Consider the following 288,358-nt stretch of genomic DNA (forward strand, 5'->3'; position numbering starts at 1 on the left):
CACAAGTTTCACAATTTGAGTTGAATTACTGAAATAAATGAACTTTTCCCATGACATTCTAATTTATTGAGATGCACCTGTGTGCTGCTGAGCGCAGGGTATTCAATACTTTGTCAAATCTAGTCTTATAAAGCATATTGCTCAGTGACCTGAGACTCTCCATAAACCATTCAGACATGTTTCAAGGTTTTTTATTTTATTTTTTTATTTTTTTCAGAGGTTAACATGACACTTTGTATAATGAGAAGCAAGTTTGTGGTGTAATGTGAAATACTGAAGGTCTCAAATTAGAGGTACATTTTTGTGCTCTCTTGTTTGATTAGGAAATACAACTCAAGCTATTATGCGAGTGTAATGGAGTGCTAAATGCAGACAGATGTTTTGATAAAGTTGTCACCACGAATGTAAAAACTGTTAACCAGATGCCGCCAATGGGACCCCAACTCAAATGCCAAAAAATAAACTCACTCTCTTTGGGCTCCCCTAGGCTTTAGATCTGCATCCTTCAGGTCTTCAAACATGTCAGGCTTTTGCAGTATTCCGTATGTGTTGGTGTTAATACCATAGGCTTATGTTTGGTGGTTTATAAGAAACAAAATGGTTCCCAGTGGGGTCAGATCTATTTCTGCAGATTAATTAAAAGGTGTTGAGTGGCCGTGCGGCACGGGTGGCTCACATGGGGCAGGGCGTTTGACACTGAGGGCCCTGTTCTTACTTAGCTGTTAACTCTATGTCCCAACATTAATGGAGGCCCTAATGATGTGTTATGAATCTTGGGAACTAAGTATGCTGTGAAAACTCACCAGACACCCACTGCTGAGCGTAAACCCTCTCAATTAACAGCCTGCCCTTCTGAGACCACCGATGATAGCATACTACCTACAGTGCCAGCATGCCCCACGCAGGATTTGATGTCACAGGGACAGGTGGGAGGCTCTGAATCAGATGTGATCCTCACACGTTCAGATGATGCGGTGGTTTTTGCTCTGTATCTGCAGTGTTGGGAGACATTATTTTTACAGTAAGGTGTTAAAGCATTGCGCGATTCCTTATAAAAATAACTAGTTATGTCACATCTTGACATTTTATATTGAACACGCATCTATTTACTTTTTTGTTTCTTTTTGCAGCACTAGATGAGAAAGCACTTGTATGTTTCAAGATTCAGTTCTGTCAAAATAAGAGCCATTTAACTTAGTTAAATGGATTTTTTTTTTATGGAAATGGAAAATGGGGAAAATAAAATGCATTAATAATAACTACCATAATAACAATACCATTCAACAGTTTGGAGTCCATGAGATGTCATCCACAACTGTTAGCCAATCATAGCAGTGGGCTTTTACACTTGGTTTGGTATTCTAACTCGCTGACAATTATTCATTTTATAATGTGCTTCCTACATATTTTATGTAGGCGTGACAACTTAAAAATTGTGTACCCCATGTGTAACTCTTCCCCAAGTTTCTTTTAAAAGAGGTAAAGTTTCAATTTGTGGAGTGGCAGATTTAAATAAGTTTCAGGCAGCGCTCACTTATTCTCGAAGGTTCCCACAGAGTCATTTCCTCAGCGCATGCCTTCAGTAACAATAATAACCATCAGCCCACAGAACATGAACAAACATGCAGCACAAAGACACTCCCTGGAGCAGGTCCATTACCCGCCATCATCAGTAGTGGGGTGTGGGGGTTTCTAGAGAGACCACAGAGAGGCATGCAGATCTAGACGAAGAAATCACATCCTTCTCCCTGCTCAAGCGGAGGTCTTTTTATATTACTCAAATGGGCAATCAGCCCCCTCTCTCAGAAAAGTCAAATGCTTCTTTCATGGGTCTGATGAAGTATAATGACCAGAGGACAATTTCCACTCTTGGGGCCTAAAATGGGATTTGTAAGGCCTGTAAATTACCTCAGTGTGCATTCGGGCACCGGTTTTAACCGGCTTTAATGCAAAAAGACATAGGCTGAAACACACCTCCAGCCTGGATACGAGCACTGGATGTTAAATTAGCATCTCTACAAAGACCCTTCTTTAAGACCCTCCGCAACTCTCCTGCGGTCTTAAGAATCAATGAAATTAGTTCTGAACTTTTTCATAATTTGGCTCCTTAAAAATAATGGGAATTGAGATGAAGGATGTTGGTAAGGTTACAGAAAGTAATTTCTGAGATGTAATGGATGGATGAATAGATAGATATATAGATAGAGAGATCCATTACTTTAGATGAGTTGACAGGTCTTTAAATAACACCATCCACAACTGTGAACTCAGATCTGCACAGATGGCTTCTTACACACACAGACACACACACACAATTAATCACTGTGATAGAGTATCACTTTTTCCTCTTTCCAATGATCTGCCACTCACCTTCTCTACCAGTTTTAACTGTATTTATTTGCATTTATATTTACATTTATTCACTTGGCAGATCCACCAAAGTAGCTTAAAAATGTACATACTGTACATTGATGTAAAGCTAAAATAGCCAACATCTAAAAACTTATGGTTATGATAATCTGTTAACTTACTGTATATACATTAGAGATAAAAAGTAGAGTATTTTATGAATTATGTACATACTGTATGTATAAAGAATTTTAGCATTTTCAGTACTGATCTCAGAGTTGCTGAGTTGTACAGCTTGTGGTACTGTTTCCTAGCACAGCCTGAAAAAACATGCAAATTATAATATTGTTGACTGTTGACTGTTTGTAATATTTCTGTAAAATTTCTGTTAATTAAATAACCCTGAAAATTAGTGTTAATAATGTGTAGAATTATTATTACATTTTTACTTTTTCTGGTCCACACAATTTAGTATATGCAGTTGTCTTTCCATACAGCTAGTAAAAGCATGACCTATAAATGGTATATGTTCAGGTGGTGAAATTTTTTTGCTGGTAAACAGTAGTTTATAATATAAAAAAGTGATGATTTAGACAACTTAGATACACTGTATTTGATAGCTGTAGGAAGCAGTTTGGCAACCTCAGCAAATGCATGACATGTAGGTTCTACTATTTGAGGACCACTGTCATGAAAAGATTGAGCACAGGAAATAGAAAGCCAAAGGTTAAGAAAATATGGAGCATGGTGGCTCTTACAACAGCCACTGGCAGCACAGGTGAAGTGTGTGCAACGAAGAAAGAGACATGATCTCCAATCAGAGGAGCTTATGAGAGACATAAATTCCAGATTCTCAGAGGGAAGGAAAAGTGTGTAATTGAGTACATAACCTACAAGGAGTTGCCTCATGTTGTAAAAAGCACTGCATCCACCAGCCAGTGTGTAATTCTGAGCATCTGAAGTGTTCAAGAAGATAGAATGAAATGCACACACACACACGAATGTAGTATTTTGAAGAACTTTAAAAGAACATATTGAAGTTTTGAGACATCTTGATAATATTACAAGGTCTTGGGTTTGGGATGGTGGGTTTGTTTTTGCTGCCTCTCTATGTGAAAGACCACCTCCTCTGGGAGTTGTGATTTCGACAGGCTTTGAGTGTGTTTTTGGGATCGGTCCCCACTCCGGGAATGATTCCCAGTTTGAGAAAAAGATGCCCATTCTTTTGGTATACTATGGTATTTTTCCATCTGGCAGTACTAGAAATTTGTAAACATAAGAAGGGAGCAAGATGGTCTATTTCTTCACAGTCTGCAGATCTGAAACATTAGGCTTGTATGTGTTTCCATGGCTTCACTGCCTCTAAACTAACCCGAAATGCTTTGAAATTTCTTGTGGTATCAGTGCTACATTGATTATTTGATATCAAATGGATTGCATGCATATATTTTAAATGTAACTTAAGTGTCCTTTTTGAGCCATTGTACATTAGGGAATATGAACAAAATATTTGTCATGTCTCAGTCTAATCTGCATAATCACAACTGTTACACAAACACGTACAAACCTTGGACTAAATTTTTGTTTGTTTGTGGTTTTCTGTTTTATACAAACCTGTTTTATAATTTTTTGGGGCTTTTATGAAAAGCAATATCAAACACTGCACAGTGGGAAAACCTGTTTATGAGGTGTTGGAAGAAATGTTAGCAGTGCAGTACATGAAGCTGATTTCATTTAGAGGTGATAAATGTATCAGGTTAGAAGTTTGTTGAGTATTAAATGTGGTGTTTTGTGTTGTTGTTGCCCTCGCAGAGTACATGGATCTCTCCCCATTCCTGAGCTACTTCATGTCAGGTACAGTACGGTCTGGTTAGACTGATAGCAGTACTAGCTGTGTTTCTAGCATTACTTGTAGCATAGAACAATCTAGAGTTATTTTGTAGCTGTGTAGTTATATTAGCATTTGTAAATGTGGCCAGTTCTCACAGCATAAAACTTAAAGGGTTAGTTCACCCAAAAATGAAAATTGTCATTAATGACTCACCCTCATGTCATCCCAAACCCGTAAGACCTCCATTCATCTTCGGAACACAGTTTAAGATATTTTAGATTTAGTCTGAGAGCTTTATGAGTGTGTTCACGATGCTGCTGACGTGTTTTCTGGTGTGCCCAATAACAAAGATAACACGTCAGCAGTGTCGTACGTCAGCAGCTTCACTGCAGTGTTGTGAACGTGCTCACAACAGACCCGGAAGAGAAGACAATTCTGAATAACATCATCATTTTTGTTATTTTTGGACAAAAATTATTTTCGATGCTTCAACAAATTCTAACAGACCCTCTGATGTCACATGGACTACTTTGATGATGTATTTCTTACCTTTCTGGACATGGACACTTTACCGTACACACAGTTTCAATGGAGGGAATGAGAGCTCTCGGACTAAATATAAAATATCTTAAACTGTGTTCCGAAGATAAAAGGAGGTCTTACAGGTTTGGGACGACACGAGAGTGAGTCATTAATGACATAATTTTAAATTTTTGGGTGAACTATACCTTTAAGTAATTTTAAAAAGAAGAATTATCTTCGATCTACCATATTCAGAAGTGGTTTGTGTTTTATGTCCACTCACCACATAATCAGGAATAAAGCGACTATGAAGGTCTCTTGATTTTAACAATATCGATCTTAAAGAGTGTTAATGAATGAAATCGCTTCTTCGTTTACAGCTGATTGGAGGGCATGCATTGACTATTTTAATTACTGGAGAGAAGAAATTGGTTGGGCATGCCCTTTCCTCTAATTGTTTTCCCACAGCCTGTCCTTAATTGGGACTCTGTTGTGTTTATCGATTCAGTTTGATGTGCTTTAATTTTGGATGATGTGCGCTATATATATTGGTTAGTAGAGGGCTTCTGTCCAGCTCCCTGTGAATGCGGTAGTCGAGGTTTTGTGTGTGCATGAGCGCAGTCACATTCATCAAAGTAGGAGGTGTGATGCTGTGAGGGAAATTTCACAGCAGGTAAAGAGCTGCAGGATAAAATAGGCCCCTTAGCCCTGCACCGCACATAACCTGACGTCTGAGCTGACGTCTACTGATTTGAGCTGTTAAACCTCAGGCTCCTGCTGCCCCCCTTTGCTTTGTGAGTCTCTGCCTTAATATAGTTTGAATGTTCAATTCAGTTCTATTCAATTTATTTGTATAGTGTTTTCCACAGTACATGCTGTATTGTTCCAAAGCAGCTTTACAAAGAATAGTTGCCTTAAAACCTCCAGAGAAAACATAGTGACAAGGAAAACTAACATTTATCTGAAGTGTGTGTGTACTAAGAGAGAGAGAGAGAAAGAGAGAGATGCAAAGGTTGTGAAAATAACATTTGTTTTGTACATGCCATCGGACTTTGTGTTAAAGACTTTGAAGCTGACAGTGCACTGTGAAACTAGTCCATTAGTTTAGTTGGTTAACTTCCTTGTTTAGTATAGCTGCAGTGTGTGTAAATTACTTTGTTTCTTCAAGGATGAATCAAAGCAGCATCAATGACTTCTCTCAGGCCATTTCCTCCGTACGCATCAACGACTGAGTGATTGTGTTTTTTTTGTTTTGTTTTGTTTTTTTACCACTTTAGGGAACTTTACTTTAGCTGAGCTGGGCATTTGTGAACCAGCACCGCATCAGAACGCATACTGCCCGGACATCGGCCTCTTACAGCGCGGCTACTCTCTGAGCGCCGGCTCAGATGCAGACTCCGACCCAGAGGGCCCAATCTCTCCAGAGCGAGCTATCCAGCTGTGGGCCGGCCAAGACATCAAGTCCCGCCGCAGTTCTGGCCTCTCCAGTCGGGAGAACTCAGCTCTCACCCTCACCGACTCCGAGAACGAGAACAAGTCTGATGACGAATCAGGTGAGAGATAGTGTCAGAGAGCGAGAGCACGTGAGAATTAGCAGAGCAGAGAGCGAGTGTCGTGTTTACGAGAAACCAAGGGTGCGAGAAAAATCTTTAAGGTGTTTAGAGTGTAAGGTGTGTGAGAACAGATGCCAAAAATGTGCAACATGTGATAAAACATTCACTTTTATTTGTTTGACTCGTTTAGAGCTGAATGAAATTTCATTTTGTGTTGCTCTTACCTGGGTGTCACTGTGCATCAGTAATCATTTCCCAAACCACATCTGCTTTTGTCAGTCGAACTGCAGTGCTTTAAAGAAGATGTGTATAAATAGACCGGATACATACTTCGTCGATTCCACACTTCTAGTTGATTTAGTGGCATGTTAAATCTTAGCATAGTTTGTAGAAAGTGTCAGAGTAGGCTAATGAAAAGACAAAAACTCCTCCTAATTAATTGAGATCTCAACGTATCAGACCTCAAACAGATCCGTCAGCTGTGAATTGTAGCATCGCACTAACTCGCTCTGACAATTTATCAAACTATTCTAAAGCTATTAAACACATAAAGAAACACCTTGGAAAGCAGTCGTTTTCATCTCGTCGGCTGATAATTGCTTCGCAGATAATTGGCACGCTAATCTCCAGGCCGATGTTTCTTAGCGCCGTCTTCTGTTTTTGTGGCACAGAATTGCATGTGCACAGCATGTGCCAGTCACCATATCACATGGCTGTCTGCTCCGACAGCAGTGGACGGAAGCTGGACACCGTCTCTCAGTGCGGCACCTTAGCTCATTCCCATTGAAATCCCAATTAAATGACACCCAGGCTGTGCCTGATAATCTGTGCAGGATGGGTGAATCACAGAGGAACCATCTTTGGTAAATTAAACACTGTTTTTTAAAGCTTAAAGGGGTCATATGATGCTGCTAAAAAGAACGTTATTTGGTGTATTTGCTGCAATGAATTGTGTTTATGCAGTTTAAGGTAAAAAAAAAAAAAAAAACATTATTTTCCACATACTGCACATTATTGTTTCTCCTCTATGCCCCACCTTTTGAAACGCGTTGATTTTTACAAGGCTCATCGGTCTGAAAAGCGATGTATGCTCTGATTGTCCAGCTATCCAGTGTGTTGTGATTGGCCGAATACCTCAAGCATGTGACAGAAATGTTACGCCCCTTAACATATTGTGATGCCCTGTCCAGCCGGAGCGACAAGACATAAACATAAAACCCATTATAAACATGATATAAAAATGATTTCTAGTCGTGTCCTCTTTTGGAAGGCCAAACAAAGTAGTTTTGCTTTCTCAATGAAACAGCATCACACGCCTTGAGTGAGTGGAGGCCGGAGGCCTAGAGTGAGCCGTGGCCTAGAGTGAGTGGAGGCCGGCTTGAGTGAGCAGAGGTGGGTGGGCTTGAGAACAGGGCTGCAGGTGGATTCTACGAAAGAGCGTCCGTTGGGCTTGCAGCAACCACATGTGACAACCCTGGGCTGGACTCCGCTTCATCCACAGTGAAAGCCGCTCTGGTGTTCCAAAGTACCAACTTGATGTATTTCATCAGTGACCAGCACGGATCAGCTCAAGGCATGAACGGATATCATCCTCTTTTGGAAGGCCAAACAAAGTAGTTTCACTTTCACAGTGAAACACACAACATCTATACAACCTATAAAAGGTATGCCTTCTTTCTTTGCGTGGATGTATGAGCAGTGTTATGCAAATCTTTCCAAATAGTGATGTAGAGATGTGGGGGCATGTTAGAACGAGAGGTTTTAGTGGGGTGTGGATGAGTCTTAACTTTTATAAAGTATATCTTTTTGGATTTGAGACTATAGTCTTTGCAACTACAGAACTCCTTCATGCACCGAGAGCTTGTGACACTCCAAAGTGAAAGGAAAAATTTAAATTACATCATATGACCCCTTTAATAAAGTGTTGACTTGCACCAACAGCTATAATACTGAGATTCAATACATATAGTCAAACTATACATAAGAGTTACTTTGCTTGTTTAGGCAACTAAGCACATTAAATAAAAAATAAAAAATAAATTCCAGAATTGGTAATAACATACTTAAATTCTATATACTATATATATATATATATATATATATATATATATATATATATATATATATATATATATATATATATATATATATAATAGCATACCGGTATACCACCCTCACTGTTTGTACAAGATAACTATTTGAAGATGTGAATTCAGTAGGCAGCTGACATATTAGCATACTATTACTCTTTCTGCCATAAAAAAAAAGATTAAGATCTGACTTCAATACAATATTACAAATAATATGCTTACTTTTATGAAGATGAATTCATTATCCTATTCAAATTTTTGTTTTTTTGTATAATATTTTTTCATATAAAGAAAAGATTCAGTATACTGTTCTAAATAGCATGAACATGAATTTAGTGCAATACTCTCTCTGTTTCTGCCTTGTAAAGAAAACAATTCAGTATGTTTTGTTCTACTAACATACCTTCCTGTTTCTACCATATCAGACTACTCTGAATAGCATACTACTAGAAGAGTTAATATGATTTATATATTTTCAGAAATGAATCCAGTATGAAATTGGCATACTAGCGTATTACAATTTCTGCCATATTTTTAATATGAAGTTAAGTATGTTATTCTTAATAGAATACTATCATAATTCTTATAACACCTTTTCTGCCATATGAAAGTTAGAAAATATGAACTCTGGATACTATTATGAAAAGCATCTAGCATGCTACCAAAATAGTTTAAATGTTTTGGAAATATCTATATATTTTTTTATTTAAATACTATGTAAGTGTATAAACATTTGAAGAAATTAATTCAGTGGGTGATACCTATAGCAGCATACTTGCTTCTTACTTTTTACTGTTTCTGCCATATAAATAAAAAGTAAGAGTATTATACTATTATGAATTCAGCCCATCTTAACCATTTCATTGAGCGGATGGTTCATGCATCTTATTCATGGCAGGAGCTAACATATGCCTAAAATAAGGCTGCTATAAGCCAATCAAAATTCAGATGTTTTTATTATTTTAAATTGTGATTGGGCAATCATCATAAACATCAGAATATAAGTACAGTGTTTCTACAAGGATGATTTTACCCAGTTTTCTGAAAATTGGCCTCATGCATCCATTACATCTATTATGCTCTCCACACGTTCTCGGATTGTTGCTTGTGGCTATTTATATTTACCTTTTTTTATGATACATGAAAAACTAGATAGGGCATGATTGATACTTCTGTGAGGCTTTGCCTGAGAAAATCAAGCTTTCTTGCAGCTGAACCGAATTAGAAGCGGGATATTGCTTTCAGTGGATGTGTTCTCACAAGGAAGAAAGTGTTTGTTCAAAATAGAAGCAAGTAAATCTGTCATTTCTGTCTTTCCACTTCTAACACACTTTGAAGTCTCACCCCTATCTTTTTTCTTTCACATTTTTTGTGTATGCCAATGCACTTCAATATACTTCTCTATCTGATTTTCCTTTTTCGTCTCGTTATATGGATGTGTCAGAAGCACCAATCACTTGACAGGTGTCACTCACAAAGGGAGAGCGAATGGGGTCAGAAGAAAATTTTCATCCATTATCACTCTCTGTCTGGCTCTTTCCAAATACTCTCCTAGACATAAAGGCAGCTTTCAAAGTCTACCACCCACTTTGACTAAAAACATCCATCTGTACTTTTGAGATGTTAGGTCTAGACATGAGCATACTAGTAAATATCTGATTGGGCACGGAGTCAGAAGAAGTTAAGATAAAAATAGCAGTCACTTTTCAAGGTTCTTCAGACAAGCAGCTTTTAGTGAAGACTGAGCAGCTATGAGCTTTATTTGTTTAGTGTTATTTAATGTATGTTAAAATGAATACAAGTTATTACAATATGACACATACGGTTTATAGTGTAGAAATACAAAAAGCCTCTTTTTTCAATTTAAATTAAAACCATTTGTAAACTATTCAGTTTATGATTTTGCAAGACATGTAGGAGGTTTTAAAATGCATGACATCAAATATATAATGCAGAATTCTATTCACTCTTCATCAGCTTTGAGAATTGTGCCTCATAGAAATAAAAAATACCATTGATCATCCTTGCTGATTAAAATAATTTTTTATATCACATATGTATATGAAATATAAATGGTCCATACTGACACACTAAGGTGATGTCGGCGTAAATGAGTTGACATGTTTCAAGTATTCCCGCTGGTGTAATTTTTTTTATTTATTTTTTTTATACCTGCTGGTGTACCCTATTGTCATGTAGCAGATGCGACCGTTGTTTTTTTTATCCACCAGTCTCTTGCCATCACCATGGCTTACAGGGAATCCAAAGTGCACCCAAACACCAGACCTGTTGGTTATTGGAGGATCTTCTATTTCTGGTCTGTTAAACGCATTGGCTATTTTGCAACGAGCCTTCAGCGCGTACTGAGTGAGCGAGCGCCTGACTGAGTAGCCTACCATAAACATATAAGTTGGTGTTTTTTTCTTCTTCGGAGTTGTCAGGGGCGTTGCCTGTTGCGTCGTTTGGGTTATTGGGCTACCTTGTTGAACGCATATTATATTTCACTTTTTTTTTTATATATATAACTAATTAGTCCAACGAAGCGTTCGGTACATAATGCGTACCGAACCGAAAGCCTCGTTCCGAACGGTTCAATACGAATACGCGTATCATTACACACCTAATATATATATATATATATATATATATATATATATATATATATATATATATATATATATATATATATATGTATATATATATATATGTATATATATATATATGTATGTATATGTATATATATATATGTATATATATATATGTATGTATATGTATGTATATATATGTATGTATATATATGTATGTATGTATGTCTTTGATCCTTTAAGCTGTTTAATGGCACTCGGTGGGTGTTGCAGTGCATCAGTTCAAAAGAAGTTAAATAAAAAGTGCCAATCCTTTAAAAAAACATTCTTACAGGGCTCTGGGGGTGAACTAAGGCCTCCTGTAGCGAATTGGTGGGTTTTGGTTAGAAAAATATCCATATTCAAAATGTAATAATCACTTTAATCTCATATTCATTCCCCCGGAACTGCTTCAGTGTACAACAGTGAGTGCAAGCTACATTAAAGTGATTTAAGCTACATTAAAGTGAGAGTTATTTGCTACAGGAGTACATCGTTCAACAAACACACAAAGCACCTTTAGGTCATTTTTAGCTCAATTCTGAAGTAGTACAAAATGAATCTAAAATATCTCTATTCTAAGGTTCTAGAAGAACCTGGAAGTGTCTTCACCAAGCATTTGTTTGTAAACAGTAATTGAATATATCACATTGTTCACCATCATAAAATAGCTTCTTTCACTCTGTAACTTCATTCATAATTTGCACACTATAAGATAGTTTGGACTCAGCTCATTTAAAAGAGTCAATAGTAAATTAAAGCGTTTGATACCCAAACAAAACAAACTCTTATTATATTCTTGCTGCTGATCGATGGTGTCTCTTCCATGTGATCCTCCTAGAATATTCTCATCACTACTTTTTGATGTTGGGTGAAGTGCACAGGGAGCTTGATAATGATGCCAGGTGATTGTCTTAAGCAGGCTGGATCACTGGAAGCCTCTTCAATTTGAGTGACTGATTAATGCCCACATGCTACGTCTCCCGGAGCAAAGAGTCAGTGATCTTTACGTGTCTGGGGCTCCATTACGCTGCATGGTTGCCGTCATTTCCTGCTGCTGTCTCTGTAGTATTAAACTCCAGTATTTGAATTGAACATAGCTGTTTATGGAGGTTCAGATGAGGTTGGCTGTTATTTCTGCACTCTGCAGCATGTTTGTTTGCATAAGTATTTGTACTCAAGCCACATAAGAAATTATCCCATCATTCGGTTGCAGTCCCATGTGAGTTGCGTTTGGAAGCGGTTCGGCGATCAGCGTTTCGCATCAGGTTAGGTAAACAAATCCAGCATGGTGCTGCGAGAAGAGCGAGAAACGCGAGGGGCTTTTGTTTGCTGGATTATTTGTATTCTCTCACACTGATCTGCATCACTAAGCATTTAAGAAGCTTTGTTGGGGATTCAGAAAAATTGTGTTTTCTTCTTGATTCTTCATTTCTCTTACAAGTGGGGAAAACGTTTAAGATAATTAAGTTTGAAGCTTAAATGTTTCCCTGCTGTGTGTCTGTCTGTGTAGGAGGCCCATGACCATAGACATGCAGCACATAACAGAGAAGATTGTGGGACTGGCCATTACGTTTCATTATTACAATAACCGCAGTTGTTTTCCTTTTTTTATCAGTTCTACTTAATCTGAATGAATAAGCATGAATCATTCTTTGGTTAATGTGAATTCTGCAAGGGCAGAGGGGCGGACTCGCATTAAACCAACAAGATTGAACCCGAACAGATTGTGTCCCTTTTTGCAGATGCGTAGCATGAGTGAGATTTATGCCGAAAATTATGGTATGAATGAAGCTCACTGCAAATAACTGCAATCAGTCCCGTAATGGGAACATCAGGAGAGGTCTCGTTAATAAGGAAGAAAAGAGCATCAGTAGAAGAAGCGAGAAATCAGAGTTGCATGCTGGGATATTCATATCTTAGAGAGGAGACTGGAATTATTTGATACTCACTAAAATGAGCTGACTGCATGTGGGCTAAAGAAACACCGTACAGATGCATGAAGTGATTTGTGTGTTTGCAGGATGTGTTTAATGAATATTTCGCTATTCTGAATGTGCTGCTTAAAAAGGGTGCTGATTGGTAGGAGAGCTGCCAGAATATAATTCTTGAAATAATGTTTTAACTTTCCTCGAGGTGAACTCAAATTGAGAGTTTTATTGCACACCTAATGACCCTCAGTGAAATGTATCAGCTTTCACAATTATTTCTTACACACGTTTACACACTCTAAGTGAGGACCAGCTACTCAAGAACTATTGTCCTTTGCCATTTACTAAGGTTTAGACACTTATCTAGCACTATCCAGAAAGTAGTAGTCAATAAACAGCATTCAGATTTTCATGTGGCTGGTGGTTGACAGTGAAGTGGATAGAATCATTTGTGAAGAAGCCTCTCTTTCCTGTCAGAACTGTTGAGAACTGAGGTTGAGTAAAAGCTTTTTGTGAATTTCCACAAAGGTTGTATTTCCCTCTTCCACTAAAGTTGTAAAGGAGGGGAATATTTTCACGCTAAATATTTCAGTGTTCTAGGCAGTAATAAAGGCTGTGTCAGTTAGCATTGGATTATAGATATACTTTATAATGGAAATTATAAAAATAATAACTCAGATAAACCATATATTGCCATAGATGTGTGTTTATCATGTTGAATCAATGAAAGCCGTGAAATCTTCTGTTTATTCAGCAACCGCTATAGGCATTTCCTGGGTTTCTTCTGCAAGGCATATTTGGAGGTTCACTGTGAGAGTGCCCTCTGGACTTCGGATGGAGATTTACTGCTGATAACAGAACCGTTCGTCACTGAAAGATACGCATTACAATCGCGGCTTCTGTCTAATCGCGGTTTCATTTTGATTTATCGTGCAGCCCTGGTTTGAAGTGTGCAACTGTTTTTGTTGACCTCATCAACAACCGCTGAATAAACAAACAAACAAACTGGCTAGCTGCTTTGCTTTTTATTTCCCCAAACATTGAAGAAAATTTACAGTCAGCCAGCAGACATGCTCGTAAAACTCTCTATATTGTTGCCATTTGTAGGTGAAAGGAGAACACTTGTAAATTCCTTTGGTAAAGTCCACGCCTCATATCCAAATTCCATTGATCTCTGTGAAGAATGATTAAAACAGGGATTGATTAGATGATATAAGTGTCGTTGTGGACATCGATTCAAGCATAAAATATTCCTGCGTTTTATAACTCTCCCTTGAGAGGTCTCTTTCAGTCATCTTCCTGCTTCCCATAGAATATTGGAGTCAAGATTGCCATTGCTGGGTTCATTACATTGCAGCTTTAGTTAATGAAACAGACCCAGGCTGACGCAGGGGCCCTTTATGTGCGCCGATCAATCGGGCCCCCAGTAAATCTTAGCTTAACTGTCCTCTCTCGTCCCAGTGCTCTGTAGATTTTTCTGTTGCCCATTGGCCAACCATCAGACACAGCAATATATCATAAAGAGAAGTGTCTGTCACCCTAAAGTATTTGTGTTTGCTGTACTGATTGTTATTTACTTTCGACAAAGCTGGTTCTATTGTCAACTCAGGGTGCTCTGCTAGTTGAGCCTGTGATACACACACACACACACACACACACACACACACTGGCTAATAGTAACTTGAAAGCACAAAGACACATCAAATTTAGGGATCTTGCAATTTGAAAAGACCTTCCCACCTCCCTGTACTTTATATTGAATATTCATGCCAAATCGACATTTTTTTTTTCTTTATAGACTTTAAACGCTGGTTCCCATCTTCATGCCTCTCACTATTTATTTTAAAAATAGAAAATGCACACATACACACACACATGCATGCACGCTTTTACCGCTCCTGCAGAGTTATTGTGTTGAAGGGAGCAAAACAATAGCAATTTTTAGCCACTTTTATCTGCACCAGGACCAATTTACCCTAAAACCGACAATTTCCATCGCTAACTGAACAGTATGTGGCCTCTGCCGCAGCAACATCAATGCAGCCTTGAATGATTGTGAATGCCACATTGTATAAAGACTTTTTTTGTTACAAATAATGCTGGGATTAAAAAAATAAGAAAAAGAACAAACAACTGTGCATGTTTTCTTCTAACGCTTATCTTTCTTTTTTTTTCTTTTTCTTTTTTTTTAGAAATACACAAAGTCTGTGTTAATTTGTCAGACATGATCACCCACTGAAGAAACAGAAGTTTGATTGTGGGAGTGCAGTTTTCAGCTGCTGGGCTGATTACTTTGTGCAACATTTGATGTCTACAATGTGCTCTAATATGCTGTTGTAATGGAAATCATCAGTGCTAATCCTCAGCTTTGATTTTTTGACAAAAGATGGTGATTTAGCATTGCCCAGGGTTTCTCAGACACCTGATGTTCTCAGACTCGAAAGCGATTTTATTGTTATTAATTTTGAGAACACATTTATTATAGTATAATTTGTTACTGAATGAATCCACATTTTTGAACAAATCGACTGAGCTAATGATTCAGTGAGCCATTCATAAAGACAGTCACTTGCTTCTTTCTGAATCAATCAGTCATTTGATCAAATCAGTTGAATGAATGGCTGAACGACTCTGAATATCTTTTTTCATATGTGATGTTTCAGTACTTAATTAAAACCCAATAATAACTATTTAAATCCTGTTCATCTTAGCATTATTTATGCATGTCTAATTGTATTGTAAATGCACCTCTTGTTCATTTGCGTATGGTTTTGAACCGTCTTTGAGTATGTAGCACAAAGAATGCCAGATATGCTTATGGTGCCATGACTGTGGCTCACTAGACTTTCGAACAGATCTTTGGTTAATACCAAATACCACATACCAAACCACTGGTTAGAAATTATTCATTTATTTTTAAGAAAAGCGTGCATTGATGAATAATGAAGCACATTATATTCACCGTATTACCCATTCTTCCCACAATTTTAGCCAGTGTTTTCAATCCAGAGTCAGTTAGTGTAACAGAGTGGCATACAGAAGTGAAGGCAGGCCTCCAGGGGCCGGAGCCGATGCGATTCATGTTTGGGTCTAAATAAGTTGATTGAGTTTGCTGGTGACAATGTATAGTGCGAAGGACTTGGTAATGTTGTTAGAGCATTAGTGCCCCATGATGAATTGTGCGACAGAGCGGCTCTGACAGCCCCATGGTGGTTTACTCTTAGCTGTGCAGTTTATACTCATTTAAACGCCGAGGACTTTTCACTTTTGTTTAAGGCATTTATTCCACCCCCCGCGTGACAGCCCAGCTGTTGAATGGTAAAAACCCCATTTGTGTTTTGACGAAACTTCACCGTTGCTCAAGCTAATCAGGTTGCAGAATTCTCCGCCTGCATGCTGGGTTTCTTAGCGTTGCATTTTTGGGATATTGAAGGGTCCTGTATTTCCACAGGGTTGCAGAGGCAGCTGGATTGGAGGAGAGCCAAATTCTCCTTGTCAGAGTCAGTGAGCGGCACTCCACTGAGCGCTCCCTATAACAGAGCAATAACAGCAGACAGGACAAATCCAGCAATGAATACAACTGTGTTTCTGACTCAATAAAGACACAGAAGAGACAGCGCTGGATTTGAGCCTGTAGGGCTGAAGATATTAAACACGCAGAGCACTTTTTAATGTGTTGGCTTGAGCTGCCATCATTCAGTGAAGGGGATTATTGATCCTGGATGCCATTTCTTTCCTCAGTCACTTCATAAAGAATGGGATGACTGGGGAGGGACTGCTGGGTGTGGCATCCTCCTTCTCTTTTCTCCATTACTTTACCTCCTGATGCCATCGATCTCCAGGCTGGACTCCTCTCCAGAGATCTGCCGGAGCATCTTACTGGGCTAGGCTAGCTATTATTACAATCCTCTTCCTTTATAAATGTGAACTCTGAATATCTCTGAACTTTTTTTCACATTTGTTTCTGATTTAATAAAGACACAGAAGAGACAGCGCTGGGTTTGAATCTGTAGGGCTGAAGATATTAAACACGCAGAGCACTTATTAATGTGGTGGCTTGAGCTGCCATCATTCAGCATAAATGTGCAGTGACTAATTTGTACCAAGATCTAACCAAAGGAACACAAAAGAAGAAAAGAGATTATTGGTTATTTGATTGTTAGCTGAACAAACATAGTGATATTGATAATTGGTAGGAAGAACCTTCTTTGAAAGACAAAACATTTTCAGGTTCAGGTTTTTATTTTAATTTTTTTCTCATGTGCACACAATGTTCCATATATGTTTTTCTTTTCTCTTATAGTGGAATGACAAACAGAACATGTCGTGCCTTTAAAACTAAGATGATGTTGTTTAATAGTTTAGAAGCAAAGTATTTATCTCGTCAACTAGGCTACAACTTTCATTTAAATGCAAAAATGTATTTCACTCTTTTTATTTATTTTATTTTTTTTATTTTTTTTTTTGAAAATGCATTTCTTGAGGGATATTGACTTATGCAGTGGTTATTACTGAGGTGAGGAAAGTGTTCTCTGCTATGAAATCTGCTCTCAGTTATGGTGTAGTGCACAGTGAGAGCAAGACTCTCATTCGTCCATGTCCTTTACCGGAGCAATGGGCCGCACCCACACCTTCATCCTTTCACCATCCTGTTTCTAATAAATGTGCAAATCGTGCTGGTTTGTGAACCCAGGAGCTTGTGCTCATCAAGGTCACTCCATAGCCATGTTGATTGCAGCTTGTGGGTGGAGTAAGACAATAAAAAATACAACTTTTCTTCAGAGACAAAAGAAATGCATAGGTAACCTTAAAAATGATTTAAATTTATTATTATTATTATTATTATTATTATTATTATTACCAATAACTCTCGGATCAGCTGTCTCTAACCTTGGTTAAGTTATCAGTGGCAATTTTGGGAAACTATTTTGATGTATTTATTTTGATAAATGTATTATTACTCATAATACAGTATAGTTTGTCAGAACAAATGAAAAGTGACTGGCTGCACTACTAGCTAACAAAAAAAGCGATTTAAATGATGTACTATATGTTTAAATATATGGTATATCAAATTGATTTTTCATTCACTCATTCATTAATTCATTCATTCACATTTATCAGGAGCAAAAACAATGAGGAGCTTAATCTGGATTTTATCTATTCTTTATCTCAGTATTACATTGGATTAATGTAAACACTGATACATTTAAGCAAAAAAAAAAAAAAAAAACCTAGAGAAACACTCAACAAAATTCTTGGAGAACTGCAGCATTTAACTGCGAATATACTCAGGGCCTCTGAATTTTAAAATGTTTTATACATGTCTGAAAGAACTAATTCATTATAATGAATCCAAACCCTGCGCTTCTTAGAAATAGAGTGTTTGATTATTGTATCAACAAAGCCACAAAGCTGTTATCTAAAAAAAAAAACCTTCTCCATAGCAATAGTTTCCTAAACTGGGGTTTGTGAACTGAAAGTGCTTTTGTGAGTTAATGGACAACTAAAATATCCTCAAAATCTAAATAAAACACTTAAATAGCATAATATTGCAATTAATGTGACCATTAACTTATACCAGAGAACTGTAAACATGTAACAGTGTTAAATGATCAAAATGTTTACTTAATATCTCAGGAAGCACTTAAAGTACTTATTTTAGGTTAAGTGGGTTTGGCTTAAAAAATAATAATAAAAAAATAAATGTAAAAAAATGAAAAAGTAGCTTGTTGCTGTAAACTTTACGGTCTCAATTCTTTAAAAAATGTAGTTAATTCACTAGTATTGCTGCTGTTAGTTACTTCCAACTGCTGATCAGTGGCATGCAATATTAGTTCCTCTCTGTCGATGTTTCCCACGTTGACAACAACACTGGGTGAATGGGACTCTATCCTCTAGGTAGCCACTGCACTCTTCATCTCCGCATATTCAACACCCATTACAGATTCCAATTATTACTCTCTAAGCCATACGGATCTTGAAAGCTTCTGCATCCTGTACCGTGATTTGCTCTGTGGCCTCTTATGGATGTCTTCATGGGAGCCATAAAAGTAGTATAATATTACCCAACATTTTTTTATCAAAACATGCTGACTAAAACAACATGCAGGTAATTGAGAACTTACTCGCCAATAATGACTTATCATACTCTGCTCAGCACAGTGCTGATGCAGGCAGGCTCATTTAGCAAGCCAGAGTTTACTATTTAATGAAGTCTGTAAATGTCAGATAGAGAGAGAGAGATAGGACAACGGGTTGCATATGGATTTCGCCACTGAAATCCTCTCACTGCAGTGCCCCTAGAGTCTTTATTGTTACAACCTTCATTTAGACATTTGGTTAATGGGCAGTTCAGCAAAATTATATAGTAGTGCTGTTTATTTGTTTTTGCCAGGTCAATAGGTTAATGTGTATCATAGCCATTCCCTGGTGATGAAAGAGGGAATGTAATGTATCACTCTCCTGCTATTTTCCTGCTAAAGCAGGAGTAGCAGGCCTGTTGTTGCTTTGCTCCGTCCTCCACTGTAACCTGTCAGTCAGCCTTACTGGATGATTTAATTTCATTTTCTTTCATAGGTCACTTTCGCCTAGACTGTTGTCTTTCTGTCCTCAAAATATATACTGTCTATCTTCAGTAGGTGGTGTTGAGGTTGACGTATTTATGTAATATTCTGTAACTGTTCTTCATGTATCTCTCTCACTGCATAAAACGATTTACACTTGGCCACATAAAGGCCAGATCAAAGATCTCAATATTACCTATGGTGTCCCACAGGGGTCAGTTCTTGGCAACTTTCTGTTCCTCAACTACATGCTCTCACTAATTGAGATCATAAACAAAAGAAGCATAATGTTCTCAGCTATGCTGATGATAAACAGCTTTATTTTAAAAGTATCCCCTGCTCCCACAGCACTATAAGAACATTGCCTTTATAGAATCAGCCTGTTTGCAGTCGAAATCATAATGCTTTAACCTATTTTAAGTACTCTTATCTACTTCTCTTTTCTGAGATAATTCAATGAAAATAGCTATACTAATTGAAATGATTATTAGTGATGAGGTAATAGTGAAGATATGATTGCTATATGCATTGAGTTGGGCCTGTATATGCTAGATATGTAATAAGCTCTATGCATGTTTTCAGTCTTTTCTTTGCCTACTGTACAGTGATGGTAGCTATTGTTCCATTGGGATGACATAGATGAATGGAGGTAGGGGTGCTCTAATTGTTTCTTGTGAGGAGGCCTGTCTGGATGGGCTGTCTAGTCCCACTTAGTGGGAACATCCACTTTTCTTTTCTCTGTGCACAACTAACCAATAGCTGTTTGCTCACTCACACAGCCAGCCCGTCTTCCCTTTTCATCTAATGCATTAAAACGGGCATCCTCACTTTCATTTCTACCCATCCAGACATCTCTTCCATATTCAACTTATAAACTTATTTACATATTTGTCGGCTGAACTGGTTGTATTATTTGTGATTGGTATATCTTATTGCAGCACTCTGTGTGTGATTTCATTAATTCATTCATGCATTCATTCATTCATGCATTCATTCATTCATTTTTTTGTGTTTATTTCTTCTGAAATTGGTAACAATTTCAAAGTAGATTCTCTGTCACTGCTGGGTTGCACCATGAGCCGAGTGATGACATTGGCTGCAACAGATAGAGAGGTTGATCCAAGAATGGTTTTGGTTTAGTTATTAGCTTTGTTCAGTCTGGGGTTTGCCACAGTCAGAGTCCAGGTCACGTCAAACGCTCAACTCCATTAACAATACAGCTTCAGCAGGGTCTTAGCCCCCATTGCCTGCATAACAAGATGTGCCTTGAGTAATGTTCTCATCTGCTCTAAATAACACAACTCATTGTGAGATGCAACAAGGCCCTGCCACTCCTATTATCAATATGTGGCAGGAAACGAGAGAGGCTCCACGACAGATGCAAATTATAAAGGGAGAGAAACTTGTCAGACTCTGTAACTTGTCAATGCTGCTGAAATCATTCTAATATTTTTAAAGAGTTGAGACCACAGGAGAGCTCAACAACATGCAGGCCTGTGGCATATACTGTAGTCACATCCTGTATGTTTGTGGGAAATTAACCTGTTTAAAACGTGATGCAGCTATAGAAAACCACTTACCTGGGTAGTGCTCTACGCCTCGGTGCTTTATTGTATTGTCTGTCTGTGCATTCTTTTTTCTATGTACAATTTTTGTTTTCTTTTACATTTATCTTGTTGTTTTCTCCATTGTTTTCCCTTTTTCCCTTGATGCCTCTGAAGCATACCTTGATGATGATTTTGATGAATTTGATGACCCCTTTGGAGATATCCCATTCAGTAAGTTGCCACTGAACCTCAACCCCTGTGAATATGTCCAAATTGTATTAAATTTCCTGGTCCTCAAGCAATATATTTTGTCATGTTTTATGTATTTGTGTGTTTCAGTCCGTGTGCTTGTAAAATAGACGGTCATTTCCTGTGTAGCCTGTATTAACCTGATCCACCTGCTCCTGTTTATTGTGCACGAGTTAACTGCCCACCTATCAGAGGCTTCCGGCCATCATATGAGACAATGTCCTCTGTTATTTGTTCATCATTGGCCTTGCCACTAGCAATATTGAATTTTCTAACCATTTTATTTAATATTTCTCATCTTGCTTTCCACGGATGCAACAAAAAAGGGATCAGGGCACTCTTTCCTGGACTTCAGAAAGGTACATGCTAGTGTTGTTTTTGGTGGCCTTTTCTAATTGTAGTTTTAGTGTAGTCATTTTAGTTTTTTTTGTTTTATTCACTTTCATACTCTTTTTAGTCTAGTCAAGTTATAGTCGTCTAAAAGGCTTAGCCTTGTAGTCTTATTTTAGTCTGAATTATCCATGACTATTTTTTGTCTAGTTTTAGTTGACAAAAACTGATGACATTTCGGCTAGATGTATTTTTGTCTCTTTTTAGTAATGCGATTTTATTTAACCAATTCAATATAGTATAAGTACCTAGTAGAATAGACAAAACCAAACCTTTCTTTTAGCCAAACCCATTTCAAACAAGGTTATCTTAAGTTATTGTTACCTTATAAACTCAAGAATAGAGTTGGGTCCGAGTCCACCTTTGTCGAGTACGAGTCAAGACCAAGTCCACAAACATCGAGTCCAAGTCCGAGTCCGAGTCCAAAAGGGGCCGAGTTGGACTCAAGTCCGAGTTCTTAAAGGCCGAGTCCGAGTCGAGTCCGCCCGAGTCCAGAAAGTAATTAAATTAAAAAAGATTATAAATTGGTATTGTACATTTTACATTCTATTAATATTTTAACCTTTCAACCCATTAAACCAATGGCAATATAAAAATGTAATAAAAAAAATACCACTGTTACATCTAGTCATTGCCATTGAACATTTTTATTTTATGTCAACAGAACTAGTTTCCTATCAAAAAAGTTTTCAAAGGTTTTATTGTATTACAAGTGCATGAAAATACAAATGAACCTATTTTATTATTGTATCACACTATATTGTCCTCCAGTTAAAGATGACATTTCAGTTATTTAATGCCTCTCCCCCACATTTGACAGAGGTAAAGTGCAGCCAATGAGGAGATCCTTAATGATGACATTATGAATTTCTTGTTGTCTTGGAGAACTTTCATCATAAAGTTGCATTGCTTGTTTGGTCAGTTCTGGTCTTGCAAACCCTGCAATGCTGAGCTGTGCAGCATCTGTTGGTTGCTGCTGCTGTCTCTGGTAGTCGGTTGCATTGGTTTTCGGATCACCAGTACACTGAACCGAAAACCGTTTCTTTCGGAGGCGTCCGATTTGAGAACAGATGAACTGATGATACTGCGCATGCGTGTAATTTTTCAAGTATTTTGTTAAACATCGGAAAGTGTGATAAAACTATAAGAAAATATGTATATATATATATATATATATATATATATATATATATATATATATATATATATATATATATAGGGTTTTTTTTTTAAGATAGGGGCTACATGTTTCTAATCTGTATATTGTAGATTATGTATGGGCCAAATGGGTTTTCAGAGAAGTTGGACAATAATTAAGACTCTAAAGACTGCATGTTTAATATGAATAAGGGATGATTTATGAAATATCTGTACTGTATTTATAGTTAATGATGACAGATTCACAAACTGAGTTTGTAGTAAACAGAACATGAACACGAGTAGAACAGCTGATGATACTGAACTGCAGCATGTGCCGGTGTCCTGACATTTTATCCTACCCTGTCAGATTTTCCTACCCGGGTTTTGAGCGATTCTCGTTCTCGAGTCAAGAACCGGTTGTATCAGTTTTCAGATCATCAGTAAACTGAACCAAAAACCGTTTCTTTCGGACGCGTCCGATTCGAGAACCGAGGAGCTGATGATACTGCGCATTCGTCATTCAGCATAAAGCCGAATGACTCACAGCGCGTCTGAACCGAACTGATTCTTTTGGTGATTGATTCTGAACTGATTTTGTGCTAATGTAATGAGTGCGGGTAAACCGAGGGTTTGAATGTAGGGCAATCTGACGAAACGTAAATTCATTTAATAACAAATACATCTCAATGGATTATGTATCCGGTGAACTGTTTTTTTTTTTTTCAACCGGTTTATTGAATCAAACCGTCCGAAAGAACCGGTTCGCGGAAAAGAATCGAACTTCCCATCACTAATCCACATTGATATCCAGTGAGTGGTGCGTGTGTTTCGTCTGCAAGCATGAGACTTCTGCCTGCCGGTGTGGTGCAGTAAAATGACAGAAGGGGAGACATTCATTAATTTATCATTTCAATTTTATGCTGGTTTTATTGTTACACATGACGTGGACTCGACTGTACTCGGAATATTTTCCGAGTCCAAAATGTTCAAGTCCATGTCAAGTCCGAGTACAAATTCACCCGAGTGCGTGACAAGTCCAAGTTCATTCAAAATTGGACTCGAGTCCGGACTGTTTGAAAACTGATACAACCGGTTCTTGACTCGAGAACGAGAATCGCTCAAAACCCGGGTAGGAAAATCTGACAGGGTAGGATAAAATGTCAGGACACCGGCACATGCTGCAGTTCAGTATCATCAGCTGTTCTACTCGTGTTCATGTTCTGTTTACTACAAACTCAGTTTGTGAATCTGTCATTTGACTGTAAGTGCCCTTCGAAGTGGGCATCACAGGATATTCCGCCATGATTCCAGTTCGAAGCAAGCATATATGTTCTATTTTACAGTCATTATTGTGTTGCAAAATTGCAATTTTGAAATAAGAGATTATCTCCATTCCAAATAAAGTGCATTACAGTAGTACAAATGGGAGATCTCAAGATCAGCATCAGACAAAAAGGAACTGAGAGAAGCAACTTTTTACACATTTAATCTGATGATCAAACGTTAGAGCAGAGTCAAAAATTACACCCATATTTCTTATTTGGGACTGCACATGTACCTAACACATTGTTTATGTCACAGTCAACCTTATTTCGCCCAAAAATGATTACTTCAGATTTACTCTCATTTAGCTGTAGGCGATTTTGCTCTAACCAGCACTCCTCAAGACATAATAACAAAGATGAATGAGAAGTTGATCCTCCAGATCTAATAAATCAGAATATCATCAGCATAAAGAAAAGAAATACTGTTTTTTTTTCTTTCTGTTTTTTAATAAGGCCTAAAGGCAACAGAAATAGTGAAAACATAATAAGTTCCAAAATGGATCCCTGAGGTACTCCAAAGTCAATAGAGACTGAAGAGGAAGAAAATTCCCCAACCCTCACTCTCAGACCCGCATAATGCTCTAAACGTTTAATAAGGTTCGTCAGCCTCTGTTCAACCTGTGGCATTATGCCATAGCCGTTGTCCCAAGACAAGCTGAATATAGCCTTTCCCATGATCTAGTCACCTCAGTGTGAAGATCAGGGAAGAAGGGAAGGCTCCGGCATGGAGGAGGTGACTTGGAGTCAGGAAACGCTCAGACTGAGGTTACGAGACCTAAGTTTAACTTTGTTCCTTGCTTGCCACATCATCATCCTCCTCAGAGTAAATCAGAGGAGAGTCAAAGCATAGTGCCTTCCTACCAGCTATCCTATCAGAGGCATACAGTGCAGGCTTTCGAACCCAGAGAGGGAGCAGTGGATCTAACTGGTGAAGGCAGAGAAAAGGCATGCCCATCTCCAACCCCTCTGCCAGATCCATTTGCGATTCTTAGGTGACTTAGCAAAAGCGGGACTTTGACGTGGTTTTCACTGGATGTGCCTTTATACTTCCTGGTCTCTATGTCACCTGCCTGTGACATTTTCCATTCTGTTGGATTGATTTCTCACTTGCTTCTGTATGTGGTCACACAGAGGTGTTCCCATAGCATTTCCAATGCAACTCGATTTCCTGAAGGGGAGCTGACATTCTCCTATGGATACTGGATCAACCCCTTCTTCAAACTTGACCTCTAAATTCAAATGCAGACATTGTATGATAATGAAAATAAAAGAGCCATCAGACAGTGCCATGCGGATTCATATAATAAATAGGTGAGATTCCATCAGTCACAAACAGTCATTGTGCCTCCAAAAAGGGAAGTTCAGTGGTGACCTTGTAAATACAAAACTCATTGGATGCCATGTGGAGTTGCAAACCAGAGGATTTGAAATAGCATCAGTGGCAAACATTATTATTTCTAATATGCATTTCCTCTCTATCTGTTGGTGGTAAAAAAAAAAAAAAAAAAAAAGAGAGAGAAATTGACATTTACCACACACACACACACACACACTGAGATCCACTCGTAATGCCCCTGATGGTCGATCAGGACTTAGAAGAACAGAAGACAAGACCCCATGCAATCAGTGCTACTCACTGGGTCTGATTGATTTGCTTGTTTCGATGTTGTCAATCTTTTTGCAAGTGGAGACTGATGGAACAATGAAATAGTGATCTATGGTTGACATGTAGTTAAAAGTCTTGGTGGTGATGGGACACTGGGCTTGCAAATTATAGTAAACAACACAAATATTCTTTAAAATCTTATAAAGATTTGATGCCATGAACCTTAACCAAATAAATGTAATATATTATCTGGACATTAATGAGGTGATTATTCTAAGTATTTTAATATTTCCTTTTTGAATCTACTGCAGAATATTTGTATTTGGAATATTTATGATTGAAAGTTTTTAGGTAAGTTGAGATTTAAGCACCTTACAATTCATGAATGTTTGTAAATGTTGTAACCAGTGCTCTTATCAAATTATATATTTTTTAAATTACTAATTATTTATTTTACACAAACCATTTCACCCTCTCCAACACAACTTGGTGGACAGATAAAATCTGCATACCCCAACTCCCAACAGTTGAGTATCAGCCAGTAAGATCTGAATAGGTGATTTAAGTCAGCTCTCGCCATTTTGACCATGAATGGTCCGTGGGTAGTGTTTTCTGAGGCCAAGTCTGGTTTCTGATGTCCTTCTACACCCTGAAGGATTGCTCAGCAGTCACAGTGCTAATTAATTACAGCGGCAAAGCCATCTGGCTATCAGTAATCCCAGGTAACAGCTTCAGACAGCTTTCAGCTGTCATTACATCGTTAGGGGTTATGCTGTATCATGCCTAACATTGAGACATAATGTTTTAATGCTGTACCATATAGCTGATTTGACTTGTGATAGTATGATTTTATTCTTGGCTTTGGTATTTCATGTTGCCATTTCTTTCACACCTATTCTCAGCATTCTCCCCTTAACTTGAATATCCCTCCATCACATGCATTTTCAGATTCTTGCAGTGAAGCCGATGGCCATATTGTGTTTGTTTTGCCAAAATCCTTGGGTTAGTTAATTAACTAGAGTGTCAGGGTGTAATGGTCATAGTGCTCCGGTCTGGTCATTTTGACAACACTGCAGGAGATAAGAGTGATAGAAAGAAAGAATAAGAGATGTGGACTTGGAGAGAGCAAGACAGCATAAAAGGTTAAGAAAATAGGCCTTGTGCAAATTTCACAAAGTATATCTCTAGTTGTGTTGATAGATGGTATAAATTAACATTGCTTTATTTTTTTTCTCAGCTGAGTTGTTTTTTCTTGCATGTGGTCTTATAGGTTGGTACTGATTCCGGAATTGTTTCCAGCATGTCTATGTAATGCATCACATCATATTTATCTAAACCTGCAGGAATAATCTGATCAGTTTGCCAGATCAGGCCCTGAAACTTTTGTTTCCAGAAGCTCTCAGCAGTTAAATGGCTCAATTATTATTCAGTCCTCATCTGCTTAAAGATCTTCCTCCCAGCCCAGAGGTATGATGGGACGCCCACCCTGGTGTGCTGCAGGCTAGCCTCCGTCAGCTCAGTGTGGCCCCCTGCAGGGCTTGGCAGGTGGGCATAACTGCATCAGTGTGATGTTCAGACTTACTGGCAGGCTAGCAGATGTGCCTATTAGTAGGGTGAGCAGGAGTCTCGATCCAGCAGAGCATCTCTTAACATTCATCATCTTTAGTGGTTTATCAGAGCCCCAGCAGTGTGTCTGAAATCTCCCAGATAGCTGCCAGCCTCCCCCTTCTTCCTCTCAAGGTGACCAAACTTATGAACAGCCTGTCGTTTTCCAGGAAAGTGTTGGGGTTGGATGTCTGAGATCTTTAGCCTCTTAAAGTCCTGCTTAAAACTCTCTTCATCCATTCCTCATACTTTACAATCGTACGTGTAATAATTACGTGTTGTAATTTAAATGGTAAATGGATGTGTGAATAAATATCACAGTATATCATTTATTTAGCTCGAAGCTCTAAAACAAGAATGAAACAACATTTATATATGAAAGGTTTTTGAAAATAAAATAATAGGGTTGGGCGATGTCTACAAATTTGCCATCGGACGATGTCTACAGTGAAGCATCACAATGGAGAATGCCATTGGTGGGGGGTTAGGGGGTATCCTTATAAGGGAAAACAACTAGTGACTCCTAACACCTTGGCTACACCAGATGCGAGCGGCGTGGTGCGCAGAAAAACTATAGAACCACTACAGTAGAGATGCATTATATAGATAAGTCAATAGAATCAAAATCATTATAATCAGTGATTCTGTCTACACTGGATGTAGCGTGGTGCAGCGTGCCATAAATCCCTGAAAGTCAACAGCTGCCACTTTCTGGTTATGATATGCTGACAGAAATTTCAAATGATTTTCAACATTCGCTTTGTCGGGTGATGTGTAGAAGTCTTCAGCTAATATGGCGCGGCGCCACACAACAACTGTCACGCCCGGTGAAGACACTGTGTAATGAGGGATGATTGATAGGACAATGGTGAATGATTTGCAGATCCTCAGTACCACTGACAAACATATAATCTTATATAATGTGTGGCGGGGGAGATCACGATTGCGGCGCAACAATGTGGTGTCTGTCAACCAACTGGCGATGGACAATGGCATCGTCTATCTGCCCAACCCCATCACATTAATTAAAGTATGATAAATGATTCAATCAATGTGATACCAGGGCAATCTGACACATAGCAGAAAACTGAGGCATATTCTCTAACTTATCATTTTAGACAATATGCCACAGTATAATTTCCATATGATTTTCCTTTTTACTTCGCATCCCTACATTTCAGAAAATAAAAATCCTTTCAGTTTTTGAGTATTTATGATTATGTAATACACAAGACATTTTAAATTATTATTATTATTATTATTATTATTATTATTATTATTATTATTATTATTATTATTATTATTATTATTATTATCATATTAATATAGTGTTATTCATGCCGTTATTATGATTACTCTGATTTTGGACATGTGGCCCACCTGTTTGTCTTACAGATTGATTTGCTAGTTGTAAGCTTAAGATTTCATCTTTTTTAAAACCCTATACCATGTCTGCTTTGCTTCCAAATCCTATCAATATTCATCCAAGCTCCCATGGTTCCATCTTACACCCAGCATTCTCCCTGAGGGCACTCCTCTGTGAGCCCCTGCTGGCCGTATACTCTCACTGCAGGATGGGGAGGGGGCTTCCTGGCGCCTCCCTCCAGTGTTCTAATCCAGATTGATCTGCACGGCATGCAACCTCATCGATCGTACTTCTCCAGAGTCCCTGCAGTTTGAGTCTGTGTTGCTTCCTGTTGGCAAGCCTATGCGTGTGTGCCTGTTTGCATGTCATTATATGTGTCAAAGCATCCTCAAATTTGTCATCTTCCATTCATTAGCGATCTCTGCAGTAAGACATGGCATAGATTCACCTGTGATTCACAACAGGTGGGAGAGCTGTTTTTGCTTGTGGCGTCCCATCTCTCCCATGGTCTAGCTTTGGTTCATCTAAACCCACCATGACAAGTCAATAAGCTAATCGTTACCTAATTGGATTTAGCGATCTTTGTGACTTAGCGAGTGTATGAAAAGGATTGTTTCTCTTTGATTAAGGGTGCTAATGTGTGTTTGGCAGCACTGATAATTTTATACCACTAACAAGATTGGCAGGATTTGCAAATGCATGCACCAATCACAGGTAACCTTTTCTCAAATGCTTCTGCAGTTCCCATGGCAATAGGGTGCCTGTTGCAATCCCTCTGGGAAAAGAGCGTAGTCTTCACATGACACGTTCCCTTGGTGATACCTGTACAGTATCTTTGGGTTTAAAAAAACCCCGGTGATGCATCAATGCATTAGTAATTGTCATCTGTTGAGTCGAGAGCAAAAGGCCTAAAGTTAAAAAGAAGAAAAAAAAAACGAGGAAAGAAAAAGCTGTTAATCAACTGAGCACCCTCAGAGCTGATCTCACACCAACATCTGACATTCAAAATATTGAGTGGACAAATGAAGCATGGTTTTGCTAGCTCTACTGCAGGTTGCAGTCCAGGCATCAACCTGATTTAATTCTCCTGCTGTCTGGTTTTCCAAAAAAGCTGTTTTCTGTCACTTACTTACAGTGTCAACTGACATGAAACTGTGGGTCCATGAATCCATTTTAATTCTCACCTTTCGGAGTGGATCTAGTCTTATCCCTTGAGAAGATGTGGATTTACAGCAGGAACAACAGGCGATCCAATATGCTTCATTTGCACACTGAGACAGATGCAAGTCAATTTATTGACATCAAATGAGAACGCGCCATTAATCGAAAGCACATTGTTCGGCAGAATAGGTTCGTTGAGAATGTCAATATTCTCATTTAAATAGGTCTTATCTCAATCGTTAGACCCTCAAATACGCATGCTTTGTGTTACAATAAGTCACATAATGACAGAATATAAATATAAAAACCTGCATTAACACCTTTGTTGTTCAATTTACAAGAAGCCGAGTTTCGGTGAGGGTGCTAAACACTACAGAAATACAACAGATGATGGGTCTTAATAAGTGGGCATGAAAACTGTGCAGCGAACAGAAAGATACAGAGAAACAGATGTCTGCGACAAGTGTGTTCGATTAACGCTCAAGAACCGTTTTTCAAATAGGGCACACATCTCAATTTAACCTCAACCTGCCAGAATGTTCTCTCATAGGATCTGCTTGGTTTAGCAGATCAGGTAAGGTCAGTCAGACAGTTATAGACGATACAGAAAAACAGATGCCTCAGTGCACAACAAATGTTCTCCAAATAGGCCCGTTTCATGTCCACAACCAGGTTTATGATATGCAGACACACTATTCTTGAATATGCAGTTGTCTCAATTGCCTTTCTACTTTTTTGTTTCCTTCTGTCATATACGTCTGCTCTGCTGGGAGCCAGAGCTCTAATATTTTTTTTTATGTTTTTAAACCAACTTTTTTATGGGTCTAATGCCAAATGCAACATACAAGCTTAGAGACTGCCATTTCCAAACAGTTTTTGATGTTCTGACTGGATGTGTAAAGATTGATTTCCTCCCCTACTGTAGCTTCAATCCTCAAAAATTTGTTCACACACTAACTTAGGATGAACAAAGCAAAGCAATGCAAAAAAATAAATAAATAATTATCCTAGACAGCTTGTTAAAAAAAACAACAGAAGAATGAGCTTGTGATTTGTTTTTTCACTGATTTGCACAAAAATGTGGGGGAAAAAACGATAAGGAGCTGAAAAAATATGGATGAGACATGGGGAGTAGGCTAACACTTCCAAATCCGTCACCCTCCTCTGGTGTTTTTTGCTTGTTTGGCATGTGCACACACCTGAAGAATAATCAGCCAGATCTCAAACTAGTTTCACAAGTGTTGCATGCTAGAATAGCATTGGTAACTTTGGCATGAATTGGCTAAAATCTGAAATTGCAAAAGTAAAATATTGTGACGTGGCAAGATTGTGTCTTCTGTAGTGCACATGTCTTAAACACCACACATCTGATCCTTTGTGTTAACCTTCTTTCCTCCAATTTTAAGGCATGAAGTGTGGCATGAAAGAGCTACAAAATTAAGTGAGTTTCGGTTTTCTAGTTTTCTGTGGCTTGGCCAGAAGAGATGGCAACTCTATAATTGAGCGAAGTCTTCTTGCACTTTGTGTTTTGGACTCAGAAGGTTTTTTTTTTTCTCTCTGTCTTCCTCTTCTACTGCTCTCGTTTTCTATCTGTCAATAAGTGTCACTTAAACTATTGTTCTAGCAACCACAATTCAATCAATTCCAATTCAGGATCAATTGCACACTCCACAGCTCCATCCTGGCAATCCATGAGGCTCGCCATCCCGTTGGCTCCTTCCTCTCTGTTCACGATCAATAGGTCACTCCTCTCAGCCCTATCACAATTTAACGGTATAGGCTGTTCACCTATGCGCTGCTTCAGCTTCGCTGAGCTCACACTTTTCAAAAAGCATGCAACTTGTTGCTTTTTTTTAAATATGTTTGACTTTCAATCTGAGCTACTGAGATATTTGTCTCTATTCAGTTTGTTCAGTTCAATTCCACTATTAATTAAGATCGTGAAGTGGTTCTTTGGTTTAAAAAAAAAAAAAAAAAAAAAAAATCTCACAGACTCTAGGAACACAGTGCAGTGTATTTTCTGAATGGTAGCTTTACTGCTACTTATTTACAAGCCAGCGGCCTTGGCTTTGATACCGTAACTCATGGTCACTATTCACAGAGTTGAATGACATCTGTCTTCTCTTATAACAGTATTTGCAAGACAGCTGTGTTGATATTTCCAGTCCATTCTGATCTGAAGATCTGTTTTAAACATGTAACACCAAATTATTAAACTTGTATTATCAATTTAGCCTGAACTACTTAAAGACTCCAATCAGTTTTATTTCTCCAATAGTCTTTGTTTTATTTATAACAATTATAAATAGCTATAGAATTTCTAATGTTATATTTAATATTTTAACATTTCATTTATTCATGTGATGGCAAAGCTGAATTTTCAGCATCATTACTCCACTCTTCAGTATCACATGTTCCTTCAGAAATTATTCTGAAATGCTAATTTGCTGCTCAAGAACCATTTCTTTTTAATATCAATGGTGAAACAGTTTTTGCTAATTTATAAGAAATAGATGCTTTAGACTGATGTTCTGACATTTTTTATCAATTTAATGTGACCTTGATAAATAAATGTATTGATTTCTATATATCCAGAACTATTGAACTGATTTATTTATTATTTTATTTATTTATTTATTTATTTATTTATTTATTTATTTATTTATTTATTTATTTATTTATTTTTATGTGCAATTGACTGTAAGAATGTTCAGCATTCAAAATAATTGTAATATTGCATGCTGAATTCCTATTTGTTATATTTCTTAAATCTGTTTGCGAATTAGACCTTGTGAATGTGTTTTGGCAAATATTGAAATATTCATAGCCAGCTTTACATTGCACAGTGACTGTAAATTGAGTCTACAACCTAAACGTACTTCAGCACAGTTTATTTGCAGCCTTTCAAGCACTGGTATTTCCTTCAGGATTTGGAGATCTAAGTTTCTTTTGGATTTCTGCAGTTTGTTTATCTGCAAAACTGTACATACGTCTTTATTCACAGTCAATGAGGTGTTTCAGGGACCCTTATCCTAGATGATTTGGTCATTATAACCCACCGACCAATAATGAATGGTTAACTCTAAAGCCCTAGGCTCTGGTTGACCACCTTCACCTCAGTCCCAATCAATGAATTAGTCCGTTTACCATCCCTCTAAATCAATGAGTTATTTACTTCACCATTAAAGATGAATAGCCACTGCTGCAACATCCTTTGAACACTCTAGACCTAGATGCACAGTTAATGAAACATTCTGGTGAACCTACAGTAGCTCTTCCTATATTCGCTTCCACTGATACAGCTTCCTACACATAAGGGCGACAGGCCTTTTCTCTGACGCAAGCCATGGTCTTGAAGCTTCCATATGTTGAAAAGTAAAAAAAAAAAAAAAAAAAAAAAGTGGAAATTTCATTGTGAACACTGTCAAAGCCGATCAAATTAGATCTGTGTAGAATATGTGAGAAATGTATGTGTTTCTAAGGTGACAATAGAGGCTTGGTTGTTTTTTCATATAGCTAGGATGATGTGTCTCGGAATTTGTTGGCGGGAATCTTGTGTACCACTGTCTCTCGCAATCTCACACTTATGGGTGCGTACATATAGAAATGTATGCGAGTATGGATTATTGTCCTGCGAGAGCCCAGGGTACAAGACTCTTTTGTCAGCCCACATACAGTTTTTGCCAGAGAGGACATTATCTAGTATCTTGTAACTAACTTTTTTACAGTTGCAACTAGTTGCTATTTTACATTCTGTTTTACTGACTTAAAACAGATTTTTATATAACAGATTATATTTATTTGTTTTTATTCTATGTATTTATTTCTTTATTTCTAATAAATTCTCTAGATAGATAGATAGATAGATAGATAGATAGATAGATAGATAGATAGATAGATAGATTGTAATAGAGAAATTGTCACAGTTACTAGAATGAACACACCCTGTATTTAACACAAAGGTGACAACAATGTGTATTCATGTATTTCACATTGTGCCAGCAGTCATTGGCATTCATTCAAATGCTAATTGCCTGTATCAATTTTACACTAGCAGTGACTGATTTCTGGGTGCCAGGCCACCGTGGGGCTTTCAGCTCGAGGCCCCTGGCAGTCAGAGGTCCCAGGACACTGGTCCCATTAGCCCGAGCTATAATCCATTATTCCACTTGAGCATGGAAATTTATGCTAGTCTAATTAGCAAGAAAATATATGCAAGTATCAGTATTGTTATTGGTAATGAAACTATTAAAAATAATATTATGTAATCGAAATCAAAATAAAAAAATAAAAAAATAGATGAAAAACCTAAATGGAAAATATAAATTATAGACCCTTTTTTTTTTTTTTTTTTTTCACAAGATTGGCTATAAACTAAGAGCAAAAATGTTGTACACCAGCCTGTATACCGCAAGTTAAAAAGATGGACACGTGCACATATACCCATACATGCAAAAACACACAAAACCATCTTCCTAACTAAAATCTCCTATAATAATTGTGATTATTTGAGTATTTTGAATACTATCACCCACTCTTCTCTCTTATAGACCCTTTTAGACTTTCATCAAGCCAGAACCAACACTGACGTTCTTTAGATGACGGCATAAAGGAGTTAGTCATCATGTGCACAAAGTGTGCATGCGTGTGCATATGCATGTGTGCTGAAGGCACCCTGCGAGCTGTGTGAGAGGCAGCACAGTGTTTAGAGGAGAGCTGCACAATATGGACTCTGCCCTGATGGAGAGGGGAGAGGAGGGGACTGATGTGATGAGTGTAGGATCAGAAGGGTTGTACAAGCTTTAGGGTCCATTTGCGGTAGGGATGTTGAACAGCTGTTCCCATACACAAGCCAGCTGAAAACAGGATGAAATATTCTTCACCTCTGGGTAACTGTGGAGTCTGTGAGAGGAGGGACATACAGCTGCTGGTCATATAATTAGAATATCATCACAAAATTGATTTCAAAAATCATTCAAAAAGTGAAACTTGTATATTATATTCATTTATTACACACAGACCGATACATTTCAAATGTTTATTTCTTTTAATTTTGATGTTTGTAACTGAAAATTAAGGAAAATCCCAAATTCAGTATGTCCAAAAATTTGAATATTGTGAAAAGGTTCAATATTGAAGACACCTGGTGCCACACTCTGATCAGCTAATTAACTCAAAACACCTGCAAAGCCTTTAAATGGTCTCTCAGTCTATTTCTTTAGGCTACACAGTCATGAGGAAGTCTGCTGACTTGACAGTTGTCCAAAAGACTACCATTGACACCTTTCACAAGGAGAGCAAGACACAAAAGGTCATTGCAAAAGAGGATGGCTGTTCACAGAGCTCTGTGTACAAGCACATTATTAGAGAGGCGAAGGGAAGGAAAAGATGTGGTAGAAAAAAGTGTGCAATCAATAGGGATAACCGCACCCTGTAGAGGATTGTGAATCAAAACCCATTCAAAATTGTGGGGTAGATTCACAAAGAGTGGACTGCAGCTGGAGTCAGTGCTTCAAGAATCACTGTGCACAGACGTATGCAAGACATGGGTTTCAGCTGTCGCATTCCTTGTCAAGCCAATCTTGAACAACAGGCAGCGTCAGAAGCGTCTAAAGACAAAAAGGACTGGACTGCTGTTGAGTGGTCCAAAGTTATGTTCTCTGATGAAAGTCATTTTTGCATTTCCTTTGGAAATCAGGATCCCAGAGTCTGGATGAAGAGAGGAGAGGCACACAATCCACGTTGCTTGAGGTCCAGTGTAAATTTTCCACAGTCAGTGATGGTTTGTGTTGACATGTCATCTGCTGGTTTTGGTCCACTGTGTTTTCTGAGGTCCAAGGTCAACGCAGCCATATACCAGGACGTTTTATAGCACTTCATGCCTCCTGCTGCTGACCAACTTTATGGAGATGCAGATTTAATTTTCCAACAGGACTTGGCACCTGCACACAGTGCCAAAGCTTCCAGTACCTGGTTTAAGGACCATGGTTCCCTGTTCTTAATTTGCCTGCAAACTCGCCTGACCTTAAGCCCATAGAAAATCTATGGTGTATTGTGAAGAGGAAGATGTGATATGCCAGACCCAAGAATGCAGAAGAGCTGAAGGCCACTATCAGAGCAACCTGGGCTCTCATAACACCTGAGCAGTGCCACAGACTGATCGACTCCATGCCACGCTGCATTGCTGCAGTAATTCAGGCAAAAGGAGCCCCAACTAAGTATTGAGTGCTGTACATGCTCATACTTTTCATGTTCATACTTTTAAGTTGGGCAAGATTTCTAAAAACACTTTCTTTGTATTGGTCTTAAGTAATATTCTAATTTTCTGAGATACTGAATTTGGGATTTTCCTTAGTTGTCAGTTAAGATCATAAAAAAAAAAAAAAATATATAAACATTTGAAATATATCAGTCTGTGTGTAATGAATGAATATAATATACAAGTTTCACTTTTTTAATGTAATTAGTGAAAAAAAATCAACTTTTTGATGCTATTCTAATTATATGACCAGCACCTGTAATTCCATTTGATATGAGCTAAAAATGCATTTATATATATATATATATATATATATATATATATATATATATATATATATATATATATATATATATATATATATATATATTTTTTTTTTAATTTTTTTTTATTATTATTTGTCCTTTTCCTTGAGTAATAAGAGTACTAAAACATCTCCATGGAAGAAAAAAAAATCTATTTTGAATGACATTAGGGTGAGTTAATGTATATGTATTTTAATTTGTAAATGTATAATTCATACAAAATGTAAAAACTGCAGTTTAATGATCTTGTTCAGACAGAGAGCAGTGAGTAAGCAGGCGTGTTTGTGTGAGAAACACAGTCGAATTTTCATTTTATGCGAGTTTAGATGTCAGAAGATATACAGGGAGTTTTGGACCAAAGCAATCAACCACCTCTATCAGAGGGACACTTCTGGCAGTCATAAAGCTTTTGGGGAGGACTACTCCACCCTCACACTTATATTGCAATGTTTTGTTTTTGTTGTTGTTATATATAGTTTTTCATACTTCAACGTTGAGTTCAGCCCACCCACCTTCACTGAAACAGCACCGTCAAAGCTTGCTCTTTTATGAGAGCACAGAAAGAGCCTGGTTTGTCACTTATTCTCTTTGTCCTTTTGTTCCCTTTGCTGGGAAGAGATGAGAGGGAGCAGAAATGATAGAGGAGCTTGATTTGGTTCTCTCTAAGTGTGTGTGTGTGTGTGTGTTAGAGAAGAATGGATTTGGCATGGACACCCCACACAAAGACCCTTAACACTCGCCGACTTTTAACACACACTGACTCTTATCTCACACTGACCCCTTCCATAGAGAGAGTCTTATCAAGCAAAGACCCCTGCTTCTCCCTGTCACAGGGCTCAACCTCAGAACACAGTTGAGGAATCGAAATGCCTGAAATATCAGAACTATGATGTGTAGTTCAGGTGAGCGCATACAGATGTGTACTTGTATTAAATCATATACAAGCTTGCGTATAACCATACTAGCTTTGTTAATGTCCCTGGTCTTATTATGGATGATTTGTAAGTGCACTTTTTCCAAAGAAAATAAATGCCGTCATCTTCTATCAAAATGGACTAACGTTTTTCATCACTGAAATGTTTTTTCTTTTCTGCTGGCATAATCACGGGTCAGGAAAAATAAATATTTAATTAATCCCATGAAGTTCAGGTTCAAGTTCAAGTTGAGCTTTATTGTCGTTCCGCTACATGTGTGGACATACAGTGGAATGAAATGTCAGACCTTACAAGACCACAGTGCAACATAAATACAGACATACAACAATTTAGTAAAACAGTATCAACTTAACACAACTAACCTACTGACAGATTTTGACTATAAATATACTATATATAAATGTTTACCTATACATAAGCTAAAAAATACAGACTATATGAATGCTTCACATAATACTATACCTATTCACAATTAAACTACTGACAGATCTTGAATATGATATACTCTATTTAAATGTTTATCTATACGTAGACTGAAAAAGAAAAATATATAGACTATACGAATGCTTCACATAGTACTGTATATGTGCAAAGAGAAACATTGTAAGTCAAGCAGTGGAACAGTGGAAGCTGATTTGTAGTGCATGAGCATGTAAACACATATTACTGAGTTTCATATAGCAGTGTGTGTGAAAAGTGTCTAGCGCGAAAAAAAAAATGTGGGAAGGTTGGGGGGTGTTTAGAGGGTAGAGGAGGTGAGATAGTTCTTGTTTCAGGAGGTAGGGGGTTTGTGTGAGGTTCCAGAGGAGGGCGGGGTGATTTAAGTTCAGGGCTCTCACAGCCTGGGGGATAAAGCTGTTGAGCAGCTGTTGAGCAGTGCATTGTCTGTAGAGCGGTTTGGACGGTATGCAAACTGGAGAAGATCAAGTGTGTTGGGGAGGCTGGTTTTGATGTTATGCATGAGTGACCTTTCAAAGCACTTCATCATGATTGTAGTCAGTGCTATGGGAGGGTAGTCATTTAGAAAGGACACAGGTGATTTTATTTTTTTGGTACCGGTAAGATGATTGTGGATTTGAGACATGTGGGGATGATGGCCTGGTTCAGCAAGGTGTTGAAGATATCTGTTAGGACATCTGTCAGCTGTTCATCACAGTCTCTCAAATTTGAAAATCAAATTTAGGGATGAAGCCATATAGTAGAATACTCCTAAAAGCTGACCTTTAGCAGATATACACATTATCGTAAATCTGTTTTACAATAAACAGTATTTTGCTCTGAGTAAATATATTAATGATTCATCTTGCTGTCTGGGGTCTCTAGAATAACCCACCTCTGATTGCATTATCAAATATTATATTTTGCTTTATGGCTGTGATGGAAACCTGGTATGAAATACAATTAATAAATATAAATTGTACAATTTAAATTTTGAAAACATTTTCAAAAATCATTTATTCCTGTAATATCAAAGAGGAATTTTCAACATGATCCTTCAAAAATTATTTTAATATGTTGATTTGATGCTCAAGAACATGTCTTGCTATTATCAGTGATGAAAACAATTGTGCTGCCTTTTTTCAGGACAGTCTTTGATAAAAAAAGCATTTATTTGCAATATTAGTATTTTGAAACATTATATATGTCCTTGCTGTTTTATTTGAATGCACTCTTGCTTTAATGCATCATTTCAATGAATGGTATACATTATCTACATATTTTCATGTAGGTTCTTTTTTCCCCATCTATGGATAATTTCTCTGTGCAAATCATGTCCATTAAATGTGTTGTAAATTCAATTCCCTGTTATTTACTTGTTTAGAGTTGTTTTCTTCATCTTCTCTGCTACTCCATAAAAAAATATTTCTTCTTTACACCTGCTCATAGAGAGTAATACCTATATTCCATTGGCAACTTACAGCACTACACCAACACATCTGCCTTATTAGAAAGGTTAAGAATGGACATAAACACATGCAAGCCATTTGATAGTTACAGACCACAAGAGTTTCATCCTCTTGTTGTGAATTAATGTCTTGCTAGCTTGTGTATAATGACAGCAGGGTGGCAATCATTTACCTCTGATGAGCTTAACCCAAAACACTGACCATTTCAAGATAATGATGCCGTTGACGTATTTGGATCTGTTCAATCGGAACATATGCCCCTGCTACATAGAAAAGTAAAAACATGTACTTATAGTGTACTTACATAGTATTTAAAAAAAAAAAAAAAGTTCTGATAACACAAGGTTACTACATGGGGTAGGGTTAGGTTTAGGGGTAGGTTCAGGGTTAGTACCTAGTTATTACATAGTTATTGTAATTACTAGAAGTACATAGTATGTACATTAGGAACAGGACTGTAAAATAAAGTGCTACCATAATAGCAGCACGTACATTCTTAGAGTTAAACACATGACCTTAGCATTGTTGCCTTGGCATTGAGTTGTGCTGGACCCCAAACCAGAGGATGGGCCTCTTGCTCAATAAGATCTACAGTAGTCAATATTACCTGGGTTCCCATCCAAAGTTGCAAATCTATCTTATGCCCAAAATTGGAATATCACATAAAACATTTGCAAATAAGCACGGTTTCCATCCAATGAGTCAAAGAGCAAAAAATCCTAATTTCTTGATAAACTGGAACTAAATATCACTCAGAAAAGTAGAAGCTGTATAATCATTTTTATATATAATACATGACTTGTGCCTCAGAGCGAGCAGACAGAACTAATAAATGCGGTCATTGCTTTTGGATGTGGATGCCTGCTGTTTGGGAACACAGTGGTGTAAGTCAGTTCTGGGTGGCAATTATACAGAAATACTTTGAGCACAGACTTTGCTGAGGCATTTAAAAATGACCATAACAACATTTCCATGCTGTGAAACGAGATCGGTCCGCTGGTTAGTCTTGAACTTGTTGATGCACATGGAGGAATTTATTCACAAAATGCACTTCCATCTCCCATTATTCGCGTTAACCCGATTTTGAACAAGATCCTTTTCATGGCACCGTGAATGTTAAGCGCTGCTCTTTGTTTGCATTTCATTAATACACGTTTTCTTTGTATAATTAATGAAATTGGTTTGTGCAGATGACATGCCATTCTGTAAGAGAAAAAGAGGAATGAAAAACTCTAGATATCCACACACGCACAAAGAGAAGTAATTGCTAATAAGCGTGCTTGACTCTTTGAGTTAAGCACTTGTGGAGTGGCTGTCTGTGTGTAGGCTACGACTGCATCGCGCCGTTCGAGAGCGAGCGTACTTATGCGCAACATCCCACTCCGGCCTCTGCCGTGCACACGGATTGCGAGTGTAATAAGAGAGAGAAGCCCCTATCAATCATGCCATATTAGTCTATGGAAAAGATCTGCGTGCTGATTGGTCAGGAAGCTCTGCTAATTGGCCTCTGCATTGCATTAGTGCTGCTGCAGGGGGGCCGTGTTTTGCTTCGATGATGACTGATAGCACAGGCGCGTGTGTGTGTGCGTGTGTGAGAGGAGAAGGCAGGCCGTAAGAAGGGTGTAATGGTGGGTTGAAGGTACAGATTAGGAAATGGGGGGTTTAATGATCCCGTCTGCAGTGCCGTCTCTGAGCCAGCTGCATGTCTGCGAGATCTAAAAGAGACGTTTCCCTGAGGGAGTCTCCTTAGATGAGCACTCGAGCACACCGCCGATGCCGCTGTCGTGCCAGTTTCGGCTCAGGATAGGTTGGCACGTGACTTGACTGTTTTAAAGGAATGCTGCGTTGATGTGTGCGTGCGACTTTGCAGTTTCCATAACATCCTCACTGACAGATACATGGAGATGGAGCATAACTCTTTTCAGGGTTGGAATTGGGTTGGATTTCATTCCAGAACGCTTCTCGGCAGGACTATGCAAACCTGTTAGGCTAAAGGCCTGCCGTCAGATCAGTGCAGCAGAGACTGACTGCTCTGATCGAGGTGCTTAACCTGATATTTAAAGCTACTACTTCATCAGAACAACTGTGATCAGGAGTTGAGTTGCAAACAGGGTAAGGAGTGCGTGTGTGTGGTATCGAGGAGGCCGTGGCAGTTAACTGAACCTGAAACTCTGCTGTGTTTTCTCCACAGCTAAACCTGCAAAGCTACTCTACTTTTAAGCCTCTAAAGTAATCTTTATATTGCAAAGTTGGCACCGAAGGATATAAATCCACAAAAAAAAGAGCATTTACAGAGTTTTTAATGTGGCACACAGGCAGTATATATTTACATGAATTGACACAGGAATCACAATCTAAAAAAAAAGTGTTTTTTTTTTTTGTTTTTTTTTTTTTTTTACAAAATGTTACCTTCTGAGTGGATTTGTATGCATAGCTGACAGAAAACAAGGCAGCAGCAAAGTTTAAGGTAACTTTAATGCAGTGTTTCATTTACACAGACGTTAACGACATCAGGCTTCCTCTGACACGTGGAGGTGAGGCAGGCCAGAGCTGACAATTTTTGTCCGTTGTCACTGAGTGTTCAGCATCGCCTTCGATGCAAATTTAGACTAATGTCTTCCACCAATTACTGTAGGCCCAGATGGTTATTCTCATTTTCTGTGGCATCTTGCCTTTTTTCTTTGTCTTCTGTAAATCATGGTAAAAATGCATGATAGTCTCTGAATACACACAAAGAAAGACAATGTCTGGCATATTTACAACCAGATTCATTAGATTACATTAAAAGACTCTATTTAAGAATCACTTTTGATTTTATATATTCTAATAAGTACAGGGCAGAATATATTGATGTTATACATATATCAGTTACTTTGAAAGATGGTGAACATTATTTAACCCTTATTTTGACATTTTATTTCCGCAAAAGTTATTTGAAATTTTAATGTAGACACAATGTAATATTCTTTAAATGTATATGCAATCACTTTTGTTTTGTATATGTATTGTAATTTAATTATCCCTATTTAAAATAATAACACGGTTACAAATTATAGTCATGCTAATAAAATCAATTACAAATTAAAAAAAAAAACTAGTCTTATAAAAATAGTAATAAGAAATAGTTAGAATTAGATTAAATAAATACCATAAGTACATTAATATATGGCTAAAAAAATAAAATAAAAATCAAATGAAATGGAATAAAATGTTTTACAAGAAATTAATGAATATTAGTACTGTAACAGATGTGAACAGGCACTTCTTGTATCGTTCCACTCACGTACACATATGTAGATAAATATAAGGTGTGTAAGTGTTGTGCCGTCAGAGCTTTACAGTCAATCAGGTCACACACACAAACAGATGAATTAACTCACCAATACTGCATTTCTTTCCAAGCCTTTTCGGCCGATTGGCAGTGTGCTGGGCTGTTGATAGAGCGCTGGCAGCCGTTCAGCAGACTGCTCAACCTCGCATCAAACACACACACACACCCGCCCAACTCGCTTTCATGCCTCTCCGTGAAAACTCTGTTTGATCTGCCTGACACAACACACACGCTCACACACGTGTAGTGATAAAAGCAATTTACAGAGAGAAGTCTGTGTTTGCGCTGACGTTCTCTGTACCAACATCATGAACATGTGTTAGGGCTGCATGAACAGTGCCTCATTTTTGTTTTTTATAATCGCGCTAAGCTATATTGTGATAATTTTATTTCAAAATGTTTTACAGTATGTGGTGTGGAGCAGGTTCAGAGGTCAGTGTCACTACCAATGCATGCCAAGCGTTCATTTCTCTACGGCCTATCTGCCAGGAATGATACACTCTTCCTTATAAATGAATCAGATGGAATTATTTATTCATTTGAGTGGTTGGTTGATTAAAAAAATCTGCAGAAACGGCGGTTTAGGGAGGTGGTTTGGGACTGAATGGCATTCGTTCATTCTTCTCTCTGTAGCTGCTGCTGTTGGTGGTCACTTTGCTCACTGAGTGTGGGCTGAGAGACCATCTGTTAGTCTGGTCTACCGCTGTGACCCTCAAAAGAGCATTTCAGCGGACAGGCAGAACCCTCAGAGCATTAGTGATGGTCACAAATTGTATTATGGACTATTGTCCAGCAGCACAACTGCTGTTTCCATAAATCTATGTGAATGTCTAATGTGTGTGTGTGCATGTGCTTGTGTGTTGGACATGATTGGCTCAGTGTACAGGTAGGCTCTTTGGGGGTCACTGGTGTAACAGACTGTCTCCTAAACCCCCTGGCTCTCCAATCCACCTGTCTCTGTGAAGTGATGAGGGTGAGATCCCGCTCGCTGCACCTGAGACCCTCCTGCACACATGCACAAAAAGATGCACACATAGGCTTTGCTCCAAAACCCAGTGAGATGTCTGCTGTCCTCAAAGCCAGATACCTTTTAAGGCAGCACCTTACTGAAATGGGAGCTCAAAAAAAGCAAGGTCGCAAATTATTATAATTTTTTTTTTCCCCCAGACTGGAAATTTCATTATTTTTTTGTTCGTACATTGAATTGTCCAAAATGTTTTGTTTTTTTCTACACAAACATGATAATATTATTTTGTTCATACTATATATATATTATTGTTTTTTTTTTTGTGGCTTAATATGATGAATATTTATATAAAAATTTGTTTAAAGGTCCAACAACTATAAGGTTTAGATAGAATTTAAAAGTATTCATTTGAACCTATTTTTACTACTCACAATTATAGTAGTGTTAAATCTAGAAGACACCTGAAGCTAAAATATCTGTTAATAGAATTAAACAATTGTGATACCCAAACAGGCTTTTGAAAGGATAATGAAGCAATAATAATGCCAAATGCAATGTAAATTTTTATTATTTTATTGTAGTATTTTATTTCATTTATTTATTTTTTTCAAAAAAATTTTTATCTGATAAATAAAAGTGAAGTGGTGTGTTTTAATTAAATTGAGCTATTTTCAATATAAACTTTTCACCATTTAATAAAATATGAATTATCATTTGCTCTTGACTTATTGCAGCGCTTTCTGGTATTGCCATGTTCATGAAGGATATGCACAGGCTGTATAATTTTTGCTTCGAGAATATACTTCACCTTTGGGCACACCTGTGATGCATAAAAAGGCTTCAGAACAGAGCTACACATATATGTACTGAAGAATATACTGTACTATAGCAAATGGCTGATAACTTGGCCTTCTTCACTGAGCAGATAGAGGATGTGCTCCATGTTCTCGTTGAATTGTTGTCATTGTATCTTGTAGTGGGAGAGAGATAAAAAGAACTCGTGTCCTGTTTTGCCCTCATTTCCACGGTCCTTCATTGTAAATGGCTGTGGAGTGCCCTGGATTCTCATACTCCTTTATGAGTATTGATAGCGCTCTTTCCTTCTGTATCTCTATGCATCTGTAGTGAGGTTATATATGAAACATTCCTATATCAATTTTGTGACATTATTGAATTAATTTAGGTCCTCATTTTGATGTTTGATGCAACCATCGTGATGTGTTTTATATCTTAAAGCTATGCAGTTTCTGTGTGAAGGGAAAAGATTCACAAAACGTCATCATCACAAAATATAACCGTATTTATGCCCAGTGCCCGATTGCATGAACGTCCTTAAGCCAAGAAATCTCTTAGTTATAATGTTAAGTATACCCTTAGTGAAACTTGGGTTGAAAGAAAAAGCTAAAGGTCAAAAAACCTAAAGGAACCTTAGGACTGTTTTTAAGTATTCCCCCTTAATTATTCTCCCCTGGAAACAATTAATGATACGTAATTATTTAGTAGTAGAAGTAGTAGTAGTAGTAGCCCTTTATTGTCACAAGTACCAGCGAAATTGATAAAGAGTATTGGTTTGACAGTTTATTATTATTTTTATTTTTTTCTGTGATCTTGGTGTTCTCCATAGTGCAAATATATTAATATAACTGTGGTGTAGCAAAGGTTAGGTTTGTGGTTTGTTGTGTTCTGTATACTGTGAGATGCTTCCATTGCCCGTATGTTGCCAGAAACTACCCCGACACAAAGGTGACGGTTAAGAAGTTTGTTGCAACGCTCTTAAAGAAATCTCTTGCCTCAGTAAATATGTCCAATATTATGTGCACACACAAAGCATATTGCGTAGAGTGATTGAATACTATATAGCAAGTCTCAACTGCTTGATTGCTTTTATCACCGTCAAATGGAAACCATATTTTTTGCCCAACTTTAATCTTCTGAATGTGACTAAAAAGTATGAAGATATTACAAACAATTAACATTATTGATTTTCCATGAAGCTGCTTTAAAACAACGTGTATTATGAAAAGTATTATACATTTGACCTGATACACTGTATGTTTCACATGTATTCATTTAGCACAATATTCTTCCTAGTTTTGGATTTATTTAAATTAAAAACTTAACTGTTAAAACACTGAAAAAATAAAGATGTACGACATTGTACTGACATCATATATTTAAGATTGCTTTTATAGGAACGGATACCAGAGGTACATGTCAGCTTAAATCTGAAGGCCTTTGAATACTGTCATGGACAAAGAGAGACATTGGAGTCAAGAACTACTGATTAAGCAGATGCTTTTATTAGCAAGTCCACATTGGTTCAGGTAGTACTTAAGTTTAAAATCCAGCCATTACAGCTGAGATGATAGTTGAGTTGATAAACCGTGATGATAAAATAGTAGGGACTTGTTTAACTCTACTCCAAACTGAACTGAATAGCTATTCACCATAACCTGCCCTGACCACTATAGCCTGACCTTGTCTTTTTGGGAAAAGCATAGAACCAAAGCCACATCCGAGCATGTACAGAGTATGAGCTGGTCAGAGCCAGCAATTTTAGTGTAGATTTTATTAATCACTCATCTTTATACAATATTTGGAAGTGTACAGAACACTCTTAATTCTGCACATTAAAGATTCTTATTTTCACCCATTCATGCCTTGTCATTCTCCATCCCTCCCGCTCTCTCTGTCCTGTGTCGTTCTGTTCTATTCTGTTCTGTTTTCACCTTGTCAGAGGACTGGGCTGAGATCTGATCTGTGCATATGCATTATTGATTCACAACTCTTCTCTCACACTGACCAGAGCTCACAGTGTCCTTTATCGCCCTCTCTCTCTCTCTCTCTCTCTCTCTCTCTCTCTCTGCATATTTACTCACTCACTAACTAATTTTTTATTTCTGATCCAGACGTTCAGTCATCGCTGCAAACAAGCTTCTGAGTGGAGACTTTGTTATCTTAAATGAAATGTCAGCGATCTTGAAATGAAACCAATGCATTAAGAATGAATTAGATCAATATAGAGACTCAAAACAGATACTGACAATATCAAAGCTCATCTAATCACTATATAAGGTGAGCTTCAATACTTTTTGTTCTCATATAAATAATATGCCTATAATTTGTATTTATTTTTTTAATAATAATAAAAAAAATTGTTTGTTTATGGTAGACCGAAAATGTATATCCAGTCTACCAGAAAAATTGATATAATAAATAATAATAATTATTTCTTTCTTGACAGAGGCACTTCTGATTAATTAGTGTTCCTGTAGCTCAATTGGTAGAGCACTGCAATATCAAGCGCAAGGTTGGGGGTTCGATTCCACGGAAACACATGATATGTAAAAATTGATAGCCTGAATGCACTGTAAGTCGCTTTGGATAAAAGCATCTGCTAAATGCATAAATTTTAATTTAATTTAATTTTAAATAAAGAAAGGCTTAAATCTCCAAAGCTGTTTTTCAATGGTATGCCAGTTTTGATCAGAAATAACATCTAAGAATAACGGCAACATAAAATTACCTTCTTCAGCTCAAATCCGATTTTTCAGCCTGGTCAAGCAAATTTACATTTGCTTGGTTAATAAAAAAAAAAGATTGTCTCTTTTAGGTGAAAGGTGGGACTTTCATTGCTACAGCCAGCATATTGAGTTTTTTTATATACATATTTCTACAAATCTTCCATCTTATAAGGTCCCTGATGTAATGCCACACTGGTGTATTATTGACTATTTTATACCTGTCCATCAAAAAGTCATCAGTCGCCACCCGATCAGATGAAGCACATGACACAAAGTTCAGTGAAATCCATATTCCTTCCATCTCATAAAGGAGCTCATATACCCATTGCCCCAGGCACCACTCTCAGCCCTTCTTCTTGCTGTCGCAACGTTCAATTCCTCTTCTATCTTCTATCACACTCTTTACCAGTTCCCAGTTCTGTCCTCCCACAAGCCCTGCTGTCCTTCTGTCTTAGACACCTGCGCAGGGGTGAAAGCTCTCCCACACATACACCCCCCGCCCCATACATCCCGGCCTGTCCTCGCCGACCCAGAACTTGCTTTTCCTCTTCCCAGTTCACACACTCGCTCTGGAGGTATGAGTGTGGTGTTTGCACGCCAAGTGATGCTCGTGTAACCAAAAGAGAATGAAAGATTAGGAAAGATAAAGAGGAGGAGGGCAGAGGTGAGACAGAGGAGAGGATAAAAGAGGGATGGGGATGAGAGAGGGAGATGAGAGGGTTCGAGAGCGGAGTGGGGAAGAAGAGGAAGAGTGGGCTGCTATTTTTACAGCTCTCTACAGAGAGCCCCTGTGGCGTACCGCTATCCATCTTAACACACTGAGACACAGAGAGCGCAGATACTCTATTTGTGTTTGCTTGTTCTCTCTCTCTTCTCACCCTCTTTACTGTGTCCTGATCCCTGCACACCACGCATGCCACAGGGTTAAAACTGTTACACTCTGCTGCGCTCTTATCTCTTTGCCGATCTGTTTTTATTTTCTCTTTTTTGACTGTATTCACAGCTTTTTTTGCTGTTGCATGTGTGCATTTTTTTTCGTCCCAATTGTTTAGTTATAAATAAATACCTTCATCTTTATGTGATTAAAGGAACAATCTGACGATCAAATTCATGGTTATGACCAACCATGAGCCAAGACAGAGCTTTGAATTGAGAATTAACAAAGGCACCCTCCGTACCCGCTGTATGTGTTGTGCCGTCTGCACAAACATCGGTGCTTGCTTTTTCCTGTCACAAGCAATTAATCTGACCATTGCTTACATTTATTGATCTGGCTGAGATAAGCAATGTAATCTATTCAGTTTTCCAAAGAGGCAGATTTATTGAATGATTTCAACTCATGTTTGCAGGCATGTAGGAGGCATGGGGAAATCAATCCCCATGTTAATGTGCTGCCCTGTTCCGGGAAGAATCCCGGGGCTGGTGCCAGCCTGCACTTGGACAAATGGTGAGCATTCCGTCAGTGCTGGAATGAGGATCAGCGTTCTTATTGGGACATGCAGAGGATGTTAGGAACACTAAAGGCCAGCCCAAACTGCTGGATCGATCATTTTTAGAAGCAATATTGGATTTCTACAAGATTCAGGATATAAGAAAAATTAAATGATTGAATAAAAGCATTATATTTTGTAAAATCATTGTTGAAATAATTTGTTAAAACATTCTGAAAAAAGTTTAATTGATTATTGTAAAATATTGAATTTATAAAAAGCCATTTAAAGCTATGATTAATATTTTATTAAAGCAATGCTAGATTTCTACCAGATTGTTTTCAAATTATTAAACTTACTATAAGCTTTGTTATATATATATGTGTGTGTGTGTGTGTGTGTGTGTGTGTGTGTGTGTGTGTGTGTGTGTGTGTGTGTGTGTGTGTGTATATATATATATATATATATATATATATATATATATATATATATATATATATATATATATATATATATATATATATATATATTAGGGCCGGGACTTAATTAGAGGCTTTGTAATTAATTAATAGAAATTAATCGCATTTTAATAGCATATAAATATTTGACCTGAGAACAGTGAGAAGTATTTTTTTTTCACATGGATTTATAGTATAGCATTGAATAATGACTGAATACATAAGCTTAAGCAACAAAATATTGTTTATTTTTGTTCAACCAAGTCTAGCAGACTAGTGCAATTTTTGCCATTAAGTGTATCAATGGCATATTTAGAAACAATTTAGAAATAGTACATTTCAGAAATTCAGGAAGCTTATAGGTGCTGGAACCTTCTGTAAAGTGTTTTTTTAAGTAAAACACAATACTGTCAATTACATTCAGAACATTGGAAACACTGACTATTAGAAAACATCTCTCTGTTGCTTCAGAGGCCATAACATACTAAGTCCAACTCTCAATAACCTTGGCCAAAACAATAAAGAGTTCAACATAAAATGCCAGTTGCACCAACAAAATAATATATAGTTCAACATAAAGTGTAAAGTCCACGCTAGCTGCTATATGTTTTGCGTTGAGGTGATACTTGAGGCTCGATGTGCTGCTGCGGTGATATGCGAACGCTAGTTGGTGCTCCAGTATAATCGGTCCGCCGAAACTCATCCAGTGAGAAACGTTCTGCGGTGCATAAATAAGTTATTAAAAATGTGGGAATTTTTTTTCTGTAACTAATTAATCCTAATTAACGTGTTATTTTTTGTGTAATTAATCTCAATTAACGCGTTAAAGTCCCGGCCCTAATATATATAATATATATACAATGCAGATAATACAGTGAATGCAAACATAATTTTTTTGATTACTTTTTAAAGGAGACAATATGTGGAGTACCTACTTTTGTTGCGTGTGTTTGTGTTATGATAAAGAGCCGCTGATAGCTGAAATTTCTGATTAGTGGATTTGCTCATACTTCAGATGTCATTATCACCCCACCACTGACTGATCAACACAGCACTCATCACTCAGTGTTTTTCACATGCTGCTGTGCTGGCACATAGGTGTAAATATTCTGGCAATAATAGACCTGTCTTCATAGAGATATGATACACTCCAGCAACCATGATGACACACGCAAACCCACAGAAGGCAGTTGTCACTGTAGACTGGCTTTATATAATTCACTTCATCTTTGTGTGTGTGTGTGCATGCTTGTGCTTCTGTGCGTACCTGCCATTTCCTTAAGTAGATCTGATGTGACTTTCAGCAGAGGTGTGTGTGACTAATAGTACAATTTTCACCTTACCCTTAATTATGTTATTTTAGTCACTCAGATGAATGCACATGTTAAAGGACATTATCTTAAAGATGACACTTATAATCTTGCATTTTCTGTGAAGAATTACTCAATTGTGTCTTTAATTTTAGCAAATCTAAAATTGATTGGATTAGTCACATTTGAAGCGGATTGACACACACACACACACACACAGACACACACCTGTGGCCAGCATCAGTTTAAAGTTGCATGTATGTCTTTATAACTTCATTATCACCTGCATTTATGCCAAAGCAATAGTTGGCATAGCGGAAAAATGTTTAATGTGATTATTATAGTGAAAAGATTTATTTAAAAAGTGTCTTTTATCATATTATTGCTGCCATTTCATACATGAAACAAACCACTTAAGTTCTTCCAGTTTAAGAGGATTTCTGCTTCACCTTCACATCTCCTCTTATGGTTTATTGCTTTGTTATACTGATGTGGTCTTACACGTCATATTCCTGTTGCAGTATTTGTATGCTATCTTTGTTTTTCTAGTTTTTTTCTCAGTTTTCTGAACATATTCAGGTCAAATTAATAAGGAGCATAAGAATTTGCTTTTCTTTTCAAAGCTTCGCTGTGACTTCTTTCAGGAAGCAGAATAAATGGAACACTTGGCACCCAAACCTTTTCTGTGGAATTAACATGTGAGGCCCCAAAGAGCTGGAATCTTTGCGTTGAAAGTAAAACTTCACAGCACTCTTCATAGCTCACAAGCTCTCAGATTTGAGATGAAAAGATAATTGTTGTCAGGGATACATGCACGTATGAATTGGGCTATGAAATTTGTAGTCTAAAAGAGTACATTTGTTTTTGCACTCCTGCAGATGATGAGTGTGACGTGTGCATGTATGGAGGAAGTGTAAGCAAAATTTTTATGCCTGAAAATGTTTCTAATTTTTTTTCAAACTGTATTATAAAATACTGTTGTTGCTATTTTTTGAAATTCTTGAATCAGCTTATGGCTTGAATTTTTTTTCATTATTTCAATAAAAATAACCATAAAAAAACCATAAAATATGAATGATTAATAAATAATTTAATTAGTAAATAAATAAATAATAAATATTTTTTTTGTAAAATATTTGATTAAATATAAGTAAATAAACAGGATTAAATAAAAAATAAATATTTTAATTAAAAAATATAAACAAATAAAAGTATAACAATAATGTAGAAGGCTAAAAACAAATGCCATTTTAAGTAAACTAAATAAACTTATATTGCTTTTAATTAGTTGTCTTTAATTATTATTACTTTAATAATTATTATTATTATTATTAATATTTAAATAAAAAGGTTTGATGCTTTGCTGTATTGCATTGGGGAACAATGAAAAAACATATTAAAGGACTTCTATAGCATTGTTAACTGAGCTTACACATGTTGTACGACTGAACTGAGAGATCAGTGCACATTGAATTTCCCGGGTTATTTTATTCCTGGCAACCTGATCTCCCGTGGGCCCCTGCACTCCAACACTTTATCTATTCTAATCTGATCTGTCTTTACAAACACCTACATTCCAACAGCTCTGTAATATTCTGACTATATAGGGACAAAACACGCATATACACAGATCTGTAGCGATGTGCGTCTCACCACATACGTGGAGGTGTGTGGTCTGAAGAAGAGCAGGGGTTGACAGGTCCCAGGTGCCCAGGGTTGGGTCTACAGGCCCTAGAGAATTGGAGAGTGGCACCTTTCCACTAGGTTCAGCTGTTCTTTCGCCATGCCACAGGCCCAGTGAAGATCTCTTTGATGGGCAGAGACAGACACCTGCGGGCCCTGCACCCACAGGACCTCTGGATGTCTGACTCATACACAGTGCCACAATCACTCACCTGACACACCTCAGGCTGCCTGTGTTTGACAGTGATGTGCACACAAATAAATAAGAATATAAACACACAAGTTTATATACGTAGATGGTGCTGTGTCTTTGCAATGCACATGTAATGAACATGTTCATGCATTTCCCCCCTTTCAGCCTAAAGACTTGTAGTTGTAATTATTGCTGGATTCTTGTATTAATGTGTTTTCTTGAGATTGAAACATTAGATTATTAATTATTGTATTGGTTTTCTTGTGATTCTCTCCCTTTTTTTAAGAAAGTGAAGAAAGTGTCACACTTTATATTAGATTTAACACAAATTACTCAACATCGGTCAGTAAGTTAGGCTTTACATATAAATTGTGTTTGCTGTCCAGAATGTTACACTTTATATTTTGGACAGTTCCTGAGGAGTTACCATGTAAGTACAGTGGTGCACCAACTCCTCCAAGTATACATATCCCTAAACCTCTCCATTTCCACACACTGGATCCCATTTCCATCCCTAAATCTACACATCTCCACCCTCTGGAACAAACTGTTCCAATTACTCTTATACATATTGTTGTTACAAAATGTAGTTATATAATTCCTGTCACACGAGTACTTGGTGAAGTGGAAAACAAGTGTTGTTACCAATGTCCTGTTACATATTTGTACTTACACAAACCATTCTGATGGTTGTTAAAATGTGTGCAGTTAAGATACTATGTATCAATGTGTACTTACACTGTTGTTACATACTATAAACGCATCTAGTTTCCATGCAAGTACTGTCCACAGGTATTAGGGACACAATATAAAGTGGGACCAAGTTTTCTTTTTCAGTATAATTTAATTTAATAAAATAGGATTTCTTATTTATTATGAATATTTTCTTATATTTAAAATGTTATGTCTTCATTTTATTAGTCTTATGAATATATTTTGTATTTTAATAAAATATTAAATTGTATTGACATTTGTATTTATTATGAATAATATTTTATTTAAAATCTTATTCTTTTTTTTCTTTGTTTTTTTTTTTGTCTAATGAATTATTTCTTAATTTGTTTAAATATCACCTAATTTTCTTATTCATTTCTTAATTATTTTTTATGCAAAACTTGAGAAACTTTAGATGTGCTCGACACTTAGATAAGATGGATTGATGAAGTGCTTTATTAAAGTTTCATGTGTCCCATCATTCCACACAATCAGCGGCCTCACTTTCACACCCACTTGATAAAAACACCCACATTCAGAGGTCTATCTCTCCTTCTAATGGCAATAAGCATTATATAAAGGTCTGTGCTGGATACGCACCCCTCTATATGAACGACGGACAAAAAGCTGAGCACTGAAAGGCCCCGTGGTTGAAAGCGGCTGCTTTGTCGCTGCACACACTCGGTGGCTTCAGCAGCTTTTGTGCAGTGTGTGTGGGAGAGATAGAAGGCAGGAGATTGATTCAGACCTGTAGCCTTGCACCTATGCGAGTGCCATTGTGGGCACGAGAATAAGACGCCTCCCCTGCTTAAACGCTTTGATTGAAAGCGAAGGAGCTCCTGTCAGGTAGATTGATTGGTTTCGGGGCGTGGCCAACTTTTGACTGACAGGTTCTTTTCTATAATGGCCTGATCTTCATTTGATGTCTCAGGGACCTGGCAGAGTGAGATATTAACGTATGGCTGACATTCCCTGCTGAACGATCTATGGGCGGCATCTTTTATGAAATCCCGTTCTAAGTGTGGCTTAGATGTGGGCCTCCTGTCTGGCTAATGTGTTATTGTGTTATGCATCAGTTTTGGCACTTACTGTAACTTAAAGGATACTCAGACACACACACACCTCTCTTTTTCCTAATCACAGGTGAACAGCCTCAGCCACCCGTGTCATCGTGGCAGTCCTGTTCTCCTCATCTCCTCTTACGCCAGACAGTAATTAGTAAATAGCTCATTAGCATTAGGTGATTAATCACTAACTGGAAGGGCCTTTGGGTGACAGGCAGCTGAAATGCTGTTTGCTTGTGTGTGTGTGTGTGTGTGTGTGTGTGTGTGTGTGTTTGACTTTCATATCTCTTAAGAGCAGATATGGGTTCATGAAAGAGCCAAGGGTGTTCTCATCTTAAGACAAGTTGTTCTTCTTTTAATCTTGCATTTTCTCTCATTATTATTACCACGTTATCTCCTGAGACTTTTTTGGACACCAACCATCTTATTAAAGGTGATATTTGGACATGTACTACGGTGGTACCATAAAGTACTGTGCAATTGCCATAATACAAATGGTAAACATTTGATCCCTGAAATATGTCAATAAATCAATGTTTGGCGGGTTAGCATGGTCCAGCGAGTCTCTGCTAGTAGATAACATTCATTTAACTTGCATCAAACACTCGATTGCTATTCACACTACTCTCATGCTATATTTTTATTTATATATTTTTGTCATCAATGAAAATACATAGTACCTATGTACTTTTTTTTTTTTGCAATCCAAACTAATCATACTATTTTATATTATATTACATTAAATTATATTATATTATGGCAGTGCCCTATTTTACATTATTATTGTTATTGTTGTTGTTGTTAATAATATTCGTATTAGTCACTTTTATGGGTAATTGTTAAGCAAAAATAAAAATAGTTATATATTATATTATATTATATTATATTATATTATATTATATTATATTATATTATATTATATTATTATATTATTTCTTAGTTTCCTTTTTTCTTAGTAAATTCTCACATGTATGGCTCATTTGATTTGATTTTCTCAAAAAAAAAAAAAAAGAAAAAAATTATCTGGAAGTTGAATGACCATGAACAAAGAATGGATTATTCAAATGTTGTTCCCCTTACTGGGGGTCTTGCACAAGCTGAGAAACTGACATTATGACTGGGAATGATATCAGATAGCTTTCTCCAGGTATTATAGACTTCCTTGGTTTTGGTATTATAATTCCATAGTGTTACCATCCCATACCTCACTGTATCATGGTATCGCCCCAAAACTTTATTTTTAGAAGTAGAAGTATATGACCTGATTCAAACAGGCCTGACTTTCTTTCGAACCCCAGAGCTCTTGTGAAACCAGAGCGAGTGCCCAATGAGACACCATTTTGAGTGACCCCATGTTCTCCACCTCCAGCTAGGTCATATATTTTCCTCCACACATATTCTCTCTCTCACTTTCTGTCCTTTTTGTTGCTTCGCTTTTTCTTTTTCATACTCTACCTGTGAAACTGTGTCTTGCTTTCTTGTGTAAACCCCACCTGTACTTCATCTCCCTAAAGATTGGTAAGTGTAAAAAGAAAAAGAGTGCTATAACCTGTGTCCACGAGACAAAGATAAAGGAAGTGAAGGATAGAGATGGGGAAGAGGCTGAAAGCTGAAGCCAAAGATACATGTACATACATGCTGCTCACATATTATTATAGCCCAGATTGTTCTGATTACAGTGAGATTAGACTTTAGCCATTTAGATGTTTTTAAGAAACTGAAAAAGGACAAATGTCAGGGCATGACAAAACTTCTCCAGGCCCCCCAAAATACCCTTAGACTCCAGAGAGTTAAAACACCCAGTCAACAATGCTATTTGTCATTCAAGTGTTGATTAAGTTGTATATCATGTAGCTTGGGGTGGTTTAGAGAATCACTGATATTGCATAGTCTGCTTTGACATTTAACCTACAGTCTCAGTGGGGTCACAATATACAACCTGACAAATACCAATCATAAAGGACACCAGAAATTGCATAGTGTGTCTGACTTTGTTGGACCAGAATGGCAAGTGAAGAAATTCTGTCTGTCACTCCTCTGAAGTCATTTTATCTAGATGTTACGGGTCAGTTGAGTTATTTGTGTGCCAGTAGTTTGACAGGCAGCAAGAAATGTTTGTTTATGTGGAAACAAACAGAGCTGTAGGACGTCTTTATATGAAATTTGAAAACTGTGACTATGAAAGATTGCGTATCCATCTTAATTCCTCTCGCCAGCTGTTTGTTTGTATTGATATTTCTCACCAAATTGATGCTTCACAACAGAAGATGGTCTGCCTCCAGTCAAATGTACGTATTGTTCATAATCGTTCAAGACTAGTTTCCTGCTGCTGCGTGCACATGATTGGCCGACTCGCATGGTTGCCATGGCGATGCCGCCTTGCATGACAGGCTTGGTGGCAGGTTTGGCAAAGGACAAAATAGCTAGCCACTATCACTAACTGGTTTTTCAATGACTTGCATATTAGTATAAAAATGCCTGACTAGACTGTCAAGACAACATGACCCGTAATTCATCTGAAATTAGTGTTGGAGTGTTTGTTTGCTATGGTTGTTAAAGGCATATCTTAAAGAAATCATGTAACAAAAAGGGGGGGGGGGGGGGGAGCTAAACTTGAACCAGCCTAAGTTTGGTATGGTTAGGTTGGTGCTTACCTTGACAGCCAGCTGAAAAGTGCCCAAAACTCCTCTATAACCAGCCAATGGACCAGCCATTTGGAGACCAAATATGATCAGCAAAGTAACTTAGTCTGGTTTAAGATACTTCTAGTAGGTTTTTGACATGCAGTTCATGCATTTTTTTTTTTTTTTTTTGTGCAGTGCAAATGTGATGGCATTTCCATTCACAAATACCATAAATATACATAAATTATTTGTGTGACACCAAGTGACACCAATAGAGTTGCAATTATAGTCTGCGAGCAGATCTCTGTAATTTCTACATAACTAGTACATGAAGGGCAACAGCTACAATCCTTCTTTCTCTCCTTGCTCATGAGTAGAGGCGACCCAGATGTCAAAAGTGCCTAGCGCAGCGTTTTGCAAGGTACATGGGTATCATAGCATCGGCCATCTATTTTACCCAAGAACATTTTTCTTGGTTGATACTTTTTCTAGTTTTTTTTTTTTTTTTTTCATTGCTGGTAGCTCCCCAGGGGCTTCCCAGGAAAGGTTAACTAGTCTTTTCTTAAGCTTTCACTGGATGACAAATGGCTGTGTTCAACCCACGGGTCCCTTCACTCCCCGTCCCATACCTCCTTTAGCTCATTCACATTCACTTCCTCTCACCCTGGGCCAGAGGAAAGAGAGCAAGAAATGAATAAAGAGAGATGAAAGAACAGTGGGATGGGTGAGATGTAAACATAGTGTGATGGAAGTCTCAGAAATGTGAGAGCCGTTCCACTCTTCATTGCCTGACCTTGTCCTGCTCTTTCTCAGCAGCCATAGATACTAGTCACTTCCAGTTCTGCTTTAAACTAAATCTATTGCATGCATGGAATCTCTCTGTGCTTTTATCACCACATGACCAGGGCTGGAGCAATTTGCTTGCATGACTTTCACACCGTTTTGCCGTGGAACGATGCCACAAATTTATTACACGCTGCTATGACCCTTCCTAGGAGGAGGCCGATATATAGCCTACACTGGAATACAGTAAAAAATCATTTTCACTTTTTAGTTTACAACACTGTGGAAGCTCAACTTTGGGGGAGAGCATATGCCAAAACAACAGACCAAAATTATTTTTCACAACAAAACAATGAATCGCTCAGTTAAATAATGTCATGACAACACTGATTGGCCGATGGTGCCACAATAACTCACAGTCGTTTCTAGCAATTATCCTGAGGTATGACGTTAGTGGCAGCAAACAGGTCAATTGTAAGTACATTTCATGCTTTTAAGAGTCTTTGAAACAGGAATTGGATACTGGTAAATCTACTGTAAATCTGCAAATGTATTAACATATTTGACTTATTGATTAATCTTGTCAGAATGCAGAGATATATTTAAATAGTCATCACTGGCCAGAAAGGCGTGAGATGCACAATTATTGAACATTTTGTCACAATATAATTTCATTGCATTAAAGTCAGTCAATCATTTGAAAATGCAGAGATAGGAAAGAGAAAAGGAGCAAAATGAAACGATTACTAGACACTGCTGAATGTTGATGATAAGTTATGTAATGCATGTTATCACAGGTCTGCAAAACTTGTCAAAGTTCTTTCCCAAAAAAATTATGTGCGAGAGTGAGTGTGTGCATCCACGTCTGTTGGAAATTATGGATGGGGCAGTCGATGGAGCTGTCAGACTGAAGGTTGTATGCTTGTGTTTGAGTGCAGCATGTGTTCTGTATATTTAAACTGAGAGTTGTAAATGTTCTCTTTTTCGGCTCCCTGAATTAGAAGCCTTTAGGCTGAATATGTTCCTTTAATACTGCAGGAAGACTCTGTCTGCAGTGATTAGAGCTTCAGACTAGACGCCAACATCGTTCATATCTGCTGTGGCGCAAACCAATCGGTGCGCCCCATCACAGCTTTGGGAAGACAGGTGCTATTCTACTGAGGTCAGGAGAAGTCATTATATGCAGCAAAGCTTCCTCTTTAGTGCATTTTCTTCTACCTCAATCCCGTTATTCTGGAAATTCAGTTTGACATTAAATCAGTTTACTCTGTGGATCATTTAAAGAAATATGCTGCATTCAATACAAATTTGGTTCAGTCAACAACATTTGTGGCATATGTTGATTAACACAATATATATATATATTTTTTTTTTTGGACTCTTTGCAAAAGGAAAGTAACAAGGAAAGTAAATTGGGCCATTTAAAAAAAAAAAAAAAAAAAAAACAGAAATGTGAAACTTTAGAACATTACATTTATTTTCATTTTATGACTGTACTCCTGCACCAGGAGCCACTTGGTGTCCCCAGAAAACTTGTAAGGAGATTTAAAAATGATTTAAATTGAGCTATTTTTAAATGAACCAACTTTATTTAAATGTTTTTAAAAAATAGTATTATAAAAAAAGGTCAAATCAAGGATTTATTTATTTATTTATTTATTTATTTATTAATGCAACAACCATTGTTCTTGTAACAGCCATGCAGTTCTTGGAATTTATGGAAGTAATTGTTTAATTAATTCAATGTATTTATATTCAGGTTGTGTTAGTCTGAAAGCAAGCATCTTGTTTGTTTTGTCGTAATCTACATTATGCCACAAGTGTTGGCAAATAAGCTTAACTTGTATTGAACCCTTTAAATGCATTTCCACTGTTAATTAGTCACAGGCTTTATTTTTCACTTAACAGTGATTGCAATAGCACTAATGAAGAGTGGACACTGATAAAATACTGTTTGATAAGTCCTCACTAATTACGAACACAATGTGAGGTAAGTCTGATATGGATTGAGCAGAAATGAATCCATCCAGCTGTCTCCACTTACATCGGTGTGGCCTTCCAAAACTGCTCTCTTCATTAGAGCTCTTGCTATGTTTGCATGTTTGTGTGCGGCCAGATTGCTTATTATATGTACAGGATCCAGTCCCTCCCTATGGTACAGTGAGCCCAGAGAAGGCAGGAGAGAGAGAGTCATTGGAGTAGATTGGTGCTTTTTCCAATCGAGAAGGGTCAAATGGCTCTAAATATAGAGGCGTTGCAAATAAAGCCACTTCTGCGGGAGAATGTGTGTGTGGGTTGGTAACTCGGGGACAGGATGCAGGCGAGATTGGAATCAGGATGCGTTCTAGCTGGGATGGATGACATCAGGAGGATGCTGATCTATAGCCCTGCCCTCTGTTGGACAGAGCAGGAAGTACTGTACCATGATCAGCTCTTTTCTGAATGCACAGTATTGGAGGTTGTGTATGGTGACCATGAGAGCTCAACACGCTGCAACTTAAGAAAACACATGCAAATTGAAAAAACATCAGCAAATGAAGAGTGTTGCAAATCATCACAAAACATGCATATAACGAAACACGCTGCAAATACTTCAATACATGCAAATAAATAAACTTTTAATGAAGCATTGCAAATTTATTTTCATTAACCTTGAAAATATATTTAGGATATATTTATATATATAAAGTATAATTATATTTATGATATTAAAGTTAGCCATCTTAAGTAACGTTTTACATTTAATCATGTATTTATTCAGCTTATTCAGGCTAATAATATCCAAAAGATAAAGGAATCATGGTAAAAAAAAATAAAATAAAACACCATGAAAAAAAACCTCACCGACACTTTTTAGGATCTCCTTGAAACATTTCCATTGTGGTCCATACTATTTGCAGTGCTTTTTGTTAGTTGCATGTGTTGTGATGATTTGCAGAGCGATTCCTTATATGCATGTGTTGTGAGGATTTGCAGCACTTGTGTTGTCAAACTGATGATGTTGTTGTTGTTTTTTGTTTTTTTTTGCTGGTGTTTTTTCAATTGGCATTTGTTTTCTTAAATTGCATCGCGTTGAGCTCTCTCAGCCACCGTAGTTGTGCCCATACTCCCAAGTGTAATTGTGGTCTAAACTTTGTGCTGGGCAATTTTAAAGTCAATATAAAATCAAAATTGAGCCTATTTTCTTTATTGATGCTAGTTTGGGAACTTATTGTTATCATTTGTTTTCATAACCTTTCATCACAATCTAATGACTTCATAAACCTCTGAAACTCATACACCTCTTTTGTTTTCAACTGACATCACCTATTGTATGACACCAAAGACATTTGGAAAATAACAATGTTTTTTTTTTTTTTTTTTTTACCTTTTTTTTATCTTAGTAGCCAAAAAGCGTTTTTTTAGCCATTGTTTTAGGCTCCTCTAAACGCTCATCTTTTATGTACCACAGAAGACAGAAACATGTGGGAAATTACATGAGGGTGATTGAATGTCTTAACTTTCATTTTAGGGTGACCATTATAAAGGTATTAAAGGTTATTGGATAAATGTAATAAAGTTGCTATATGGCAAATAACAATTTGAAAGTGACATTTTACCGTCGATCCTTGACCTTCAACCTCTAATTCTAGGTTAAAAGTCTCCTCAAAAATGGCATGGTAAGGTGGTTAAGCATGAGTGTGATCGCAAACTCTCATGGTAGTATGTAATGCCCACTTTCACCTTTTGATGAATTCCTGATAGACATAGACAAGTTTTCTTGTCTTCTCAATGAATATCATGTTAAATATTTAACCACTCCGTAAAATGTGAAGGCTATTTTATGTTGCTTTAACGTTCTATTGTCGAGTCTTTTTGAACTAAAGAACATTGTATTCCCACACAGCACTTTTGATTATTTAAACATTATGCAATGTTGTTGGTGCTGACAACCAAATAAAGCATATCAAGGAAGCAGCGGTTGTGTTTTACTGGGTGGAAATTTCAAGTGCGTGTCCTGTCAGAGGTGTATGCGAGGTAAAAGAAAGCTTGTGTATTACAGCACTCCGGCTCAGTGCATTTCAGTATCAGATCGTGTTCCGCCGCTCAAGACCCAGAGCGGCTGCCGGATCCCCAATCTAATATTCACATATCCAGTGTTGTTTGCGTGAAAGCATGGCGGTACAAGGTTATGTATTTTTAGCCGCACGGTGCTTTTTAGTTCAGTGTGTTGTCAGCTTGTCAGCGCCTTTGAGGCTGAAAGCCCTCCTCTCCAAAGGGACCCACTTGTATGTGTAAAGAAGTGAAAATCTGTCTGTCTGCATGCGTTAAAGGACGAATACTGACCGTACTCTTGGTAACACAGCTTGACACGTTCTCGTCTCGGCTAGACGGGGGAAACATGCACGAGCCGTCTCGTTTTCTCTCCTCCTCTCTCTTAGATGAACATGCTTTGTCACATTCCCCCATCCTCACCCCTCCTTTCTTTCTCTCGCTCTCTCTATGTGCTCCCCCGCACTCTTGTTCTCTCCCACACCTCTCTCTCTCTTCATCGCTCTCTCTCTTTCTCGTGCTCCGCAGCAATGCTGTATAATTCTCAGAGCTCAGAGTCTGTGCGGAGCTCCAGATGTAGGATGGAACAGCCCTTTGCGTTCTTCTTTCTGCGCTCGCAGAGAGGTTGAAGACAACTCTGTATATTTTCTCTGGCATTCGTTCACCTTAACCATCTTGCTCTTCTGTTCCTTAAGACCTTTCCCATCGGCTTGTGGACTAGAGTGCCTTGCAACTGGGAAGGTGAAAGTGGCTGCGTGCCGTATGTGCGCACATGTGAAGTTGTGTGAGAGAGGGCGTACGGAGATAGAGAGGGCACAACTGCTCCTCATACGTGACTTCTGAAGCCCCTCATCCTTTCCTCCAGGAGAGAGAGACCACCAGGGGACCTTGTCCGACGGTTTGGAGAAAAGGAGAGGAGGAGATACGAGGGGAAGACTCACGTTAGGAGCGATGCATCACTCGGGCAACACCAGCAGCAGAGCTAAAGCCCTCTCTCAAGAGACCGGTAAGAGCTCTGCAGAACCGTGTGTGTGTGAGTCTGTTTTGTGTGTGAGAGAGAGTGCTACTGAACTGTGAAAGAAACTAATTCAGACCCTGCTGAAAAAACCCCCAGCACATTATGTATTGGATGCTGGTGGCTTCTTAGCTAGCTAAAAACTTCCTTGGTCAACCAGCTTCTTCAGAAAGACCATGAAGGACTAAGTTTTGCTGCTGAAGATCATGGATGTGCTGCTCCACCAGTTGGATCAGCAACCAAACCAGGCAATGTGAAAATCGAAGCTGGTCGGTCCAGCAGTGATGCTCAACTTAGACTAAAAGAGTGTCGGAGAACGTCAATCATTCTCCCTTGCGTGCATCTAGCAGTCGGAAAATCACAGATAACGTGGCATGCATCATCGGAGAGATTACATTTTTTGTTTATGCCTTCAGCTGCTAACCTATTGTCTAAATGTTGGTCTCGGTAGACACTCTTGGCACATTAGATTGATGTAGGTTGATGGTAGTTCGGATGAGTGACGTCTGGCTGAGGGTGGCGAATGGATGTGCCTCCAGCTGGTACATCTCCTCCCTCTCATTTAATTATTCATGCATGTGCGAGTTCCAATATTTACAAGCCTGCAGTTTAGCCTAATTTACCTCCCAGAGTAAACTGACTAAATTGCCAAATTTGATCAAATTTGCATATGGGCAGGAAAAAAACTGAGCGCTTTGTTTAGGGAACATTGTTGCTGAGTAGCTAAGGAATGTTTGGGTGGGGGGTGAAGTTGGGGTGATGCTATGTCTCCAGGGAATTGCGAAGTAAATTAGGAATTCTGTCTGTTTTGACTGCATTTGAATGATTTTTAGGTTAAAGGCCGACTACGTTCATGGTGGGAATGCCTGAGGCAGGTTGTTTACAGCTGTCTAACTGAAACTGGCATCTCTGTTGTTGCTGCTAGTAGCCATAAGTGAGATGTTTGATGAGCTTATGAAATATTGTGCTATTTAGTATCCCGGTGATCTCAAGTTCCCATGGTGACTGTTAAGATGTGGAATGTCATTAGTCTTTAACAGTGTGTGAAAACCATAATGTTTATCCTTATACCTGACCAGACTATATAGTTATCCATTTGATTATAACTTTTTAATTTGAGTGTGTAAAACAAAAATGAACTAAATCTCATATTTTTTATTTATTTATTTTTTCTCACATGCACAAACATTCATGCGTGTGAAAGCTCACTTGGCTTTGCTATCCTTTCAATTCTACACCAAACTCGCCTTAGAGGTTTGTGTAAACAGACCTGACTAGAGCGGAGAAGCATAGTGCGAGAAAGCGAATGAAAGGGTGAAAAGATTATAATAGCAGACATGGTGATAGATACAATTTAGTTTAACCCAGTACATGTGCTTGAGTGTTTTGTTAAATACACAATCAGTGATGGCAACGTGTAGCTACAAAGCACTGAGCGGCTTCTAATCAAGACCCCTAAATCACTTCTAGGCCTGCCTGAACTGATAACACTGCATTTTGAGGATTTTCAAGTCCAGCGGCACACACATTCACAGCTGACCTCAGCAAAACACACACACACACAACATCACACACTGCAAGCTGATGTAGAATTAAAGACAGAATCTCAGCTTTGGAGGAAGCAAGGGTGCATAAAGCGTTCCCTTGCTTTCCGTCTCTTTTCTCCTGCAGTGAGCTAGTTTAATGGACCCTGGGTCTGTTTGAGAGCCATATGCCTGATGACAGCTCATTTGATCACACAAAACGAACTGTGAGATGGATAGAGTGATCAAGAGATGGCTCATCTTAATTGGCTCTGTTTACCTCGCTGAGTAGGGGTCTGTTTGTGGCGACAGGGACAACGTCCATTAGGAAGAGAGAAAGAGAAAGATTTTAATTGAAACTATGGATACTATTAACCCTGCCACCCAGGGCTCTCATTATCATCTCATTAGTGTAGTGGAAAGGTATAAGGAACAAATTCTAATATTGTTGCAATAGTTTTCAAAGTGTAAACACAGATGTTTACTGTTGCTGTTATAATGCCTCATATCGAAACAAACTCTAAGTGGAGAATCAAGCCACAACATGTTAGAGAATACAGTAAACATGCAATATCTGTAATCATGTGCTGTTAAATATCACATCTAACTTTTGTAAATATGTACACCTACAACCGATATGTAGAGGAGGTGTGTATTTGTATGCATGGTCATTTCTGTGTGAGGCCACACACACATGCTGGGAGGCTTGTGGAGAGGAGAAAAGAGGAAGAGGGGACAGCGTACAAGACTCCTGCAGTCAGCTGCGTACCTGCCGGTCCACAGACCTCCCTGCTCGCCTGAGCCTCCAGAAAGCTCACCCCCCACCAATAGCCATCAGAAAGAATTCTAGAGCAAAATCATATCAAGCGATTTTCCTTTCTCTAGTTTGACATCTTCTCCTGATCCCCATCTCTCTGCTTTCCGTTGCTCAGACACCACCACCCCCTGCTGGAGACTTGAGTTACTGCATGCAACTCAGAAAGGCACCAGCAGCGCAGGTGGGTGAGATGAGACACATTGCGTTTAACCCCAGAGCACAGCATCAGCGCTTCCTGGGCTTTTGTGTTGACACAGATGTGTGAAAATCGAGATGCTGTTTAGTGTTTGTTCCGCTTTGCTCTTTCTATCGTGCTAGTCATGTGTCACACTAGCAGTAATTCATCAGCCAACACGTGGTGCATGAATCATGATCTAATCTACATATGCTGGTTGTAAACATTCTTTCATTGTATTTGTGTGATGCAGAATGTGTCAAATAGATTCAGAGGGTGTGTGTAGGGGCCTTGGGATGAGTCAGGATGGTTTATTGGTGAGGTTGACTCATTTGTAACATATTTTTTTCTCTCAAATTGTAGATTTCGAGTTTTCTAATGGGTTAAATTAGGATAAATATCTTTAAGGGATTTTAGTGAGATGACAGTGTGCTGTGCAGTCAAAGTAAAGTAATTCATCTTAAATTCATCCAATTTAAAGAAACACCTCTTTTAGCTATCAAACTACTGCTTATGTCATAAAAAACCATTGCTTTTGTCCTCAAACCAGACCACTGTTGATGATGTTCCTGTTGTTATGCATTATTCAAGTGAAGTGACATGATGTGTAGTCATGATATAATCATTATTATTATATGATAGATATGCTATTATATATTTTTTGAAATATGAATAAAATATGAATCGTTCAAAAACTAGATATAGTTATATATAAATTTTATGTATATTAATTATTCTTATTGTTGTTGTGTGTTTTTTTACAAGAAATATTATAAAATATTTTGTCCCTGTGACAATTTGATTATAGTACCATTGATGTTTGGGGTCTGTAAGTTGTATATATTTATTTACTTTATTAACGCTTTTATTCCGCAAGGATGCATTAAATTAATGTGTACTGTTTCAGCAAAACATCTGCTTCAAATAAATGCAGTTCTTTGAAATATAATTAATATGCATTTTTCACAAAAATATTAAGCAGCACAGCTCCTTCAGCATTGATAATATTAATAAATGTTTCTTGTCTACCTGATCAACCTATTAGAATAATTTAAGAAGGGTCATGTGACTCTGAAGTTTATGCAGAAAATACAGTTTTGACATCACAGGTATACGTTATATTTTAAAGTATATTAAATGGAAAACAGTTATTTTAAATTGGAGTAATATTTCACAATATTACTGTTTGTACTGTATTTTTGATTCAAATAAATGCAGCCTTAGAGACTAATTTCAAGAATATTAAACTGACCCCTATTGTCATCGATTTTGCTGTTAGTAGCTTTTTTATTTATTTATTTTGCCAGTGCTAACAAATAACAGTTGCATTTTAAACTTTAATGCTAAGAATCGTAAAAAAAAAAAAAAAACTTAAAAAAACTTAAAAAAACAGCGTCCATTCGATTGTAGTCTGTCCAGCTGTTTTTTGAACACTAGAATCTGTCTTTAAAATCAGGGAAATTATACAGTGCTTCTTTAAGGTCATTACATCATTAAGATAACTTGCCCACTAGTGGTTTATGAAAATAAGACGTTTTGCACATCCCTAATGGGGGCAGCATGATAAAGTCCCCGTGGGCTTGCATGCGGAGCTCTTGAAAAGGATGTGTGTGTGCGTGTGCGTCATGGGTGCGCTATTAAGCATGTGTGTGAGCAGATGGTTGTTAAGCTCTGTGTGATGTGGGTGCTGCTTGATTTCCATCTCAGCAACACGAAGCCCACACGTCTTCTCTCGTTTTCTCATTCATTCCCTCTGTTTCTCACTTGCTCCGTCTCTTTCTCATCTTGGCCTCTTTCTCGATCAGATGATGGTCGTAAACTCAGTGATTGACCTTTCCGCTGACAGTATTTACAACTTAATCACATCCTCTGTAGCTAGTTCTCCCTCGCCTCCTCCATGGCATATGCTGTTTTTGCAGCCTCGCTCCTTCACTCTGTCACCTCTTCACACATTTACTCATTTTTCAACACTTTCTATTAGCTTCTGCTGATCTTCCAGTTGGTTTGAGCCAGAGCTAAGTTTTAGCAAATGGATGACTGATCTACTTGGGTTCCTAACGCTTTTGGGCCGATCTGTGAGGACGACATGTCCTCAATCACACTTGAAAGCATTTGTTTTTTTAGATTATGCATTTTCCCTCTTTTCACCTTTCTAGTGCTGTGTCCTTCACAGTGAAGGTCATTTGGAGATTCAGCCCAGCCTGCTGTGTCTCTGTGGAGCCGTCTCGGTGGATGGAGGACAAGCGGTGTTGTAAATCAGACGTCACAACCTCCCTGCATCAGCAGCAGAAATGGAGAATGCAGATATGTGGCGAAGCTGCTAATGCTTTTGCAATACCAATGCACAATTACTTATCATGGAAATAAACTGAAACTGAGAAGGAGATGAAGAGGGGTAGAATGGGATTTGTGTGTGCATTTCTCCTCATCTCTTCTCATCTTGTACTTTCTCTTCCTGCCTCTTCTTTTGTCCCATTTCTTGTCTCGTCTAATTTTCTCATTCTTGTTGATGCAGCTTTTTCAGTTTGCCTCTTCTTGTCTCAGTTTGTCCTTTTTGCTACATTTTGTATCATGTTGATGCCGGAATGTCTTTTTTCTTGTGTCATTTTGTCTCATCTTGGTTTGTCTCATTTCTTCTCCATCTTGTCTTTTACTTGTCTTATTCTGACTCAACTGGCCTCTATTTATTTTTCATTTTGCCTTGTCTAACCTTTTCCTTCCTTGACTCATTTCAGTTTGTCTTTCTCTAGACTTGTCTTTTCTCTTCTCCTGTCACATTTTATTGTCTTCTTTTCTGTCTTCTCTCAGTTTCATCTTGATCATCTTGTTGTTTACTCTTCACCTCAAAACGTGCTGAAGTGTTTCTTCACTTTTTGGTTTGTCTGGGTTTGTCTCTTCTCTTGTCACATTTTACTTAGTATTTTTATTCTCATTAAGACTGCACTGGTCTCCTCTTTTCTCATTTGTTCTCGACACCTTATATTTTTTGACCCATTTCAGTTTGTCCTGGCTCTTTTTTCTTATCTTCTCGCTCTCTTCCTTTTCTTCTCTTCAGTTTGTTACCATTAACTAGATGAAGAGAAATCAAGAGCTTGTGATACTGTATAAAGAATGAGTGTTCAGTATGGCAAATGTTTTTAGAGCCTGTCAACACAGACATTATGTACTTCAATAGTCACAATAACAATATGTGTGATTAGTCTCTAACACTCGAATATTAAATGGCTGAAAATGCCGTATGAAACGCTCCCTCTGCCCACATAATGGCACATTATAAATGTGCAGTTGATTCATATGTTGAATTCACAGTCAAGTGAGGTGACTCGACAGGTGAATAATTAACTCAGTTAAACTCAAGCGCCTAATATTCCTTGGTGACACACACAGCAGACACGGCCAACTGCTGTAAACAGCATTTGTTCTTCTGTAATCAGGTGCAGTTACAGCCAGAAGAATGAGGGGAAAATTAGCATGGAGAGGCCTCGGAGAGACAATCTTGAGCTCTGAGTGTTTAAACCCATCATTGGTTCACCTGTCATCTCCTCCATGTGTGCAGCACTTTCACAGATGTGCAGAAAGGAAGGGAAAGTGTTTGTGTGAGAGTATGTGTGTGTGTTAAGACTGGGTGATTGAGCAAAAAAAAAAAAAACATATATGTGTGTATATAATTTTATACATGTATGTTTGCATTTTTTCTAGGTGTATATATATATATATATATATATATATATATATATATATATATATATATATATATATATATATATATATATATAATGTGCCACATTCAGTGGTGCTGTAAAAATGTCTGGCTCTGTATATTCACAGTGTTTCTTAATCATCCTAAGTATCTCAGGTAAGTAGCACAAAGCAGCCCATCCCATTAACATCCACACAAATATATCTAGTGTGATATTAACAGCATAGCAAGACCTTTACCTGATGACACATTCGTAGTGTCACATGGTATAAACGGTCATACCACCCAGCTCTAGTTGGTGTTTATTTGATTAGGCATGTCGATATAAGTGTGTTATGAGTGTGTGTGTGTGTGTGTGTGTGTGTTTAAGGTTGTGTGTTTAGTGGGCCTGGCCTGTTGCTATGGTTGGATGGAGGTATTCATTTTCTCTGCAGTAATTTGGCCGCTGATTGTGTCTGTATGTATGTGTGTGTGTGTGTGTTTGACTGTCTGGCAAGCTGGCTAGTTTCACGCATCATTTCCCTGGCTGCTCGCTCGAGCACTGCTGCTGCATGTGAACCAGCTACGCATCTCACAAACCAGCATTTCTACACCTCCCCGTGTCCCGTGGATCCTCTGTCTCCTTCACCTAATCGCTCTCCTCCTGTCCCCTGTGCTGTTGCGAGTGATGCAATCTGGGCGGTGCGATTGCTCATTGTCATATATTAAACTCTCATTGTGTTCCAGATATATCGAGTCTCTCTGGGCCTCGAGACTCAATAGCACAGCGGTCCCCTGATGCCAAGAGGAACGAAGCCCCTTGGCCAACACTCATTAAGCTTTTTGTGTGGCTATTCAGGTAGCTATCTCTGTCACGTCTGGGTAAAGGAAAGCCTCTTGGCGCCCGTGACACCATGTGACAGCTTGGCTGTCAGTGCACATTGACCTAAAGATCGCTCTCTACATTGAGAACGAGAACTTCGGTTAGAGCCAGCTGTCAGCAGCATATCTCCTCGGCCAGACACAAGCGAACGCCAAGCTCACCTGAACCTAAACTCGAGAATACACACCTGGATGCAAGCGCAGGTGAAAATGACACTCTGCCGAAGCCGTTCCCACCCTGTCTTTGGATGGTGCAGGAGGGGGTTAGTCCCTAACGCTTGTTTGCCCTCCACTTCCCGAGATCGACATCTTTTGATGCACGCAAGATTAGGGTTTGACTGTCAGAAAGATTGAGCAACTTGCGAGAAAGGTCATGCGGGCGAGAAATGGTGTGTGAATGAGCACAGAACTCGGGAAATAGATTTTAGCCCATTTGTCATAAGAGTCTTTTGCCCCTGTGTGTTCATGTGTTTTAGGCAAGCGGACATCTGTGTGTGTTTTCAGGAGACAGATGCCTGAGAAAGGAGATCTGTGTAAAATGGTCTATTGAGCTATTATCTGAGCAGACGCTAATGATGGGGAGAGGGGCGACGGCAATGTGACCTTGCCTTGGGGACAATAACAGCATGAAATCCAGCTTCTTGCATCTGTGTGTGTGTGTTTGGCTCGGAGGAAAGACAGTCGGTTAAATGGGCAAAGAGGCTTGGAGACGAGAGGGCAATGTGGCATTTTCATCCATCATTCTTGATCACCCAGTGACGTCACCTCTCAACACTGAGCACAGCTGTCATTTCACTCGCACACACCTACAGTACACTCACTCTGGAACTAACTGAAAGTAAATGTTAAAAAATAAAATTTATTTATATACATCTCTCTCTCTCCCTTTATATATATATATATATATATATATATATATATATATATACACACACACAAATATAGAAGCCTGTTACTAAGAAAATAGTATACTATTTTTGAGCAAGTGTGCACTAAATTGATCAAGAATAACAAAGACATTTATGATTTTTTTTTACATTTATGTAACCTTACAGTACATGCATATGTACATCAGGGTTATTATAATTAATGAAAACTAACATTAAAGCCACTAAAAAAAGACAAATATTTTTATTTGATTTCAAATAAAACAAATGTTAACAGAAATAAAATAAAACTGTTTGATTCAGCTAGTTGTCAAGGCAACATGACGTATTTTAATTTAGTTTATCTTAATGTGCTAAAATAACTCAAACTTAAATATAATATAGATGTATATTTAAAAAAAAGAAAAACTATGAATGAAAACTAATTTAAAATATTAATAAATAGTATTTTGTAAAATACTATAATAGTATTTTGATGATGCTAAAATATCACACACAGACACACACATATGTAAAGTTCATGTTTGTGTATAATTTGCAAGTGTGTGTTCATGCGTTTACATGCGTTCGTACTCATACAGCATGAGGATTGCACTAAGGTGACGCAGGGCCACTCTTGGCCTTGTGCCGTCTGAAGCAGCGTGCTGTTAGCATTCCTTACACTGACTCCAGATTGGTATTGATCTGCCATCCGCTCCATTCATTGCCAAATCTCTCAGCGGCACACGCCAATACACCTGCCCCTGCAAACATTCACACGCACTGGCACACTGTATTAACAGGTGTGTCCATAGATTCATTCACACACTAAGCCTCCAGTCGCATGCCTCTGTTGCATTCAATAAACACCATCCCACTATAGGAACTCGCTGGATACGAGAGCTTTGTTTTCAGACTGATGTTTCCTGTGGATCTTAGATACGCTCTCTTGCCACCTTACTCTCTTAAACCTGGCAGGTGTGGGCACAGATGGCGCACGGGCTTATCGAATATCAACACAAAAAAAAGGAAGAAAATCTTTTAAGTGCTGCGGTGGGGGAAGGGGACAGTTTCTTTTCTATGCCTCATCCTCCTGGGAGATGGTGTGTGGGGCTTGTGTCCCGATCATGAGTTTTGAATTTGTCAATGGAAGTGCTTTGAATTTCAAACAGATCAATGGGTAGAAGTAGAGGCCTGAGCCTAGTGAGTTTCTATGGAAGAAAGTCAACATCCCCTCCTCTCTACCTTTGTTATTGTGACGGCTCAACACCCCGCTGTCCACATTACGCCCGTGCACACACCATCTACTCAAGTTCTGCCACATCCACGCAGTCACTGTGTGTTACAGTGGCCTCGCTGTGAGCCACCCTGCTGGTAAGTGCTGTCAAAGCTAGAGGAAGTGCAGTCCAGCTCGCCGAGACATGGGTTTGGGCAGAGCTGCTTCCCACTGGGTCCATGCAGGAGTGCAGCTCTCAGGCTTTGATTTGGAGCGGCTGCGATGGCTGATCTCAGACCTGTCTGTGCACAGTTGCCTCACACAATGCACAAGCATCTTCTTTTGGACCAGAGGTGAGGAATAGCAAACTCTTAAGCCAGCAAGAAATAAATAGTCAACATAAGAAAAGAGGATTTATTTATTGTTTGTTAATCAGGGAATGCTCATTGATGTTTCACAGTTAAATGGTTATATATGCAATTCAATATTCATAATGCTCATTTTTTTAGCTTTGGATTTTCTGACAGTTTAACAGGAATGAAGCCGTTCTGGTTATGTGCATTAGCAAAATTATGTTTAGGCTGACACTGATGAGAGAAACGTTCTTTTTATGATCCAATTAATTTCAGATGGATACAGTCCCATCATACATTTTTCCACCACATTACCATGCATTGCATTACAGAAGTAAAATGGGTTGAAAATGCTCTTTCATGTTGACTTTAGACAGAAATCTTGAGAGCGTGTTTTTCATTCAGAGAGATCAGAGAGTTATTGTTATGGAATGCTAATGAGCAAGGCTGTCAGCAGTCGTGCTCTGTATTACACAGGAAATCAAACTGTCAGTGTCTGAAATAGTACAGATCATACATGTCCCTGTAATACCATGAAGTCAGTTCATGACCTGCATTTCTATTGTTGCATCATGGGCAGAACTGTTTGTGTGGTAGTGTATTATGTGTATGTGTGTAGTCTCACCGACCGTCTGCTTCACACACGGTAGATGTGTTTTATCTGCCTTGGTGCAAGCATATCACTATCATTTGCATATCCTTCTCTCCTCTCTTTCTCTCTCTCACATGCACACACACACACACTTGGTGAGGAAGTGGGCAGGAGGATTAAGAGTGTAATGCTGTCTAATCCTGCAGGTAGACTCCACGACTTCCCTCGATCACCTTTCCTCCAACAGGGTGCACAAGAACGAGGGGTCGGAGTGAAATGGCCCACTTTTGCTTTAATGACAACAGAGATGCTTGTAAAACCCGATGCTCGTGTTTGCCAGCAGGATTTGAGACGGATCCAAAGAGCATCTTGAGCTTCAGTGGAAGCAATAAGATTCACATGATCAATGTCAAAAACTTGCTTATTTGATTAGTAACCTAGAAATAGCACAGACTGTTAAATAACACTGCTTTTGTACTTCAATGGCAATACTGTAAACTTTTTGAGGCTTGACAGTAAGTCATTTATTTAAAAGGGGGGTGAAATGCTCGTTTTCACTCAATATCCTGTTAATCCTGAGTACCTATAGAGTAGTACTGCATCCTTCATAACTCCAAAAAGTCTTTAGTTTTATTATATTCATAAGAGAAAGATAGTCTGTACCGATTTTTCACGGAAAAACACGAGTAGCTGGAGGCGTGACGTGTGGGCGGAGCTAAAGAATCCCGAGCGCCAGTAGGCTTTGCATTGAGCGCGTCTGGAAGCTGTGACACCGTGAGGACAAAACCAACCAAAACAAACCACGGCTAACAGTCAGATTCAGCGTATATTTATGATCCAGAATAATATCCAGAGGCTGAAATTGAACAAGAGCAGCATCAGCAATCAGTCTCTATGTGGTATGTAACGTATTGAAACTGTATATATTTGCTAAGCGGTTTTGGAAAATGACTAAGTTCCACTTTCTTTGTCGTCTTTTTTTTTTTTGTGGAAAGTGCAGTTTGATGACAACATCGCATGTTGTTTACTTGACGTGCTTACGCGCCGATAGCTAAGTTAACAACACAGAGATATTTGAAGCAGTTTTACTCACCGCATGCGGTTCCAACACACGATCGTGACCCTTTTTCGTTGGGACTGCATTATCCTTAAGAAATAAACGATGTGCAAATCCGAATATTCGAAACGCAGGGGAACAAACACAAACACTTGCACAACTCCGTTGATGCTCTGTAAAAATAAACTCCATCCACTGGTCCCTTAATGCTGTTTCTCTTTTGGTAATCTGTGCAGGGTTGTCTTGCCCTGGCAACCAAAAACACACTCCTTTTGTGACATTTCGCGACGCTCTCGCTCTGATCAGTGATTGTCTTTGCACAGCCTCTCTCTGCTCTGCTATACAGGAGCGCGCGCTCTTCCGGGAGAAGTGCCCTTAGGACCCATATAAGGAAATTCCGCTCCATCAAACGTCACACAGAGCCATACTCAAAAAAAACTTTCCAAAACTTGTGACAAACCGGAAGTAGTATTTTTGGAACAGAAATACTCCTTCAAACGTACAACTTAATTTTTGAAACTTTGTCCATGTTTAGCATGGGAATCCAACTCTTTAACAGTGTAAAAAACTCAGTATGCATGAAATAGCATTTCACCCCCCCCTTTAACCTATTAAAAAAATGGACTTTTGGTATATATTCATTATAGGCACACAAATCTGTGAAAATAAACTGTTTAATGCTAAGCATTTATACAGAATTTACAAGCACAGAAATTTTGCATAAGAAATATGAGTTTAAAAAAAATAAAGGATGAAAGAAATTCACCATATGAACATAAATATAATTTATATTTAAAAATTTTTTTTTAAATATTAGCAGTTTTATTTAGAATTGGTTTCATGACAATGGCCAAAGATCGAGGTTGTAATGATTCTGAATTAAATTTCAATATGCCTTCTATTTTTTTCTCCATATTTCCATATTTAATTTTACTGTACGCCCCATATAATCCCGAACACACACAAATACATGGAAACACACCCCCAGATGCATTCATAGCATAAAGTAAATGAATGAAGAAGAAGATGGTAAATGTGTGGGTGAGTGCAGTGCGGTGTGGAGGCTCGGGGCATTAGCGCTCTGGGCTGACTGTGGCCATCGATCGCAGGCTGGTCTGCTGATGGGGATGAATCATTCTCCCTCTGTCTCATTAAACACAGCCTGGCCTGCCCTCCTCATCATTACTCTTCTCCCATCCTCTCTTCTCATTCTCTCCTTCGCATTTTCTGTCTCTTGCGCTCTCTCTCTCTCTCTCCTCGCACACACTTCAAGATAAGGATTTTCTGTGAGTGCACTGTTCACACGCGGATGGACCTTTAGACTCAGGGTGATGTTGCTGTTTTTAGCACCTCTAACAGCTCAGGCTCAGTCTGACGTGGCCTGATAAAGCTATGAATCCGTATTTTCTTTTAGTGCCTTCAAGTCAGAAGTTTAGTGATGCGCTAGAGTGGTCAGTAAAACTCAATAAAGTGTACAGCGATTGTTGTCTTTCTCCCCCACAAAGACACGCCGATATAAACACGGACACCATTTTTATATTTCCCTCAAGCGGCCGTAAAGCAGTTTGTTCAATCGTTAGAAACGGGCTGAGAGATGTCCTGCTCTGTAATTTCGCTTCCCCTCAGATTTGAGAGGTGATTTGTAAACCCTTGAAGATTCAACACTGCACTCGTGTAATCAAAGAGTCATTAGCAGGGAAATTGACCCTCGCTTTATATTCATTCCCACCGTTTTACACTTGGTGGTCTCCTTTTATCCCTCCCTGTCTGTCCTGTCATCTGTCACTTGTTTTCTATTCAAGCTGTTAAAGGGGTAGTGAATGGATGAAATAATTAATTTGTTTATTTGCTTCCAAAGACTTGTAATATGGCATGTCTAATTTGGACTTTTATTTATTTATTTGGAGCCCCAGGATCCATTTACATTTATTTTATGCTAAAAAGCAGTCTGATGAACCTCTGGCTTGACACAATGCTGAACTTTTCCTTGTGATCAAAGTCCTCTTACGTGATCATCCAGATTTGACTTTCACCTAAATACCTTCAGAAAACCTAAAGAGAATATTATGTAAGTGTGACCTCGATACCACAGCGGACTGAGAATGAGGTGCTGAAACTAGGCAAAGTGACACATCTAAATTGTCAGAGCGTAAGCAGTGAAAATAGAGTTCCTACAGTACAAAGCATGAACCATTAGCCATATCTCTGAACTAAAACTGAATTCACTAGTCTTCCTTCCTTTGAACTCATTCAACTTCTCTATGTAGAAGTCTATTAAAACATTCAACCTGCACAATGAAAGTTTGACAAACCAATAACCTGTATCAGCCTGGCCATCAGAATCCATGTTCTCTCCACTGGCATGCTTAATTCTCTGAGGAACGGCATGTTAGGGAGAAAGTGTGGTTGAAATTACAGACCTCCTGGTGTTTTCTGAGAAATAGGGGTCTTATGGACTCTTACTGTATGTTTCCATGCCAACTAACCATGACTCTGACTCTTGTGATTGATACCAGGCCCTAATAGTTGATGTACTAGGTTATTAGTCTGTGTATGTGCAAAGAGTACGAACGAACTGTGGTGAGTTGAGAAAAGATGAAGCATCATGAAGGTGTGTATCCATTTTTAGAGTCGCATCTCCTTTCTCCTGTCCTTAGGGGGTCACTGATAGAATCAATGCTATTGCTGATTATATCAGAGTAAAGAAACAGTTTATCTGACACAAACATTACTTGTTCAGGGCCGATATCCAGGTTTAGCCCTGTCATATCAGCGGGAAGCGCCATGATTCAAAGGAACCAAATTCATGTCTGTTTTTACGGTTTGCAGATAGATGTTTGGCCATGATGAAGAGCTCTTAATGGCCACCCGATATATATTGATGAGCTGTGCAGCGAGTAAACTAGTGTAATTGGCAGGCTATCGCTTCATAATAGCGCCGTTTCTCTTCTCTTCCTAACAGAGAGAACGCTAATGCCCTCAGCGTCTCTACCGCTCACACCTGCTCACTCTCCTGTCCTATTTCTCAGCTTGTGATACGGCAGCTGAATATGTGATTGTATGTTTCAGACCGCAGGTTTAGCACTCACAAACATTTTGCCTGGAGCATAGTTTTCAGGGCTCGTAGATATACGCCACAAGACCCTTAAACAAGAGTAACCGTCTGCGTGTAAGCTCCATTTTACCTCCCCATTGACTTACGCCGTGCAAGGCTGTGATAATGCATTAGAGCCAAGTCATGTTGCTACTGATCAGCAGTATAACAGACGTCTCTCGCTGTACTAAACTCTCTACAGTCATTAGGAAGTCCGTTTGAAGATGATGCTCAATGGCCCCATGGGAGTAGACTGCTCTCTCTGATATTACACCTATAGAAAGTGTTTTTGATCTTCAAAAGGTGCACTGGGTTTAATCAGATGCCGTTGAAGATTTTCTTTCTTTCAAATGCGGCAGAAATCCTGCTAATCAGTGTTCTAAAATCTTTGTGCAAATGTTGTAATTAGTCATAATGTTTTTCGTTCACCTGAGCCCTGTGAGAGAAAGAGATTTTCTCTTTGGCTGATGAGAAGAGGATGGGCTGTGTTATTAAACCTCAGGGAGAGAAGTTCAGCCTCTTCAACATTCAGACTACTTTGTGTGAATGTCTGGACGGAGATTCCTTCAGAGAGAGGATGATGTCCTACTCCCAAAGGGCATGTCGAGGGGATCTTTTTCATAGGAATGGTGTTAGGAGGGAGACATTACGTCTTTGTCTTTTCCCCAGAAAATGAGAATGGTAGTAAGTATTATATCTGAAGAAAATGCTAGGTGCTTACCCAACCAAAAGTTATCGCTTTGCTTGAATGTGACGGGTAGATCCCAGGGTGTTGCTGAGCAGATGAATGCTAAGGCATTATTATTGTAATTTTTTTATGTCACTATGCAATTACTTGGATGTTTAGTTTCATGCCCAAGTCTCTGATAGGATCGGATTTCACGTTTTTAACTAATATTTCCTTTCTTTTAACAATACAATAAAAAAATTACAAATTCTTTACATTACAAAATCACAGTTGTCTAAGTGTACATTATCAAAACTTTGGATCAAAAAAATTATATATATACAGTATATATATATTAATAAATTAGTGTTTTTATTCAGAATATATATACGTATATAAATACTGTCACTTTTAATCAACTTTATTGATTTGTGCGTGAGTAGTCAATCATACCCAAATAAGATTAGTTTATTGTGCCGCACAGCTTTATTTATTTACCACACACAAGGAGAAATCTTGTTACCTCGGTTTGGCTGCTAATCAGAGGTGTAAAGTTTGATGAGTTATTTATTTCTGTCCCCTTGGCTCTCAAGGTGTTCTCTTTGCTCTTGAAACAATTACACAGCAGTGAAGGCGAGAGCAACGTGAAAGCAGGTGTAATTTGAATTCTCTGTGCAGACGGAGATACAGGAAATGAATGTGACGGGATCAGAAGACATCGCTGCTTTGTTACGGATCTCAATTAGAGCCGATTGCAATGGGAGAACTCCAAATATTGATCTCAAATGCACAAAAAAAGCTCTCTAATAGAGTCGAGGCAGCAAAGTAATTTGAATGTGCTGCAATCTAAATTCTATTTCCTCTGGTTCTCACACAATGAAACAATCAAGGTACGGGTAGCATTTCGAAAAAATGCAAATCTTGAAATTGTTGTGTTCTTTTAGCTCTTCTAAAACGAAAATGGCAGATAAATGTTCACTTTAATAAGTATATAAATATGTATAGTCAAAGGCGTCTGTATCAAAGGCTGTCTTGTTGTTATTGTTGCTTGTGGTTTTTCAGCACTTGATGAGAGCCTCATTTGAACGTGTTTGCCTTCTCTCCATCTGGGTCAGCTGAAAACAGGAGTAAGCCAGACAAACAGGACAGCACAGGCAGATTATTGATCTGAGGCTAGGACTAAACTGTTCTGACAGCAACTCTTCTGTTTGTTTTACCACATCCACTTCTGCTTGTCTACTTGCTCCACAGGAAGCTCAGTCCATTCCTAACATATGCACTCCATCAAGGTTCAGGGAGGTGGTCGGTTAACAGCCCAGCTAAATGTGACTTGTTAGTGGTGATGGTAAAAAGTCAGTTTGATGTCAGACTCAGACGTCATGCCCACGGACCATTGGATAAACGTCTGATGCATATCAGAGTGTCACAGTCGTCACTGGATTGGTTGAATTCTACAGGATTTCCGGGAGACACGTGTGTCACGTTCTTCAATGTTACACCTAGAAACAAAGATACCGTGGCACCAAACACCCTCACGAAAGAAAAAAGCTGCTGTGTTTACAACTGTGACGACGAGTGCTTATCAGAATCAGCTAAATGCTGGAGTTTCAAGTATGGAAAAAAGTTTTTGGCATAGAATCTTTAAAATACGTCTGAGAGTTTTACACACCAGTCTGTTACTGTGGTGACATTTCCACGCCCTGAAACATGAGGCTGAAACAAAATGAACTGTGATTGGTTGTTTGTCAGTCAAACGGCCTCATGGGCGGGCCTTGGCCGATGAAAGCTGCATGAGACTAGTTTGATGTAAACAACTCATAAGAGCTGGAACCACAGTTTGGTCAGAGCTTAGGTTTTATGAAAAATTATATTCGCCCATTGGCTGTCAAAAAACCAATATCGATCGACAAGTACTCTGAATCAAAATTGCAGGTACAATTCTGTACAAAATTGAACTGAAAGGTAGGTTTCTACCAAATAAAACTTTTCTACTCTTACTGAAATCGACAACAGGTATGTTTTAAAGCTGAGTAGATGTTTTGGAAAGTTTCATCATTATTCTTTGCAGAGGGAGGACTGCGAGCCAAAGAATGAGAATGCTTGTCCACCAATGTGGAATTAGAGCGACCGACTGGAGGAGAGAAATCTGTAGCCTCGTGGATAATCAGTAGGACTGGTGTGGGGATGGAAACATCCAGCTGCAGGCCTTCACCAACTCTTGCACTAATGAGAACGCCAAGGAGACCGGTAGATCAAGGCTGATTTTCTTCCCGTCATCATTAGACTGGTTAGTGGTGGAGAAGGAACTTCTGGAGATGGAATTCTCACGCTGTTTTAGTGCTGGCACGCTCACTGAATACATGTCGGAAACAAGAGATAGGAGAAGAAACCATCACGTAGAAACGGAAAGCTGTGCCTTGACAGCATAATGGTGTTGAAGGGATGTTTAGTTCTAGCACATTCAGGTAGTGTGAGATCTGTGCGTGTGTCAAGGAGTGGAATTGGCAGCGGACACTTCGACACGCTTTTTACGCTCTGCCGTCTGATGCCGAATTGAGCAGCTGAAAACCTCCCAGCGAATGCTCATTCCTGAATTTGTATTGCACATGAAATTTTTATGATATTTATTTACCGCATAGCTTGTTCTTGGCTGATGTTGTATTAAAAATTTAATCAGGGGCTTTTAAAATCCATGTGTTTTATGATTTGCCTGTCGTGCAGTCTGAACGCATGAGGAGGAATACTACATTTTATTTCCTCATGACCCAGCTTTAAAGAGGGGTTATCAGGACTTAAAGCACAGTTTTCACTTGTAAATTTTAATAACAATATTTATCACTCTCAGGACAGCGTACTACCACTTTTTTAATTAATGCTGGAAGAAAGAATAATCAAATACTACAGTGGCCGTACTGGTGTTAATCAGTGGATTAATTACACACAACTTATCTCAACAGTCAAACAGCTTGGAAGCTGAAATTGTATTGGCCGAGAGCAGCCTGGCTTCCCTTATGATGACGGTGTTGTGCCTTGCTAGCTGGCAGCTCTTTTTAAACACCCAGCGCTTAAACTTTTTAAACACCTACCCCCAGTTTCACAGACAAGGCTTAAGCTAGTCCCAGACTAAAATGCATGTTTGAGCCATCTCAACTGAAAATATATTGCTCTGACATATCTTAAAATATGTCAGTGTCATTATTCTGTGTTAGGATGCACACCTGTAATGTTTTCTTCAAAGGCATTTTTGTAAAAGTTGCTTTTATATCTTAATTTAAGCTAAGCCTCATTTGTGAAACCGGGCCCTTGTGTGTGTGTGTGTGTGTGTGTGTGTTTATTTATTTATTTATTTATTTTAAGCAAGGACACATTAAAAGTGACTTTACAGACTTTCATCTGTATATATAACTTCAGATAAATGCTGTTCTTTTGAACTTTCTCAACAAAGAATCCTTAAATAACAATTAAGATTAGTAATTAAAATTAAAATATTCAGCAGCATTTTAAAATGTTCTAAAACATAAAGTCATAATCTTATAATTACCAATATTCATAGTAATCGTTTAAAAATAACAACACAAATGACAGAACCTTAATATGTCACACAAAAAGAGAACAGATTTTGAACTGATGTTAGACTTGATTTGATGTGTCTAAACTAACAGCACGATACTCCAGTAAGAACACAAATATTGTCTAAAATAATCAATTTAATAGTATTTTAATGAATATTATCAGTCCCGAATGGCATTTCATTTAAAATGTTTAATTTACCATGTTACCTTTTTTTTTTTTTTTTTTTTTTTTTACTGAGCTCCTAACATTGAAAATCATGAGTTAGGGAAAACATCTCATGAAACAGCTTAAAATATTTTTGGAGCAGTCTTTGTATGATTCCTAGAAATTCTCCCTCTGTAGGCAGCTTACTTGTTTTTTGGAACTGAGCTGTGTTGTTGCAGGAAGATTTTTTTTTTCTTCTCATCTTCCACTTTTCTCCCCATCCTTTTGTAAAACCTGACGTTATTGCATCCTTCACTTTTTCCTCGCTTTCCATTTGCTCTTCTCTCCTGGTGTGCTTTTTTCCGTGCGCTTTTATGGTACTCCTGAGAGCTCACCAGCTCTGGTTCTGCTTTTGAGCTTGGTTCATTCTATACACACACAACTAAAATCTCCATGCACCTCTGTCTCCACCTGCTCCTCCAGAGGTCACACACAGTAGACTCTCTCAAAGTCATGCAGGAGATCTGCAGCGGTTCAAGTCTCATACTGTATCTGACTGCTGTTTCCGTCATTTGAAAACATAAGGGCTTGAGCCACGGGCACTGATTTCTGCTTTTATTCAAAGTGCAGAGGATGTTTACACCAGGAGAAAGCTTTGATATCCTGGCTCTGAATGTTCTGCCCGAGTCGTGAATAATTGATGAATGAGTTCCTGCACCGCGTACTCTAAGAGTCTTTCAGAATCTGACGCTATTTCATCCTCCTACTTTGCTGAATGTGATCAGAGTTCTGTATACAGCTTCACAGATAGAGATGGGGGGATGGATGGAGAGGGATGAAATGATAGAAGGCCTGGGACACTTGAGTACTCATAGCACATATTTGTCTCATCCTGGGAATGAATACTTGAGATTGCGGTCCAAAATTAATTCTCATCAAATGCCAAATGAATCTAAAAAGTGGCTTTGGCATATAAATTAAACACCACTTGGCTGGTGACTTTATTAAGAACCGTCACACAATGTTTGATGTATAAGTCACAAACTGTAGAGCAATGTTGCTGTACTGTAGTGTTTCGCATATCAGTATATCATATGCGGTTCGAAACTATGAGACAGGTTTATGTGTGTGTGTGTGTGTGTGTGTGTGTGTGTGTGTGTATATATGTATATATATATATATATATATATATATATATATATATATATATATATATATATATATATATATATATATATATATATATGTATATATATATATATATATATATGTATATATATATATATATATATATGTATATATATATATATATATATATGTATATATGTATATATATATATAAACCTGTCCCAAACTTTTTGATTACAGATATGCGAAACACCAGAGTGTGTGTGTGTATATATATATAGCAGTAATATTTTAAATATATTTTACAATTAAACTTATTCCAGTTATGACAAAGCTTCAGTGTCACATAATCCCACAGTTTTGCTGCTCAATATTTTATGTATTTACTTATTTAATAATTTTGAAACCATTATACTTTTTTCAGGATTCTACAATGAAAAGTTCAAAAGAACAGCAAAATGTTTAGTAAAATATAATGCAGATTACAGTTTCATAGCAAGTGGATAGTTTGTTCACTCACTACTGTAAAAAAAAAAAAAAAAAAAAAACTCATTTTAGATGTTGCTTGAGAGCTGTATGCTAACTCATCATGTTTAAAAAAACACTATGAGCCAGCATTCGTTCATTCCATAATGTGATGCATGATGTATTTCTGAGTGGAAGAGAACATTTCAGTGAGAGATAATTCAGGATACAATCGTATCCATTGGAGTTTGATTGAATTGTGATTGATGAACCATGATGCTGTTGGTTAATATTATTTTACTGTACCCACGCAGCTTTGGTTACATCAGCAGAAAAGTAATTTCAGAGGTGGAGGGAGTTATTACATTTTGATGAAAGATTATGAAAACAAATGTTTATTTGTCTTACTGTAGAATAACATGCACTGATGATGAGTGCACAATGAGGTTAGGGTCCATTATGATTCCACATCATGCTTAATCATTGACTTTATCCTATTTGAATTAGCGGCTGAGAGGCTCATTGAACTGTGGGAAAAAGAGAAGACCTGGTTCTTCCTTTGACTCAACACACCTGCCTGGCCCAGTTCTGCACTTCTCTGCTGAGATGCTTCCTTATTTGTATGTATCAGTACAATGCTAACCAAATTTGAGAAACTCCTCTGTAACATCACCGGGGCTAAATGTGTTATTATGTCAGATTTACAAATTCCTTTCTCTGGGGTATAAAATGACCTACATAATTACAAACCATAGAAATAACAGAAATGGCCCAGTTCTTTCAACTACATCCCATATTTTTCCTCATCCCTTTGTGTGTTTTTCCACTCCCTCAACAACGGTCCAGTGAATAATGAGTCTGTCGTCCCTGAGAGTGCTATGGCTCTGGAGGGGCACTGCTAGATTGATCTAACACATCAAATAATAGAATAAACATAGCATTTGAAATGATAGGTATTGGTCACATATTCACTGTAAAGTTGTAGGATAACAACTGTGTCTGAATACATCAGTTATTATTGTTTCACGTGTAACAGAATTCACATCCAAAATTTGAATAATTTATTTACTATTCTGACCCAAGTGAAATTTTAGTGACCAAAGATGAGTTATGTTCGGCTGTGGTCTTCTTGCACCATCCATATAGAAGAGAGAAACATCCTTTTTGCATATTTAAATATGTCCTTAAAAACTAGTTTAGTGCAAGCTAGAGTTTTGTAAATGTAGTCACAGTTTTTCTGTAAAATGCAGTTGTCACTCATGAACTGTGTGTACTGTGTACAGAACAGGATTAAGCAGTAAAATGTGAACTGACAACCAAATTTAGCCTTAGTGTGTATATTGATGTTTTCACATAGATTTAAACATTATCAGACATTCTGCTTCAGATTTCAGATTTTCAGATTTGATGTATAAGTCACAAACCCGACTGCACTGATGCAGTGCTCTACTTTTTCATATATCTAGACACACGTTTGAGATGGCAAGATATGTACTGTATGTGACCGTAGACCTCAAAACCAGTGTTAAGTCATCGGGGTACATTTTTAGCAATAGCCAAAAAAACATTGTAGGGGTCAAAATTATTATATATACATATATATAAATATATTTCAGCTCTGAATGTCCTTCTGTCCTTTACTGTTCCAACATAGACTCTCAAAACTGTTCTTGAGAAAAGCTTGGTGAATATCATGGGAATATCTCATGTTGGGGAACGAGATATAGTAATAGGACTGCTACATGCCCCCACCCTCGGTTTAAAGCGCAAGCTGCATGGGCCAATGAGTCAAATCGATCACTCAAGGTTTTTGGCCGGACCAGTGGCTTAGCAAGAAATTGACCTTTATTTTTCAGCCAGACAGGAAGCCTCGTAACAGGCTGAGACCAGCAACTCTGCGACTGTAAAAAGTAGATATGGGCAGGAGTAGACATCTGAAACATGCTCTCCTCCCAGGGCAAGCTCACATTCCTTCTTAACTACGCAGATGGCAAAGGAAAAAAACGAACTTTTCTACAAACCTGCAGTTATGTGCTTGAGTCTGAAGTTTAAACCTCAAATATCTGTCCACTGAATGTCACTAGTCTCTCTCTCTCTCTCTCTCTCTCTCTCTCTCTCTCTCTCTCTCTCTCTCTCTCTCTCTCTCTCTTTCTGTTTTTCCTCTCTGTTCAAGATTCATTCTTCTCTATTATCACAGCAAATAATAGTACATTTTCATGACCACATCAGTAGCACACTATTATTATAATAAAGAGCAGTTCAAGAAGAATTATTAGTGAATGAATTCAAACTAAAGTGATACAAAATGTGCACAATAGAAAGAGAGTTACTGAACCTGCTGAAAAAAAATAAAAAAATAAAAACCCTGGTAAGCAAGTGCTCTGTTTTGCTGGCTTTTGAAGGATTGTGGAGCTAAGACAAGCAAACCACCTTAGGCTGATTTAAGACCCCCCCCCCCCCCTTAACTTTTTTCTTTCATTTTTCTTTCTATTTTTCTTGCACTTGTGTTCCTCTAATGTAATAAAAGTTGAATAATTGTCCATCCTTTGGGGATCAGACAGATCTGAGATTTTGCATACTGTCAGTTTGAAGGTGTATCTGTGAAATTTTATTGATTAGCATTTATGAATTTCTTCATATTTTATGCATTCAGTCAGGAAGTGCGGTTTGGTCTCATTTTTATTTGGACAAATGTGTTTTTCTTGTGGCCGCCATTACTTTCTGTGCTCATTTTTGAGTAATTTGTATCTGTGGATTTCGGCTTTTTATCAGTTAGAGTGGATTTGTATCCTGCTACAGTATGCCTGGTTTTCAAGACGAGATAGCAACACATTTGACCTTATATGGTTCTGTTTTGACAGCCCAAGACATGATGAAATCATTGGCATGTGTTGTGATCTGATTTTATTTACCTCTAGAAATATATATAGATTTTATTTTGTTTAGCATAGCTGGTGTAACTTAGTGTGCCCTTTTGCTTCGTCAGTATTTTAAAAGATAATATAGAGTGAATTAATGTTCCAGTGTTCCTTTTTTTTTTTAACAAGGTCAAGTAATTTTATTAGTATCATAATTTGAATCAATTAATGTTAAATGACAGGACTCATGTAGGTTCTCCATGGTGGGTTGGTATCTCTCTTTCTCTGGTTCTTTTTTTTCTTTCTCTCTCTCTCTGTTTCTTTCTTGAGAGAAATGGAAGATTGATGGCAGTCAATGGACATGGCACATATTGATTCATCTGGTCCATCCCATTGAAAAGAGAGATTTTCTCTGTCTACACACACACACACACACAGACACACACAGACACACACAGACACACACACACACACAAACACACACACACCAAAATAAATTAAGATCAACACTGTCTTTGATGGTTCGTTTTTTGCTCCTCCCTAGGATGAGTGCAGGTGAGCATTCATTGAAAACCAGCAGACCGAAGCAAATAAAGCACAGAACATATTTCAATGGCCGAGACAGTTTTACCTCTAAAACGTTTGTACTTCTGTGTTTGTTTGAGTCCCAGAGCACTGTGAGGAAAAAGCACATCTGTGTTGATTCATGTTGAACTTTGAACACATTACATTATTTAGCAGCAATTGAATACAGTGACCTTGAGATGGAGCCCATCCGAGGAGAATTATGGTGAATGATCACAGTGCTGCATCTCCACTGAAAGACACAAGCCACATCAAACATTCCCCTCAGGCCAGAGTCTGCATCTCTCTGTCAGTTAAAGCCTTCATTTACATGACCTTGCTTAGAGTGGAGGTCACAGATACGTCCGCATCTCCTGCGCTCGTTCTCCCATTTCTTCCTGTCTCATACAGTATGTGCAGTGAATGCAAATGTTTTACATGTGGCTCAGTAATCTTTATTAATCACAGTTAGGCTCTCTCTCTTTCTGTTGTGAATGGGTTTTTGCACTGTTTGGCTTGATTAGATATTCTTCAAAAGTACTCATTGTATCAAGCCAGTACCTTGTTAACACAATTTTGTCTCCAGAAAAAAAAGAAAGAAATGTGTGCAGTATTCATTAGGTAGTGTGCTGTCTGAGGCTGAGACTAAATCAGCAATAGATAAATAAATAAATACGATTTATATAGAATCTAAAAATTGATGAAAATTTAAATGTTAAAGTTGGAATTTTGAATGTTTTTTGTTTAATCTTTTGTATACTCACCAAGGCTGCTTTTTGATCAGAAATATAGTAAAAAAAAAAAAAAAGTAATATTGTAATATTACTGATTTATTTATATATATATATATATATAAACAATTTCGTTCATGTTTTTTTTTTTTTCAAAGCTAAATTTTATGCATCATTAATCCAGTGTCATATAATCCTTCAGAAATCATTCTAATTTGTTTCTCAATAAATTTCCTATTATTGTCGATATTGATATTTGCAACATTGCTGCTTAATATTTTGGTGGAAACTGATCCATTTTTTTTATTATTATTTGAGTAGAACGTTCAAAGGAACATTTATTTGAAATGTATTTAGAGCAAATATATATACAGTGTGTGTGAAAGTGAAATGAAAGTGACATTCAGCCAAGTATGTTGACCCATACTCAGAATTCGTGCTCTGCATGTATCCCCTCTAAAGTGCACACACATTGTGAACACACACACACCCAAAGCAGTGGGCAGCCATTTATGCTGCGGCGCCCAGGGAGCAGTTGGGGGTTCAGTGCCTTGCTCAAGGGCACCTAAGTCGTGATATTGCCGGCCCAAGATTCAAACCCACAACCTTTGGGTTAGGAGTCAAACTCTCTAACCACTATGCCACGACTTCCCCAAGTCTGTCTGTCTGTTTGTCTGTTTGTCTATATTCCGTACACCCTATACAATTTTGAATGTTATAAAACTGATTTGTTTTTAATTGCTTACTAATTGTGTCCACACCATTGTCTGTGCATTTTAAATATGTGTGGCTATTTTTCCTCTATTGTGTTTACTCTTTTTCCCTCTACACTGGGAGTGTTGATAATTATTATCTTTGCACTCTTCATGTATAATTTACTGGCACTTAAAAATTGAGGTGCATGCATTTAAATCTACAGGGAGTGATGGTCCTGCTGTGTCAGTCTCTCTATCGCTATAGTGCATTTCTGTGTATCTCTCCCTCTCCTAAAAACACAGAATAATTGCATCCACTAATAGCTTAGGTAATGTTGACAGTACATAAATCCTATCACCAAAATAGCGTGTCATTTATCATCTGATTTGGCATGTTATTTTTGGCTGCACATCTACTAATTCATCCCTCTGTCTTTGCATCCCTTGACTATTTTATTTTTCCGTTGTGTCTCGACCCGTGTTGCAGAGATTTCCCAACAGCCTCCTGTCTATGGAGGCCCCAAGGCAAGGTGATTTCTCCCTACATCAGTTTTATTTATATATTTATTTATTCATTCATTCGGCAAAAAGGGCACATAAATCAGATTTATTATTTTTTTTTTTATTCTTTCAAAGTGATTCAGCTCACTTTCATTTTGAACCACCCTAAGAGTAGCGTGTCCTTCCTACTGTGACGTTTAAGGGCACAGAAATGCCATTTAGAAAGCAATGACACAAAGCGATGACCAGGATTTCGAGTCAGACACTTCCAGCAGCATGCTTCCACTCTCTCACATACATGACAGCGATCTCATCTAAATGACTTCATCTGAGCGTCTGCTGCAGAAACTCATCCTTGCCCTTGTCTCACCTGCGAGAGAGACAGCGATTTCCCCTCTCAGGCCTGCTTGTTATCCCACTGTGGACTTTTCCGAACCGAAGCACACCATTAGCTGCAGCACATGTGGTGTGGTATGACAGGTGTCAGAGAAGCAGGCTGACATCAGTTCGGCTCGTCCATCCATCCATCACATGGAGGAAAGGAGGAGAGAGTGATGCGATTTTCAAGTCCAGACAGGAGCGAAGCGGTTGGTGGTGGCTGTTTTCTTGCCCGTCGGCCGTCAGAACCTATTAATGCCGCATTGGGCACTAACAGATTACAGCATCAATGCAATCACTCTCATTTGAATATTAAATGTGGGAGGGGGCGTCAGCGAGCTGTATGTTATTAAGCAAGTAAGCGAAAGACAAATAGAGAGAGTGAGTTGACACAGATTCCCTTACCAGCTTCTTTTGGTGAATACCAAGCACTCTCTCAATAATTCATTAGACAGCCATGGAGCCATAAACGAAGCAGTTATCGCTGGCATTGGGACAAGTGGCGTCCCTTTCTCGAAGACTGCATGTTATCTATCATTCAGCATTACATTAAAGTACACGTTCCCATCTGTGCGCATTTGCCTTAAACACACAGTCCGACTGTCATTCATTCATCGATTTTCCCGTCCCTCCGCCTCTTCCACCGGGTTCTTATGGGCTAATTGCCCCACATCTGTTAGAGGTGTGCTCTCGATCATAGCCCATCAAGGGAAGCCGACATCAATCTCTTTAGACATGAAACTAGGTTTGGACATCCCAGCCTTAATCATTCAGAGAGCTGGCCAACATAGACTGACTGTCTACGGGAATCTTACACACACACACACACACACACACACACATGCAGTTTCTCCCTTGCTCAGCAGTCTTGTAAAGCTCCTGGGTATTTTACAGAGATTAAACCGTAAGTAGCCGCAGGTGCACGTTGGCTCTAAAGGGCTGTTGAGTGGCTCTCACCGTAGCAAGGGGCCACGGGGTCAGTCCTGCCCGGAGCCCGGCACCTTGCGGTGGAGCACGGCACACCAGGTCTGTTCTCGTAGGGTGTTTGCAGTGCCGAGTGTGTGCAATCATCTTGAAGTGTTTGTTTCCCCTCAGACTGTATAGCCATGAGCCATGTTTGCTATGAAAAATGCTGTTTACTCTAAATGAGAAGCGTTTAATGAGGTGCAAGTTGAAAATCTGCATTTTGGAGGGGCGGTGGGTGTGTGTGCACACCATATGTGGTCTAGGAATCATCTTCCTCAAAGAAAGCCATTAACCTGTGTGGCCCACTGGGAAATACTGTAGGCTCTTTATACGTGCTCTGTTTTTTGCCCAGATATGTGTTACACAGAGTCAGATGTGGGACATTCTTACTTTTATATCTGTTGTCGGAGAATCAGATGATGCTGTTTAAAGAAATACAATGGCAGTGCCATTGGGCCTTAACAGTGTCTTATTATAATACATTAGCATGGGCCAGTTAAAACCATCATAAAAGTAACTTATACTAGTTACTAGCAGCACATTTAACAGGATTAGGTCACCAATTGAATCAGGTAGGTCTTTACTGCTATTTCATCAGCGTAGTGTTGCTATTTCTCATGCTGAATGACTTTATTGCACAAGGGCAGACATGAGATATACAGCTTAGCTTACAGATAAAGCTTAGATGAAGCCTTTCCATCTTCACCTTGCAATTCTAAACTATCGTCTACTTTTCAGTTGGCTCAAGGCTTTTCTTGTCAAAGAAAAGCACCTCTAACAAAAGACTTCTTTTCCTGGCTCTCTGCATTAGTGGAAATTGGCTGCTCTGTTCGGTTGTCTTTGTTAGCGGAGCGCTGTCAGGAAATGGATGTGTTTGTGACAGTTTGGTGTGCGGTGTCGGTGCGTGCTTTGTAAGTTATTGTGATCCCGCTCCATGTCTGTGGTGGCAGGAAGCCCATCAGGCTTCGCTGTTTTCCCTCTCTGCAGGCGATCGATAGGTCACACGTCTTATTAGATCCCGTCACTCGTTGGCCGTGCTTGGCTTCCACTCTCTGTTTTTCTTTGCTCCCTCCAATCTCTCCATAATTTAGATGAACTCTGGCCTTTCCTCTTCCCTCCTCCACCCATCACTCTGGACTTTCCTCTTCCCTCCACCACCCATCACTCTATCATGCATGATACGGCCTCCCACCAACACCTCACCAAGCTAAAGCATTGATCCCATTTCTTTCTTTCTCTTTCATTCTTTGCCCAGTTCACATCATTATCATATTATCTCTACATTCTCTACTGCTCTACAAGCAGTCTTAAAGAACCCGTCATGCTGTGTTTGAGGAGGGGGGGGGGGGTTGGGAGTCTGTTCTGGTTAACCAAGTTTTCCCAGTCTCTGTCATCTAGGAAATTAAAGTGTATTTGCTCTCTAGTATGGTTTCCTAAACCATAAACAAAAATGGATTTGAATTCAGAGATAAAAGGGAAAACATGGGTTAGGTGTCTTTGGTGCCGTCAGACTAAATAATCGATGCAGAGGTTCAGGAAGACAGGGAGATGATCTAACAGGTGCTGCTGGAAGATCAAACCAAATGCTTGAGATTATAGGTTACATGACTGTTTATGATCAGCTTCTATTTATTGAATTAGTTATTGCATTAGGTATTGTAAAATGACAATAAAAGTTACATTTTGCAGCAATTATTGTAATTCATTAGCATATTGCTTAGTGAAATGCATTAACAATCATAGAAAATTAATTATTCTAAGTGAATGTAAATTTCTACAAATACCTTTTTAACATTTTAAGTATTATGAATAAACATTAATGTATAATTATTTTAATAGTATATTCTTAATAAATGTTGTAAAATGTAAATATTTGTTTACTATATTAACTAATGCTAACAAACTAATTGTAGCATGTTTATTAATCTTGCATAATGCTATTAATAATAAGATTTTTATAATCATGTTTATTGTTAATCATGTCTTAACATGTTTAAACAGGAAATCTCTGTCGTAGGTACTTTGTTGTTATAGTTAACTAAAACTATAAAAAATGTTTTTAATTGAAATAAAGCTGGTACAAAGTTAAATATAAATATTAGATGGAACCCTTAAAAATCTGCCTTGACAGCTAAATAAAGAATTTAATTTTTTTGGTATTTTTATGTGTATATTTTGTTAATCATATTTGCTCATAATGTTTTAACATATGGACTTTTTAATTAATTAATTAATTATTATTATTATTATTATTATTTTATTTTATTTTATTTATTTTTTTACAATTTTATAACAATTACCAAGAATAAATAAATGTTTGAAAAGTATTGTTCATTGTTAGTGCATGTAAAACATTGGGTTTACACATTTAACCGTGTTTTACAGTGGTCCCATTTAAGCTTAAGCATGTTAAGTCTTGTCTTGCACTTTTTTTCATCCCAGTCATTTTGTGCAGTTGAATATGCATTCAAAATAATATACATTTAAATATTTAAATATTGTCTACACACATAAAATCTTGTGATTCTCAGTAAATATAAGCAGTTGTAATATTTCATACTGAGAAGGATTCACTCGGGGGATATCAAGACGAAAATGCATTAACTATGTGTCATTTTATCGAGGTTCATAAACAAATAGGGAGCTTTCCTTATTTCTGTAATTTGAAGGGAGTTTTTACTCATCCAGATTTTTACTGAGTGGAAGTTATTCTAGTTATCTACAACGCTCCCTCTACTCCTGTCAGCTTCCTTTTTTCCTCCAGAATGTGGGTTTTTAGGATGTGGCGGGACTTAGCAAGGGGACTGCGAGAAATTGACGGACATTGTTGCAGTGATTGAATTTGAATTTCTCCCCCCTGCTCCTGCGGGACACGTGTGCTGGTTTCCATGCAAGGACGTTACCAATGGTATCGCCAAACAGGATGTAATGACACGGTTGCAGTTAAACATTTTGACCCCCTAAAAAAATATATATGCAAGACTTAAACCTCCATTTCCCACATGAGCACCACAGCTGGAACACACTGGCCAACCACTAGGTCACAGCTCCAACCTCTTATTTTAATAATGATACATAACCATAGACAACCTCAAGCAGGTGTTGTCAAACATCGGCATCCTTCCCAGCCTAAAAAGCCATGCAACATTCAGTTCATTACCTGGATCAACACTGCCATCTCTATGAGAACAGAAAGTGAAAGTCATGCTCAAACTCATGTGGACTGTGAACACAATGACCTCGTCCTTGTCTGCCTGATTATAGGGAGGGAATACAGTGCCTCTCACCATTTCTTGTGAGCATTATTGTTGTCTCTATCTCTTCTCTCTGTAACGATGTGGGGTAGCTGTGGCTGGGGGTTTTAATTAAAGTGCCACCGCTGGTGAGGGCATATCACGTCTCATCTCATCAGCACTGCAGTCTTGCACCTCTCAATGTCACCCAGCTCTCTCACACACGCTCTCACACTGCCAGTGTGTTTGTATGTGTGCGCGAGTGCTTAAGAGTGTTCGTTAACGAAAACATTTCTGTCCAATTATATCTTACCAATTTGATCTGGACTTATATTGTGCACGGCTGCACCTGCTGGTGCTCTGAATGGAAAGTAGAGCCCAGTAATTGCAGGAAGTTTGAGTTTAATTCTAGCATCTTGCAGTTACATTATGGTCTTGGAACACTTTAAAAGCGCTTTAATTAGTAATTATTATTTATTTTGATTTTGTACTGTATATTAAAATATGAATAAGGATGTCGATCACAAATTAAAGAAATATAAATATTTAAATGTAAATTTACTGATCATTAATTAATGGTTCTCAACAGTGTTATACTTAAAAAAAATATATATTGTTCTATTTTTAATTTTACCAAACAGTCATAATTTAGTTTTCCCATTGTTTTTTTTTTCAACATTACTTATTTATTTGTTTACTTACTTATGTACTATTTTTGTGCTGTATTATTTTGAAATAGCTTTTAGTTTTTGATGTTTTATATATATATATATATATATATATATATATATATATATTATTTTTTAATTACATTTATTTATTTTTTGCTATTTTGTGATTTTTGAGTTACTTAGTGTTGCTTCTTTAAAGTTAAAACTTAAAAAGCTAAACATGTCATCCATAATCACAATAATAACTAATAACCAAGCAGAGGTGCGAAAATAATACTGTTTTAAATAGGTTTTTAAAATACTGTTTCCATTTATCATTCATTGATCAAATGTGTAGCCCCGCCCCCAATTCACACCATTGGTTGAGAGGGTATGTCAGATTGGTGATGCTGAAATAGAATTTGGTTTTCTATAGGGCCAGTCATATCTGAGTGTTAACACCTTTCAGTGAAATTAGCTTTTGAACAGCTTACTGATAGAAGTATCTGCGTATCAAAACATAGCTTGTTCTATATGCATGCATGCAGTTGTTTGTTTGCATGCATTTGTGTTTGTTTTGAAGAAAGTATTTAAAAAGTATGCACTTCAACTTGAAGTTCAATTTGTGTGTTAACAGCTTGGTGTGCTTTAAAATCCTGATCCATCTCCTCATTTTCTTGGCATACATAATCACTCATGTATGACACATAGATTTTATAAAGGTAGACTCATTCTCGCTTATGTCGCAGTGAGAAGGCTGTGCAAACCCAAACAAAGCTGGAAGCGGTGGGCCTCGCTGAAGATCTAAACAGATGATGGATGGGACAAGCTGTGAAAGCAATGGGCTCTCGTGTGTCTCTGGCGGTTTGTAATTGCAGGAGAAAAAGGATGCTCAGCAGCCCATAGTATCGCCCTAATAGGATTATTCCCCAGCCATCCTCGTCAAGAGTGAGTGAGAGAGAGATAGAAAGAGTGAGAGAGGCAGTAATCCAATTCTTTTACTGTATGTTACTAAGAATCACACACTGGATTGCTGCATACACATTCGTACATTGCATACGCTTGGGAGAGTGTGTCATTTGCTGGAGTCATCGCTTGTTATATATGTATGCATGCATGCATGCAGTTGTTTGTTTGCACGCATTTGTGTTTGGTGTCATGCAGTGTTGTATAATATTGCTCCCAACATTACCATTGCGGTGTCATAAAAATAACTGACCGTGTTGCTTACTATGGAAATTACTTCTTTCATTACTTACGTTATGCATTTTTTTTTATCTCCCTCATCCAGTTAAAGGAATGCCCTGTACTTGACTTGAAAACCCCAAAATAAAAAATAGCTGAAAATTAATTCACCCTCAGTTCATAAAATATGTACATGAGTTTGTTTCTTCATTGGAACATATTTGGAGAAATTTAGCATTACATAATTTGCTCACCAGTGGATTCTCTGCAATGAATGGTTGCCATCATATATATATACATCATAAGGCTATGAGGGATAGAAATACCGTGCATTCATTTGAGTGCACTAAAGTTATGAGTTTTGACAATTTACATGATATATGAGCTTTATTGTAAAGACATATACGTTTATCCATATGAAAAAAATATGAAAATATAAAAATAGTTTGTACATTTTTCTTTGTGCCTGTATGGGTGAGATTATTTGTATTTCAGAACAATAGTTCTGTTGTGCGTGTTGTACTTCATACATGATCAGTCATAATACAATAACTACACTCAGTGGTTTGTTCTTTACTAAGAGCCCCTCTCTAAGGAGCATAAAGCAGCGTTATGAATTTTCATTTGAATTCATATCAGCTTCATTCTAGCCATCATGCAGCAAGTATATTCAATATTTTTGAATGCACATGCCATGGATAAGAGATTTGCTCGAGCGTATTTGTGTGTGTTTAGTGTCTTAGAGCAGTCATTGGTTGAGATGGGAATGCCGCATCATTCCAGATTCCAAATCCCTTTAAGTGTGTCTGACAAAGAGCAAAATCTCTCTCTGCCTGTCTGTCCACTCTTTTTTCAGGCCTTTCTTTCTATGAATATCCATCTCTCTCACTCTCTCTCTGTTAACAATGACTTTAAGCTATAAATCTCCTTTGCACTAATAGAAAATAGTCCATGTGAATGATAAGACTCTTAAAATTCATTTAGGGTGATGCTGACACTCATATATATTATAGGACCAAAGATAAAGGTATTCATTGTGGGTTGCATGACTGTAATCTTCAATTATTATTAATATTTATAAAAATATATATATATATATCTGTTGTAGGACAAAGAGAGAGAAAGACAGAGACCCTGTGTGACTAAAGAATCCCTTATTCCTTTCGGAGACTGCAGATGGGTATAGCAATGAGCAAGAGAGAGACAAGACATGATAGAGACAGGGACAGAGAAGGTCTTCTACAGCCAAACGAACACTAATGAAGAGTGACAGCTTCTTTATAGACTCACAACACAGACACAATGAGCATGAGAACATTTAGAGCAGCTTCCCTTCTCTCTGGTCTCTATTAACCAGCAGTACTGGACCACAGGCCAGACAGAATAGAGTCAGACTATCTTTTCATAGTCAACAATTTGTCTAATTTGACTGGCACGGTGTGTTGTGAGGTTTGTTTGTTTGTTTATACTTTCTATTCATAAAAAAAAAAAAGCTGTTGTTAAAAAACCTTAAACAAACCTTTAAAAAACGAAAACGACTGAAACTGATATAAAGCATTAATTATTGTAATAATAAATAAAAAAACTAATAAATTACTAAACCTTAAAAAAACTAATTTTATATATATATATATATATATATATATATATATATATATATATATATATATATATATATATATATATATATATATAAACTGACAAATGAGACACAAGCATGGAATATATATGTAAACTGACAAATGAGACACAAGCATGGAATATATATGTAAACTGACAAATGAGACACAAGCATGGAATATTAAATATATACATTTATTTTATATTTTATACATGAAACAGTTTCTACGCAAACACAGTTTGGCATCAGTCAGGGCATCTTCTCCATTGACTTCCACTCAAAAAGGACTTCTTCTCTACTTAATCTTATTCATATCTATGGTTTCTATGGTATTAAGCAAATTTATTAAGTAGAATCCTTGAAGATATAGTGATTAATCTAAGGTCAGCAGTCGGTGTGCTTCTGTTTAGCTTAGTAACAATTATTATACTGTGTGTTTTAGCATGACTGGAACGCCATATTGACCAGTCAGCATCCAGGACCGAAAAAAATAAATAAAATGTTTTAGAAAGTAGAACACGCTTCTTTCCAGATGATTTACCCTTTCATTGCAGTACCTGGTGACGTGCGTGCACTTCCTTGGAGGCATATGAAAACCTTGAGTTGAACACAAAACCAGCTAATTTCCATTGCTGCTGAGATGCACACTAATCCAAAGAGCTTTGTGTTTTCTGAGGCGCAGGGGGTTATAGTTCATTAAGCAGTATGGGTCCTGAGAGAGACTCTGGCCCTCTCTCTGTAAAAGACGCCCAGGCTATTAACGCAGGAGAGGACAGGATGAGTTCTCCTCCATTAGCTTAGCATGGCTAATGACTCCCATTCATCTACTGTTTATGTAAAATGGAGCTCTTTTAGAGGCGGTGATCGCCATCAAAACAGCTGGCGAGATATTAAGCGTGGAGCTGTGGAGTCAGGGCATGGATGGATGCGAGTCTGGGCGAGTCACGGTTGGGAAATTGTTCACAATGAGAAGGGCTGCGATTCACGGCGGGAGATCGCTGCACAGAAACGCTGCCTTAGACCTCAGCAGAAAGGCAGTGAGTCAGTAAGCACAAAATATCCCTCAACCTGCGTAAAGAAGAAACAAGAAGCTCAGCAAGAAGAGCCAAGAGAGGGAGAGAGAGCAGAAAATGTTGAAGAAAGGGAAACCGAGAGAGATTAGCTCAGCTGTACTGCGTTTGTAAAATCACTCTCTGTGCTGACGGAGACAAAACATGAGGATCTGTGTCTTCAAAGCACACAAACTCATGAATCCAGAGATACGTTCCAACCCTAAGAGTAGAGTCTGTCTTTGTGTGTGCCTGTGTTTTAAAAGAGTGTTTCACCATTAGCTTGTGCGCTAATTATGTGACCTTTCCTGCAGAATGTGTCTTTTTTGTAAGGTGAGGAAAAGAGAGGGTGGGAGTGCTGAAATAAGGCACTGAGCCGGTGTGTGCGTTTTTCACAGTGTGTGCCTCGATGTGAGAGGGAGCTGATATAGTGCTGATCAGGTTCCTACGATGGCGCCTACACCTCACACTGATAGGAAATGGTACAGAGGACAAAAGCAGACGGAGAGGAAACGAGAAGGGAAAGCAGATGTAGGGGAGAGGACAGATGGGATGAAAGAGAATGGGAAATGAAGGCTGAGAGAACCTGAGGAGGTGAAGGTGGTGAAGTGGAGCTCCAGCAAGCAAAAAAATGAAAAGAAAAAGTGTGTTTTAATGTTGTTGTTGTTGTTTTTTTTTTGAGGTAAGGAAAAAAGAAACTGGATAAGGGTATGATGTAAGCTAGATTCAAACCAGCATCGCCATTTGAGCACCACAGAGCACTTTTTTTGCAAGAAATTATGAAAGAAGAGTATATGGAAAGTGTATAACGTGAGTCAGATTCAAACCTGAATCTTCCACATAAGCCCAGTATATTCAGTTCAGATGTGTTTGTAAAACAAGAGTTTAATCAATCAGTTAATCTGGAATGATAAACCCAATGTCTGGTCAAACTGGATTGGATTGGAAGACTAGCTGGTTGACTGATTGGAAAAACAAGCTTGACCACACTTAAAAGAACAGCTAGACCAGTTAGATCCAGCTAAGACCAGAAAATCCCAATTTTTTTCAGGGAGACCATACTTCGTACGTCTGTGGTGACCTGTGAGGTCAGCTCGAAGTGAAAGTTCACTGTTTATTTTGTAAATGCATATTATAGATCTCAAATGTCACTACCAAATTCCTCAACATTTTTTCTTTTTCTATAATCTGTTTCACTCCGTCCACATGTATTTTACAGCATGTAAGAAAAGATCTGGCGCGTTTCATTGTCGCTTTGAAATGGTCTATGTTAGGTTACTTGAGTAAGTACACAGATCCACTAGTGGACTCAGTGAAATCTCCCTGTTTGTATCTGGATTGTTTACTTTATTAATTAGTATTTGAATTGTTGCGAGGCCCTGCGAGGTTAATTAACGTCAGTGTCGGCATGGTTCCTCTCATCGCGTCCGCCAAGAGACCGAAGCTCGATGCAGAACCTCTTCCCGCAGTCAGCCAGAGACGAGAGCGACTGACGATATTGCTGACATATATAAGGCGGCCGTTCATGTGTGTCTGTCTGTGCTTGTGTAGATAACACGTCTCTGTTCTGCTCTGATTGTCTCCCACTCCCATACAAAAGTCCCATAAAGTGACCAAACTTTAAAAAAAAAAGAAGAGACATTGGGTTGTTTGTGTTTGCCGGAGCCCCGCTTGCAGCCATACGTTAGGGCCCCACAGATGAGGTTGAGACGTCTGGCGGAGTTGCTGTGAATGCTCTGCTTCCAAACATTCTGATTAAAGCCACAGACGGGAGGATGGTGTAATAGAGCGAGCATAAAGAGAGAGCCAGATGCGTGTTTTATGAACATTGTATAATCAAATGCAAAACTTAGGCTATGTTTTTCTTGCATTAAAACTGTAAATGTAAAAAAGTAAAATTAGGTACAAAACAATTTTCTGCCTCGCTCCCTTCTGTGAGTGTGCAGAGCTGGGTGCTAACCAGTCATGACTGCATTCTCTACAGAGAGAGAGAGAGAGAGAGAGAGAGAGAGAGAGAGAGAGAGAGAGAGAGAGAGAGACGCATGGGAATACATCCACCTCTCCCATCCGCATGTCCATTCCCCTTATAATGCTATAAGTATTGACATTGTCATTAGGAGCAGTATTAGAGTATTAAGATGACTAATGTTGATGGAAGAGAGAAAGAGATGATAGAGAATGTGAACCAGAACCTACATAAGCATGAAGGAGGAAAGGGAAGATTCAGACCGACTGATGGAGAGTATTGAATGGAAAATGAGCATAAAGTTATATAATTCTCCACAGGTGCGTTGCACCTTTTCCTAACACAAGTTTCAAGCTCTTATTGTGCTCACACTTTGTTCACTACTTTTTCTGGCAGGTAGTGGTGTGGCATGACCAAACACTGAGAGAATAGTTTTAACACACTTACCTGAATGCTCCTCATATACCATTGGGCAGTTTTCTAGTCAATTCGTTTTTGGATGCACATAGAAGCAGATTTATTTCTATTTTTTTTTTGTGTAAGTTTATCTGTTCAAGTTTGTACTCATTCAAAAGCACTGAATGTTTTTATTTTAGTAAAAATACAGATCTCTCTAAATGATAGCTTGACTCTAGCTTGGTGTCTGCACAGACTTTGTTTACCTCAAAATTCTGTTTGTCTTCCTCAGTGTTTCACTGTGTGTAGTTTTTGACATCACAATCACATGTGTAGGGTTGCAGCTCAATTTCAACTTCATTTGTATTTGCCATTGTGTCAGGCAGTAATTAGCATGTGCATATCCCAAAATCCAATCCTCTCTCCCACTGACTCACACAGCGTGATTGTCTACCAACGCTAAATGTTCTTTTTCTAGGTGCTTGTCCCAAAACCCCTCAGATGGCTTTCATCTTCATTTCTTTTTTTATTCTCATATTTCTTCCTAGTCTTATCAATCATTTTCAGTGGTGGCATTGTGGAAGTGGCTTGGTCTGAACTGACTTTGCCATATTGAGATGCAGCTCATAGTTTCATTATAAGCTGCTTTAAGGCAATCTGTATATTACTGTGGTGAATCCAGCTGAGCCTGAGTGGAGGGCTATTCAAAGAAGAATCCATTTGTCAATGAATTAGCGCTAATTAGCAGAGTTTGGGCATGCTGTATCATAATTGGAAACATTTTTCTATGTTTCCTCCAGCTGGGTGCTGGAATTTTGGCACGGGGAGCAGAAAGTGCTAGCAAAGGGGGCTAAGGTGGGAAGAGGAGGTTGGTGAAGTGTACAGAAGATGTCCCTTTGTTGATTTAGCTGGAAGCAACTTTTGGTTGACTGCACCAGCTGGAAGTATTCTTGTTGTCTTATATAGAGCTATACTTATGCTTTGAGGTGCACATGGAAAAATTAAAGACTGAGAATGAGGACAAAAGGAGAAACAGTGAAAAGAACAGAAGAGATGGGGCGTAAAACGCCTGTTCTGCAACTTGCAGCTGGATCATCAGTGCACCCTAATGAAGGTAGAGGCATCCCACTGATTTTATACCGCCAGCCTTGCACAAGGGAATGCCAATTAAGTGCCCCCTCCCTCCTCGGTTCACACACATGCATGCCCAAACACACATTTACGCACAATGAAGGATGCAGAGATACGGGCACACGGGGGGAGATATTTGGCAAGCCCTGGAAAGATGTCAAGATCCTGTCATTCTGCTACCGTTGTGCAGCGATCGGCAGAGAAAGCACTCATTCTTTTCAAACCTTCCCTAGCTGAATATCATCATGTGGGTTGATTTGAAAAACAACTTCAGTGTGAGGCTGAATGTGGTGTAGAAAGAGCATGACTGAACAGCATGAGGTCTGGTCCACACAAAGTTTATTCTGACCAAGAAGTGCCCACTTAGATAGGAAGAGAGCGTCTGACTGACAAAAGCAAACAACCACAGTTTGTTTTGGTTTTATTTGCTGTTTAGAGATGGGAATAATCAGAATATCTTGATATAATAATATAGTATACCACTGTGGAAAATATATAAAATTGATATAATAGTGTTTGGCAAATATAGAGATAAATCACATGATATGCAAATGTCATATTAAACGCTGTCTGTGTCAGTTGATACACGTGATACAAGTATTTAAATTAGATTATAATAAATAATAATAATCAAATTACAATAGACCAATTTGTAATAATATTAATAATAATAAAATAATAATAATAATTTATTATTGTTGTTATTATATTGATCAATAATAATAAAAACAAGTTTAAGCTAAAAATCATGTATAAAATAATAATATATTTATTATTATTATTACTACTACTACTACTATAGTAAGCCAATCCAATAATAAATATATATATATATATATATATATATATATATATATATATATATATATATATATATATATATATAATTTTTTTTATATATATATATATTTTTTTTTTCAGAATTGAAATAATGGTATGGCTGTCTCCACACCAAATTTGCAGTCTTTTCAACACTAATAAACTCAGATGTTTGCAGGCCTGATGGTTAGAGACTTCGGTCCAACTTTATATTAAGGTGGCCTTAACTGCTATATACATACAACCAAATTAATCATTTGGTACAAAACACTTATTGTGTACATGTTTTTAACCTGTTAAATGTCACCCCGTCCCGTATACGGGTACATTAAAATCATGTTACAAAATGTTTTCAGTCATGAATTATAAAAATTTAGGTTTGTATCATGCACATTCATGTCTATCTTCAAAAACGTGAGTGACGGTTAACAGGTTAAATTGTTCTTATATTTTAAAAATACCTGCATGGAATTACAGCTATAATTAATTTCAGTAATTATATTTAGAATTATACTTTTGACCCATCCCTTACACCTTCGGGAAGTCGTGGCATAATGGTTAGAGAGTCGGACTCGCAATCGAAGCTGAATGTCACGTCACTTTCACTTTTGTCACTTTCACTTAACCCACCCTAAATCCTACCCATAACACCAAATCTGTCCCTAACCAATCCCACCTCATTAGCAGCAGTGTTTTGCAATACAGTATGAACACTAAGTACATTGTACTTCTTTTTTGATGTAAGTACATAGTAGTTAAGGCCACTTAATATAAAGTGGGACCAAGAGTTGTAAGAGTGTTTTCACTTCTCACAGTGGGTGCATTTGGATGGGTTAAATGCTAAGCACAAATCAAATGTCCAAGTATGAGACACCATTCTTAGCTTTATGTCACTTTTTCACACATATGATTTAATATATATTATTGGTTGTCACTAATTTGGTCAAACTTGGCAAATCCAGGAGTATTTTAAAAGCACTAATTTTACCAACCTGGTTCCTAGTAAATATGACACTTGTTTCCAGGCAGATTAAATTACAATCTGCAGAAACCAGAAAGTGCCTTCAAATGTGTGTTTAGTATGCATCAGATGGTCAGTGGACGGGCTGTGGGCGGTCAGTGGGTGTGCCGTCTGAGGATGCAACCAGGCGGAATGAACCTGAAGAGCTTTTGTGGTGAACTTCCAGGATATTATTGTCCGTCTCGTCTTCACTCAGGCCTCACACTCATTTAAAGCACTCTGTTTAATGTATGGTGTCTATACCTCATAAGCTCTCAAACAACGGCTCTCTTAAGTGCTTTCATAGCCTTTCCTGCTACATCAGGTCACAGCCGGGTGTGAATGTGATGCTTGTCCTCACAACTTCCCTCCTCAGAGAGATGGATGCAGGCACATGGGAAGAAGAAGCCTAATGTGAAAATAAGATGTTGAGCCTGCAAAAAAAAACCAAAATAAGAAAGGCATTTTGAAAACCCCTCATAAGTCCTCACAAACACGATGTGACTGGCATCTTCCAAAAGCAGATAAAAAGAGTCCGCCTGCCTCTACAGAGACCCTTTACTAATGGCACTACATGCAGGAACTGGACCCAAGAGAGGAGGAGGGAGGAGAGAAAGAGAGAGGGAGTTCCTAGCTCCTCACTCTTAGCCGAAGTCTCTGTGGAAGTGGGACACTGACAGAAGCACAGTGAGACTGTAAGTGTGTCTCCTAGAGTAAATGAATCAATGAGACAGACATTCTGACAGACGTGTTGTCCTCCTGTCATGGACGGGTGAAATAAAGCTGACTGCTGCAGTATGGAGACCGGAGAAGGTAAGGCACTCTTTACTTCAGATATGGTCTCGGACTGTAGGATTATTTCTATATGGTCACAGAATTGATTTTGGTGAAACACTCTGTAGATGTATTGATTGTTAGGTCAGTCGGAGAGTGAGTTTCTGAGGATGAATTGTGGGAGGCTTATTGAGTTCTACCCTGTTTGGCTTTCGCAAGGTTAAATGCGGTCTCTTGTGCGTTTATTCTGAAACGAAAGCTGTTCAGAATGACTCCATATATTGTAGAGAGATCAGGTGTGCAGGTGCATTTATTAAGCAGCCTATCTACTAATGTACACAGCCATCTGCTCACGATGTGTGTGTGTGAGAGAGAGAGTTAAAAAGAGAGAGAGCATGAATATGTGGGTACATAGGCATTCCCATGAACCTGTGTGTGTTTAGAATGGCATTTACAGAACAATTGTCTGTTTGTTTGTGTGTGTAACACCAACTTCTTTGTATTATTAGACAATATATTATCTAAATTAGACCGTATTTCCTATATTAGACCTTATTTCATAAGGATGCATGTAGGTAAAAATGCGTGTTTGAAAATACTTTTTATTAAGCCTTTAAATATGATGTATAATTATAAACTTATTTTTAATGCCTTACAATGCTAAAAAGAATAATAAATTTAAAACTTTCTTAACACAAAATTATATTATATTATGCTATAATGGACATTTGACACCTTTAAAGGTTTATTATATACTACTTAGGTCAGCAATATTGTTTTTGTTTTCAATTAACTAATGATCCATTAACTTGATGCTAAATGAACTAAATGATGTTTTTATTCATCATCTATTTACAGCACGGATAATTAGAAATGTTACTTGAACACCAAATATTTATTATATGATAGTGATTTCTACAGAAGAAATCATGTTTGAAGACTGGAGTAATGATACTGAGAATTCAGCTTTGTAATCACAGTAATAAATGATGTGTAAAAATATATTTAAATAGAAACACGTTTATATATATATATATATATATATATATATATATATATATATATATATATATATATATATATATATATATATATATATATATATATATATAATTTTTTTTTTTTTTTTTTTTTTTTTTAAGTATAGCAGCCTTGATGCGCATGAAGACACTTAGTTTCTTAAATAGTTACTTTAATATTTCGATTTAAAAAAAATCATGTTTAGTATGTTTAGAGACTAATTTACTTCATGAATTATTCATGAAACATTTAAAAATATAAAAGCAAAAATCACACTTGTGCAACAACTTATTTGCAGTGTTGTGTGATAAAACATAATTGTTGTTTAAAAACTGCATATGTTTTTCTTCAAGTAATGACTCTTGAAGAAAATCTTCTCTCTTCATAAAGACCTTGTGTATTTGCTCTTCTGGCCACAAGATAACAGTGTGTTCACATTCAGAGGTCTCTAATTAGCGGATGTGTGCTATCATCACAGGTGGTTGTGATGAGAGCTGGAGCTTCGCCTGTGCTCACTCAGGTCCAATCACATGTAGTTAATGAGCTGACGGGGTTAGTTACCACTGGGTTAATGACGCACATTAATATGTTGCTAATATACCTCAGGTCATGCAGTAATTAAAAATCTCATTTTCAGCTCATAGAAAGCACAGACTCTCCTTCATCTTAAATGATTTAGTAAAGAACTAGAAAGAAAGAGCGATGTGTGTCGATTATGATTTCATTTATAATTCCCGGTATCATTTGTTTGATGTCGTGGTTTATGGCTGTACAGTAAGTGTGTGTGATGTAATGTCAGGTATTACACATGAGCGTTGCATCAGGTGTTTAGGGTTCATCCAAACACTCGAGCGCAGGGACACACTCTCTCCTCAGGGTCAGCTGATGCAAAGGGCTGATGAATTTACCTCATAGTAGCACTTCAGATCACAGCCCCTGATTGGGTGTGTGTGTGTGTGAAAGAGAGAGGTAGAAAAACACCCCATTCTGACTCTCACACACGGCCTTGTCACGTCTATAAATACTTCTCATTTGCATCTGTTGTTCGCACTTAAGAGAAAAGAGATGTGTGCATGACCCTAACAAAAAAATAACCATAGTTTCCACCAAATTACAAGCACATTACCAGCATAATAAAGTAATATTGAAACACATTCAAACTATGTAAGATGCAGTCAGAATCTTTCTTCTATTGTCTTTGCCTTTGTTCTTTTGTTAATGACAGTGGAGACTATTGTAGTTTGTTGGTTTTTCCCAACGCACATTTTATGAGGGTTTATAATGGAATGTATATATATAAAGAAATAACAATAACAAATAAAAGATAATTATAAAACAAATGTACTGTATACATATAAATTGATATGTAGATGTTTTTAGAAACATTATTATTTTCATTTTTATAACACTTAAAGCTGTTCTGGTGAACACAAGAAAGAAGATACTCAAGAATGTTGGTAACCAAACAGTTGCCGGTAGCCATTGACTGCTTGTTTACCAACATTCTTCAAAGTATCTTCTGATGACAGAATTTTAATTGTTGCGTGAATTATTGGTATATACCACACATAAACTTTGTTTTCTCAAAAAAAAACAAAAAAAAAAACTTCAAAATCTGAAGTGTAACATGAGTGAGTGACGTTAAATAAAAAATACAAACAAACAAGGCAAGAGTTATAGTTGTGATTTAGTGGTTTTGTGGCTGTTATATTATGTAGAGAGAAATTTACTTATTTATTTATTCTGAACACTTTGATCTTCAGTGCAGGTGAGAGATTTCCAAAGACCACACTATGAAAGAGGAGAGGATGGGAGGGCAGATTTTTTTTTCTTCTTCTGCGCTTTATTGCTAAAAATAGATTTGCTTTTTATCAGAGTCACAGAGTCATAATATAATTAGCAATTTATATACTTTCAGACCGAACAGTTGAGTGAACAGAACCTGCTGTTCATGACTCCATTCATACTCTGTTTTGTGGAGGATTTTAGTTTGATGTGTGCTAACTTTGTGAGAAATGTATGATCCTCAGTCATTTAATTTGTATTGCCCAGTTTTTCCTCTCTAACAATTTACAAAGTCAGAAAGTGTATGATGCCTAGTGTTTTAAAATCTGTTCGGATTTTAAAAGGCATGTTGTGTATTCAAGCCTTTTAGATTGGTCTTCTTGTAATTGCTTTGTTTATATCATTGTGCTTAGCTTTGGATTTGTTGACATCCAATATGTAGATGAGTTTGTTTCTTCTTCAAAACAGATTTTGAGAAATTTAGCATAACATCACTTGCTTACCAATGAATCCTCTGCAGTGAATGGGTGCCGTCAGAATGAGAATCCAAACACCTAATAAAAACATCACAATAATCCACAAGTAATCCACACAACTCCAGTCCATCAATTAACAGCTTATGATGTGAAAATATGTGTGTGTGTGATAAACAAATTAATTGTTAAGATGTTTTAACAAACTATTGCAAATCCTCTATCCATAAGATGACATTCTTCTGTTGTCTAGTCTAGCCAATCAACTATTTGGACTCTCATTCTGATGGCACCCATTCACAGAAGATCCATTGGTGAGCAGGGGACCTAATGCTAGATTTCTCCTAAATCTGTTCTGTTATTTATCCTATTATTTTACTGGCCTGAAAACACTGATCCTTCCTTTAGGAAGTGCATATCTACATAGTTTTGAATGCTGACTCTTTGGATGATGTGTTAAGAGCCCTGCAATCTCCAGCAACAGGTATAAAGTTGATCCTAGGCAAAAGAACAGACGGTGACGAAGACACTAAGAGGCAGTGACATCACTTCTGCATTTACCCTAGCCAAAGTAGCCTCATATCTGCGACTCTACTCTTCAGTTTGGCCCTGAAGCTTCTGCGTGTGTGTGTCAGCTCATCGTCTCATGAACTTCTTCCTTAAAGCAAAATGTTAGTGTGTGTGTCAGCAGAAAAGTTTATTTTCCATGGGACGAATGGGGTTGGCGGCATGTCCTCATGATGTCGGAGTACATATTACTTTTTAATGTAGTGTTTTAGAGTGTTTTTTTTTTTTCTTCTAGCCTTGTAAATAAATAAGTGTAGCATTGCTTACGGATGTGTGTGGTTGCCAAAAAGCTTTTTATGAATATTGTAGGACTTGTTCTGGGAGTAAAACGACAAGCATTGGTGTGTTTCTTCTTGCTTTATAGCAATATCTCTCCCATTTAAAATGCAGCTCAACTTACTCTGCTTCTTGGCTGCATTAAACCTGAAATCTCTTGATGAATGCAATTCTATTTCCTGTTTTTTATGCATTTCCTCTTAAAACAGGAAGTGTAAGATGGATATACCAAAGTTCTAAATAACCAAAATGCATGATGTTGATTGGTTACATGGTGATTTTAAGGGGGTGTGAAATTGTTATAAAAGCATTTGATTGGGCAGAAAATATGTGCAGTGCAGGATGAGTCATTCATATTTTTGATTGGATTTTCCAAAAGAGAGAAAATTTAAATGCATATATTATATTAAATTGCATTATTATTACTTTTATTATTATACAATTAACAATGATATTAGTGGTACTAAATAATAATATATTTTCAGTGATTTTACAGTATAGTTATGTAGTCATTTTTAAAGTCAACAAACTCAACACTTATAGTGTGTGAAGTACACTTTTTTTCTTTCTTTTTTTAATTGCTGCTTAAAAAAAACAAAAAACTGTGAGGGGTGAATGTCTGGGTTATAGGACCTTGATTGTGCTGAACAAGGACACAGATGGTTGTCCTGTTTGTCTTATATTTTGCTAATATTTTTCATGATGCAATGTTTTGCAAGGCCAGATATCATTGTTCCAGGTTAAAATATTAAGCAGATTTTTAGGAGACTGTACAAGTGCATGTATCAGTGTATCTATGGGCTCACAGGTGGGGCTGTTGAGTGATGGAGCTTATTTATTCCTTCTCTCTTCTGTAAGTTAAAACGTGTGGAATCCATAACAGTGTCATCAATCCAGAAAGACAACGTGGATGTAATTTATATGGAAATGGCGTGCAGAGAGCAGACAGAGGCCTGAGCCTAATTGACAGTGTGTGTGTGTGTGTATTTATGACTGCACTGCATTCACTGTCCTCAATGCACATGCTCATAGCATCATGATCTGACTGAAACCTGCGATGGGTTGAGGACATGTTTTAGTCAATGATCATGAATCAAAGTGCAGTGTCCTGCATAAAGCACTGCAGTACACGACCCAAACAGTAAATAAGCATAGTGTTGTAGATGAGCAATAGATGATGAATTGCTATCATTATAGAGCATTTAGGATACTGACAAAAAAAAGAAACAAACAGAAGTGTATTTAAAGGAATGGTTTACCCAGAAATGCTTACTTCAGCTTAAAAATATTGTACTATTGTTATTTTGTGTTATTTATCTACTATTATAATGCATTTATATTTAAAATTAGATTTTATTTTTACATGTTTAGTTGTATTTATTTATGTATTTTTCAATTTAAGAACTATGTTGCTATGTGCTTTTATATTTTATGTTTTTAGTAACTTTAAGTTATATTTTAGTTTTTAGTTTCGTTTTTGTCATTTTTGTCAAGGCAGCATTTGTCTTTTTTATTTAAGTTTGAGTTTTCACATCTAATATTTATATGTATATTTCGGCCTTTAATTTTCAGAAAAAAATATAGTTTTAGTTTGAGTTCACAGTAACAAAACTGACACACATAACATGGCATATCTTGAATGTATTATTTTATGGTTGATTGCAGCAAGTGCATAAGTGCAAGATGAAACTGAAAGTTTCTCATGGCATTTGTTCAGGCTCATGGGCACTTGGGGGTTTCTAAGAGCAGCTTCACTGTGATGGACACAAAGTAAAGTATGTTGCAAAGAATAATAACAAAAGAGATGCTGCAGTGGCCCTCACACACCTGGATTTGCCAGATCCATTAAAGTTCAGTCTTTTGGCTGATCCACCATTAAAGTGAGGAGGTTTGTCTCAGTACTGCATTCTGTCCCCTCACGCTCAAAGATTTGACTTGCATTTCCTGAAGTCATTCTCAGACAGACAAAACTGAGCAGGATTATGAAGGAGCTCTGAGCTAGAGGAGAATTCGGGCTTGAAGTTCAACATCAAAGGGTTTTTGTAGGGGTGAAACATAAACGTTAAGTCACTTTTAAGATGAGAAAAGCTAACTTTCTTAATTGTGGAAAGCTTACAGTAAGTTCTATGCTTTGATATTTTCAGCTGAATAAACCAGGATGATGGGATTTAGATCATGCCAGTATGTGTATGTGTGTGCTCTGCCATTAGCATTGGCTAGTGGTGTGAAATGGGCATTAGTGATTTAACAGGCCTGACTAAGCTTAGTTGACAAGACAATATCAGAATGAGAAAATGGAGCCAATCACAGAGCATCCAGACATTCTGCCCTCAAAATTCTCTGGCACAGACAGACACGGGACAAGCAGTGGCCATCTTAGCGGCAGTGGGCATAAGATGGCCTCCTGCCCTGGATCACATGAGAGATTCACGTCGCTGTCTCTCAGGTTCCTGACACCTTTCCCATATTTAGCTCTATTCCAAACATAGTGAGCTGCATTACATAGGTGGATGCACTCTATGGAAACTGAAATGGACTGATTTCAGTGTGTGTCATATGATGGAACTCTGCACTTTTAAAGAGACAGTCCACCTTTTATACACACACACACACACACACACACAAACACATATATAAAACTTGTTTCTATTTAAATATATTTTAAAGAATCATTTATTTCTGTGATTACAAAGCACAATTCATTTAAAGGTTTAAAATGACACGAGAGTTATTAAATAATGACAGAATTGTAATTTTTGGATGAACTGTCTCTGCATTTTTTATAAGAATACTAGGCTTATACTAGGCTTTGATGACACTTTCAGTATATAATGAATTATATTTATAATCACTTTATCTTGAAATTTATTAAATTTAAAATTAAATTATTTTATTTCAATTTATTATTCTTTTTTTTTTTTCATAGAGAGAGAGAGCGAGGTGACATTATCATGCAGTTTACTAACTTACTAACTGGCTTATTTCGCATTTGTTTTCCATCCTAATTCCATCCTAAATTTCTCTGTTCTCATTTCCTCTCACACACTTGTTAGATAAACTATGTGTTGCATTTCTTATTTTCTGAGGTCTAATGCGCCTCCTTTTCCTCCCCATCTACAGCATGTTTGAGTGCAGGTGTTGGATGACGGCTGAGCTAAACGTGTAGGTGCGTTGTTGATGAAAATAGAGGGAGGGAGAGAGTTTGGGAGAAATGATGAATGGCTCTCATTAGGGTGGTAATTTGTCACTTTCCATCTGACTGGGCTCCAGCTGTCTATTCCTGAGCTTTTTGTCCTCTTTGGCTCACCGTCTCTTCACCAGCCAGATGGGTGGAGAGATATTGTGCCGCACCCCATGTGCTAGCTAGACCCGGGTCACAGTATTAGGGTACGTCTGTGAGTGTATTCGTGAGAGTTTGCCGACAGGACTGCTTCACTCAGCGGCATGTCTACTTCTGTCTCATAATCTGTGAATCTACAGAAATTATTTTCTCATAATGGTATTACATTAATGTAATTTTTTCAGTGCACTTACCCAGAGGCTCCAACAAGTGATGGAAAATTTTGACTCAGCAGCAATAAAAATAAACAAGGCACTGGATAGGCTTAAATTTATGAATTATGAGCTGTGTGAAACCAAGCATCACAATGCACTTTCATGTAGTCCGTCCACGAACTTTTGCAAATCGAGTTTTGTTAAAATGGAGTGAAGCCAAAAGCAACAGCGGTGGAGAAATGCTGGATAACAAGAGACTGAACCCAAAGTATGGATGATAAGTCTTTTAGCTCTAGGAGACCGGCCAGCGGCCAATGTGGCTTCTAGTCAGAGATCCGAAAGCTTTTGAATGTTTTCGAAAGAAGCATCTTATGCTAACCCAAGGCTGCATTTGTTTAATATAGCAATAATTCTAATATTAAGAATTGTTATTGTATATTAAACTGTTGTTTATTTCAAAATGTAAGTTATTCCTGGACATTTAGCCAGTATCCATTCCTCAAAAAAAAAAAAAAATAATAATAATAATATATATATATATATATATATATATATATATATATATATATATATATATATATATATATATATATATATATATATATATATATATATATATATAAAATATTTTTTATATATATTTTTATTTTTATTTTTTTTATTTTTTTTGAGTAATGGATACTGGCTGAATGTCCAGGAATAACTTACATTTTGAAATAAACAACAGTTTAATATACAATAACAATTCTTAATATTAGAATTATTGCTCATTATTTATATATATATATATATATATATATATATATATATATATATATATATATATATATATATATATATATGTATATATATATATATATGCATACACGCACATTGTTTTATATAAAAACTTTTTTTTTTAAAGTTTTTTTTTTTATTACTGGTAATTTATTTTTAAACTTCATTTGCATTTTGCTGTATATCGCGCGGCTACCAGTGCAATGTTTTCAAAAGTACCACAAAGTGTATACTCTTCAGGAAATCAAATAGAATAAAGTATTTAAAAAAAAATGATTCTACCTAAGGGCTAAACCTTTCAGGGACATTCAAGGTTAAATCAGCGTTCCAGTCCGGCAGATCCACAGTAGCACATGCTCTCCCAGAGAGATAAAGGGAATTATTTAGGAAGGACGGAAAATGAGAAGAATCATCTAGAGGAACAGCACCCCCCCAACCAGCCCCCTTCTAACGAGCCTTTGTTCTAATAACACAATTTATACTGACCTTTATAGAAATGTAGCAAAAATAAATTACAATAGTTAAAAAATGCCCCTGAGCCTAATTGCAAAAAAGATTAAGTCTCTTATAATTGCTTTTGGCCACCTAATACAAGTAACTTTTTTTGTAATTAAAGTGATTTAAAAATGTAATAACCCCCAACACACACACACACACAGGCTTCTCTTGTCCAGTGCCATAAATACTCTCATTACTGAAGAGATGGTCCATTGAAAATGCTTTCATGGTTTTGTGTGATGAATATTATGTGCTTGTTAAAACGAGTTCAATGGCAATAAACAGTTTGCCTCTGAACTGTTTTAAATATTAATTGAAACATAACAAATATTATTCTCAGTTTTTGTTGAGAGAAAATGACTCATTGTCCATCCACACTGCTTCTATCTACTGTTTGAGAAGAACAGCCTCCCAGAATTCCAGCTGCTCTTCTGTCCTCAGATACCCATATGCAGTATTTTTATAGCCGGATTCTCCATCCGTCTCTTTAGAAGTCAAGCTAATCAGCCAGCAGCACACTTAACCTCTCGCTCTTTCATCTGCATATTCGCTGAGCTTTTCAGTGTTGATTCATCTCCTCTGTGCATTAGTGAAGAACCCTGTATCTCTCTCTCTCTCTCTCTCTCTCTCGTTGTTTCTTCCTATTCACTCGTTCTCAGATGTGTGTAGCATAGATGCTTTCGTGAAATGCTGACTGTAAACATATCCTTCCTCATCTCTCTCTTTATTATTTAACACCCCCGACCATGTCCCTGGGGTCTGCTTAACAAGCAATCCAATCAGCTCTCTGTATTTGTTTATATATAATATTCTTCCCTCTTCCACAGATCATGAGGTCAGACGTAAGAAAAGAGAAGAAAAAGACTTTAAGCAATCATGTGGACAGTTTTTAATAATATTTAGACTTTACAGTTTCAGTCAGTTCAGTTCAAGTCAGTTTTGTTAGAAACAAATGAAAAAAAAAACTTTCATTCAGCAACGACATATGATATACATATATATACATATATCAGAGTTTCCGCTAGAAAAAAATGGTGCCGGTCAAAGTGACCGGCAGAGGTTTCCTTTTCCAGACATTTTGATGATATGCCGGTCAAGTATCGCCTCTTAATTAGTCAAGGTGAGGAAGACTGGAGGCAGGCTATGTAACGTAAAAAATGACATAATCAGGCCACCGAATGCAACATGTTTATTAGCCTAACTTTCAAATAGACGGAAAAGAAAAACATTTTCTACTATGGTTCATTTCTTCATTCGGATCTATTTGCGATCCATTCCATTCTAAACAAACAAAGCATACGTTTCGTCCTTGTTTCATTATAGATTAAGAGAATAATTCATAAATGCACGCATAATTATCAGTGAACTTGATAAAAGTTGCAGATATGTTTTACATGCATGCACAAACAAATGCCTTTCAACTTATGTGTGCAAAATTCAGAATGAAATGAATGTGCAGCAATTTGTACAAATAGAGATTCTAGGTCTACTATACATGTTGTAGCCATTAAGCTTATTTAGTTTAATATTTGTTAAAATATTATAATGTTATTTTTTAATTTATGTTGATTATGAAAAGTGAACCGCACGAGTAAGATAAGATGCGCAATAGCGGGTCAGACATGATTTTGACCACTTAATTAAGTTTTGTTTAGTAGAAATACTTTTTTGAAGTGAATTTCGTTTTGTATAAATTGTATCTTAATTTTAATTTTTTTTTTTTTTTATCAACCAATTGCCTGGATTTAATACATAAGAAGCAAATATAGCAGACGACAGGCCTAATCATGCAGGCGCCCTCGCGGCCACTTGCATTGCTAGTGAACTGGAGTGCATCTCATCCTAATTTAACGAAACTCAGCGTAGGCCTCACAGACATGAAATATATCTTGAAATGTCTTTTTAACAATTTAAAACGAATTTTTTTTTACCTATGCTAATTACACATTAAATTCAGGTAGGCTGAATCGCTGTCCTCAGTGCCCAGAAAAGCGCTGAAACGGAGATGAAAGGGGAACCCGTTTTTATTTATTTATTTATTTATTTTTGGCTTATTTTAACTGGCCCATCCAGTTTTCTGGAGGCCCACATACAATCAAAATCCTGGCGCCGCTAGTGCTTCGCAGCGGTCTGATATCAAGAAATAACAGACCGCATTCCACATTGGAATTCAACCAAGCCATGTAATAATGTTTAATAACTTTCAAACAAGCCTGTTCCTTCATAACATAGCCAAAGTTCGGTGTATTTTTGCTTTATACATTTTAGGCTTATTCTCAAATTCAGATTGTGTTGGGGGGGGGGGGGGTTTGGGGGCGGGATTATTAGGCAATTTTATTCGGACAATTTGACCGGATAGATTTAATTTTGTCGGACATTTCATTTTTTTTCCGGTCAATGTCCGGCAATTACCGGACAACGGAAACCCTGATATATATATATATATATATATATATATATATATATATATATATATATATATATATATATATATATATATATATACGGAAACCCTGATATATATATATATATATATATATATATATATATATATATATATATATATATATATATATATATATATATATATATATACATATATACATATATATATATATATATATATATATACATCAAATAAGTTTAGTGCAGTGATCCCTGTGTTATGTGTGTGAATAGGTGTGTTTCTGGCACAGGGCAGCACTGAACCAAATCAATAACACAAGGCACAGCCAGCAACCTCGACTCAATATCCCTGAATGACCGCATACTGTACTCACAAAGGAGTCATGGGGAGAAGGAGGACGAGCGTTGAAGAGGGAAGTTGAGTCAGCTGTGCTCATACACTTTCTGCATTCAAGGTCTTCTACAAAAGCACCTCTTCATCCTTTCCCATTCCTGCTAACAGGCATTCAGGGGTTGATGCGATGAAAGGAAGATGAAAGTGGAGCTATGTGTATGTGCGTGATAATCTGTTTGTGTACCATTCAGCTTTTTTGAAGTTAAAGCTACTCTTGAAAGACAGAAAGTGCACAATCCTCATTTGATCCTAATTAAAACGGTGGTCAATACATTGTCCTTTTAGTTTTACTGATATGCATCTTAAAAGAGTGCCTCTCAGACATCTCACAGTGTGGCATGAATGATTGTAGTGAGCACTGTCTTTTCCCTCAATGCTGTCTTTTTCTAGAAGAAATAAAGGCAGGTAATAGCCTCCTAATTCCTCCGCCTTTCTGAGGACTGACTTCACACGCTTCTTTAAAAAAAAAAAAAAAAAACTTTAGCAATTTTATCTCCGATGTCATGGCAATTACTCAGGTGCTCAGATGCATTTCAAACCAATGACTCTCCGCAGCTCCCTCTCATGCATTTGCTCTCAATGAAAAAAGTTCCATGCACTTCATAACTGCAGGCTCTTTATTGTCATATATAGCACGTATATGGTTCTATTACAAGATCCTGATGGGAAATCACATCTGAAATATCTGTATTACAGTGATGAAGTAGACTGTGTCTGAGTGTGAATGTGCTCATGCAGTGCTCCCAGCGTGTTTTAGAGTTTTACTGGACAAAATAAATAAAAAAATAAATTGCTGCGAGCAGCACTTCCTGTCTGCTGTTCTGCAGTCCAAGCACTCCATAACTCACAAACGCACACACGTGTACATGAACACTCCAACTATTTACTTTGTTTGTATGTTGTCAATGCATGCAGCGAGTGATGTCATTTTGAGCATGGCCACATTATCTATGCACAGGCGTGAGCGCATACATTTTGCATGCATTTATGAGTACATATAACTTGTGCCGTAAATTTTGTTTGTGACCCCGTAGCTTGCTTTTATGAGAAACACTGAGCTCATTTTATGGGAATTGTTTTATGAGCACATTGTGCGGCATGAAAATCACAGGGGACTGTTATGTTTAAGGTCAACGTGAAATCAAAATTACCCCTATTTACTTTCTTAATACATGAACACATTTTATCAGTACATGTTGTTCTGAAGAGAAAAAAAGTTTTCATAATCCTTCATCAAAATGACATAAAAATTGACCATTTACTTCCTAAATACATATATTTTTGAGCACTTTTTATCAATACATGTTGTTCTAAAGAATAAAAGTTTTCAGAATCATTCATCCAAATGACTGAACTTGCACTGCCTTAGAAACAACTTAATATGGAAAATAAATATTAACCAATAGCCAGAGAGCTACTTGTTTTAGGCTACTGTTCTAAGCAATGGAGCCTTTGTAAAAGCTTCCCTGTTAATATAATAAAGTTCATGGCAATAACCATAAATTATGATGCATTTGTAGTATTACTATTGGGATGCATAATAATGTTCTCAAGGGTGAACTTAATCTTCAGCCTCCACAAATTGGGTAAAAAGCCTCTTCAGAAATGGGTTCAGGAGGGGTTTAGTAGGTGTTTCAGGAGGGGTGTAGTAGTCCTCCATAATCCACTTCAAACTCATATTTTGAACGCATTCTAGTATGAAGCAGACCCTTTTCATCATCCAGTCAGATTAATTCAAATCTCTGCATTTTTTTTTTTTTTTTCGTATTAAATTTCACGTTTCACTTGGAAACGCATACTATTACATAAGTAAAATAGGTTGTAAAAGCCATTTCATGTTGACTTCGAAGATTGTCATTTAAGTCATTTGAAGACAGTTGATCACGTTACTGGGTGTGTTATCACATAATTGATTTCATTAATGTCTCTTGATTCCGTGTGATCTGCTTGTTGTGTTGTATTTCTATCATGTTCGTATGTTGATATCTGCCTTGCGTCATGTCACATGATCATAACAAGTTTGTCTCCTCCTTTTATCTGTCCATTCCTCAGGTCGTCCCCTCCCTCCCTCCACTGCCTCCTCCAGCCTCCTGCCCCCTGCTCCTTCTCCCCCACCCGTCCCCCTCCATCCAGCCCCGTCTACCATAAGGGAGTGTCAAGTGCCCCTGCTGGACAGCAGCTCCTCCCACACCATGCTGGAGCCCCATCCAGAGGACCACATCTCCCCCAACTCATACCTGCTCCGGGCCCAACCCCCCACTGGTAAGCCCCTCCCACTCACATCTCATTTGCTGAGGCTACCGTCATCATTTTACTCATTTTTTGTGTCCTGTGTTGTTGTTTGCTGTTGTGTCTGTGGGAAATAATGCTGTCTGAACAAGGTCTGCCCACAACATGGAAGTGATTGGATATATCGTTTGTCATTTTGTCATATTGTGCCTGATGATGTCCCTAAAAATGTCATTTTGTGATAGGAATAGATTATATTTATGACTAGTGAAGCTCAAGGTAACAACAAGTGGATATGAAATCAAACAGCATCGGTTTCCCATAAGGGCGTAACATGTGAAGCACTTATCTTATGGTGACTTGTTACACTTTCACAGGTTGTGTAGAACACTATAACATGTCAGACTGAACAGTGTGTGTGTGTGTGAGTAGTTTTAGTACAGCTGTGCTCACTCAGAGTAATTAATGCTCTGTACACTGCACAGTCCTCTAAACTTTGCCTCATGTCCAAATCTGCAATCCAGGGATTATGTTTAGCGTAGAGGAGGAATAAAAGTTGTTAATGTAATTTCTGCTGGAATATAATCTATTGTTAATGGCATTAGCCTCTCTTTTGATCTGCTATAAATCTTTATTACGTCTGATCAGGGGCCCGAGTTCAGGAGCAACACGATTATAAACCTTTTAAAATGACATTACATCATGCCTCTAATTGGTTTACTGTTTGCTGCAGCAACATCAATCATTTGCTGACTAACCACGCTGTAAATAAATTCACTCCAACACTGCCAGCTCCGCGGCTCTAGAACGATGCGGCAATATGGGAATATGGATGAGAGAAGATCAAAAATACAAGAGGGGAAATCACAGCGTCTCTCAGTGCAGACAAGGTGACCACTAACAGCTTTATTGGGCCTGTTAGTATTCTCACTTTTTTCTTCTGAGCTGCCATAAAATTTGCATTTGCTGAAAAGAAATGGCAAAAAACGATTTTCTCAAAAGATTCTAGGAATATAATCTCTTATTAGGATGGAAATGTGTTACCCTCTACAAAACAGAACAGTGAAAGTAGTGATGATGGTAGTGGTAATGGTACAATTATTAGTTGTTTTGTTCTTTCATCACTTTTAATTAATTTGAATTTGGGAGAAAAAAATAAATATCTTTATATTTCTATATTCTAATCAGCGGTAACCATTCATTGTTTTGGTAATGCAGTGATCTTTATCACATTTGGAAAAATAATTACTTTGAATATCAGATGCCTGCAACTAATTATTCTTATTTCATATTATTTGCAAGTATGTCATATAGTTTGCATTTCCTTGATCTGATGACACCTCCAGCTCCGAAGAGTTTCAAATCTCGCAATTAGCCTGAAAATAAAGCAGTAAATAATTGGCTTATTATCATGCTGCCTTGAGCTTGGATTTTGTGTACAAGTCTCAGAATGTTTAGTTTCAGAGCATGTGTGTGTTTTACATCTTGGTGTGTCCATGGTTTTGGTGTGTCCAATTAAATGTCCCGGGAGCTCGTAGAGGGTGATAGCTGTGCAGGTATTCAAAAGTCTGGCTGATAACCCAACGTACTGAGACTGAGAGGCATTATAAATAGGAAGAGTGCTCTGAGTAGATGTTTTTGGTTGTCTGGTGAGTGTGTTTATTACTGATTGGTTTTGAATTGAAATACATAAAAGCTTCAGAATTAGTGATAGAGGGGTGTATAGTGTTTATTGAGGGTCTGTGCTCCAGTGGGTTATATTACACAGCTGGACTGTGTTTCTGCCCAGTGGGCAGCACTGACACTGGTGGCATGCACTCGGTGCCACAGTCATTACTTGAGCTACTGCAGCTGTCAGCGAGGCTCTGTGACTGGCAGCCTGGCTCTGTTAAAGAGAGTGGGTGACTAAATGCCTCCTTTTCAATATAAATGCTTGTAAAAATAAAGACATAGAAAGTCTGGAAACATTTTCTTAAACAAGTATACTACTAATGTATTTTCAGCATCATTACTCCAGTCTTCAGTGTCACATGATCCCACAGAAATCATTCTAATATGCTGATTTGCTGCTCAAGAAACATTTTTGCTTATTACCAATAATTAAATCAGTTATGCTGCCTTTTTTAAAGAAGTCTGCAGATTCCATTAATTTGCTTTGTTGAAATTGTGATTCATGGCATTTGTTTTGTGGCTTTTGGTGTATTTCTAAAGAGAACTCCTGGAAAGAGTCACACTGTGTGTGTGTGTGTGTGTGAGAGAGAGAGAGAGAGAGAGAGAGAGGGAGATGGAGTATGAAGCACTAGTTTTTGTGTCTCTTTATTATAAATGGAGAGTGTCAGCTGGCTATTTTTAGCAGCTTCCAAAGTCACATACTCCTGCATCAGCCGTAGATCCTAATCCAATGAATTTTTAATCAACGTGTGCTTTGAAGAAATTCTATTGAAACTATTTTGTTTGGACTGGATGCCCTCTTAAAGCTAATGTTATGCTGTTTTGCGGTAGTAATTAAAGAAGTTTTTTTTTTTTAATTTATTATTATTAGAGTATTTCAGCCTTTGTGTTCAGAACAGAGGGCCGTGTGTGTTTGTGTGTGGGTGGGTTTTAGAGTGGGGTTTCAAGAGCCTGTTCATTTCCAGACTGATTTGATGACTCTTCTCTCAGACTGTTATTATTGCTCATTACAGGAGAGGATTGGGCCAAAGAGGCTGAATGTGAGGGAAATGTTTCGTTCGGAGCCCAGCGTACAGCTTGCATTAACTTGTGTTACCACCAACCGAGCTGTGTTTTAATTAAACCTCAGAATAAACATCCACGAGTTCAACAGCATGACCTCCAGACCAACTGCTGGTCCTTCACTCTGAGCGAGCAGGTATATCTGAGTGTCTTTGTGAGGAACGACAGACTGTACTGAAAAACACTGAGATTCATTTTAACAAAAGAGAATAATGGCAAAAAAAAAAAAGAAAGCAAAACTTCTAGATCTTAATCGTGTAAAAAAAAATATATATTTTTTTTTGAGGATTCAAATTATGGTTGAAATATGTTTCACTCTTATGATCAAGGGATTTACAAATGCTTTGCATTTTCAGTTTTTCAGTCTGAACCAGTTAAAAGAAATTGTTAATTCACAAACGGCACTGCTAAAGATGGCCAGAAACTTTACAAAGCCATTTGAATTTGCTGCTTTTTTTAGGCCAGTGGTTGCTCTTGAGTGAGTCTCTGAAAGTAAGCAGAAGTCCTGATGCCTACTGCTTCTCTTGGCTGCGACTGCTTGTGCGGGCATCCTTCCTCAGCATCCCACACTTGCATTGAACCCCGGAAAATATCAATAAACATTTTTACTGAGGCTGGGCCTGGAAAACAAACATGGTGGCTTTCTGTTCCTGCTGCCAGTGGGCCTCCGGAGCTCTACTGTGAAACTAATGCAGTGTACTGAAAGACAATTGCATTCCGCTCCGCTCCGCTCTGCCCAGCACAGGCACAGTCCCAGAAAGAGCAGGGGGTGGGTTTAAGTGCTAACCTCAGGCACACTGGACTGTGTGTGGGGATCTGCTTTTAGCAAGAGTGAGCTGAACCATGTAGGTTTGGATCTGTGTCAAGCTAGATGACCTCCATGCTGCGCTATTGAGACTGGCACGAAACTCCACTATGCTTTCAGTGTTTTAAGACACACATACACACATGCACTGTCCTCAGTGATTCGGTTCTTAAGTTGTAGTTGGTGTACATGTTTCCAGGGTGCATGTAGCAGTGAATTAATGCATAACTCTCTTAGCACAAGCAAATGTGAGTATGTTGCCATGCCTCCCTGATCACATTATTGTGTGTGAGTAAAAGTTGAATTAATGTTTAGTGCATTTGGAAGCAAAATTTCTACTATCTGTCTTCCTTCATAAATTATGTATCTATTGATTGGCTAACTCATGCCTGAAAGTTTTATTATTCTATTTACTAGGAGCTGCTATTAATGATATTGTCATATCAGATATTTGCTGAAATGTTGAGTGCAGAATAACACATTTTAGTTGCAAATTAATACGGTTGCAGTGTTCAAAACAGCAATATTCATACGGCAGTGTTGTAAATAAAGAGGTCTAATACCTGGAAAAAGCTGTGTGTTTATTTCGATGACAGTTGCTTGGCTTTTTCAGGATATGAGAATTATGTGATTTGAAATGTGATCTTTGCTAATATGCCTTCAGTTGTACTGCCAGGAAGTTTTGAGCCATAAATTCCATGTGACTAATCGTTATAGAGATGGATTCTTTGCGATTGACAGATACTTTAGAATGGTCAAAGATGCTTTTTGTAGCCAGATGATGTAGTTGCAGTATCTACAAACAGGTGCTAATTTGACCATGCTAACCAGCCAAACCTTGATATTTTGATTGTAAAATGTGTTAATTCGTCAAATTCGTCTTAAGTGATGTCAATAAACAAGTTGGATTTGAAGCATACTTAGTATAAAATAAATGTATTTTAAGTAAATTATGGCATTTTAATTATTTATTTATTTCTATTTCCCTGTGTTTTCAGTGAAAATGGGTGGTTGGTTAAATCAGGGTATAAGAGGAGGTCGTCTCACTGGCTCTTTCCTAATTACACTTTTATTTATTCACAAGCAGGCACAAGCGTTTTCCACTAAAATCACACTCTCTTTTACCTCCTGGCGTCCAGGGCCTTTCTCCGATCTCCTTTATCATCCCAAATTGACATTTATGTTCTCACTCCTATTGTTTCCCGAGGTTTCTGCAGCTTATGTCCAGTAGTTTATTTCCATTGGTATTAGTGTCTGTGTGCTGCTGTTGGTTTAACTGTAGCCAATCAGAGGAATTTGATTTTAGCTTTGTCCTTGAATTTGTGACCGATGGTTTGTGCAGATGTTGTGATTGTATTGTTAAACATCTGAGCAAAAGTATTGTCTCATTTTTAATAGTTTATAATTCATGTGCGTCAGTCAGTCTGTTTATAACAGGCATCAATTAGATTCATAAAACATTCATGGACAAAGAAAAACTCGATGGTAAACCTTCATTTAGTCATTTCTAAATAAGTGTTTTAGGCTGTATGAATCTGTCAGTGTCCTAAAGTAAAGGATACATCGAGAGTGAAAAGGACGGCGATTACTGTGCGCTGCGGGTGTGAATTTTTACCTTCACACACACACACACTGGGCCTTGACACAGCCATTTCATAGTCGACGCAGGATAAAAGGAGATGATGCGTGCAGAGGTTTACGAATGAAGAATGCTTCTTCATGAATATGAAAACAACCTTTTCATCAGTCCAGGAAGGGCTGACGGGGGAGCCTGCTGTTTTTCACCTCGACCACAAGTGACTTTTCCAGTTGTTGTTTTCTCAAGCTTTAGACAAACAGCCTTTTCTCTTTTTAAGCCAGTTGCGCAGGTAATAAGGTATTTCTAAAAAACCTGTGAAATATATGCAGTTATTTGGCTTGTGCATGTTATTTTGTCTCAGATTCATAAAAATGTCCTGTTGTCAACTGGGAGTGGTTTGAAGCATAATTTGTCTTGTTCGTTATTGCTGTGTTTAATAAACAAGCAATATAGCAAACTCAATAAATTGACCGAGAGTAAGTGTAATCATCTCACCTGTCATAACTCCTTAGAGAGGCTGGATAAGGCAGTGAAAAGCTCTGTTGTGTACCATACTTTGCAAATGTTTGGGGTCAGTAAGATATCATATATATCAGATATAACAAAGTTAATTAAAATATATATTTTTAAATAAGATAGAAAGAAAGTCACACTTCTATTCAGCACAGAAATACATCCAATTTGTTACTTGTTTTTTTGGTTTTATTTGAACTTTGGCCATGTTTAGCATTATAATCCAACGTAAGCGGTGTAAATAACTCAGAATGCATGAAACAGGCCTTTAAATTATGGCAGTAAAAATCAGAAGTGAAAGTAAAGACATTTATACTGTTATACAAGCTTTCAAATAAATACTGTCCTTTAGAGTTTCTATCCATCAAAGAATCCTGAAAGATATATCACAGTTCCCATAGAAACTTTTCAACAATGATAATAAGAAATGTTGATTGAGAGCAAATCAACATATTAGAATGATTTCTGAATTATTATATGACGCTGAATATTTGGAGTAATGATGCTGAAAATTACGTTTTGCAGCACAGGAATACAATTTTAATTAAATTGTAATAATATTTGAGATACTGTGTGCACTGTATATATGATCAAATAAATGTCTCCGCATATGATATTTCTTTCAAAACATTAAATAATATTGCCGACCCCAAACTTTTGAATGGCGGTGTATGTGTTTGTAGGTTTATAATATGAAAGGGTGATCACATAGAAGCTCCTGGTTGGGAAAAGTAACTATGAAAAGCACCTTACCTACCTAAACTTACCAATAGACATTTTAAGTTTTGAGATTTATTTTGTTGTCCTAAAATATTTCAGTGCATGTATATTTGTGTGTGTGTGACCATTGGTTTGTGTACACCTCCTCGGGAGGGTTTTTGAGTGTGCATTGGCAGATGCTAAATGTCTCTCTGGGGTTAAGAGGTCACCCCATTCCCTCCACACTGAACATCTGTACACTAGCCTCCCTCACCCTGCACCTGGGCCCAAATTCAGGCCACGTCTCCCAGATTCACTGTTATAGCAGCATGCTGACGAGGACTTTTACTCCAGCCACAGGGATCATGCCTCTAGAGAAGAAGAGGCATTCATCTTGTGGCCTCAGACAGCCATACATAGTGTTACAAACAAAAGTACCCCTAAACAGAAGTTAACAATGTCCAGACCTATTTCCAGCACACCTATAGAGATAATGAGAGAGAGAGAGAGAGAGAGAGAGAGAGAGAGAAACTAAACTTTACTTCAACTTAGCACTGCAGAATCACTTTCATATTCATATTTTGCAAACTTGGAAGAAACAGAATGTAGGAGAAAGTAGGGTAAGATATGTCAGGGGGTAAATTGTCATCCCCTAAATCTAGAAAGTGCCATATATACTGTATATATATAATTTCTATGAAAGCCCTTAAGAAAAATGCTTTGGTCAATTATAGCTAAAATATCAGATAAAAAGTCATGATATACTATGTCATAATTGTGAGTTAAAAATTTGATTATCTACCAAAGCATGATCATTTATTTATTGTGTGTGTGTGTGTGTGTGTGTGTGGTGGAAATGTGCTTCCATATATTATTTTTATAACTGTAGATGATAAATACTTTATTATTTCCATTCATCTGAAGCTGTATTATTATTGTTACACTCATGTCTTAATATTTTCTCTTACCTACTATTTTATCCTTGTCTACAGAGGTTATTAAAGGGATAGTCCAACCAAAAATAACATTTCTGTCATCATTTACTTGTCTTTGTGTTGTTACAAGACATTTTTTCACTATAGATTTCATCACTCAGTGCTCACTGATCACAGATGGATCATCAGAGCGTGACACCCACAGATAAAGCCATGGGGCCAGTGAGCTCAGATCAGTCCTCAGTGATCTTTAGAAAGGGGATCAGACCCCATCACCCACCCCACTGTGCCTGAGCACCAGGATCTCTCCCAATTCCCAGCATTCAGGGTCCGGCTTTACTCTTATTCCGTGTTTGATCCAGCACTGTTGCCATTGTAATAAAATGATTAACAGCAGATTACATGGCCAGGCCAGCACTGATCCACTCTACTTACACACACACACACACACACACACACACTTGATCTGTTCTTCTTTGGTTGGATTTATATTGTAAGAACAAACTCTTGACGTTCTGTTTTGTGAGTACACTTCGTTCATGAATTTAATCCCCCGCACATATGTGTCCTTCTCTCATAGTCCTTGGCACATGCACATTCTTGTGTTTAAAAAGAAAAGAAGAGGAGAGAGAGCACAAGAGGCTTTTTACTGTCACAGATTTAGCATCTCACAGAGCAAACACTTGCTCAACAGGGGCCAAGCACACAGAAAACAGTTGATAAATAAGAGCATGCTAGAAAATGTATTTTCTGTGCACAAAGTAAGAAATGAATCTCATTGCACAGCCAAAGGGCAGTCTATTTAGATTTGTGAGTGAGCAGTCATATTTATTAATGACTTTGTTTGAAATGCTGTTCTGATGTGTATTTATTTATTAATTAATTTATTTTAAAACTAGCTGTTAACATTTTGCAAAATGACACTATTAAAACAAGTTTACAATAGTGCTCTCTTTTTTATCTGTGGTATACATGTGGTACTTTAATTGCCATATTAATAAACCATGGTTTTAACACTCAATATTTTGACATTAACTTTGACATTAGATATGAAATCTTGTTTTCTTAAAAACAAATAATAAAAATAATAATAATAAAATAATAATATAATAATAATAATAATAATGATAATAATAATAATAATAATAATAATAATAATAATAATAAAGAAACTCATACAGGTTTGGAACAACTTGACTAAGTAAATGGTGACAGAATTGTCATTTAGTGAACTAATGCTTATTAAATATGTGTACTGGAAAATGAGACAAAAACACAGATTAAGTGCTTTACATAAAAGAAAGTAAAATAATCATGAAGAAATGAAACAAGGAATTTTAAAACTTTTAAAATGATTAAAACATTTACTTAAAATGAATTTAAAAACAGTTAGAAAATTATTTTACATTAAAAAAATATATAATGCATACAGTTCGGACATAGCACAGTGCTCATTCAATAAATGCACAGCTAAACAGATGGGTTTTTAGTCTAGATTTAAATGTGACTAATGTTTTAGCACATCTGAAACTCATTTTATGCAGTGTAGTAAGCTGTGAGTCTCTTCATGGGCCTGATTCATGTATTGTTGTATTGATTCTCTTCATGATTCTCTTTTAGTTCATCTGCTCGTACTGATCAGACTCCTGACAGCAATAGACAGGGGATCAGGCCGTGGAGCTCGCTCTCAGGCATCTGTCATGGATCAACAAGCATGAGATGGGCAGGCTGAGAAAATGGAAATGATTTTGAGTGCTGGTGGGAAGAAAATTTGGATTGGGAGGTTCATCTTTATTGCATTACTCCGTGTTTCATGGGAAAATATATTAGGAGCATGTTTGATGCTTTTTGTTTGGCCTCCTCCCCGCTCTCTCTTTCAGTTTTCCTCTGATAGACAAGAATAATAAATGTAACATGATAGAGAGATTTGTTTTCTTTCTGCTTTAAAACTACATGCCAGATGTTTCCGAGCACCACAGGTTACCTCATACAAAGCAGCCCCGAAGTGAAGAGCCTCGCACCACAGCCGTGTCCGTGTACAAAGTGTTTCGCGGTAAAAGAGTCGAACAGAGCTGGTGCTTCCTGCAGATTCATACACTGAATCCAAGCTGCATTAAAGATTACACTGAGCCAAACAACGTCAATTAATGCTACTTCATGAGGTACGAAAACACAGCATCCAGCAACGCCAGCGCAGCTTAAAAAGAGAAGACAGGAGTTTCCTGTCTGACAAGCTTCTTAACAAGCTGGGTGGTTGAGTGTTTTAGGGGCTTCCTGCCGCCTCGGAACGTCTGCGTGTGAATTGGGAAAGAAAGAATAACAACACAAACAGCTTTGGCAGGCTGTCATCACTGAGAGCGTCCTTTCGTCCCTGATTTGATGTTTATTCTGATTGCACTTCACCCTCACAGTGCCGTTATTTTGTTCGGATTTCCTGCATCACTTAACGCACTTTTTGACATTGCCAACTGATAATTGATTGACAGTCTGATAAAAGGATTTTTCAATCATTTTTCCCCAGGAGCTCCAAACCATCACAGCCAGTCCACCCTGCGGCCGCCCATCCCTCCACCGCACAACCACCAGACGCTGTCGCACCACCAGTCCTCTGCCAACTCTCTCAACCGCAACACGCTGAGCAGCCGACGCAATCCCATCCACGCCCCTCCCTCCGCCCCGGGCGAAGGACCCACCACACCTGAGTCAGTGCAGCTGCAGGACAGCTGGGTGCTCAACAGCAATGTCCCGTTGGAGACCAGGTCAGTGATCACTTTTTGCACACAGCACATCTGGGTTGCGTTATCCAAAAGTGAACTGTGACCATATTTGACTTATGATGCTTTTGGGAAACGCACCCCTGTATAATTAAGCAAAATTAACAATAACTTAAATTTTAGACACACTATGAGTAATAATAGAAACATTAAGTACTTTTTAATTGTATTTATTTATTTCATCTCCGCTCTCTTGTAACACTGTTTCCAGTCAGATTCCGGAACAGAATATAACTGTTGTATAAATGGAAATAAACTGTAGTTTTCTCACAGAAAGGATCATGCAAAAAGCAGGTTATATTTTAAATCTGACAAAACAATCTCTTTGTGCCCCCAAGGGAGCAAGATTATTGAGTGCGATGTGACAGAAATTGTGTCTCAATCCAAAGAGTTGTTTTTATTAAAATTCTAGGACTGTTATTAGTTGGGTGGAAGCAATTTAGGTATCTTGACAGGTCTAGTCATTTGAAAACTTTTTTTAACCTAATTCTGGTAAAAAAATACAGAACTGAATAAATGAGTAGAAATGTATTATTTACAAACATAGAAACTAATTTGAAAACAATGCCTAGTTCTGCATTTATTTCTGTTAGTATAGACTAGAATATTATGATATATATATATATATATATATATATATATATATATATATATATGAAATTTATTTATTAATTTATACATTTATTATTTATAATGGAATTATAATGAAATGTATTTTTTTATAATGAAAATGCATAAAAAAATAAAATAAAAATTATATTATCGTAATTCGCTACCCAAGAAACCTTTCTTACAATTATCAGCTTAGAATAGAGTTGTTCTTTTAATAATGGTTTCTTTTATTATTTTTTTATTTATTTGACATTTTAACACTATAATGTACTTATTTACAAACGTGTCCATGTTGAATTCATTTCTTGAACTTTTGAATGGTAGTGTTCATAGTCATTTCAAACTTTTTCTCTCTATTTCTGTTTACAAAATATTTAGTATTATGGTATGTGACTTTCATGCTCAGTAAACAGTAGTGTATGCTTACAGACCACACATGCACACTGCATTATGTATGTGCAGATTTTAGAGTATTAGCATTCATAGTTCCCTCAAATGCAAATTGTCTGTCATCCGTATACATTCACTCAGCCCTGTGCCTCAGCTTTCTCATTCACACTTTCTCTCTCTCTTTCTTTCCCTGTATGTTTCTCCTTGCTGGGCTGAGGGTCACCTCCTCTGTTCCCAGATCAGAGAAGCAGCATACCCACATGCACTATTCATGAGGCCAGGCTGCATGTTTAATTCACCAGGACAGGTCTCAAGCCTGTTGGAAGTGTAGGTTCCTGACTGGCTGTAATTAAAGCAGGGACTGATAGGTGGTCCTGTATGTCAGCATGGGCCATTCAGCACTCAGGCATGAATGCTTTGGGAATGCTGTGTACAGGACTGGATAGTGACAAGGTTTTGTTCAGTTCAGGGTCACCCTGTGATACACACACAAACAATGACAGTATGCTTGTGACCTCCGGTGATGACTGTCTGCTGTGTTTGATTGCCATATTTCTGCTGCTTATAATGTGGACACGCCCATTGGCACCTTCCTGATCACAATTTACCCAGATGATGTGGTTCGCGTCAGGGCTGTTCAATCTTTACAGATCTAGAGGCCTTCCCCAAGCCAGACTTAAACCCAGAATAAATATGCTCTGTAACACTTTATAATAACATTCATTGAGAACATTAAACTTATTATAAAATGCAAATAGATCTTTATTTAGAAATTGGTTAATAGAAATGCCATCAAAATATCATGGGCCCCTTGGAGTACCCTCAGGACCCCCTGAAGGGAAAACCCTTTGTCTACACGAACAGCAAAGTGTTTCCTGAGGAGAAAAAAATGAAGGGAAGATCAACATGTAATATCACAGCAGTAACCCTGACATGTGACAAATGATGATATTTCTAAAACTTTTCTCATCTGTGGGTTCCAGCGTTGCATTCTGTCCTTCGGTTCTCTGTCATCATAAATCACTGGAAGTTGCAAATGTGTGTAATATTTATCAGCTTTATCGCTGAGTATTATTTAGACAGCTAACTGGCTCTGTATAATTGTCACACAATACTTCCTCATTTGCTCATAAAATTACGAAGGGGTCCTATAATGTAGGCCCGACGCTCAGCATTGACTCAGGTGTGTTAGAATGGGCTCCTATACTGAAGCCATCAGGACTACCCAGCAGCCTGCCATCTGCTGAGACAGAACCACACTCCCCACACCAATCCAAACCTCACCAAGCCAGGAAGCCGGCCCAAACTCTGGCCCCCCTCCCCGTTCCCCTGCTAGCAGGTGCCGCCCCTCTCACTGCAGCTTTTTAATTGGGGTTCTGTCAATGCAGATGGGCCACCTGTCACGCACACGCACGTGTAATTCACAAACTCTTTTCCAATATATTCACATTCATTAACTGCATTACTCATCGCATTTGCAGAGGCTCTGAAGTCTGGTGAGTATGGGGGATATAGAGAAGTTGCGAATACAGATTGGACCACCAGCAAACCACCCAGGATCTGTGCTGGCATTGACCAGCATCACACACACCATTCCTGGGCAACAGGCGGGTTTGTGCGCCTTCTCAGAGGAATCTTGCAAGTGCCTGTACACTTCACTATGGTTACAAGTGCTAACCTCAGAGACACTGATCCTTTTGCATGCGTCTTTAAATTGTGCTAAAAGAAATTCAAAATGAAACCCACCTTTATGCTGTTATTAAAATATAATTCATACTGTTTATTAAGGTTATCATTCTCTGAAGGTTTGCGGTCCAGTTTTGCACAAAGTTGCTGGGTAAATTTCAGTTACTTTCATTGAAAGTAAATTACTATCAGTCAAATTATTATTATTATTTATATTTTTTTATTTTTTTTGCAAACAACTGTCAGGGTAAAGGTCCCTTGATGGGTGGAAAATGATCATGTTAAGCTAAATTAAGAAAAGTTTTCAGTGCAAGAAACCTTGACTTCAGAAGGGTAAATAATGATTTCTATAAGAATATAAAAAGCAATTTGAAATGAAATCAAATATGTAATAAAAAATAAGCTGCCATATAATGCTTAAAATGGCATCCAGCCCATTAAGTAGCCGAATAGATCAGAGATGTGTTCAGCTGTGTAAATAGCACAGAATGTCACATGGACAGACAGGCGCTCAGTTTCTCAGTGTGGAGAGAGTCTGTGTCTGCAGAGGCTCATCTCCTCTCGCCTCTGGGTCACACAGCACTAAGCCGACACACTAAAGTTAATAGGCCTATTTTTATTTTTGTATCAACAGCACAGAGAGAGCATTTTCACACACTGTCTGCCTCTCCCTGACCCAAAGCACAGACTAAATCCACCTCTGCAGATTTATAAACCAAAGAGAGAAAGTTTGGAGGAAAGTCCCCAGCCTTGTGATGCAACAGCAGCCTCCTGTGATGCCATGCTCGTGAGAGTTTCTTGGGAAGCTTTTGGTCTGCACTTTCCATGGACAAATAAGTTAACTTGTGAGTGGTGTGCTGTGCATTGCATAGTCAGTTGAGGAGCGGGTATGAGTTCCCATAGGATGAACATAATTTACCCTCCACTGCATGTTTCTCTTTGTCTCCCAGTCACTTTTTTTATAATTAATGGGTATTTTCAAAGCGCATTTTCATTCAAATAGATGCAGACAGTCTGTGCAGTTTTGTTTAAAAGCTACCAATGCTTCGTAGCCATAGATTAATTAATTTAGTTCTTTATTGAAGTTAGAATTTCTCATTTATTTACTTATCAATAACTTATTTGTAACTTTTTGTAACTGTTGGCACTTATTTAATTCAATTTTTCCTTGTAGGCTTTTCTTTTCTTTTTTTTTTTTTTGAACATTGCATACAAAAGCAACATTGTTGCTCCATCTGAATCCATCCTGTTTTTATTTCAAACCAAGTAGGCTTTGATATAAAATGTGTAAATTGTGTTTGTAGTGTCTTTGACCCGTTTAATGTTCAAAAAACTGAAGAGATAAATTTACATGTGCACAGTTATATATATATATATATATATATATATATATATATATATATATATATTGCACAGTTATATATATATATATATATATATATATATATATATATATATAAACTATTTAAAATTAATCCCTCACATCAGTGATTATAACTTTGTCTAAAGTGACCCCTTTTATAGAAGGTTAGACACAGAAATAGACATACAGTATTGGAATGTAATCTCAGAAAGAGTGAGTAGCATGACATTTAAAAGCAAAGAATATTTTTCTTTCATCTTGGAATTGGAGGTCATGCCCGTTTCTGTTTGGTGGATAACTTTTAAAGAGGTTTAGATTGATTACCCTGAATGTTCCACCTACAGATTAACACCCTGAACCATTTAGACAGGAACACACAGCTCCGTGTGTGTGTCCTCTATGTAAATGATGTTATTTTATAGGTCAGGACTTTCCTGTTAAAGTAGAAAAGCAAACCTCTCTCTGAGAGGTGCCTGCACAGCTGCCAGTACCGCAAGATTGATTGCCAAAGTATGCAGTAGTCAGACAGGTAGAAGGAGAGGATATAAACAAGCTGGGGGAAGGGGGAGGATCCGAGAGATTGTTTGGCTGAGAAGGAGTGAGAGGGAGAGATCGGAAAACAAGGAGGAGGGTGGAATCGGTATTCGGCAGCACAAATGACTGAAGATGGCCCGGTCCTGTGAAGGCTTATTTCCTATCATGGAGTGAGGCCTTTTCACCAGCTGATGCCTACTTCAATTTTGTTCTCATCTTCGGACGCCTCGAGCTGCTCTCTGCTCCCTCCATACAGACTTGTGCACACTCAAATTAGATTCCCAAGCAGGTCGCAATATCACAATTGAGCCAAAGAAGAGGGCTTTCACATGCACAGTGTGCGGGATGTTTCTGAAGGTGTGTATTGTGGATACAGCATGGCTGGTGTTTGATTTTGTGTGTGTGTTTGGAGCAGGTTCCTGTGTCAACGTCTTAAGCTGTAGTTTGGGTCCGTGTGCCACGAGAGAATTAGATTTTTCTGTTTGTGCAGATATCATAGATTCAATTTGACTTGTGCGATATGCTGTGCACACATTCACAGGTCCATGAACTCCTTGAACCAGATGCCTCTGCGGTTCTTTCTACGGCACATTTGATGTTGCAGCATCCATTCTGCATCATTTCACATCCATTAGTTATGGGTAATGTAATTTTTGACCTCAGAAGATGATTCTTGTGAATATTTAATTGTAGTGCTTGCAATCTCACTCATTCTTTTTATTCCCTCACACTTTTCAACAGAAGGTTTCTTCATGTACAGACTCTACTCATACTTTTTATAGTATTTATGATAACTTCACATTTTCACTAGATGAAGTAATACAAAAGAGCCTGGCTAAGACATTGTGTATTCCAAATTTGGGCCAGTTTTCACAGGCAGAAGAGGTCCTGTAATGTATAGTCCACTGGAAGTGACTAGAGGTTGAGAACACGAGTGTAGTTTTACAGATAGGCTAAATGTGAATCAGATACAAAGCTTAGCTTAGCTTAACTTACCTTGACTAGACAAAACATAGACTAGACAAAACTCACCTTTTGCACATCACAAAAACTGTTAGACGAGATATAAAGCCAAATCAAACTTCATACTTCAAACCAATGCAGTTGGTCAATGCAGGGAGTTTAGATGACATCTGCATTGGGAAAAGTTTTGTGCTTACGTGGATTCCTGTTGAAATCACTGGATTTCACTTGCAAAAATGCTAAACCACAGTAAATTTGACCTTAATGATTCCACTGTATTAGTTGCATTGTGAATTGTGATTGGCCTTTATTGCACATTTTGTGGCAACTTTTGTCCTTCATGAAAATGTAGTTTGCAAAGTTTACTTTTTATTTTGTTTTTCATTTTTTTGCTCAGAAAAAGAGGCCAGAATTGTTGTGCAATTTTAGGTTATAAATGCAGCTTTTAAGGGAGAATAAAAGCAGGAAAATAGTCCTGAAAGAAAATTGTTTGCATTCCTGAGCTCCGGCTGAGAAGTGAGCAATGCAAAATTCTGCTTCTCTCTGCCTCTTTTCTTCCTTTCTCTCTATTCTCCCCCCTCCCTCTTTCTCTTTCTCTTTCTCTTTCCCTCTCAGACTTCATCAGTGGTTGCCAAGGTATCTGTGTGGGGCAGATTTAAATTCTCAGCTGCGCTCCGAGGCCAATTTGTTATCCTAACGGGAGCCAATCAGAATACAGGTGCCCGCAGCTCGCTGAAGATTTATGGGCCCTCTCTCTGCTTGTGTCGCACGCAGATCAAATTCTGGATATGGCACAGCAATCCCAGCAAACATAATTAGAAAAGTTTTTGGAGACCTTTGTTTTGGTGTGTTTAGCTTACCCATCGCCCAATAGTTTGATCGCAGGAGAAGAATGTGGAGAGAAGCAAAGTTTAACAAAGCTGAACAAAGTGTGATTCAGGTCAGGGAGAAACTTGTCTCGGTGAATCTGTTCTCATGCTGGGTGTTTTAGGATGTGGGCGTTTTGAAAAAAGAGAAAAACTGTTAAAAAAAAGTATTACAGCATGCAAAGAGAGGTATTTCATGACCGCGGTCACTTACCTGTCTTGATAGGTGCTGATGTTGGTTATTTAAAGTGGAAAAGTGATGTATATAATGAGGGTGTCAATCAGAGGCGCGTGGGCAGCGAGTGTGAGATCAGACGGTTAAATGAGGAATAGATCTGGAAATGGAAAGTTAAAAATGAATAAATAAACACCGGTGTCTGACACTAACTGTTTGGTGATGAGGGTTCTTCTGGGGCTGTCACAACTAATGAGAGGCAGGGTCCGTTTTCAGCAATGCATATTTTACAGCGCTCAATGACACACACACACAGACACACACACCTGTCTAACTGAGACATGGTCATTAATCAGCTCTTGCACACTACACACACCATGACCTCAACAATGACTTCATCAGCGCCTGCAGAGAACTTAAAGAAAGTACCTGAGCTTTTCTTTTTCTTTTTTCTTTGTCTCATTTTGTCCTCTTCCTGTCTCACGTCTCATCTTGACACCTCTCCTATCTTCATTTCCCCTCTTCTTTTCTCCTCTGCTCTCCTCATCTCATATCATCAGGTCTTTATGTCTCATCTCAACTCATTTTTCTCCTCGTCTTTCCTCTCCTCTGCTTATTTTTCTCCACATCTCATCTCCTGTATTCCAGTTCCTTTGTTTTGTCTCAGTTTTCTCTTGTCATATCTCCAATGTCCCCATCTTGTCTCTTTGCATTTCCTTATTTCCTTACTTATTTCCTGTGTCATCTCCTAAGTTGTCTTCTTTCCTCATTTTCCATCATTACTTGTCTCCTCTTCTCCTATTGTCATCTCAGCTCCTCTTCTCGTCTTGACTCCTCTCCTTCATTTGTTTTACGTCTCATTTCTTGTCTCTTTATCTGGCTTCATCTTGTTTTCAGTTCTGTTCCTCTCTTTTACTAGTTGTTCTGCCTTTCTGTCCTCCTCTCACTTCCCGTCTCCCAGTAAATAAGTCATGTTCCTCCCTCAGATCATTATGTCCCTGGTTTCTCAGTCCCTGTGGACTTTGAAAACTGCAAAACTGCCATTGTCTCCAGACTGTCCTCTTCATAACCCCACCCTGTCAGCACTCCTTTTTTTGGCTCAATCTGGCCTCTCTTTATTTCCTGTCCACCCCCTGGTCTGGCCTCATCTCTCTCTCGCTCTCTCTCTCTCTCACGTCTCCCATCATCTCTGTTGGCCTTAACTCTTCCCCCTGCTTCCTCCCAAACAATGCTCGACATAAATCACTGTCAATTAAGCATGCCGTGTAAATCAAGCATTTTAATTTCACAATTAAGCCACTCCATCCGCATTCGGCTTCCCCTCACCGTCCCGAGATGAAATGAGCTTTCAATAGAGATTCAGCCAATAGCTATGAGTTACACTTCAGCTTGAGTGCACGCGCTTCCAAAATGACCTTAATTAATTTCCCTCCGTCACCCCTGTCAGCTGGCAAATTAGTGGCTGCAACCTTCTGCGTGGGTAAAAATGATTTGGCATTTAAGTGACTGACTTGACCTTGTGAGTCGCCTGACTTCAGACAGTGGCGGAATGACACGGAGGCGGGCCACGGGAAGCGAAGCTGTATTTTTAGACATGCACTTTGGCTGCCTTTCTGTCACTCTGCTGCTCATTGAGGCCTGATTACTGCCTACCTGTAACCCGCTAGCTTCCCTGTACAGTTTGTGCACGGTCGCACCTGACAGGAAGATGTGAAGGGAGTTGATGTGGGTTCAGATAGAGGCATGGTGCTGGAGGTGGAGGTACCGCCTGTGGCATCACACCATCAATTGGAGAAGCAAGAAGGGTTGAAAGAACATTTCGAAAGAGCGAGACCGAATACGAAGAAATACGAAATTTCACTTTTTTCCACTGTTGACCGAGCTTCTTGGTTCATGCACACCATTATTCAAGCTCTGCATGTGTTTTTGCAGTACTGTGTGTATGTGTTATGCATGCATGTGAGTCAATGAGGCCTAAGGCAGTGTCGATGTCACCCTCAGCTGGGGAAAACCGGCTTTGTTATGTAAAGCCACTGTGTGGAATCCTCCATGTGGCCTCCATTCATTATACTGCTGCATTATTATCATTTATTACCATTCATTAAATTTATCAACCTGCTGTCACTCTCCGTCTCTCCCTTAGTGGCTTTTGAGAAGGAAGACCTCTATCTTTTCTTTTGTATTTCTTCTGAGGTTTATTTTCCTTGTAGGCTTGGGTGAGATGAGCAGAGACAGACGTGGTGGGTGTGGAGTCATGCCATGGAGAATTTTTTTTTTTTTTTTTAAGAATCAGACTTAAGATTTTTTGAAAGGGACAAATTAAATGTGAGAAGGGTTTCTTCACTGTGAGTGCTGGTATTAAGTCTTCCATCACTGGTATTTTTGCTATTTTTATAACCCCATTTGTCTGTGTTTGTGTATTTCAGACATATTTAGTAGAGGGGGATTTTAATAATTTTACCAGCAGCTTCTAAAATGTAACTGTCTTTATGAGTAAAGATATTGACCCATATATGCAAATGATTGCCAAAAAAATTGATTCCTTTAGGAAGGAAACAAGTTACTCTCTTTGAATGAGTCATTGAATCATTTAGTTCATTCATTCAAGCATGTTGATTCACTAAGGAGCAAAACAAGTCTTTATGAGTGATTTATTTAATTATTCATTAAACCAATTAAATTAAAACTGATTCAAATTGTAATTAAACAAATGACTCATGTGAGTCTTCTCCACCTTATTTTTGGTGGAGCGAATCCATTTGTAAATTTAATGTCTAGCTTCCGGTCCCTTCCGAGTCCAGCAATTTTTAGCTGTGCAATACAACTCATTTTGCTGCTTGATCTTGCAAACTGATGTGTCTTACCAATTATGAGTTAGTAACTGAATTATTTATTCAACCTATTTGTTCATTCACGAATCACACTAGTGACTTACTGAATTAGGAAAAGCATATTAGCATAATATTCTTTCTATTTTATTATTTAGAACTTCAGCTCAAAATGCTGTTTTGATCCACAATCATAAACTGACAAAGTGGCAATATCTTCTCTAAAATATAAGTTTAGAATTTTAAACAGAGAATACAAGATGTCAATACTGAATCCCAAACTGTGATGGCAATCACAAATCCCTGGCCATGTTTTCTTGTGTGTATGTACTGAATGTAAGAGTGCACCGTAGGTTAAAACTTAAAAAATACATCAGTGACGGGTTAGTTAGGCACTGACCCCAGCTGTCCCATCAGGCTGGATTCCAGGGGGTTCAGTCTGTCCATCCATGGGTGAGTGTGGGATGATAGAGGGATGTATGGGGATAGGCCGATAAGAGTTGGGGGTAATGGAAGGGCTGAAGCACGACGGAACAAAAATCAGCTCTGGAAATGGAATCCGCCGCTGCAACGTGTCCAGAGATATTGGAAGGCATCTTGTGGAAAGAGGCTATTAAAGATCACAGGAGTGAGCAGCCTGTGGCTGTTTCCTTCGTAGGTTAGAGGTACGAAAGACGGATGTATCTGGGGGGTAGGGTGTGGGGGCCGGTCCAGAGACAAGCTTCTCAGGCAGAAACCTGACCGCAGTAAAGCTCTCAGCCTCTTGATTTGGTCTTAATAGAGAACGGGACCTGATAAAACACGACCAGCTCCAGGACCCCACGCTAATCATAACGGCAACATGACCGCAGCTGATCCATTTTACACTACATCTCTTTTTAAAAATGCATCCTTGCTCCAGGCACAACGGTGCTTTATGTGAGACGAAAGTCCTCATTTGCAGGGCAGGAAACACCAGCACAGGGCTCAAAGCATTAATTAACTGCTAAATTATTTAAGTACAATGCTAAATTGTACAAGTTTCATCAATAATCTATTGTAGCATTAAGGCTATGTTAGCGAGTATCACCACTAATGAGAGCAGCACCGAAGAGAGAATACCCGTGTGACACCACCAGAGAGACCTTTTTGACACAAACTTTCTGAGTGATGTCATTTCTTAAAGGTAAAGCGTGTCCTTTGTTTTTAACTTGTGTTAAATATCAATAAATATTAATGGTCATCATTTACTCAACCTCATGTCTGACTTCCTTTCTTCCTACTGTGCACGACAAAGAGAAAGCTGACTTCTGCTACAGCTTTATTTTTGCCGATTAACGTTTTGTGTACATTTTTAGGGCAGGATTAGCTGTTTGTCCAAGCAATGGGAGGCAAGGAAATAGGAGTGTTTTGAAACAGTTCTGTTTTGCACAAAAATGACACTTTTAAAGCTAGTCAGGGATAAAAGTGATTTGTTAGATCTTTCAGAATTGCGCACCATTGTGGAAAAACATTCTGTGGAATCCTGCCAGTCTGTTGTTACATGGCTCTGTGGTCTATGAACTGTATTTATGATGTTTTTGCAAGCTTAACGCTGATTATCAGTGAGCATGTTCTGTCTCACGGTAGTCTCAGTGCTGAGGATGCATATTAACAAATCACCTCCTGTTCGTCTGCGCCTGGAGTCCATTTATGAGGCCGTAATGATTAATCTGACTGTGAAGTACACAGCAATATCCTCCTGTCTAGATTTTTTTCTTTTCATCAGCTCGGCGGGAAATGACCCCATACCAGAAAATCTAACCGTTATGTATGATCTAAGTGAAGTGTGTCTCTGTATAGCATGTGTGGAGCGGAGGCATTTGAATTATTGAGTGACATTGTTGTGTAAGTGTCCCTCTGAGGGCCGGGACGGGCCTGCGGTGCCGTGTGTTTGTGTGCCATATGTCCACTGCTCCACACTGAGGCGCTGCATACACTGTCCTTCACCCCCAACAAGCACCTGCGACACTCTGTGATCCACGTAACACACACACACACACACACACGTACCTTAGAGATTAGAAAGAGAGGATGCAGTAAAGGAGATTTGATACCATGGATGGATGTGTCCTTCCATGTGTGCTTGAAATACTTAAAACGCAATTTATCTTTCTCTTTTCTGCAGGCATTTCCTGTTTAAGACCTCTTCAGGGACCACGCCTCTCTTTAGCAGCTCATCACCGGGTTACCCCTTGACATCCGGCACAGTATATTCACCCCCACCACGGCTCTTACCCAGAAACACCTTCTCCAGAAGCGCCTTCAAGCTGAAGAAGCCGTCCAAGTACTGCAGCTGGAAATGTGCCGCCCTGTCGGCGATCGCTGCCGCCGCCCTGCTGGCCATTCTGCTGTCCTACTTCATCGGTAAATTATCTCAATCTCTCTTTTTTGCCTATAGCATTCAATTCGCTTTTTATTGACTGTAATGTACCATCTTGCATCTGTTAAGTCTCTTTCTTTTGGATCAGTTTTAATAATCGAGTGAGAGGCATTAAATTTAGCACTTATATCTGTACAAACACTGATTCGGGGATAGCAATAAGCAGAATTTAATTCCACATAGAGATTAAGTAGGCTATTCATAATTAGATTGTGTGTGTGTGTGTGTACTGTATGTGTGTGCATATTTATCCAGATGCAGCTCATTATTAAATGTGCCTGAGGAGAAATGTTGAAATGTTACCTAACTCATACCGGGTGATCTGTGACTAGAACTCACCAGTTACATTGTTAAGATCTGAATTATTAAAAGCAGCATTTCAGCTTGTGCTTTTTGCATCTATAGCTGCCCAGCTGGCTTTAACCAGCTGATTCTTAAAAGGACTCTGATTTTTACCCGAGCACAATTCTGCCACAGAGGAAAAAAAAAAAAAAAGCTAGCACTTCATTTTAATTGAAGCATTTATATTTTAATGCATAAAAGTCTTTTTATGCATTACGCCTTGTAATGTATAACACTTGTAATAACACTTATAATACATGATAATACTTATCTATTCATTGTTACACCTTTGGAAAGTGCAATGCATTATAAGTTAACACATGAGAAACATGTAAAGAGTGAATTTCACCATTGATGGTACTAATTTTAATGAGAGGATTTCATATTATTTCGTGTTACTGGCCCAAATAAAAATTTGAATCTACTAGTCATGTAAACTACATATACTGGTATTATTTCAGTCTATTTACAACATGCTCGTTTACTCTCTGAATATCCATGTCAACCTAAAGACAATGTCGCCCTCTGATTGTGGAGGACACTTTAAATGCAAAGCACTGCTGGGAGTCTTTAACCCCACGCTGCGTCCGTGAAGGACACGCTCCAGGGGGTTATTATTTTCAATAAGACCTCTCTGGTTTTGGGTTTTGTGAGTGTATGCGAACGTCGGTTATTGGGTAATGGAGAAGCGGTGGCCTTCCCCTCACACCTCACAGAGCAACGTAAGGACCCCCAGTGGAGAACAGAAATGAGTCCTCGCTCTTCACACTGGATGAGTTTAATACTGAGGGTGCGAACAGCATGAGAACGCGAGAGAAAATGAGAAAAGGGTACACTCTCAATGAACATCAGAGAGAAAGTGCGACAAGAATAGAGACACAAAATAGCCACAGAGACAAACAAAAGCGGACACAGAGGTAGATGTTGTCTTTATGTGGCCTCTATTAGAAGCACACCTGTGCTGGGAAGTTTTGCTCTGGCAGGATGCCTCAGTCCCCTCTGTGTCTCTATTTAAAAGCCTTAAGCAAGGGGCAGATGTGTCACACGGACCCTCGCCGCCCCTCTTCTCTCTGGGGACCCCGCTCAACAGATGGGGCAGTCAGCAAGTGCAGGAGTCAGCACAAGCGCCCTTGTTCTTCCTGTCTGCGTCGCTGTGCATGTATTCATCTACCGGTCTGCCTTTCCCATGTCCTTCAGTGCTCCACGCTCTTTTGTGCTGTCCAAAACTCAGATAAAACCACACAGATATCCACTTGAAGCTGAGAAAGGTTCAAAAAGTGTGTGGACATTGAAGCGATCATTGAAAGTGCCATTTGAAAGTTTGGAGTCTGTAAGATTTCATGCTTTTTGAAAGAAGTCTCTTACGCTCATCAAGACTGCATTTAATTGATTTACAATACATAAATATTCATTATTAGTAGTAGTGGTAGTAGTAGTAGTAGTAGTAGTAGTAGTAGTATTTAAAACGATATTGTAGCATGTTTAAAAATGTGGTTAAGGGCTGAAAAAAAAGAAAATAATATATATATATATATATATATATATATATATAATATTATTATTATTATTATTATTATTATTATTGATTAATTAATTTTTTTTTTTTATTATTATTATTATTTTTATTATTTTTTTTCAGCAGTCAATCTTCAGACTGATTTTAATATGCTAATTTGCTGCCCAGGAAGCATTTCTTATTATTATCAATCTTGAAAATCTTGTGCTTCTTAATATTTTTTTGTGGAAATCATGATACTGTACATATTTTTTGATACATTTACATTATTTTTAATTTTTTGGGTGAGTAATACGTTAAAATGAGCAAGGTTTTTATTTTATTTTATTTATTTTTTATCTTGTGTGACATTATAAACATCTTTGCTGTCCCTTTTGATCAATTTAATGTATTCTTGCAAAATTACAATTCTTATAAAAAATACTTCCTGTCCCCAAAAATCTAGATGATATTCTATTCATGGTAAAACAAAATATTAAGTGCTATTTATTTAAAAATTAAAAATAAAATTAAATAAGTAAATAAACAAACTTTCTGGTTTTGTGATGATACTACTAATGTTTTGAGGCCCAGAAAATGAAAGTGTAGCTAGTACTTTGAAAAGCTCTAGCATCATTTGTTTGCATGTGTCACTAATGTTTTATGTAATGCAATGAAAAGGATGTATTTTAATTAGTACTTAGTGTCCAAACATTTATCAAATAGTAGTGACTCATATAACAGCTGTGTATTTGAGGTTGAACTTTTATTTTGGTCTGAACAGGATTCATTCCAGAGGCAGGATTCATTCAGTAAATGTGTATTTACTTTTCTAAAGGTAATTCTAGCTGTACAGTCAGCAGTATTCAGTGGATGGAGGTCTTAACTGCTGGAAACTGACCCAGCTTAAGCTCTCTGACAGTGTGTTTATAGACGTGTTCACAATTGTGTGCGTGTTCGTATATTAGTGTGTCCCCACAAATAGATAAATGTGCCACTGCAGCATTTCCTCCAACACAGACGTGGCTGCTAGTCCGCTGAGAGCTGCCCAATCTCCAAGGGAATGGAGAGAACGCACAGGGGATAGAAAGGAGAAGTTATTTTTATTTCCTCATTTTATACTGGAGGCCTGAAAGACTCCTTTTTTGCTTCATTCTCTTTGGGGATGGATAACTGTCCCAGAACGGCACCATAGCCCCTGAAAGCCCGAATTCAGCACCAGGAGAGGAGGACTCACAGATGCTTGTACTAACACATTTCAGCTCCCTGTGGCATACACACACACACACACACACACACACTTACTTACAAACACAGGTGTGCAGAACAGTTCTCTATGAGGAGAGAAAAAAAAATAGGAGAAAAGAATAGACAAGAGGAAGAGATGCAAAGAGCAGTAAAAAGATGAGACGAGACAAAAGAAAAAATAACCTGATAGATGAAGCCTGATGATATGAGGTGAGACGAGATACTATGAGTCCATAGAAAATGATAAGACAAAGACTAAAATTAGAAAAGTAGACAAGCATTAAAGTAAGATAAAATTTCAAAAACTAAATGAGAAAAGATAGCCGCGTTTCCACCACAGGAACTTTACCCAGAAACTAGGGACTTTGGGCTGGTACTCCATGTGTTTCTACCGAAGGAACCAGGGTCTAAATAAAGTTCTGAGTAAAATATTGCCCCTCAGAAAGTCCCTGCTCACGAGGTAGTACTTTTTCAAAGGTCCGGAACTGTTGCAGACGGATCTTTGGCGCTAAACATACTGATTGGTTGAGTTCACGCAGCATTGTATTTCAACCAACATTCATTCGGATAATAGTCTAAATATTACTGATACTGTGTCATGAAATGTAGTTTTAAAAGTATTTCAGATGAGAATGTAGTTGTTTAAAACTCGTATCTGCGGTTTAGTTATAAAGACAGCATCTATTTAAAAAATGCAGTTCGCCGATTTTGGAGAAGATCAGCGGGAGCTCAGTACTCATGTGAACCGACGAGAGCAGTCTCGACTCGGCTAGTACTTCTGATATTTGCCACTGGCTCTGATGTCTCTTTAGTGGTTAAATATAAAATATAATTCGTTTTGGGTAAATCTAACAGGTAATCTCTGGTCTGTATTCAATTCATTATTTGTAGACTATTTCACTTTGTAGAATATTTGCATAATCTACATGTACTTTAGACCGCGGTGGAAACGCATAAAGCAACAGGTCTGGGATGAAAAAAGTTCCGGGGAAAAGGTTCTTGGTACAATTGTTACTGCTAATCTCAGTGGAAATGTGGCTGATGAGACCAGGGAAAAAACACAAGATTAGGCCAAACAAGTGGGAAATATCAAGATGGACCAGAAAACAGAGATGGGATGAGATGAGAAGCATTAAGACCAGATAATGAGTCAATAGAAAAAGACAAAATACACAATGAGAAGGGAAGGCAAGGAAAGAAGAAAAGTTTTAAGAAAAAAGGGATGAGAACAGATGGGACTAAACGAGAAGAGAAGCATCAACATGAGATGAGAGTCTCAGATGAGATGAAATAAGCATTAAAACGAAAAAGAAAGTGAGCCCAAAATGAGAAGAGATGCATCAAAGTGACACACGGGCAAAACGAGAACGAAATGATGAGACAGAGAAAAAATGATGAGAGGAGAAAAAGTGATGAAACAAGATAGAGTGTATCGAGAAGAGACTTATTGCATGCATGACATCACTCTCGTCACTGTGTTGTGAGGCTGCTACAGTAGGGATGGGGTTGCTAGGATACAGGTGAGCGGTCCTGATGCAAAAGAGAAACAGGTCTGTCATCATATGTTGTGGAGAAGACAAACGCTCAGCAGCTCCCTCGCGGCCTCATCTGCGCTAAAGACTGCTTGATTCATTGGCCCAGAGTGATCAAAGAAAGAAAGAGGGAGATAGAGGGAGAGTGGACAGGGGCAGATGGAATGTGTAAGAGAGATAACAAGGTTTCGACTCCACCAGGCTACATGCCGGTTCCACAGGCTTCAGTCTGGATGGCTCAGAGCCCGGAGAGGAACAACACAGCATCAGATCAGCAACAGGAAGACGACTCATTTATACGGCACACTGACATAGAAAGAGCTATATACACTAACACACTAAATACAGACCATTCACAAGCTATACATACTTGCTGAGAAGCATGTGATATACCATTTTCTTGGATTGTTGGTCCTGGAACAACAGCCATCAACAATCAGATTTTAGCTTGAGGGTCAAAGGTTTGGAAACTTGAGCTACATTTTATCATTGCCTGTTTATTATGGGTTGTCTGGATAATGCACAACTTTCTTTCTTTCTACATTTATTATTATTTTTATTTTTTTTAATTATTTTTGTATTAATATAATTATTAATATTAAATTTCTAAAATTACAAAATTACTTATAAGATATTTGGGTAACACTTTAGAATAGGTATAACTTGTTAACTATTAACTGCGACATTTCTGTCAAAAAATTCTTATTTTGCTGCTTATTAATAATTAGTAAGGTAGTTGTTAAGTTTAGGTATTGGGTAGGATTAGGGATGTAGAATAAGGTTAAGTAGAATAAGGCATTAATATGTTCTTAATAAGCACTAATACATGGCTAATAATCTAGTAATATGCATGCTAATAAGCAACTAATAGGTGTTACCTATTCTAAAGTGTTACCGATATTTGTATTATTTATATTATATTTAGATAATATAAATAATTATAGCCATTAACTCTTTCCCTGCCATCGATGAGTTTTCTCGTCATTTAGAAGATAACTCTTCATCGAAGAGGAGTTTTAACGGCTTTTTGTGTTTTCACTGTTATACACTCGGGGGTGCTATTACACATCTTATGAATGAGTACAAAACCTCCCAAATAAAAACACACATGAACAGGATGGAGAAACAAGCGATCTCTCATGTAAACATGCATATTTAAATGAATGTGATCATCAGGAATAGACAGCATATAAGTGAAAACTGCATAATGTTACAGAGTAAAATGATGATCCAGGAAGAGGTATATGTCAAGCTTTTGAGCTATTGATGGAAGCGATTTACTGAATTTATGCTTTGATAATCATACTGAATATTATCTAGATGTAGCTTTTGATAAAAATGCGATTTTCTCAACTTTTTGCTCTTTTTTGCTTTTTTAAATGAAACCTACCTATATTCAAGTGTTGATAAAAAAAAAGAAAAGAATGCTAAAATAGATTTTTTTGTTTTGTTTAAAAGAAGAGGCTCTGATCTTTATGATCTGATCTGGAGGCCATCAAATCATCAAAATCGCTGGCGGTGGCTGGCAACTTTTTTCAAAAATGCTGGCAGGGAAAGATTTAATATAAAATTATTAAATGTATTATGAATTATTAAATTATACAAATTGGAAAAGTATTTAATGCAAAATGCATCAAAATTATTTATTGCAAAGTATAATTTTTATTATTATTTAACATTTTAGTTATTTATTATTTAGTAGTATATTTTGGATTTGGGTTAAATGTAATTATTAAATGATTATATGTATATGTATATATATATATATATATATATATATATATATATATATATATATATATATATATATATATATATATATGTGTGTGTGTGTGTGTGTGTGTGTGTGTGTGTGTGTGTGTGTGTGTGTGTGTGTGTATATATGTATATACATATACATATATATATATATATATATATATATATATATATACACATACACACACACACGTATATATATATATATATATATATATATATATATATATATATATATATATATATATTATACATATAGTCTGTTATTATACATATACACACACATATATATATATATATATATATATATATATATATATATGTGTGTGTGTGTGTGTGTGTATATGTATATTTGTATATGTATGTATGTTTATATATATATATATATATATATATATATATATATATATATATATATATATATAATAAATTACATGATCATACAAATGTATTAATTACGTCATATTATATCATATTTTTATTGCGGTGTTATTAGTATTTATTTATTTATTAATTCATTAGAAATTTTTTATATACATTATTATTAATATTTATGTATCAAATTATTATAACTTTTCATATAAATAAATCAATTACTTTTTTAAATTACAAATGTATTCAGTGCAAAATGTATAAAAATGATTAATTAGTTTTAAGTTGTATTTATTTTATAAAAATATATTTATATATTTTTAAGATTTCACATTATTAAATGTAAATATTAAATCATCATACATTTCAATAACAGATGTCTCCAAAAGGGTCTGGCTGCAGACTTGCACTTGCACTCTCAGACTTGCACTCTCAGACACTTGCACTTCCGCTAGTGACGTCACTTGCAGTCTTTATTTATTTTTTATTTTTTTTATTTTTTTTTACTTTTTGTTTGAATTTCCCAACATTTTATAACAGTAGCCAGGTGGCGAAGACAAGAAAAAAAATAAACAAAATTACAATGTCACTTGCAATCGCTACTTGCACTCTCTGCTACCTTGCAATTGACACAAATCGTGCTTGTTGCCAATGGAGACAAGAAGCTGTGGTGGTAAATAAACGCAACGCGCAAAGTTTCGCGTTAAGCATATTTCCATATAGAATAAACTGTCTACAACTTGTTTATATCACTGTCTTTGTCCATTAAGCTACATTGTGTGTTTTATTTATAATGATTTTCTATCGGACGAAAACGTTTAATGTACAATTTAACGCACTGCGCTCTGTACTCGTCTGCTTGCCTGTACGGAGCTGATCCTTTTAAAATCAATTAATGCATTTCATAATGCACTTTCATATTTGCTGGTCTGTATATACGTTGAGTCAACAACAAGACATATAGGCTATGCATGCTGAATTGTCTTTATCATCTTAGTCTGTTATTAGGCCACATTAAGCGTTCGCATTGTGTTCATAGCCATCTGCTTGCCTTATTGTACTAACTATATATCTAATTTGGTCTTTTAATTGGACTTAACGTATCCTAATACATTATACCATATTAAGTGTTTGTTTTTTTTCTACAGGAGGAAAACGCTTAACGAAAGACTTTGTGTATAGTAGTAGGCCTACCAATTTAGTTTTAATCGTTTAATCACCACGACAGCGTCTTGTCTCCATTGGCAACATGCACGAACGTGTTGATTGCAAGTGACGTCACAGGTAGCGGAGAGTGCAAGTAGCGATTGCAAGTGACATTGCGATGTAGTTTATTTTTTCTTTTCTTTACCACCTGGCTACTGTTGTAAAATGTTGAAAGATTCAAACAAAAAAGTTAACAATAAATAGAAAAAAATAAAATAATAAAGACTGCAAGTGACGTCGCTAGCGGAAGCACAAGTGTCTGAGAGTCCCAGTCTGAGAATGCAAGTCTGAGAGTGCAAGTGCAAGTCGGTAATTAATATATTTAAAAAAAAAAAAATTAATTATTGAAATTAGAAATTAATTTATTGGAAAAATATATCATTCATTACTAAGTAGGTTTTTGTTGTTGAATATGTTGCTCTAATAACATGTTTTTAAAGAACAGCATGCAGAGGGCTATATATTGCTAGATCTCCGTGCATTTTCAGAGCACATCAGTGTCCTTGAGCTGGGAAATTTGTGCGTGGGTGTGGGGATGGTGTGGGGTGTATGCGAGTTTCGTGTCACCTCTGTGTTGTGTGGATACAGAGGCGGCTCATACATCAGTGAAGACAGGCCGTGTGGTGAGTGTCATGGAAGTAGACAGAAGACAAATTTGCTCTCGCTCTCTCTGTACCCATCTCTCTGTATTTTTAGCAGCATCATCACTTCCCTACATTGCCCACCAATGACTCAAATGCTCATCGCCACTCTGGGCCGCTGACCTTCATGCTAGCCGACGCGTGCACCTCCATCCATAAAGCAGCGCTGTCTGGAGCGTTATTGAGTAATCACAGCCGCTTACTCTAACCGCACGCTGCAGTGTTGGGGCGGTCTGTGAAGTCAGGCAGCCTCCATAAACATCACTCCACTACCACTGAAAAGACATCGATTGCAGTTTTAACTTCATTCTTCCTGATGTGGCTTCGGGGTCTTAAAGAAAACATAACACAGCATTAATTTCCATAATGTGATGCATTTTGTAGTGGAACAGAATGTTCAATAGGGCATGATGTAGGGCAGGTCTTTGTTGTATACATCATGATTCTTTATTGGATTGTGATTGTCTAGCTATTATATTATTGTTTATGTTATTTGCTCTAGCCACTTTTTATCAGCAGAAACAAAAAGTCATTTCAGATGCAAGGATATTACATTTTGATGCAGTGTTTTATAGAATAATGTAAACTCATGTATAATGCACAATAACATCATGGATATTTTTTTAAGTAATGCAACTATTTTTTTAAGCTGTTTATGAAGCAGTCGTTCACCCTAATACACCCCTCATGTCACTTAAAAACTATAATAATAAATAAATATATAAATTCTTCAGTAGAACAAAAAAATTGACATTTTGAAGAATGTGCAGGTTGATCTTTTTGATTAATTTACAGCAAATGGGTTCTGGATCTTTCAAGCTTCAAAAAAGTGTGAAAGCATCAGAAAACCATAAAAAATATTTTTAGCTTCTAATTTTTTTTTTTATTAATTAATTCGATTTTCTAAACTTTTCTTATACTCACCAAGGATGCATTTGATCAAATAAGAGGTTGAAATAGTAATATTGTGAAATATTATTACAATTTAAAATGTTTCCGTTTTATTGTATTTTAAAAGGAAATTTTATTCCTGTGATGGCAAAGCTGAATTTTCAGTCTTCATGGTCACATGATCATACAGTATGATGATTTGGAAAAGACAAAAATGGTATTATTATATAATATGTATATATATATATTTTTTTTCATACATATATATATATATATATATATATATATATATATATATATATATGAAAAATCTTACTGACCCCAAACTAATGAATTGTAGCGTAAAACTGTTTGTGTAAGGAAAGTCATTATTCACTTTTCATTAGGAGCACTTTTATGATAATACCTGCATACAGGTTTAGAATGACATGAGGGTGAACAAATCATGACAGATTTTCACCTTTCAAGTTGCAAACAAGATGAAGAGACCTGCTGTGTGTGTGAGCAGGAGTGTGTTAGACAAGCAGCTTTCTTCCACATTGTCACTGTGGCTCCTGGGTGACCTCAGCATGTCATCTCACGGCAGTCATGAGGGACACAAAGACAGTGAGCGAAACAGGACACTGGACTTTGACACTGCACCAACATATGCTACATAGGGACCGCGAAGCATATGGCGTGTACGGTGTATTCCTGGTTTGGGAGCAGCAGGAGATGTAGACTGGAAGCTGGTGACTCTCAACAGACTGTTGTAGGTCAAGAGAAGTCATATCAAGGGCAAAGGGACGCAAGTTTGCTTCGGTTCGGCCGGCTGGTTGGGCGGGAGAGAGAGAGAATAGAGATCCTGTGTTGGCACACATTAGAGCAGGATCTCTCTAAAGAGGAGGAGAGAGTGCATGTGAAGGACGGCTTTCAACTCCTATCTTCTTCGATGTTCATCTTTGTCCTTGTCGCTTTTGATTGATGTGTTTCATTTCTGGCACAGTGGTCAGCCGATCGCATGCACACGAACTCCCACTCCAGTGCTAATGTTAGCAGCAGTCTTTGGTCTGTCAGCAGACGTCCACCGCTGCTCTGGTTGACCCATACTGTCCGTCTGCAGCTGGCCTTCCCTTCTTTTCATGTCTGTCTCTCCCTGTCAAACAAAGGTCCTTCTCTGAACCTCTAACCTCTATCACTGACTGTTTGGTGGCATCCAGCAGATCAAGGGCTGTCACTAAAAAGACGAACCGGACAGTCGTCAGCGTTGACCCCACAATGAATGAGCCTCTTGAAGGTATTAAATTGATTTCGGCTCACAAACTGTTTAGAATCACCCATGAGATTTCGCTGATATCTCTAATCAATGATGCCTCATGTGGCGAGTCTGTGAGTCAGACATGAGGATGTGTGCCGATTTAAACTGGAGCGAATGAGTCAGGCAAGCTTGCATATGGAAAACAAGGCTAAATATTTCATAACTTCGAAGACAATGATGCAGTACTAGCATACAAATAAACAATCGCAGATACCATGAGTTTGCTGGTCTCCCAGGAAAAGAAAGGGAAATGTGGGAAAAGGAGGATTTAAAATATAAACCGTATGAAAATATATCAAGAAAAGGTTCTGATATAATCTCACCTGGGACGTGCGAGAGGGTTGGATCCCTGAGTGCTGGAGACAGACTTGAGATATGTCAGAATGTCTTATACTGACAGCAGAGAGAGAGAGACAGAGATGGAGGGAAGGAGGCGGCCATAATGAAGACGGAGAGATAGGGCGAGTGTGTCTATCTCGGTGTACCACTGATCTAGCTCGTGATTTCAGCTGCCTTTCATTTCCTGTTGCTAATGTGAATGGATGAGCCTGGCACAACACACACATGAACACACTCCATACCACAGACTCATCTCTTTGCGTCTTGATAAGGGGGTCTGCAGAGGACCTGCCATTCCTGCACTTTATTCAGCTCTGCAATGACAGACTCTTTCTCATATAAACTCCACATTGTTCTGTATATCTTTATACCTATATGTGTACTCTATATTTTCATTAATACTAAGGAAATGAGTAATTCTAATGAAAACAGTCAAGAATGTTCAGTTTCCTTTTTTTGGAATTATATTTGCGTTTTTTTTTTTTTTTTTTTTACTTACTGTATTTTTAAAATAATTTAATACTGAATAAAAATGCTGTTACATATAAATAATTAAAATTAATACTATATTATTACTAATTCTTCTTCTTATTATTATTATTATTACAAAAATGCACTATATTTCTCAAATTACTCATTATTTAAAATTAAAAGAATATTATTTTATTATTGTTTACACACCATGATTTATATTTGTATTATATTATAATATTTGCTTACTGTAATTTTTACTATAATACAGTGCCAAAAATACTGTTACAATAATCCAACAGACATCTGCAATCAGAATAATTGCATATTTTGGAAATAGTGGGAATTAAATAATAATAATAATAATAATTATTATTATTATTATTATTATTATTATTATTATTATTATTATTATTATTATAATAATAATGTTACAAATTACAAATCTGGACACATTAAGGTAATGAGGAGCTGGGGTAAATAATTGTCATGAAAATTATATCACAATGCAAAACAAATATCAATAGACCTGAAAATAGTTTATTTTACATTATACTTTATACTAATACTTTATTTGTATAGCTTTATTTTCTTTAGCTTTGGGGGTGACTAGTCTTTTATGAGAGTTACCCAACATATTTTCACACAGTGTATTTTACTGTGTGTATGCATGATAGAGACGAGTGATGAAGTAGGTTTGGAGTGCAGGCAATGAGCTTTAGGTTGCATCATTTTGTTGGGTTGGGCCCCTGGAGAAAGTGTGTGTGTGTGTGTGTGAGTATAGTGCTCCTCTGATGGATTAGGATGCTACTGATGGCTACTTCACTCATTAACTGTGTATTTGAACTTGCCCCTCCCCCAAGAGACAGAAGCCATGACTCTAATGAAACACACATATATATTCGCAGAGCCCATGGGAATCTCCTGGTGCTTTGTAGTTCAACTTCAAAGCCCTTTGACCAGGCTTCTCATTTACTGTGGCTGTACCCTGCAGCCTCACCCTTTTCCATGTCCCACTCCATAAACATGCCATTTCACATAAACACACACACATTTATACACCTTTCTGATGCAGTCCAAGTCATTTACTCACCCTCATGTTATTTTCAAACATGTATGGGTTACTTCTGTGAAACACAATAGAAGATCTTTTGAAGAACTAAGTAACCACATTTTTACTTTCATTTAAAAAAAAGAAATTGCCCATAAAGTGGAAGTCAAAGGGAACTGAAATTGTTCATTTTGGGGTCAACTATCTCTTTAAGTTATTTTCTTAAATGCAGCCTTCAACAAGAAATGGCAAACATGTTATTTTTAACAGGTTTGATTCATGACCAGAATTTTATGATTTTTTTTTTACAGCAGGTTTTGTAAACCAATTACAAATGCCGTCCAGGATAGTTTCATCTTACAATTAGCATCCTAATTGAGGTCATTCTTGTTAAATTAGTGGTAAATTAGAACAGTTAATACGCATTTATTATGGAAGCCAAGGGAGGACCGCAGAAATAAGGTAAGGGAAAATTACCTTTTAAGTAATATGAGGTCTCTTGTGCACTAATTATGGCTGTGTAACTGTGTGATATGTTGAGTGGAGGTGTGTGTGGATGGAGGGATAAGATGTCCTGGTTTCTTCCGTGTGTTGTAGTCTGTGAGAGAAGTGACCTGAGAGTGTGTTCCTCAGCTTAATGACACACACACAATGCCTCCAGTGTTTTTCTGAGATTGTGAGATTCTCTGTCGAAAATTGCTAAGTGAGCTAAGAGGCATTTTCCCACATTCATTGTTTGCTGATTGGACACATTTGAGCAAGGGAAGATTCCACAAAACACACGACTCTGAATTCTCAAGTGCCTGTCAGAGGAACCGTGTGGAAGAATTGCACAAGGCATGAAAGGTAAATAATAGAATTTAGCTGCATGGAACTTGTATATGTGGACGCTAGATGATGTCAGTGTCTGTGCGTGTATGTTGAAAGTAGGAAGTGAGAGGGGAAAAAGACAAGAGGGATGTAGACATGCTGCTTCTTTATGAAAAATGTATTTGCTTGCCTACAGATAAATTCATGCAAGGGATCTGTAGGGAAAAAAGTGCATGTATTCATTATGATGAACAGATATGAAGACATCTCATGTTTACTTCATATTTAACATGCAGTAGTATTTATAAAAGTGTGGCTGAGTAATTGTGTTTATTTTGGTTTCCAGCAGACCCGCACAGACTCTGTGAGAGCAGAACCTGGCAGAAACTTCAGCAGATTTCCTTGTATGTTCAGTGTTTTTTGCTAATTTGATGATACTTTCTGCCATCACACGTTAGCTCCATTTAACCCCGATTTTTCCATAAAAATTAAAATGGTTGCAGATTGTGATTGTTCACTCAAAAATTACAAAAATTATTTTGGACCCCACTGACCTATTGACTAAAACATCTTTTGTGAAATAAGTGTTACAAGTTTGACATAACATGAGGGTGAGTATAGATGATGTTTATATCATGAAGTTCCCACTAGGAGCCACAAAAGTATGTATAATGTATAAAATGTATAAAAACATGAAGAAATATCTTTTTGACTGCACTGCACCTGCTGTGAACCAAAGATTGCTGAAAATTCGAACACACGTATATGTGTTTGTGTGTGTTGTGTATCTGCTGTCCATTTTGTGTTATTTATAGCCATGTCTCGGGGTGAGTTTGGACCTGGATCTGTTCTAGCAGAGAGAAACCTGCCACCTGCTTATGACTATATGTGTGTCTGTGTGGTCACAGAGGTCTAATCGGTGATGACAGGTGCGGCTGAATCATAGAGGGACGTCCTGCCAGCCCTACTTTGATATGCACATACCTTGCATCCGCTCCTTCTCCTTTTCACTGCGTCTCCCGTTCGTGCAAACAAATAACCAGAGGAACTGCCAAGAGCTTCCTCCAGATCTCTCTCACACGTAACTGTACCTTAAGGACAACCTTAAACCTTCAGCTAAGGGCCCGTCTTCACTTGTTCTGTCTCTCTTCTTCTCAGTTGTTCTCATGCACACGTATAGCATCCCTCTCTCTCTTTCTTTCCATTGCTCCCTTGGTGCATTATCTTGCTCATTTTTCCTTGCTCTATCCATCCCTCCTTTCTCACTGTCCAAGGTAACCTTGGCATGTCAAGCCGAACAGCATTTTGAATTCAGGAATATTCCTGTTGTCAACATATGCCACTGTATAATTATGGTACAGACAAAACTATACTCAGGCATGCTTACGAATATTCACGTTTTCTGGCAAATTAACAAATTTTGTATTTCAATTTTACACACCCATAAGCACACTTGTGCTAGACATTTATAAATGGAATTACAGTCATATATATATATTTCTATATCTGTCTGCCTATCTATCTATGCTCTCTCATCGGTAAATTAAGAGAAAGCCCAACCCCAAACTAATGTCTTTGGATGAGCTGTTGCTGCGTGGTTGAAGGCACGAACGGAAATATTCTGATACGTTTACAATAGTGTTTACAATATTTGACATAAAAATTACTTATGTTTACAAATTACTTAAATTACATATGGTTGTCTCTGCCTGTTAATCTGGGATAGGATTAAAAAAAGCAATGCTTTAAATGTATTCTCAAGTAAGTGACATTCATATGTGCAGGTGAATTATACATCAACCAATCCTCATTATGCATTAATTTATACATTTTTAATAAAACACATTCCCTTACAAAGCTGAGACCTTCAGTGAATATTCATCAGGAGACTGAGAATAAAGCTGTTATCTATCTATCTATCTGCACACATGCAAGAACAGAAGACAGCTTAATGTTGTGCACAATTTTCGTGATGGCTGAAAGTATATCATGTCTTGTGCTAAAACAACCGTTCATATTGGGTGCCAACATCGAGCAAGCCATCAGCTTTGGTTTTGATTTTCTTCTCACCCTCTTTAGATTAGTCTCATTCCCTTGCTGTTGCATTGAACACCTATATTGTATTCAGGTTTTAACTCAACAATGCCACCTACTGGTGGAGAATACATTATGGTTCCTCTGCACACATATGTGTGCAGGGCAGAAATCCAGAGTGTCTGAGCCGCAGTTAATCTGTCTGAGTCATGTCTCTTGATGCTTTCATTTATTGTAGTTCGCTGATTCATTTGTTAATCATTTAATCGATTACAAAATTAGCATTAGGCACTATCGGCTTGTGCAATCAGAACACAGAGACAGATGGAGAGATAAGGAGATAAATAATCAAGCACAGGAGGTTGAGGAAGATGAAAAGATTGGAGACAAGTTAGAGGTGAAAGAGCAGATTGAAAAGCATGGAGAGAGGACTGGAGAAGGAGAAAAGGAGAGAAAAGCTATCTCAGTGTTTCCTCCAGACCATCTGAAACAAATAAAAGAGCTGACAGAGACAGCAGAGACACACTTAGAGTGTCAGCGCTTTCCTTTAACTGAGAAAGAGACCGAGTGAGAAAGGGAGAGATACAGAGAGAGAGAAAGAGAGGGGGACCATGTCTGGGCACAGGCGGAAGGGGGGATGGAATTTGACAGAAGAGAAAATTGATTTTCTGAGATGAGATTTAGGTGTGATAGGCAAGCAGAGGGGAGGTGAGGAGAAGGGTGGAGTCTCTAACACACACAGACAGTAGTGTCCTGTAAATCTCCACCTGCTGGATCAAAACCAAAAGATACAAAGATAAAGAGACAGGCCAAGAGAACGTTTACAATGACAGCAATTTGCAGCAACCAGATCAAATTTATTTTCAAATAGAGTTTCCAGTGACCAAAACAGTTGGCAATGTGATGTGCAAATGAGCAATGAAGAGTGCTGCTACCAATGGGAGTGCAGAGATGAATTCTGAAATTAAGTTGGAACAACTGCTAGAAGCCAACAGCACAGCAACTTTGTTGAGTTCCAACAATTAAATTGCTGTTTTTGTGAACACAGCTTTAAAGAGCAAAATGGGAATAGATATTGTGAGGTGTAGAGTAAGACGGGCAAAGGGGAGAGGTTTGTGAGGTCCTGTCATGATAGGATGAGGGTGAGAGGTGGAGACAGTTAGAGACGGTGAGACACTTGGAGAGAAAGAGATTTGGAGAGCTAGATTTAGGAAGAGAGCCAGACAGGCAATTAGTGAAATAAATTGATATTCAAATTGAAAATACAGTAGAGAATTAAGATAAGGACAGAGTGAGACAGTTGGAGATGGACTGAGATACTGAGGTGGAAAGTAAGACAGCAAAAGTGATAGTAAAGTAGATAGTGAAACAAGTAGAGAGAGAGTGAGGCAGCCAAAACAGACTGAGATACTGAGGTAGAGAGTGAGACAGGTAGTGAAATTGTGAGGTAGAGATTGAGACAGGCAGATACTTAGGTAGAGAATGAGATGGGCAGAAAGATTGTGAAGCAATACGTAAAACAGGCACATAGAGTGAGACAGGCATAAATATTGTGAGGTAGAGAGAGAGACAGGCAAATAGATTGTGAGACAGGCAGAGAGTGTGAGACAGGCAGAGAGATTGTGAGGTAGAGAGTGAGGCAGAAGGAATATTGCAAAGTAGAATGTGAGACAGGCAGACAGAGTGAGGTAGAGAGTAAGACCGGCAGAGAGAAATTGTGAGTTGAAGAGTGAGAGACAGGGAGATTATGAGGTAGGGAGTGAGACAGGCAGAGAGATTGTGAGGTAGAGAATGAGACAGGCAGATATATTGTGAGGTAAAGAGTGAGACATGCAGAAATATTGTAAATTAGAGAGTGAGAAAGGCAGAGAGAGTGAGGTAGAGAGTGAGACAGGCAGAGAGATTGTGAGGTTAATAATGAGAGGCAGAGAGCTGAGATGGGCAGATAGATTGTGAGGTAGAGAGTGAGACAGGCAGAGAGTGTGAGTCAGGCAGATAGATTTTGAGGTAGAGAGTGAGACAGGCAGAAATATTGCATAGGGTGAAACAGGCAGAGAGAGTGGGGTAGAGAGTGAGACAGGTAGGGAATTGTGAGGTAGAGAGTGAGACAGACAGAGCAATTGTGAGGTTTAGAGTAACACAGGCAGAGAGAGAAAGAGTGAGGTGGAGAGTGAGACAGGTAGAAAGATTGTGAGGTAAAGAATGAGACAGGCAGAGAGATAATGAGTGAGCCAGGCAGAGAGATTCTGAGGTAGAGAATGAGACAGGAAGAGTAAGATAGGCAGAGAGGTTTGGTAAGATCTGCCATTATAGGAAGAACATGAGAGATTGTGATAGTTGCGGAGAGGGTGAGACAGCCAGAGAAAGATTGAGATTGTGAGTATGGAGGGACATTTAGTGAGTGTGTGATGTATTCAGAGATATTCTAAGAAAGTGAAGAACTGAATTGAGATACCAAACAGAGAGTAAGAAAGCATTAAAAGAATAAGAAAATTAGACTTGAAGAGACAGTGATATGGCCAAAGAGAGGTTTGTGAAGGTCTATGATAGGATGAAGGTGAGAGACTGTGATACTTGGAGGGTGAGGAAAGGAGAGAGATTGAGACAGTTGAATAGATAGTGAGACAAACAGAGAGAATGGTATATAGTAAGAGAGATAGAAAGGCTGAGTGAGTGAGACAGAAAGAATTAGAGATAAAAGGTGAGACCGGTAGAAAGATGGAGGCATGCAGAGAGAATAAGACAGACAGAAAGAATATGAGACAGGGGGAGATAGTAAGGGAGAGTGTCAGAAAGGGTGAGAAAGAAGGTTAGAGTGAGAAAGAGAGAGAATGAGACAGTGAGAGAGAAAGAGTTAGACAGGCAGAACAATTAAGACAGACAAAAGAATGAGACGGAGAGAGGGAAACAGAAAGAGTTAAGACAAGCATCAGAAAGAGACCGATCATATCCAATTGAGTGGAATAATGTTTTAGCAAGTTAGTATAAGAAGAATGAAGCAGTAAAGGAATGCACAATGTAAGTCATACATGAGAGTAACATTGCCCCTCCATATGAACCTCCTCCTGTGGTTGCTGTCTCTGATGACTCACAATCTTAGCCCATCTTTAACACCACTGTGAAGAACAGATGACGCAGACACACAGGGGCAAGAGATAAAGCACAAGATCCTGCAATCAGCCTGAGACTGCGCGTTACAAAGAGCTTCCGCTCCCGCGTTTCCTGCGGCACCTCTGGAGTTCAGCAGACTAAGCGCTCCTCTCTCTTCTGTTTGCGATAAAAGTTTCTTGGCATAACTAGAAAGGACGCGGGTCGGGAAGAGATTCAGCTGACAAACTGCACACAGGCCTTGGAGCGAACAGACCAAAATAAGCTCCACAGGCACGAAAAAGAAACAACAGCCGTTCAATTCAAACAGGAAAGACAGAGAGAAATCTGCTTTCTTTCAGCTGTCAATCAGATTGTCGCTGAATCATGCCAGCTCAACATGAAAGCTCTGAATGCTGTCAGGATTCTGCTGCTTTTCTGCCTGCGCAACTTTTTTAACCTGTTGAGGTGCGATTAATTCCTACAGACGTGGGTCTCACCGTTTACTTCTCTTTCTGTCTCAGTCTTTAGAAGTGCATCAACATCATTTCCTCAGGGCTCCAGTGATTAAATGACTGGAATAAAACACACACACACACACACACAGTTAAACTGATTTTGTTAAAGTACCAATTAGATCAGTCACCCAGTTCCTTTAATCTACTCACAGAAAATCATTTTGTGGCACTTTCTATGATGGCTGTATATATTACATTACAAACTCTATTATATTATCACAAATAAATATTATTTATGAAAAGTTATAACTATGTGTGGCTATGCCTGTAAAAAACTACAGTTAATTAACACATAAAACAGTGCAGCACATTTGTTGTAGGCCATTACACTATTTAAAAATGTGACCTGAAATAGGTAAATATTAAAATGCATTATAATTGACAATTATTATAATACTGCAATTATTTACAATAACATGAAATGGATTAGTATGTCCATTATAATGTATTGTAATTATTATATGTATTATATTGCAGAAGGCAGTAAACAATAGAAACGGAATCCTTTTTTGTGGGTTAAATAAAGATTATGGGAGTATGTTTTACAAGAAAAAAAAAAAGATTTTATCTTCAAAATTTCACATTCAGGGCAATCTGCTATTTGATGTTTCTTTGTAAACACAAACAGTTGTAAAATAAAATAAAAATATGTAGTATGTTGCTAAAAGCAATATTACATTATTTCATATTTGAAATATTTAGTAACTAAACATGCAAGCAGCAGGTCATATGTTGGATTTACAAATGATGACTTCAAAATTGGTGTACAAAGTAAATGGAGCTTGAATAATGTTGTAAAGGTATGCTGTATTCAGGGAACATTATTATTAAATATTTTTTTTTTTTTTACATTTCTGATCTAGGGAGGATTGCATGAGAATTTCAGAGACACTGAGACTAGTTTTATACATGCACACTTGCCGCTGTGACATATATTAGACTGACGATCAAGTGTAAGCGTCCCATGAGTGACAGATGGCATCTCAGCCAGTCAACATCAATCAGTCATGCAATCAATAAAAATGACTATAGTCTGTCTGTGTTTTTTTTTCAAGCACAAAATAAATTACTTTATCTTCTCTGCCTCTCCCTGACTGCACCAGGTTTAACAGATCAATATTATACATTTTAGTTGTAGCATTTGGTTTCATTTTAAATCATTTGTGCTCTTACCGTGAAACAACATTACAGAGTCGTCTTGGCACAGTCCTCAAGCTTTTCTTTTTCTGGCTACCTTTCTCATCTCGTATACCTGCACTGTTTACACTCTTTCTTTCTGTCTCTTTCTATTGCTTTCTTTCCCTCTCAGCCATGAATCTGTTGGGGCTGAACTGGCAGCTGAAACCTGTGGTTGGTCCCATGCTGAACAACGGCTTGGGAGCCGGGCTGCCCAGCAACAGTGATGTAGCAACAGCGCCCTCTGGAGGCAGAGGTGAGCAGCACAGCCTCACAGCACGCTGCAGTCCCACACGCTCTCTTCCGATAAGAAGAATGTCAGGATTGTAACTGAATAACACAAAGGGGGATAAAACCCTATAAAATACAATTAGAAAAATGAAAGAAAAAAAAACAATCCAATATATTAGTTTGCCGCTTGTACTCTATATTTAAAATTTTGTTTAGTAATTTGCTTCTCTGTCGCACACTGAGGTCCCATCATGACAGCACATTTATGCCCACACACACTTCTCTGCCTTCTTCCACGATCGACAAGGGATATTATTCCCTAGGCCGTGTGACAAGTCATAAGAAACCAAGTATCCATATGATTAGGTCGAGCAGCAAGGCATTGTGGGACAGTGGTGCTGGGAAGGTGATTATTTTTCAAATTGTGTTACGCAAAAGGGCTTTTCACACTGCTCTCCCTAACTCTGGGTTATCCTCATTTTAAAACCCTCTTTTAACCGTGGGTAAAGGAATGTTTCACACATGTTACTTGGATTGTTGTTGTGTTCAAATGTTGCTACTAGATGCTTTGTATCCATGTTTCGTTGTATTGCATGCTTTGGACAGTCACAGAAACACTGAACATTGTATAAAATGTAGTTTCATTGATTGAGAAGAAAAAAGGTCAGATGATGGAAAATGCTTCAATTGAAGTGAAAAAGGGACCATTTTATTCTCATTTATATTCCAAATACGAAAAACGTAATAATACAAGGCAATATATAATATGAGAATGTGCCTTTATGTACAGGTTATGTTAAGAATGTTATCCTGGGGTTTATGAATGTACAGTTTGAAACTTCAGCTTATTATTACCCATTTTATTATTACTAATTTTTAACCCCAGGTTTATAAGCAGAGTGAAACGCAAAGCATTTATTCCTTTTATCTGGGGGTTTAGAATGACTTAGAGTTAACAATTACTTGTGTGAAAATTCCTAGATAGTAGTATCTCTATACATATTTATTTCTGTGATTGTGGACATAAAAATCTTGCATTTTTAATCAAATTATGTTTACAAGTGTGGGATACTGTATTCTGCACAGTGTGCTACAGTACCTTCTATACTGCAAATTTTGCCATAATTATTTGATCATCCAGGTATTACATGCATAAAAATTTTACTTGTAAGATATGGTATAGTAATCCTACAGGATCAGCACATCTTCATAATCTACTGATAATCAGGAATCAAACTTTTGAATAAAACTGATAAAGATTGTAAACAAACACTCATGAACCTCCTTACACAACCCTTTGGCTGTTCATCCATCTCTTTACACCTTCTCACTGGCTGTCTCTGACTTGATCTCACACACTCGCAGATTCAAAGGAAGAGTCCTAAAAAACACCACATCACCTCTGTATGAAGGACAACACAATCTTTTTTTCTACTTGTTGTTCTTCTTCAGAAAATGAAGAGGCTAGTCATCTTTGAACACATATTGTGTTACAAAACTTAGTGGCAGAGGTGGCAAGTAGTATAATTAATACAATTCATTTTGAGCAAATTTTAAATGTATTGCAAGGAGCTCAGTGAAACACTAAATCCAAGATGGCGAACAAGGAAAGAGAGAGAAAAAAAAGATCATTGTAACATTTGCTTGTTTTTGGTATTATGTGAATTATAAAACAGCTGTGTTATCTTAGTAACTTGCTAACATCACGCTCTATTAAAATCAATTGCAAATCAAGTCTCCCATGCAAAGCTCAGTTTATTTAGCAGAGTTGCTGTCTATGTAGTTTCCTCCGAATTAGTGAGGGTAGAAGGTTAGGATTCTGTCTTGGAAGGCATAACCTAGGTTATTCATTTCTATTTAAAAATAACTGTAGAGTAAATACATTTTCACATTGTCTCATTTTTCTTCTCCTCTTTCCTCAGAGCTTTGTAAACATATCTAACTCTGTGACTGAATATAGAGTATGTTGTATAATAGTTTGCTGTGTTTTTGTGTGAGTGTGTGGGTAATGGTGAGATTTGAAACAGCTCTTCATCTCAAGTATTTCGATCTCAACCCCTCAGCACATCGGTGTCAATTCCATCCATACAAATATGACTTTTCTCTCGCTCTCTCCCGGTCGCTCTCTCTTTCTCTCACATGCGGACATATTATATTCTACATAACAGTGAGATTTCATTAATCATACACAGACAATTCTACAGTACAGCTATGAGGCAGATGTTGCGGGTTGCTTTGTTTAAAGATAGCGGCACATATAATATCTTGTGTTGTTCCATATCTGGTTGTTTTGTTGCTTTTTCTTCTCTGTCTCTCTCATCCTCTGCTGCGTCTTTGTGTATAGCTGTTATCCTACCTTATTGTCTGGCGTATTGTGTTGAGATGCTCTTATCTGGGCTTCTGGGGGATGATTTGATGCTCTGGACTGATCTGTGAAATGATTTGTGTGTGCTTTTGCCTGCTGGCTACATTAGCTTATGATTGGCCTCTCTGCACTCGGCTGGATTCTGTTATGGTACTTGATGCTCTGCTTACACACTCAGATTCAGATGTCTTTTATCTCCACGATAGCTCTGGTCCAAAACCTACAGTTTATTTTATATTTATACAGTGTATATTCGGTTTACAGTACATTTCTTAAAGCTGCAGTAGGTAACTTTTGTAAAAATATATTTTTTACATATTTGTTAAACCTGTCATTATGTCCTGACAGTAGAATATGAGACCGATAATCTTTGAAAAAATCAAGCTCCTCTGGCTCCTCCCAGTGGTCCTATTGCCATTTGCAGTTACAGACCGCTCCCGGTAAGAAACAACCAATCAGAGCTGCGGTCCGTAACTTTGTTTTTGTTCAAAATGTAGAGAAATGTATATAATAAGCGAGTACACCATGAATCCATTTTCCAAACCGTGTTTTTGGCTTGTCCTGAATCACTAGGGTACACCTATAATAAGTGTTTATATTCGGACTATTTTAGATTGCTTCGGGGGTACCGCGGTGGAGTACCCCAGTACCTTTGAGATTCTTCATAGACATAAACAGAGAGAAGTAGTTCCGGCTACGATGTTCTTCCGCAAGACGCAAGCAGTTCTGTTTATTAACCGCTAGAGCGTCAAAAGTTACCTACCGCAGCTTTAATATAAACACAGTAATTATCGCTTTGTCTTCTGTTTTTGATTTTCACTACTGTTCAAAAGTTTGGGGTCAGTAAGACATTGATTGATTGATTGGTTTGTTGATTGATTGATTGATCTGCTAACTAAGGCTGTGTTTATTTGATCAAAAATCTATAAAAACTGTGATTTCATGGGACCCAGAAGCTATAGCAGTGCCCCTGGCTGCATAATGTTTGTATAAACCACTTTTTTTTTCTTCCTTTGAAAATTTCAAAAGAACCCAATTTATTTTAAACAGATATTAAAATAGAATATATATATATATATATATATATATATATATATATATATATATATATATATATATATATATATATATATATATATATATATATGATATATATTGCATTATAAATCTCTTTTCTGTCACTTTTAATCAATATTCCTAAATAAAATAATGATTTAATTAACATTAACTGTTGAGGTATATATAAGCACATTATATATTGAATTATTTGCATGTTATGTAATTCAAAGAACTTCATTTTGATGCCTACTAAAACAAACATTTTTTTGCTAAATTTGATATTATAAATAGATATAATTAAATACTAGAAATATAAATGAATAGTTAATATAACTAAAGGAATTAATATAGCTAAATGAATGAAGAACTGATAAATGCTGAATAAATTAAATTTACTTTTTTTTATTTACAAATTTGGGGCATATTTTTGCTTCAGCCACAGACTGATCGTTCATTCCCTAAGGAAATTCTCTTCCGGCCTCCCCGCTCTCTATTTTCCTTTCTTTAGTTCTATCTCTCCTCCGTCCATGCTGTTCTCTATTAATGAGGGGGGCTATTTCATCTCCTGTTGCGGCTGCTCCATCCTGATTGTGTTTTCATTGTTCTTTATTTCCTCACCATTTTTCACAGGTTTTCTCTGTCAGGGCTGCGGTCTCCAGTGTAGATCTGACCTGATTACAGGGGAGCTGTTTTCGTGTGTGTGTGTGTGTGAGAACATCACAACCATAGGGACAGAGGGAATCTGTTGCACGCAACCTCCATTTACACTCGGCCATCGCCGCTAGCTATGAGCAAGAGATAGAGAGAATAAAAGAAAGAGCGAGAGAAAGACAGAGAGGGAGAGAACAACCATGGATTTTCCATTAAATGAAAAGTGGATAACAGCTTGTGTGATTATGTTGGTAAACAGGATGGTGGTGTTGACATGCCGTATGAGCCAAAGCCTGAGGTGCAGAATACATGAACCCTCACTATAGAAGAGATCTCTCTCTCAGCCTGAGAGTCCATGAACACCAGAGACAGGAACAGAGAGGGGGAGAGGAAGTGAAGCAGATGATCAATAAAAAATAAACAGGTTCCAGTTTCACTTTTAGAAATAGGTTCCTCACAGCACTCTAAACACAGAACCTATAAGGACCCACTTATGTTGTACTGTAGAATATATTTATAAACCTTTAAAAACTACAATGAAAACTATTATTCTGAACTTTCTATTCATCAAATATCAATCTGAAAAACTATATATATATATATATATATATATATATATATATATATATATATATATATATATATATATATATATATATCAAGGTTTTCATAAAAATATTGATCAGCACAACTGTAAGAGATGTTTTTGAGCAGAAAATCTGCATCAGCTTATTAAAATGATTTCTATATTATCACTGAAGCCAGGAGTATGATTCAGCTTTGTATCACAGGAATAAATTACCTTTTATATATTTCTATAATATTTTTGATCAAATAAAGTAGCATTGAGAGACTTCTTTCAAAAACATACAAAAATAAAAATAAATCTTATTGACCCTAAACTTGAATGGCTCATTTATGTAATCCAATACATTCCATATGAGAAATAAAGAAAGCAGGCAAAAGAAAAAAGAATACACACACACACAAACTGTATATATAAATTAACATTCTAAATTTCTTTCATTGAATATACTATTTCACTTTGAAATACATCACATTGTGAAAGTAAAATGCTTTATGAACGCTGTTTCATGTCGACATTTAGATTGTAGGTCTGAAAACCAAATCACTGATCACACTTTAAGACTTATATCATGTTAAAATTCCAATAAAGCTCAGCTTCGTATAAGCAGCCATTAACAGTTTATAGGTTATTCCTCAGTTCTTCTGCTAGTTACATTTGAAAAACCAGGCTCAGATATTCAACAAAGAAGCCCCTCGTCCCTGTCTATCTTTGGCTCTCTGCTGTTTATCCTGATACACTCTCGGCTTTCTTTGCGCTGGGTGGGTACAGTGAGGTTATGGGCAAAAAGACTTCAGGAAGTAGCATTTGTGTTTTTCAGCTTCCATCAGATAAGTGTCTCCCAGAGAGAAAACACATTTGTGCTGTTTCCTTTTGTTTTCTGTTTTCAAAGCAGCTACCGCTGAATCTATAAACGAGGGGCAGTTGCAACACAGCCGAGGTGAGAGATTGATTTTTTTTTTATGCCTTCCTCTCTGTCTCAGGGCCATGGGCTGCTCGCAACAGCAGCATAGATACGGGCAGCCTGGAGGTGGGCAGGCGCGTGACCCAGGAGGTGCCGCCCGGGGTGTTCTGGAGATCCCTGATGCACCTTAGCCAGCCTCAGTTCCTCAAGTTCAACATCTCCCTGGGCAAGGATGCACTCTTCGGGGTTTACATTCGCAAAGGGCTGCCACCGTCCCATGCACAGGTGCGCACACCCATTCTATTTACAGAGAGGCCACTCTGTGAAGTCCTTTTAGGGATAAAAATCCCTCTTTCATCCCAACAACAGATCAATCAGTCATCGCAAATACATTTTAGAAGTCACCAGGTGTTAGATAAAATCATTTCTATAGCTCAACTTCAAACTGTCTCACTGTTTGATATGTATGGATGCTGTCAAACCACTAGAGATCACGAAAAATAAAAACATCCCCTCTCGTTTCCCTTGTTTCTGCATTTCTCCCTCTGCAGTATGACTATATGGAGCGTTTGGATGGAAAGGAGAAATGGAGCGTAGTGGAGTCGCCCCGTGAGAGACGCAGTATTCAGACGGTGGTTCTGAACGAGGCCGTGTTTGTACAGTATCTGGACCCCGGCACATGGCACCTGGCTTTCTACAATGACGGCAAGGAGATGGAATCGGTCTCATTTAGCACCGCTGTTCTGGGTCAGTTACTCTAACACTGCTTAAACTCTCCATTATACGTTTCCTTCAAACACACACTATATCACTCAGGTGTGAGACATGAGAGGGTACAATAAATTTGCTGTGATAAGCAAACTTGTGACCATATTTTTTATGTAAAAAGGGTTTTACAACACAATCTAAAGCAAAAAAAATCTTAAGCAGCACAACTGATCAACAATAGTAATAATAATACAAATTTCATCAGCACCAAAACAGCATATCAGAATGATTTCTGAAGGATCATGTGACACTGAAGGGGTAATGATGCTAAAAAAAATAACCTTTGCCATTACAGGAATAAATTATATTAAAATTTATTAAAATAGTACACAGAAATTTTGCATTGTAATATTTCAATTTACAGTTTTATTGTACTTTTAATTAAATAAATGCTGCATTGGGAATAAGAGACTTCATATCAATCATGCCTAATCCTAAACCTAATTTGAAGGGTTGTTTAAAAAAAGTAAGCATAAATAAAATAATATGAATATATATATACAATTTAAAAAATAAGAGCATAAAATGCAACATCCCTGCATTGTGACATTGAATGGCACATGCGGTTACGAACAACAAATGTGTATTTCAAACTTGTATTTCATAAATGAATTAATAAATGAAACATTAATATTTTGGAGAATTGGATTCATAGGTTTCAGTCTCTGTAGAATTACAGGTAAATGCTTCATTGACGTCTAGTAAAAAGGAAATAATTAATAATGTCATTCTATTAATGTTATACCATTTCATATATATTATTATCCACTTGATATGAGATTAAGGCTCTGTTCTATGAATATTCACATGCATGAATTCTACGAATAAGTGGTGTCTCACCAATTAACCTTGCGCTAATCTACTGTGATATGGCCTACTTTCATTGCAGTGATATTACTCATGGCTAATGAAATGGTGTGTGATGCTGTTTGAATAGCTTGTATCAATAATGACCAGAGTCTGCCACTAAAAAATAGAGTGAAAGAGGGACAGAAAACTCAACTGAAAGAGAGAGAGGGAGGGAGGAAGCAGTAGAGGAAAAGACAAGATGAGAGCTGGATGTGGTGGTTACAGCTGTCATTACCATCAAAGTGGCCTTTTTTAGAAAGGTTTCATTCTTTTCACAGACTCTGTGCAAGAGTGTCCCCGCAACTGTCATGGTAACGGAGAGTGTGTGTCAGGAGTGTGTCACTGTTTCCCCGGGTTCCATGGCATGGACTGCTCGAAAGGTAAGAGACACTCCAATTACACCCCGAACTCTGTCGTACAGCAAGCAAAAAATAGCGACAGAGAGAGAGAAGTGAGAACAATTTTTACTTCCCTGTCACTCATACTAGAGATATGGAGAATGATCCCTTTGAATTGGTATTTAAAAGTATAGTTCACCCAAAAATGATCGTTTTGTCATCTTTTATCCACCTAATGTCGTTCCAATCCTGTGTTACATTCTTCTTTAGAAAAACAGCAATGGAGCACTCATATGAAGTCATTTTGGAACTTGACAGTTCAGACCTTGAAACAAATGCCTGAGATCAACTGCAACAACTCACCATTATTCCAAAAAAGAAAGTCATTCAAATTTACAATAACATGAGGATGAGTAAAAATGACATCATTTTAATTTTGGGGTAAATAGTGCTTGGGAACAGTGGATTAGCATTAGCATTAGAGACATATTGAGCTATAGTGCTTATGCTGGAGATTAAGGGCCCTATTTTAATGACCTAAACGCAAAGTAAAAAAGCGCACGGCGCAGGTGCACTCAGGGCGTGTCCAAATCCACTTTTGCTATTTTAAGGATGGAAAAACGATTGAAGCACCCGGGCGCATGGTCTAAATGGGTTGTCCCTATTTTCTTAATGAGAAATCTACATATATAGGATATATATATCCTATATATGTATATGTATATGTATGTATATCTATATATGCATATGTATATATGTATAAATGTATATTTATATATGTATATGTATATATGTGTGTGTGTATATATATATATATATATATATATATATATTTAATTAGCCTACAAAAAATGTATATGCATTGCAATCCTTTAATTTTTTATATTTGGCATATTTGTGTGCTGTTGTGCGTCCCTATGTTTAATAAGCACCGTGTATGCGCGTTGCAGACCCACCCATACGAACACGCTCTTTAAATAACAAAGACATTGCGCTCAGGTTTGAGTTGGTCTATAGCGCAGTCTATTTTCAGCTCCTTAAAATAGCAATGCGCCTGAACACACCTCTTTTTTAGACCAGCACGCCCATGGGTGCGCAAAAGCATTTACTAATTATACGAAGTGATGCTGGACGCGAAATTGCGAATGGCGCCGGACTGAAACTAGCAAACACATTTGCGCTGCTCCTTGCGTCGGATTGCGCCGGGTGTATTATAGGGCCCTAAGATTATCTGTACTTTTCTCCAATTCTCTGTACTTCGTGTGTCGATAAAATGCACCAAAAATATAAGTAATGCAAAATAAAACATGCATACTAATGTCCAGACAGACATTAAAAAAAAAAAAAAAACATGCAAAAATGCATGCAAGGGGAAACAGCACATTTTATTTTTTATTTTTTGCCAAAATGGCACCAGCTATGGGATTTAAAGAGCTGAACACATCAAAGATGTGTGTTAATCTCAGCGGTTCCAATGGCTCTAGACACTCCACTGCCTTGGGTTTAGCCCAAGAGTCCCGACACCCTCTAGATGTGTGTGTGTGTGTGTGTTTCTGACCTAACTATACGTTTTGGGACCAGTTTAATTAAATAATTTCCATCAGAAGAAAAAATGGTTGATAAATAGACGAAATAACATCTTAATTCAACTCTGAAACTGCCAAAAGTTTAAGAGGTAAGAGATGGTCTGAAGTGGTTATAATTAGATGTCAGTGGGAAGTCCCCATTTAGATAGCTGGGTAAGTGTGTGTGTGTGTGTGTGTGTGATATATATTTTTTGTTTTCACATTTTGACTGAAAAAACATTTACTTTGTTTGCATACTTTTCTATAGAGAAGGTGCTTTACTGTAGTTATATGACTCATCAAGAAACTAAGATCTATGTGTTAGTGGAGGTCTCTCTCTTTCCGAGGCATAAGGATGATGAATGGGGGTTCCTACAGCCCAATATCTCCCATTGTTCACCTGGGAAGGTCATGATTAATAGTTTTGTTACTGCGATGTTAAATTACATTTTCTTTCATTACAGTTTTCTCCAACCTATCACAGCTGTCCACTCCCTCCACTACTGCTGACCCTCTGTGTGTGTGTGTGTGTGTGTGTGTGTGTGTTTTTGTGTGTGTGTGAGTGTGTGTGTGTGTGTGTGTGTGTGTGTGTGTGTGTGTGTGTGTGTGTGTGTGTGTGTGTATTAATACCTTTACACGATTCAGGCTTAGATGCAGACACAGTCTGTTCTTATCAGGTGCAAACAAAACTTTTTTTTTGTGATTACCATTAATATTATTTTTGTATCATGGTAGGTATTATTATGTTTTTAGAACAGGCACCATGATATTATAATATTTTTAAGACATGTATCATGATGTTACCTTGGTAATATTATGTATTTGGACATGCACTATGGAATTAGTATGTTATTAGGATATGAACAATGGTATCGACATTTTTTGGACATGTACAATATCATGATATTATGATTTAACCATATAGGTCTTGAAATGAATTATGATGTTATCATGTTTTAGGACATGCAATATGGTATCACGGTTTTGGAACATTTACAAGTAGTTTTGTGGTATTTTTTGGAGTAAATCTTGAAATACCATTATAATCCCATAATACAGTAAATGACTATGGTCTTTCTGTGTCTTCCCAAGCGGCATGCCCAGTCCTATGCAGTGGAAACGGTCAGTATGACAAGGGTTCGTGTATCTGCTATAGTGGATGGAAGGGTCTGGAATGCGACGTTCCCATCAGCCAGTGCATCGACCCCCAGTGTGGCGGTCATGGCACGTGCACAGAGGGCATATGTGTTTGTTCTCTGGGCTACAAAGGAGAGAATTGCGCTGAGGGTGAGCTTATATGCATGAGTGTGTGCGTGATAATGTAGCTTTGTATAGAAGTTGTTTCTTTCTCAGTGGCTTAATAATACACTATAAAAGCTGTATTCTGTCCATGTGGCTACTTGAAAAGGAAAACACACATTTTCACATTTCCCCAGATTCACTGGTAGGTCTTAATGGGCTCCCACGAAAGCCCTTGCAAAGATGAGTAAATGCTAGAAAATATATTGATCTGGTTGGTGAGAACAATCATTTCAGTCTTGATTCTTTGCGTGTGTGTGTTTGTGTGTTCTTTTAAGTTCAGTGGCTTTTGGGTAAGACAGTGAGTGACAATAAGAAAGAGGAAAATTAGTCTAAAAATGGAAAGCGAAGAGAAAGAAAATGGGTAAGACAGAAGACAAAAGGCTGAGGTATTGTATAAGAGGACAAAGGGAGAGGCTGGGATGAAAAAAAGTTAACAAACAAAGAAATAGGTTGATGGAAAACAGAGTTTCAGGACGTCTTTGCTGTTATTACAGAGAGACAGTGATGGAAGCTAAACAAACACAACAACAGAAGCCTCGCATATTAATGCTCTCTAATTCTCCTTCTCTAAATCCCTAATTCATTATCATCAGTCTGGCATCAGTCCCAAATTAACGTGTTTAGAGGGGGATTGAAGATTTTTAAATGAATTATTCACCTAAAAATGAAAATTATGTCATTGTTTACAAATATACACATATTTTGTGTGTCCATGTAGCACAAAAGGAAATATTTATTTATTTTCAATAATATGAAAGCATGCAACCCACAAGTGGTTGTCAGGCACCATGAATAATGACAAAATTAACAATTTCTTTAGATGTGTATGGTATGTCAGTCAGATTTTGTATTTTAAGGTGCAGATGTATATAAATAACAGGACATTTATATTTCCAAAGAGGAAATTGAACATATTAATGTCTAAATAAAAATCTAAAAATGCCAAAAGGTCACGGTTAGGTTTAGATTATAAAAAATATCTTCACTCGATAAGAAATAAGCAACAAATGTATGTGTATTAAAAGAGAGAGAGTGTGTTTTAGTGGGGCATGAGGTACTTGAAGGTGTTGAAGATCACAAGGTCAGCACTTTTGCTCCTTTCGGGTGTTTTTTTTTTTTTCAGCCATTCTAAGATTTCTCAAATTAGATATTCATCACAGCAGAGACATTTAAACAATTTACCTGAAGTGCCGGTGACACGGAAATCGATATCCATGATGTGCAGTTTCTGCAGCATAAACATTTTGCATGATTGGTTTTGTGTGCGTGAGGGGAAAGGAGCAGTACTTCTGTCAGTCGAGGCGGGCTGAGACAGGGGTGTCACGCAGGGCACCTCAGGGCCGGGTAATTTGCCAAATGGCTTTCTCATACTTTTCATGGCCAGATCTCTTCTTTCGCTCAGCAGTCAATATAAATTTTTTGAAGCACCCCAAATGGAACATGTGAGATACAGGGTCAAAGTCAAAAGACAGAGGAAGGGAGAGTACGAAAGACAGATGGAGATGCTGAGAAAGAGAGGGTTTGAGAAGTGAGTGTGAAAGGTTCTAGACAGGAAACTGCCATTCTCACACTTAAGGTGTGGGATATTGATTTTTCGTGCTTAGATGAAAGACGTAGTATGTGCTTGTGCATGCTTTCTTCAAAATCCCAGAAAACCCCGTTATGCATGATTCTACATCCCTTTGAATGTTCTCAATATCGAAAGATATACAGTAAGGACAATAGTAATTTGAAAACTGGTCTAGCAATTAAATAAATATGTAAATATATGGGAGAACAGGACATTGAATATAAGGTAAAAGTGACATGACACATGGCCAAGTATGTTTACCCATAATCGAAATTAGTGCTCTGCATTTTACCCATCCTAAGCGCACACACACACACACAGATCAGTGAGCAGCCATCTATGCTGTGGCGCACAGGGAACAGTTGGGAGCGCTGTACATTCACTCCCCCCACCTACAATTCGTGTCGGTATGAGACTCGAACCCGCAACCTTTTGATTAAGAGTCCAACTCTGTAACCATTAGGCCATGACTTCCCCAACCAATCAACTTAAGTTGTAGTTTGTGGCTTTTACTTCACATTTAATAGCTTTTAGGCTAGTATAGTAGTATAACCCTTAAATTCTAAATAACATTTTTAGCACACAAATTAATTTAAAATGTACAGTGTTTCCTTCTCCTATGACCAATCTTGCACTCGCTAATTTTGTCCAATCAAATGCTGCATAGCAGTCCCTCCTGCTGATACCACTTTTGACTAGAAATAGCAAGTATAAAATGCATGATCATGGTTTTGACATTAAATAAAGTCATGTGCTGTGTCCGAGATCAAATACTTCCGTACTATAAAGCATGGGGAAACAGTATGCCAAAAGAGTAGTATGTCCAAATTCATACTATTAAAAAAAAAGTAATCGAAAAGTACCCGAATGATCTACCCCGGATCGTGGATTGCGCAGTTGATGGACACTTAACTATCCCAAGAGGCCACGGGAGAGGATTTATGAATGGCAGTGCACTGATGCTTGTAGGTCACGTGACAGAAACAACATGGCGGATGTAGTACGTCTGAATTTCATTCACGCTACTATATTCATAGTATATAGAACATTCTTTTTAATGGTCTCAAAGTAAGTTCAAATTCAAATGTAATACCTCTCAGACTACTCAGACAGTATTCAATTTCGGATGCAGCGTTGACCTTTAAAAATGGGCAAGCCCTTCAACATGTCCCACCAAAACTTTTCAATAGATATTATGTCAACACAGGAAAGAAAACAGTAGCAGTATCATTGGGCTTTTACATTTCTGACTGATGAAGGCTCAGTCATGACTTTCACCTTTTGTACACAGTTGACTGTATGGATCCAACCTGCTCAAATAATGGCATCTGTGTGAACGGGGATTGCCACTGTAAACCAGGCTGGGGTGGACCAAGCTGTGAGCTGCCCAGAGCACAATGCCCAGATCAGTGCCATGGTCATGGTGCTTTTATTCCAGACACAGGCATCTGTAGCTGTGACCCCAATTGGATGGGCCCTGATTGTTCTGTCGGTCAGTCTGCATGTTTGATTGGATCTCAGTAATACAAATGTTTCATTGAATTATTCCTGATTTCTAATGTATGGTATGTAAATAGTGATTGTAGTACCCTATTCTTTTCTCAACAGAGGTTTGCTCAGTCGATTGCGGGACACATGGTGTATGCATGGGTGGCTCGTGCCGATGCGAGGAAGGCTGGACAGGCGCGGCATGTGACCAGCGTGTGTGTAACCCACTATGCGTGAAGCACGGCACCTGTAAAGATGGGAAGTGCGAGTGTGAACAGGGCTGGAACGGAGAACACTGCACCATCGGTAGGCATTCGCCCACCCTTGACCCAGGCACAGACCATTTCCAGTGCATCTGCTCTGCCTCTATTGCTTTCATGAACATTATATAGAGTCCTTCCTTTTTTCTGTGCTTCAAGCTTAACATGAGAGGGACCTGTTTTTGGATCATCCTTGTTGGTCCTGGGGCAACAATATTATTAACCAGTCAGATATTAGGGAAAGGTGTTAGAGATGAGTTTAGGGTCTAGAGCAGTGTTATTATTATTGCTCTCTTTGGGCCTAAATTATGGTTTGGGCCAGGAGTGTCCAAACTCAGTCCTGGAGGACCACTGATCTGCAGAGTTCAGCTCCAACCTACCTCAACACTGCTGCCTTGAAGTTTCTACTATGCCTAGTAAGACCTTGATTAGCTGGTACAGTGACTGAGTGCCATTGTCCTGTAGTAAAACTTTACAGGACAGTGGCCCTCCAGGAGCAGGATTGGACGCCCCTGGTTTAGGCAATGGCTTCTTAAGGACCAGCAAAGATTGATCCAAGAACATGACCTACATGCAGCTCATGGATTTAGGGGAACAACAGAAGTTTATACTGGTGGTTCTAATGATTTTTCTCTTGACTGATCCATAAGGATGGGATATACAGTACAATACTCTAAAACTACTAATATTAAGGCCTTGTCTCAAATACTGCCCAAAATGCTGTCCACAATTTGACAATATATATACAGAGGGATTGTAATCTACTGTAGAGTCCACAAAAGTATATTTACAGACATTTAATGAGGATCAGAGGTGGGATGAAACTACAATGGGATGATATTAAATGATTTAAATAACTGAAATCATATTTTCACTGAATCATTCATTCAATTGATTTGTTCGAACGGCTGATTAATTCAGGAGTGAAGCAAGTGATTGTGTCTTTATGAATGGGTAATTGATTCATTGATTCACTAGATTTGTTTATAAAATGCACGTTCATGAATAAATGAAAAACATATGACTTTGTTTTAAAATATATTTTTTGACGAAATAGAGCAAAATCGGGCGTTGTAGTCAGTTCATGTAAGCTTCTCAATATTAACTTATTGTTTATTAAACTGTTGCATTAAATCAATATCATATTTGGAAACTCCCTTAATAATCATTAAAAGCTGCCACTCACCTTAGTTCATTGTGATCTCACAAAGTTCCTTTATAGTCAACAAAGCTCTCTACACTGATTTACATTTACATTGTTATAATGACAAGATTCGTGAGCTTGCATAACTCAGCACTGAACAAAATGTCTTAGTTTTGAGAGGTGAGTGTTTCAAGGAATCAACAAATATGTATGTGATACATTATGCTGTAAAATCATGTTGCGAGTAGAAAGCTTTGAAGCCCCCCTGAGGTCAAACACAAATATGCTGATTGGGGCAGTTGCACTGGTGCTCCTATATACTTTTTCATAGTCGCACGCAGTAGTAGACTGTTCCTCTGTCTGGTGTTGGACTGAGAACAGACTAAGTTGAGTTTGAACATGCCTCACACAGTGGAGGCAGATGTGTGGGCTGCTGGGTAATGAACAGTCCTTGTGGAGTAGCAGTGACTGATAAAAGGTAAAAGCGTCTTCACCTTGATAAGTCACACCCCTTTTTTTCTTGACTTCATTCTCTCAAAAATAGACTCTTATCATCTGTGGATATGTGTGTGCATATTTGTCTGTCACTCCAAAGATGACATGAGCGACAAAGACTGAAAGTGCTTTGCCTTTAATCCTTCTCCCCATTGTACGCCACAACAGGAAGTCTGCCAGCTTATTGTCATCAAATTCTTTCTGTAGGCTAAAAAAGCCTTGTAAATGGCTTCCATTTTCAGTTTCCATTTTGATTTCTCAAAATTCTTCTGTTTTTAACTGATTCAAATGCAACACATGTATTCATTTGTCTTCTTATGACACATTTTTGTTCCCTCTGAATGTCCTCTCTGATGCAGACTTTTGGGATGGGAGTATTGAAGGTATTGTACCTCGTCGTACTGTGACTAGTGCTACAGTAGCTGCTAGTCTGGTCGTGAGCAACCCACCTCTGATAGCTTGGCTCCGTAACGACTGTGTGCTTCTGTTTGTAGAGTAGCCGTGGTGGAGTAGAATGTTGTGTAGGTTTATAGTGCTAGTCTGTGTTCTTCAGCATCTGTGTTATTATTCTTGTTGCCAGATGATAATAATATAGCTGTAATCATCTGTTTTGCACCTTGTTGCTTTTTAAATGTCCGTCTCCAACAGCATTAACTGAGCTACAGTACAAAAGTCTCCATTGAAAATTCAATTTTTCAGAATGTGGGGTATATTAAAATTAAATTAAATGTATGCATTTAGCAGACACTTTTATTCAAAGCGATCAATTTTTACCTATCATGTGTTCCCCAGAAATTGAACCCCCATTACAGTAGTGGTGTTACACTCAATTTCTGGAGGGCCAGAGCCCTGCAGAGTTTAGATTCAACCCTAATTAAACACACCTTATCCAACTACTCAAGTCTTTTAGGATTATTTGAATACAAACCCCTTGTCCAAATACCCACACTTGCTGTCTTCGCACTAGACCACTTGACTGCTTGTATGATGTATTTCCTGTATTTGGTCCAAGTATTCAAGTGAGCATGAATACCACAAGTGTGTGTAGAACTTTTCATTACCTGATGGGACACATTGTAGTGTAAAAATGCAAATATTTACAGAGCTTTATTTTTATTTTCAATACTTTAATTTAAAATTTCTTAATGTCTGTTCAGAAGTCTTTATAACAGATGACACAATTACATTTTGTGGTGCTTTTGATTAAGTAATAAAATGCAGTTGCAAATGTTGTACAAAATAACTATCACTATACCACTACTCATTTGCACCAATAAAATGTGTAACTCTTTGTTTTACTACCAAATTCCATTTAATATCTAACTATTACTAATTTTTAACATACATTGGGAAAGTTTCCGTGACCTCTCGCAAGATCTCTGAAAAAAGTCTCAAGATGTATTTCTACAACATGATGCATGATGGGATACACTAAGCCTTGAATACCGCTTTGGATCGTGTTGATTTAGTGTGAGTGAAGGGCACTTCACTTTGGTGTTTTTAAAACCTGGTACACTCTTGTGCACTTACTTCCTGTTGTGTGCACATGCTCTTAAGTGGCCAAGACCCCAAGTGTGGTTATATGGACAAGGGGCTGGTACATTGTGTGTTGGAACAAAACTTTGCAGGGCTCCAGTCCTCCAGGAATTGAGTTTGATTGTCCATGTTAGTTTGCAGACATCGTAAATGTATACCAAGACTTATCCCCAGTAACCTAGTTAAGTTGTTGATTGAGTCAAAGCGCAATTCATGACATATAATAATAATAATACATTTCAATGCCAATGCAACCCCTTCCACTCGACCAACTCTGAGCAGGGCTCAAACTGGGAGCAGCCAGCATTGGGAGGCAGCCATTCAAACAAGGATGCTGACAACTGAAAGCTCTAGTGTCTGTTACTAGTGCCTCTTGAGTGCAAGGGGAGTGAGATTTTGCTGCACAACTCCCCCTAGCCGGCCAAAATAATCATGGTACAACTCAGTGTGTCTAATGCACTTAGGATTTTATGAATTCTACTTGGCAAAGGCTTGGCTCATGAATGTTAAATTGGTGATTTGATGGTTATCTTGCAGTGCCAGCAAGACACAAAGATTCATGAGTCAAGTGATTGCCATGTTGTCACAACCAGCCAGTCTTATAAGTCTATGAGGTCTGCCAGTCAAGAGCAACAGTCTGAAAAGAATCTTGCAGAGCCAGTTAGATCTTATAACATGTTTCTAACTAGCTATAATCCTCCTGGGTATTAAGCTTTGGTACCACAACAGCAGCACACTTTTGCAATGCACTGGCTATGCAAATGAGTTTGCATACTTGAATGTTTGTTTATGAGTCCTCCAGTAGCCTAAAAAAGGTAGGATTTAATTCTGCATTTTTGAAGCATAAAATGGCACCGTTAACATGTTAAAGGACCAGTCTCCCTGGAGCAACATGAGGTTAAGAGCCTAGCTCAAGAGAACAATAGTGATGGCTTCTTAAAGCAGTTGGAACTGACAAACTTTGAGTTTATAGACTTGGGCTGGAACCATTACGGTACACCACCCAATACTACTTTTAAAGGAGAAGAGCTGGGTCAACTACATGACTCTAAGCATAATGGGAATGCTTGCATTTAAGTAGACTGCAGTTTCAACTAGAAGCAGAGCAGCACTTATCAGGACACACTAGCTCCTAGCAGTCTGTTTGAGTCTGCCTTTGTTTGCACAGAACAGCGACGCATCCTACACTTCTTCAATTCTGCTTCAGACAAAAGTGCTAACTTACAGAAGGTACTGCAGAGTGGAGAAAAAGATTGAGGAGATTTTGCTCTACCTGAGGGATGTAGATCACCTTTCCGAGTAAAGGGATCGGGAGGGAGTGGATCCTAAGATAAGTGTGAAATTTCATGAGCTATTGGTGCAGAGTTGGTCAGGAGCAGTGAGCAACATTTTTGCTGTGCATATTTCAGCACACACGGTGCAGGACCACAGGAGGCATGGTAATGACTTTGTCTCAGTGCCTGCCTGAGTTCCAACTCATGGGATGAATACTAATGGAGAGGCAGAAGTGTGTGTGCTTTTCTGAGAAGGGGAGTGCTGTGTGTTTGCAAGGAGAGCAGGATAACAAGGAGTCTAATGCAGGGCCCACAGTGATCACCTTAATGTACATGCATCATTGGACAGGAGCAAGTCTGGCAGAAGAGCTAGAGACAATAGTATATATAGTTTATATTCATATCTCTAATGGCGGAAATGATAGTAGTTGAATGACCACTTGAGACATTGAGTTTATATGAGGGGGTAAGTGGAAGTGAGTTGCACAAACACACGATTGGCTCATGGGTGGAAACCACGCCCACACGCATGCAAGACAAATGCATTCCAGTTTTACCTGCACATCTGGATATTATTTTAAGGAATGGTAGTTGTTAACGTTGCAGTGCACATTTCTGCACCATTTTTTAAAGCAAAAATGAATTGCAGAAAAAATGTTTGACTGTTAAGATGAAAGTTTCCAAACAGATTTGGCAAACACTTAAGGCCTTTGTGAGAACTTGTTCAGCGTGCACAGGACATTACCTCATCTCCGCTAAAGTCCAGAAACCATTAGAGTGAAAATTTTCAACTTTCACTATTCTCATGATGAAGTTTAGGATATTTGACTTTGTGGTACTACATGGAACACTGTAGGCAAGGAAAATCCGGACAAAGGGTATTTTATGCAGTAGGTGCTTACTCCCTGTGGGACTTTATTTGTCTCTTCCTAAGGCGAATTTGGAGGATTTATGAATCTAACCTTTTATTTTATAACCTTTAAAGGCAAGAGGACTGCAGGCCAGTGGATGGGAAAGTTAGGTGGAGGACTAGATTTCTCTTCCAAACGTTCTTTCTCTGTAATATCCCTTCCATCCTTTAAAAGATTTATTTTTCCTTCCTTCCTTCCTTCCTTCCTTCCTTCCTTCCTTCCTTCCTTCCTTCCTTCCTTCCTTCCTTCCTTCCTTCCTTCCTTCATTCCTTCCTTTCTTTCTTTGCCTGCAATTCATGGCCTGCTGTTCCTTTCTTTTGCAGTTTTTTCCCTTTCCACCAATCCATCTGTCTCTTTCTATCCATCTTTCCATCCATCAACCACTGAATGTTGCTATGCAGCATGCTTTTTTTCCTCATCTCACCTTTGGGTACCTCTCTCATACCGTGTGCGCTGACCCACAACTCAAGGCAATCTCAGCTCCTTTTTAAGTACATTACAATTGAGTCAACCCACATTACTTTAGCCAGGTGGCTTAATAGTTTGTGAAATCCCACTTTATTCTAGTTAGTGTTCTGAGAATCGACTGGCTTTTGGCATGAAAGAGGGGCCCTGCACAATGCTGCCCAATGAAGAAGATCAATGGTCACCATAGTTTTTGCTGTCCTGGTGTTTCATAAGTATTTGGCTGCTTAAAATGGCAACTCCATTAAAAAGGCAATCATTGCTAAGTGACTTTCCTCTCAGCTCAATATTGCGTGACAATCGATGCATAGCAGCCTGTTAATGTGGCATCCCAAGGACCCCAGACATTGAAAATTACATTAATTAAAGCAACATTTGATTTGAGTCACAATGGATGAACGCGTTCCAGTGCATGTTGGGTTTTCCCACTCTGAAGTGTCACCTGCACTGGGTCAGCTGCCAATAATGCTATATAGCCTTGTGATTAAGGGAACTGACTCCATCCAAAAGGCTGTGTATCCAGGGTAACCATAAGCAGAGGCTGTGACACAGTAACAGAAGTGTTAAGTGTTAGAGATTGAACTCTGGGGTACTTGCACTGTTTTCTGATGACACAGTCTGGTTTTCGTTTTACAGCGAGGTAAGAGACGATGCCCATGGCAGTGCTGAGAATTTTAGAACGCATGTTTTATTTACACAAAACTCCTGATGACTTGGAAACATCATGTCCCGTCTCTAGGGTGCTTAATTATGGACTGGTGTGACTAAAGGAGAATAGTGCGTAGCCTTTTCATTTCTATTTGTGTTTGTTCATCTCAGTCTCTGTATCTCCCAGAGAGAGCTTCCTTAAAACACTCACATCAATCCACACTCTTCTCAAAACTGTTGTGACAAGACTGTTTTCCGCCTTTTGTCTTTTAGAAAGTCTGTTTATCCCCTAACCGCATACATTAAACACCCACACACACGCCACACTTCACTCCAAAAACTTGATATATTAATCAAATCACTTTTTTTCTATGTCTAGAAAATGTCTTTAGATTAAGTATGGTTCTACTCCTTTATATTCTCCCACACTATGTTCTTATTCAAAAGTCTTTGGATCTCACACACACAGGCTTGTATCTCTTGCTAAAAAGGCATTCTAATCTGATTTGTAGATTCGGTCAGTCCTAACCACATTCTTACATGAGAGCATTGCTCTCTATCCAGAAAAATCAAATCAGCTACTGTAAATGAACAGTCAGAGAGTGTATGTGCTCTGTAAAAATATCCCCTCCTGAATGGATGAGTTCTGATAAATTCATTTGCTACCGACAGCGGCTATCAGACTACCGAAGATAATTTAATTGCTCTCAGAGTTTGAACTGATTTGAGGTGTGAATAGTAATGCTTTTCATATACTTCATCCCCTCAGACAGGCATTGAGCGCATTGGAGGCAGATATGTTTGTGTGTGAGCACTGATGCATGTCTGCCTGTAGTGTCAAAGCCATAAGTTTGAAAATCTAGATACGTATTAACATAAAGGATTGTTCTAATTTGCATTTTGTGTTCATTTGTGGCAGTCCATTTTGATTGTCTGGATAATGTCTGCAGTTTTTGTTAATATGCTTTGTGTGCTGTCTCACAGCTGTTTGTATAATATTGCATTAAACAGGTGCAAACAATGGTCCTTTTTTAAATGGTTCTCATCTTCTAATTTTTTTTTCAGTATAAATTCAAAAGTTGGGCTAATAAGCAACTGAACAAAAAGTTGATTGTCAAAATCAATGTCTGAAAATGTACAAAAAACGTCTACCCAAATAACCCAGACATTAATAACTCTGGAAACAATTTCTAGCTTGTTTTCAGACTTTTGGTCACAATCATTGATAGTGCTCTGATGACTGGCGTGATGGATTTCAGCCTCTCTAAATCCATCTTCCTTCTCTTTCTGGCTCTTGCAGATGGCTGTCCGAACCGATGTAATGGAAATGGACAGTGTCTGCAGGGTCAAAACAGCTGGCACTGTGAGTGCAAGACTGGATGGAGAGGCACCGGCTGCAATGTCGCCATGGAGACTTCATGTGCAGACAACAAAGATAATGAAGGAGGTGAGAGATCTTTTGTTGACTCTGTGGGAACTTGACAAAGATTGTACATGATTGGAACAGCCACAAGTGCACACAGCAGTTGTGTATAATTTTCCTGTTTTATTTTACATAATAACAGAATTATGTAGAGAGAAAAAAAGCCATTTGTTCTTACAAACAAACCATTATTTGAGCAAGAAATGTATATGTATGTCAGAGAAAGTTTGATACCATCAAAAATAACACTTTTCAAAAATGACTTTTTTTGCACACTGAAGCTTTATTGTATTTCATGTTCTAATGGGAGCTTTGTGGTTCTGGAGATTAATATGCAATTCTAACCAAATGTGACAACTTTTTGTTTGGATCTATACCCTTTTTTTTTCACAATTCTTGAATGTGTAAATTTCATAGGAATTATCTAAGCTTTTCTCAGAAAATAACTAGAGCTACAGTAGACGGTTTTATCTGAAATGATGGATTAGAAAAAGCAAGTTTGATGTTCTGTAGTAAGTGATTTAATTCAAAGCCTAAAGGTGAGCGAAAGAAGAGCACTTTTCGATCTCTTTGGTAAATGAAATTCAAATCCAACAACTTTGTGTTCAAAATGTTCAAGAACACTTTGATGAAATGTCCTCTTGTTCAACAGATGAAGAACGTTACTTTTTTTTTCTTTTTTTTTGACAGAGAAGCAGATGAAGAGAGAAATCTTTTGCAGCCTTAGGCAGCTCTGATTGATTGTGCACCATCATAATATGGCATTACTCATCACACCACTTTTCCTTTCTTCTAGATGGTCTGACTGACTGTATGGATCCAGACTGCTGTATCCAAAGTCCCTGCCAGAACAGTCCGCTTTGTAGAGGCTCCAGGGATCCCTTACAGGTCATCCAGCAGGGCCAGCACCCTGAGCAGAAAGTCCGTTCCTTCTACGACCGTGTTAAGATGCTAGTGGGCCGGGACAGCACGCATATAATCCCTGCAGACAATCCATTCAACGCAAGGTAACTTGCTTTACTGTGCACAACTTCCTACCTGCTGGGCTGGTAAATTTCATGTCGCTTCCACTGAAGTGCACACAACTGATGCTATATCTGTTGAGAGAAAATTGAGTGCTGGGATAGTTATTGTCAGATCTGTGTTATTTGGTAAGACTGTACTGTATCGATTGTTGTCAGTGGTGCCACAACATCTTCCCGTCTCTTTCTACTGTATTTCTGGGAAAGACTGACAGATGTGTTGACTAACGGGAACTTTATTGGATTTTTTTGACAGCAGTTGTTGGATTGATGGTATTGCTTTGGATTTATTGACTATCGAGCAGCTGATGTCTTCTTGTTTGTTCTGTTCTCCAGTCTGGCATCACTGATCAGAGGTCAGGTGGTGACAACAGATGGAACCCCACTGGTGGGAGTAAATGTGTCGTTTGTCAAGTACCCGCAGTATGGCTACACCCTCACACGACAGGACGGAACGTAAGTTTTAAAATGTGAAAACACGCAAAAAATGTTTTTAAATGCTTGGGATTTCATGGAAGCCAATTCTTCAATTCTGAGTGTTGGCCAACCCTGGTACATACACATCCAAGCCGATCATTCAAGGAACAAACAACCCTTTCCCCTCTAAAACACTTTGATTATTTCTGCCGCCGAGCCTAATTTTGTGACTTACTTGTTTACATAAGCTTCTAGTGATTTAGAGAGCAACATGCTAACTGAGCAAATCTTTATTAGATTCATTTAGAGCCGAGTAAACTCAGTCTTTCCATTTAAATGACTGCAATCTATAAAAACAATGAAGTATCCCTACTAGCAAAATGGCATTTTTAATGGTGAAAGCATTCAGAATGTAATGGTGCTATCAATAACCGAGAATAACACAAGTACATGTTTGTTTTTGAGTTGTTGTTTTTTTGTTTTTTTTGCTCTCTGTTTGCCTTTCTCACTTCCTTTCCCTCTGTGTCGTTAGATTTGACCTCATTGCCAATGGTGGAGCCTCTCTCACCCTCCGATTCGAACGGGCTCCGTTTCTGAGTCAAGAGCGCACAGTGTGGCTCCCGTGGAACATTTTCTACGCCATGGACACTCTGATGTTGAAGACAGAGGAGAACACCATCCCGAGCTGTGACCTCAGCGGCTTTGTGAGGCCTGATCCTGTGATGGTGGCCTCCCCCCTTTCCTCTTTCTTCAGTTCCAGGCCAGGAGAGAGGTCCATCATTCCAGAGACACAGGTTTGATGAGATTCTCACTTCCTTGAAACCTACATCACTGTAATTAGCAGATTAATGGGTTTTGTAATGAGGGGATTCTTCAATTAGACTTCACCCGTCATTTTTGCTCACTTGCCAAATGCCAAATATTGCTCTCTTTTCACTATATCCTTCACCCCTCTCTCTGGTCATTAAATAAGTTGACAGGTTGTTAACCTGACGAAGCTCTCAGGTCATCCCTCTTTAACAATTTTCACTCTAATCAGCCTTTTTTTTTTTTTTTTGCATTTTTTCTTCCTCTCAGTCTTTCTTCCACCCTCTGACCTTGCTAATCATTTCCTTTTCTTGTTTGAAAATACCCTTTCCTGTGACGTGAAAGTCATTCCTCCATCTGTTTGTCAGGTTCTGCATGAGCAGCTAGAGATTCCTGGCACCAATCTGAAACTCTGTCACCTGAGTTCAAGGACCTCAGGTTACCGCTCCTTGCTCAAGATCACCATGACCCAAGCCGTGGTGCCTCTCAGCCTTGTCAAAGTCCATCTGATGGTTGCTGTGGAGGGCCATCTCTTCCAGAAGTGGTTCCACGCTTCACCCAACCTTGCATACACCTTTATCTGGGACAAGACGGATGCATACGGTCAGCGTGTCTACGGCCTCTCTGATGCAGTGGGTAAGCACACATGTTTGATTAGGACTGGATGCATGGCTTAGTTATTGGCACACATGCTCCAATGGTATTATCCCATTACATTTACCGTTCTTAGAGAAGTATTATAAAGTATAAGTATGTTTATGTAACACCTTTTATTTTTTAATCCATTGTCAAATGATTTCAAATTTCTTACATATGAATTAAAATAAAACAAAAATTGTATCGGCTATCGGCCCCCTGCTTTCCAAGATATCAGTTCCAAGATGGCAGTTTTGTAATGAAATGTAACCAAACAAATATTTTGAAGCTCTTAAATGTGACACATCATTGTAGCCTCCTCAGTTCAAACTGCATATGAACAGATTTTTTTCCTATTTATTACTAGCTATAACACAAAGTTAAGATGAATGATCAGAAGTTTTGTTGAAAGAAACAGTTACTGAAATATTAAGTCTAATTTAATCTCCAATTAGTGTTTCAAACATACTGTAGAAAGACATCATAAAACAGCTTGTAAGAAATCTCACGTAAGGTTACATTATTCCCTTAGGAAACCCATTGAGTTTGTGCAGTTTAAATGTTATATACATCTCAGTTTCTGAGTGTTGATTATTAAATATATTGAGTAATTGTTCATTAAACTTTTTCTAGTTTTGGTTTTTTGGTCCGTCATTACTGTAAATACAAAGTTTGGCGCAATGGAAATAGGCATGACTTTCAGTTAAATGTAAGTTATGGCAAATGCATTAAATACATCTCTCAAGTGCTCTGTCAGCACTTGACATGGTACCCAGCCCACATTAACATCTCCTCTTATGAGCCTCTTTTGAAACGGTTAATGTAAAGTGCTCTCATGCCTTGAACAGCTTGGGTTGTGTGCTTCCACCATTTTTCAAATTTGTCTTCTCATACAAACAAGCTTTTCACTGCCTTAAGTGACGTTACTGACAGATGTTCTCCACATCACAAAACACAAATCCAACTAATCCATTATAAAAAAGAATAAATAAAAAAATCACCCTCCGGATTGGCTTGTGACACTGTGAAATTCACCTTTTGGCACTTGACGGGTGTTCATTTGGGTGTAATGACCGTTCAGCATCCAGGACACACACAAGTTTAGCAGGAATGAGTAATCAGTCACTCTGCTGACTGAACATAGTGAGAGTTAATACATCAGACAAGATTTGTGCTCATGCGTGTAAACGTATGACCCAAAGATCATTCAGCCGGACCGTCCCTGTCAGAGAAACACACAGGTTCAGAGAGCAGCTGCAGTGAGCCGAGGGAAATGCAGAGAACAGCACTCAGTCTAGTGTGACCTCCTTCCCACATAGCAAATGTCTTCTGGCGCAGATCCGAGCCACACATGACTTTTCCCTTGGCCCAAGTACCGTAAAGAATGACGGCCCGGAAGTGGCCCAGAACTGGATTAAAGACTCGGGCCACACATGGGCCATAACCGGCCCGAATCTCAGCCAGTTAATCAGCCTTAGCTGGCCCTTAAGTAAATCAGAATCTACAAATCTGAGCCACACCTGAGCCTTATATAGCCCAGACCCAAAACACCCACTAATCTTTCTTTGTCTTTCCGCTGCTTTCTCAGCCTGTCTACCTTCCAGCTCTCTACATCTTTATCATTTATCAATTGAGATACTCACAGTCCCGCATGTGTCAACACAGCAATAAATTCTCACCTGTCTCATCAGTATATCTCCATACATATTTATGCTAATGGATTCATGGAGTAGTGCTCCAATTTTCAAGAACAATAAGGACTTTTTTTTTTGTGGAAACACTAATCTTATGATGACCCTGTGGCAGCAGCACAGACCACAGATTCTGTTGGAGAAGTGAAAGCTGAAGTCATATCCAGCCATGGGGTGTCTGAACAAATCACGTTCACACTTTACCGAGGTGCTTTGTGGTTGTGAAAGCACCCACGCTGCGGTGATTTGTGAAGGCTTGCCCAAAACCTGATATGTCCTACTTCTGCCCAGCAGTCCACAAAGCTGGAAAGAGAAATGTTGTGATGATTGTTTGTGTGCTGAATTTTTATTGTTGCTCTAAATGTTCTTGCTTTTAATTTAGCATGTGGTTTTCAAATAAATATTTATATTCTTCCTCACTGTTTCCCAGCTAGACTCCCCATCCAATCTGCTTACATTGTATGTAAATTAATCATCTCTAATATTGGCCTGTCATGTAGTTAATTAAATGCTGTTTTGATACATTTTGTGTACCCCCCCCCCTCTCTCTCCCTCTCTCTCTCTCTCTAAGTCTCTGTGGGGTATGAATATGAATCATGTCCTAGTCTAGTGCTGTGGGAGAAGAGGACGGCTATGCTTCAAGGCTATGAGCTAGAACCTTCCAATCTGGGTGGCTGGTCTCTGGACAAACACCATATTCTCAACCTGCGCAGCGGTATGTTCTCATATATGGGCAAAATGCACCACTTGTACTGGTATTCACTATGTTATGGTGTCCAAATGTCACCACAAGTATAGTAATACCTGTAACCTTTGACCTTTGGGGGACATTTTTTTAGTTCCCCATGAGGAAAGAAGATTATAAATCGCATAGAATGTGTTTTGAAAATCTAAAAATGCAGAAAGTTTCCCGTGAGGGGTAGGTTCACGTGAAGGGTTAGGGTAACGGGATAGAAAATACAGTTTGTACAATATAAAAACCATCCTGCCTATGGAATGTCCCCAAAATGAAAGGATTACCAGTGTGTGTGTGTGTGTGTGTGTGTGTGTGTGTGTTTTATATCTGATGTGATGCCTGGCTGCTTTCATTGGAAGAGCCTGTCATTTTGATCAATAATTTAATGTAATGCTTTGAAAATGTGGTTGTAATGGCTCAGGTAAACAGATTTTAATAAAAATGGTATTTTGAATACGGCACTTTCTTTTTCCATTTAAATGGTTATTGTTTCTTTATTCATCTGACACCAGGCATCCTTCATAAGGGCAGCGGTGAGAACGTCTTTGTGTCCCAGCAGCCACCCATCATCACGAGCATCATGGGTAATGGGCGTCGACGAAGCATCTCTTGCCCGAGCTGTAATGGCCTGGCTGATGGAAATAAGCTGTTGGCACCTGTAGCCCTGGCAGCAGGCATTGATGGCAGCCTCTACGTCGGAGACTTGAACTTCGTACGCAGAGTTTATCCCAACCTCAATACCACACGCATTCTGGAACTCAGGTACTGAGCAAAGGAGACTTTTGTTTTAAGGCCCATTCACACCAAGGATGATAACATTTATGGTTCACACTTTTTAAAATCCAATTCTAACTATTAAATATGACTTTTGTCTCAATCTCCTAATTTGCTGCTTATGCGTAAGGAAGTAAGGTAGTTGTTAACTTTAGGTTTGAGGGATCTTAAATATGGTCATGCAGAAAAAGGCATTAATATGTGCTTCATAAGTACTAATAAACAGTCAATATGCTAATAATATGCATGCTAATAAGCAAATATAGTTAATAGTGAGAAATGGCCCTTAAAATAAAGGGTTACCGTATAATACTAATTAGCTATCATTTAAAACAGTTTTAAAAATCATTCTAAATTTAAAGTCCATGCCACATCTATAATTATAACAGCTAAAGCGAACAAAATAATAGGAATCACTTTCAAGTGGCAGACGACAAAACTGCAGCACATGCTTATGCTTATAATAATCAGAATGTTATTGTGCATCAGTGTAGATGCTAATATAGTTTTCATTATAGTTAGGGTCCTTAGTGTGAATAGCCTTTTGCTCATAATTTAAAGTGCCCCTATTATGGTTTTGGGAGTCCCCAACAACTGTTTGACATGCATGCAAGGTCAAAAAACACTTTCATTGCCTTAAAATATGCATATTTTTACATTATTTGCTCAATAACTTTTTAAACGATTAGTTTAATGATTAATTTTTCCAAACTCTGCGTGATTGGTCCGCATCGGTTTCATTTTAATTTCCTTTTGCCGTAATGCCTGATAAAGCAGCGTTTGTGAAAGCAGTGCTGCTAAGTGTACAGTGTTACCAGGGGACCGCTATTTTACAGCTCCAAAAGCAGCACCTAGTGGTAAATAATTAATTTGCATTTTCATTCAGACCAATGCAAAAAGACAAACAAGTGGTCAGGCAATATGCAAATGTTTCATGTTGACGTCAACATAACATGGCGTTTTAAAAATAACTCATTTCAATTATTCAGAGTCGACTCATTACAAAAAAAAACTTTATACATGGTACACTTTCAGATTTAAAACTTTGCAGGATGTTTTCATCCACTTAAGAGTTGTTACACACTGAAACCTTTCACTTACATGAAAGGTAATTTCCAAAAATCCATAATAGTTTTTTTAGCAGTTTAGTCTTAAATAAAATATTCAATATATATTTTGTCATATTACATTGGAATCATAATTGTGATTCTTATTTTCTTCATTTACAGAAATAAGGATTTTCGACACAGGTGGGCCTTTAAATGTATTTCTTTTTAACTTAAAAGATTATTCACTGAACATAAATATAGTGATAGAGCAACACATTATGCCTAATTGCGTTATTGCATCACTGACTTAGTAATGACCTAATTTTTCATAGTAACAACCCGACTCATAAGTACTTCTTGGCTGTGGACCCAGTCTCTGGGGCTCTGTTCATCTCTGACACAAATTCTCGGCGAATCTACAAGGTGCGATCGCTCACAGGGGGAAGACTGCTGGCCGACAATGCCGAAGTGGTGGCGGGCACGGGAGAACAGTGCCTGCCCTTCGACGAGAGGTGTGGGGACGGGGGCAAAGCTGTAGAAGCCACTCTCATGAGCCCCAAAGGTGAGGTTGAAGCATTGAAGGGAACCAAAACAGAAGCTAGAACTTATTGCTTATTGCATGGGTTATCCCCTTCACATCAGATGAAATCACACTAATGTCTCTGTCTGAGGTGAAGAAATGTTTCTGCAGGCTGTCTATACATCTGCTTCCTTTGTAGCAGTGACAGCTAACATGGATAAAGAGAGCCTTATCCTCCAGCTGCTTCCACAATCACAGAGAACATTCAACCTTAAGCTATTAATTAATTTCTGAATGTGCTATGGGGAGTGTGAGTCTCCAGCTTCGATTATTTGAGTCTCTTGGTATTCTATCTCTCTCTGTCTGTTTAATGCGGTGGCTCTTTTATTCGCATGTTACAGTTCAGAGCTGTAAGCGAGCATATTTCTGTATTAAACAGCGTTAGTGTTTAGGTAGATCACACAGAAAGAGAAATCATAATGAGTTCTAATGAATATTTCAGATGAATGTTTAAGATGTTCTCAGTGGTGACAGATCTTTTCTTGCAGATTTGAATGCAACATTTTTTGTTTAAAATGGGTGGACTAAATGAATATTTATCATCAAACGCTATCCATATTAATTTTATATGGTAGCTATACACTCTATTACTGTATGTCAGTTGTCTCATTTGTATCTAGTTTTTCCTCATAAAGTGGAGTAACATCTGAAACAAAGTTGATACTTTGAGGAAAAGTATCTCAGAACTTATTAAATCTCCTGAACTGTTAAAGAGCAGCAACTGAGCAAAATTTTCCAAGCTTGTTATATATAAACTGAAATTATTTTTATTGGTTCTATTCTATTTCATGATTGATAAAGCAGTTGGTGAAGTGGTGGCCTAGCGGTTAGAGAGTTTGACTCCTAACCTTAGGGTTATGGGTTTGAATCTCTGGCTGGCAATACCACGATAGACTTAGACTAAGGTGCCCTTGAGCAAGACACTGAACCCCCAGCTGCTCCCCGGGCGCCGCAGCATAAATGGCTGCCCACTGCTGTGTGTGTGTGTGTGTGTGTGTGTGTGTGTTCGTTCACTTTGGATGGATTAAATGCATAGCACAAATTCTGAGTATGGGTCACCATACTTGGCTGAGTGTCACTTCACTTCAAAAATATCAAAAAATTATTTTATGAATTTTGAATTTCGCATATACATAATGGGTCACAAATTCAAAGATCAACAGTCAAATTGAATTCGGTTCAAACTGGAATTGAAGCACAACGTATTCAATCGAAAACAAATATAGCAGCGAGGAAGTAAAAGATAAAGTTACAAGGATAAGTTATAGCAGGTTTGAAAAGTGAATTCCAGGTTTGGTGTATGGAAAAAGATAGCCAGTCTGGCACCAAACTGTCAAGGATATCACATTGTCACATTTTCTGTATGTGACGGTGAATTTGAGCTTCTGGAGGGAGAGAGTAGAGAGGTGACAGACTACACAGGCCTCATTACTGATTCCCAAATGACTTCAGAGTGAAAAGGCTCAGTCAAGTGTACTCAGTCTCTCCCTTCATGCTCTTTGTCTCCCCATCATTTTGTTCAAACCCCTCTGCATCGTACACCTACACAGGTCCATTCTATGAGCATCTTCTTGTCAGCACTTTGAGATATTCTCATCTGCTCTGCCTCTGGTGTCTGATAAGAGGAATTGATGGGTTGACACAGGAGTGAAGCCTGATGGACGTGTATTATTTGCTAGCTTATATAGGGCAGGGGCTCAGGAGGGAAATTGAGCAGCGCCTGAAGATAAACTTAGAACAGGTTGAAACCAGATCAAAGATTCACTTGATCATTAGGAAAAGCAGAAATAAAATAAACAAGGGTTTGAGAGTCGGTGTCACCCCTGAACTTCCTGCTTGACACTTTACCTGTTTGTTTTTCTCTTTTCAGGTATTGCTGTAGATAAAAACGGGCTTATGTACTTTGTGGATGCCACCCTGATTAGGAAGGTGGATCAAAACGGCATCATCTCTACTCTCCTGGGCGGCAATGATCTCACTGCTGTGCGCCCACTGAGCTGCGATTCCAGCATGGATGTCAGTCAGGTCAGCAAGCCTACAACCCATGTTATAAATTATTCACAGGCAGAAACAGGAACTTGGATGATTCATTTGATCATAAAATCTACTCCTTTAAATCCTAAATCTTCAAAACAGACCCTCTGAACTGAAAGTGCAGATGTCCAATTATTAATCATGTCTAGCAGGCATGCAAAACTTAATCAGAAACCCAGAAAATTATATAAGAAAATTGCATGGTTAATCTAAAAAGATTAACTTAAAAACATTCAATATTTTTTTTTTACGCAGGTGCGCTTGGAGTGGCCCACCGACTTGGCAGTAAACCCCATGGATAACTCTCTGTATGTGCTAGAGAACAACGTTATCCTACGCATCACTGAAAACCACCAAGTGAGTATCATCGCAGGGCGTCCCATGCACTGCCAGGTGCCTGGCATTGACTATTCCCTTAGTAAATTAGCCATCCACTCGGCCCTGGAGAGCGCCACGGCTATCGCCATCTCTCATACTGGTGTGCTCTACATCGCCGAGACGGATGAGAAGAAGATCAACCGTGTTCGGCAAGTTCGCACCAATGGAGAGATGTCACTTCTGGCTGGCGCTGCGTCAGAGTGCGACTGCAAGAACGACGTCAACTGTAACTGCTTTGCAGGAGACGACGGATATGCTACAGACGCCAACCTCAACTCCCCAATGTCTCTGGCCGTCTCACCGGATGGCACGCTCTACATTGCAGACCTCAATAACATTCGGATCCGTGCTGTGCGCACTAACCGACCAGGGCCTTCAGCACTGGGCCAATATGAGGTCGCGTCCCCTCAGGAACAAGAGCTGTATGTGTTTAACGAGGAGGGTCTCCACCTTCAGACCATCAGTCTTGTAACAGGTCTGCCCCTCTACAATTTCAGCTACGGCCCTGATGGAGAGCTGGCCACAGTGGTGGATAACTGCAATAATACGGTGAAAGTGTGGAGGGACGGGGAAGGGCAGGGTGGTGCAGGACTGCTCAGGCTCATCCTGCAGCCCGAGAATCAGGTGGTTACGCTAGGACTGGATCCTGCAGGAAGCCTGCGCTCCATCTCTGCTCTTAACCAGGAGATTGTTCTGCTGGGATACAATGGAAACACTGGCCTGTTGGCCACCAAGGCTGATGAGACTGGCTGGACAACCTTTTATGAGTAAGTTGCCGTGTATCTGTTTATGACGTGTTGCCTGTACATTTAATTTTGTATATGCATGAAACACTTAAAGGAATTTTTATATAGCATTGTCTCCACATTCCAATCAGCCCAAAGAGAAAAGCAAATATGTTTTTTGTTTGTTTGATTGATTGTAGGTTTTAGATGTATTAAACTGATCATTATGACAGTAATAATATCTATAATGTTACATATCATATATGATAGAACATAATGTTCTATTCATTAAAGTATCCTGAAAAAAAGTATATAAAAAAAAAAAATATATATATATATATATATATATATATATATATATATATATATATATAATTATTATTTTTAGAAAATATTTGTATATTTTATATTTAACCTTTACTGAGCTTAAAGGACTTCTTCAGAAACAGTAAAAAAAAAATGTACCAACCACAAACTTGTGTCATGGAACAATGTGGTTGAAGGCTAGAGATATCCAGTAGGAATATCTATTTGCCTTTGAAAAAAGGGCTGGATAAATTCCTCCCTTTCCTGCAGATTTCTCTTGCAACCCTGCAACACACCTGCCTGTAATTTCCAAGGGAACCTGAAGATCTTGATTAACTTTTTCTGGTGTGTTTGATTAGAGTTGGAACACTGCAGGAAAGTAAATCTCCAGGAACAGGACAGAGCAAACTTGCTCCTGAGAAAGCAGAATTCCCCAAACTCCTCAGACATCAGCCAGACTGTGACAGATCTGTGGCAGGATCCAGTTCTGCTCCCTAATGTAATGTTACACACAGAGAGAGAGAGCGAGAGATAGGCAAGGATAGCACTGAACCTCTATGAAGTGATTGTGTAGAGGATACACGTTTTTTATTTTTTTAGATGGTCAAAGATTGGGCACAATTATGATTGTTTCCAGTGTTTTGCTTTACAAACATGAACTTTAAAATGGCTTTTGCTAACATTTAGTCTATTTTCAGGTATGACAGTGAAGGGAGACTAACCAACGTGACGTACCCCACAGGGATGGTTACAAGTCTGCATAGGGAGATCGAAAAATCCATCAACATCGACATTGAGAGCTCCAACAGAGATGATGACATCACTGTTATCACTAATCTTTCGTCAGTAGAAGCCTCTTACACTGTTGTGCAAGGTACGTCTGCTCAGTAGTCATTTTTGAATTGCTATTTTGGGTTTCAGAAATCCTTTTGTAAATGATACTTTGCTCCATTTGGTTGGTTTCATATTTCATTAAATTTTTAGCTTAATCGTTTTATATATTAGTGCACACACTTACAAGATAAAGATACCCCCGACATCCATGTGGGAGGCTGGAAGCCAAATCCGGTGCAGAAACAGCATTTCTTTTCTCTCCCATGCCTGGCGCTCCAGTTGTGTTTTGCTGTGATGCATATGATTCGAGACAAATTCATTACCTTATCCCAAGGAAATATTCGCTGTCTTCCATCTGCCCTCGACCACAAACCCCACTGTCCCAAAGCTTATTTCATCTGTTAAGATGAAAGGAATGAAAGACAGAGGGAGAGAGCAAGAATGTTTTACTTCCTTCCCATGGCAGAAAAAAAAAACCCTCAAACTTCAATACAACCAGACATAATACAGGATGAGGGAGGAACCTTTTTGAAAGGATTACAGAGGATTGAATCCATGGAGAACCTTCCTCAGATCATGCATTTAAACCTAACCTTGACACGCTAATGGGGTGAATAATAAATTGACTAAACACCTCTAAAAGGTTTCCATATGAATTATAAACTATATTATCTCAAATTATTTTGTACCGTACCTTTGCTCGTAAATTAGTTTCATGGTTTGTAATTTATTTATAGTGGATGTTCTGAAGCATAATAAATGTTTGCGGCACTCTGAAACGAGGAGATTTGAGGCTCCACATCATTTGTTATAAACAAAGAACTGCTCTGTTATCTTTCATGATCTTAAGACAGTCAGACAGTTCTTGAGCTGATGAATGCCCCGCAGCCCTTTCATGAGTTCAAAATAAATCAAGCCTTTTTTGTAGCTGTCATTTTGTTCTGTTGTCATGTTGAAAATTTGTTGTGTAATATTTTGTTGTGTTCTTAATTTAATGGTAATTTGTATGTAACTCTATTGCCCCCTGCAGATCAAGTACGGAACAGCTACCAATTGTGTAATAATGGCACTTTGAGGGTAATGTACGCCAATGGGATGGGCATCAGTTACCACACCGAGCCCCATATCCTGGCAGGATCAGTGAGTCCCACCATCGGCCGTAGGAACATCTCCCTTCCCACTGATAACGGTCTGAACTCCATCGAGTGGAGGCTGCGCAAAGAACTGTCAAAGGGCAAGGTCACTGTGTTCGGCAGGAAGCTTCGGGTGGGCACTCGAGATTTTAAAATCAATACTGTAATACATTAGTTTTACAGTACATACCAGTGCAAATGCAATCAAATAATCCTACTTGATTATCTAATAGGTAACTAAATAATTTCACCAAACTGAGAGGTTTTCATATCAAATTTTTGTTTGCAGGCACATGGGCGCAACCTCCTGTCGATAGATTTTGATAGGAACACACGGACTGAGAAGATCTATGACGACCACAGGAAGTTCACTCTGAGGATCACGTATGATGCCCAGGGCAGGCCTGCGATATGGCAGCCGAGCAGCAGCCTTGCAGTGGTGAATGTGTCTTACTCCAGTACAGGCCAGCTAGTGGGGCTGCACCGAGGGAGTATGAGTGAGAGAACGGAGTTTGACCCACAGGGGCGAATTCTCTCACGCTCTTTTGTGGATGGAAAGGTCTGGAGCTACAGTTACCTGGACAAGGTGAAATTATTAAGTGAAATTAGGTTAAAGGTTATTAGGATTATTGTTTTTTTTAAACAATATTTTTCATTTGATTTGCTTAAAATATAATATAATACTACAAATAAAATGTGTAGTCAGATAAAATACCATGAATAAGAATTGATATATAGATATATACAAAAAAATCTAAAGTCATGTTTGATTATAGTCCAGGTTGTTATTGTTAACTAAAAGTAAAACCATTAAAAATATATATTTTTTGAATTTAGAAATTTAAGTATTTCTTTAAATAAATAAAAAATGAAAATGAAAATAAAGCAAATTCAAAATATTACTAATTATAATTTATAAATAGTAATACAATAACACTAGTTATAATAGGTAAGTGTATATACAGTATACCGTAGACATATATAATATAGTCGAAAAGTACACCATATATTACAAAATTCCTCCAGTAATCAATTTGTAAATACAATTTTCCAAAATTTAGCACAGAAATTCTGATGAATGATTTCATTTCTAATTATGAGAGCCTGTTAAAGATGTTGTTGTTAATTAATATCAATGTGATAAAGACATTCTGATAATACTTCTCTCTACAGTCCATGGTGCTGCTCCTGCAGAGTCAGAGACAATACATCTTTGAATTCGATGCATCCAACCGCATCACGGCTGTCACCATGCCTAGCGTTGCCCGTCACACCATGTTCACTCACGTCTCCATTGGCTACATCCGCAACACCTACAACCCGCCCGAGAGCAACGCGTCCATCATTTATGACTTCAGCGAGGACGGGCGCCCCCAGGCCGCCTACTTTCTGGGTACCGGCCGTCGTGTCCTCTACAAATACGGCAAGCTGGCCAAGCTCTCCGAGATCTTGTATGACAGCACAGCCATCACCTTTGGCTACGATGAGACAGCCGGCGTGCTAAAAATGGTCAACTTGCAAAGCGGTGGCTTTTCGTGCACGATACGCTATCGTAAAATGGGTCCCCTAATCGACAAACAGATCTATCGCTTCTCGGAGGAAGGTATGGTGAACGCGCGCTTCGACTACACCTACCATGATAATAGTTTCAGAATCGCAAGCATGAAGCCAGTAATCAGCGAGACGCCACTTCCTGTGGATCTATACCGCTATGACGAGATCTCCGGAAAAGTGGAGCATTTTGGAAAGTTTGGAGTCATCTACTATGACATCAATCAGATAATCACCACTGCCGTCATGACCCTTAGCAAGCATTTCGATGCGCACGGCCGAATCAAAGAGGTTCAGTATGAGATCTTCCGCTCTCTCATGTACTGGATGACGGTGCAGTACGACAACATGGGCAGAGTAATCAAGCGAGAGCTAAAGATCGGCCCCTATGCCAACACCACTCAGTACCGCTATGAATACGATGGTGATGGACAGCTCAGTGGTGTTAAGGTGAACGATTGGTCCACTTGGCGCTACAGCTACGACTTAAACGGCAACCTACACCTGCTCAACCCGGGTAACAGCGCCCGACTCATGCCGCTCCGCTATGACCTACGAGACCGCATCACACGGCTCGGTGATGTGCAGTACCGTCTGGACGAGGACGGTTATCTGAGTCAGAGGGGCGGTGATGTGTTTGACTACAACTCTAAAGGCCAGCTGGTGCGCGCCTATAGCCGTGCAGCTGGAGGATGGAGCATCCAGTACCGTTACGATGGACTCGGACGCAGGGTGTCTACTAAGAACAGTCTGGGTCAGCACCTCCAGTTCTTTTATGCTGACCTGAACAACCCGACTCGGGTCACGCATGTGTTCAACCACTCCAGCTCAGAAATCAGCTCTTTGTACTATGACCTGCAGGGCCATCTGTTTGCCATGGAGGTTAGCAGTGGGGAGGAGTACTACATCGCCTCTGACAACACTGGTACACCACTGGCTGTCTTCAGCAGCAACGGGCAGATGATCAAACAGGTGCAATACACCGCTTACGGGGAGGTGTACCACGACTCCAACCCTGAGTTCCAGCTTGTCATCGGCTTCCACGGTGGGCTTTACGACTCGCTTACCAAGCTGGTGCATTTCACACAGAGAGACTATGATGTTTTAGCGGCCAGATGGACGTCGCCAGATTACACCATGTGGCAGAAGATCGGAAAAGAACTGGCACCCTTCAACCTGTACATGTTCAAGAATAATAACCCTCTCAGTGATATGCTGGATGTCAAAAACTATGTCACAGGTGAGAGTTTATAATTGGGTGCCTTTGCCGATTAGCTAACTCATTAGTTATTTAAGTCTGTCAAATGTACATTATAAAATATTGTAATTTATTTTTGCTAATGTTCAATCATATGTAAATTTAAATATATATATATATATATATATATATATATATATATATATATATATATATATATATATATATATATATATATATATATATATATATATTCAGAAACTATATAAGTTAGAGATGGTCCCCTCTTATATAGATGAATCGGAGAAATTATATTAAGTATATAATATTTGATGTGTGTGAGTCTATATACAACCATCTTCAATTGTAATAATATTTCACAATATTATATAGTTGGTATTTGTTGTATTTTCAGCTTTGGTGAGCATAAGAGACTTACTTTAAGAAACATTAAAAAAAAATATCTCTGACCCCAACTGACCCCTTTTAAATTAAAAAGGGGTAAATGTACAGTTTTTTTTTTTTTTTTCTAAAGCCAATCAGTCATTTCTGTGGTTTTCTCTATCACAAAATGTCATAATTTGGTCCGTTTTCTCAACAATTATTTTTTTTTAAGTAATTTATAATTACTTATCAGTTGATTGCCCTTTTTATTGCAAACCCCAAAAGCTTAAGCTTAAACTCCTTTTCTATGTATTTTTCATTGCAGATGTGAAGAGTTGGCTGGTCATGTTTGGCTTCCAGCTTAGCAACATTATCCCAGGCTTTCCCAGACACATACACTATTTTGTGGATCCGCCGTATGAGCTCTTCGCCAGTCAAGAAAGTGAAAATGGGCAGGTGCGTCCCCACAATAATACCACAGTAAATCCTCAGGATACGATTACAACAACTTTAGTATTTCCAAAGGTAGAAAATCTGTGAATACTGGACTAGGTGATCTTGTCTGCATTCACCAAGACCTATAATTTTCTTCTTGCAGCTGATAACTGGAGTTCAGCAGGAAGCCGAACGGCACAACCAAGCATTCATGGCTCTGGAGGGACGGCTTCTTGACAAAGAGCGCAAGAACAAACATGAGAAACCAGGCCACTGGTTTGGCACGAGTACGCCCATCATCGGACGAGGAGTGATGCTGGCAGTGAAAGAAGGCCGCGTGGTCACAGGGGTCTCCAGCATGGCCAGCGATGACAGCAGGAAGGTGGCTCTAGTGCTCGATAATGCCATCTACTTAGACGGGACGCACTACACTCAGGATGGCCATGACTGTCATTTCTTTGTGAAGATCGGCTCAGCTGACAGTGACCTCCTAGCTTTAGGACTCACCAATGGACGCAAGGCACTGGAAAGCGGGATCAACGTGACGGTAAGCGGTCGCTCGCGAAGAGGAGTCACCGTTGAGTTCCAGGTTCCAGCTCTTTCTCTAAGCGTGCGCTATGGTTTGGCGTCGGACGTCCTGGATGAGGAGAGAGCCCGGCTGTTGGAGTTGGCGCGGCAGCGGGCGCTATTGGGAGCCTGGCTGCGAGAGCAGCAGCGGGCACAGGATAATAAAGAGGGAAGCCGCTTGTGGACTGAAGGAGAGAGACAGCAGCTCCTTTCAACCGGGAAAGTGCAGGGGTACGACGGGTACTACATTTTACCCGTAGAACAGTACCCTGAACTAGCGGACAACAGTTTTAACATCCAGTTCTTGAGACAGAATGAGATGGGGAAGAGGTAACAGTCCAGACATCTGTTATCCTGTTTCTTTATATTTCGCTTTCTCTCCACTTATACCTTTACAGTTTTCAGTTCTTTTCTCGATCTTTTTCTCTCTCTTGCTCCGTCTTTCTCTTTTTTTCCTTGCTTTGTTTTCTATTATCTCCTGAACCCACGGAGAATAATTGAACTAATGGGGAAACTCACCGAACGCTGCAGGGACCTTTAAAAGAAAAACATTCAAAAACTTTGTTAATACTGCCTCTGGCAAAAAAAGAACAATTTGAAAGACCTCGTCTTTGTTTTTCAACTATGGACCTCAAAAAGCACTGAGAAACTGAAAAACAAAACAGAGCTGCTGTTGCTGAAATATGAAAAATCCCCTTTTTAAAAAAGAATAGATATTTTGACCCATATTTTTTGGGTTACCGAGAGGATGTTGGTGCCAGATGATCTGGAGAGGCCCAGTCTCGACGTCAGAACTGAGGAGTAACATCCGTCAAGAGAAATGTCAGTCTCAGGCCTCACATTCTTCACAGCTAAACTTTCAGTTGCCACCGCAGCAAGACCCCTCATCTACAGACTGTTTCTTCAGGAAAATTCCAGTGGAGTAAAAGTGATGAAAACAACCAAGTCTGACATAGTTCGTTTCATCACTGATAGAAAAGTACTTGCATTGTATCTGATAACAGTGAAGTTCTGAGTGTGCTTTAGATGCGATAGTTTTGTACGTTCCAGTCGCATTAGAGTAACGAGACCTTCACCAGGGCACTTCTATATAGCGATATCGGAAAAAAAACACTCACAGTCTCCAGATTAAAAGGTTACTAGTTTCAGAAACTATTTATTTTTACTTAGTTTGTTTCAATTTTTTATCATTCATAGTACTCTGACAATCATAAAGGAGTCACTGCTTTTAGCTACAAAGATAAACTTTGATGTTCGAGTTTATTTTCCTTTGTACGATACGTAGTAATTTTTCATTTTTGTATTAATTTAGATTTTTTTGCTTCAAAGCAAATTCTAGTCATATACAGAAATAATTTATGTAAAGTGTTTAAAATGGTTTATACTTTAAATAAAGTTTAAAACTGTGAAACTTGTTTTTCAGAATATATCCGTATGTACATTGTATAGATTTACCTTTATGCAGCACAGTAGAATATTGTTCATAATATCAACTTTTATATTTCTAACAGAAGGTGGCTTGTTATGTGCAAATCAACAGCTGGTATTGAAACACTATAATTTTTTGTGACACTCAGATATCACAGATATGGAATAATATTGATACCCCATCTGATTGTCTGGTTCAGTTTTTTTTTTTTTTTTTAATGCAGAAAAGTTGCTGTACTAGAACCCAAACCATAGAAATTTATTCTTTCCACTGTGAAGAGACTCATTATGGATGTCATGATGTACCAAATCAGTATTGAGGGATGATTCTTACTCAAGTGAGACTCTTCTGAGACCTTACCAATAAATAGTTTAATTCATGTGAGTTTGGCTAGTCTCATGTATTTGTAAATGTCTTCACACACAGGTTTATAATATGTCATTTTTCCACATCTCATGGGGTGGAGAGTGTACCATTTCCTTACCATGGTAAACTATAGTTTCTGACAAATAACCAGATTTTACTGAAGTGAAATTTTGGTAATATTAACCAAAATGTTTCGTGATACTGCAGTTAAACTATGGCTTTTCGGACATGCACAATGGTAATAATACTATGTTTTACTTTAATAAGCATTTATTGAGCATATCCAGATGTAATATATGGAAGCGCCACAAAATAAAAAAAGTAATTGTGATTTATTTATTTTTTAAATTCTATATAGTTTGTATCACACAATTCAGATTAGGAATTCTGATTTTTTTTCTCTCTCTCTCTCTCTCTCTCTCTCTTTCTTTATCAGTTTCGAGTTTACATATCGCAATTCTGACTTTTTCCTCAGAATTATAAGTTTGTATCTGGCAATTCGGTTGTTGTTTTTTCTGAATCCTGAGTTTACATTTTCCAATTATTATGGGTTTTTTTCTGCCATGGGATAAAAATATAAGGAAATGTAATTGCAACATTTAATCGCACAAATCTGCCTTTTTTATTTTTATTTTTTATAAATTCTGACTTTATATTTCACGATTATGAATATTATTATTTCCACTACTACTACTACTATTCGTTTGTGCAACAGGTGCACAGTTCGCAATGTAGCAGTCTTTTATTTTGAAACGACGGGTCTTTTATTGTGAAGTTGCCTCACGGAGGGGAGTTTTCAAGGCGGTGCCTTTTTGCATGGCCACGCCTACGCATGGTTTCTGAAAATTTGAATGACAAGGAAGTAAAGGTGTTGCCACCCGGTGAATCTTAACGTCAACATGGCAAGCCTCGGTAAGTGTATTTCCTTGTAAAAATATTAGGGATTTAAATAAAGCTACGTGTGAAACTGCAGTTCTGTTCAATGTTTCTGAGTAACTTACTGGAAACCTGTACGTGTTGTCTTCGAGCAGCTGCTGTTGTTTTCGGTGTCTCTTGTAGTCAGGGTGACAGTGCCCATGTGCACCTGTGATAAACACTTCAATTATCTCTACATTTGATTACTTACAGTATAACGAGCTGAAGGTTTTGTGCACTTTGCTAATATCCTGCGGTGCCTGTTCTCTCAATTCCATTTATTCATCTCCTAATATGCAGGTTATATTTAGACTTGTGTCCTGGTCGTTATTTTCATTACTTTGTCGTTTTGAAGAGCTTGAAATCTTGACGTAAGGATGACTTGCAGAAAAGAAAGAAAAAAAACGGTTATGTGTATGGAAACAATACTTTCTTGGCGTTTTGTTATGATTTAATTATTATTTTCGTGTAAAAAAATATTCTTGAACATCCATACATCAAAACAATTGAAATCGTAGTATTCACAAGGTAACTTAACCAAACAATTTACAAACACAAATAATATCTCGCGTAAATGGTATCATTGCATCAGAGTATATTATATATAGTATATATAGTATATAGAGCATATAATATATATATATATACATATATATACTGTAATATTGTTGTAGTAGTAGTATTAGTTTTGGTGATTACTGCGTTCAATCAAGGTTGCTTATTGCGTGACAGGATAACTGCTTGATTGTACTCATTCCTCTCTGCTATAGATAAGGAGATTTCCTACAGCAATCTCAAAGATCTTTTGGCAAAGGGTTCAGGGCTTCTTGTGGATGTGCGCACTAAAGATGAAGTAGACAGAGGACATATTTCAGGCTCCATTCACATCCCAGGTAGGAGAGAAGATTGACAAAAATTATGCATTAGTTGCAAAAACTATCTGTCTGTCTATCTAGTTATTTGTTATTGTTTGATATTATCACTTTTTAGGTTACCTAAAAGTATTGTACATTAAGTGTATTGAACGTGTACTAAAAGCAATTTTCATTTATTTAATTTTAGTGGAAAATGTAGAAAGTGACATGTCCCTGGACGCAGCTGAATTCCAGTCTAAATTCGGTGTAGTTAAACCATCTCTGGACAGCTCTGAACTGGTTTTCCACTGTCAGATGGGAAAACGTGGCGCTCTTGCCACAGAGAAAGCCAGAAACCTAGGCTTCAAGAAGTAAGAAACTTGGAATAATGAATGCTTAAACAATCACAGTTTTACTGAAGCCGTAACAATAATTCCTTCTCTGTCCTCAGTGCCCGTAATTATGCAGGGGGCTACAAGGAATGGTCAGAAAAAGGTGGCAAGTGACAATCGAGTCAGAACTCCTGGAATACTCTGAAGATTCCAGCTTAAATCAGGGACCAGTTTACTCTCATACAACTAATCATAATATTTGTACATGTATTTTAATAAAGTCTGATTATTAAACAAATAAATGTTGTCCTTGTCTTAGCCTTTTAACCTCCTGGGTCCTCCTCTGTAGAAGACATTATATTTTAGTGAATTTCTCTGGGACCATACGTGTCATAGTCGGGATGTCCTGTCCCGTTTTCAAAATGGTTGTCGTAAAAGAAAAAAAAAACGTCAGGAAAAAAATGTATGTGGTTTAAAATAAGAAAATGACCTTTTGTTATGAAACAGGAAATAATTTCCATATATGTCTTCTGTAGAGGACACCAGGAAAACATGTTTAACGGGCATTTTGGGGAAACACAACAACTCAATAGGGAAAGAAATGATAGATCAATATTCCTATGAAATATGAGATATTCTTATGAAAAAGTTGCCTAGTTATTACACCAATTATAACGCTTTTTTTCATTATGGGTTGCCCCAAGAGCAGGGGTGGACCAGGGGGTGCCACTCAAAACTGCAGTTTTGTCAATATAAAAATGTGTTAGACTATAATGTACTGGACTGTTTTCGTTCCAAAAACACAACTAAGTACAATTAATTTCTACTAAACTGTAATTGAGATATTTGTGAATTAGAACAAGTAATACCGAGTGAATATGACAATTTTTGCATTATTCCACACCTCCAGGTATTTTATAAAGGGGCTCACTATAGCTTTATTGCTCATTCAACTTCTCAAAACTCCCCAATGCTTGCTTTCTAATATTGCATACTAATGGATGAGACACGCAGAAAGATGTGAAAATGGCTGGAAGTCAACAGTAGACATAAATGCCAGGATATAATTTTTTTATTTTATGCATTTCAATTTTAATTTTCATATATGTTCTACTAGATTTGTAAACTTTGTAATTTAATGCACAAATAAATGTGAACACAGTACACTTATACTTGTATAAGTGCACTGTGCTCAAATTAATCTATGCATTAAATTACAAATAAAAATACATATCAGTTTGTGCCTTTGTGCCTATTCTCGAATTAGGCCTATAGAATATATTTTAGTACATGGATTTGAGCGACGTTCTTGCAAAGTTTGCAGCTAATCACCTTTTTGGAAATTTCATGACCACGATGTATGCTCATATTTCTTGTGCGGACTATTTATGATGAAGTAAAGTAAAACAGCTAATGGGACAGGAAAGTGTGTTTTACTGACATATTAGAGGTGTGCGATACCGCTAGATTTGGTATCGATTCGATACCAAGTAAATACAGGGCCAGTATCGTCGATACCGATACCAATACAGATACTTTTTAATAATTAAGGTGGATGAGTCTTCAACCTAAATCTAAATGAATTTTCATGACTTTTAATTTGTTTTTGTGATTTGCATTTTGGGTTATTAATCAGAACTACAAAAGCTTTTGTTCAGAAACAACTTTTGGTTACTTCTGTTTTATTTAAATAAACAAAGTTACACAATGATTACTTCACAAATATAAAAAATGTAAAAACAAATTCTCTTTTCAAGTAGCATGTTAATAAAAAAAATGTTTCTCCTCTTTAGTGCACTTCTTTTCAAGATTTTTTTCTTAAAGTCACAAAGTTTTACTTCACAATGCAAAACAAATTCTCCTTGTACAAAATCCCACTATGGAAAGAGGCTGCAGGTCCTTCACAATCATTTCTGATAGGCGCCTTGTAATATCCACTGCTCTTGGAGAATCAGCTATTGATAAAATAATAAATAATAAAAAATAATTAAGTCTGGTGCACATCTAGGTGTAGTTTAAATATAGAAACTAGTATCCCTTTCACAGCTAACACAAAAAGGGTATATCGGCCTGAAAATACAGCCACACAACGCTCCTCTTTCTCTCCGCCTCTGACTGACTGCTGTTAGAAATGCGCGGCTGAGCGGTGCGCGCGCCTGACTGCTGGTGGTAGCGCTAGTGGTGAGTCACGTGACGGTACAACACAGGAGAGAGGGGGCGGAGAGCAGTGTCGAGCATGAGCAGCACTCTTGAGAGTTTGCTCTGCTCTGTGACAGCAGCAGCATTTTGACAAACACGGCCAGGTCGCAAAATGAGAGAAACTGAAACTTAAGTAGGCTATCGATATTATCGATATTAGTATCGATCTGCCCACCTCTATGACAGGGGCGGAGCGGGAGGGTGGCTATTGGGGCTTAAGCCCCGAATGTTTTGTCAAAAGCCCCGAATCTTTTAGCTTTTTTAAAATAACTTCAACTTTGTTTCATTTCCTCTCAGTCTCTCAGACTGGAGCGGCAAAAAAAAGAAACAAAAGCTCTATTACTGTGCGTTGTGGCGCACGGTAAAGCATCACGCATCACTACGCTTGTTTGCCAACTGCCGATAAAAACTAACGAAGAAGAATATAAATCATCTTCTTCGTCGTTGTCATTAGGGGCTGGTGGGCTTTTTATTTCACCGCCGTCGTAGCGAGCTCACTGACTAACCGCCTGAAATTAGCATTATGGACATAACAATTTTTTTTAAAAGGAACTCGTAACAGCAAACCTCACCGGCCAGAGAGAGATTCAAAAGCAATATATCCCAATGTATCAAATGCTAAGTTATTTCAGGGCATGTTTTACAACTGTTCTCTGCACATTAGTGGGATAAGAAGATAGATTAATTGAGAAATATAGCTGGAGAACAATTAAATACAAAATAGTTTGTAGGCTCTACTGGGTGAATATTTTTTTTTTTTTCTGAGTAACCATCATTTTCCCAGATAGTGTATTTTTAGGCATTCTGTTATCTCAAACAGCCTGAAAAATAGTGCATTTAGCTGACATAAACGTGGGGGAAAAAAATCTCCCCTGCGGAGTACACCCCTGCAGCCCCCTAGGTTTGGGCTAAGCCCCGAATGTTTACATCTTCTGGCTCCGCCCCTGCTCTATGACATATAGCTGTGGCTTTTCTGCGCTCGTTTGACTCGCGCCTGACGCTGAGGCCGGTGACACACTGGCTGCTTGGCGTTTCTGCTGCATCATTTGAGTGTCGCGTAGAAGATAGGCAGGGGCAGATCTACTGGGGTGGCAAATGCCACCCTAAAAGAAAGCCTTGCCATCCAAGTGGGAGCAACGAATTAAAGGTTATGGCCAATTTGAAAATTTATTAGCGCGAATCTTTCGTGATTCGTGATCCCGCTCCGAACTCCCGAACTGATTCAAAAGATTTGCGATCCCCAAACTAACTCGAATGATCCGCGAACCCGCTACTCCCAAACTGATTCAAATGATTCGTGATCCCGCTCCGAACTCCCGAACTGATTCAAATGATCCCCAAACTGACTCAAATGATTCGCGAACCCGCTTTGAACTCCCGAACTGACTCAAATGATTCGCGAACCCACTCCCGAACTGATTCAAATGATTTGCGATCCCCAAACTGACTCAAATGATTCGCGAAAACGCGCCGAACTTCCGAACTGACTCAAACGATTCGCGATCCCGCTCCGAACCAAGGGGCAAGGAACTCGACCGGAAGTTGAAGTCGGGTGGGGGCTGCCATCTTTTAGCAGAACTTCACTTGCGTTAGCATTCCCATTGACTCCCATTCATTTTGGCGTCACTTTGACAGCGAATAACTTTACATCTGAGGCGTTTAAATACTCTGTTTGTCCATGATTTATTTCTAAAGATACACGAAAATGTATAAAGGGCTCCATTACCTTCTATGTTACATTATATGGCCCCGTATAAACAGTTTTTGTAAAAAATAGGCTAACGATTGCGTCATAACCACTCGGCTCTCTGTCGCATTACCGTACAGACAGGAGGAGAAGCTCGCAGGCAATTAACTTAATATGACGTACTGGCGTTACATTTTAAAATACTATACAAAATAATTAATCAGAATACTTACTCCTGCTCACTCACGACAAAGAACTCCCCGCTCAAGCTTGCCGTCTCTGCAAGATTAACGATGGCAGTTTGCTCGCACAGCCACTTAGAAGATTTACATCTGTCAGACAGGTTGCTGACATCGTCAAGCTTCGTTTGAGTCTGCGCGTCAGAAACGGAAGTGCTAAAAAACGCTAAAACTGGGCTTCATTTGTCTCAATTGAGTTCCAATGGGGTCGCTGTGTCCATTTCTTTTACTGTCTATGCTCCGAACTCCCAAACTGACTCAAATGATTCGCGGTCCCCATAACTGACTCAAATGATTCGCGATACCGATACGAACTCCCGAACTGATTCAAATGATTCGCGATCCCCAAACTGACTCATATGATTCGCGATCCCGTTCCGAATTCCCGAACTGACTCAAATGATTCGCGATTCCGCTCCGAACTCACGAACTGACTCAAATTATCTCTGACATATATTCAGATATAAATGTAATTTAAAAAATAAATTAATAATTTTCGATTTTCAAATATTGTACCTGTCAAACATAGTATATTTTGCCGTCAATACTTTTGACAGTGTCCTTTATCAGTAGGCTTTATATTTATGCTCAACATGAAGTTAGATATTGTTGTCGTGAAGACAAGATCCTGGTCTGTCGGCGGCCTCCCTCTACACTCTAAAAATGGCTGGGTTAAAAATAACCCAATTGGCAACCCAGCACTGGGTAAATATTGGACAGAACACGTGCTGGGTTAAAGTAACCCAGCATGCTGGTTTACACATTTTAACCCAGCATACTGGGTTATTTAGAAAACCCAAGTTAGAGTCATTTTTACCATTTGTGGGTTTGCATTTTTATGATTCTGGGTTATTCTTGCTGGGTTATTCTCATAATTTCACTTTTGCTTAACAAAGCAATCATGGATTAATAAATAATGAAGAATACAGGTTATTTAGACTATTAAAAAATAATTTTAATGCCATCTGACATTCAAAAAGTTGTACCAATGACAAACAATATGGAATTTTCCCTTTTTTTTCAGCAAATGCAAAATAAATAAATAAAATAAAAATCACAGAATTACAGTTGCAATAAATAAGAAAATTATTTCTGAATGACCTGTCTAGCTGTTTAACTATTACATTTTGACATGTTTAGCTATTTAAATACACAGTGAAATGACACTGACAATTAACATTCTTTAAATTTAAATGTAGACTCATTTAAAGATGTCCTTAAATGTATATCAAGTATATAAACACTGTAGGTAGATGTGCACTGCTTAGGGTAGTTCAACATATAGTTCACCCAAAAATGAAAATTCTGTCATTTATTACTCAACTTCATGTCGTTACAAACCCGTAAGACCTTCGTTCATCTTCAGAACACAAGTTGAGATATTTTCGATGATATTCGAGAGCTTTCAGACCAGGGTGAATAATTAATGACAATTTTAATTTTTGGGTGAACTATTGTCAAACACTTAAGATTTGAAGCAAAGATCTACACCTGAGAGCAGTATACTCTGTTATAGAGCCTGTCTATGGAAGGACAATTTTCAAAAGGAATTGCAAATAATATTTTCAATTCCGTTTTCCACATGTGACACATTGTGAAATAATCCAAACACAATTGCAAATCTTGAACAAAAACACTTTCAAAAACACTGAACAAAAATTACTGTTTCAGTTTTCATGAATGACTGCCAAATTTCAAATGGAAAAGCAAAGTCCGTTTGCAGCTGTATTTTCCATGCATTGTGAGTAATAAGCCTGTCATATTAAACAAATACTGCATCATAGCAGCTTTACAATATTAAATATGAAAATAGTGTGTAATAATGCGAAGGGATAACAGCAAACACTCAGTTTTCAGTTAAAGTCAGTTCATCATTGATTCAGTGATGTATCGTCCCTCTGTTCAATCAAGTCGATGATATGGCTTGATATTAATTGTCCCCAACTAAGGAAAACCAAGGAACCGAAACTCCATCGGTGACAGAATGGAGAAAAAAACCTTGGGAGAAACCAGGCTCAGTTGGGGGGCCAGTTCTCCTCTGACCAGACGAAACCAGTAGTTCAATTCCAGGCTGCAGCAAAGTCAGATTGTGCAGAAGAATCATCTGTTTCCTGTGGTCTTGTCCTGGTCCTCTGAGACGAGGTCTTTACAGGGGATCTGTATCTGGGGCTCTAGTTGTCCTGGTCTCCGCTGTCTTTCAGGGATGTAGAGGTCCTTTCTAGGTGCTGATCCACCATCTGATCTGGATGCGTACTGGATCCGGGTGACTGCAGTGACCCTCTGATCTGGACACAGACTGGATCTGGTGGCTACGGTGACCTTGGAATAAGAGAGAAACAGATTAATGTTAGCATAGATGCAACATAAGAACAAGTACATGAGGTGTTACTAATTACCATGTCTGTTTTTTCACTGTGTCGCACATGTTACCTGCCAAAACTCAAATGGAATCGCAATAACTTTGGCATCTGAATTTCCAATGCCTCACATGGAAAACTGTCAATTTTTGCCAGAGGTGGGACCATACTATGGAGAGTGTTTGTATTGGGAGGTGATGTCACTCAAAGAAAATTGTGCCAAAATGCTTTGAACGATGGAGGTTAAGGCACTACTAAAGGCATCTGCCGCTCCAAGAGATGCGTGTTAAAGAACAGACAGTGCAACCCGGATCTCTCTATATTCTTGGCACCTCACACAATAAATAATTCTGTCATTTTTACCCCAAATGCAGATATTATCCCCTGCTAACAGTTAGAACCACATGGTACTATTGGTCAATATTCACCATTAACCAAATGCTTTTCACCTGAGGAATAAAATGTAGGGTAAGATGCAAATAGGTAAATAAGAGTAGAACTGCAATGTTATTTTGCTGACGTGCATCAGAGTGCAAACAGTGAGAGATTTGGGGTAAAAACTACAGAATATATCCCAATAAAAAACACGCCCCATAGTATAGTCCCACGCTTGACACAAATTGACAGCTTTCTGTGTAAAGCATCTGAAATTCAAATGCTTTTCAATTGCGTTTGGACTATTTCACAATGTATGTGTCCACATGTGGAAAAATGCAATTAAATATACAATTTGCAATTCCTTTTGAAAATAGTCCAGAAATATCTTTACCTGTCCATTGATTATGATCAATGCCTGAGAGATCTGCTGGAATTTTTAAATCGCCATGACAATTGGATGGGGTTTTGTGGACTCTGCTCGGTTAAGGAATTCCATGTTTGTTCCAACCTTTAAAATAAAGTAAAAAAATAAATAAATAATGGTTTTAATAACAGTTTTTCAGTTCAATTAACTGTGTGAAGTTAATCATGAAATTTACCCATCATGATTATTTGTTAAATTCACCTATGAGTTGGTCTACAGAAGCAGAATTTGCTCTAGTGATTGGCTGAAAGGTGTGCTTTCAAACTGTCTAATCATTGGGATGTTCCAGTCATTATAAATCACAGTTTTATGTTAATATGCTGGCTATATCAAACACACACAGTAACTGGCACAAGGGAGATCACACTGCATGCGCCCACAGACATTTCTATGACAAGTCACGTAGGTACTGGGTTACTCCGCAGCTTTAAAACAGTCCATATATAAACACTTATAGGTGTACCAAAGTGATAAGGACAAGTCAAAAACACTATCTGGATGTTTATGATGTTTACACTCATAAATTATGTACATTCCGAACACAAAGTTACTAAGTGCAGCTTTAACTATAGCACGTAATAAAATATATGTGCGTTTAAGTTACGTCAGGGTTAACGTAAAATTAATTGATTATCACAGACAAACAATTATGTAAAATGAATAATAAACAAGAACTTACCGTTAGACGCCTCAATAAGACTGAGCTCGAAGAGTTTTTCTCTCACAAATGTATCCATGTGCTTTTCTGACAGGAAAAAAAATTTTTTTGAATTATAATATGTATGTAAAAAGACTTAATAAACCACACAAGCATCTAATCACTCTATATGGTTCTACACCTCACTAACGCGGCCTACATCACTCGCTGTCCGTGCGCGGACTTTGAAATGCCCTGAGACGTCGATTCTCTTCCGGGAATCACTTTGTTCGAGAACTACTGAACGGTTTATTTGAACTGGATCGTCGGTTCTCTTAGACCAGCGGTCCGACTGTATTGTACGTAATTTGTATGATTTACATCTCGATATGGACAACTGCAGGCGTTTACATTAGCGCAGAGAGTCGTATTCACTTTTTGAACTCATTTGACTCACTTAAATGTCAAATTCGCTTTTCAGTGTCAGAAACGACTTTTTCCTCTATTTTCACAGGTATTCGCATATTTCATCCATCCGTCACTGTCTGAAACTTAATAAAACTGTATTAATCTGTCGTCTCAGATACCTTAACACGATTATGTGAGTCACGTAACGTATGTCGGCCGTTTGAGGTAAACAGTTCATCAATTAACGTAAATAATGTTTGCCTGTAGACGTTTAACAGTAATGTTGCCGCAAAAAAAAGTTATAATTCTGCCAATTTAAAATAATTATTAAAGTTATATATATAAACTTACCTTAAAACAGTTGAAAGCCGTGGCTTTGTCCAGTTGTTCTTCCAAAATGACAGTTGGGGAGCGATTTAAACATCTTCAAGGCGCGTTAAATAACCCAGCGCTGGCCTGAAACAACCCAGCGACGCAACCCAGCAGGTTTAACCCAACACCTGGTAAACTGAAACTACCCAAAAGTGTTTAAAAAGAAATAAAATAACCCAACAAAATGACCCAACAGACACAACCCAGCATTTTGGGTTAAAAAATAACCCAGCCGTTTTTAGAGTGTACAGCAGCAGCGCGCCAGCGGTGGTAAATCACAATTTAAAACATGTTTTCGTAAAAAAATACCACACGGTTAAACACAACCTCAGCTATAACTTATAACCGTGTGGTACAACTGCGTAAACTCTGCTGCTGTAACCTAGAAAGGAGTAGGATGAGAAATTGCTAATTAACTTTAGTAATGTGGCGTGGCATGAGGTGTAAGGTGGCGTGAACACAGATTTTGGATAAAATATTTGCCGATCTAAAAACATATCTAAATTCATATAAAACACAATTTTTTTATTATTATTGGTAATTAATCTATTTTATATAGTCTATTGTTAAATCTACAATAACATGTTGAAGAATTCATTTATTTAAATTAGTTAAGTTTCACATATAGGAACTATATTTTTATTATTAAATATCTCTCTTATCTCTTATAAAAATAATGCTTTGTCTGACTGTACACCTTAACTGTAATAAACAAATCGGTAACACTTTAAAATAGGGTTCATTAGTTAACTACATTAACAGTAACTAATAATAAACTACACCTATTCAGCAGTTGTTCATGTTTGCTCATGTTAATTTCCACATTTAATAATACTTTATTAAAATCTTAGTAGTCAATGCACTGTGAACTAACATAAACAATCAGTGAACAGCTTCATCTCTATTAATTAACATTAACAAAGATTAATAAATACTGTAACAAATGTATTAGCCTACTTACTCATTGTTAGTTCATGTTAATTAATACACTAATGTTTAATAAATGAACCTTTTTGTAAAGTGTTACCAACAAATGATACCATAACATTATTCATTAACATTTTTAACATTATTTCTTAACAAATAGGCAGTCGATGAAATCTAATGTAATCAATCAGAAAATTATTGAGGTGATAAAAACACTGTCATTACACTATCTGCCTCAGGAGATTGAGTTCTCCCGAGGCATGCTGTCGCACATCTGACAAGCCACTGTGCGCAACAGAGAACACTCGCCGACAAATTGACCCGCCCTCCTCTGACTCTGATTGGCCGTGAACCTGAAACAAACCAATCAATCCAACGAAGGCAGCGAGTCTTACCCAATCGGGCAGAATAGGACGAGTCTTCAACAGAACGCCGGTGGGGTGTTTTGAATGAGATGCCTAATTGTCATTGAAGACAACTCCGAAAATACGGGACAAACCCCGTCCCGTATTGATTCAAAAAGGGACGAGCTATTTTGTTCTCAAATACGGGACGATTCCGTATTTTAAGGGACGGGTGGCAACCCTACTGCTGAATATTCATAATTGATGGATTAACATCTATGCCCGGGTAGTACCGGGTAGTATCAGCAATCCAGCGAAGAGAAAAGAAAACTAAAAGTAAAAGAAAAAAAAGAAAAACAAACAGGCAAGTTGGCTTGACGTTGGACGAGTCTCAAATTTAGGGACCGTCTCTAAAATGACATGCGATAAATTGGTATACACTTTTCTAACGTCAGTAGCATTTGAGCACAATGATTTATAAAAACAACTGTAATTGTTCATGTACAGTAGGTGTCAGCTATAATGCACAATTGAATTAAATGTTTGATATTTATTAAAATAACCTGTAAATCATATGTAAATTATGCTACTCTTTCACATGGGCTCAAACGCAAATTTGAAGCTCAATAGCATTTGAGGAGAAAGACTTGCAGTCATAAAACAATTGTAATGTGTTAATTTAGGTGTCAGCTACACCTTATACATTTTTAATATATATTAAAATAAAGTATAAATCATTTAGGTAAAAATGAGGCCCGTTTATCACTTTCAGGCACATTCCTGTGAAAGTTTTTTTTTTTTTTTTTTTTCAGGATCCCTTACGAAAATTACCCATGGTTTTAACAATAACACCACAAATCATCGTTCTTGTAGCCATGGCAACTGTAAATTAACCATGGTTTTGTTACTTCAAATAATAATTTACAAAGTATTAATATACCGTAATATTTTTTGTTGTTGTTGCTATAAAAACAGACCTAAGCCTTTAAAGTGACTTAAAATGCATTATATAAAAAGATAATGAGGCAATAATGATTTGTTAATAATAACACTGTTAAAATACATAATGTAGGCAAATACAAAGTAAACAATTTATGTAGGCATGTTATTACAAATGCCATGTAATTACTTACAGGACAATCAAATCCTTGTTTAGGCTACTGACCAAACATTTAATTCAAATATTCACAAAATCTTTCATTTTTGGACACCTTTTTGCTATAGATGACACAGGCTTTATAATTTCTTCAACAAAAAATGTGCATATAAAATAAATTAGGGTCATAATAAAGTTAGAGCCACAGGTAAATGTCGAAAGCTTCAATAATGATTTATAAATAATAAAATTTCTTCATTTAGTTTTTTATTTGATTAAAGTTCTTTTTTCACCCCTATAGTAGTTTTTTTTTTCCATCATATTTGAGGAAGGGGGGCACAACAATACAATCCTGATTATGGGCACACATTTGGCCAGCTGCACCCCCTGAAGGTGTTGTTATACACGTCTCTGGGAATGTGTGCTCTACTACACACACAAACACACACATACACACACTGAAGCACGCCTGGTGTTTTCAGCTCTTCACTATATTGATGCATGATGTAGGCTACTCATGTGCACGTCAGTGCGCTATGAGTGGATTTCACCATTTCATTTGATAAAACTATCGTCATTCATTTGTATCGTATACACAGACTGACAGAAACGGCTATGTCTTTACGACAACCTGTCAAAATAAAATTTCGGTATAGCTTGAAGAAATTCAAACTGAAATATAGTACTATTGCACAGTAGAGTATGCTATACTTCAAGTAGGCCTATTAGCTAATAATAATAGTTAATTAAAAAACACAGAAACTGGTTACAACCCACCAAAATAAAAGATTGGTCTAACTCAAAGAAATTATGTAAAAAATTGCTTAGTAAAATATACTTTAAAAAAAGATATACTAAAACATTATTTAATCACACGCGTTTTCATAGAAGTTTTAACAATAACACCACATTTTTCAAAAAACAATTTCTAAAAGTACATTTGTATTTGGGCCTATAATGTGTATGTATTTATTATTATTGTCAGCTAATAAAACCTATGCTTCAGGGATCATATTCATATAACATCTAAGGTTAAACGTAGCTCTTGACTGGTTGAGTTAGATGATGATTAACACTAAACAGTAGAAAATCAGTTGAGTCTCCCCAGCTGGAAATGTCATTGGCTGTTAAAATCTTGTGTTTCTTATAATAAATTGATATATTGATAACATTGAACCTTTTATAATGCTCTTAATTACATGTTGATGCATACTGTATGCATTAGTGAGTGTGGTCACTTATTCCTTATATGAACTGTTTTTGTAGTGTGCACATACATTTATCATCAAAATGTGATAACTTTGACTAAATTCAGTTCCTAAACATTTTTTAATGTTGTAATTTATTACCGCAGTGTGTGGAGAGTTTACTTTTCACCGCGGTTACCAGAATTCCTTTTAGTTTGTGTAACAGGCTGTGATGTAGGCCTACAGGAGAAGAAAAAACATTTATCTTAAACGTTTGGTTTAGGTATAATTTGTTAAATGTTTGATGTTGTACAGTAAGTGTCTACCGGTTTGACGTTTGAAGTTCGATATTCGCAAATTTAGAGATCGTCTCCAAAGTAACGACATTGGTTTACAACAGGCGATCGACTGTCCCGCAAAGTTGGGCTCCAAACTTAATCAAACACACCTGTCTTTAATTTTTAAGTGAGCTTGAAGACCTTAATTAGTTGCTTCAGGTGTGTTTGATTAGGATTGGAGCTAAACTTTGCAGGAGAGTCGATCGTCGGGAGCAGGTTTGGGCACCCCTGGTTTACAAGGTTCTAACTTTAATAGCATTTGAAGAGAATAAAACCAACTGTAACGTGTTAATCCAGGTGTCAGCAATAGCCTAATGCACACCTTTTAGATTTTTTTATATTTATAGTAATAAACTCAAATAATCAGTAAAATTGCTATTTGCACTACTGTAAATGGGCTCATACACAAAATATGCCATAATTTAAAGATCAATAATATTTGAATATAATCATTAAAATCTTAAGAGCAACTATAAAGTCTTCATCTAGGTGCCAGCTATAATGCACACCTTTTAGATTTTTGGTATTTGTTCAAATATACTGTCAAATCATATGAAACTATTGGTTTGGGGGCTATTTGACTAATAAAAAATGACTCTGACAGTCTATCTTACTGAGTAACTGACCTGCTGGACTCGAACTTCACAACCTACACGAACAACACAACAGTGGAGTTATTTTAAATAACTGAGTGTTTACCACAAGGCGTTATATAATTGGAGGTTTGTGGAGCTAAATTTATTAGTGCAAGAATATATAATGCACACTGGATTTAGAGTTTAAAGGAATTATAGCGTCATGGTCGTCATTAACTCTCTATATTACAGCTTTTTTCAACAAGTGCTGCATAGAAAATGCCATGTCATGGAGCGGATTGGCATCTTTAAAGAATTGGGATACATATCAATAGGGGACAAATATACGCTTTTTATAGCCTTTAAACATAGAACGTTTGCAGCCAACATAGGTTTAAATCTCTGGTAGAGACAATTAGCACTTGTGTGACTGGTTAAACATGTACAGTACAATATACACACAGGATAATGTGACAACTAGCCCTGCCCCCTGCATAATATTGAAAATGAAAAGTGAATAATTTTGCTAAACTTTTAACGTCCATCTAACGCTCTTTATTTGTCACGGAAAGGCCCATTTAATGACTCCACATACAAGAACAAACAGATGCTATCAGGAGGAGTTAAATCAAAGAGTGCACTCCCTGCGGAATACTTCGAAACACAGTTTAAGAGGATATTTGAGAGAGAGAGGCGCTCACAGACCCTGCCAAAATAGAAAGACAGTATAGGATACAACGAGCCAAAAAGAACAAAGACTTTCTTTCCAGTAACAGAGAGATAAAAAAGTGAGTCCTTCTTTCTTTGACTGACACATGACTGTAGACAATATTAATTTCTCCTTTAAAACAAAAAAAATAATTAAGTAAATGATGACACAACTTTCGTTTATAAGGTGTTTCAAAACTATTGACTAGTGTACTGGTGCAAGGAGAACAAAGTTGCACCTGATCAAGGATATTTCATTAGGGAGAGGTACAGTACAGTAGGCATTGGTTGTCAAGGTCTATGAAAGTCTGAAGACATGAAAAATACCCCAGTTTTTTTTTTTTTTTTTGAGAAAGAAACATGCTTTGTGCTTTTTAATGATGTTTGTTGAGCTGGAAACAAGATTTTGAAAACAAGGATTTCACCAGGTTGCAATAGTTCAAAGCATCAAAATGCAAAAAAAAAAAAAACACAAACCCAGAGGAATAATAGCTTGAGTGAACCATTGAGGCTGCTAATCACAGAACTATTTAGATGTTTGCCATGAAGATTACAGTTTTTACAATTGTTCCTGAAACTGTCCCTACAGTTGCTTAGTAGTTTTCTCTGATTTGTAGATGTGAAGTGGGAAGCTATTATGGGACATTTGAAAGGCCCCATTCAAGCAATAAGTGCCCTACAGAATCCAAGGAAACCAAACAAATCACCTGGAAAAAACTCTTACACAAGTCCACCCAAGAAGGGAAGTGGTTACAGGTAAGCAGATGTGCAAGTTTCTGTGGTTTTGCTGTCAGACGTATTGTCCTTGCACAATAATAGCTATCCTGACATCACCCTCTCCAAGATGGTGTCCCATTCCTCAGACCCCTATGACAGAGCCAAGGAAATGCTAAAGGTATTTTTTAGGTCTACATAAATGAGATTTTCAATCCGACTCCCAGGTCCTTGTTTTAATCACCTGACAGTATAATTCTATGCAAGCAGATTACTGTGTTCTCTTTTTCTAATGAGAGAGATAACTTGTTTACCATCGTGAGATCATGGCAAACAAATATATGCTAAAATATGGAGCATTTCGTTTGAACCTTCATCCAGTTGAATGCTTTAACAGCAATCCTTACAAGTGCGCCATGTAAAAAGGTACATAAAGGAGATCATACACAGTTTAAAAATGTTCAAGAAGTGCATATGGAAAGAGTTGTATAAAGTTTCCATCTTGGAACAGTTTGTGCCATCTTTTTTGTGCAGACTGGAGGCATGAAAGCAGGAACATTTGGTTGCTACCCCACCTACTTTGCAGAACCCCATGGTACCAAAAAGACCAATTCAGCAATGACGAATAAGGAAGTCAAAATATTTCACCTCTCCCCTGGTCTAAAGAGCACACCTGTCAAGATCATCATCAGTCTCAACATCAAAAAGTAAGCTGGGCTCCAGGAACTAGCACCAAAACTCATATTACACTCCAAACAGTGCTTAATGTTTGCACAATAATCAGTAATATCAGTTGCTCAATATGTTCTACAGGCAAAGACACTGCAGGTTCACAGTAATGTGACTTTCTTTATTTTACAGGGCTGTGAGTTCCACAAACTATAATCGAATCCCCTCTGTGATGGCATATTGAGAACTTGTGATGTCTTCAGGTGAATAAATGAATGTTATATATTGGTTTTTAGATCAAAGAGTTGATATTTTTAATTGAATTTATATAATTATCTTAATTGATAAAGATAAACTCTTTTAAGATATATTATACTTAATACTACACCAGAAAAAAAATTAAAACAACACCTTTGTCTAAAACCAGTTTTTAGTTAAGCATTAAAAATACATATTGTGTTTAACCAGCAAGGTGTAGGCCAAATTTTTACCGCATTTATGTCATTCTCTTTTTTGTTATGGTTAAAACCTTTTATATAACTGTTTGTAAAAGTGGCCTTAAAGGGATAGTTGAGCATATGACAACAGAGTTTTCTATTTAGTTTGAACTATGACTTTAGGTTCATTTAGAAACATGAGAATTGAAAAAAAAAAAAATAAAAAAAAATAATATTCATAGAAATAATATAAACAAAAAGAAAAAAAAATATTGTACTGGGAAACCGATTGCATCGATTGCAAAGTATTACCAAATACTTTGTACAATTCATAGAAGATGGCATATTTAAATTATATTAAGAACAAAATTCCCCTTCTTTCATATTTTGAGAATAACTGAAACCTAAAGGGATTAGTTTGTGTCTAAATGTAGGATTTTCTCTGTACAGAAGGCTAATATCTGAGAAATGAGTTGACGAACAACTTTGCAACAAGAACTAGATAAAGGCCTTAAGAAAGAGTTTTGAGATTATAAATCCCTTTTACAACTGGCATTAACATCCATTTTTTTATGATCAGATCACAAGTTTTCAGTGCTCAGAGTGCTTTGTGTGTTTTAAAATGTTTTGAAATTGTATCAGTGAACCATACTGGGGTAGTCAGAAACACGCGACCATTGCATTTAAATCAATTCATCCTGAACCACAGTGAAGCAATGCCTAATGCATGCTAAAAACCAGGTGTAAACAGTAATGTAGTAATGATTCGATCACTAAAAATGTGTTAATACCAGGTGTTTATGACTTTAAATTGGCATTGTATTTCCCTTTATAAACTAAAATGAAGAAATTAATAATGGAATATCAAGAAGCAATAAACGCAAACAATATAAGTGGTCTAATTTCGACTGTCCATCCCTCTAAGCAGTAGGATATACAGTAACTAGATCATGTCCCTTAGGTGGGTTCATTCGCATTCGAGCATGGGCTTCACAGTACATCTGTCCCTCCACGTAAAAGTAGCCCTTCTGCTTCAAATTCAAGCCACAGTCTGAGCACACGAAACAGGCTGGATGGCGGTACTTGTCCCGAGCTTTCACCACCGGTCCACTGTGAGCCAATTGTGAGAAAAACTTTCATTTAATGAAGTTGTTAAAATGCATGAAAACTATTCAGCGTAGAACATTCATTTCATAAAAACTGATACTATATTCTCAAAGAAGACACAATCTATGGTCTTATGCTGAATGCTGTACTCACACAATGCCAGTGCCACATTTATCACAGAGAGGCAGCTTCTGCAGTGAGGATGTGCTGGCTTGGGTTTTTGTCACTGGGGCTTTTACACTTCTAGTCACCATGGGCCTTGTGCCTGTCAAAGGAATAAAGTGTCTCAGATCCACCTCGCCAATATGAAATGCTTAAGTTAAATAGAGCCTGCAAAACTATTACTCTTCCAGTGCACTTGTAGTTCACCAGAAAATTAGCTGAATTTTAAACTGACATCTTTATCAGTGCAGCAAGCTGTAATTTCTGTCTCATGAAGTCAGAATTACCCCAAATAACAGATAAGGGCAGCTCACCATCACTCTCCACATAGTCTTGCAGGGCCTTGAAAGATCCAGACTGACGTGGTTGATGTGGCTGCTCTTGGTTCTCCTGGAGCATACGGTACACATGAGAGTCTTCAATAGACTTCAGGGATTTAGGGCTGAAAACGGATAAAGGCAGAAGCCCAGAATGTTTGTCCGTTAAGAGAAAACATAATGTTGTGTTATATAAAAGTTTGACAGTGCTCAAGAAGACACTTTATAAATATTATATGCTGGATAAAAGTAAACAAATATATATTTTTTTTTTATTATTGGTAATGGACATGCTGTCCATTACCACAGTTTGAGTTGTTTGAACTGTCTAAATCATAATTTGACTTTAACTACTATTTTAAGTCAATAGTGTGTGCAGTTTTTTATTTTAACATTAATTTATTAACCCCCACCCCCCGCCACCCTTTTTTTTTTTTTTTACATTAAATGCTATTACATATGTGCCTTGCCCCATAGCCTTTTATGGTAGCTTTTTTATTGTATTTAATTCTGTTTCATAGCATATTGGCCATAAACCTGTAAAAGTTTCCATTACTTACATTTGATTAATTTGATTTCAGTGATTTTTTTCCAGTCCTGCATTCTTGAAAATAAAGGTTCCAAAAGTTTTTTTAATTTTTTATTTTTATAATGATGCCGCTGAAATAACTATTTTGGGTTCGCAAAGAGCATTCATTGAATTCAGTGGTGGACAGTAACGGAGTAGCTTTACTTCGTTACTGTACTTAAGTACATTTTTCAAGTATCTGTACTTTACTGAAGTAGTTTTATTTTGAGTAACTTTTACTTTTACTTCACTACATTCCAAAGCATAAGATCGTACTTTTAACTTCACTACATTTCATAAAACATATCGTTACTCCCTATAATATATCACGTGCTCCGACACGCAGAAGCGGTGGCTGATTCATCATGAACGAACTGAGTCTTTTCAAAATAAACCTTTAAATCGGATCGCGAATCGCACCAAACGATTCGTTTACGAATTAGAATGATCCGATTGCAGCTGTTCTGGAGTCGACCACTCACTGATTCAAATGAACCGTTTAGTGTGAGTCTACAGAAGTAAGAACCGTGAGATATTGTGAGCGCGTGCGTCTGATGTTGCTAAAAGTAAGTTATTAATGTCGGAATTTAGGATTAATTATTGTAACTGAAAATCATATTTTTTATTATTTATTTTATATTTTTTATTTTGATAATTTAGAATTATTACTGAAATACAACCTTTTTTTGTTTCAAACAGTTCATTGAACAATAATAAATGAAGTACCTGAAGCTGACAATGAAGTAAATGTATAATAATTAGCAAAGATGATTAATTTAGCGCTGTAAATGCGCGTGTGAGGGGCGGAGACGCGCTGCAGAGCGTCAGACGCGCTTGAGGACCAAACAGAGCGGTAGGAAACTTCACTCCTCTCTCTTTTACTATAGCGATTTATTTTTAGATACGTGATCTGAGTCTTTCATAGAGTTGTAGAGTTAGAGTTATTAGAGAAATATAATTATTTTTTACATTCTTTAGTCGAAGTTTTCAGATCGGCAATTCGGAGCCTGTTCACGACTCTGTTGATTCAGATCGGCACTTCGGAGCATGTTCGCGACACGGTTGATTCAGATCGGGACTTCACAGCCTGTTCGCGACTCGGTTGATTCAGATCGGGACTTCTGGACTTCGGAGCATTTTCGCGACTCGGTTGATTCAGATCGGGACTTCGGAGCATGTTCGCGACTCGGTTGATTCAGATCGGCACTTCGGAGCATGTTCGCGACTCGGTTGATTCAGATCAGGACTTCGGAGCTTGTTCGCGACTCTGTTGATTCAGATCGGCACTTCGGAGCATGTTCCCGACTCGGTTGATTCAGATCGGCACTTTGGAGCATGTTCGCGACTCGGTTGATTCAGATCGGCACTTCGGAGCCTGTTCGCGACTCGGTTGATTCAGATCAGGAGTTCGGAGCCTGTTCGCGACTCGGGTGATTCAGATCGGCACTTCGGAGCATGTTCGCGACTCGGTTGATACCGATCGGCACTTCGGAGCCTGTTCGCGACTCGGTTGATTAAGATTGGGACTTCGGAGCATGTTCGCGACTCGGTTGATTCAGATCGGCACTTCGGAGCCTGTTGGCGACTCGGTTGATTCAGATTGGGACTTCGGAGCATGTTTGATATTATTTTTTAATTCAGATCTCGAAGCAGGAAGTGTTTGTCAAACAGTTAATTGGTGATAAATGAATATTTGAACTTGAGGCTTTTTTTTTAGACGAGTAACGTTAGACAGACATGAATGTTTATTCAGAACGGTACTGAAAATAAATAAATATTGTAGCTGATGCTAAATGTCTAGCAGGCTTGCTGGTGCTAACTTGAGGTAATTTTTATAAATAATGTCCAAATATTTTTATTCAACCACCTATATATATATATATATATATATATATATATATAGATATATATATATATATATATATAGATAGATAGATAGATAGATAGATAGATAGATAGATAGATATATATATATATATATATATATATATATATATATATATATATATATATATATATAGAGAGAGAGAGAGAGAGAGAGAGAGAGAGAGAGAGAGAGAGAGAGAGAGATAGATTACATCTGGGGAGAAAAGAAAGGATGTGATGTTCAGAACATGGTAACTACAGTAATTATCAAAGAGGGGAAGAGATGCACCCCGTTTGGCCAGGGGTGTTCTTACACCGCAGACAAGGTTTGAGAAGGAAAAAAATCATTAAGAAAATATAATTATATTTTCCTTAAGATGTTCTTCCTAACTTCAGGCCTTATTATCTTGTCATATATAACTGTGGTGTTCTGTAAAACCACAAACTTTAAAATACTTTTTTCTTACGGGTGAAGATCAGATGGTCATCTCTGTTATCTCTCAGGTACATCACAGTGTAAGCTTCACAGTGAACATTACTCTCATAAGCGTAGTCCATATCAACAACAAAAATATATCTCGACTCCATATAGTGGTTATTTTGGAAAAAAATCCCAGGTATTTTGAGCAGTAGGATTATTAAAAAAAAAAAAGTGCTAATATAAAATTAAATTAGCCTATATAAAATTGCAAACATCTATCTTTCAGTACTTTTTTACTTAAGTACATACAAAATTGATTACTTTTGTACTTTCACTTGAGTAAAATTGAAAAAGGAGTACTTTTACTTTTACTGGAGTAATATTTTATTATTCGTATCTGTACTTTTACTCAAGTACTTGATTTGTGTACTTCGTCCACCACTGATTGAATTGTTGAAAAGATCCTTTTTTTTTCTTAGTTTGAAGAACATTTTAAAAATCTAAAGAACCTTCAGTCCGATGGAAAGTTTCCATGAATGTCTGGATCTGGAACCACCGAAGCCATTGAAGACCTTTATTTTTAAAAGTGCACATTTGCAATAGTTTCCTATTTACCCCCAAAGTATTTTGAAGTTTTCCATCTGTAGGAGCCCTGTTTTTTTAATCTGTCAGGTCTTTAATATAGCTGTGCTTACTGTATGGAAACAAAGCTCTGGATACCTGGGCCATGCCTGCCTGACTACAGATGACATCTTAGCCTGCTGCAGTGTATCTGAGATATTGAGTATAATGCAATGGGGGAGTTATACTGTGCAGAAGGAGCTGCCTTGGACCCAGCCGATGGGGTGCCAGACATTTGAGCTACATTTTTGATCAGCGTCTGGGATGTGCTGTCACTGGAGTTGTGTAAGGTCAGTTTATAATAGCTAGGTGAACCGAACCAGGAAGCAATCAAATCAAAAGGGCCACAGGGGACACAGAAAAGGATAAATAAGACAGAAAAGAATGGAAGGAGGAGTTAGAGATGTACATAGAGCTTCAGTATATACTTGGCTGTTGCTTTATAATCAGCAAATTTGTTTTAAGCTGTACGAATGCATGAATGTAAAAAAAAAATTGAATATAAAAAAAATTAATATAAAAAAAAGTACAAATTCTACTGTGGTTAAGTGACCATATTTGACTTCATGTAAGGATGCTTTTGTCTAATGACCTCTCTTGGCTTGCAGATGTGAAGGGCTTTGATTTGACATTAAACTTGTGTTCGAAGTAATCAATGTCCTGTAAGACATAAGATATGAAAATATGAATAGATCAGAAGTATGAATAGGAGCAGAAGTCCTCCAAGATCCAACACTGCAGGTTCAAATGTGAATATGTGTTCTGCTATAATATACTAGTTCAAAAGTATAAGATAAGGGGTCGCCCATTCTTATCTCTAACAGAACCCAATTGCCATTACTTCTTTCTATCATAATTTTCTATCCAAATGCTTAGGCTGCTGGAACACTTGTGAGGACTTCTGGAGGATCAGTGTGTGTGTTAGTGGTAAGTGGGCAGCCGGTCGACAGCGAGCAGAGAGAAGTTTCATAGTCTATATGATTGGGGTGATCCATGTTGGCACTCACCCCTCAGGCTTTTCATGCACCAGTCCCCGGATCTGTCCTTTCAGGGCATCCTGGATGTTATCTTGAGAGTAGAGTCCTATGGGAGTGTTGTAGGTGGAGCTCACCACCTGCGTTTTGTCATCCAGACTGGCGGCAGCCACAAAAGGCTGTGCTCTTCTGTTGTGACCTGTGCCAATAGGTTTACACTCCTGCGTGTGTAGGACAGACATACACACTTCATACTCAAAGCCCCACACAAACACCACATTTGCATGCCAGCTTCTACAGATATGACTTTTTATTACCTGAAGATGCAACATAAACTAACTCAAAACTAAACTATCTTATTGTTTTTCCAATGTTTCCATTAAGAAACATTCTTTACTTTACTTTTCTTCACTTTTCTTACTTTCTTTGTTGCAACACTTGCTCACCAATGGATCCTCTGCAGAGGATAATCCTAACGTAATCCACACGACTCCAGTCAATTCACTTTTTTAACTTCAACCCATTTCTTTCAAGCTAAGTCCTCTTTCCATAATATTGTTTACAGTGGGGAAAAACAAAAACTGAATCAGGAGAGAAATATGCGTCTCTCTTATTTTTATTACAAAAAGGCACTGGTATCAGGTGGATTCATTGTGATTTTTTTTTTTTTTTATCAGCTGTTTGAACTCTCATTCTGACGGCACCCATTCACTGCAGAAGATCCAGTATCTTAAGCAAATTTCCATAGTTAACTCTTCCTATAAACGTATTGTGTTGGACAAGGACAGATCAAACAAACAGTGGTACAATTTTTTGAGGGATTTTTAAAGTATCATCTCATCCATCTGCATAATATGGACTCTTATTGCTTTTACGCTTTTAAGTAAATGATGAGAGGATTTTGATTTTGGGGTGAAAGTATCCCTTTAACATGCCTCGTGCACTCTAGTGTTGCTGTGTTTTTTTTTTTTTTTTTTATAATATACATTTTCTTGCTGCATATTATTAGCAGATAAAAAATAAAGAGCTGTGCATTTGTTGTTCTCTTCTATTACACTTACTTGCTTCTTTGCCTCCAAATTGATTTTGAATGGGTTCACTTTCCCTTCTTCTATAACCAGAGGTGACCACAATTTAGTTTCTGGCCTGCAACACATTTAATGCACACAGTAAGACACGAGGTAATCGCCTCCTGTGAAATCATAAAAAAAGATCAAAGAGCACTAAGGGGGGTCATTACTGTGCACCAGGGCCATGACCACTTCTAGCTAGTAAAGTAACGTCAACAGACTGGCATGTACAAGCCAGATGGTTTATCGGGAGGGTATTAATCACAGAGGAAGGACACATTCATCGTTGTTGTAAATAAGGCTCTGGGGGTACTGATGGACACTTTCATAGCAGTGGGTAAAGGCAAATTCTTACAGTCCTCCCTCTGGCTGCAACTTTAAAGGAGGTGAGAGAATGTGATATAAAGTTGTTGAAAGACTCTTAATCCTGTTTGTAACACTATCCTATAATGAGAAAAGCTCATGGTACCTCTCTATCTTGAGGAAAAGCTGATTGTTGGAGGCTTTGATCTTGTTCTGAGCCTCAGCGTGAGTCATACTGTCAGTGGACGCTCCCTGGATGGCCAGGATGATGTCTCCTGGACACAGGTTGACCCGAGATGCCTTACTGCCTGGTGTCACCTGAAAACAAGAACCAGACTTGATAAAGGCCATGCATATACAATGACTTGAATACACCTTTTATAATAAGCATGGTTTTCTATATACATAACTGAAATAAAGCTGAAATAAAATATAGATATAAAAAAATGAAAAATATAAACTTTGAAATAACTGAAACAAGTTTAAGGTGAAGTAGTAAAATTACTAAAATTAAACTAGTAAAGATTAATTAAAATGATATAGAAATGACAAAAGCAATTACAATTACTAAAACGCAGTAAAATAAAAACTGAAAATATAAATCTAATTCAAAAGATAAATAAATAATAAAATAACAAAATAATTTTCCTTAAAAAAATCTTGTACCTGTGCATTTAAGGTGTAAGTATAATGTTTGTGTGTGTGTGTTTTCGTTCTCATTTCTTTTTTATCTTGATGGTTTTACTACGTGTCTTTAGAGTATTTAAGCTTTTCTCAAAAGTATAAAGATTTCAAAACCATAAGAAGCCACCATAATTACAAAGAAATTCTTTCTTACACTTTAGTTTTAAATCTGTGAAAATGCTTACAGGCTGTTCACATAGAAGGCATTTTTTGAATTTTACTGTGTTGCTTTTTCCATTGGTTTTCAATGTGAATATGCATTAGACAGATATCCGTCTTTTTCAGAATCTCACTCATGAGCGATGATTTCCAAAACCACAGCACTCATGTTAAAAGTTTTTAATTCCATTGCCCAGCATCTTGGGTTTTTTTAAACAAAAATAAGCATTCTATTTGAATGGCCCTCAATGACATTCAGTGTAAATGAGAGTGGTTTAGTATGCAGGCCAATCAAGCCAAAGGTGGCTAAAATAGGACTAATTGTGATCTAAGTTACTTTGGATAAAAGTTGTGAATAGTTACGTGCTTAATATGCTTCAGCTTGTTTATAGATTTAGCAAAGATTTGAAATAAATAAATAAATAAAAAGAATCAGATTCTTAGGAGCCTTCTTTCAAAGTCACTACAAGTGTGCAGCAAGCCATGGAGCAGTTTAGACATAAACAGAAAGTGACAGGGGTAGAAACAATCTGTTGACCCTCTGTGGTTTAGAAGTGGACTATCATCCTCTTTTTCATTATCCATCATCCTCTTTTTCATTAATGAAGTCTGACATCATCCCTTATTCCTCTCATCACTGCTGGGCTCATTTTCTTGGGTATTCTCTTCATCCCCCTAGTCATTTATCTCATCACCTCATCCTGTGTGCAGGCCTCGCTCACCTGTGTTCTGACTCAGCTGCTCTATTACTGTATATCCCAACAGCTGACTTTCTTCTAGTTAAGTCCACCTCTCAAGAGAGGAAGATTTATACCAGGTCAAGTCATGCCAGTTATCTAAGACCAGAGGGTTTTAGTTTTCTATCATCAGTGTTTAAGGTCATTACGATTTGTGTGCCTGGACCACAAAACCAGTCATTAGGGTCAATTTTTCTAAATTAAGATTTTGAATTAAGATCAGCTTTCCATTGGTGTATGATTTGTGAGGATAGAACAATATTTGGCTGAGATACAACTATTTGAATATCTGTAATCTGAGTGTGCAAAAAAAAAAAAAAAAAAAAAAGGAAATATTGAGGAAAAAAGCCTTTAAGGCTAAATGAAGTTCTTAGCAATGTATATTACTAATCAAAAATTAAGTTTTGTGATGTTTTATTCCTAATGTATCAATTATTGACTTACGAAGCTAGCATCTCTGTTCCTGTCAAATAACAGACACACTTTAATATCTCATTTCCTAGTGCCTTTCTCACTTTGTGTACACACCAAAATCACATTTGTCCACCTGTATCTTCTAGAGCGAATACATCTCAAAATACATTTATATGACTTCATATAAGTGACACTGATGCCTGGCTGTATTTAATTCAGCAAATGAAAACTAGGCCTTATTTCCCCTGTAGACATCCATTATGGGGCGACTGTAGAAATCGAGGGTTACTGCAAAGAAATAAGCATCCAAATGTCTCAGAATGGACACAATAAAAAGGAGACTGTTCCCTTGGCACTATTTAAGCAAATGAGGGATGTGTTTGGCTCACCAACAAAGCCGCTCTGTTTAGTAGATTGAAACAAAAGGAGCTATGAACTGATATGAATCCATTGAGTGATATGTATCCGATTGTCAGTATAAACAGAAACATGAATATAACAATTGGGGGTTTGTAAGCTATGCATAACCTGTGCAGAAAAAGATCCCCAAGTGACACGCAAACCCACAAGAGAAGCATGTAAGGGCACGCTGAACAATTAGACATTATCAGGCAGAATAAATCAAGGGATAGTTCCCCTAAAAGTTCACATTTATTTGTCCTGGTGTTGTTCCAGACCTGCATGATTTTCTTTCTTCTGTGAAAAAAAAAAAACCCAAACAAAACATGATATTCTGAAGCATGTTTGAACTGTTATGTCCATACACTGAAAATCAACTGGGTCCAAAACATCATCAGATCTCATTGACTTTTATTATGCGCTCTTAAAAATAAAGGTTCTTTGTTGCCATCTACGGTTCCATAAAGAACCTTTAACATCCATGAAACATTTCAATGCACAAAACAGTCTTGAAAAATTATTTTTTTTTTTAGAATACTAAAATAGTTCTTGACTCAAAAAAAAAAAAAAAAAATTGGAACAGAAAAAAAGAAGTGTAAACTGAAAGGTTTTGTGGGGAACCAAAAATAGTTTTTCCATGACATCACTGCTTTGAACCTTTTGAACTTTTTCAAAGTATCTTCTTTTGTGTTCCATACAGGAAAGAAAATCATATGGGTTTGGAACAACATAAGGTAAGTAAATTTAAATTGTTATATATTCTGCTAACATAAAGAAACCTGACATGAGGTTGAGTAAATAACAGAATTGTCATTCTTTGGGAGAAGTGGATAAAGCTCAAGGTTGACACTCAACCATAAACTACCCTCGTCATGCCCTTGAGCAAAGCACTAAACCCAAGAACTGTCTGAACTGAAATGAATGATTTGTTAAAGGTGTCTGCTCAGTGACTGGATTTAGATATATAACAGTCATTTACATTTTTAATTCAACAGTATAATTAAGATGGTCTGATTTTGCTTCTCATAAAAGGCCCCATCTGTGCTGGCATGCACGCATCGATGGAGACTAATGTTACTGAAATAAGAACATCAGGGCTCATAGTATGAGAAAAGAGCCACCTTGCTGGGATCAATTAGTGTATGATAAAGCGGTTTTACAAAGAAACCACACACATTCTGCATTAGTCATCAGTATTTCTCTGCTTAAAGATGAAATATACAGAAAAGAATCACCCCTTTTAAAATAATCAAAGTTTGTTGCTTTGTAGCCTGAGTTTTTGTTTTATCCAGCTCTATTTACTCAATGCAACTTCAACTTTTCTCTACCCACTGTATGTAGCTTTCAGGTTCTGGCACAGGCATACACCAAACTATGAAATGCTAATTCTAATCCATTTCATTTATGTTTGAGTGGATAGTATTGTTTTAGTCTGAAATCACATCCAGTCTCATTTTACTTGGATTCTGCAAGGAAGCCATTAGCTAGGAATGTTAAATAAACCTGGTTTAATTTAAGAATGACATCATTCTTTTCAGCTGAGACTTCAAGTCTACGTTGTACACCTGGAGGTTCCGATTTCCATACTGTGGCCAAAACCAGTGCTGCAGCAGAAAAATATACTTTCTAGACATGTTAATTGTTAGTAAATACCACAGTATTCTTGGAAGAATCTTGAGGTATCATTGTATATTAATAAGGCAATCATCAAAATACTATTAAACCATCTGATACCAGTAAATCACTGTAATGTGGTAACACCTATTTTCTGTTAGGACAATTCATATTTTGTAAGACCTGCTCTTGTGCTTCTAATCAGTGAGTATGGGAAGTATCTTTTTATGACGACCTGTCCGTTCTCTGCTGTGTTTTTTCCACAATTTATGGAGAATGTCAGAACTGGCATTCCACTAATGATATATGTAGGTAACATACCGAATTAGTTAGAGGAGGCAGTTTTCAGTTTTAGTCAGGTGGCGCCTTAGGACCGTCTTAGCCTTCACCAAAATGCACAAACTTTGTAGTTGCTGAGCATAAATCTAACATGCCTCTTATTCAGTTCAAAATAACTTTATCTTTGAAATGGGGCACTTTCACCACCATCTATAAGTATTAGTCAATTATATTTATGAGAGGATATGAGGTTTGAGATGGTGCTGAAATGATTGCTTAAATTAAAGAGATTGTCAAGTTCATCTCACACATCACCAAGTGCTCAGTTAACCTTTGACCTCTTCTTTTACCACAAATGATCAGACTTTATCAGCTGTTTAAAATATTATTGGACTAAGAGCTTTGCAATTCATTCAGACAACAGGTGTCCTCTCCGAAGCCTGTGTGTGTGTGTGTGTGTGTGTGAGAGAGAGAGAGAGAGAGAGAGAGTGTCTGTCCCTGACTTTTTGTGGACGTGTTAGTAACTGGAAGAGAAAAATGCCCAAAAGTTCACGACACGTAATATACACTTTTAGGTACAGCCATAATACATAACCACATTTATGACTCCGATGAGCTGTGAATAATCTGTGTTTTCAAATTCACAAACACCATGATGCAATGGGAGGTAGTATAATATGATCAGTTTGGCTAATTAATTACAGCGTTAGACCTCTGAATATTAATTCAATAATATTCAAATTATAAACACTATTCAAAAGTTTGGGGCTGGTAAGATTTTTTTTGAAGAGGTTTATTGAAAGAAGTCTCTTTTGCTCATTAAGGCTACATTTGAAAAATACAGTAAAAGCAGTAATATTGTGAAATATTTATCCAATTTGAAACCGTTTACTGTTTCAGTATATTTTAAAATGCAATTTATTCTTGTGATGGTAAATCTGAATTCTCAGCATCATTACTCCAGTCTTCAGTGTCACATGATTCTTCAGAAATCATTATATGTTAATTTGACGCTCAAGAAATATTTATTTTTATAATTTGAAGTTTGAAGTCGTTATGCCTACTGTTTCTATGGAAAACATGATACGGTATATTTATTTCACGATTATCAAAGTTCAAAAGAACAGCATTTATTTTTAATAAAACAATTGTAACGTCTTTTACTTTTAATAAATATAATGCATCCTTGGTGAAAACAACATTAATTTCTTAAATTGCAATATTAGAGTAAATCACAATGGCATGAAGATAAAAACTAGGTAATTATAACTAGGCTCTATTGGGAAATGATTGCCTGACAACCACAGATGTTTCTAAAAATGAATGTCAGTTCGAACTTGTGGCTCTAAAAATATTTTTTCTCACAGTACTCCTCAGTTATGTCTAAAGTGAGGTCCTGGGAATGTTATTTTGTGATCCACCCCACTGGTTTCTCATGCCCACGGCAGTGTTAGCCAGCACATCAAAAGCATCTTTATCTCTGAGTGGAATGTGTGAAGCAGCAGACTTTAGCCAAAGGCATTCACTTACCCGAGTTATGGTCAGCGGCTGGTTAAAATCTTTGCCTCCTGAAAGCCGAAATCCCCAAGGGGCTGGCCCATCCAGCACCACGTTCTTTGGCATATCTGTCTTGTTTTCTTCAGCCTCCTCTTTCTCAAAAGTTGAACTTGCTTCCTCAGTTCAATCTCTTTTTTACTGGTGAGAGATCTCACTTCTACCCTGGATGAATGACTCACCCAACCACGACTGGAAGCTAGTGCCTGTCTCTGAGTCTCTTTTAAGCATGCATGTGGGGTTAGGAGAGTGAATGAAAGAAAGATGATGCCTGGATGCCACACCCCTCTGAGGTCATAGGGGTTGACTGAGATCCTGAGGGGTCAAACTCTCTCCCCACATCTTTCAGATCCAACCTTACGCCCTTTATGATTAATCCTCTTTTCTCATAAGTCTTAGCGGTTTGATAACTAAAATCATCCACCAGTGACTCCCTTTGCTCTGTCATCACCCTGTGCGCTGTCTAGACTTTTCTTTCCTAACCGCCGGCCAGACACCTGTGCCTGACTGAGAGGAGTAGACTCCTCCATCATGAAGTTGAGGCTGAGTGTTGAGTCAGAGCCCTTGCTGCTGATGAGCAGATTACAAACTGTTTACAGAGCACAATAACAGAACGTCATATTTTCATATCAACAAAGCATGTGTTGCTCTTTTAAACATCTCCTCTCGGGAATGTAAACAATTTCAATTACACAGCCACATAAGGGAACACTGAAAACTGCATGGATTGCATTTAATAATAATAATAATAATAAAAAATAATAATAATAATAATTAATTGACCTAGCCTAGTGTGTAGATGTCACATAGTTACATTATACATAAAGTGGCTCCAAAAAACAGTTGTGGACAGATAAAACATGCTTTAAAATGTATGAATGTCATTGCATTAAAGGATGAAACATCTGACCACCCTTTTCTCCGAAACTAACTTCACTTTTTTTTTTTGCCATTACTGTTGAACCAGTTAAGTCAGGTGATTGTTTTGCACATACTATGCAAGTTAAATAATGACAAATGTCTTTGTAAAAAAAAAAAAAAAGCATGTTGAATTGCATTAATTGAAAAAAATAATCCATTGTATTAACAGTGCTTGCATTTTTACACATTGTATTTTCATGGCTTGCATTTTTAACAGTTGTTTATATAAGCTGTCGGTATTTCAATTCAAAACATTTCACACACATTTTCATAATTAAAAATTCAGTAATTCATATTCACCTTCCAGAGTTCACATTGTGCATACTGAGATCTGATTAGTTTGTTTGAAGCGCGTTAAATGGGTCATATCATGTAGCTAAAAAGAACATTATTTTGTGTATTTGGTGAAAATGAAATGTGTTATGCAGTTTAAGGTTGAAAAACACATCTGAATATCTGGGTTGAACTGTTCTGGAACAGTGTTGGAAATACAATTTAACCACTGATTTCTAGTTGTTTCCTCTTTTGGAAAACCAATCAAAGTATTTTCAGAAGAGCATACACTACCTGCGTTCAGCTCATATTTTCCAAAATGCCAATATGGTGACTTTTTGATATCGCGTCCAAAAAGTATTCTTGTTGATTCATAATGCTACGGTTGAACCACTGATGGCAGATGGATTATTCTGACGATGCTTTTCATACTTTTTTGGACCTTGACAGTGTATTTTACTTGGCAGTCTATGGGACAGTCACAAGCCTCCCTGTTTTCATCAAAATATCTTAAATTGTGTTCCAAAGACAAACAAAGCTTTTACAGGTTTGGAACAACATGGGGGTAAGTGATTATTGACAAAATTGTTATTTTGGGGTGGAGTATCCCTTTTAGTGTACAAATACTTTCGTGTGGTAACTAAATATAGCACTAATATAGTATATTAGCAGGCATTGTAGTAACCTTCTCAGAAATGAAATCAGAAATTGCAAGTACATCTCACTATTAATAACAAACAAATTAGAAAGAATTAAACCTAACATTTTTATTTAGAAATGTTGAAGTATTTTTATGCCTCCTTAAGGACTTTTTTTTTATTTTCCGTGAAACAAAAATTAAATGTGTCCAGAATAGTTATCATAGTTTTAGTTACAATTAGATCAATTATAAAGCTATTATGAAAAATGTCTAGAGTTTTCATCTTATTGTAGGCCATAGTTACAACAAAAACAAAGAGTTTTCCCCCACTCTAACCTATAGTAAGAGGGTAGCAATGCTTTTGTCTGTTTATGAACTATATGTGTGACATACAAACACTGCAAAGACCTAGTAACGTGCATGTGATACTTGTTTCTAATGTAAAGTTTCAGTAACTACACAGAGAGGAGCGTATACTGTGTTCTTCATGGCACTGCAGCACTGTGCTCTTAGTTTGAAAGCCAAACATTCTAGCTTGAGAGCACTTGTATTGTAGGCTTCAACATCTCCTTGTTTGGTGATGAGCTGTTTGTCATGGCCTTAGCTACATCAAACATAGGAAACCTTAAAGAGCCAGAAAGATGAAAATTATAAGCTTCCTATCACTGTTTATAAGTCCTGTACAATATGTTTAAATCCATCCAAGGTTAAAAAAACATTGTCATTTTGTCAAAATATCTTTTTAAAATTACCTCAATTCTCAGAGATCCCCAAACGGTTCGCGCGAAGCTGTTCAAAAGATTCAGTTTCCTTAAACCCCACCTTTCGATAGCATACTGTGTTCTGATTGGTCAACTAACATAGTCAGGTTTGATTGGTTGTTCCGCACACAACTTCATGGTAAACAATGCGTTAGCATCTTTTTTGGGGTGAATTATGTCTTATTCCTCTCATCGCGAAGCAAACAGTAAAATAAAAAAACTTGAACAGTCTCGCTGCTTTTTCTTCTGTGTGTGCGTATTCAAGCCGCGCATTCAGTTTGAATCTGAATAGCGCGTTCAGCATGGGGGCGTGGTCACATTAGATATAATGAAGGGAGACGTGAAAAACATACATCGCGTTGTTTTCATATGGATTACTTTATCACAGAATATCTGTTAGCAGCACTTGTTACACTTCATTTTAATGACGTGTTTGGAAATGAAGATCAGCACAGATAAAGGCTGCAGACAGCACACATACTGATAAGACGCTCGGGAGAAAACAGACATATAACTTCATAATCATACTTCGCGTTGTGATTCGGAGATGCTTGTTGGTCTAAATAAAGTTGGTAATGAACCCTCTTTTATGGCCAAACACTTTGAAAATCCAGCCTTTTACTCACCGAGATTAGAAAAACAGTTATCAGTGAAATGTTGTAATGCTCTGTTATTGTGGTAAAAATGAATTTTAGCCATTGGTTCTTCTGATCTTCATTCTTCGGCAGTGAAAATAATACAAACTTGCCTTTACAATTAAAAACACACTGTCTCCTCGACATGATACTATCACACCAAACAGAGCGTCTGTGTGTGTGTGGGGGGGGGGGGGGTCAGAGTTCCGTTTCTCCCAACACGGTAGGCGGAGATTATTATGCAAAGTTTTCCTAGTGACGTACATAGAGATGGGCAAAAGATTTGAAATCTATAACGACTCGTTTCAGCGATTCAGAGTCGACTCCTTACTTTAGAAGCCAATAACTTTATAAATCGTGTACTTTTTGGTTTAATTACTTTGCACATTGTTTACACTGATGGACAGCTACATCATACACTGTAATACAGGTCATTTTTGATTTCCCATCTGTGTGGCTCTTTAACACCAGGAAGTCTTTCTCTATCCTAAGCTGTCAAATCATGTAATCTCTAGTAATGAAAGGGCACGGGTCGTCCAAAAATTTTAATTCTGTAATTTACTCAACTCGTGTTGTTCCAAAAGTCAAGGGGCTTGGAACAACATCAGAGTGTGTACATGATGATTTTGGGCGAACTGTGCCTTTAACTTTGAGCAGATTGGCATGGATGTTAACCGGGGTTTGCGCTCTGTTCCCAGATATATTTATCAAGTGCATAAAAGAGCATGTGAGAATTTGCTCCTTTAAAAACAAATGTGGAGAAATCACAGCCTAGACAGAAACCCCTGCCTCTTGGATGGCTTTGGTTCTTTCTCTGGGACAGAAACTCAGGTCGGCTCTCCACTGTCCCTCTGTTTACTGTGTCGCCGTGGCAGCAGGAGGGACAATGTGGCTGTTTATAGACTGGATGGTCTGCAGGGACTAGATTGCTAGCAGAAGGAAACATCCAGGATGGCACAATTATCCTATACCTCTATGGAGACTGTGAATCCCATTGAGAGCATAGTCTGACGAAAACATTAGAAATGACAGAATTCATTTATGCACTATTCCACAGAGAAAGAAAAGACAAAAAAAGTATATAAAATCAATGATTGCTTTGACCATGTAGAGAGTCTAATCAGACACTTTTTGTTTATTAATCAATGGGTGGACATGTTGATTCAAGCAGCAGCAATGGTTTATGTCTTGTCGTTCCATTATATAATTCAGTGACGTTATTCTCTCTATCTTAATCAATTATATTAGAGCAATTGCCATTTTTTATCCAATAAAAACCCATCAACACTCTGGCACCAAACATAATGTTCAGTCAATGTTCAGTTATAATTGACTGAACATATCACAGTGCTCTGTACTTTATAAACATTTATTCCTGAATCGTGCATTATTAAATATAACAAATATCCATGTCATTACATCAATTGCATGTGGTAAAGTTATGCACCAGGAGCAGCACAGTTTACTTTACTTCTGATCAGTGCTTAAGAACGGAAGACTGTCTGCCAGCTCCTAACTAAACCACGATGAAGGTCTCTGGTGGTCTTGATGGTTCGCAGATCCAGATAAAGTCTAGTACCACCATATGCATCTCTTAAACCAGAGCAGCATGTTGTTAATAATTCTCATACTGGTACAATATTACATTTGCACTGATGAGCAGTTCTTTATGAAACAGCATGTGCTGGATGTTACTGCTACATTAAGCACATTGACAGACACAGAGACTGCATAATTCAATGAGGTATAATATTGCCTAAATTACATATATTATTGGTTCATGTTTCTACTGACTGACACATTTACATTTCTTGCTTTACTGACTGGAATAAAACTGTTAGTCATAGTCTCACAGGAAAATTGAAACGCTGCATATTTTAAATTGAATATGAGTGTAATCATTGTGCTGAACAGATCAGGCATAGAACGTGAACAATTAACAATATATTAAGTATATCATAATGAAAAAACATTTGCTGAATGATCAAATGAACAAAAATAGATTTTTACATACATTTCCTCACTCAAATTGAACCAATCAGAAGGCGACATACAAAATACATGGCTGCCAATTGCAGATTAGTTATTAGGACATCATGTGCTACTCTTATTGGCCATAAATAGATAACAGTGTGTAAACCATAAGCGATGTGCAAGGACACCGAAATATTTCTTATAGGCAGTAGAGACATTAATCGGAATCCGTTTACTACAGTTAACATGGCCATTTTGTTGCTTTTTGTTAGGGATATTGCAATCTCAAAAACGTTATCTCTTTAGATTGAAAAATATCAAAAATATTTTTCTCTTATCTGTAAAATCCTTCAAATGCTCAAAGGAATGTTTGGAGGAAGAACATAGAGCCCTAAAGAACCGGAGGTCATTCTTCTGAACCAGAGAGTTAATAACATACTAAAAAGATGCATGCTGGCAGGAATGTTCTTCTGTAATATCCACTGCCTGACACAAACATGACACCGCAATACTGTTGAGTCTATACAATCTAGATCAGATCAGACATCAGGTCCAGTGTACAAGGGGCACCATCAGTAGATCATTCCTCACCTACTGTATTTCATCCTTCCAATGAAAGAAAATGTGCCTCTTAAAGCTGCGGTAGGTAACTTTTGACGCTCTAGCGGTTAATAAACAGAACTGCTTGCGTCTTGCGGAAGAACATTGTAGCCGGAACTACTTCTCTCTGTTTATGTCTATGAAGAATCACAAAGGTACTGGGTTACTCCGCCGCGGTTTCCCCGAAAGCAATCTAAAATAGTCCGAATATAAACACTTATTATAGGTGCACCCTAGTGATTCAGGACAAGCTAAAAACACGGTTTGGAAAATGGATTCATGGTGTATTCGCTTATTCTATACATTTTTCTACATTTTAAACACAAACAAAGTTACGGACCGCAGCTCTGATTGGTTGTTTCTTACCGGGAGCGATGGAGTTTCTCCAAATGGCAATGGGACCACTGGGAGGAGCCAGAGGAGCTTGATTTTTTCACAGATTATCTGTCTCATATTCTACTGTCAGGACAAAATGACAGGTTTAACAAATATGTAAAAAATATATTTTTACAAAAGTTACCTACTGCAGCTTTAATAAAGTACAAATAAGTAGGGCACTTGATTACTCATTATGTTGAAATTCTTCATCTTAACTAGAAGGCAAGGAAACTCTTTTTTTCAGCTATGAGGAAAAATGTAGGCAACCAAATGTTTTAATTAATGTAATGGTTTCAGAATGTAATTATCAGCATATTTGAACCAAATGACATAAAGGCCTTTTCATCAGTTCCATTACTTTCCACAGGTTGATGACTGGAACATGTCATGTTCATTCCAGCAGGAAGCTGTAGTTGACATTGTCTATCTCTCTTCAGTAGATGTTGGACCATCAGAGATGTGTACTGGAAAAGTCCATTTATTGCTGCTTCACATAGTTCCCAGGAAAGGTTCCAAAAAACTTGGTTCTCCTGCACGTTCCTAAAAAATTTAATATGGAATGAGTCCAACTTTGTATGGTAAAAAATATCATATAGTATATATGTTAAAGTTTATATTTCAATATTTATCTCTCCAAACATCCATGGGCTTGTTTGAACCATGACAGTGTTGACAGTATTTTTTGGGTTGGAGAATAGCACCAGCTAGTGGCAAATATATGAACATCCCTAAAACTCTCATTGCGTAGTAACAGCAACCTGATGAAAATGGAGTTTACAGTCTTACCCACAAACCATCCATCATCACATTTCTCCATGACGTCAACAACGTCGCCCTCCTTCAGTTCCAGCTCATCTTCATTTCGTGGCATGTAGTTAAACAGGGCTTGAAATCTGCGAGAGGAAAGGCTATTTAAGTGTGCTTTCTAAATTAGGTTATATTACAGAATTGGGTCTTGTAATACTGACCAGTTCCCACAATAGAATAATGTTAGCAGAAAACAATGATCTACTTTAAATGCATGGATTGGTGAAACAGAAAAAGATTTGAAATACTTACGGTTCCCCTGTACCTTGAAGCGGATCATGAACATATGCTTGTCTTTGGGACTGAAAAGAGAGAAAACAGGAAAGGTCATTTAAATGTTTCCATCTCTCTTTCTGCTCTATATCCATCTGATACTGTGATTTCCACAGTGCTCATGGAGAACCATTGATGCAAAACCTGAGGCCAGACCTGGATCAGCTGTGTATCTGAACTATGTACATGATCAAACCTGCCTCAAGGTGTTTACAAAAAAAAAGAAATTGCACTTTTTTTCAAATACGTGTGAAGTCCAGGACCCCCGGGGCTCAAGTTACGGCTTTCTAAACCATCAAACAACATATTTTCTAAAACATGTCTGATTGGTGGATTTAGAAACAGTCGGGAAATGCCTTAAATCCTGAAAACGAGGACTTTAGTCCCCTTGTTTGGAAGGACATGTGGGGAATAGGCTGCTTGCCTGGCCCTAAGGGGGTACATACACCTTGTTTAAGCTGTGTACACAGAAAAGATCATTGGGACAGTCCCACGAGTAATCCAAACACTCTATACATTGCTTAAACCAATACTGTATCAACAAGCCAATCTTCTCAGCAGCTTTCAGCCAAAAAACACAAAAACAGCAGAAATCCACTGATCCAGGAAGTCATGGACATGCAGGAAAACCATTTCCAGAGACACTTCCAGCATGCAGACCAAACAAAATGTTATCACTCTAAAACGATGTTAGGACTTAAATGTTATTTTCTCTACCACAAAATGCACTAATGCACACGGACAGTCAAGGCCAAAGTGTTAAGTCTCAGCATTCCCCCATACTTTACTGATGGAATGATACTGCGTACGGAAGCATCACGTGACCATACGCTGACACAAATATATGGCAGTATATTGTATCATTCCTAATATCATTATATCCAGCTGTAGCAGCAAAAATGGAAAGTATTGCACTCAAAACAGTGAATTCCCAGGTCAAATTCAGTGAATGACATTATGCCTTGTGCAGGGATACACTGAAAAGACAGAAAACTGAATTTCCCTAGAGTCAGCTATGCCATTTCCTCACAAGGTGCACATACTCCCTACCCTATGAGATGGTGAAAAGTTTTGACCTCTAACAGGCGATCCGCAGGACCTCCTAGACATCACAGGGCTACGAGGAGGCTTACCAACAACCACAACGTCACGCCTTAACACAGACTGAAAGAACCAGAGCCGAGAGAAGATGATATGAATGTTATGTGCAGTCATAAATAAACACAATTTACCAAAATATACACTACCATTCAAGAGAGTTCGTTCAGTATGTTGTTATTCTTTAAATAAATAAATTATTTTATTTAGCAAAAGTGCATTAATTTGATCAAAAGTAAAAGTAAAGTGTCAAACATTGTAACAAACAATCTGAATCTTAAGTAAATGCTGTTCTTTTGAGCTTTCTATTCACCCCAAAAAATCTACGAACATAAAAAATTTATTAAAATGTAAATCACCATAGTAGAGTGATTTCTGAAGGATCATGTGACACTTAAGACTGAAAATTCAGCTTGGCATCACAGAAAAAATAAGTTTTAAAAGAAAAAAAGGAGCTCCTTTAAATTGTAGTAATATTTAAAAATATCACTGTTCTCTTTCTAAACAAATGGTAGAGTAATAATATATTTATACAAAAATGGGTTAACACGAGTAAGTGAAAATTCTTTATACGACTTGGTTTGTGGGGTTGGGTGATTTAAATATGTCTATGACTTACTAATAATTAATGATTCTAGCTCCCTGCATAACTGTTATAATTGACTGTACCATATGTCAGACATATGAACTAGATTGTTCTGTTTTTCATTTTTAAAGTGTGCACACTTTGGTGCAGCAAATCTCTCAAGGAAACGCATACTGCAGAGATGACATTACGTTATCTTTAATAGGGAATGTTAGTGTCTGTATTATGAAGTGGTAAGACTAGGGGGAAGGGTGGAGGATCATGAGCGCTAGTACAGTCACTAACAAGAACCTTGTCTTTACCTTGGCCTTTGGGGAGCGGAGGTCCTGTCGAGAGAACAGTTTTGCAGAGGGAGGGGGCGACTGTGAAACCCCGGGAAGAGGGGGGGTGGAGTGCGGGGAAGGGGGAGAGTATTTAGCCGATGAGGGCAGTGTGGACGGCAATGACATCTGTGAGGACAGGGGAGAGAGACGTGGAGAGGCATTCTGGGAAACTTCACCCTGCTGGTGTGGAGATGAAAACAGTTATGCATGCCAAATAAATACGTTCATCATCCTCTAGAGATGCTTCAGAATTTAAAGGTGAAGTGTGTCATTTTTTGTTCTGTTAACTTCAAGCAGAATTCCAAAAATGAGAGATGCATTGGAATTTTGGAAACTGAAAATATTCAGTCAAAATGCAGCATCACCCTTCATTTGTTTCAGTCAAAATTATTATTATTATTTTATTCATTTTTTGTTAACTGAGGTGGACGATAGTGCTGGATTGGCAATATTGATTTCTCCTTTTTAATCAATCTCCATTTTGATGAGCCAATATCTTTTTCGTCTATGCTGTTTTCTTTTTATTGATGACTAAAAGCTTCACAAAACATAATTTTGTAGTGAACTACAGTATGTGCTACTTTTAATTCTGAGTGGAAAGACTTAAAGAAACTTCAAAATGATGTCATAGAACATTACATTTCCATCAGGAAAGCCATGTCAGTAGCTTGTTAGTAAGCCAGAAACAGCATTTTGGCTAAATATATGCACAATATTATTTATTCATTTTACTTAATCTATTGTCTTTATTTAATGAATACATCTGTGATAAAAAAAAAAAGAAAAGAAACAAGTTTTTTACAGCCACAACTGATACAAAAACATCCTTATATACAATTTGAGTGTTGACTGTTAAATTAAATTAACTGATAACTAAACTTTATTTTCAGTTTCATATTTTGACGTTTTTTTTTTTTTTGCCCATTAGCAAAAATAATGACCAATAAAAATAAAAACCTAAGTACTTTGCCCATTTTCTATAGCTTTCTCCAAAAAGACTGAATTTAACCTTTACATTATTTAGTAATGAACATTATTTAGAAATGAAAAAAAAAAAATGACACACTTCTCCTGTAAGAAAATCTATTTTGGCTGTTCATTTGGGCAGTATGACCACACAGCGAGCGCTACCTCGATATCTGACCCCTCACTATGGGCAGGTTGGACTGGAGTAAATGTTTTTGATGTCAATGGTTCATTTAAGAAGCTTCTGTCTTCATTCGGCTCCTCCTCTATAAACAGTCTGGGAAGCTTTTCTGTTATATCTGGTTCCTGGCGATAAAATCCCTCCTCTTTTTTGAACGTGCCATTTGATTGGCTGGCCTTGATAATTGACATTAACTCCTCACACAGATCATCTTCAGGGTCTTTAGGTGGAAGAAAGTCCAATGGGGATTTGTGTGCCTCTAAAACAACCAAGTCAATAGGATTTAGCAATTTAGCGGGGCCTGTCCCGTCTGGTTTGTGGAGGTCTTTGCTATCTGAGAACAACTGCAGTTCTTTCTCAGCTAAATCTGCTTTTTGGCTGGAGAAGATCTCTATGGCACTGCTAGACCTGAGGCTGGAGTCAAATATGGGTGAGGTGGGCGAAGGAGTGAAGGAGGCAGAGGTGAGGTAAGGGCTGGGATCAGGGGACATGTAGGACTTTGGGGAGGTGATGGGAATGAAGTGACCCTCTTTGAGCGCAGGAGTGAAGGTGCGGGGTGTGAGGGCCGGAGAGCAACCCAGCATGGAGGAGGCGGGAGAAGATGAGATGGCAGAATCCAATACTTCATAGTACGGCTGGAAATTGGAAGGGAAGGGAGGAGGTGTGGGGGCAGGGGTTCCTGAAGGAGACAGACCCAGAGTAAGGGCCAACCACTCGCTGGTGATGGCCTGAAGGTGTGCGGCTCTCTGTGGACTGGGAGAGGATGAGGAGAGTGGACGGACAGATGGGGATGGAGAGCTGAAGTGGGTACGTACAGATGATGACTTAAGAGAAAGAAGTAGAAAGGAAAGATGAGAGTAAGAAAAAAGTGATAGAGTTTATATACAAAGGAAATTAAGAGAACTGATGGAAAAGATAATTAAAGTGACAGGAAGATAGAGATGAAAAAGCATTCTGCATAGTTACAAGAAAATCCCACCTGGAAAACCATGGTACAAAAACAACACTTTTTATTCCGTAAATCTGACTGATTCCAGATGATTTTATCAGTTTATAGCTAAAGTGTGGGGTTTGGATTCTGTTATGCATAGATTCATTACTGTTTAGATATATAGAGAATCCACACATCATGTTTATTAGATTTCACATAATTTATGGCCATTATCAAAAGAAATTCATTTGTACAGAGCCACACAGCAGATACTCTGTCACTGTGAAAGCTTTATCCAGTCACATATTCAAATTATTGTAAAGGCTTTGCAGGTGAAGTATGTGGGAAAAAACATGCCTAAGTCAAAATTCATGAGCTACAAGGAAGAATATGCTGTCACACTTGCTGTCTGTATTGATCTGTGAGGTGGAAACAACAACAAGGCCACTAAGAGGTCATCTATAAACCAGCAATAAGAGTATCCTGTCCTCACAATACAATCTACCCGTGGGCTTTTCAAGGACTTTCATCTCCTGTGAAATGAAAAGATATTGGACAAACATGACCTAGTATGACAGTTTCTGTCTGTTCAGATTGTGTGTATTGAGAATTAATATTGTTTCCAAAATGTTTTTATTCTTAAGCCATGTTTAAACATGTGTAAAACTTCGACTAATAATTGACAACCAAAAGGTGTCAAAATACGTTTTCATTTTAATAATACACTACTGTTCACGTTTGCGGTCTGTGCATATTTAATTGATCGACTTTCATATTGTCACAAAAGATTCATACTTCTTTTGAACTTTCTTCTCCTCAAAAATATTTATTTTCAACATAGGAAACATTTCTTTTTATCTTCAGAGCACCTTGGTGATCATAAACATTACCAACCTAAAAAATCGTGCTAGCTCCAGTGCTTTAAATAAAGTTTGCTTGTACTATTGTTTTTTATTAATGAAATTGGTTTGATATTTTGTTATTTAATGCAATAATATTCATATTTTTAAGTGTGGCTTAAGTGTCCAAATTCTTTATGGGGTCAATGTATGTACTGTAGTACAAAGTTAAAATGTGTTTGATACAATGTTTGCAATGTTAAGAAATGATAACAGTCCAGTCCAGTCACAGTAGTTCACCTTCACAGAAACTTCCCTTTCAGTAACAGCAGGAGCCGAGCAGCACATGTTTAGCGCAGCAGGTCATGTCCATGTTTTAATTAGCTATACTGGATACTGTCAGGACATGTGATCAATCTGATATAATCCTGCTGGACTCATCTCGTGTAAGCGAAGGAATAAGCCTTTACTTCTTTGTTCTTTAGATGGAATTACAACTCAAGGGCATTAAATATGAAATGAGGCTTATTTTACACAACAAGCCAAAGGTAAGCTAAAGATGACAGAGGTGATCTATTTTGGTACTGGGACAGGTGCCATCTGAGAAAGGATTAATTTTATATTTGCCACCTTGTTGGCACTGATAGTGGCAATATGAGTAACATGATATAAATGAGAGGCTTATTGCCTCTAAAGCCACCGTTTGTCGGCATGGATCATGTATTTAAAGTATAAGTCAGTATTTACCCAGATAAGATTATAAAGTCACTTAACTGGATCAGAGTATATTTTGTGTATGTACTGTATTTAACCTGAAATCCAGATATCCATAGTCACCATGATTTAAACCTCATGAGTAAAATGAGACTTTTTTTAGGTGTTTTTCTTTTCTTTTTTGGTGCATTTTAAGTGGTATTGAAGATGAAAACATACCTTACTGTTCAGCCTGTCATTGGAGTAGCCGGTGGGTATACTGGGCCCAGGAGGTTGACCGGTACTTTTTACTGAAGTCTTCTTAACGATGTCCACATACGACACAGGAAAAATCCCTTGTTTGTTTGTACCTGGGATTTTGCCCTCGAACCAGTTCTTATCCACCTGCCGCAACAGAACAACACGCTCGCCCTGGAAGACACAAACACAAGATATCAGGTGGTGTATTTGGTGCATCGAAATCAGAATGTGCAAAATGACAACATCATAACCAATTAATAATGTATACAACTATATGGAGAAGTCGTGGATGGTTGAGGCAAAAGTTCCATCTTTTATTTTTTGAGGATGTTTTTTGTCTTGTTGCTTTATTTCTTATCAAGAGTTCATTAGAACATTAGCATTCAGTAAAAAGTGAGAATTATTTAGCAGAAAACATGTTCTTAAGTGGTTGGACACATTAAGAGATGGATTAATGAGCACATGCTGAAACTAAAAAATGTTTATGACAGCAGTACTCAGATAAAAAGTTTACTTTTCTTAACGAAAGTTCCACATTAGTATCAGCATTAAAGTTGTAGTGCGCAATTGCTTCTCCGATTTCTTTGCTTTGGGCTGGTGGTGGAGGTCTCACTGGCTGATGTCTCTCTGAAGGAGGGATTTTCTGTGAAGAGACAGAAGTTAAAAGAGGCAGTATATTAGCTATATCTCCAATGAGCCAAACCAGACTATCTTTTAAAGGGATAGTTCACCTCAAAATTATAATTCTGTCATTAATTATTCATTGCGTTACAAACCCATAAGACCTTCATTCATCTTCGTAACACAAATGAATATATTTTTGATGAAATCTGAGAGCTATCTGACCCTGCATAGACAGCAATGCAACCACGACATTCAAAGCCCAGAAACATAGTAAGGACATCATTAAAATAGCATCATTAAAATAAAATATGTGACATCAGAGGTTCAACATTAATTTTATGAAGCTATGAGAATACTTTTTGTACACAAAGAAAACACTTTAGAATAGGGAGCACTTACTCACTATTAATTACGACTTTTCCCCCATTTGTCACCCTCTGCTTGCAAACAAGGGTTAGGGTTAGGGTTAGCACATCCAGGTTCTACATCAGAACTCGGGCTCCTGTGTCAGCAGCACCACACGCACATGTGTTACTCTGGAACCATTGAATCACATGGAGTAATTAACAATGCCTTTCCTACCTTTCTAGGCCGTGAACGTGTAGTTCCTTTGCTGTCTATGCAGGGTCAGAAAGCTCATGGATTTCATCAAAAATATCTTAATTCGTGTTCCGAAGATGAACGAAGGTCTCACGGGTTTGGAACGACATGAAGGTGAGTAGTAAATTACAGAATTTAAATTTTTGTGTTAATTATCTCTTTAAAGTACACACCTCCACATATGAAATGGGAAAGATGCCCATGTGTCCACGGTGTTCTCCTTCATACCAGTTATTATCTATCTGCCGAGTGATGTATACCATTTCTCCTTTCTTAAACGCCAGCTCTCTGGAAGGAAATAAGTATCAAGTTAACTCTATTCCACATGGGGAAATTATGTACAAGGAAGACATAAATAATACATGAAGATTTGCTGACTGATTGTAGCACATCAAATGCAGCAAGGGTTTGTAAGTTGTTCTTACTTTGCTGTCTGTGCTTTGAAGTCATATATTGCTCTGGCTGGCAGTTTCTGTCAAGTGAACGAATCGGAGAAATCAAACTTAATTACATGCTGTCATGAGGTGGGTTTATTTGCAGTTTGATCAAAGCTCAGATAAAATATTTATGATTTGACTAAATTTTTTGCAGGAACATGTTACAAAGTAATGCATATTCCCTACCTCTCTGACATCAGAAGTTTGTTTCCTGCTCTGTAGTGTGTGGCGGCCCACGTCAGGGTATGAGTATTCTCTGGATGTGTCCTGATCTAGAAAGAACAGAGAGGTAAAAGGATTCAAAGACAAGCCTCACAAAGAACCAAAACTATGACAGTACATGCGTGGGAACAAGCAGTAGCAAAGGAAACAATGATTTGGGGCTTGATGAGAGAAAATGCAGACAAAATAAAAAGAAAACAAGAAAACACAAATACAAAATGTATTTTATTGACCAATAAAAAGTAAATAATGTAAATATATATTTAAAAAAATGAATAATTAAGTAAGATTCCATGAATCATCTCATAAGTTGCTACACCCATCCTCTACACTCATATCCCCACCAGTGGTGGACAGTAACGGAGTAGCTTTACTTCGTTACTGTAGCCTACTTAAGTACATTTTTCAAGTATCTGTACTTTACTGAAGTAGTTTTATTTTGAGTAACTTTTACTTCACTACATTCCAAAGCATAAGATCGTACTTTTAACTTCACTACATTTCATAAAACATATCGTTACTCCCTATAATATATCACGTGCTCCGACACGCAGAAGCGGTGTCTGACTCATCATGAACGAACTGAGTCTTTTCAAAATAAACCTTTAAATCGGATCGCGAATCGCACCAAACGATTCGTTTACGAATTAGAATGATCCGATTGCAGCTGTTCTGGAGTCGACCACTCACTGATTCAAATGAACCGTTCAGTGTGAGTCTACAGAAGTAAGAACCGTGAGATATTGTGAGCGCGTGCGTCTGATGTTGCTAAAAGTAAGTTATTAATGTCGGAATTTAGGATTAATTATTGTAACTGAAAATCATATTTTTTATTATTTATTTTATATTTTTTATTTTGATAATTTAGAATTATTACTGAAATACAACCTTTTTTTGTTTCAAACAGTTCATTGAACTATAATAAATGAAGTACCTGAAGCTGACAATGAAGTAAATGTATAATAATTAGCAAAGATGATTAATTTAGCGCTGTAAACGCGCGTGTGAGGGGCGGAGACGCGCTGCGGAGCGTCAGACGCGCTTGAGGACCAAACACAGCAGAGCGGTAGGAAACTTCACTGCTCTCTCTTTTACTATAGCGATTTATTTTTAGATACGTGATCTGAGTCTTTCATAGAGTTGTAGAGTTAGAGTTAGAGTTATTAGAGAAATAGAATTATTTTTTACATTCTTTGGTCGAAGTTTTCAGATCGGCAATTCGGAGCCTGTTCGCGACTCTGTTGATTCAGATCGGCACTTCGGAGCATGTTCGCGACTCGGTTGATTCAGATCGGGACTTCACAGCCTGTTCGCGACTCGGTTGATTCAGATCGGGACTTCTGGACTTCGGAGCATTTTCGCGACTCGGTTGATTCAGATCGGGACTTCGGAGCATGTTCGCGACTCGGTTGATTCAGATCGGGACTTCGGAGCATGTTCGCGACTCGGTTGATTCAGATCGGCACTTCGGAGCATGTTCCCTACTCGGTTGATTCAGATCAGGACTTCGGAGCCTGTTCGCGACTCGGGTGATTAAGATCGGCACTTCGGAGCATGTTCGCGACTCGGTTGATTCAGATCGGCACTTCGGAGCATGTTCCCTACTCGGTTGATTCAGATCAGGACTTCGGAGCCTGTTCGCGACTCGGGTGATTAAGATCGGCACTTCGGAGCATGTTCGCGACTCGGTTGATTCAGATCGGCACTTCGGAGCATGTTCGCGACTCCGTTGATTCAGATCGGCACTTCGGAGCCTGTTCGCGACTCGGTTGATTAAGATTGGGACTTCGGAGCATGTTCGCGACTCGGTTGATTCAGATCGGCACTTCGGAGCCTGTTGGCGACTCGGTTGATTCAGATTGGGACTTCGGAGCATGTTTGATATTTTGTTTTAATTCAGATCTCGAAGCAGGAAGTGTTTATCAAACAGTTAATTGGTGATAAATGAATATTTGAACTTGAGGCTTTTTTTTTAGACGAGTAACGTTAGACAGACATGAATGTTTATTCAGAACGGTACTGAAAATAAGTAAATATTGTAGCTGATGCTAAATGTCTAGCAGGCTTGCTGGTGCTAACTTGAGGTAATTTTTATAAATAATGTCCAAATATTTTTATTCAACCACCTATATATATATATATATATAGATAGATAGATATAGATATATAGATTACATCTGGGGAGAAAAGAAAGGATGTGATGTTCAGAACATGGTAACTACAGTAATTATCAAAGAGGGGAAGAGATGCACCCGTTTGGCCAGGGGTGTTCTTACACCGCAGACAAGGTTTGAGAAGGAAAAAAATCATTAAGAAAATATAATTATATTTTCCTTAAGATGTTCTTCCTAACTTCAGGCCTTATTATCTTGTCATATATAACTGTGGTGTTCTGTAAAACCACAAACTTTAAAATACTTTTTTCTTACGGGTGAAGATCAGATTATCATCTCTGTTTTCTCTCAGGTACATCACAGTGTAAGCTTCACAGTGAACATTACTCTCATAAGCGTAGTCCATATCAACAACAAAAATATATCTTGACTCCATATAGTGGTTATTTTGGAAAAAAAATCCCAGGTATTTTGAGCAGTAGGATTATAAAAAAAAAAAAAAAAGTGCTAATATAAAATTAAATTAGCCTATATAAAATTGCAAACATCTATCTTTCAGTACTTTTTTACTTAAGTACATACAAAATTGATTACTTTTGTACTTTCACTTGAGTAAAATTGAAAAAGGAGTACTTTTACTTTTACTGGAGTAATATTTTATTATTTGTATCTGTACTTTTACTCAAGTACTTGATTTGTGTACTTCGTCCACCACTGATCCCCACTATAGAACATGTGTATTTATAATAGATCCGCAAATGGTTAGCTGGCACCTGTGCCAACTGTGGGCAAGCCCCCTTGCTCCGAACAATTTTTCATTTATATACACTGTGCACTATGCAAAGTCGCATTTCTTTATGATTAAAAAATAAAGAAAGAAATCATAAAACAATCATCTTTTCCAAAAAACAAATGACTAAAATTTTAGGTACTGAGGCTGATCTCATAATCTATGTCAGGTTTGACACAGTAAACAATTGAGATTTATAAGAGAGTATGTTTCTTCCCAAGCCAATAAAATCTCAAATCTGTTTTTAGATCGCATGCTTCTGCTGCTCAAGTCATCTGTCCAATGCTATTTATATAGAGTGAAACTTCACAAGGTTATATTTCTTTTGTGGCAAGCCCCCACACTACCTAATGTTCTGATTCCAAGAGAATGTGTGAACTTTAAAAAATATATACCTTCAAGCATCTGTCTGTCAAATACAGCAATGTTTTGTAAATGGAGTAGGGAAATAACTTTAAATAAATGTTTGATCAAAGAGAAAGTAAACAAAAATACAATGTGACAAAATGAGGAAATGAAAGACATGGGGACAAAATCAGATAAGGCAGAAGATGTTGGTATGAGTCATGCTCTCTGATGTTCCTTGTGACTGGGTGTCCAGTAATGCTCCTGGAGGGCCACTGCCCGGCAAAGTTTAGCTCCAATTAAACACCCTTGAACCAGCTAATAAATATCTTCAGGCTTACTCGAAACTTGCAAGCAACTTGGAGCTAAACTCTAAAGCAGTGGTTCTCATCTCCAGTCCTGGGGACCTGCACATTTTCTATGTCTTCCATATCTTATGCACCTGATTCAGATCGCCAGCTCGTTAAGAGGGAGCTCCATGAACTGAGTGTCAGATTAGAGAGAGATACAAAATGTACAGAGCAGTAGATCCCTGGGACCGAAGTTGAGAACTACTGGGCTAGAGGATGTTGGCCTTCCAGGAGTGGGTTTGAACACCCTTGCTCTAACCAAGCACATTTACAAACACAGATGGAAAATAGCAATGGTGGACGAGCAGAGCTCAAACACGGGGGCCAGAGGGGGATTTGGGAAACCAGAGATGGATAAGTAGAGTCCACCTTGATAGCAGTTTTCAAAGTTGTGTTTCCTCTGGTTGTTGTTGCTGTCTATATGGTTGTGAGAGGCACTATGGGACAGGTGTGAGTACTCAGATTGGTGAGTGTCCTGGCTGGACATGCCGTCAGGCTGCGGGTGGTAAGAGCGAGGCTGAATTGTAGGGCTGCTTCTCCCCAGCACGTGCAGGGATGAATTCCTCTCAGGAATGTCAGGAAGCAACTCCACCAGCAATCTATGAAGAATGTTGTTGTCTGGAAAGTTACCCCTGTGCTTCTCAGTGCAGACGTGGTCGTAGATGTCTTTCAGGGCTGAATCTAGAGCTTCATACATACAGCTCTTGGAGTTTGGCAATCGGGAACAACTCAAAGGTGACAGGTTCTTCCGGCGGAAAGGCACTGGGCTGACCAGGAAGGCGAGCTTGCTGAGACCAAACTCTGATTCTTCTACGCGCAAATGTTGCATCCGGTCCTGCTTGGCCCTCTCGTGCTTGATCATAGTGGTGAAGCGTGTGTAGGAAGCTGGACAGCGGCTCTTGCAAGAGCTCACAAGCTGCCTGTGATAATTATGGTGGTGCCCCAGTCCACAGAAGCTCTCGGAGGAGGCAAATGAACACACGTCAAACTCCCTCTCGCTACAGAAGGATGAGCCCTCCATCTGGATGAAGTCACTAAGATCAGATACTACAGCATCATGCTCACTGTCTGAGTAGTCGTGTTGCATGGTAGTGTTTTGTAATTGGTCACTGGTGACTTGAATGTGGATTGGCACTTTGGTTTTTATCTTGGGGTATTGAGGGCGTCCTTCAGGAGTATTTCTGGCTAGTGGTTCTTCATCCAGTAATGACTCAATAGAAAGGCTACGCTTGGGGGCGCTGGCCCTTCTCCAAGAACCCCTGATCAGGCACTCATCCCCAAGATTTGGCATGGATTTAGACTTCTGGATCAGACTCTCAAATTCAGAAATCCTGTTGTGCACCATTTCCCTAGGCACCTCTTCCTTACAGCTCTTGTTGCCAGTACGTCTGTCCTTCCGCTGTTCGCTCTCATACTTATGGATCCTGGCTTTGACCGAGCATATCACTGTAGAGTTCATCAGCTCTTGACGGTTGATGTGATGCATCTTTTTGTAGAGTTTGAGGAAGCCTGGTGCATCGTGGGCCGAGCGGTGCCTTGTCCTCTCCCTATGATCCTCAGACTCTTGGGCGTCACTGCACTGTGATGCCTCTAGTTCGCCGTTGTGCAACAAGGAGCCGGTGCTTTCCAAATGGGTCCGCACTTTCCTTCCCCTCCCGTCAGAGAGAAGGTCATCACAGCTCCGGGATTTGAGCTTAGATGTGGTCTCCTCTGAGATCATCCAGTCTTCTGGGTGCTCTTGTGTTGTTTTCCAGCCTTCAGGGAGGCTGGAGAAGCCTTCTGAGACAGCCAAGAAACTGTTCTCATTTTGCCCTTTCTTTTGATATGTGGATTCTGAGGTAGCACTGTTTGGATTATGACCATTTAAATGTGCTGTTTGCATATTGCTCACATCCCCACCTTAGATATCCACCACAAGCAGCATGGTAAAAAAGAGACATGAGAAGACATTAAAAGGTAACTGACGCACAGGAGTGAAAAGTAAGGATGTTTATACTACAACCTGGAGGAAAACTGGAGAGAAATCAGACATCTTGATCAACAAGCAATTGATATGCTACACTACACTGAGACAAGATTGTAAACACTAAATAATGCATTGAATTTTATTAATGCAAAGGGAAAGTCGTTTAAAATTCTGCTTGCACTGCGAGGAGCAAAATGAACATTGTCTGCGAACCTTCTCGTGTTGCTTATTCTTTCTGTAACGTGCACAATTGTAGCTGCTTGTCTGACATCTACCTTTAGTCCTGATGTCGGCGGGGGAGCTGGGGCTGGTGAGGGGATTCCTCTGGGTGCTGCTGCTCCTGGGTAACTCTTGTGGTCTGACAGACGTTTGTGATGTGCCCACACTGCTCTGAGCCCTGGGCTGAGCGGCTGCAGGTTCAGATTTCCGTCTCTTGTTATCACTGGCAGAGCTGCAGAATCAATGTGACTGAGGATTTATATTAACCAATAAAAAATGTAAATTGTTATAAACAACGAAAAAAAGGGACTCCTAGGTTTAGAATGAAAGGTAATCTAATCTCCATCTGAAAATAATGCCATGGTTTCTCACCTATAGTGACTTCAAAATATATTAGAAAAAGTTTGTTAGATTTGAAAGTATTTGATTTTATTATTATATAATACATATAATATACGATTTTCTTATTAATTATATTATAAAATACTTTAGTGAATGATACAAGCAAGCAAATATTATAAAACACAACAAAAAGTAGTCCGACACTTTCTGAATGTTAAACTTAAAAGAACAAGTTCTGTAAGGTCATGACCTGCACCATGCATCCAAATAAGAATGACCTTGGGATCAGCTGGTTAAAAGTCATTGCAAAAAAATGTTTGAGGAAAAGGTCGGTTTTCATTTGTCACTTTGTTTGATATTTTCTAAACATATTTAAGAAAAAAAATGTATGCAATAAAGTGTGGAGATTTGTGCGACTTTCAAATAATTTCAATGCATTTACAGTGAACCTACCATGATGTTCTTTCAAGGCTCCTGTCTGTGGATGACTGAAAAAGGGAGGTCTGCAACAGATGAAGGAGAAAAGGTAGGGTGAATTCCTCGCTTAATATCCACACTAAATTTACAGTATAGGTTTCTTTGACACCCAGCACTCTCCTTCACAAATCCAACAGTTGTTAAAAGAGTCAAAAAAACTCCAATGTCTGGAGACAGTGACATGGGCCAGCTGTCTCTTGAAAAGCCCAGCCATTCCCAGGACAGCTAGATGCGTTAGATCACTTACGAGGGTTTCTATGTCGAACAAAGCAGGGAATTCCTTGTACGCATGGCTGGAGTAGATAATCATCTTCCTGTTTGCTGAAGCTCTGAGCAGTGTTATCGGGAACAGCTCTCCAGACCCGCAGCAGACACCCCTTGTGTTTTTTTAACCCTCTTTAAAAGTAGCCCAAGCATGTAGTTCCAGAACTGTCTCCTCAGTGTGGCACATTTACATTTAGTCAACATAAATACAGCTCTGAGTGACAGATACCCCAATAGCAGGCTCAGAATTGGGTTGCAAAGCCTCTGTTACAATTTTGAGCAATTTTACAGCATTCCTCAAATCATAACTGTTACTACACTGGCCTCTGTGTTACGTTCTCTTCTTAAAGTGGTCAGTAGCAATTCATAGGGAGGAACCGATTAAAAAATCAGCAGCATTTTTAAGACAAATTCACTAAACAGCTGTGCCACTTTCATGTGGTAGATACATCTTTATCAGTAGCAAATTTGTGCAAAATGCACCGAAATAGTGCTATATCATGGCATTCTTTCAATCACGCCTCATTTCTATGTAAACATTATAGATATAGATAAACCATAATTACAAAACAATGCATTCGATGTTACATGATTTGCATAATTCTGAATAGGGGGCTAAAACAACTTAATGTGTGCAAGAAAGCGACACCATTCATTTATTCTTAATTAATTATCCCCTTTGACAGCGAGCAAACTATATTTACAATGACAGAAAAAAGCCTGTGAGTGAAAGAGGAGCTGTAATATGAGACTGTAGATGGCATGTCCATAGATCCTTCACCTCCTACAAACACATGGACAGAATCGGCAGATGACAGCCAGGAGGAAGTGCTCATATCTCACGATAAATATATGATGTAATAATAGACAGAACTGTAATTATGATAAGAGAAGCAAATGAAGATGTAGATGCATTAAACAGATTCTTAAGACATTGAATAAAACATGTCCCACACTATCACCTGCAATTGCTTTTGTAAGGAGCAGCACTTATATTTTTTATAATAATCAGAGGATCATTACAATGTTTTTAACTCAAATTTACCATGCCATCCTTATATGCAGGTAACTATTTAATCAAAATTCTGAAAAGACATTAGATGTGTCCCAATACTTATGCACTATTCTTTGCCATTTTCAAATAGAGTGAGTAGTGTGTTTGCACTGAAAATTCAAAAAAGATAAAAGGGTGCTTCAAATACCCAGCTGATGCACTTATTTAACATAAGAAAACTTATGTTGCATACTTCATGGATACTTAACTGTCACACATTTCCTTACATAGCGGACTCTAATGCTAAATTACAAAATATCCTTATAAAATGTATACACTAGACAGTTGTGTACATATTAGGTAGTGTAAGGTATAATAAATTACTCAGGACACGACTACCATCACTTAAAAAAATATATGCATGTATGTACAGTATGTGTGTGTATGTATTTATATAAATCAATACAAAATATTAATCAACACCTCTGAACATGATTTACAGACTTTTTCTCTTTGCATAAACCTTTTACTTTTTTATTTTACTTTAGTCCAATATGTGGCATATCTGAAAAATCAATTAGTGTATTGCTTTAGTTAAAAAAATTGAGGTTAAGTGGTCTTAATGAGGAAGGTTTGAGAAGGTAGGCACTATCTTATTTCAGTTAATTTCTCTCTTTCGTTCCCCAAGTTGGTCAGTAAAGCAGTTAATCACTCAGTTAATCACTCCTTCAGTCATTCTTTACCTCCGATCGGAATCGAGGTGAGCTCTCTGGATTGTAATCGAGATGTTTTTTTGGAGGCTTCACATAGAGATGGGATAGAGGCAGGGAACAGCAGTGAAACAGTAACATAACAAGAGAGAAAGTAAAGTCACATGACTACAAGAGCGACAAAGTGACAACCACAAACTATAAAGTTGCAAATATGCATCAAAAACACTACACACCGCAGTACAGCTCCTTTTATAGAAACACAACCTGTAGCACGCCACGTCAAAGACTACTAAACTACACACACCTTGCATAAAGAGTGAAAAGTCGAAAATCTAGTAAAGTCATGCAATATGCTCAACTGAATCCACAACAGATTTTATCATCAGCAAACAAAAGCCTAATATACAGAGTTCTCATTTATCACACTCCAGTTATTTATCCCACTCCACTGTATGTTACAGTGTCCAGAACTGTGTGCGCAGTCATTTCAGACATGTCCACCACAGGCTGACAGCATGTGAAGCATGTATCTGACCTTTCCACCCCCACACCGATCACAAGCGGCATGCTAGCAGCACCAAACCAAAGCCACACTTACCGGCCGCCCAAACTCCAGTTCAGCAAAGAACTTATACCACGGCTCATTTTCTAAATCTATGTCCTCTGGCCTTAAGTTACTTCTCTGGTGTTGAGAATGAAAGCAAGTGGGAGAAGAAGATGAAAATAAGGGATGAAATGAGATAATCATGTGAATGTGACAGATACAGATACAGATGTAAAACGAGGAATGCCTTCATTGGACAAGAAACAAGTTCAGCAGAGCACAAAACTATTATTACTATGTTGAAAATATCAACAGGTCAAAGGCTGGTTTTTATTTTCCTCTCCTATCCAGCAGAGGGCAGTGGCACATAATAAATGCTCACTGCACTGGCAGGAGCAAATTGGTTCCTCTAACCTTGTTATTGACCTTGACCACATTACACTCTATTGGACCCATAATTTATCTGCTCTGTTGAGTGAGTCTGAACAGGTTTGCTGAAGCACTTCAGCTCAATCAGGGCAAATGTTTGTGGAGGTTCTGTTAACATATATACAAAGGCCATCATGTAATTTCAACTATTTCCATGAATATTATCAGTGCAACTCAGTTTAATCAATCAGCATTCTGTGTTTGATGCCTGCAGCGCTGCTGACACTGGGACTCGCCGATTAATAGTATTTCATTAGTGGCATCTGGTTTACGATCTGTCTATACCCATAAAGTCATGGGGCACTAATTCCAAGATCAATACGTTTGAGCCTTCAAATACTAAACTCAAATTGTAAAATAAATTCAATACACTTTGTGTAACCAACTTTAAACAAATCATAAATAGTTACTTTTAAAACTATTCACAGAAAGTATGTAGCTCATTTCATTGCATTAAGTGTCATTTTCAAAGTTCACACAAAAATGATAACGTATTAAACATTAAGTCACTGATTACTTACTGCTCTCTCTTGCTCTAAAATAGATGACTTTCCCGGCTCATAGTCAAAGATACTTCTCGGCTCTGCTCTGTATTTCCGTGTGTCCACCTTTCTGTCAGGAGGCCCCCACTCATTCCTGCAACAACAACAACAAAAAATAATGTAGCAGCTGATTTTATATCTGAAAAATCCTTAAAATTTGTCTGAGAAATGTTGTCACTGAATAAGCATGGATGGGTGGTTCTCACATGTCAGGTGTGCTCCTGCCTCTCTGTGGTGCCTCCCTGTGCTGTGTGGATGCTGATGTGGGCAGAGGAGAAGGGAGAGAAGAGGAGGCAGGCATCCTGAAACCGTATCCGCCGTTATCAGAGACACTCTTGGTGATGGGCCGGTAGGAGCTGGTTTTAGGTGCAGGATGGGGCTCAACAGCATTAGGTGCAGCATGCTTATCTGAAAGAAATAATAACAAATATATAATACTAAATATAATATTTTGATAAATAAACAAATAAAAACCATCACCCTATTTTTATGGATTTTTTTTTAGTGTAAAGCATCATGTGACACTGAAGACTGGAGTAATGGCTGCTGAAAATTCTGCTTTGCAATAACAGGAATAAATAGCATTGTAAAATAGTTTCAATTTGAAAAATGTTATTTTAAATTGTGATAACACCTCATAATATTGTACAACATTTTTTAAAAGCTGCATCATTTTTTTTAAACAATAAAAATAAAAATACATAAATGATGCATAAAATGAATAATGCATAATTATTATTACTATGGTAAGTGCATGTCACATGTAACATGTATCAAGGATACAAAAAAAAAGTGCCCCCCCCCAAAAAAAAAAAAAAAAATATATATATATATATATATATATATATATATATATATATATATATATATATATATATATATATATATATATATATATATTATGCACATTGCTACTGGTTTATATTAGTTGTATTGTTTCTTATTTGGTATCAAAATTATTTGGTAATAAAGTAATACCGAATCAAAGAGAGACCTTGTTTGGAAATAGTTGCACCAGTAACAGGATCTGTGGCAGTATGAGTCCCAGACCATTCTTTCTCTGTGAAAACAAATAAGACTAACATGGATTAAATAAATCTTAAACTGCATTTTAAACATAATAACAAAAACAAACTCATTTGTAAGCAGGATGTGGGAGTGAGACAATTAAAAAGACATAAGAGGACACAAAATGAAGGGTTTGATCCTGTGACCTCTGAAATCTCTCAGGCAAACCCCCTGACAGTCCAGTTCCAGTAATGAACACACTTGTAATCCACAACCTGCTTCTTTTTAGGTGGCCCTAGGATGCCCTTCTCTCCAAAAAAAAACCCGTCCAAGACAGGTCCATAATCAAACTGAAAATACATGGCTTTATCTCGTCTGACATGATTAAAATCACAATAGCAAAGAGATTCTGTATATCCGTTGCATTTATAAAACCAAACAGTAAATATCTGTAATTACAGCATAAAATAATAAACAAAACCCAACAGACATTGTAATCCTGTTTAGTTGCATACATGCTCTAAATAAAAATCCTTCCAATAACCACATAATATGTTAACAGGGAATGCAAAGCATGAATTTTTTAAGTTTTAATGGTAAAAATCCAGTCCTACCTGGTTTAGGCACCACATGAATCTGTTGGAACATGGTCTTGTACCAATCTTTTGGCCTGTCAACAGTCTAATAAAACAACACACAAAGCAAGCATTTTTTAGATTTCAGGCAGTCCAAGCACTTAAAGCTTAAGATTCCAATGTTCAGATGCAAAGCTGAGCAAACAAATAGCAACCCGAAAGTGCTCCATGACCTTGAGTCCAAAACTCTGGATAAGGCTCCTGTAAAAATGCTGATGCAATTGGCCTCTCCACGTTAAGCTGAGAGAGACACATCACTGTCTGTCTGCTGGCCCATCAATGATGCTGAGCGCAGCTGCCCCTGTTTCCCTGGGGCTAAATTAAACTCTGTGTGGGAAAATGCAATTTAGCGCACAAATCAAAACAGCCAGTCCCATGTGACCAGAGACCGACTGAAGATTAATTCTGGAATGAACAATTATAGTTATGCACTTCCGACAATGTCTCCAGAGCCAATAAAGAGTCAGAGAGGCCAGCTTTCTCAAAATGAATGCAAAGCTTTTAGGCAAACAAGTGTATATAATTGTTTATTCTGTTGATTCATTCTAAACAGTTTACAGTATGATATTCTCCAGTAACATATAGGTGTCTCTTCATCTTTTGCCACTTTTATGTGCCAGAGGTTTGTTAAACGCACACACACACACAAAAAACTAGACTAAAAGTATTTTTGGTTATAAGAGTAGCACATTATCTTGTTGCCTTTCTGGCATGCATTCATCGTTCAAATGCATTGTTATAGATGCGTTTCAGTGTTCCTGTGGCTCAAGTGGTAGAGCATTGTGTTAGCAGTGTAAGGTTGTGGGTTCGATTCCCAGGGAACACATGTTAGGTAAAAAATGTTAGCCTGAATGCACTCTAAGTTGCTTTGGAAAAAAGCGTCTGATAAATGTAAATGTAGATCATAGAATTTTATTGTATCCATATCCCAGATCCAGACTTTGAAATGAAACTATGAAAATATTTATAAATTATTACATGATTAAAACAATGATCATCTAAAAAGTTAATAAATCATAAACCATTTTAATATTTTTTGTTAAAATTATTTATATAAATCTAGAAATATCATTTGTGGGCATCATATTTTTTTGTTGTTGTTGTTGTGCATCATTTGCAATTTCAGGTGTAATTGTGTAAGTGTAAGTGTAACAATATAATGTATTTCTTTTTTGTGTATTTAAAATACATGCCTAAATACTAGCTAAACTTGCAAAATATTTTACAGCAAAAATGTAATTTTCATTACAAAATGCTTTAAAACACAGTGCATTATAATTGGTAAGAGAATACATTGTGGTAGAAAGGTTCTTAATGTTATAAAAATGTACAAACAAAATGCACGCAGTTGCAAAAATATATATAATTTGCTCAATAATTTTCTTCTCTGACTTGAGTGCATGACAGAAATGTAAACAATAATACCAAAGGATTATATGAATCTAAGCTGCACAGTATGAATATGGAAACAAAAGATTAACATCCTGGAACAGCATTCACTCACCGTCCGTATGGCACCGGGAATCCCAGACTCATCCACAGGACTGAATGCAGTAAAGAGCGGAGCTTTCCCTGTTGTTTCTTTCCTGTCAGTCTGTGGCGCTCGTGCGGGAGGATCCACGTTGGCGTAGATCGGAGTGCTAGACTCAGAGGCTGATGGGAGGAAGACAGGGTCAGGTTAGGGTGCGTGTGTTTTTAGTAATTCCCATGAAACTAACCAACATTCCCATGTCAGTAACTGAGAAAAACAGCCAGGTCAGGGATGCAGTACAGAATGTAATTCCAAATCAGGAGAAATAATCCATAAATATGTTGATTCCAGTATTCTGGCATGGAATTATAAACACAGAAAGCAGCTCCCCACATACAGTCTGGCATTCAGATGGAAGCCTTTTGGGGAAAAACAGCAAAATGGGCTTTGTTTCACAGACAAATGCTAGCCTCACGCACACAGACGCTCTAATCCCAATGTCTCAGCTCCTCCCTCACCCCAACCGCTCCAGGGCTCAGATTTGAGCTTAATCCCTGGCATTCACCATTTGGGATTAGAGAGATGGCGGACGCACACTCAGAGCGGACCAGTCGAGATACGCTTAGTGTCACACGGGCGGAAAACACTGCTGCTGTCAGTTCACGATTTCTTACTTATTAGTACTTCATTAGAGTCTGGCACATCACACCAGTGACTTTTCAGAGACCAGAGAGAACATCTGCACAGCTGTTCTGTAATGCTTATGGCACACATTTGGCTGTACGGATATTTCCAGGACATTAAAAACGCTATTCTGGAATAAGTATTTTTATAGCTCTGCTACCTCATATCATGTCTTTGAATATTTAATAGAGCCATGTTCACAGCTTATGCTACTTATTACGGCTGGGTATCAGTACAGATTTCCTGATTCGACCCAATTCGGATTCACAAACTCGGAATTAGATGTTGATGTGCTTTATTTCAGTTGTGCCTTATTTCACTGCTGTGTGTGTGTGCACTTGGATGGGTTAAATGCAGAGTACCAACTCTGAGTATGGCTTCCCATACTTGGCAAATGTCACAACTTTCCCTTTCACTAATGTCCATTTTGCTAACAAATAAAATACATTACCCTTCTGCTAATGCTGTAAATCACACATGTGAGAGTTTCCGACTGATTAAAACGAATAGGGGTGCAACGGATCGTAGATGATCCGTGATCTTAATTATTAATTCAGTTTCCTTGTTCTTACCAATGATGAAATCAATAATGACGGTGAACGTCACTGACACAAGAGCATGTGGAAGTGTTAGATTAGCATCAGTTCTCACCAGTTCGTCTAGCCTGCTGCATGGCTGTAATACCAGGGCTCAGAGAAGGAGGAGGGGGGTATGTTGAAGGAGAGAAGGGTCTTTGGAAGTGACTATGAGGACTTGCTGGCACACTCAGACCCCCGTTCACAGTCATCTGGCCCTGTATATCACAACAGAAAAACCCTGTTAACATTTTTAGCTATAATAAACTACATTGAGATCGGACTGTTTTGTCACAGATGACATCTGTTAGCCTTAATGAAAGTTGACAGAAGTTAAAGAATGGAATAAAAACAATGAAAACAAATCCCCAAAAGATCTGTGCATCGACTAGTAAAATAAACATTACTAATACAGTGCCCACCTACTGGGCAGATCAAAAAAATTTTGAAATGCTTTATCGTAGAATGGTTTTTAGTATTTGGATTTATTTATTGATCCCCAGGACAAACAATTGTTAATATTAAGTGTTAGTATACCAAAAGAGGTACCATAGGAACAGTACAAGAAGTCTCAACAAAACCATGTTCTCCTGCACCTGAAGTTTTTTACAAAAACATACTGGAAATCTCAGAATACAGATAATCAGTATGGCAAAAGGTGTTAGTGAAGACCCCCGGGACCCTTGATTTGATGTTTTTCTTAAGAATATGTTCGTATTGGTATAACCCCAGATGTTACACAGAGAAGAAATGGTGAAACCGTTAAATGTGAACAGTGGACAACTGATATGGTGTCAGTCAAACCAGCCCCTAAAAATGCAGAGCAATGAAACCAAAGAGGAGAAAAAGAAGAGACAGGAGATGCAAAACAAATATAAAAATTAAATTAAATTAAATAAAAGAAAATAGTCCTAAAAACATTACAAGTGGACTTATACAATATATATGCTACAGTTTGGGGTCTGTACATTTTTTCAAATGCTTCTGAAAGAAATCTCTTTTGCTCACTAACGCTGCATTTATTTAATCAAATATACATTATGGTCAAATCATAGCTATTACAAAATATTATTAGAATTTCAAAAATCATTTGTCTAATATATTGTATTTTTCTTTTAAATGTAATTTATTCTTGTGATGGCAAAGATCAATTTTCAGCAATTTTCTTAGCTGAAACCATTTTATTTTATTTTATTCAGAACTCTTTGATAATTAAAAGAGAAGCATTTATTTAAAATGGAAATCTTTTGAATTGACTGTAAATTTAGATTCATTTCCTTGCGTGGCTGCCGATTGAAATTATTGATTAAAAAAACAACAACTTCATGACCACATTTTTTTTTAAACAACAAATGTTGAATATGGCCCCTTTAGAAATAGAGGTACAATAGGAATCCTTATGAAAACTGTCAAAGAAAGAAGCAGTAAGTTACAGACGGGACAGAGTGTCGAACTGCCGGTGAATAGTTACATGAGCGGTGCCAGCTGGAGGGGAGTGTAACCCCATGTTGACTGTGACTGCACTCTTCGGGCTGAGGGTTGGAGAAGGGGTACGAGAGCCAGCCTCTGGGCCTAGTCCAAACACCCTCAACTCCTCCAGCACCGATGTGGACGCTTCGCTCTGAGTGCAGGAAGAGCAGCGGCTCTGCCCCAGCGGAGGCTCCGGGCCGGGAGAAGGGGTCTCGGGGTGAAGGTCAGCTCTGATGAAACCGAGGGAGAGTCTGAGCCGGTTAGGTGGTGACTGTGAGGACAGTGCTTTTCCGGGATAGGTTTGTTTGAGGAGGGCTGGCACCTCAGGCTGAATGACAGAGAGGAGAGTGGCACAGATGAGATTCACCAGCTGGACACAGCGCGAGTGAGAGAAGTAGTGATGAGAGGAAAGAGGTATTACAGAGATGAGATCAAAATGATATCCCAGTGTTGCATTTGAGCATAATAATAATTAAAAAGGAAAGATCTAATTTTACAATGACATGAACCTAAATATTGATCAACAAAATGGAGAACGGGATTAGTTATGTTTGCTAAGGTACAGCATGGTGTAGGACAGGTTGTTATTAAGCTTATGCATATATGGTTAGGAAATCCGTGACATATACCACTGGAGGGGATGTAGGTGGCAGTGGAGGGCAGGGGAATGAGCGGCTATCCGAAAGGTCCATCCTTTTAGGAGGGGTAGGGGGTCTCAAAGACAGTGTCTGGGTGCGCCGTCCTGATATCTGAGGCCTAGGGTTAATGCGGATGGAGACGGAAGCTACATGTCTCTCCAGCTCCCAGGATGGAGGGTGTGAGTAGCTCTGCTCTGCTTGTGAAGAGCATGAGGTTTGGTCCTCTGTGGACAGCAGTGTGTTGGAGTGGGCACTATGCTCTTGTGCCTGATTGAGGAGAGTTGGCATTGGGATGTTAGAGCACGGCTCAGATACTGTTGATCTCATTGAATAACAGGGTGTGGACATGGTTGCCTTGAGGAATAAACTCTCTGAGATTAAGAGTTTAGTGTTAAAGTTAGGACAGGCACAACTGGAACGTTTCTCAATGAAGAACACAAACACTACAAATGAAAGTACAAGTGAGAAAGTAGATTAAATAATATTAGAATTCAGAAATTATCCGCAACTGGAAAGGAAACAGAAATATTTTTCTCGATATGGTTTATTTATTTCATTATATTCATTAAGTAAATTCAATAATTTATAAATAAATATATTTGACTAATTTATATAAATATTTTTTGTGTGTGTGTGTGTTTTTGTGTGTGTTTTGTTCCTATAATTTATTATTAAACTTGTATTTACTTTCTTTTTTAAATGTTCATTTTGTATTTTTATTTTTCACATTAACTTGGGTAACAGCAGGGCTCCAGACTCACTGGTCACTCTTTTGCAAATGATTTGGTCGCAATATTTTTATTTATGTTTTTTTTTTTTCCGCTACAACATAGGATTCATTGATTCATGCTGATTAAGCATGAATCAATGATCAAGATCAAGATGGCGGCGCGATCACATCGCGAGGCTCAGCGTCTTACCAGATTTCGGAAATTAGTGTTAATCTACCTGGTTATTTCACTCGTGTTCGCGCGATTCAGTTATGCGAACTACATCTATACTAAACAGTCACTTTTGGACATCAACAAACGGTGTTCCAACATAGTTTTAGATTATCCTTTCGACTTCAGCGAACTCCCGCCGGAGCTACTGAGATCACCGCGGACAAGCGGATCACTCGTACCGACCGGAAGTTCTCGGCGTCGGCGTCGAGACCGTAAACAAAGACGAGGAAAGCGTGGAGGGCTGCGTGCTAAGCTAAGGCTAAATCCACATCGACCAACTCTGCCCAGCATCTTCCTTGCCAATGTACGGTCTCTGATGAACAAGATGGATGAACTAAAGATCTGGACCCTCACACAGAAATGGCTTATGGACTGTAATGTTATGTTTTTCACTGAAACATGGCTCTGCAACGATGTCCCAAACAGCGTGGTACATATGGATGGACGCTCTTTCTTCAGGGCTGACAGAGTAGCAGCAACCTCTGGTAAAAACAAAGGTGGTGGAGTATGCATTTATGTTAACAAATCATGGTGTAAAGACTCTGTCATTGTTGATACCTACTGCTCTGCTGATCTGGAGTTCCTGATTATCAAGTGCAGGCCATTCTATCTACCACGTGAATTTACTTGCATTGTTGCAGCTGCAGTTTATGTACCTCCGGACGCTAATGCTAACGTGGCTATGAAAGAACTTTGTGCTGCTATTAGCAAATTACAAACCCTGCACCCGGATGGAGCCTTTATTGTTGCTGGGGACTTCAATCACTGCACTTTAAGATGTTTTCTCCCTAAATTTCATCAAAATGTCTCCTGCACTACAAGGGGACATAAAACACTGGACCACGTTTATACTAATGTGACTGATGCCTACAAAGTCACACCCCTCCCCCATCTGGGTCAGTCAGACCACCTCTCTTTGTTCCTGCTCCCCAAGTATACCCCGGTCATCAAATGTGTGAAACCTACAATAAGGACTGTTAAAATCTGGCTGGAAGGTGCAGACTCCACTCTTCAACATCAGTTCCAGCACACAGACTGGAGTGAGTTTGCTGCCCAGGCCACCATAAACTCTCAGATTAACATTGACACTTACACAAATTCTGTCCTGGAGCACATCAACAGATGTGTAAGCAGAGTGACCACACTCAAAAAAATAAAAATTTTCCCCAATCAGAAGCCCTGGATGAACAGAGAGGTTCGCCTCCTGCTCAAAGCAAGAGATGCAGCCTTCAGGTCTGGAGACCAGGAGGCTTACAGCTCAGCCAGAGCCAACCTGAGGAAGGGTATCTGCCAGGCCAAACTCACACATAAACAAAGGATTGAAGAACACTTCAATTCTTCAGACCCCCGGCGTATGTGGCAAGGCATACAATCTATCACCGATTACAAACCACCTAACTCTGTGCCCCCCTCCAGCTCTGCCTCCCTCCCAGACGAGCTCAATCACTTTTATGCTCGCTTTGATAAAAATAATAAGGAGATCTCACTCAAAACTGAGCATCAACCCAGTGAACTGCCTCTCACACTCTCCACATCAGATGTTTACTCCACTCTGCGTAAAGTGAATGGACGGAAAGCAGCTGGCCCTGACGGAATACCTGGTCGTGTGCTTAAAGCCTGTGCGGAGCAGCTGGCTGAGGTCTTCACAGACATTTTCAATCTGTCCCTGGCCCAAACAACTGTCCCCACTTGCTTCAAAACCTCCACCATCGTGCCTGTACCGAAGCATTCCACTGCCTCGGTCCCTAACGACTTCCGTCCTGTTGCACTCACCCCCATCATTGCCAAGTGCTTTGAGAAACTGGTCGCATCCCACTTAAAATCCTGTCTCCCTGCTACATTAGACCCTTTCCAATTTGCCTATCGCAACAATAGGTCAACAGAGGACGCCATCTCAACGGCACTTCACTCTGCCCTCACCCACCTGGACAGTCAGAACACACACGTGAGAATGCTGTTCATAGATTTCAGTTCTGCATTTAATACAGTAATCCCCTCCAAGCTGATCTCCAAGCTCAGCCATCTTGGAATCAGCACACCCATCTGCAATTGGATTCTAGATTTTCTGACTAACAGACCTCAGTCTGTTAAGTTAGATAACCTCTCCTCCTCCATCATAACCCTGAACACTGGAGTGCCACAAGGCTGCGTACTTAGCCCTCTCCTGTACTCCCTATTCACCAATGACTGTGTTCCTGTTTATGGCTCCAACACCATAATCAAATTCGCAGATGACACCACGGTGGTAGGTCTGATCAAGGATGACGACGAGTCAGCCTACAGGGATGAGGTGCAGCACCTGGCTGAGTGGTGTGCCACCAACAACCTGGAACTAAACACCCAGAAGACTAAGGAGATCATTGTGGACTTCAGGCGGACTAGGAATCATGCACACACACCCATCTACATCAACGGAGCTGTAGTGGAGCGTGTGTCGAGTTTCAAGTTCCTTGGCATCCACATCTCAGATGATCTCACCTGGTCCCTAAACACCTCCACCCTGGTCAAAAAGGCTCAGCAGCGCCTTTACTTCTTACGGAGCCTTAAGAAAGTTCACCTCAGTCCTAGGATCCTTTCTGAATTCTACCGCTGTACCATTGAGAGCATACTCACAAACTGCATCTCAGTGTGGTACAGCAATTGCTCCGCATCTGACCGCAAAGCACTCCAGCGGGTGGTGAAAACTGCTCAACGGATCACCGGCACCCAGTTAACATCCATCGAGAACATTTACCAGAAGCGCTGTCTGGGCAGGGCAAGAAACATCATCAAGGATGTCTCTCACCCAAACCATGGACTTTTCACCCTCCTTCCATCCGGCAGGCGTTACAGAAGCCTACGCTCTCGAACAAGTAGGCTCAGGAAGAGCTTCTTTCCTGAGGCTGTGACACTCCTGAACGCCACACCACCAATCTAACCTGCACCTGCTCTTTTACTGCACTGGTCACAGTACTTTACATACATGTATTGCACTACTCATATTTTGCACAGACTGCACATGGTTAAATCCATTACACTATAAACTGTCTAAAGCTGTTACTGTACAAGCACAGTAAACTATTCTACAAAAAATATAATTGCACTACTGTTATTTCGCATATAATTGTTAAACAATACTTTTGCACACTCATTCAACTGTATTTATTATTACTGTTCTCAAGTTCCTGCTATTCATAATGTATATATAATCATTCTTTGCTCTGTTCATAATGTACATACAATCCCTACATTACATTAATATTTATATTCTGTATATACTCTGATCAATATTGTATATAGCAACTCCACTGTACATTCTGTATAAGCTTTACTTACTCTGCACTTTTATGTATATATATAACACTATATTCTTGCACTTCTGGTTAGATGCTAACTGCATTTCATTAGCTCTGTACTTGTACTCTGCATAATGACAATAAAGTTGAATCTAATCTAATCTAATCTAATCTAATTAACTTTTATCATAGTTTATAGTTTATAGAAAGTGGTTAACATTCAACCCGCTCTTTTTCATCAATAGTATTATTTGTGATTTGAATTTTGTGAACAGGAGTTCCTCTTTTGTTATGTTATAATATACATTGGGCGGCAGTGGCTCAGTGGTTCATGTAGGTTGTCTACAAACCGAAAGGTTGGTGGTTCGATCCCCGGCTCCACCTGACCAAGTGTCGAGGTGTCCTTGAGCAAGACACCTAACCCCAGCTGCTCCCGACGAGCTGGATGGCGCCTTGCATGGCTGACACCGCCGTCGGTGTTTGAATGGTTGTGTGAATGGGTGAATGTGAGGCAACTTGTAAAGCGCTTTGGATGGCCATGTGGTCTGTTGAAAGCGCTATATAAATGCAGTCCATTTACCATCTACCATTTTTCAGAAAAATCCTGTCGTATGTGCACAAACTGACAGTCACCACTCACAAGCTACTACTAAATATTGTAGAAACGTAATTTTCTGTAAAGTTGCTTTGTAAAAATCGCTATATAAATAATCTTGAAATGAACTGAAAAATAAGCCAGGCTTTGGGTACTTTCACTTTCACAATCACAATCACGATCAGTCACATTTAAAAAAAAAAAAAAAGTTGTCCGTTTCCCCTTTTAAGACTAAAACAGAAGATGGATTCAAATAAGATGAGGCATGGCATACACCACATGCAGTGTTATATACTGACTTAGAAATTACAAAAACGTTTAGCAAACACTGAGGAATCAAATAAAAAAATAACATAAAATAAAAGAGAGCCTCATAGCGTAATGAGAGGTAAACAGTAAAGATAACAACTTTTCAAAAAAAAAAAAAAAAAAGAAAAGTAAAACTAAACTTGCTGCTGGTGATAGTGCTTGCATGTTTTTCCCCGACAAGAATACCAACATGTTCACCTTCTCTGGTTTAAGAAGCACTTTTACTTTACTTTAGCTAGGAAGCCATCAATCGTTTCCTTAATATTCAAGTAATTTTTGCTCCTGCTGATACGGCGAGTATAAACCAGGCTCTATACTCTTGAGTGCTGCACAGTTTACATGAGTTGCGTGGATTTGTTAAACAAAAACAGAGACTGACTGAGTGTACCATTAACGAAATTGGTCGCAGTCTGGAGCCCTGATAGGGTTTAATGCTTGAACTTAATACATACATACATATATAAATTATATATATAAAACTCAGACATTTCCTGAGGAAGGAAAACCTCTAGCAACAGTTAGGATGAGAAAAACCGATGAGTGAAGTAAACCCAGCAAAACGTACTGGTGTGGGAGACTTTTTATCCTGAAAGATGGGCCTGACACTTTTGTAGCCTTTAGCTTCCAGAGAAGAAGAGCACACGTCACCATTTCTCAGGACATCACTGACGCTGCTGCCGGGCCTCCACAAATCTGACAGGAGACAAACAAAACACTTCAGAGTGTTTCATATCCAAAATATTTGACCACGGATTGCTACTGTTGATTATTGAGAATGAAGAATTTTGAGAAAACTCGCAAGAACAGATATATTTTTCCTAATCATGTTTTTATTTGTAAAAATGTTAAATAAATAATTAATAATAATATAAAATAAATAATAATAATAAAGGCTGCTTACCTGAATCTTTAGATTGTGATTCAGAGTCTGCATGGGTTAAAATAAGAAAAGAAAAAGGAGGTAGAAGATATTCACTCATTAGTGATTGATGTTTTTAGTGGACTATGTGTGCATAAATAACATCCTTAATTTATTCAAACCACTGCTTCAGCTTTTAAAACAACCAATGAATGCAAGACAGAAAAATGTATGACAGATTGACAATATATAAGACAGATTTATATATAAAGGAGGTTCCCCTTAATATTTTACAATGGCAAAAAAAAGAAGAACTATTCCTTTGATTTGTTTTGTGTATAATTTGATGTAATGACCCTTGCTCATTAAGGGTTATTTCTAAATGAACAGCGGACTGTCCTGAATGAGTTTGAGTTATCTCGCTCCTGCAGCTCCTCGACCGCTCGCAGACTAATTAAACAATGGAGAATATGTGTGGCTGAGGTTATAGTCCATGACACTGCTCAAACTAAAAGGGTCACCCCAGAGTAAACTGTGCCGAGAGAGATGTGGGGGGGGGGGCTGCTGAAGTATACAACTGTTGCCATGGAAGTGCACTACTATGGCAACAATCTGGCAGCTATGAGCTGCTCTTTCCCTTTAAACAAAGGAAAGGAGAGCCAAAGCTCTCAGACATTCCTTAAGGAGCTGTGAGCACAAGAATGAGACGTGAGCAAGAGTACAGGAGATATGAGAAAAAGACAGTGAGGGCGGGAGGCTGTAGGACATAAGATGCATAAGACAGAACACAGATGTGGAATGAGTGCTCTCCACATCGTCACATTAAACACCAGCAGCAATGTCTTCAGCTCCACTGCTCATGTATAATGCTTATAATAAACAGGCAAACATGAATATGAATATGAGTGTGATCTGGTACTGAATACCTGTGAGTGTGTATAGGTTTGGTGAGCTCTGGATTCTCTTCATGGGGGTTAGAGTGAGTGAAAGCGTGGCACTTTTGCGGACATGTCCTCCACTGTCTGTGAAAAGCGCAGCAGCACATGCAACACAAATGTACATGCATCAGTACTGCTGCACAGCAAGATAACTCAGCAAGCAGAGCAATGTGAAATGTTCTTAGCAACACAACAATATAGATTACAAAATTATTTCACATGCCAGGATGGATTTTTTGTGTGATGCACATGCTTGGTGTACTGTATCTGGGCATGCTGAATGGGTGGATGTATCGTGGACTGACTAAACATTTCTTTTCTGTGTGTCTGTGCAGGGTTCCCACACCTTTTGACCAATACATGTCTATGATTTTTCCATGAATGCCTTTCCATTTCAATTTTCCTGTAAATAGTTATTACTGGAGACTGCGCTCAAAAATGGCAATTTCTAACAGATGAAATGAAACTTGGAATAAACAAAAATGTATAGTGTATTGACTTTAGAAATTAACTTTTTACATGATTTGGAAATCACTTTTAAAATTCACTGATATTTTTTCCCTGGTAACTGTTTTCTGGGGTCAGTAAGATTATTTATTTTATTATTGTTATAAAAAAATATTTTTATTAAGTAAGGATACATTAAATATAGTTTACATTGTTACAAAAATGTAATTTCTAATTAAAATTATGTTCTTTTTACACTTCTAATTATCAAAAAGAGACTTTTGAATAGTAGTGAATATTGCAGAGTATCAAAATAATAGAACAGTATATCTATTCAGAATAGAAATAAATTACCATCACATCTAAAGCAGAAATCTTATTTTGTATTAGCTGTAAGCGTCCTTGCATCCAAGCTTGCCACAAAGAAAGCAGAACCTAAAAGTGAAAACACCATGAGACTACTTCATGGATTGACGGGGTGGGGTGTTAGCAGTAGCACGGTCTGATGGGTTTCCTTTTCTTTGACAGCTATACCTCTGGATGTCAAAAAGGCAGTTTGGATGCCAGAATCTTTGTCAGATTCTGAAAAGACAGTTCTCATAGAAAGGTCAGCCAAGAACTAAGAACACCCCCTGCACAGCTTTTCTCAGAATCCCTGAGATGCATACAAAATCACATGCTCTGCCCCACAAAAACAAGTCCTGTTGAGCCTGCGTGAAGTGAGAGACACATTTTCAACCAATTTTAGGTCATTTGTTTACTTTGGTATTTTGTATGTGTTGTTGTGCTGGTGCTGTTGGGAATTTCTTCTCATTTTTCTTTAGATTTTTGAGAGCACAAAAGCAAGACAAAATTACTGATAATGCACATATATATAAATACTTTTAGGAAGAATGCATTAAGTTGATCGAAAGTAATATTGAGGACTATAATGTTAGAAAAGATTTCCATTTAAATTGAATACTGTTCTTGCTATTCATCAAAGCATTCTGAAAAATAATGTATTATGGGTTTTCACAAAAATAATAAGCTGCCCAATCGGTTTAAACAATTCATAAAAAAGAGAACTGTTTCTTTAGCAGTAAATCAGCATATTAGAATGATTTCTGAATGATCATGTGACACTGAAGACTGGAGTAATGCTGAAAATTCAGCATTGCTCATAGAAATAATCTACTTTTTCAACTATATTTCAATAAAAAACTGTTATTTTAAATTGCAATAATATTTCCCAATATAACTGTTTTACTGTTAAATAAATGCAGCCTTGGTCAGCATAAGGGACTTCTTTTAAAAACATCATTCCAGCTAAAGACAAACTGATTTGAACTTACCTGTGTTCATGTTGAAGATCTCTCCTTCTAGTGGTGTCTTGATGTCACACAGTCCTGAAAGACATATCAGTAAGAATCAGCAACCCTTACTCCTTGGCAAGTAAAAAATTGATTTATCCATGTGTAGAATATGTATGAGTGCATGTAGCGTGGTACAGGAGTCCCATCTCTCCCTGTCACGCCAGCATGCTAGCATCTAATGTGACTGGTTAACATCCCTCTTGGGATATGAGGCCCAAGAGTGAAAGGTGATACAAGCCTGGCGTTTCAGCTCAGAAACACGCAGCACGGTATCAAAATACACACCATACATCCGCACGCATTCTCAGATCATGACCACTTTTGGTGTGTCAGAGCTTAACATCTCTTTGAGTTTGTTGCCAGCAATAAACAGCAGTCACACACTCATAGGGGGGCTATTGTAATAATTTAAACCACTGTTTAGTTTGACCTAGATTACTCATTTTTTAGTGATGGATTAACAGCCCATGTGACTCTACTCTGAAAATATCTGACTTGTTTTAGCACAACTGAATATCTCAGGCATGGTCTATGATAGGAACACTGTCATTTAATCTCATTATTATATTACTTAACTCATTTGCAGAGGCAAAGTGCTGCATAAATGTCAGATAGGAGACACCGTGAGCATGTGCTTATGTGGGAGATGCATGTCTCGCTTTCAGAGAGCCACGGCAGGCACGTGTGCACTTGTGACACGTAGACCACCCATCGCTCAACCCACAAAGTGTGCTTCACCTGAGACCATCATTTGATAGTGGTATGTGCTGTGCTGTGCGTTCATAGGTCATGACAAGAGAGAGGCCTTCAAATTTGCTATTCTAAACTTCTGTATTAGGTTACATTTTAAAAGAATGAATGAAATTTCTCATTTACTCCCATTCATGCCATTACAAACCTTTCTTTCTTTCATAGAACTCATAAGGTTAGGCATTCATGCTGCTCTTTTCCCATGTAATGAATGTCAAGGGTGACCAAAAATGATAGAAAAGCACCATGAAAGCATCATAAAAGAAGTCCATCAGACTTATATTCTAAGAATATGCTCATTGTCTCTTGACTATTTCTTAGGGAGATGAAGATTATAACAACGAATCCTTTTAATGGTAATCCAAATAAAGAAGAGGCTCTAACACACAGGGTAATAGCAACAATAACAGACAGAAAACAGTGCACAGAACACAATTTAAGTAAGCTGGCAAATGAAGATAATTAACTAGACACACCTGAACCAACTGACATAATGAACGAGAGGCAGAAGCTAGGTCACACAGAGCACATGGGGAAAGAAAACACAACAAACAATCCAAGAGTTTCGGCCATAGTTTCACCGCTGGAGCAGATGTAGATATGTAATAATGAACATAGCAGTCTTCATTTACTCCCGACATCTGAGCTGCTGAAGATGCAGTGGATTATGTTTGTTTCTGAAGGGAATGCAACCCGATCTAGCTAAATGTGTCTATAATTCATGATCCAGCTTAACCAACAGAAAGAGTGAGTATAAAGTAAGGTTTAATATATATAAATATATATATATATATATATAAATATTTCCTAATAATGTGCTAATTAGCAAGTTACACGATGAATGCGGCTAAAGTAAACAGTCTCTCTGAAAGCGTCTGGAAGAGACGGGCGGGGTCAGCAGAGCTCATTAACATTTAAAGGAAAATGCTACCAAACTGTTTTCTCTGAAAAGAGCTGTTTTTGACAGGGTAAACATTTTTTTTTTAATTTTAACAAAACTATGTTACAGACTTTTCATTAAGACCCTAAAAAATAATATCAACTTGTGGAAAATGGGCATCCGATGCACCCTTTAATTTATTTCATTTCAGTTTATTTAATAATTTTAGCAGTTTAACTTAAACATATTATTTCCGCTAGTTGCGAAGGCAACATTTCAAATTTTTAGGATTTTTTTTAGTTTTATTTTTTTAAGGTTTTCATCTATTTTTTTTTTCTATTGCAGCTTTATCACATTACTTATTTTAATAGTTTTCATTTCACATTAAAATAACAACACTGACAACCTCTTCTTCAAAAAGTTCTCAAATTTGCTACTTTTATAGAGATGTATTGTCATTTTTGAAGCTTAAAAAGCCCAATTAATTTCAAGGTTAAAAAACAGTGTCAATATTCTAATAAACATAGACAAGTAAACAAATAAACAAGTAATATGCAACAAAGTATCATGCACGGTATCATCAGTACAGTATAATTTAAGGTTAATAAATAGTCACCTTTAGCCTTTAATAAAACATTAAGCCAAGCAGGATTGCCCCATGTTGTGTTCCATTAAAACCAGACCCAGAATTCATCCTCAAAATAAATCTTCAGACACCACAGCCAATAAATCTGGTTTAAAACACAGCGGACACTTTTGCCTATGACACCACTGGACTTTGGTAAATCAAAGGTTGTCAGCAGTAAATGAGAAAAAGATTATGATATTGGATTTCAAGGGTGCAGACTTGTGGCGACAGAACAGCTGGAGGAGAAGGGAGCTGGACACTGGCCTAAGAAATAGACACAGTTCCACATTTATATTCATGAGCAGGGCTCACACTAGTCATTTATTTATCTGTCAGGACATTAGGAATCATTCTGTCTGGGAAATGCCAGGGACAGCCTAGCCAATAGGTCACATTCATTTCCTAAGACATCTATATATCAATGCAGTCATCAAATAAATAGCTCCACCATGGAAACACTCCAAGAGGACAAGCAGTAAACACAAAGGCTCCAAAACACCAGTTTATGCAAAAATAATTAATGTAAAATGCTAGTAGGCTGAGCATGCATATCTGCAGCATGTGAGTTCAACATTTTGCAGCATTTACATTTATAACAACATATTTCTGAAGACAGCACACGTGGGACTTGATTGTATTGATTAGTATTTGATTGGATTATGTTTGCTAAGCTATGATATTACTGATTCATGCTTATGTTTCGAGTAATGCTCTTATGACTTGGAACTGAAAATGAGATATTTGAATGAATAATTTCAAGAGTTGAAATTGGGTCAGTTTTGATTCCATGCTGTTTTTAAACACAAGCTAAGTTAAAATACACACTTGTACTGTTTGTACATGCATGGTGCTATGGTGATCATGTTGTTCTGTTTTGACGGCTTATTTATAGTCAGATTTGTCAGACTTCTGTGTAAGGATTGGACTAAAAGCCTTTACCAGAAGTCAGAGATGAAGTCATGTCATTCATCGCCATGAGTAGTGCTCAAGTGCCAAGACGGAGAAAAAAAAAAAAAACAGCTGCTGCCGATTAAACCAGTAGACAAGAGCTAAGACAGAAGTGAAGGCATAAATGGATTCAGTCTTAACATTTATTAGTCTGTTTATCAGTTACGAATTATTCAAAAGCCGGAAGGGTACACGTTTTAGAAGCTATAATTTGCTGTCTTCAAAGCAGCTTTATGCTCTCTTTTTATGCAAAGATTATTTAGATTTGCAGATATATTCATTAAAATAAATGCAAGCCACATAGTCAGGCTTATTATGCAAGCATACAGTTTAGATGGCTTTAAGACTTAAAAAAAAAAAAAAAATATATATATATATATATATATATATATATATATGTGTGTGTGTGTGTGTGTGTGTGTGTGTGTGTGTGTGTGTGTGTGTGTGTGTGTGTGTGTTAAAAAAAGATAAAATCAGTATTTGTAATTATTTTAGTGTTGTTAGTTTAATTTTAAATTTAAGAGCATAATCAGAAAACACCATGAAAATAAAGCAAAAAGATTACGCTAAATGGAATATTTTTCCACAGAACACAGAACTTTTTGTTCTGGATGCTTTTATATGCATAATGTGATAACAGTAATTGCATTCCCTTTGAAAGCTATGGATTTTGCTGATGCGTATCCTGTTGGAGATTCTATTATGGATGTCTTGAAATAGATGTCCTCAGAAGAACAATTTAATGGTTACATTACGGCTCCTGTGTTCAGTGGCGGAGCTAGAGTTTTATACATGGGGTGGCTAAGGCTAAGTAAGGAGGTCCATGACAGAATTCAGTGTATACTGTAACTCCAACCTGGTATTAAAAAAAAGGGAATTATATAAATTTATACTTTTATTTAACAAAGATTATTTAAATTGATCAAAAGTGATGTTATTTATAATGTTACAAAAGATTTCTATTTCAGATAAATGCTGCTCTTCTGAACATTCTTTTCATCAAAGAAACCTGAAACGATTCTACTCAGCTGTTTTCAACATGATAATAAAAATCACTTTTTTTGAGCAGCAAATCTGAATATGAGCATGATATCTGAAGGATCATGTGATTGGAGTAATGATGCTAAAAATTCAGTTTTGAAATAGAAGGAATAAATAACATTTTAAAATTCTATTCAAATAGAAAGCAGTTATTTTAAATAGTAAAAATAGTTCACAATATTACTGCTTTTACTGTATTTTGGATCAAATAAATGCAAGCTTAGTTCGTAAAAACTGGTAATGTACACTTTATTTTTTCTAAATTATTCTAAACTATACAGGGAACTGCTAACTATTGTTTTGTATTCAAGTTTATTTTAGACCATTTTTATAATAACGTTAGTTCTATACATTTTTATTAATTATAACAAAAAAGCAATTATGAGTAAATATATAAATGTGGTTTCTAAAGCCTCAGATAACTGCTTAAATTGCTCCCATGTGCTTTAGGAGTATAATTTCATTGATATATCAAGCTCCTAATACAAAATGGCTAGTACTCGAATTGAGTATCTAAGAGTGACCAGAAGAGGTAAGCATAAACGCTAAAGCTTTTGAAACAACAACTATATATAATAAAATATATAATAAAAGTTTGGGGTCAGTAAGATTTAGTTTTTTGTTTTTCCAATAAGTATGCTCAACAATGCTGCTGCATTTAATAATCAAAAATACAGGAAAAAACAGTAATACTGTAACCTATTATTACAATTTAAAATAACAGGTTTTATTTTATTTTTATTTTATTTGAATTCAAAGCTGCAATTTCAGCATCATTACACCGGTCTTCAGTGTCACATGATCCTTCAGAAATTGTTCTAATATGCTGCTTTGCTACTCAAAAAATGTATTTTTAAGTTGATACACTTTTAACATGTTGATGAGTCTAAAGTCACTTTTGATCAATTTAATGTGTACCTATACTGAATAAAAGTATTAATGTGTTCTTGCTGATATTACTGGCCACAAACGTTTGAACACTATTATATAGTAGTGCAGTATATATAATAATCTTATGTTAAAAAATGACTACAAAATACAAAAACTGGTCTCCACTTTATAATGAAGATGGCTGCATCGAAGTTAATGGAATGAACGTGGTCGGTATATCAAAGCCATCGTGTTGCAAAATCATGTTGATAGCTGCTCCAAATGTAGTTTTGAGTAATGGGTCAGAGGTGTGCACGACATACTTGAACAACTGCTATTTTCAATCTTATGCTGCTAAAACTTTGAGTGTTTCACAATCCAGATGTGGCACAGGCCATTCCTGATTGTGGACTGTGTTGAGTCTACATGTTCCCCACTATGGTAAAATAACTGTGCATAGTGTATAGCACATGAACTTCTCACAAGAGAAGGGACTGAGTTAAAAGAGCCCCTTGTGATTTAGCTTGATTGTGCCAGTAAAGGTTTGACTGGCATCCATTTGAGTGTGAGAGGTTAGATATTGTCTGTAGCTAGAAGCCGATGACAGGAGGATGTTGGGATAACTGCCAAAACTTGAGAATCTCTGCTGTGATCCAGCTGGTGGAATCAGCAGGTGCCCCCGAGGGCTCGTGTGGCCAACGCATTGGTCGGCAATGTCTGAGTCAGACACTTAACATTTAAACAGCTGGAGACTGAGAGCCATAGCCTCCTTCAACTAAACACTCTTCAACAGCCAAGGTTCAGAGTTTAAGAGTTTCTAGGAAGATTCATGTTTAGCTACAGTAGTTGCTTTTCTGATTATGCTCCCTTATTGAATTTGAAGCATTTCTTGAAGATAAGCTTGGACTGCTGTAAAAAGCTTATTGTAAAAAATCTCAGATTAGACTTTTTTACAGGAGTCTATAGATATTCAATTCAAAGGATTAAAAATAAAAAATACATTAAAGGAGTATTTTGGGTTCACTGCAAGACATCAACAACATTTGTTGCATAATGTTGATTAAAAACAATTTTGTCCCTACTTTTCCTTGTGGAAAAAAATTGCAAAAGTTAAGGTTAGTTAATGGGGCCAATTGTAAAAGCAGAAATGTGAACCTTATTATTTAGTTGAGTAATGCTGCCCAAATGTTCACGCAAAGAAAGAAGACATGGTTTCAGTAACACTGAAGTGTTGAAGCAGTCATGTCAGGGAGATGCTGTGTGTAGACGAAAACAAAAGTACTTTATTTGGCCTTCTGAAATTAGATTAGTAGATCTTTAAGATCTGGCGCTTCTGAATCAGCTACTGGAAGTTTTGTTATTAGTTTAAGTATTTTCTACTGAATTTTCTACTGAATGTTCAAATGCTGAGTTGTGTGTGTGTGTGTGTGTGTGTGTGTGTGTGTGTGTGTGTGTGTGTGTGTGTGTGTGCGTGTGTGTGCGTGTGTGTGTGTGTGTGTGTGTGTGTGTGTGTGTGTGTGTGTGTGTGTGTGTGAGAGAGAGAGAGAGAGAGAGATGGTCACACAGTGGAGTCAGCTGTATTAACTCTTCGTGGCTTGTGTTCCGCAAACACATAGCTTGACAACATTGTCAACATTCGGGCTTGAACTGATGGTAAAACTGAAGACATTATTAACTGTCTTAACATTTATTTTGATTTATTATATTTCCAACGAGTGCTTGCGGTGTTCGGCCAATCACAATACACTGGATCAGTTGGAAAATCAGAGCAACCTGCACTGGTTGGAAGGAGAGACACTGTAGAAAACGGCGTGTTTGAGAGAGGTGGGGCATAGAGGACCTACAATAATGTACAGTATTTGAAAAATTATGTGTTTATTTTAACATTAAAGCATGTCAACATTTTCTGTTACACCAAATACTCAAAATAATGATCTTTAAAAAGCATCATATGACCCCTTTAAGCTTAATACTTTATAAATATTAAATCGTAATAAAAGAATACAGCTCATTTTATGTCCAGCAATATAGAATATAAAGGAGACTGTAAACAGATGTGACACTAAGGAATAGTCCCCTTTACAGTGAGTAAAATTGCTTTTCTGAATATTGCCTAGTGTTTTGTGCCAACAGCTTTATATTAGTTAATCTGCATTACAATTTTTTTAGCCCTGTGTGATATATACCACACAGAAATGAAATATAATTTTCAATTAAACAGAATGTACCTATTCCTTATTAATGGTCCCGAAGACCACCAACAATGTGCTAAAGATTTCATACAGGCACATTATTACTACCATGTAAATAACAAAACATGCCGAGATATAGTACCGGTACGTTCATTTGGACAGCTGTTTTAATAGAGGTTTTAATCCTTTGCCTTCACTGCCGCTTTTCAGAGCACCCTTCACAATGAATGCTTCCTAATTCTTCCTAGTTCGGAGTATCTTGAATCATTTGAACCAGTTTGGGAGTTCGGAGCGAGATTGCGAATCATTTGAGTCAGTTCGGGATTTCGGAGCAGCTTTGCGGATCATTTGAATCAGTTGAAGAAATCGGAGCAGGTTCGCGATTCATTTGAGTCAGTTCGGGAGTTCGTAGCGGGTTCGCGAATCATTTGAGTCAGTTTGAGGATCGCAAATTATTTGAATCAGTTCGGGAGGTCGGAGCTGCTTTGCGGATCATTTGAATCAATTCAAGAGTTCGGAGCGGGTTCGCGAATCATTTGAATCAGTTTGGGAGTTCAAAGCGGGTTCGCGAATCATTTGAGTCAATTTGTGGATCGCGAATCATTTGAATCTGTTCGGGAGTTCGTAGCGGGTTCGCGAATCAAGAAAAGCTGAGTCCAAGAAAAGCAGCCAGCACTCAACATACCTTCTCCTAGACACAATCTGAAGAATATCTAAATGGACTGACATTTTTTTACATAACCAGATGGACACATTCCTCTGACAGAAGCACTCCCTTGGGCTGGAGAACCATCTGCTAATTAAGTGTTTAACCTCTGGAGGGCACTCAAAGTGACAGACTGCTAAATCTAGTCCTCTGACATGATATTGCCATGTGCACGCAAGCCAATCAGGTGACATCCTGTGTAACTGCTCCAATACATAATTCAAAACAATCTGATTTAAACAGCCACCTGATATCAAAGTGAAGCTCAATAGGCCTAATGTCTTTTGCATTCAACTAGAAAATCCTCAGTATTATTTCAAAACTCTTCAAATGAGCCTAAACGCTTTAGCAAACAATTAATTGGCTCACAAACATTTCTGAGCACATCTTAAGGGATTATATTATTATAGATTCAACCTATTTAACAGCTGATTTCTTCAACAAGTCTTTATTGTGTTACTGTACAGAGTACGAGGGTTGAGCAATGTCTTAATGGGATTTGCTGACAAATGAAATGCTAATGAAACACTGTTGTGAATGTTGGGATGATTTCAGTGCACTTCTAATTTATCATATAGTTCATTAGCTTTGATTCTTTGTGACTTGCTGGTATGAGAGTCTGTTAAGACGGATATTTTAATAGCATCTCTGATTCAAGGGAAAGTTCACATAAAAAATAAAGTCTGTCATCATTTGCTCACCTTCACATCTTTACGAAACTGTATGACTTTTTCTTTTATGTAGAACTAAGGCTACGTTCACACTACAGGGCTTAATGCTCAATTCCGATTTTTTGAAAAAATTTGATTTTCCAATTAAATAATAATAATAATAATAATAATACATTTTATTTATAATGCGCTTTTCTAGAACCCAAAGCGCTACAGAGAAATACAATTCAAAAACTACAATAAATGCAAATACAAAGTAAAAAAAAAAAAGTATAAATCATAAAATATTCATTATAGTACAACATAGTAGAATATTACTGATAGTCCATAAAAGCAATTTTAAAAAGATGAGTTTTCAACAGCTTCTTAAAACTGGCTATTGTGTGAGCTTCTCTAAGAGCAATGGGGAGCGCGTTCCATAACCTGGGTGCAGCAACAGAGAAAGCTCTCTCCCCCATAGATTTTAATCTATAGGGAGGCTGTTGAAGATTAGGGGAATCAGCAGACCGAAGGGAACGAGAAGGCATGTATCGGGTGACTAAGTCACAAATATAAGAAGGGGCAGTTCCATGTATAGCTTTATATGTTAATGTTAGAGTTTTAAAAACGATACGTGACTGTACAGGAAGCCAATGCAAACTATAAAGCACGCCTGTGATATGCTGACGTGATGGAGTATATGTGAGAATACGAGCAGCTGAATTCTGGATATACTGCAGGCGTTTGATTAATTTAGCAGGTAAGCCAATGAATAGTGCATTGCAGTAGTCAATCCTCGAAGTAACAAATGCATGAATAAGCCTTTCAGCGTCGGGTGGAGTGAGGAAAGGCCTAATTCTTGCAATGTTTCTGAGGTGATGGAAAGCAGATTTTGTGATGTTCTTAATGTGAGAGTCTAGTGTCAGATGAGTGTCAAAAATTACTCCAAGGTTACGAGCCTGAGCAGATGGAAGTACTCAGTGGTGGACGAAGTACACAAATCAAGTACTTGAGTAAAAGTACAGATACATATGGTAAAATATTACTCCAGTAAAAGTAAAAGTACTCATTTTTCAATTTTACTCAAGTGAAAGTACAAAAGTACTCAATTTTTTATGTACTTAAGTAAAAAAGTACTGCAATATAGATGTTTGCAATTTTATATAGGCTACTTAATTTAATTTTATATTAGCACATTTTTTTATAATCCTACTGCTCAAAATTTTTTCAAAATAACCACTATATGGAGTCAAGATATATTTTTGTTGTTGATATGGACTACGCTGATGAGAGTAATGTTCACTGTGAAGCTTACACTGTGATGTACCAGTAAGAACAAAGTATTTTAAAGTTAGTTGTTTTACAGAACATCACAGTTACAGTACAGACCAAAAGTTTGGACACACCTTCTCATTCAAAGAGTTTTCTTTATTTTCATGACTATGAAAATTGTAGAGTCACACTGAAGGCATCGAGGGCTATTTGAGCAAGAAGGAGAGTGATGGGGTGCTGCGCCAGATGACCTGGCCTCCACAGTCACCGGACCTGAACCCAATCCAGATGGTTTAGGGGTGAGCTGGACCGCAGACAGAAGGCAAAAGGGCCAACAAGTGCTAAGCATCTCTCGGGGAACTCCTTCAAGACTGTTGGAAGACCATTTCAGGTGACTACCTCTTGAAGCTCATCAAGAGAATGCCAAGAGTGTGCAAAGCAGTAATCAAAGCAAAAGGTGGCTACTTTGAAGAACCTACAATATGACATATTTTCAGTTGTTTCACACTTTTTTGTTATGTATATAATTCCATATATAATTCCACATGTGTTAATTCATAGTTTTGATGCCTTCAGCGTGTATCTACTATTTTCATAGTCATGAAAATAAAGAAAACTATTTGAATGAGAAGGTGTGTCCAAACTTTTGGTCTGTACTGTAAATATGACATGATAATAAGGCCTGAAGTTAGAAAGAACATTTTAAGGATAAAAATAATAAAAGAATTTTCATAATGATTTTTTCCTTCTCAAATCTTGTCTGTGGTTTAAAAACACCTATGGCCAAACGGGGTGCATCTCTTCCCACTGATAATTACTGTAGTTACCATGTTCTGAACATCACATCCTTTCTTTTCTACCCATGTATATATATACATATATATATATACATATATACATATACATATATATATATATATATATATATATATATATATATATATATATATATATATATATATATATATATATATATATATATATGTGGCTGAATAAAAATATTTGGACATCATTTATAAAAATTACATCAACTTAGCACCAACAAGCTTGTTAGCTAGACAGTTAGCATCAGCTAACAATATTTACTTATTTTCAGTACGATGAACATTCATGTTTGTCTACTCGTCTAGTTAATCCAAACAATATACATATGTATAACGTTACTGTCGATAAACAATATAAAAACAGACGTCACAAAGGACATTTTAATTAAACTGTTAACATTACGGCAGCGGTGAATTTGAACGTGCACAAGTTATTGTATTTAATCTGTGTTATTTTATGGGTTTTTTTGTTGTTGTTTTTTTTTTTACCAAGAATTGATGTGTCTGCATCGTCTGCACTCGAGCATTTCAGTGGGCTTAAACAGATCACTCTTTACAATGGATTTAGTTCCCAAACAACTGACAGTTTTGACCCAAATACGATTTTCAGTTACAATAATTAATCCAATATTTCGACATTAATAACTTACTTTTAGCAACATCAGACGCACGCGCGCTCACAAGATCTCCCGGTTCTTACTTCTGGTGACTCGCACTAAACGGTTCATTTGAATCAGTGAGTGGTCGACTCCAGAACAGCTGCAATCGGATCATTCTAATTCGTAAACGAATCGTTTGGTGCGATTCGCGATCCTATTTAAAAGTTTATTTTGAAAAGATTCAGTTCGTTCATGATGAATCAGACCGCGCTTCTGCGTGTCGGAGCACATGATATTATAGGGAGTAACGATATGTTTTATGAAATGTAGTGAAGTAAAAAGTACGATTTTATGCTTTGGAATGTAGTGAAGTAAAAGTAAAAGTTGCTCAAAATAAAACTACTCCAGTAAAGTACAGATACTTGAAAAATGTACTTAAGTACAGTAACGAAGTAAAGCTACTCCGTTACTGTCCACCACTGGAAGTACTACACTGTCATCCATAGTCAAATTAAGATTACTACCCTTATGAATAGCTGCTGGTGTGCCAATGAGTAGAACCTCTGTTTTAGAAGAATTTAGTTTTAAAAAATTATGGTGCATCCATGTTTTTATTTCAAGCACACACTCTGAAAGAACTGTTGAGGTGTGAGTAGGATCAGACTTGGAGCTGATGTAAATTTGCGTATCATCTGCATAAAAGTGATACCCCAAACCATATTTCCTAATATTTTGTCCCAAAGGAAGCATATACACACTAAACAATATAGGACCCATTACAGATCCCTGAGGAACCCCATGACAGACCTGTCCAAGTTCAGATTTGTTGTTTCCCAAAACAACAAACTGGGTACGATCAGTGAGGTAAGATTTAAACCAGTTTAGTACCGTACCAGTGATACCAAGCCATCTCTCCAGCCTGTTTATCAGGATAGAATGGCACACTGTATCAAATGCAGCACTAAGATCCAACAGGACCAGGATGGTGGAGGCTCCAGAGTCAGCTGAGATAAGCAGATCATTCATAACTCGAACCAGGGCTGTTTCTGTACTATGTCCCTTTCTAAACCCAGACTGAAAAGGTTCAAAGAGCTTGTTGGAAGACAAGTGTGAGTGGAGCTGTGCCACAACAACACGTTCTAAAACTTTAGCAAGAAAGGGTAAGTTTGAGATAGGTCTGTAATTAGATAGATCTGACTTATCACATCCAGGCTTTTTAAGGACTGGTGTAATAGCTGCAATTTTAAGGGCTTTTGGAACTGAACCAGTAATGAGGGAGGTGTTCACAATGTTCAAGATGAGGGGGCAAATTGACGAGAGACATCCCTTTAGAACAGATGTTGGGATTGGGTCAAGAGTACATGTAGTTGTATTCATTGCCATCACTAATTTCAGAATACAATCATTAGTGACTATGCTAAAACTAGAAAATGTACTTTTGGGAAAACTAGGGGGAAAGATCACAGGAACTGCAGAGCAGGGTACCAAACTGATAGACTTATAGATGTTTTCAATTTTTTCCATGAAGAAACTGAGAAACTTGTTACACTCTTGTACGGAGGAACAAATTGGTGACTTGATTGGTGCAAGAAGGCTATTGATTGTCTTAAAAATCTTATTTGGGTTTGCAGCACCATCACTAATAATAAATGAGTAGTACTTTGTTCTTGCTTCTTTGAGTGCTAAAATGCAATTTTAAATGCAACCTTTTGTGATTTCCTGTGTGAACGTGAAATGACCCAGAAGTGACACGCATGCGCAGAAGAGTACTCATCGGTGAACGACGTCTCTCGGTGTTTGCGGAAGTAGCTAACGTAAAACATGGATGTCAACAACTTCCAACTTCCAACTTCTTTTTGCAATATTAAAGTCATTTTCCCAATGGAGCCAGCACAATTACAATCTTCTCGTTTTTATAAAAAAATTAAAAAGAAGGAGGAGAGCAAAGTTTTTGGCCATGGCGTTTTGTGGAGCAGTGTTAGCAACGTCGGTACAGAGAAACGTGTGGGTGCGGAGTTGCAGCCAGGAGTGGTGGGATACTGATGTGAGTGGCTCTTCTCGTTCCCGCCTACTTCAACGCAGGATTATGACGTTTGTAGCTTATCAATGACGTACGGGTCGGATACATGTGGCTTGGCCGTTCAGACGGAGGTCGCATTTCAAAAGATCGGATACGTATCGGATTCAGGACCACATACCCAAGTGGCCTGGGTCACATTTGAAAAGATCGGATCTGTGTCATTCAGACTGTCATGAAAAGATCAGATACATGTCAAATAGGGGCAAAAAAATCGGAATTGGGCTGTTTCAGCCGTTTCAGTGTTTTTTTTTTTCACTAATAAAAGGCAATGGGTTCTAATGTAGTTTAGTTTTCAACGTGTAAACCTAATGAAGTTTAGTCCTCAACGTTCTTCAAAATATTTTATTTTGTAATTCACAGAAGAAATAGATCCAGGTTTGGAACGACTTGTGGGTGAGTACATGACAGAATTGTCAGTAACAAAAATGTTATTCAAACTGACGAAAACAATTTATTTACCATGAATCAGTTTAAATGAACTGATTCAAAATGTCATTTATTAAATTCATACAAAAAAAAAATTCTCCTATGTAAATTTTTGTAAAGAATAGTGAGTATAACCAGCCTTGATATTTTAAACTTTAGTTTTCTTAAACATTATGGACTATTTGGTTGATTTCTTTAAGGCATAAACACAGACATTTGTTAAACGCTTAAAGTGAAAAATTATTAAATATAATAGAATCCCTTTAAAAATTTGTCCAGTCCTACAGTGTGTCAGTAAGTTTAATAAGGGATCAGGTTCAGGAAACAGGGACTCCTTTATTATACAAAGTTAAAAATACCACTGTAACGAAAGAGCTCTCCCCCAAAACAAAGACAGGAGCAGGCCCAGAGTCTGCCAGGTGGCCTTCTGTAAGACCTCTTCATGACAGCTTTTCATGCTCCTGTGCTGATATTGCACCCAGCGTGTGTTATTCTGTATGTTACATTTGACCTCACAAAGCTGCTTCAAATCTGTCTCAAGCATGCCCTATAGCATAAAACACAGGAGTACCATGCATGTGCATTTTTATTAAACTAAAATGAGAAAAAGAACATAAGGTCACATTGAAAGGATTGTGGTGTAGTGATGGACAGTTAATCAATGGATGCCTGAAATGCAATTTACTGTAGATTATATTAATAAATGTTTTCAGAGAGATGGCAGATTGTAACAAAGGCTCTTTTTAAGCTTGTCTTATTTCAAACAGTGTGTGCGATACATCTGTCTGGGTTGAAACAGTAAAGTCTGGCTTTTCTGTTTTGGGCCAGTAAAAGCATTAAGCACATGCTCTGAAAGAACTAACTGACAGAGGCATGCATATATTTTACAATTATTTGAAATACCAAAAACATCATATTTAGCTGTGACACACACATTGTGCACTCAACTCTGTTACCGCTTGATTTTTTTATTAATATAAATAAATAAATAAAAAGACTTAGAATTGTGACACTTTTTTTTATATTTTTGACATTTATAGGAAAAGACTAATTCTCTATTCCACACCTTACTGAAAAATAAATTTGATAAAATATATACACAATTCCAGACAAAATGAAAGGCAAATCCTCACCCGGCATTAGGACTGAAAGCAGGCGGCAGGTCCGAGCTAACAGGCAGCAGGCTCCACGTCCACACGTCTCCCTTTAGCCCAGAGGATCCACTGCGTTTCAGCGTTAAAGTCCCAGACTGCAGCTGGTTTCTGGAGGCAAAAGTTGTAAGAAAGTGAGAGGCAAAACCCTCTCAGAGCAAGTGCTGTAGTTTGGGCTATTTTCAGATGGAGACATGCATGTCTGCAGGCTGGAAAGTTACTCCATGCCTCTGGGGAAAGTGACAAGGCATACTGTGCTCAAGAAGATCTCTATGAGTGGTCAGACATCTCGGCTATGCCATGGCATACCTCATACTAATATGCTAATATGCACAATTTAGTACTGTCAGGTAACATTTATAAAGTAATTTAAGACATTCTAAGAAACATCTTTATTCGATTTCGCTAGTTTTCTATAGTTGCTACTCTATGAAGACAAATTAACTTGCCACTCAATATAATGTGCAACAAATGAACCCTCAAGAAGACACCAGAACCAAAATAATTTCAGTTTGTTTTTTTTCTTACTGTACTGTTCTCAAACATTATAGCCCACAGCAAGACAAATTTCACACTTGATTCCCCCTGCAAAAACTTTTCATGCTGAAACTGACTTTATTTCTAACAGTAAGAGAGTAAGAGCTGCACAGAAGGTCTGATACCTTGTGATCTGTCCCCCCTGTCATGAGAGATGCCGTGACCCGGGAGCTCATAGAATGTGCAGAGACTGAAGGTGTCAGCACAAACCTGAGCCAAAGAAAACCATCCAGTAAAGCTAGCATCACTCATGTGCTCGTGTCTGAAATTATTTCAGTCTTACATCAAGCAGAGTCTTTAAAGTGTAGCTGAAAGGAAAGCATCAGGTCATGATCCAGGACCAGGACATAGCAAACAGTTTCACAAAAGTTACAAATATCACATTATGACCTACATTTAAAATTTTACTGGTGAGACACATTGTATATGATACTGGCATCTATCGCTCAATATAAGTTCAGTCAAAACCAGTAAGATGTCTACGTAAAATAAACAAGTTCTGGATTTTTCCAACAAATCACGCATGTTTTTTTTTTTTTTAAATTTTGTTGTTGTTTGTTTGTTTGTTTGTTTGTTTGTTTGTTTTAAGAAAATTTCAAGGGTCTGAGATCTGTAGAAGAAAAAAACAAACCCCAAAATATAAATAAAATATGAACACAGAAGCATCAGAATCCATCGCTAGATATCAACAAATGGTAATTAATAACCTTATTATCCTGGAAATGTTTGATTTAATGTTCTTAACATCCTTAAGTAAAAATGTTTTTACCATAAATGTTTCTTAGTAAAGTATATTCCTCTGTACACTTTAACCATATTTCAGCAGACAACATAAGTAATTATTTGAATTTCATTATTTATTTGCATATAAAAAAGTAATTAAAGTCCTTCTTAAAAATACTTTTTTTCTGGCTGACTAATTCAATAACAATTTAAACTCTAATACATTTAATTTAATTGCAAATAACATGCAGTGAAGTGTTCAAACAAACAAACAAACAAACAAAAAACACACAAAAAAACCCCATCACATTCAGTTTGCATTTAAGTCTTTATTATTATTTTTTTTCTTAAGTACTTTTTTCAAATGCTTTTTTTAATGCTTATGGTTATGTACTTCTTTTTTGCAAGGTTAACTCATGGCAATCATGTTAAAATATTTCAATAGTTAAGTGTTAATGTCTTTGTCATGACCTTTGACACTCACAGTAGCAGTAGACAAACTCGGCCCTGACCCAACTTTTCATAGCCATAAATAATAATAAAATATGTGTATTAAGAAAAAAATTATAAAAAAAAGACAATGAAATCAGTGGAACTTTTATTGCGATATAACGACAAAAAAAACTGTAATTCTATGGAGAAAAAAAAATGGCAC

At 37.8% G+C, this 288,358-nt stretch overlaps 5 protein-coding genes and 1 long non-coding RNA gene across 12 annotated transcripts in view; 4 read left to right on the forward strand and 2 right to left on the reverse strand.

The window, feature by feature from the left end:
* The window catches only part of LOC113057912 (teneurin-2-like), a 182,111-nt gene extending 175,818 nt beyond the window's left edge, over window positions 1–6,293 (forward strand). For both annotated transcript variants that reach the window (XM_026225508.1, XM_026225509.1), the window contains one exon: window positions 5,980–6,293. In XM_026225508.1, the coding sequence (XP_026081293.1) occupies window positions 5,980–6,266 (287 nt within the window). In that variant the 3' untranslated portion in view covers window positions 6,267–6,293. The remainder of the gene's footprint in view (window positions 1–5,979) is intronic.
* Window positions 6,294–61,948: 55,655 nt separating this feature from the next.
* LOC113057911 (teneurin-2-like) lies at window positions 61,949–199,843 on the forward strand. Of its 4 annotated transcripts, none has more exons than XM_026225504.1 (28): window positions 61,949–62,380; window positions 126,843–127,080; window positions 138,659–138,897; window positions 159,315–159,437; window positions 165,057–165,262; window positions 165,529–165,724; window positions 166,873–166,974; window positions 169,590–169,784; window positions 172,661–172,861; window positions 172,978–173,163; window positions 175,116–175,139; window positions 180,891–181,037; window positions 181,810–182,020; window positions 182,372–182,491; window positions 182,985–183,246; window positions 183,628–183,895; window positions 186,158–186,301; window positions 186,835–187,084; window positions 188,326–188,346; window positions 188,478–188,707; window positions 190,596–190,750; window positions 191,015–191,904; window positions 192,867–193,042; window positions 194,033–194,268; window positions 194,425–194,721; window positions 195,309–196,926; window positions 197,594–197,724; window positions 197,867–199,843. In XM_026225504.1, the coding sequence occupies exons 1-28, from the start codon at window positions 62,326–62,328 to the stop codon at window positions 198,602–198,604; spliced, it is 7,659 nt and encodes a 2,552-aa protein (XP_026081289.1). In that variant the 5' UTR covers window positions 61,949–62,325; the 3' UTR covers window positions 198,605–199,843. The 4 variants fall into 4 exon arrangements, with proteins under 4 accessions (XP_026081289.1, XP_026081288.1, XP_026081291.1 ...); XM_026225503.1 differs by lacking the exon at window positions 61,949–62,380 and adding an exon at window positions 116,732–117,090; XM_026225506.1 differs by lacking the exons at window positions 61,949–62,380; window positions 159,315–159,437 and adding an exon at window positions 116,732–117,090.
* A 1,032-nt stretch (window positions 199,844–200,875) lies between these two features.
* Window positions 200,876–202,464, forward strand: LOC113058156 (thiosulfate:glutathione sulfurtransferase). Its single transcript, XM_026225832.1, has 4 exons — window positions 200,876–200,977; window positions 201,751–201,873; window positions 202,043–202,205; window positions 202,286–202,464. Exons 1-4 carry the CDS (start codon window positions 200,965–200,967, stop codon window positions 202,338–202,340), a joined length of 354 nt encoding a protein of 117 aa, XP_026081617.1. The 5' UTR covers window positions 200,876–200,964; the 3' UTR covers window positions 202,341–202,464.
* A 12,035-nt stretch (window positions 202,465–214,499) lies between these two features.
* LOC113057913 (uncharacterized) lies at window positions 214,500–218,076 on the forward strand. Of its 3 annotated transcripts, XR_003277898.1 has the most exons (4): window positions 214,505–214,999; window positions 216,660–216,798; window positions 217,291–217,463; window positions 217,618–218,076. It is a non-coding gene; the product is annotated as an uncharacterized LOC113057913 (long non-coding RNA). The 3 variants fall into 3 exon arrangements; XR_003277897.1 differs by having other exon boundaries at window positions 214,500–214,999; window positions 217,291–218,076; XR_003277899.1 differs by having other exon boundaries at window positions 214,500–214,975; window positions 217,291–218,076.
* Window positions 218,077–218,117: 41 nt separating this feature from the next.
* LOC113057914 (PDZ and LIM domain protein 3-like) lies at window positions 218,118–231,647 on the reverse strand. Its single transcript, XM_026225510.1, has 7 exons — window positions 231,088–231,647; window positions 225,438–225,589; window positions 224,960–225,044; window positions 223,932–224,119; window positions 219,446–219,573; window positions 219,123–219,234; window positions 218,118–218,972 (listed from the first exon to the last, which is right to left on the reverse strand). The coding sequence occupies exons 1-7, from the start codon at window positions 231,178–231,180 to the stop codon at window positions 218,783–218,785; spliced, it is 948 nt and encodes a 315-aa protein (XP_026081295.1). The 5' UTR covers window positions 231,181–231,647; the 3' UTR covers window positions 218,118–218,782.
* A 5,690-nt stretch (window positions 231,648–237,337) lies between these two features.
* On the reverse strand, window positions 237,338–271,478 carry LOC113058038 (sorbin and SH3 domain-containing protein 2-like; the record flags this gene model as incomplete). Its single annotated transcript, XM_026225700.1, has 28 exons — window positions 237,338–237,833; window positions 238,080–238,186; window positions 238,353–238,402; window positions 239,424–239,537; window positions 240,360–240,560; window positions 241,512–242,351; window positions 244,231–244,422; window positions 244,766–244,894; window positions 245,649–245,763; window positions 245,901–245,947; window positions 246,099–246,184; window positions 250,103–251,632; window positions 251,975–252,150; window positions 252,714–252,763; window positions 254,739–254,795; window positions 255,307–255,390; window positions 256,203–256,317; window positions 256,430–256,631; window positions 257,218–257,283; window positions 257,846–257,912; window positions 259,371–259,519; window positions 260,673–260,814; window positions 262,068–262,394; window positions 262,696–262,971; window positions 268,393–268,520; window positions 268,729–268,755; window positions 269,613–269,708; window positions 271,406–271,478. Coding segments are annotated over 28 exons (5,508 nt in total), but the record flags the coding sequence as incomplete, so codon positions are not given.
* Window positions 271,479–288,358: the final 16,880 nt, after the last annotated feature.

Source organism: Carassius auratus, chromosome 39 (assembly GCF_003368295.1).
Source record: "Carassius auratus strain Wakin chromosome 39, ASM336829v1, whole genome shotgun sequence".
Lineage (NCBI taxonomy): Eukaryota > Metazoa > Chordata > Actinopteri > Cypriniformes > Cyprinidae > Carassius > Carassius auratus.

What these genes read in the sequence shown, in the direction of transcription:
- LOC113057911 (XM_026225503.1), top strand. Translation starts at nt 117,021, where the DNA reads ATGCTGGAGCCCCATCCAGAGGACCACATCTCCCCCAACTCATACCTG. An exon ending in CAACAAAGATAATGAAGGAG is followed by an intron (nt 181,038 to 181,809) that starts GTGAGAGATCTT and finishes CCTTTCTTCTAG; the next exon opens with ATGGTCTGACTGACTGTATG. An exon ending in CTCACACGACAGGACGGAAC is followed by an intron (nt 182,492 to 182,984) that starts GTAAGTTTTAAA and finishes CTGTGTCGTTAG; the next exon opens with ATTTGACCTCATTGCCAATG.
- LOC113058156 (XM_026225832.1), top strand. An exon ending in AGGCTCCATTCACATCCCAG is followed by an intron (nt 201,874 to 202,042) that starts GTAGGAGAGAAG and finishes ATTTAATTTTAG; the next exon opens with TGGAAAATGTAGAAAGTGAC. An exon ending in AGAAACCTAGGCTTCAAGAA is followed by an intron (nt 202,206 to 202,285) that starts GTAAGAAACTTG and finishes CTCTGTCCTCAG; the next exon opens with TGCCCGTAATTATGCAGGGG.
- LOC113057914 (XM_026225510.1), bottom strand. Translation starts at nt 231,180, where the DNA reads ATGCCAAAGAACGTGGTGCTGGATGGGCCAGCCCCTTGGGGATTTCGG. An exon ending in ATTTGGAGGCAAAGAAGCAA is followed by an intron (nt 224,120 to 224,959) that starts GTAAGTGTAATA and finishes CTACACACGCAG; the next exon opens with GAGTGTAAACCTATTGGCAC. An exon ending in GTGCATGAAAAGCCTGAGGG is followed by an intron (nt 219,574 to 223,931) that starts GTGAGTGCCAAC and finishes ATCCGTTTTCAG; the next exon opens with CCCTAAATCCCTGAAGTCTA.